The following is a 288,358-nucleotide window of genomic DNA, read 5'->3' as shown; positions in this document are numbered from 1 at the left end:
TCATTTTTGGAGTTTTTGAACACAACCAGCATCACTTCAGTGCCTCGCGTGGCTTTTTTTTTTTTAAATAATTATAAACAGGAACATTTTGTTTTGCTGGGAAGAGTGGTTTACTGTGTGGAAGGGAAGGGAGCCTTGACTTCCAGCAGCTGTGCCTCATCTCTGCCTCAGGTCTCGTGATGGCTCTGATGCTGGCAAAAGCCTGATGCTGGATCAGTGAGGCCAGGGAAATCTTCATCTGCTTATTGTCTTGGACACTGGGAAGCATGGCTCTCACCAAAAATCTTGGCTTTCCAACCTCCTCCTCTCCTAGACCCTCCCCACAGCCCCTGAGACTATACAGAGGGCTGATCTAAGGGCATACGCCCACAGATTTAACATGGGTTCTTTCTCCTTGAAAGCTAAGTCCAGTGTGGTGTTTGACATTAGCGAGTCTCATGCTTCTGTGTAGTGATAATTATGCCAACAAATGCTGGTGAGCGGCAGTGGCACTTACGAAGCACATTCCTAATTACAAAGCACCTGGGAATATGTGATCCCATTTGGGGGTCTCCATTAACAATCTCAGTTCCCATCTACTTCTTAAAAGTGTAACCGTGACTGCCAATTCCCCCCTTCAGGTTTCCGTATATAACCTGAAGTGGTTCTTTTTGGTAAATGGTGATACAAATGGAAATCAGACTTTCAATAAGACATCTCTGCCCCTCCCCACCCATGCTATATAAAATATCTGTGCTTTTCATGAGAGGACATTAATTCATTTTAACCATATTTCAAGTGATCAGAAATTCTGATGAGCAGTTTTTAATGACCAGACATCTGTGTTTTTGACATGAAAACTGAATGAATAATTGTAGAATAAATGCAAAGTGTAAAGTAGGAAGTATATCAACTCTATAAGGAAAAGGAGCTCGTCTGTTTTTTCCCTGAATCCCCTTGCCTGACAGAGTGCTAGTGTATGCTAAGGGCTCAATCCACATGAGTTGAGTGAATAGTAGATAGACACACAGTCTGGGATGAGTGTGAACATTAAACAGCAATGTGCTGGTATATTGGCTTTCTGAAAAAAGAAGTTAAGTCCTGATTTTCAATGATTGTCAATTTCCATGGTATAAATATCCCCTCCATGTCACACTGTCAACAAGAAGTCACTCAATGCTAAGTATCAAAGAGATCATTCCGATCAGCTCCCCTGAGCTCAGCACACCTTGCTTGAGTGGTAAAATAATTGGAAACACATGCTCTACTTCCTGTTTGTTTTCAGAAAGCTTCTACCACTGGGAAAAAAGGTGTGGGGGCTTCCAGATGCTTGAGTTTACACAATTCTCTCTCTATAGACAATGTTGGGGACATTTGCCTTATTTTGGCAAAGGAGAGAGAGGACTATGAGTTGCTGGGTGGTAGGTGAGCCCATTGGTTGACCATTGGTTAGATACATTCTGCAGAAAAAGCATACCCTCTTACCCTGTATCACTGTGATAACCCCTTTCTCCCCTCTCCCTTATGCCTACAGTGACTGACCCATGCAGTTTTAAGTGGGCCATGTCACATGGCACCTTTGCAAGTCCTGCAATTTCCTGGGCTTTACAAAGCCCCCCAGGCTTCTGTTTCCTTCCCAAGATTCATTTCCTACCAGTTAGATCTCTTATTTCCCATCTTCTCTGGCAAAATTGCAAGGAGAGGCATCAGCACATCTTTGTACAGTAGGTGAATATATTTGGAATGCTTATTTCTGAAAGCTGTTGAAGATGACTAACAATTTTCCACCACACAGAAGGACTGACAATAAATTTAGGAGTGGCAAATGGAACCACTGTTCTGTTTCCCTCTCGGTAGACAAATAACTGCAAAACCCGTATTCCAATACCAGAGTGACAAATCCATGGCGCCCCATTGATTAACACTGAAAATGTCTTTGTGAAGATATTACATTTAGAAGATCCCAAGGCTCGCACCAGAAGCTGACACTGAAAGTTTATTTTAATGTAGCACAAATCACAGCAAGCGACATGAAAAGAGCTCCAATTCTCCCTGAAGGATGTCACTTGTTTCTACTTCTAGGGAAATGTTTTCCAAGATTTCACCAAATCTACAGGATGAACCCATTCAACAGTGGCTGCACGGTCCACCTGAAGATGTTAGAGTCCACCAGGAGTCCAAGTGGACTTAGAAGCTGGTTCAAGGTCGGGTCCAGACTCTGTGTTTTGAAGTGATTTGTATTGCAGTGAGAAATTTCCTGTCACTTTGTATTTCTTTTCACACCACTGAATGCCAACATTTATGTCGGGGCATATTTAGATGGAAATTTGGAAGCAAAGTTCTCCGTACCACTGTATGAAGTGGGGGCTCATTTTCTAATTCAGCAATGATATCTGTAAACTAATGTATATTAACCACATGAGAGAAACCAAGACAGCTGGTAGCAAGACAGAGAAGAAGGTGTGGAAGAGGAGAATGACAAGAAAGATCAACACACTGGAAAGTTTTGCAACCCTGTGTGTTTGCGGGAATTAAAATACCACTTCTCTCTTTTATCTCCTGGATAACTTGGACTTGACCTTTGGACTTCAACTTAAATGCTACTTCCTCAGGAAAGCCTTCCATAGAACCTAAGACTGAGCCAGGTCCTCCCACCACATGGTCTGATTATAATTATATTTTCATGTATGAATCATTTGTCACATACATGTCCGCCCTTCAGATCAAATGTTTTGAATTGCAAGGTTCTGAAAACCTGGTGTCATCTTGGGCTTTGAACAGGGACTTCAAGGCACCCATGGAGGAGGTGAAGGATGAATGAATGGATATTTGAGATAGCTGGTTTTTAGGATCTGAGCTTTGTTGGCTTAGTACAGTCCTGTCCCCTTATACCGGCAGCCAGCTTTGGGAGACACAGAGGGCTGAACCCCTAGTTTTATAGCCACTTTTCAGGTCCCAAGAGGGGCATTGACTTGCAAAGAGAGTCACCAACAGTTCAAAGGCAGAGCCTGGACAGAATATAGTCTCTGACACTGGGATCCTTTGCCTGATCTCCATCACTCAGTGGACAAGCCTCTCTCTGCAGGGGAAGGGGAGGTTGGAGGGTCCAGGGGAAGGACAGTGGAAAAGCAGAGAGAGGGATCCTGACAGAAAGGATTTACTCCTGCTGTCTTCTCCTTTCTTCTTGCATTAGAGGCAGGCATCTCTGAACATGCAGCACAGAGAGGAACATGATGAAGCATCACTTTTTCCAGGGCAGTGACCGGCTCCTCTGGGCAGCAGAAGAAGCTGTCCCTCTGAGTTAGCCCTGAAGTTTCCCTCAGATCTCCTGCTGCAGGGAAGCCCTGCCAATCAACCATGAGCCTCCACTGTGAGTCCTATTCATTTGGGAGGTCCACAACATGTCAGGCATTGTGCTAGAAGGGTTATGTGTGTACCTGATTAACATTTGTTCAAGTGGTCAGTTGTCCCAGCTCTCCAGGGATGAGGAACTTTCTGTGTGCAAACTAAAGCAGGTGTTTGCCCTACTTTGGCCCTGAGCTGAGGATGCAGAGTAGCTTGCAAATGAAGTAAGTCCCAAGACACAGTTACATCGAGGTCACCCGCAAGTGTAAGGTCACCACCATGCATTCTGAGGACCCATCTGCACTGTGATTCTAAGGATTCTGGGGCTGAGTCTAGGAAGCTGTGTTTAATCAGTCCCCCAAGTTACTAGTATGAATATTTAAGTTGGAGAACATCTGAGCGAGTGCTTAAGGCCATAGTTGTAAAGTCACTCAGACCTGGATTCAAATTCTACTTCTGTCACTACAGACCTGTAGTATTATTAGTTATTTTTTTTTGAGGTGCTGGGGTTTGAACTCAGAGCCTTGTGCTTGCTAGGCAGGTGCTATACCACTTGAACCACAACCCCAGTCCTTTTCCTCTGCCTATTTTTTGAGATAGGTTCTTGCTTTTTGCCTGGGCTGCTCTAGGCAATTTTATGCTTCCCACAATTGCTAGAATGACAGGCAGGAACCACCATACCAAGCTATTGCTTGAGAAAGGGTTGTTGCAACTTTTCACTTGGTTTGGCCTTGAACTATGATCCTCCTGATCTCAGCCTTGAAAGTAGCTAGGATTACAGGCATGAGCCACTGCAACTGGCCATGATGCCAGACTGCTGGCATCATGTGATGCTCTACTCAGTGTTCTGATGCAGGAAGAAAACCCTCACCAGATGCCAAGCAGGTGTCTCAGCCTGCAGAACCATGAGCTATAGAGACTGCTATTCTTTATAATTTCCCAGTGTGTGGTATTCAGTTAGGACAGCAGAACATAAACTAAGACAATAGGGTAGGGGAACAATGATTACATTGTCCTGGACCATGTGAAAGATAGAGAAGGGTGAGAAGAAAGGGAAAAGCTGTGGAGGACAGACCCAGGTCCAACAGGGCCAGAGAGAATTTGGAGCTAGTTTTCAAGTTGCTTCTTGGTGGTGGAGATACCAGCAGGAAGGCAGAGAGCAACTGTACATTAGAACTGGGACAGACCTTGGGAACACTCTTTTCTAAGCCCCTGAAGACCCAGAGATGGGGAAGAATTCATCGTGCACCTCAGCGACAGCCTCAGGCCTGGGGCGCAGAGGGCCTGTCCCCTGTGCTGCATTTGCTTACATTCCTGTCAGAGTGTTGTTTGTATTCTAGGGAATTTAGAGATTTGTTCTAGCATTTGAGGAAGGCAGCAAGGGTATGTGTTGGAGGTGGTGGGGCAAAAGAAGAAAACAGTGTAAAGAAAATGCTTTAGAATTAGTGAAAACTTTATGTGTCTTATTTAATTAACCAAAAGTTTACTAAAGACCTGTTGCTAGTCTTCTAAAGAATCCTGGTGGACAGGTTTTGTCCTCTGCCATGTTTCAGAGCCTTGCTGTTCATAGCACATGGGCCTGCCTTTCAGAGCTGTTTCCAACCCCGACTCACTCTATGGATTTGGGCAAGTTCCACAGCACAACTGAGCCTTAGTCTCCACTCTGCAAGTCAGGAATAAGCATGGCTCCGACCCCATGTGTATGTTTTGGGGATTCAGTGGGAGATGAGATGTGTGGAGACACCTAGCACAAGTCATGGTCCCTATGGTTTTTTATGACTTAGATATTTCTTTTTAGCTGAATGACTGGTCCCCATTTGTCCCTCTCTGTTGATTTATCACGAACCCCTTTAGTGAATCCTACCTCAGGCTCTCAAGATGCAGTGGGTTGAATGATTTGCTCCCAAATTCATGTCTACCTGGAACCTCAGAATGTGAGGTTCTTTGCAGACAGAGTTTGTTTACATCTTGGAGTGAAGTCATCCTGGATTAGGGTGACCTCTACACCCAATGTGAATATCACATTTAATGCGAACAAGAGAACATACAGGGACCTAGTAGGCAAGAAAGTCATATAAAGATGATGGAAGAGATTGCCTTTATACTGCCATAAGCCAAAGAATGCCAGGATCACCAGACACTGGAAGAGACAGGGATGGGTCCCCTAGCACCTTCAGAGAAAGTCTAGGGTGTTGACACTTTAATTTCATGTATTGGTTTAAGGCACCAAGTTTGTGGAAATTTGTATGGCTGCCCTAGAAAACTAACACACAAGTCAACCCTCCACTTATCACCCAGCACCCCTCCAAACACCCTCTTGTGGATGCTGAGCAGGTGGTGAGTACCCAGCCTTTTCAGGCTCATGTGCCAAAGCCCCATGTAGTGTAAACAATGCAAAGACTGCTTCTCCTTAAAAACCCATAGAGCCAGGTGACAGTCATGTCTCTTTTAAGGAAGAGATAAAAGAACCTGAACTAGACAAGCCAGAGAAAACTGGAGCAACCAAACAGCATCGCTGTTTCTCCCTTTCCCTGAAGGTATGCCCGGCATTCCATGGGTAGCTTGGTGGCATTTCCTGGCAATGTTTTACAAGTTTGTTTTGGCACAGAGCACGTCCTTTGCTGATTCCAGTGGCTGTGGAGCCTCAGGGCTGCTCTTCTTTCCTGCTTTTGCACAGGTCCCACCTCAGGGCCTGCTTTCGCTCTTCCCAAGGACTGCCACCATGAACTGCCCTTCTTGTAGTCCCTCTGCCATTTACTCTGATTTTCCTTCACAGTCCTGGAAAAACTGATGACATTTCCTTGTCTAACAGGTTTCAGTGCTGATCACTGTGGGAAAACTGGGGAATCACAGAAGTGGCAAATGGTCCTGCTAGTCAACATTTCCTGAATGCTTGTAACAGTCTCAGGGCCTGCCCCCTGTGGACACATTTCTTCAATGGTCAAATGCAATTGTGATCATGTAGGTTTAGCCTGGCCAGGCTGGAGGAGGCGAAAGAAATGACCTGAGGCCACACTGCTCTTAGGAAGAGAAGAGGTACTTAGATACTTATTCTTCTACCTTCAGTGCCCAGGTCAGCAACCACAGCCCTCCTTAGAACTTCATGAATGTCACAGTCAGTCTCTTACCTGGAGTTTTGACTTACTTTCTGAGATATTAACTTGAGTAACAATGTCAAGAAAGTCCAGGACTCCTCTTTTTTTTTTTTTAATCTATTTAGCTTTTGAATTTTATTTTCAATTCACAAATCTATTTATCAAATACAAGGTGATGCTTTCATAAATGTCTACATTGTGAGATAATTAAATCAATCTAATTAAAAAGTCCATCACCTTACATATTTATCAATTTTTGAGAAAACATCATTTAAAATCTACTCTTTTCGAAATTTTTGAAATACACAAAGCATCGTGAGGTATTATGGCCACCATTCTGTGCAGAGGGTCACTAGAGCCATGCCTCCTAACTGACTTTTGTACCTTTTTTGCGACACCTCCCCTTTCCCCACAACCCAGCTCTTGTATCCTCTGGTAACCACCCTTCTACCATCTATTTCTGCGAATTCCATTTTTTAAGATTCCTCATATAAGTGAGGTCATGTGGCATTTGTCTTTCTGTGTCTGACTTATCTCACTCAACATAACGTCCTCCAGGCTCATCCATGTCATAGCATACGACAGGGCCTTTCTTTTCAAGGCTGAAGTGTATTCCACTAAGCATCTATACCACATTTTCTTTATTCATCTGATGACATGCACATAGGTTGGTTCCATTCCTTAGCTTTTACAAATAGTACTGCATGAACACGGGACAGCAGACATCTCTTCAGCCTATTGATCACAATTCCTTTAGATCTCTTTTGTTATTGAGGGTGATTTGACATCAGCTTCTCAGCTCCTTCCCAGAAAATCTGATTTGTGTCAAATAATTATTTCCATGTAGAATCTACTAAGTAGATTTTTCTCAAGATCTTATAGATGAGGATGAAATGCTTTCTTGGGACCCTGCAACAAGGCAAGTTGGATGGTATTTTCTAGAAGTCCTGCCAGGTACTGGGTGTTCTGTTAAACCATGCATCTGTGTGAATAGCATGCAGGAAATCCTGGGACGAAGATTTCATGATGGTGGGACTTCAGAGCTTTTGTTTGTTGATACACTTGGTGGTTTCTAAGATGGAGCTCTACCGTGTACCCATTATTTGATGGCAAAGGCCTCTTTTCACAGAAGGGTCTTGATTTGGGAAAATCCTCTGGGGAAACTCTACATTAATTCCTTCCTTAGGATTAAGCATCTCCCTCTCTGTGACTTTGGGAAGCATGTCCATTGCACAGTTCCTGGGAGTTCATTATTTTTGACGCCTGATCTGTGTAAATATCAAATCACTTACAAGACATGGCAGGACTTCCCAGTGATGAAATCTACAATGACTTCTTCATTCCCGTAATCACCCAAATGAGTCCTGAAGTGTGGGCCTTTAGCTGCTTGAAAATAGGAAACAGAGTCAAACCTGGCCCTATTTTCAATTGTATGTGACAGCTTCTGCTCAGTTTCAGTGACAAGAAATGTGTGGAGCTAAAAATATTCTAAGCAGATGTAAATCTGGGAGATGTGACTGCAACACACCCATGCCTGCCATTTGTTCCACTTTAAGTGTCTCTTGATGCATAGTTGCTGTAATCCCAGGCAACCGCGGCTCCCTCTACACACCACTTGTTTGTGCGAGTGCATATCTGAATGTCCTGGAGATGGTTTGGTGGAGAACACCCCAGCATCAGCAGACACAATGACTCCTGGGAAGAACCATGCAGGATAGGCATATGTCTCTCCTGTGCAAATGCTTGTGGGTTTGCCTTTTTCCTCAGGTGTTGCATACCATTTTGAAGAGCTTGATTCTGTCTGGTATTTGGAAGACACATTGTCCCCAAAACTCCCTGAGACAAGTGGGCTTCCATTTGGTACAGGAGAACCAGCAGCCCATGGGCAATGGTGGATGTGGAACTCTGGGGGGTTAGATTTTCTGGAAGCTTCATTCTTATGGGAAGTCTCCTGGCTTATCTACAGGGATGAAAACTAGTACTTACTTTTTGCAGAATGACAATAAAAACAATTACTGTATGTCACTGAATACATCTTCTATTCTAAGCACAAGAGCCCACATTAGCTACTTTTATTTGTCATTGTCTATTATTAAAATGTTAGGATGTTGTCTTACTGACTAACCAATATGGTACCTCAGTACATTCAGAGAAGTGTTTGCACTGTGGAGGGGCCAACATGAGGTTTCATATCTCTTCATCTTGGGATCTTCTTGAAATTTAAAAAAATATGTGTGAGATTTAACTTGGAAAAGCTGAGCTATTCTGAACCCACAGTTTTCCTGGTGTTAATATGATCAGCTTCTTTGGAAAACCAAGGGAACCGCCATGAACTTTCAACCTCTCCCAAATGGATGCGATATTTGAGTTGGGGATTGAAACTTGGCATATAGAATTGGGATGACTAGACCAATTCAGACACAGGTCTTCTGAGGATAGCACTTTGGACACTGTTGAGGTGATCCTGAGTGTAGAGCCCAGTTACAGCCAATTGAAACTACTTCTCCACAGAAAGAGAAAAATCAATCCTAAAATTCATTTAGAAGTACAAAAGACCACAAAACAGCCAAAGGAATTCTGAGCAAGAAGAGAATTGCTTGAGCTATCACAATATCTGACTTCAAATTATACAACAGAGCCATAATAATAAACACAGCATGGTACTTATGCAAACCCAGACACACACACCAATGGAATGGAATAGAAGATGTAGAAATTAGCCCACACAGCTACAACCATCTGCTCTTTAACAAAGATGAACAAAAAGCAGATTCTTCAACAAATGGTGTTGGGAAAACCAAAGATCCACATATAGAAGACTGAAACTAGATCCCTATCTCTTACCATGTACAAAAACAAATTAAAAATGGATCAAATACCATAACATAAGCCTGAAACTTTGAAACTGATACAGGAAAACACTCAAAAGTATTGGCACAGGCAACAACTTTCTGAATAGGACTCTAATAGCTCAGGAAACAAGAGCAAGAATTGACAAATGGGATTGCATCAAATTAAAAAGCTTCTGCACATCAAAGGAAACAATTTTCAGAATCAGGAGACAACCCAAAGAATGGGAGAAATCTTTATAAACTATTCATCTGATAAAAGATTAATATCCAGAATATATAAAGAACTGAAAAAATCAAACACAAAAAGAACAAACAATACAATTAATAAATGGTCAAATACATTAAAGAAATAGTTCTCGAAACAAGTACCAATGGTAATAAACACACAAGAGGTGTTCAACATCATTAACCATAAAGGAAATATAAATCAAAACTACACTGAGTCTATTTGAACCCAGTCAGAATGGCTGGCTTCAAGAAAACATGCAACAAATATTGGTGAGGATATAGGGAAAAAAGGACCCTTATATACTATGGTGGGAATGTAAACTTGTACAACCACTTTGGAAAACAGTATGGAGGTTCCTCATAAAACTAAAAAAAATATATGATTCTGCTATACCACTCCTGTGCAGATATCTGAAGGAAGGTGAGTCAGCATATAACAGAGATACCTGCACACCCATATTTACAGCAGCTCTATTCACAATAGCCAAGCTATAGAGTCAGCCTAGGAGCTCATCAACTGATGAATGAATAAAGCAAATCTGGTGTATATACATATATATATTATAGAGACATAAAGAAGATTGAAATTATGCCATTTGCAGGAAAATGGATAGAAGTGGAGATCATAATGTTAAACAAAATAAGACAAGCTCAGAAGGACAAATATTTCATGTTCTCTCTCATATGAAGAATCTGGACCTAAAGAGAGAGTGACACAAATGTGAAGGGGGGACTGTTTTGGGGTGATGGCAAGGGAGAATATGATCAAAGTACATTTTATGCACATATGAAAACAGTATGATGAAACCCAATAAGAGTTTTTAAAAAGCTTGGAGGTGTGGCTCAAATGGTTGAGTACAGCCTACAATGTGAAGCCCTGAGTTCAAGCCCTAGTACTCCCAATAAATAAATAAATATAGTAAAGAAGGGGGTGAGAGGAATCAGAAAGGGTCATAGAGGGGGTAAAAATGATCAAAGCACATCATATGCCTGTACAGAAACATCATGACAAAACTCCTCTGTACAATTAATATACACTTAACATTTTCTCAACCCACTAGGTTCCACTGGGGAACTCAGACTTGGGAATCAGGCATGACAAACTTTGACTTCAGGGTCTGCTATTTACAAGCCTGACTTCATCATCTGTAAAATGGGTAGGAGTTGAGTCCAGACAGACAGAATAGGTGTGAGGTCATTGTGACACACTGCCCATGGCTGTGCGGTATGTAGTGGGTGGCAGGCAATGATGGCCCTCATTGCTGTTGACAACGGTAACACTAGCTGGAGAATGTTCAGCCCATCTTCAATGCCCGACTAAGTTCATGGGTCTCTGGTCCCTAAGTGTTAAAGACAATGCCAAGGAAGAGTGTGACATCTTAGGCTGAATCAGCCCAAGCCAAGACTTAGCCGCACGCATTCTGTGTGCAGGGCCCCGACCTATGACTCACACAGCCTTCTCCACGGGGACGCCACAGCAAATCACTTTTCCCATTATGAACAGCCAGATGCACTCCAGTGTGGTGATGGAAAATAATTATGAGCATAAGCCAGGCACAGTCCCACCAAGTTTTAACCCCTGCTTTTCTTTTTCACACAGTGACCTGGGGCAGACACAGAGGGAGAACCATGCCATTCCTCTGCCTGCTGGACCGCAGGCTGGGGTGCAGATGGGGGCACAACACATCTGGCTTTATTTTGGGTTCTGGTGACACCAGGGACATGGCTTAGTATCCTGTCTTAAGTATGGAGTTTTTCAGACCCAGGAGCAAATAGCTTTGCCATCTGCATTCTCCTTTGTCTAAACCAGACTTAGGTTTCCATTCTGAGGAGAGATGACCACAGTAGTGTAGTGACCCCCTCAAGTCCCTCTCCTCGGATGCCTGCAGCTCAACCAGACTTAGTCTGTGGGTCTGGACAGGCCAATGTGACTGCAGTCATTTCATGATCACCTCTGCCATTTCACTTCATACTGGAACAGCCACACATCTGTTTCTACCAGTCCTGTGACAAGCGTCCCTTCACTCAGTGCTAAGCAATGAGCTGTCCACTTTACATGCATTTTCTCATCCCTATGAAGTCATGAAAATGTTATACCCCTTTCTCAATAAGTAGACTGAGACACAAAGAGGTTAAGGTGGTGTGTCCAAAGTCACACAGCTAATCTGTGGCAAAGCCAGAACCTGAACTTAATTTCCATGGCTCTGAGTCCAAGCTCACTGTTGCTATGACAACTGTCCTCTGAGCTTACAGTTTTATGGTACAAACATCAGAGTAACTGGAGTAATAGGAAATCCATCCAGAGCCATTCGTTGATATTTTAAGATGGTATAAATAATCAAAGAAGCCAAGTGGTCTTAGTATATTGAGAGAATTCTGACATGTGCTGTGATTAACTTATTTTAATGTGGAATAGTATACCTATGGTGATGTGCACAGAGTGCCCTTACCTCAAGAGTACAGATTGATGATACAGATTTTCTATGTGCTTACCCATGACAGCAGAATTCAAACTTATATCATCACTGATTAGTTTTCCCATCATTGATATATTGGCTCTTTTGTATCCACTTTGTGCACTCAATAAATTATCTGTCAGATTCTTCCAGACTAACTAGAAATGGATAACACTGTTATACCAATAGTTTTCTCTTTGTACACACTATGTAGTATTCCACTGTATGGATATACCGTGGGTTTTATTTTTTGACTAAGATGAATAAATCATTCTTAAACATTCTTATCTTTTAAAACTATGTCTTTTTGTGCATGTGCATTCGTTTTTCTTGGACTATATATTCCTAGGAATAGTTGTGCAGGGTCATAGTGCAGGCATATAGTTTGTTTTATTAAATCTGAAAACAGATTTTCAAAGTACTTTTTTCATATTTGCACCAGCTAAATGTGAGAGTTCCTTTCACATCCTTGCCAACACTTTGTGACGGTCTGAGTTTCATTTTTCATGTACCTTGGGCTTTCTCCATTTCATAAAATACTTATGACATGAATCCCATGCTTCTTAATGCTCTATTTTACCTTTCCTTTTTGTAAAAAGGAATTTACAAAAAAAAGTAAGGTGGCAATTACAGGTTTGACCCTACAGCAGAACGAGGTGGGAAGATGGGGTATGATGAAAATGCGTTAAAGACCTCAAGTCAAGATGGAACACGGTGAATAGAGTCATCACAGAAAGCCTACTATCCAGGCATTCATAATTTTACACTTATTATAGACCCCAAATTGTATTTTATAAAGAGACAAATTCAATGACTGATTCTTTGCCATGGATTTAATGAGCTGATGCATAAGCCCAAACTTACCCAAGTCATCAGATGGCAGATGTTTTATTTAGCCTCATTCAACATTCATTGAGCCCCTCCGTGACATATGCATCCACTCAAAGCACAAACATCTATGAAGCATCCACTGTGGCCAGGCACTGTGTGCTGCCCTGGGTTATGACACCAGGTAAAAGCAGCATACAGGTGCTGCCTGGACAGACATTGCTAAATCAGTGTTTTATCATTCGTCCGTTGGCTCTCCCTGATGAGTGATTCTTCTGCATGCACCAGCCTGATGTTGCATATACTTGGAAGAGAGAAACAGAGACGTGGCTGCTTCTAAAAGCTATGTCCAAGAAGTTAAGGTATACCAACGTCAGTGCTGTGGTCAGAAGTAGCTGCAGTCTGCTATGAGGTGAGGAGCATGGAGACAACAGCCATTTGGTTCACCTCATTCCCAGAGACCCTTGTCTGGAACAACCAGATGGTGTCTGTTGGTCCTGAAATCTCTTCCCACACTCTCAGAGTCTTGTCAGGCTAGAAAGACTAGATGCAAGGTCATGAATGGGCCAAGCCCTGCTAACCATGCTGTGGTCAGGACTGAGCTCCCCATTTACATTAGAAGCTCTATTTTTTTCATTCTCACCCGATCACAAGCCTATAATTAACATATCCTTAATGGAACAACTGAAACTTAGTCAGTTTCAACACTTAAACGTAAAGAACCCAGGCCCTCAGCATTGGGCATTTTTCATCCTAGACCCACCCAAAGTCTAGGATCTTTGTACTTTTGGATGTGGGTGGGCTTGTGAAATAGGGTCACTCTAGTAGCAAAGGGTGTCCAGTCGAAGTATTTAGGAAATCTATTTTACAACGGAGGTGGGGGGGTGACTCTAACAAATATAATAATGCTTGCTCTGAGCTAGAAACTGGAAATCCCCACAACTGCCATTCTTATTCCATTTTAAGTATGAGTAACATGAGGTTCAGAGAATTAATTTGCACAAAGTCCTTTTATAGATAACATGCAGGAGAAGTGAAATTGGAGTTGAGAGAGTCTGATATGAAAGCCTTGGGGCCTGAAGCCACAAGACTGCTGCCTTCCTGAGAGAAAAGTCTCATGCACATCCATAACCCATGGCCAATGCTGCACGTACCCAGGGCCAGAGAGTTATTGACTATACTCTCAACAGTACCTGAAAATACTCAGGCTTAGTTCAGCTTTAGGTAAGCCACAAAGGCACATTTCAGCTCTGCTACCCTTTAAAGCCTGCGCATTCCAGAAGAATGAGGTTGTCTCTATTTTGTGTGAGGTCAGGATTTCCTTGCTGGGTTGTGTCCACTCTGGTGGGGCTCCTTTGTCCTGGGAATCAAATGACTTAGTCTCTTTAGACAAGTTGGGCATGGAGCCCTGGCTCTCACATGGCCAGGGGACATGGAGAGTCAGAACTGGGAGATACTACATCCTCTCCCCGGCATCAGGGACATCTGAACTGAAGCACTCTGTGGGAGATGGGGCACAATACATTTTGGATGTGTTTTGCTACTAAGCCCCTAAAACCCTAGTATTAAATGTATTCTTCTTTGGCAGTGACCACCATTCCTTCCTGTCAATCCCTTCTCTCCTCTCTTCCCCTGCTTCTCTCTCTCTTTTTCTGCAACTTCCTGTGCATCTAATGTGCACCTCACATAAAGAGTGCTACCGACTTCTCACAATTAGGTGTTTAGCAGAGAAAGGTAATTTCTCTTAAGTATTGAATTTCCTCATTAATTTTTCCCCAAAGTGACATCTGAGTAGTAAAAGTAAACATCTGTTTAGAAATGCTATGAGATTTCAGATGTTAAAACACATAGTTTTTCTCTACTGTATCTTTCTTTTCCCTCACTGACAATTTGAGAGTCTCCCCCCAACCCAGGATTAGAAACCAACTCTTTCCAAGGCTTTCGGAGTGTCTTGTGATCCAAGTCCTAATAAGCAATGTGCCACTCGGGTCAAGCAGGTCCCTGTGCGAAGGGCGGTCTCTTTGAAGACTCACAGCCCTTCTAATTCCTCATCTTTGCAATGAGCCTGTGAGAATTGGCTTCCGGTAGCTGCGACACTGGGAGGCAAAAATGCAAAGCAAACAAATAATCCATTTCCAAGGTTTGCTTACAGAGAGAGGGACCTATTTATGAAACATATATTGTTCAGGTTCAGGGGAAAATCATGTAATCATCGCAAGGAGAAAGCATGGAAAGTACTTTATTTTGCATAAAAATCCCCTTGCTCTACAATTTATGTGGCTGAGAGTTTCAGACTGGGTGAGCACGGGACTTAGTATCCCACAAAAGAAAGGTGGACTCTAAAATGCAGACAGAATCGCTGGTCACAGCAGAACATTGGCATTTATTAACCTGGCACGGGGTGGGGCAGGAGGATTGTGGACATAATAGAAAGATAAAAATGTACTTTGTTGGCAGGAGATCTTAGCAAAGAAAGATGGACCCAAGGCTGTGCATTACTACCAAGAGCAGACAAATCACTTCCCGCAATTAATATTTGAGAACCCAGCTGGGTTCTTCTGGACTTACGTCGAGCGTGTAGGATATCATCATCGATTTAATTTACCAGTTACCTAGACTGCAAAGGAGCTGTCTTCTCCCCACTTGGGCTGGGGATGTTTTATTGCAGGCAGCCTCAGTTTGTGAAATGCCCTCTGGGCATATCTACCACTTAAGAGGTTTGGTCTCTCAGGGCATCAGGGTGGAGGAAACTAACGAGTCTTTCAGTCCAGACATCCTTGAGTGCTTGAATGCTCACCAGGACATCCTAGAAAAGGATGTTTAGCTTCAATGCATGTAGGGGTGGGGAGATAAAATCTTCCCAAGCAGCATTTTCTGTTGTCAGGTGTTTGTTAGAGATCTCTTCTGTTGAGTCAAAAATCGGCTGTTTTCTAACTTCTATTTTTGCCTCTTCCTCTGTTTCCAGTATGACATGTGACACTGAACCCCTCCAGGTAGAGCTGGAATAGGTGCATATATGATTTGGGATTTGTACTGCAGCCACACCACTGACTGCACAAATCTTAGGCAATGGACTTCCCGGTTTGAGATAAGAAGACATTAATCACTGTATTTATCAATCAGGGCTAGCTTTGTTTTGCTGAAGTAATAGATTGCAACCAAGTCTCAGTAGCTCAAATGACCAAGGCTTCATGTTTTCTCCCTGCAGTGTGGCTGGAGGAGGCTGTGACCTGCCTTGTCTTCACACAGCCACCCTGCTGATGGAGACTTAGTACTGACTTGTGCATTGGTATAGTTTGAGTATAAAATGTCCTCCACAGGGTCATTTTTAGAATGGTTGGTCCCCAACTGGCAGCATTGTTGTGGGAGGTTCAGGAAACTTCAGGAAATGGATGTAGGAGCCAGTGTTTGGGGGGATATTTTGTCCCTGATCCCTTCCTGCCTCTGTCTACTTCCTGTCCACCATGAGGTGAAGAACCTCCTGCTGCCATGAAGTTCCACCCAACACCATGGATCTACATGACTGTGGACTACATCCTCTGAAACTGTGAGGCAAAATACATCTTTCCTCTTTTGTTTTTGTCAGTATGTGGTCATAGTGACACAAAAGAAAGTAATACATGCATCCACCCTGAAAATAAAAGTATCCTTAGAATTCAAGTTCCATTGGCCAAAGAGAGTCATGTATCTGTGTCTGATTTTGAAGGGCAATGCTACCATGTCCCTAAAAAGTGAAGAGCCAGAAAGTTAACACATGGGCCCACATTGTCTCGCAGTCTTCTTTTGCAGACATAATGACTTACAGCATGTGGATGTATGTTTCATCAAGTGCCTGACACCTGCCAAATGTGAATCTCCCAGGAATCACAGATCACTGAAGGCACTGGCTGGATTAAACCATCTCAGCCCCTTGTACTGATCCTCATGCTACATTCGCTTCAGTCTTATTACCATCTTGGTTCATCCATCTCCTCTAGAAATCCTACCCAAATGTTCTCATTAGTACATAATGCACCAGAAACACCAGAAACAGTTAGACAGGACTCAAGAGAACAAAATAATCTCCTTCCTTCTTCCATACACAATATCCTAAAATCTTACTTCGTTTCCATTTATTTGCAATCTGATTACATTGCTGAATTTACTTCCATCTAAAGACCCACCATCTCTTCCAAGTGTTTTCCTGTGACTCTGTTTCTCTCTGATCCCATAGTAGTATCAAGTCGCTGGGAAGTTCCATATTGTTCTGCCTTAAAGAGCATCTGTTTGTCTTGCTCCATCCTTCTTCATCCAGTCATAATTACTTCAGAGCAAGGCCTTTCTCATCCAACATTCAAACAAACATTGTGGACAGGTATGACATCATTGCCCTAACTGTGAATTCCAACTAATGGTCAAGACTTAATAGCATTTGGTCTGCCATTTTGAAAGATAGCATTATACCTTATTTTTTAACAGCTTCATTGAGATGTAATTGATCCACCATAATCTGAATATATGTAAAGGGACAGTTTTGATACTTTTGATGTTTATGTGCACCCATGAGGCCATGACCACAACAAAGACCATGAAGACATCCATCGCTCCCAAAACATCCTCAGAACCCCTGGTGATCCTCCTTCTTGCCTAGCAGACATCTTCTAACCACATGTCCCGCTCCTCTGATACCTGCAGTGTCTACAAGTGCCGAGCACAGAAGATGATGCTTGCACACTCGCTGGAGGACCAGATAGGCAGCCAGACATCTGCTCCCTGGGCCCATGCAGCAAACCCAAGGTCAGTCTCAGGTAGACATTGCCATCCCAAGGAAGAGTACCCATCATGCAAAGGTGGCCAAGCTGAAGACATGCCAGCAGCCAGTGGAGCTCTGCCCATGTCAGACAACAGTGCCTAATTCAACCTACCCAGTTCTGTTTCGGGGAAATTTATATCATCTGAATGAGCAAGTGCAGAAGCGGGGAGGTGTTATTTCAAAGGGTTTTAACTGAATCTCAAACATATATTCAGGTCATTTGGCATCTTTCTTTCTTTTTTGGTGGTACTGGGGTTTGAACTCAAGGCCTATGCTTACTAGGCAGGTGTTGTACCACTGGAGACACACACCCCCAGTCCTTTTCTTCTGGTTCATTTTTCATGTAGTGCCCACTTTTTGCCCTGGCCCATCTTGGACTGTGTCCTCCTACCTGTACTTCCAGCATAGGAGGATTACAGATTATACCACCATATCCTGCTTTCTTGTTGAGATGGGCTCTCACTAACTTTTACCCCAGTTGGCCTCTAATTTTGTCCTCTTGATTTCTGCCTCCTGAGTAGCTGGCATTATAAGCATGAGCCACAGTGCCCAGCCTTCATTCAACAATTTTTTACTGAGTACTTATTATGCATCCGACACTGGCATTTAACAGTTAAAAAAATCTGCTGGGAGAAATGTCTATTAATGTATTTGCAAAATAAGAAGATGCAAAAGTGCACAGGGAAGAGAGAAATAGATGTGAAGAGTCAGGTGCAGGAAAGACCTGATTATTCAGGCGGAACTCCAGAAGTGGCTTATAAAGTACACCCAGACTTATTCTCCTGGTGCTTTTCAGTTTTCATTTGCTGGTGTTTAGGTGGAGAGAGTGCTACCCAGTGTCCTCTTTACTTTTCCTGCCTGTGCAGCAATCAGAGCATGCGTTCTTGCCATGTATCTGAAAAACCACCTTCATCAATTAATTCCTAACTGGTGTCTGGAGCTCTAGGTGGTGTCTTAGACACACAGCACACAATCCTGGAGCAACAAGGTCTTACTGTGTCTTTTGCATCAAGCAAGGGAACAGACCTTACTTGTTGTGACAGTGGGACTAGCCCTCCAGAAGGACCTTCTGCTTGGTGAGTGAGGAAAGGGAAAATGATTTGGAGAAATCCAAATTCTATCGACCCACATTGCATAAGCCCTGCATTATTCAGCTCCAAGAACTAATGTAGGATGCTTGCTATTACCATCAAACTCCTGTTGCAAATAATTCATGCTTGGAACTTTTAAATGATATATTATTAACATTCTCTCCAGCAGAATTAGACAGGGTGATTTCTTGGAATTTGATGGAAATGATCTTTCCAGTGTTCAAAATTCTCTTTAAGTGTTTAAGTTTTCAAGTCTTGGTAAGGACAGACTTATAGGGGAGTAAAATTTGGCTCCAAATTAAAAGAAATATGGTTGCTAGTCCAATTATTCAATAATGATTACAACATTTTCCAGATCTCAAACTCATCACTGTCTGACAAAGATCAAAAGTGCTATTTAGTGGATATTTTTTTGGTTTGTTTGTTGAGTAGCTTTATTGAAGTGTAATTTTTATACAAAATGATTCATACTTATATCATAGTGAAACTACAGATTTAACCCCAGAGTAAAGAGGTTTTGAAGAGAAGACCAAGATTCTGCTATATATCCTACAAGAAACAGGGCAGCCCTCACCCTAAAGAACTGACCAGCCCCAAACATTGACTGTACTAAGGCTGAGAAACCTTTTTATAGAATAAGCCTTTGTTTTCTCATCTGTAAAATGGTGATAAAATCTACTTTTTATGATTGTTTGTGGGGTCATTGAGAATGTCAGCAAGGAACCCAGATGGCAGGACTCCCACCATTTGTCCAACACAAGGCAGGTATTCCCATTACCAAGATTTCTTATGCTGGCTTGGGTCAGTTCTCAAAGAAATGGTCACAGAAATGCCTTCTGGCCACCAGGTAACTAATTAGCCATGCAGCAAAATGTATGCAATTGTAAATTAAGCTAAAAGGGGTGTAACACAGGGTTAGTCCTGGGACGATAGCAAGGCAGCTGATTATGGCTGAAGGTCCTGTCCTCTTCTTTTGCTTCTCTCTTGTGCATGTTGAAGAAGACGAGTCTTTCCCTACCCAATCACAGCTCAGAGGCAGCTCCCTCAAGGAAAACCTGAGCCCTTATTAATAGGAGATCAGGTCAGTTGCTATCTGAGTGATATCCATCCTTCCCAGGACTCAAAAACCAGTTGTTCCTCCATCCAGGATAATAGCCACAAAACAAATGCTACAGACGGCCCAGCGTAAGAGGATGGTGCCACTTATGTCAAGGCCATGCCCCTGAATTCTGACATGAACTCTATGAGTAACCGGGGTCCCCTCGTCATTCTGTTTCTTATTGCATAACTTCTCCAATCCAGAACCTCTAGGATACAAGTTTATTTCTACCTTCCTTTAAGAAGACCAATGTGGTAGAGTGTCTGCCTAGCAAGTGTGAAGCCCTGAGTTCAAACCCCAGTACCACCAAAAAAGAAAAAAAATCTGAAAGAAGACCAGGAATTGGCAGGTCATTTGGACCATGATGAGGTGGACCATGATCTTTCCAAATTTGTAAGAGCAACTCAGTTAGCGGGAATAGAGTAGATGAGTAGGAGTGCTTATATGGAGGTCAGGCAGAAATGCTTATGTCAGTAGCACATTGTTCTCACGTAGAAAGTGTTTCCTTGGGGTAGTTTAGACATCTGAACTCGAACTCAGCCCTTCTAGCCCTCAGTCTAGGGTTTTCAATCTAAGGTTATCTCTCCCTTGTTATCTCTTACACGTCTCCCCTTCTTATGTAGTGGCAAGAAGGTCCTAGGTTGAATTAACAAGCCAGGCTTTTATGGACCATTCCCCATGAGGACTAGAAGGGTGGTAAGGATGCAAGTTAAGGCATTCAATTTGTAACTTTATATCTTGTCACTACCCTCACTGGAAATACATTTATACAAGAGAGAACAGAAACGGGGATCCAAGACCTTTTAGTCCAATCTGTTCACTTTCTAGAAAATGAAACAGAGATTCAGGGAGTACAAATGTCTGATCAAGACCTCACACTAATGAGAGAAAGTCCCAGTCTCTTCATCCCAACTCACCAGTCCTCATAAATCTTACAAGGGTCCCATTTATGAGTAAGAAAAACAATGTCTTTGGCATCAAATAAGCCTGATTTCTTTCTTTCCAATTTAATTATAAAACATTTTGGAAACATTTTGGATCATCATTTGGAACAGGCAATAGTCCCATCTACAAGTAAAAAGTCTGATGAAGCTGGCTTGGGTTTGAAATCAGGAACTTTGGGTAAACACGTGTCATGCATGGCCAATTATATAAATTACCAAAAGATATTTGTGTTGAATCACCACATGCTTCAAAAGATTTGCCAACCCCAGAACATCCTGTCCATGGAACCCTAGTATTAACTGGATGAATGAGACGGAGTCTCCTGAAATGACACTGCTTAATTTCCTGTAGCTATTGTAAAGTTTAAGTTCATTAGAGCGTTCAGCTCAGCAGTAAGCGCTTACCGACTGGAGGGACAAGTGGCAATGACAAATGGACCTTGTAAAATGATCTCTGTGATAATAAATTCAGTACTATATATACTGCATTTCATTTCTTGGTAAACAACTAAGAAAACATCCCAATTAACTGGTAAATTTTCAGGTGATCTTTCCTCTAGAGCTGGGTCAAATATGTCCCATAGTGAGGATAGGGCTGGCTTGTTTATTTTCAGTGACTTTGAGGCTTCTCACGAGTGTTCAAAGCCAGGCATGGTGGCTCAAACCTATAATCCTAGCTATGCAGAATGTACAGAAGAGTAAGGTAAAAGAGGAGGATGTGGAAGAAATGGAAATTATTTGTTGGCGTCTAGAAACTCCTGGGATCGGTAGAGGCAGCCTCTGCAAGCTCCAAGGGCAGTCTGAGCATGCAGATGTCCTTTCTCCTCTATCTCTGTTTCTGTTTGTGGTGAGGCCTTCAGAACAAAAGATGGGTTGCTGGATGTGTTGGCATATGCCTGTAACCATAGCCCTCAGGAGGCTGAAGCAGGAGGATCAATAGTACAAGGCCAGACTGGGCTGGAGGCATGACTCAAGAGGTAGAATGCCTGCCTAGCAAGCATGAAGCCCTGAGTTTAAACTCTGGTACTACCAAAAAAAAGAAAAAAGAGTTCAAGGCTAACCTGGGCTTCATAGGGAGACCCCATCTCAAACAAACAAAACAGATGAAGCAGGAAGAGAAGAAAATGTGTGCATAAACCAGAAATACTGAACTCAAATAATAAACTCACAAGTTATTAGAACTTGGGTGGGATTTAAGAACTTTGTATTGAATTATTTATCTTTTAAAATAAAAGTATACTTAGATTCTCAGAATATGAATGAGAGGAGGTCTTTGGGGTAGGTGAGTGAGTGGCTGGTGCAACACAGATCTATTGACACTTAGTTATCCTCATATTAGAGGTTTCACTTAGATGGACTTCTCTTCTGGAAATCTGAGTCCCCACAGCTGGATCAAGTGGTCATCCCAGAACATCTGACACGTCTGTGAATTACATAACTTCTATATCCATCCCTTCCATCAACTAGAGTATAATCCCCACAAAGACAACACTGAGTGCCTTTATTCATTTAACAAACTCACCCTGTGCTAACCACAGGCCCATCAGTGTGCTGGGGATCTCCTGGTGGGCAAAGGTGACATGGTTTCTTCCCTCAATATGCTTCTCTTCTAGAGGGTTTGCCCATGTCATAAGCCTAGCCCTCGGAATCAGAGCCCACCACATATTTGTTGAATGAATGAATCAAAGAACAATGAAAGGAGGCTGGGAGTAATATTGTTATTTATTGCTTCACAAATACATCTTCTAAAATTGGACCCCAGCCGCATTGAGAATAGCCCATACTGATTTCAGAGTCCAGATAAATAATTCAATCTGTCTCTGCTCAGACGATTTATCAATGGGAAAAGAGGCTTTAAAAACATTTGCTTTGGGGAGATGGACTAGCCCTTTAAATAGAGGTGCTGGCAGAAGGAGGAGGCTGCTTGGTTTAGCACCATGGAAGAGTACACAGTCTGTGCCCACGCATTCTGCAGGCCTCATGGGAAGAAGAGCCCCTGCTTTTTGAAGAGGATCAGCATGCAACACTGGCCCAAAGTGGCAACTGCGGGCTACCCCAGGCCCTTCTCACTTGTTAACAGATCCTGAGCTTGTCTGGGGCAGCAGTGTGCCCTGTCCCATGGAAGTCCCTGACCCTTTGTGATCCCTGAGGGAGTTGCCATTCTGGCCAGTCACATGGAAGTGGCATTTTCTCAGGGCTCTGGGAAGGCATTTCTTTTCCTGATCAACAAAGAAGTCACAGCTAACACAGTGCCTTTTCTCCTAGCCCATCTCCCCATCTTGAATGAGGATGAGATCCACCAGCCTGTTTGAGGCCATGAGGCAAAGGCCAAGAGAAATGCACAGAAATGGGCGTGGGTGCATGCACTGCTGGATTTAGTTTTGACATTTGGGACCAGAAGACTCTGGTGGACAGCTGTCCTGTTCACTATGGCAAACTTAGTACTATCCCTGATTTTGATCCACCAGATGCCAGTAGCATGTAGTGACAAATCAAAAATGTGTCTCCCAGATGTGACAATCAAAAATGTATCCAGACACTGGCAAACGTCCCGTGGGAGCGGAGATGAGAAGAATCATTCCTGATTAGAACACAGTATTAGACTAATGCCAGGATTATCATCACTAGTCTCCATGCAGCAGGAACACATTAAATCCTCATTTGTTTAGAGCTCTGGAGTTGTGCTTTCTGTTACTTGTAAATGAAAGCATTCCTTGTGACATGAACAGCACACGCACGGCTGTCACATGTGTGACATCTAACAACTGCAACCACAGGGTGTTGGACAATTGTACTTTCCACTCTGCTGCCTTCTGGGCTCTCACGTCCCTTTAAGGGTTCCTTCTTAGCACCTGTGTATTCTATTTTTTTTTCATACTGGTGATTGAATTCAGAGCCTCGTCCATGCTAGGCAAGTACTCTACTACACCCCCCAGTTTGTTTTATCGTTAAGGCATCGTGCTTTTGGCTAGGCTAGCCTCAGACCGCATTCTTCCTACTACTGCGCCCTGAGTAGCTGGGATTTCAGGTGTGAACTACCACACCTGGTCCTATTCTAGTCTTTAAAAAAATCTTAGGACAGGCCCTGGTTTTCACTACAACTATCTGAGAGACAGATTCCTGTAGTTAGTGGCTGAGAATACGGAATCTGATGTTAAATTTTGTGAGTTCAAGTTCTGACTCTCAGAAGCTGAAACAAGTGATTTGGGGAAGTGACTTACCTTCTCTGAGGCTATACTAGGGAATGTTAACACCATCTGCCTCCACATCCATTAAAAAAGAGTCACTGACTGGATCTAAGTATGCCTACACTTTAAAAATGAGATGATATAAAGATAGGATATCCAGATGGGCACTGGTGGCTCATGTCTATGATACAAACTACTGGGAGGCTGAGATCAAGAGGATTGCAGGTCAAGGCCAGTCCAGGCAAATATTTTGCAAGACCCTCATCTCCAAAATAACCAGTGCAAAATGGATCAGAGATGTGGCTCAAGTGATAGAGCACCTGCCAAGCCCTGAATTCAAACCCTAGCCCAACCAAAAAAATAAAAAGAAAGATTAGGTATTATATAGCTGAGTTCTTCAACTAGTATAAATCAAGAAAGAGAAATTAGATCAAAGATGGGGATTGGTGACCACTGAGCTACTAAGGGACTCACTGCATTCACAGGAAATGTCTCCATTTCCAGCAGGAAGAATGTACTCAAGTCAGTGAAATTGGCACTTCCCATTTGGTGCTGCAAACATTGCATCACAGATTTATGCTTTGGGCGTTTTCTTATTTACAGAATATTTTGGCTTTGTCACCCAGCTACAATACAGAAAAATTGGCAAATGCCTCCGAAGGTCATCAGTGGCATCCTTCAGCCTCCAATGGGAACATCCTTAGGTAGCCTGTGGCCATTCATTTTGCGTATAATGGCACCCCAGAGCTGAGCCGCCTGGAGACAATCTTCTCATTTATTTCTGCCTTGTGTGGTGAGGAAGCTCTTCCTTCCATGTAACTTACATTTCTCATGGTGCCCTGGAAGACCATATTCTCTCGAACTGTCCTCAGAAAACAAATCGCAGCCCACGAGAGTTGAGCGCCTCAAAACCACATTTAGGATGTTAGATATATTTGGATCTTCAGGAAACAATTTGTTGTGTTTGTGAGCTTTATATTCTCTCAGCTCAATGTCTCTGTCTTCATTACGGGAGACCCCGTACATACTCTTTCAAAATACAAAACAGCTCACAGTAGATGATTCCTGCTGGGATAATACAAACCATTGGTCATGTCTCCGAGAAGCACAGTCTCTTAAGAGAAGTGGAGTGGTTTTTCTCATCTTTCTCTTTCCTTGGCTACAGGAATCACAGTGGAATCTCTAATAGGTGAAGTTTGTAATAATTACAACTTGGGCCTTGCTGTCATTTTGCTATGGTGTGAGCTTTAAAAATGGGATTTCTTAATTTGAATTATTGATCAGCATGTTCACTCAGGCGGCCATTCTCCTCTTTGAATAGACAGTAAATCTCAGCTGACAAGGAGTCACACTTTGAAAAATATCACAAACTCTGGAGCTTCAAATACAGTCGTGGGCTTTCTCTCTTCAAGCTGAGAGCTGTCTTCCCAAGACATGCTTCATAGAGTATAGATACAAACCAGGATTGTAGGGCATCAGGATGGAAATGGATGACCTTTAAGGCATTGAATAACTTGTAAGGGTGGTCTCCTGGGACGGGGCTTCAGGACTTTAATGTGCATATAAATCACCCAGCAGTCATATTAACATGCAGATGTGTGCACCTTAGGTCTGAGGGGAGTAGTGAGAATCTGACATTCGTGGTATAGCATCCCAGTAGGGTCCAGTATGATGACCAACTACAGGCATTGAGCATATGACTTCTGCCCAGATCCTTTGCACTCTTTGTTACCTGTAAGGAGGATAAGAACATCAACACCCTGCTCTAGAATGTTCTCATGTGACATGTGACAATAAGAAGTTTCTCTCAGGAGACTCAATACATTGTTAGCCAACTCTTCCAAGAGGTTGACCAGAGAATGACCTCTGGGCAGTGAGACCTCAAAGAAGACCTACAACAGGTGGCAGAAGAAAAATGATGTGGTCAGACACAGGAAAGCTGAAAGAAAGGAACACAGAATCCTTACAGAAACCAGTATTTGTGCATGTCACTTTGGAAGACATTAAAAAAAGAATTGAACACAAATAATTAAAGACATGAAGGTAGACTTGAGACAAATGATCAAAATGAAATAAAAACTAGTAAAAGGCAAGAGTTAAAAAGAACTCAGGATAAAAAGATAGCAATGAAGTTAAGTTATAAAGGAAGGTTTGACAATTGATCTGTGAAGTATATGTATAACTGATATAGCTAAAGAAATGAGAAAAAATTTAAAAGAAAAAGAAAAGATATATTCAATGATATAATTCAAGAATTTTTCCTAAATTAAAATGACATACTAACTTACAGTTTTAACGAATTAAGGGGGATTAGAGGTAACACAACTGATTTGATATATCTAAAACAAGAACTCAACAAAATTAAAAAAATTGCGAAAAATTCAAAGATATAACTTAGGAGCATAATGCACCCCAGGAAATTTGATAGAAATTGATGAATATTGAGACATACACTGGCATGGTTTTCACTTTGCCAAGAAATGTGAGACTCTCATGACAACCCAGTTACCTATAAGGAGAAAAAAAAAATCAGACTGGCTTCAGACTTCATGTCGGTGATTATTCAATACAGGAAGACAGTGGGGCAATGTATAAAACACCCTCAGTGAAAGAAAATGTGACACCTAAAACTTATACCCAGTCATATTAACATTTAAATATAAAGACAGATACATTCTATCGCACAAAAACTCAAGAAATGTGGTTCTCTATTGGATTTTTAAAGTATATCTTCATTTGGAGATTTAGACAGGAGTAACTTGACTGTTTCATGTAATTCTTAATATATGCATGACTGTTTCTACCATGGTAAGGTGAAGCTAGTGACAAGGCTATCTTGGTCAAGATAAATAAGGGTCCAAAACACATAGATACGGCTGCTATTGTGGTCAGAGATACATTGTGCTAGACACATGGGAGGTGTTACTGCCTCCCTTTCTTGGAGTGGGCTTCATTTAGTAGGTCAATTAATTACTAATCTCCTTCCTGCTGCTGAGGTTGGCAGTTGGCCACAGCTGACAGCAGAACACAAGGCCATGTTTCAAGTCCAGCCTCCACATCCTAATCAAAACCTCTTTGACCCACTGCACATTTGCAGGATGGGCATCCCAAGTTCCTCCCACATTCATAAATATTCATCAAACACTGTGAACAAAACAATAAAAAGAGTGATACCATCTTTGACATCATAAAATGAGAGAGAAAGTTACTGCATACTTATTCAATTAGCTAATATAATGACAAATGAACTGAAAGCAAGTCAATGAGTAACGGGGGACACATGAAAGGGACTATCTAAGGAGAGAGGGTCCTGGAAAGTTCCCAGGAAGAAGTGGAGGCTCAAAGGATGCATAGGATGGGTGGCAGCTGATCTTCTAAAAAACTCAGGGAGTATTTCTTAGGAACAGGGGAAGCATGAATGAAGCTCTGGAGTTGGGTAGGAGGGTAGCCAGTCTGTCCATCAAATGCCCATTGGTTGAAGGGTCATACAGGAGGGTCCATGAAAGGACCGGAAGCATGCATTAAAGCATGCTAGAGAGGGAGGTGACGTCAGACCATGCATGACCTTTACTGTCTTGGTGAGGAGGTGGCGTCAATGACTTGAGCAATTACATTCTCCATGATAGGATAATAAGACAAGTCTGGGATTCCTCAAGGAAGTTATTGCAACAGCCTTCTGGCTGGCCTCCCTCCCTCTATCTTCTCCCAACAATCCTTTCCAACAAGACTTTCTTAACAAATTATGCTGCTTCTCAGAATGGGCCAGGGGTTCCATGTTGCCAAGATGATGGAATCTAGACCCATCCTCTAGTAACACAAACTCCATGACCCACTCGACCTTTCCTACCCTGCTTTGTTTCTCTCTCAACACAATAGTCCAATCCAGCCAGACATCCACACTCACCAAGCACAGCCTTGGCGTGTTCATAATTGCCTTTGCTGAGTTGCCAGAAAGCTTTCCCTTTTCTTTGTATTTCCAAAACTTTTGGCATGTGTCAAGGCAACAGCAGACAGAAGAAAGTTCATGGGCTTTGGTATTGCACAGAAATTGAGTCAAACTCTGTTGCTACTTACTAGCTGTGTAACCTTTGGCAAGACTCTTAATCTCATCATGCTTCCTTTTCTTTATTAAAAGGAGGAAGGCTCTGTTTGATCACATACATAAAGGAGAATAAGAACAGTACTGACCTTCACTGGGTGATTGTGGGGATTTAAATAAATAATGAATAAGGAATGCCTGGCAAGTACTTAGCACAGTGCCTGACCCACTGTAAACAGCACACACGGCTTTATTATTACTGACCCTTTTCTTTGACTAGGTAGGGTATCTGGTCAGGGCTGGGTTGTACACTCTTGTTTCAGAAAGAGAGAGAAGCTTTGCTTGCTGTCTCCCTTCTCTGCCTGACACCCTGCTGATGACTGATGCTGACACTGTCATGTGGACCACTGGGATGTTTCTTGGGGGTGTTTCTTTCTCAAAAGAGGGAAATTGCTATGCAGGCTGTTCTGTTCCACGTATGTCATTCTTGGTGTCCCACTCGTTCTGTAGGCATGAATCATCGATGACTTCAAGTAACCCAGAATATCCTTCATGTGCAACATACAGCTGTGAAGGATGCATGTGTCAGGGGACAGCACACAACGCAGGAACAGATGGAAAACACAGGCTTACACATCACAGGGCTCTGTGAGCAGAGCCCTTGATGGTTTTCCAGAAACTTCAATGATATGGGCCCTTCTCAGGCTCCAGAGAAGTGGATCTTACCTGAATTTTGTGGGGGATAAGGATCTATTATGGGTCCCTTTGAAAGTCTGGCATAAAATCTGAGATATTGCTTGTCTCGGTAACCAACCAGATGTGATTAATCAGAAAGGACACATATTATAAACAACTGGTACTCTGATATCAGTGTACTCTGATATCTGGTTGCAAATGCAATCCTGAATTTTGCAAAGAATTCATTGGATTCATGGGACCCCTATCCTCAACACATTAATTTCAACAACAAGCATTGTTTCTTAAGTACACAGTCTCTGACCAACCCCGGCGATGCCCTGGGGTTACAGCAGTGAACTCCCAAGTTGGCCCCTCCAGTTTATGCTGTGGTTGAGGAGCAGACGTTAACCTGATAATCACACCAATTCCTACATAATTAGAATTGTGGTAAGTGCTATGTTGAACATGGGAAGGGGCTGTACACACAAATAACAGTGAAGCCTGATTCAGTTTGGAGCCTAGGGGTGAAGACACAGCAGGTTGAGAAAAATTCACTTAAAGGAGTCATACTGAAGCTCAGCCCAAAGGGTTGAATAGGGGCCAGGCAGGTGATAGTGGAAGAAGAATAGAACTGACAGACTGTGATCAGGGAGAACTTATAGAAGGATAATAGTGAAAAATATGCTAAAGAGTCCTGAGTTCATCTACCACTCCAAGGAAGCCATGTTGTGGAGGAACGGAACTTGCTGAAAATATAGCCCAGTGACCAAAGACAAAAGGTCTGACCTCATAGTCAATTTGTTATCATTGTTGTTTCCCTGGGCAACATTCAGCTGATAGGTACAACAATTAGCCTATCAAAGACATAGCTGAGTTCAGAGATCCACTTTCTCAGTCCCAGATAATTCATCCATCCATTCATCCACTCATCTGTACACCTATATACATCCACCCATCCATCCATCTATCCATCCATCCATCCATTTACCCATCCATCCATAAAGCCATCTATCCATCCACCCACCCATCCATATATCTATCCATACATTTACTCATCCATCCGTAAAGCCATCCATCCATCCTCCCACCTATCCACCCACTCATGCATCCATCCTTCTCTCCTTCCCTTCCTTCATCCATGTATCTATTTATTCATGCATTCACCAACTATTTATTCCATTCTCTAGCACAGCACTGTGTTGAATTCTGAAGTAACATGGTGAATATGAAACCACACCTTTCTACAAGAGGTTTCCAGGCAAATAAGAAAACCAATTAAGTAAGAAGATGGTAATTCAAGGAACTCTGGGCTGGAATGGGGGTAAGCATTGAGTATTAAGAGAACATGAAGAAACAAGGCACAGATTGGCAAAGGCCTTCTCGGAGTAAGTCTGAGATGAGAAATGGACAGTGAAGAGGGCATGGGCCCAAAATGTGAAAGGGCAAAGGTCAAACATGAAGGACATGGAAACATTTGGGAGAAGCTTTCAGGGTAGCTGCATCAAAAGTTGGGTGGGGTGGAATGAGGAGATGAAATTGGAGGAGTAGGAAGGATCTTTCTACAAAGGCCAATGTGTACCTTGAATGATTTTGCTTTATTTCATGTGGACGTTTTTCCTTGTTCATTCTTACTTCGTTTGTATTTGTTCACTCTATTGGCTGCTGATTCATTGGTTGGTTTTTTAGCAGAGATGGTAAATCAACAAGGAGTAATAGACTTTGATGAATCCTATATTTTAGCAGAAGTAATTGGTTTAAGTACATAAAATATGTTTTCAGGACCCATATGGATAATGGAATAGAAGCAGTAACACCAATTGAGCACTTGCTGTGTGCGACATGCTTAACCTGAGTTGGCACCTTTGAATCTTGTGCCTCTCTGAGAAGAGAAGGTGTTACCAAGGATCCCAGTGAGAAATGGTGCCTGCACAACCGAGGCCCTGTGAGGAAGCCATGCAACTTGCGAGGTGCAGAGCCTGGGCCTGGGCCCAGATCTGTCTGTCTGTGCCGCCTTTCCATTACACCATACCTCTACACCATCTCTTTCTAAACTGGTCATTTCCCATGGGGTGGACTAGTGATTTCCAGGACTGACTTCAGGACACCTTAAATTATCCAATTATCCCAGGGGAGGGTGCAAAGTTGCCAAGACTTCCTTTTAAGCAAGTTAGTCTTAAGTATTTTGAATTAGGGGGAAAGAAGTATCTTACATATAAAGTAGTTAAGATGTAGAGTTTATTGTGCATCAAGCACTATGCTAAATGGTTTTGTTCTCCTGGTAGATAGGCACCATTAAAGTTCCCATTTTATGTAGTGGGGTATGAAACCTTAGATCAAGTAACTTACCCATGGTGTTCATGAAATGGCAGAATTGGGGTTTGAACCTAGGAAGTAACTTACCCATGGTGCTCACCAAGCAGTGGAGTTGGGGTTTAAACCCAGGTAGTCTAGCCCCAAGGGTTAGCATGCAGTAACTCACAGAGCACCTCAAAAGGACCAGGATGGAGTGACGTCCACACACATCAGTGAATTCTAGAAGGCACTTGCAGCAAAGACACTCATGGCAACCACAGCTGCACACCCATGCTTATCTTTATGGAGAATAGGGCTCTCCTATCTGCTAAAACCATTTATCTCTAATCTTTTCTGCAGAAGAAAGCCCAGAGCAAGCTTTATGCAGCTCATTGCATTTTGTCATGAATTTTCTGTGAGTTTGAGAAGCGCCAAACATTATGTCAAGTGACAGAGCCGCCTGTCCTCTGTTCTTCCCCCTTTCTTTCTTTTTCTCTTTTTTCCCCCTTGTGTGCAGTTTATGTAGAACATCTGGTTTTAAAAGTGTCGCAATTTTAAAACATGTTATAATACTCATGGGATCCGAGTATCAACAGCTGTCCATTGCGGTGAACCGCACGTCTGGAAGACAATTCCTGAAGCCGAGTTCCTAAATAAGCATAAGGCATCCACAGCACATGACGGTGAGCAATATCCATTTGTAAACTGAATATTTGGGCCAGATGAGGTGCAAACAATGATCATCTTGGTCTGACTGTAGAGGTGAGAAGGGAATCTTTTTTTTCAACCCTGAATTTTTCTGGGGATCCAGAGGCTTTGAGCCAAGTCAGGCACCCAGAGACTCACTAAAATACTTCTCTTTGTCCTCTTCTCCATCTCTGCCAGGGTTTGCTGCTTTTGACTTACTCCCCTGTCATTTTCTTATCTCCTCTGTATCAAGGTCTACAGAAAAACTAAATGATACTTGAGTTTAGAGCCATTCTTTCTTCTGTCTGGATCTGGAAGTTTCCAGGACAGAATTATCTACACACACACACACACACACACACACACACACACACACACAGAGAGAGAGAGAGAGAGAGAGAGAGAGGGAGAACCCCACATGTTTTTCTAGTACTTTTTGTGCCAGGCACTGTTCTAAGCCCTTTCCATGCATTAAAATGAAGCTATCTTCCAAACAATTAATAGCTTGGTATTTTTTTTTATCATTTCCAGTGTACATATGGGCAAGCTGGAGTGCAGAGCAGTTAAATAACTTAAACAAAATCACACAGCATGTACCTGGGAGTGTGATAGTATCTTGTATGATTTAGGCTAGGCACCAGTTTCTCATGGAGTGACTGGGGTTCTCTTTGGGGGCATTCAGAGAGACTGGATACCAGGTTTTAGGTAAAGTAAATGATGTCATATAGTTCTATAAGTACAGCTATCAGTGTGAGCTCACAGTGAGAGATTTTTGAGGAGCTCTTGATAAATTAATTTAAGTTTTTCACTGAATTATTTGCATGGTACAGAAAGCTCCAGGTCAGTGTCACTTGAGAGCAGGATTGACTCACAATCAGCTTAGAAAAACCCCTGTAGAAATGATCACACCCAATTCCCCCTTTTCTTTTTAATATCCTATCAATAAAATGGTGCAGAAATCATGTAATAAGAAATTTTTTTAAATCTTTTTGCTTTTAAAATGAATTTCATAGCTGAGCATGGTGGTGTATGTCTGTATTCCCAGAGAGCAGGAGGTGGAGGCAATAGGATCATGAGTTTGAGGTTAGCCTGGGATACGTAGAGATACTATGTAACACTGTGGGATACATGGCCACACCGACAGTACACGGTGTAACACTCTGGGTTATGTAGCTACACTGTCTAACACTGTGGGAAACTAGAGACACTGTGTAACACTACGGGATACATACAGACACCAGCTCAAAGAAAAATATAGATATCCATAGTTCAGTTAAAAAACAAAACCACCCTCAACTTGTGCATGAGTAGGGGTAGGAGCTATGATTCAAAGTATGCTATGTTTTGCACACAGTTAAGCCTTATTTAAAGTGTACTTTTAAAAATTCCATTTCTTCATAGGCAAGATGGCTCCTGAAAAAGAAAAAGAGGCATGAGCCATTCTTAAATGTACCCCTCTGGTCACAGCCATCATTAACTCCCAGGGTCATGGGTAGCACCCCTAGTACATCTGAATTAGTGTCTGTGATACTTCAGCATTTGGTTTCTTTCACCTAAAGTTTTGTGCTGTGGCCTCAGTAAATATTTAGATCTGACTTGGGCAATGTTTTCCCCTGTGGGTTACATGGAGACCTGTGAATAAACGCCTCTAATATTCCAACTGGGTTCACAGAGCTCTTTCTAGGGAAACAAGACATCTGTCAGACTCATATTTTTACCTGGATGTTAATTCTGCAGCGGAAGGACTCTCACTTCTCTCCATTTAAATCCACATTTAAATGGAGACCTCTAAGGTGGTACAGTCCAGAAAAGCAAGGCAACACAGAACCCACTATGACTAAACTGGAAACCAGCTCTGATAAGTTAAAACAAAAAACAACAAACAAAAGAACAGGAACAAGGGGAAGAAATGAGACATAAAGTAGTCCATGGAAAACCAAAGTAAACAAAAACAAAAGGACATTGACTCTGAAAAATTCCAATGAGTAGAACATTTTCTGTCCTGAGCGTATTTAGCTGTAATAGGCCACATTCAGGGTACAAAGCGATGAGCTTATCTTTGTAGTAAAACAACAACAGAAAGAGAACAAGGGGAGATATTAGGGTGTTTTTGTGCTCAGAGCTCCAAACCTCATAAAATATTAGTAGCTGCGTCAGCTATAAAAATTAATGGCTCCAGATTCTTTTGTGTTACTGTCTTCAATTTCATTTATCACTGTTCTTCCCCCTCCTCAGTTTTTGTCTTTCTATCTTCCTAAGTTGTTTGGGGTTCCAGTGTTTATGAGCTTTATAAACTTGATAAGACGTGCATCGCAAGTCTTTTTTAACAAAGAGAGTTGAACAAAAGCTGGCCTGATTCCTTTACATTGGTGTCTGTATGGTACAGTTAGATAGTGATAAAAGATTGTGATAACATTGTCAAAAACGAAAGGAAAAGAATTCTGGCCTTCATTACTGAGTTTGTTGCAAACTCACTTTTTCTTTCTTTTGTTCCTTATTTTTCTTTTCTTTTCTTTTTTATTTTTTAATAGCAAGGACTAAAACTTCTAATTTCCTCAGGCCTAACCTAGCCTTTTAAAATGTTTCCAGGCCACTGTGAGTACCAAGCTCAATTCTGAATTTGCATTTACATAATATAATTTTTACCATCAATTAATCGATCACATTTAAATTCCTAAAGTATTCAGTGAGTAATAACTACCCCCCGGGTGCTATAAAAACTTAATTTCCAAATACAAAGGGCACTTTGACTTTCAAAAAGCTGAGTTGAGTTTCCTATTTAAGTCAAAGACAAAAAAAAGCAAAACTCGTGTGTGTGTGTGTGTGTGTGTGTGTGTGTGTGTGTGTGTTTAATGGCCATCCTAAAGAGTTGTCATTTGGGTTAAAGAATAAAGACAAACATCAAGGTTGTGCAGCCAGGAAGACAAGTGAACTGTGGAGAGCTGGTTCGGGAAGGTTCTAGGTGTCCTAACAGAATCATGAAAATTTCTGTAACAAACCATTTTTCCTTGGGTGTAGAATAGTCACTCAACTACAGTCATAAGATTATCCAGATAACCCAAATAGCCCATATCTGGATACTGGGATTTTGCTGTCTGATCTTACAGTGAATTCAATGCTGAATTAGTAGTAGGTGTCCAATGAATAATTAGTGTAGCATGATAAATGAGAAAGGACACAGCTTTTGGAATGCTGTGTCTACCATTAGCTAGCTAGCTGAGTGGCCTTAAATTTCTCTCCAGAACATAACACATGCCTTCAGAGATTATTGCCACAAGGGAGTTCTGTTGTGGATGTGAAAGTTTTTGTGAAACCTGCGGCAAAGAGAAAGACTGTTGTTACTGGATAAAGGCAGGTGCTAGGGAAATGCTTTCTGGTCTTTGCTTGTTGGATTTGTTTAACGTGAGTGTATCAAGTAGAGAAATGTTACCACTTCTACTTGTTCTCCTAAATTTACCCTTGTAGGCATCCAATAGGTTACCTCAACCTTAGTTGTAGACAAATAGTAAATAATGGCTCAGTGACAGACTCCCAGGCAGTACAACCTAGTATCTGTGATAACCAAAATAGCCAAATCACTAGAAAATGAATGGGTCTGGGGTCTTTTAATAGGGTTGGTCTAGTTCAAATACACCCTGCACTAGCATTGTACATGTCTGTCTCCCTACCAAAAACCATGAACTCCTCAAGGCCAGAGACCACAGCTTATTCATCCTTCCATTTCTTTCTCCATACAAGCACCTAGCACTGGACATGGATATAGCTGGTGTTCAATAAATGTTTAGTGAATGGATGGACAAACGATAGGAGGACCATAAAACCAATGAAGTGGAATTTAATTCCATAGCCTGCAAATCAAAACCAGGCTGCAAATGGAGGTCATTTTCACAGGGATAGATCTCAGCGTCACGTGTAGTTAATCAGAACACAGCAGTTTTTTTTTCATAAGCACAGGACAGATTATCTTTTTTTTTCACATAGCCCCTAAATAGCATCCTCTTCAACTAATTTCAAAATCAAATGGGATGCTCGAAACACCAAATCGAATGCTGATATAGGTTGGTATGTAGATAATTCACAAAGACTGAATCTTCACAGCTATGACAAAATCAGTCATGGCTAAAAGATTTAGTGGAATTGATGGAGTGTCCTCGTGGTTATAAAATTGCCCCTGAATTTCCAGCAAATTGCTCGAGCCGGGGTGCCTTGAATGGACAGCCTCAAACACAATTCTTCTCTACTTGGTCCCAACCTGAAACTATCACTGAAAGCCAAATGCAGAGCAGAATGTGCATTAAAATTCATCTACTTACTATTTTCATAACCCAATCAATTTAATCTGAGCAGAGCTAAATGAGTATATTCTAGGTATAACTAACTCTGGCTTCGCCATCATTTTTTTGGTCTTGGGGCAAATGTACTCTCTTTATGCAGCTAGGAGTTTATTGAGCTGACACAGTCAACTCCTCTTATTTGGGAGACACAGAACAGAGCATAAGTTCAGAATGGAACTCTGCAGAACTCTGAGGGAAATCTCAGCTTTACCACCTCTATTACCTACTGTGTGGCCTTGGGCAAGTGACTTAGTATCTCTGTGTATCAGTGTTGCATCTAGACATATTTATAGTGCCTAATTCAAAGGATTGCTATGTGGACTGTAATAACATCTAGGTGCTTTCAGAAGAAGCACCTATAATATTCCCTAGTACAAAGTGAATATCATACACGAATTTGCTCATCTATATACTAAGATTACATTGACTACTATATATTAAGGTTACAAATTGCTTTTAAATCTAGAATTGAGACCTAAATGCTATTGGATCACTGATGCAAACCATTTCCCAAAATTATGAAGGTTGCTTTTTCCCAGGAGTACATAACAGCATTTCACAGGGTGCACAAAGCCACAGGGAAAACAGACAAACAAACAAGAAAGCTAAAAACTATTTGTGCATCTTCTTGGAGTTAAAATTTCATTTGCCAACTTGAAGGAAAATAAATGAAAAACAGCCAAGTGATTTTTATATTAAAACAAGAGTGGATATATTGTGGAATGAAGTAAAAATTTCATGAATTTTCAAGTTTGCAGGAACCTTTAAAGAAATATATCCATGTTTCTGCTTCAAGCTCATCTGTGTCCTGCCCCCACAACTCAACCCAACAGATGTGGAGCCAGGTATATCAGGACAGAATGTTCCTGGGCTCCCAACCCCACAGGAGGAACCTGGAGAAAATCCCCTGGGTCAGTGCTTCTCCACCTTCCTGTGAATACCAGGCTTTTAAAAATTATATCTATTTCATATTAATGGCTTAATAAAACACAACCCAAATAAATCCTTAAAAAATGAACTAATACATACAAAATACAGTCCTTTATAAACTTAAAAACTTTTAGATTAAGACGACATAAAATTACTATGTCGAATTGCTGTAAAATTTCCTAAATGTGGGCCCTGTATCTCTTTACTTATTCAGCTCTGGACTGGTGGGTGCTTGGGTCACACTTGATCAAGTACCTCAGGTAATTTGGTGGTAGAACTATGAGGCTTGCCAAGTGAGAAGGGCCGTGTATGTCACACAGTTCGGACATGTCACTAATTAATTCCATCCTTGTGAAAAACATCAGACTATCTTAGAACCCAGCAATGAGCTTCTCTGACTTCCAGTTGGTGGCCCAGACAGGGTGAAGCCTGGACCACCCCCTGAGCAGGAAGTGCTGGGATCCTTACCCTCCCTCACCTCACAATTCACTGAGTCCAAGAGCTATAACTTGCTATTGCAATGCCATGGTAAGTGAGATGTCATCAGAAAACAAGGAAGTTAGTAAAGCAGTTAATGCTGTGATGTGGGGAGGTTGATTCAGGACAGTATGTCTCCACACATTTTCTGGACACCCCAAATCTGAGAATCCATTGGAAGATGAATCTCTTCCCATTAGAGAAGTTCAGAGGCCAGGCACACCACATACATGAATATTGAAAAGGGTGCTATGGTCTGGAATGTACCAAAATGCACATATGCTAAAGGCTTGGTTGCCAGTCCACCAGTGTTAATGGGAGGTTGTTGAACCTTAGGTAGTGGGGTGTAGTAGAAGGAAGTTAGGTTAATGGGGGATGTGCCTTTGAAGAGGGTATTGGGACCCCATTTTCTTCCTTTCACTGTCTTTTTGCTTCCCAGCCACTTGAGGTGAACAGTCCTCTAACAAGCACCACGACTATGATATACTGTGTTGCTACAGACCCACAGCAACAAAGACAAGCAGCCATGGGCAGGAATCTCTGAAGCTATGAGCCAAAATAAACCTTTTTTTCCTTTAACTTTATAATCTCAGGCATTCTGTCACAATAACAGAAAACTGCCTAACAAAAGGGGTTTTGGTGATCATTCCAAACCCATCTAAGTGTCCCAGTATACAGCCCCCAGCTCTAGGGTTGACACGGCCAATGAACTAAATTGAACATCTATAAATAGCCCCACAGGGAGGTTCTCCAACCATCTCTTGATGCTTTTGGTCTGAATTCAGTGTAGCACTTTTCAATTCCTTCGGGACAGCCTGGATCTCACTTGTGCCTCTTCATTTTCAGAGTAAAAGGGCTCCCACCCTCAGACCCTAGAATGGCATGATATGATTAATTCAGTTTGCTTTCTCATTGATTCTGGGCCCAAACCAGGTCTACCCAGGACAGCATCTCCACAGTACGCTCCCTGAGAGACAGCCAGACAGGTGGGTCTAGTCCCTCCTGGGATGAGGTAGTGTCTCCTGGGACTGGCATCTCCACCCAAACTCAGAAGAAAGTTAATGATGGGCTTCAGATGGGGATCAGGTGAGAGATGCTATTATTGAGAAGAGGGCTTAGAGCTACAATTTCCAAATGCTTGAGGAGGTACTTTGAATGCCAAGAACCATCTCAGAGATACAGTGGTTTTCAAACCTTATCTACCTGGCCAAGATGTTTTGACTTGGAATTGCTGGGATGAGGACAGTGAAAGAGCCAGGAGATCAACTAGGACTCAGAAAATTGCCTCCACTTTGTTCAGATACAATACAACATGTGTGGTAATAGGTACCACTTATGCCTGCCATATGCCAAGGGATTTCTAAGCTCATTTAATCCTCATAACAACCCCATGAAGTGGGCATATGGTTATTTCTATCACATAGATAAGGAAACTGAGGCACAGAGAAATTAATAGGTCTGAAATCATTTTAGTAGAAAGTAGTGCAGGCATGATTTGAATTCCAGCATTTTGGCCCATCAATCTAAGCTATTGACTGGCATATTGCCTTTGATTCTCAACTCTAGGGGTGAGTCTTGATGCATTTAGGCAAATCAGAACATAGCATTTTCTCAATTAGCTATTACTGGTCCAGGGTGAGATCACCTGTAATGGATCATAAAGATGGAAGGGAAGGACTGTAGCCTGCAACTGGGAGTGACATATGGTGCTCCCATTGTTACATCCTAAGGATAACCCATGCCAGTGTTGGTGATGATGGAACAACCAAAAAAACCCCAAATCCCCACTGACACCATGGATCAACTAGTGCTGGAATCTGTCCTACATCTGGAAGATGTGTGTCATGTGAAATAATGCATTTTTCCTATTGCTTAAGCTAGTTTATTTCCACTACTTATTTGTAAAAGCATTCAGGCTGATGTGGATGTGTCTTAGATGTCTGTCCTAAAGGCCGAGATGGATGCTTTGGGGAGTTACAGAATAAGAGATCAGGTTCAGAATGCTCTGGAGAGTCTCATTCTGAAGGCCTCAGGTTGGTCCCCAACTCCTGGTTGGTCTTCTTCCCTCTTATTGCCTGAGAGCATGTGTGTGTGTGTATGTGTGTGTGTGTGTGTGTGTGTGTGTGTGTATGTACATGTGTGTATGCACTCTTGTTCACACACACAATGGTGTTCCTTAAAAGAAGAGGGATTCAAGAAAAGATGGGACTAGGGGGTCCATCTTGTACCCATTGAGCTTCTATTAGTAGTTCTATTTAAGGCTGAGAACTTTCCCAGAATCCTAAAACTAGCCAGGATAACAAGGCAGGCGTGTGGCTCCAGAGACCCTATACTTGGCATTGCACCTCCTTTTGGAAACAGGGCCTGAGACAGCACCGAGGTACAAGATTGACCCATTCTTCTTCCTTTTTTCCTTTCCTAGAGAGTTTCTGTTGATATATGATATTCCCTTTGTCAGAAAGCCCCATCCCTGACCTTCCACCCATATGAGCAGAAGACACATCTGTTCCATGACCCATCTCCCACTATCCTGTGCACTACTCAAGGATGTGTCCTGTGTAATTTTTTTCTCTTAACATCAGCATTCAATAACTACTTCCCATGTCTTTCCAGCCGGGCACCCAGCAGATGACTGGCACCGAGTAGAAGCTTCCATAAATATCTATGGGATGCATGAATGGAGAAATGAATGAATTTCATGAGTCCACACGCTGTTAATTTGGAATTTGTGATACTTTGGAGACAGAATATTTATTGAGTAGAAGTTTGGAAAAAATACTCTAACTTTGGCTTTCACTGCTTATGTAGCTCATTACTCAGGAATGCAAATGGCTAATCCTTCTTCCCCCACCCGTAACTTTCCACATTTATAATATGTAGAATAATTACAACTCAAGAAACTGCATTTCTTTTAAAGAAACAGCCAAGCTCTGCTATAATTAGACCTCTTGGCTAATTTGGAAGGGTTTCCTTCACCCCTCCAGCGCCCAGAAGAAGATTCCAAGACTTGGCTAATGAGAATTTCACTTTTCCCTTGACTTACACATACCTTATTTGAGGATGAGGTGCTGCACACAGATGGTTCCGAAAAAAGCTGGTTTCTCTCACCAAAATGCAACAAGAAAAACACGATAATACTCCACCATTGTTTTGGCTTGTCTTGCATTGGATGCCATTAGTGTTTTTCCAAAAGGACTGCCCACCATCATACTGGAGATGAGTTTTCTTAGGCCCTACTCTGAACCTACAGAATCAGGAATTCTGGGATGGGGTCAGGTGACCTGTGTTTGCTTAAGCCCTCTGATTCTGATTTTATTTACATTTGAGAGCCCGCTGACCCAATCACTATGCATCAGACTGGCCTCACTTCGATTCTCATCTGCCACTTTGAGCCTGTGAGTAATCTCTCTGGCCCCCACTCCCTCTGTTTGTAAAATGTGGACAAATAGTGTTGCTATGTGACTTTACGAGTCTGTATATGTCAAGCTCTCAACACTGCTGGGCACAGAGTACTTTCTCTCTCATTCCTGTTATTATGAGTAGGAGGAAGAGAAACATGTGATTAGGAGAAGTCCTAGTGCTTTCTCTGATTGGTATGGTGGACCACAGTGAGGAGGTAAAGATGAGGGTTGACAATAAAACGGGAAAGGCTGGAGTTCATGATCCAGGACAGAGAAAGGAGACACTCCCCGGCAGTTCAGGGACCAACTCAACTCACAAATGTGAGCTGAGATCTAGTATGGGTCTTTCACAGGGTTAAAGGCTGGAGATGGGAGGAGAAAGCTGGGCATGGCCCCCAGCCCTCGGATGGACGTCAGTGAATGGGGTGGAAATGGTGTTTGTTGAAGCCAGTGATCCAGAGGGTTATGGTGTATAAAGACTCAAGCCATGTCCTTCCGGGAGTAGATCTATAAGTTCTGATGAACAAACACCCAGCCTGAAGCTCCTAGGCTAGGTGGGAAGGGCATTGGGTAGTCAGAGGGTCCCACCTCCTTTCCTTACTGGGTCTTGAGCATGACCTGCTAGGGAAATGTTTCTCCCCTCCTCCTGGTGACACCCCATAGTCTTCTTCATAATAGTCCCCAGTTTCTTCATTCCTGTCCTCTCCTCCAAACCCTTGACTCAGAGTTCATTGCCAAATTTCAGACATGTTGAAATTCAGGACACTGAGAAGAAAGTGCCGGGATAATAATGACAATGACAAGAACTACAATAGCTTCTGCCTGTCCAGGACTGCTTTCTGGACGCTATACATGGGCTGGGTCTTACTGAATTCTCATCACAACTCTAGGAAGTAAGCATATGGTTCCATTTTACAGATGAGAAAACAGGTATCAAAAGCTTCAAACTAGTGGGTAATCCTTCCATATAAGTCTAAGTTTTTTGTGTGGGGAAACTGAGCCCAGAGCCATACATGGCAAGAGGCTTTTCCCAGGGATACACAGCTAACAACACCCACAGAGAGGACTGGAGGCCCCATCTCCCATTACCTCCTCCAAGAGCCCCATGTAACATATGTATTTTCATTTACAGAAAACCACAATGCAATAACACTTTTGTGGCAGATGGTTAAATAGAAAAAGATTTTTAAGGCTACTGGTAACCTTGGCTGAAAAGTCCAGGAATTTAAAATTTGTCTTAGCTGATTTGCACAATCACAGCAGCCATGTTTATATATAGAAATCATATGGCACATGCTTTGATTGCCACAGCTAATAAATCCATACGGTTTTCCTCTCCTGCAAGATAAATCCTTTTCCTCCTCCCTGGCTACTTAGTATGCAAGGCAGATTGGAACATTAGCAGTGCAAAGGGGGAATAATCTGGAAATTGATCTGGGATTTGTGTATTTTTACTTCAAATTTCTGTTTATGGTTGAAAGTCGTAAGCTATGCAAACCTCTATTGATCAGAGTCTTTTGTTTAAACAGAACCTACTGTATTTATATGTGCTGTTCCACCAAGGTCAAACAAAAGGGCCTGAGTGGCGCTAAGCCTCGGCATGGCACTGTGGATATGTGGCCCATTCACTCAGGGTACAGATGTTTTCAATCTGCAGTTGGTCTTTCATATCCATGTGAGATGAAACAGCCTTCACTTAGCCTGGGAGACACGCCAGCAAGAGAAGACACACGCTTAACCCTTTGCAGACACATTCCTGCTCCTTTGGCCACTGTGGAGTAGAGCTTGGGAGGCATAGTATGTCTCTAGAGATAAAAGCCAGGGCTCTCAGAGTCCTTCTCTCCCTAGGTGCTAGTTGCACCTCAAAACCAATAAGCCCTCCCACTTCACTCCCATCCACATCCCCCAGTCCCTACTCTGCACCCTTCCTCCAAGCCGTGTGCCGCTGGAGAGAGAGGCTGCATGAAGACCAGTGTCTCTGCATTTTGAACAGTCCTGCTAGGAAAGGGCAGAGAATTCCTAAGGATCAGACTGGCCAGAGCCTGGGGCACTGGGATGCAGGCAAGATGCTATTAATAGGATTCCCTTTCCTTTAGCGGGCTTAGCTGTCTCCAACTCTGTTTCCTTAATACCAACTTAGTCCAAGGTTTCTCAACCTGAGCACAGCTGACATTTGGGGCAGGGTGATACTTGTGTGTGTGTGTGTGTGTGTGTCTGTGTGTGGGTCTGTGTGTTGGGGGGCAGTGGGTTGCAAGACATGAAGCAGCACCCCTGGCCTCTACCCACAAGACACCAGTAGCACATCCAACCCAGATAAAGTTGATGTTGAGTGTAGGAAAACAGAACAATGAGACCTGATGAACTGTTCTAAGAAGGGGGATGAGGGAGGGGTGAAGGTAATTAAAATACCTTGTAAGCACATATGTAAATGTTACAAAGAACCCCCCTTATAACTAATATATGCTAATAAAAAATGTCTCCTGGAGGGTACAGTCTCCACTCCTCGTCCCCCACTGAGAGCCCCTAGTTAGAGTGATTGCGTGCCTGGTTGTAAATGGCTCTAACTTTGGAACAGGCTGACCATTCATTCTCCAGCTCTTCTGCTGGTCTCCTGAGATTTTTTTGACCTTGGCCAATTCCATTTCCTTCTGTAGTCCCAGTTTCCTCATCAGTGAGGAACTGACAAAAGGGCAAACTTTCAGAGCTGCACTGCACTGCGCTGCACTGCAGTGGGGGCCCTTACTGGTAGCCTACACTCCAGGGCATCTGGTGCTTTTGCCCTTCTCACCATCACCTGGAAACAGAGCCCCAGGGCAGTCTAGGGCACTTGCTGAGTGAAGGCAACAAGATCTATTCCCATTAAAGTAGCATCAGGTTTTGAACCTGTGGTGTCAACTCTGCATTTCTGGAAAGAGTCATGAGCTATTTCCTTCCATCCTTGGTTCCATGTCTCCCTTTTTTGAGCAGGAGCTGAAGAATTCTCAGTAATTGCTCTGAGGCGTGTTAATAAATTGAAGTCCTTCCTAAAATAGGGTTAGTCTCAACTTGGCTGGTACCTTCTCTTGGATGTTACCTCTTTGGAGAATAATCCATGAGGACCTTGATATAGAGGGTTACCTTTATATCTTCAGACTGACTGACGTTGAAATTCCAGTGTAGCCCCTTCCTAATTGTTGAGTATTCTCAGACAAGTTGATTTACTTTTCTGGAGTCTCCAAGTCCCACTGGCAAATTGGTAATGCTACTGTCCTCAAAATATTCCTTTGAAAGTAGAATGCTGTTTTGGGAGATCCTCAGTGTGTTTGGTACATTTTTGGCATCACTAAATAATAGCTTCTATTATTATTAATTATTATTGAGTTCTTTACTGGATATCCAATGCATATAAAAATTCAAGGTAAGATGAATGCCATAATTAAAACATCTGACATTCAGTAAGAGATCTTTGTGACATCCAAATAATTTCTATTTTTATTATGATAGTTTGTGGTTTCGTTTCAATCACAGTGTTTTGGTGGAGGAGATGGGATTACATATTCCCAAGTTTGGCAAAGTGTGATTTACATGAAATGTAAAGTAATTCAACAAAATAAGTCTAGAGTCCTCACTGGCAGAGCAGGGGCAAGTAACCTTAGATTCTGGGTCTAGTGACAGTCACCATTAACTTCTGTTAAACATAGTATTTTACAGCTTCAGCTTCATCTCATATATATTTTATTCACAGACTCCCCCATTGTCTGGGGGCACATGTGCCCAAAGCAGGCCACACTTTTAGAGTGGAGATGAGGACTGGGGTTTCTGACTTGAAATATGTTTATCTTCCAGCCTGTGAATTTATCAGAATGAAGGTGAACGAACCTCTCTTCCTGGTAAGAGTGAGCCTCTGTTTTCTTCTTCATCCATGAATCCCTAAAAAAATCTCTTAGAAGGTATAGGGAGAGACGATCAGCAACCAAGAGCTTGTTATGGAGAGAAATAACAAATTAAGAAATAAAATTAAGAACCACTGACATTATTCTTACTGCTTTCTTATTTCAAGTCTCCTTCCATTTTCCTTTTCTTTCTGAATTCTCCCCTACCCTTGTCTCCCCACTGTCCCTTATATATAGATAGATAGATAGATGGATAGGTACAAGTGTGTGTATGTGTAGTTCTTGAAGGTCATGCTTATCTATCATCACTGAATGAGTTTGCCTTTGTGACATTGTGCTAGGAAGCTTTTCTCTTGAAATATGCATTTTAAGACATACAAAATTATACATGTAACTTATGCAGATAGCATAAAACTGAGTACAAGTGCCTGTAAAACGATGTGTCAGCTTAAGAACCTTGAACCCATCTGGTGACGCTTTCTTCCCAAGGCTCCTCTTCTTGCTTCAGATAACCACTAGCCTGGATTCTATGCCGACCATTCTGTCTTGCTTTCCTTTGCAGTCATGCTTCCTATGTAGGTATCCCCCCGCTACCCATGTATGTGCATGTGTACATGGACCTGTGTGTCACTGTGCTCTATGTTAACTGACATCGCTGATTTTCCCGCTTACATTTTGTCTCTCAGCTCACCATGTTAGTCTGGGTGTGGTGGCTTGTATATTTTCCCTTCCGGTGTTCTGTTCCACTTATTCATTCTTGATAGGTATGGGGTAATTTCCAGTTTCCTGGTGTTTGTATGTCCTTTACAACATGACCACATAACATCCTGTACATGGGGCATTTGAGGTGGGAGGACTACTGTGTGTCTTGGATCTCCTCCCTTAGGCTTTCATGCTTGGACCAAGCCTTGGCACCTTTCTCTGTCAAACAGATATTATAGTAGGTAACTATTAAAAAACACAACAGTCATTACAACAAATTACAGCTTTTACATCTGCTTTGGAGATCCAAGATGAAAGACACTTCATGAAGGCAAACATTGTGACAGGTGAGCAAAGCAATTAATTAAAAATTCTTGTGCATAATTACACCCTGAGTGTCATTTCAGTTACTGAGCGGCTAGGCTGTGGAAGATCCTGGGCCCCTCCCCTAGGCTAAGATTCAAGACCAACTTTGATCTTTCCCTCAACTCATCACACCTGAGCTCCTCAAGCTCGCCCCACTCCATACTATGAAGACAACGTGAGCACACAGCTCATTGGTGTTTGTGTGTGTGTGTGGGGGGGTGTTAATCAAAAGGCCTAGTAGGAAGCCAAAAGCCTCAGTTTGAATCCTGACCCTTACGTATGAACTCTTAGTTCTTAGCAAGTTACTTAATCTTCTGCAGTTTCATTTTCCTCATTGCAAAATGGGATAATTACAGTTTCTGACACTGGGAGGAGATATGGTGATTAAATAATATTAGCACAATACCTAGCACACTGTCAGTTTTCTCTACACAGAACTTATTATCAACATTGGAAGTAACGAGTGCTTTTCTGGAACACGGGGAAGCAACTTGCCCAGGATTGTCTAGTCAGTCTTTTCTCTATGTTGTAGGCAGAGAGTTATGATAAATGTCCCTATAAATCAAACTATCCTCTATTCTTGCAGATTCAATTGGGCAAACACTCTGGAGAAAGTGTTTAGCATGGTCTGGCTTAAAATATAGGCTAAGCAGCATAGGAATTCCATGTAGGCTGTACTTAAAAAAATAGAGTAACTCAAACTAAGGTAATAATAGATGGTTCATGTGTCACATTGGTCACTGATTTGCTAAGATGTTCAGGAGAGAGTGAAAGAGAGAGATTGAGAGACCAGAGAGAGAGATTGAAAGAGAGATAGAGAGAAAGAAAGACAGAGAGAGAGAGAGAGAGAGAGAGAGAGAGAGAGAGAGAGAGAGAGAGAGACTGAGACCTTTCTTTGAACAAATATTGCTCTAAGAAGGTGCTGCTTCTTATTCTTGCAGGGCCAACTCCATGAGGCGGGTTGTAGGGAAACAGGAGAATTTTTTTTTTAATTTCATAATGATTAACAGCTCCTTTCAAATGAATCTAGAGAGAATAATTCTGAGCAGCTGGGTTCTTCAATTGGAGAACTGGGTTACCAAGACTCAAAACCCAGGGAGAATAATCCTGTGTGGGGTTGACCAGGGAGAGTTCCACTTCTGCCTCATGACAAATAGACTGTCACAACACATGGAAACTTGATAATGAGGCCAACAAGCAATGTCCCTTCTTATATAAGGAGACCATTCACAGTGTTCTAGAACAAGACCCGTACTCCCAAACTCCCATTTGAAGGAACATCCAGCTTGCAAAGCCATCTTGCTTTCAACATCCACTTGATTCAAGGCAGGGAGTTCTAATGCTGACTTATTCTCCCCACTTGACAGACATGGAAACTGAGACTTGAAGACAGCAAGAGCCTTGCCTGAGGTTGCAAGGAGCCTCAGGCAGCCTGGCCTATGCCCATGGCTTCCGGGGGTACATCATTTCAGAAGTTGGACATGAAGGAACACTTGTGATCTTCAGTAGTATTAGAATCCTGAAATAGGGGTGTGGTAGGGGGGTCTAGTCACATGGGCTAGAGTCATCTATTCTTGTGGTGAGGGACAGGTGAACAGAAATTTTCTTTTCCTCCTTCATTCATCTTCAGCCACAGCTCTCAGACCCCAGCAGTTCTGCCTCTTCAGTGTCACTCAGTGTGCTACACAGCAGCAAAGAATGCTTTTGAGCTCACATGTCTCAGGTAGGGGTCCAATGCTAAGTCCTAAAGGAAGGGAAATTGCCAGGGCTTCAGTCATTTGGCTCTTGTGCCTAGAATCTGCTCAGTGCTTCTAGGCCTGCCGAAAGAGACCTTGGGGGGGGGGTGCAGTGAAGTGGAGAATAGATCCAATCCTATCAGTGTGATGGGTGACCAGTTGTCCTTAACCAAGTGGCAAGATCTCAGATAGCAGGGCCAATTCTGTTTTCTGTGTCTTTCTTTGTACTGGCACTGAGGGTTTTGTGGCTCGACAGTTAGTTCACACAGTTTGTGTTTTCCACGGCTGTCAAATCAAATTGATTTTCAGTCACTTTAACCTGGGTAATTTCAGCCAACCAGATCCCCCAGGTGAAAAGCTAGTTTATCAAAGACGTCATTTACCCAATTCTTCTGCAGTAGGAACAGAATCTTTCAGCAGACTTCAGAAAATAAATGACCAATTCCAAAGGGTGTTGGTAACGATAATAATAATTACCTTTTATGAAGCATCTATTATGTTTCTTTACTTTATAGCCCTTTTATATTTCTCCAACAGTCCTTTGAGGTAGATAATTGCTCAATTGATGAGTACTTACTTTTCCTGCATTCTCTCATTAAATCCAAACAATTTGTGGAGTGTGTATTAATATCCCAATTATTTTGTAAATGAAATAGAAGCTCAAACAATGGCATGTAACTTGCCCAAAGTCACGCAGGCAGTGACAGAGTTAGGATTCTGACTCAGGGAGGAGAGCCTCAAACTGAACCCTTCAGGCCTGCCCTTCCTGGATCAGTCACCAGGCTCTGGCTCCCTGGTGCCTTATCCCTTATCACTCTGCTATAGCTTCCTTAGAAGTCTGACTCAGAACTGGGCAACAGGCAGAGTTTTTTGCTCTCTATTTAAGAAGCAACATGGTAAATGTATTGAGAACTCACAGTCAACATAAATGTGGAAGCTGGTGCCAGCTATTGTGGAGTTGAGCTCTGCAACCTGCAGGTTGGTTGCTGATCTCTGGCAGGCTCAATTTCTGCATCTGTGCAAAGAGCATCTGCATAGATGGAAATAGAAGTAAAAGTCCTACTCTTTGTATGGCTGTGAATATTAAATGCAACAACGCCTGTAAATGGTGAGCATAGACCGTTGGGATATACTTGGAACTCAACACCAACTCTAGCATCAAGTTGACCAAGAGACTGGTTTTCTTTGTTTTCCCCCTTTCTTGCTAAGATTAAGATCAAATTGCTAAATCTAGTGGTGTGCACCTGCAATCCCAGCACTCAGGAGGCAGAGGAAAGAGGATTACAAGTTAGGCCAGCCTGGGTCCTGTCTCAAAAACAAACAAGCAAACACTGCATTATCCTTAATAGGATGGACAAACTGGGCTCTGCCAGGCTGGCGACTCTCCTAGGATAGGAATGATTGGAGGATGGACCTGAAATATTAGCAATTCTTTTCTCATTCTAGCCAGCAATTCAGGTCTTACTTGCCTGTCTGGAGTGGCCAGACTTGGCCAGTTAAAATACAGAAAGTCAGTTCAATCTGAATTGCAGATACAGGACACATACTTTTTTAGTTAAGCATGTCCCAGTGCCTGTCCTCTCCTCTGTATTCTTGGCATGGATCCCTGTGGTCAGCTGCTCTTGGCAGAGGGGAAGCCCCATAAGAGACACCAGCAGCCCTGGGGAGGGCACAATGTTGGTCCCATCCTCTTAGTAGGGAGACATGGAGGGATTGGGGACTGCACAAATGATTAAAAACAAAACAAAACAAAACACCCTCAAATAACAGGTATTTCCTGGCTTAATGTGGAGTGCTGCCATTCTGAGAAGATGCTACCACTAAGTGGGTCTCGCTCACAATTTGCCCTTTGGGGTCCAGTTAAAGGACCCCTACTTGCAAAAACCTGGCCCTGCAGACTGATCACTTGCTGTAGGTGCTTTCCCCTCACTCTCCTCTCTCCTGCTCTCTGTCCCATTCTCCTCTGGGCTTTTCTCCCTCTTATTCTCAACTTCTCTCCTCCTCCTTTCTTTATGATGCCAGGCAGCAAGGGGCTCTCATGGGGCTGAGTTTGTCCCCTGGAGACAATGGACAGTGCCTGGAGACATTTTTTGATAGGCACACCTGGAGAAGGAAGTGATTTTGGCTCCTAGTGGGTCAAGGCCAAGGCCAGGATAGTTCTCCCCCAAAAGACACATCCAGCTCCAAATATCAATTGTCCCAAGGTCAAGCAACATGAGTTCTTGACATGGATGTTGGGAAAACTTCTTGAGCCCCCAAGCTTAACTGTGCCACCCTTGTAACATGAGCTTAGATCCAGGGTCATGGGGACCCCTCCGTGTGCACCACTACTAACACCTGGGCTACTGCTTCTCCTATTCCTACTGCTTCCTGTGGCTGCTATGAAGAGTCTAAGCACCAGAACAGGGAGTCCCTTGGTCCCTGTGGTGTATGGCTTTTGCCTTTCTGGGTTGTGAGTGATCAGGTGGCCCAGCTCATCCACACCCTCTGAGCCATTCCCTTCTGGCCCTGTGCCAGCATGGTTGTCAGGATAGCCAGGCAATCCGGCACACCTTGTCTCCATTGCCCAAGGACTGGTGGTGGATCAAAGCACCCTGCTTAGAGCAACAGTTGGCAGCAGGAGTCAGAGGAGCAGAATGGTCCTGGCCTGGCTGCAGCAAAAGTGCAGCCTCGCAGAGGTGTGGCATCCACACCCTCTGTAGCTTCCGGCTTTTCCCAGTCAACCTTCCCTGGTCCCTTCTCCCTGACATGAGCACCTCCTTCTCCTCCACCCCTGTATCCTTAGAGCCTGGCACCACAGCTCCATAAGTGGATCCAAGGCACAGTATGTGCGCAGCCTGACCTGAGTGTCTCCCAACTTCTCCACTTCCTGCTTTGCAGTAAAAATAGCAGCAATGATAGCTGCCATTTTACCCAGCACCTGGGATCAGGCTCCTGGGCCTGGTTTCATCTCATCTTCCCCACAACCTTCTTAAGTGGATTCTTCAGCACTCCATTCCAATCTCTCTAATGATGATGTGCTGGGCAGTTATTCAAGGCATAACTTTACATGACATGACTGCCTATTAGCTCAGACCTTACAGCATCCTCATGAGGTGGCTATTAGTCCTATTGTGCAGCTGGAAAAATGGAGGCACAAAGAAATACATAATGGATTTGGATCCAGATGACCTGGTTCCAGTGTTAAAAGGGCATAACCACTATGCAGACTTCCTTCCAATGTAACGAAAAGAAGAACCAAGGAGGGTAACTAACTTGCCTACGGTCACAATGCCAAGACATGTTAGAGAGAATAGGAGGACCCACATCTGTTTAGAGTTCAAGTACTTTGTCACAGCACTGCAGAGTGTGTGTGTATGTGTGTGTAGTGTACATATATTTAATCGTTTTTCATGTATTTATTTTCGAGGTGGAAGGGACTTTTAAAAACACATGTGCATATCTATGACAATTTCATGTGCACTAAGTATATTCAAAATGAATAGGTGCCCTTACAACATGAAGACTATTGTAGGAACTAGATGTCTTAGACATGTCCTCAACTGACACGGTGATGAAGTCATGGGCACACTGTTCATTCTGGGTTTAGAAACTCTTCAAAGCAGGTGAGGTTTCCATGCTGATCAAAGGCATGAAGCTGAGAGAGCTTAACCCTGGAGAGCTGGAGCTATGAAAGGTCTGTCTGTCCCCAGACATGGCAAGCTTCACGAGTAGTCTCTCCTGCCTCTTGCTCTGATCCCCAAACACCAAGAAAACCTTTTGGCATGGGTGCAAAAGTGCCTGGGAACAGGTGACCTCGGCAGAAGTAATGAACTATGACAGGCGCCTACTCCTCTCAGCTGACCCAAGATCCCTGTCCAGTTATACCCATAAAGCTCCCGCAGTGATCCACTCCTCACAGGCTCACAAGTCTTAATCCAATTGCAAAACACTCAGTGTGCTATCATTTTTATCTAAAGCACTTGCCTTTAAAAGAGCGCCCTGGCAGGTATGGAAGTGGAGCCAGGCAGATCACTTTGACTTCTGCAAAGCAGCAGGGGGCCAACAGTAGGCTTGGGGCAGGTGCAGACCCACCACAAGTCAGGAACACAAAAGCTCCACACTGGGCCTGTTCCACCAGCCCTGGGGGGACCCAGCTCCCCTTCTCCTGGTGGCTTGGCAGGTGTCTGCTATTCACATGGTTAAACAGCCTCAGACCTGCCTGTGTGGGCCCCACCTTGTCACACACCCATTGGCTCCAAGGACCATGATTGTGCAAGAAGCAGTATACATGAGCAGGCACCAGGGAGACAGTCAAAGATCCTCCCTTCCTGGGATGTGGGGTGGGGAGGCCACTAGGCCACCACTGGAGCAAAGTGACATGGGCACAAAGGCTAAGTACCAGAGCCATTTGATGGCAGAAAGCATGGAGTGAGAAGAGATTTCCATTGGGGGCAGTGGTTAACCACATCCATTCCACAGTCAAGGCCTTCTAGGAGCCAAGAAGAAAAACTCGGTATGTGAACCTGAGCGTGACTCCATTTACATGGGCAGTGTACCATGTATGCCATGGTCCCTCTGAAGTCTGTCTCACCTCTTCTTTCTGAGCCAAAAGAAAAAGAAGATCTGGCCACTACAAAGATGGAGAATACTGCAGCTGTCTTGGGTGAATGGAAGAAGGGATTCCAGCAGGAATACAGGGTTTCTGAGACTCTCCTTTAAACTTCCACTGCTTCAATCCCCATCCCCCGGCCCCCAGCTGTCTCCTCTCTTTGGTCCATCCCAAGCACCTCTCCTAGAAGTCTCTCCTGTCACTTGGCTTTGGGTCCTCATCACCGGCTCCTCAAATACCCTTGACTATCAGAGCTCACTCTGCAAAAGAGAAGTGGTCACTCTTAGCAACACACAGTCCACTTAGCACATTGCAGGTCAAAAGCAAGTTCTGGGTCCTTCCTTCATCTATTAATATACACATTACTTTTTACCTAACTAATTCAAAACAGTGTTCCATATTGTGCTTAAACAGAAAATGGCAGATACCCATGTACCCACCAACCTCTCTGACTGATGCTATTATTTTCCTTTGACTCTCCCATGTCCCGCCCCGCTCCATATTACTCGGAAAGTAAGGCCCTCTATCTCATTTCTAGTTCCTCTGTATCTGGAAATATTCCCGTGCATGTCTAGTGTCATCTTGTCTGAATCCAGGTGAGGAAACAGTCTGGCTCTCAGCTCCAGCCCTATACCAATTGGCCCCACATCAACCGAAGCAGATTGCTTACATTTCTCTGCCTCAGTAGAACCAGGAAGATGACAACAAACCAATCTTAAGTACAATCATCAAAAGTTAACACATTTGATTTTCTATAAACAAATCCTGGAAAAAATTAATTTTTAATGACTATGAGGTCTACAAACATAAACAGCAGCTTTTAGTACGTTTTAAAGATTTGCCTGTATTACAGCTTTACACTCACATTCACAGGCACTTCCTCATGTTCCTTTTGCAATTTGCTCTTCTACACATTTTCATTATGTCCAGATCTATCCACTTATATATATGTATATATTATTTATTTTAATTAGTATACAGTACTATATCATTATTGTTTTGATTCATATTTCCCTGATTTCTTACCCTAAAATTTATCTGGAAAAGTAAATTTCCAAATTCCCAACACATAAATTGCCAAAGCAATTTTTAAAGATGAGGAAGAACACAAGGAGACTTTCCCTAGTCCTAATGATACAACCAAGACTTATAAGTTTAAGTAATGCCATCCAATAAAACTTTCTAGAATCATGAAAATATTCCATGCCTGTGCTCTTCAATATGGGATACTCACACCTGTCTCTTGGGCACTGGAAACATGGCTACAGTAACTGAGAAACTGAATTTTTGTTTTCATTTAAATGTAAATACCTATATGTAATAGTAACTGGGCAACACAGGGTTAGACATCAAGACACTGTTACCAAGCATCAGAGACCAACACATATATCAAAGAAAGAAAAGAGTCTAGAATAGACCTCAATGTTATGTGTGTGACCACCAAGGCACAGGAAGTCACTGAGGGGAAACGACAGGCATATTTTTTGAGTTTTTGGATTGTCTTTTCTTTGAAGTTCTTTTATCTTACCATTTGGTCATTCCTGCTCTCTTGTTGGGAGATATATCTCTTAATAATTCATATAATATAGTTATTTGCATACTTGGATATATTATAAAGATAATATTTCTTTCAGCATATGAATTTTTTTAAATGAACAATTTTTTTAAAGTTTTACATTTTTTAAAACGCATTTAAGGATTTTGCCTGTTACATTTTACTTAACAAGTCTCTTCCCATTCCAAGGTCATAAAGAAATGTAGTCCAGTATTTTAAAAAATAATATATGTTAAATTTTGTATTTCACTTGAAGGTATTGAATCTAACTGAACGTCAGTATTGGATATTGTTCAAAATACAGCTCTAAATTAATCTCTCTCCTCATTTGGATAATCAATGTTCCCATGATTAATCTAATTATCCATCTTTTTCATTTGATTTAAAATACCTCTCTAGCACTTTAGTTTTTCAAATAAATTTTAGAAAAAAATTGTCTACATCAATGATACCATCTTTAGATATTTTTATTCAGATTTATTAAATGTATAGAATAATTTGGGGGAATTTCTATCCTAAAGATTTAGTGTTTTCTAACTACGAGTATGAAATACCATTACATCGATTTAGGTCTTGGTTGATGTTTTCATTAAAATCATATCTACTTTTGATGCATATTTCACATATCTTTGCAGATTTTTAGGATTCCCAGGTAGCCTCAAATTTTTTATTTCACTTTTTGCTGTTAAGAATAGCATAATCTTAGCCAAGCACCAGTGGCTCACACCTGTACTCCTAGGTCCTTGGGAGGCTGAGATTGGGAGGACTGAGGTTCAAGGCTAGCCCAGGCAAATAGTTCTAGAGATCCCAAAGTAACAAGACCAAAATGGACTGGAGGTGTGGCTCAAACAGTGCCTGCTTTGCAAGTGCAAAGCTCTGAGTTCAAAGTTCAAACCCCAGTTCCACCAAAAAAAAAGCATAGAACTGTTCTTGATTATTGAAATTATAGATAGCAACATCTTTAAACTCTTATTGAATGTAACTAATTATAATGTAATTTTACTTGTTAACAACCATCATCTGCACAGAATTGCAGCTGTTATTTTTGTTCCTCATTTCTTTTTCATGTTCTATAGTGTTGGTTAGTATGTCCAGGAAAATGTCAATCCCCAAGTGTGAATAGAAGATAATCTTGTCTCACTTCTTTTTTTTTTTCATTTTTCTTTTATTATTCATATGTGCATACAAGGCTTGGTTCATTTCTTGTCTCACTTCTGATTTTAATGGAATGCTTATGTAGTTTCACTGTCAGGAAAAGATGTTTGCTGTAGGTTTTAGATAGGTATTCGTTATTAGTTAAGGACATTTTCTCTATCCCTTGATCAAATAGGGATTGAATATTAATGAAGAACTCTTTGTAATTCTTTTGTTAGAATAGCACAGTCTTACTCCTTTCCACATAATTAGTAATGCATGTGTCACAAAAGTAACCCAGCCACAATTGCAGGTAAAGGACAATGACTAGTGGAGATACTCTTATTCTTTCCCTCTCAACTGTATTATAAAACACACAAAGTCAGCCTCGTTAATTTATAGTCACGTCTCACTTCAGACCTCAACTGGGATTACCAAACTTGATCAGCCCCAGACTAGCCAAACGTCTTTCAATCATTTCCAAAATAGATTCCTCTCTTGTTTAATAACAGGGACACATGCATTAGTTTTGAAGATACCAGGTGACGATTTAATGTGCTCTCTGCCTTGTTCATCAGCACAGTGCCAGGGACAACAGGGACAGCTGGAGCCGGAGGGCAATCAGATCCTCCACATAGGTGTTCAGCTGAAGCACAATTGCCACACAGGTCCACCATTGTTCATCTGCAAAATGAGGACAACAGTCTCCCTTGGAGGACTGGTGTGGATGACTTAGTATAATGAATGTGCTGGCCCAGTGCATTCTTATAATTTATGGGAGTAGGTGTTCCATAAACGTTGGCATTAGAGTGACTGATAATGTGTTAAGCTGGAAGAGACTGTCACTCTATAGCAGAGAGTTTTAAGTTGTGTGATTGTGGTAGATTTTATTAATATTCAACCAATATTCCTTCTCCCCGGCCCACCACCCACTTTGGTTTGGCCATATGTACTATTTTGTCAGTGGAACTGGATTAGATGTGACCAAGTCCATGTTCAAGTTGAAGCTGTAAGAGAGTCCATGTTTTTCTGCCCCTTTCTTGAGTTCCTGTCCACCATGTTGGGAAGAACATTTCCAAGCCAAGCGTTGCCTCTACAGTCTGAGTCCTAAGTGAGAGGCTATGAAGTGACCTGAAGTGGAGCCTAACCAGGGCCAGAAAACCTCAGCCTATTGACATAAAAATTAATGCTGCAGACCAGGCATGACCATAAGTCACATGCAGTTCATGTTATCATTGAAGCAGAGTCCAACGCAGTAACCCACTCTGAAACCTACACACCATGCCATGCAAGTGCAGTGTGAAAGACCCAGTCCCCACTGTGAGGGACAGGACAACATGCTATTTGTAAAATATTCAGTCACCTGGCTTAGCACATTTAATCTTATGTGGTCTCACCACACTCTTTCCTTTGACCAACCCCACAGAGAAGTCTCGTCACCTCCTGGAACTCCAGGGCTGCATAGTCTAGGGGAAGAAATGTTGAACTCAAGCTAGTGAACATCTCCAGTGCTTTTTAGGGCAAAAGAGGAGGAGCTTACCTCATATCAGAGTGAAACATTCAGAATAGTTAGAAGTTCCACTCCCTAAAAGGCAATCATAAAAGTGGGGGGGGGGGAAAGTCCAAAGAAACCTCTCTAATGCCTGTAATTTTCATAGTACTTACATGTCCCATTAAAAAGAAAAATGACATTGAAATAATTTTAAAGGATTTGGCTTAAACCCACTGACACAAGGAAATTCCCCTGCTTAGAATCAAGTTCTCATTATCTTGGCCCAGCTCGCATTAAGGATGGAGTCCTGCAGAGATCTGATTTGGGGACTGGGTTCCAGCTGACAATAGCCATGCCGAAATTAACATGGCGCCAACCTTCCCTTCCTGGGCCCTCCTCAGATTTTTGCCTTGTAAGTCTCTTCAGGGTGCTTTGGATGGAGTCTGCTAAATTCTTTCTGTACTCCCTCTAATTCAGGATTATCCTTGTATGTTTTCTGGCGCCAATCTGCCCTTTTAAGATTTTTTTTGTCCTTTTTATATAAATGTATAGATATTCTAGTGCAATTATAGGCCTAAAGGTTCACAGTAATATTTTTCATCCTTCGTTTCTCAATATGTTCTGTTTATTTGCTGGCTTTTATAAGATTTCAGTCTGTTAAAAGGTAGGCAATGGAATCTTTTGGCCCATTATCTGTTAAGTTGGTAGAAGCAGTTACTAAACCAGTAAGTGATAAGCTATTGAAGAAGAATCCAGGTAATTTGCTCCTGTGTTTACATTTGCTAGTTGGTGTCCTTATTACTAGAAGGAGCTGTAGGAATAGGAACCAAGATGTTACTTGGCCACCTGTCAGGCAGCTGTCAAACGGTAATGATTTTCAATCACTGCCAAGCAGGTTCTAGATTTGAACCAATGACCTAGGAAGAAAGTCTCCATAGCCCATTACCAAATTATCCCCTGAGCCCTTTGCTTGCCCACTAACACCCTTTCCAATAAAACTCCGTTTTTGTCATTGAATCTGTCAACATGCCTACAAATCCCTGAAGGGTGAAATTAATTTGAACTGTAAAGTTGGGCCAAAAAGCTTAGAAGTGAGTTCTTCAGAAATAGAAGCCAATGTTTCAGACATTGATCTATTTGGAAAAAAATAGTCTTGATTTCTCTCTTGGAGCCTGGGGAGAGCTTGGATGGGTGAGACAACAAAAAATAAACACAGAAATTGTTTTGCAGCTTACTCCTGGCAAGTCTTAACTATTCCTAATTCTATTTTTCATAAGGCTTCAGGTGGATGGACCAAGCATGCGGGTGGCTGAAACTTGGAGATTAAGAGTCAAACTGTTCTAGAGAATTTTGTTTCCTCTGGCCAGATTCCCAGGGACTTTCAGCTTGATTGCATGAGGAAAAGGATTTCAGAGCTCTTCAAACCTCTTTCTTCTTTGTAAACTTTTCTTTCTTTCAACCCTGAGCCCACCACAAGTAGCAGAAGTTTCCTGTGGCAGGAAATAGCTTATCTCATCATTTCTATCCCAGCAATATCTGCAAACCTTATTGGAAACCCAACATATTTTCTTAAACTTTGATAATATTTGTTGTGAACCAGGCCAGAAAATAGCTAGATATTGCATGAAGCTAAAAGGATCAATTTCTCTGAATTTGAAGGACAGGAGACGGGTGGAATGAGAGGAATGAACTTGTACCATGAGTCAGTGATAGACTGTTGGAGTCCCTTTGGGCTGCACTGAACCCTCAGTATCAATTCCCCAAGGCTTCTGATATACAAAGAAGCATCTAGTACTAAAAATTATAGAGCACATCAGTCTTGCATGGAGACAGGAGAGAGGTGGGATTTGGAAAAAAGACTCAAGACCAAAACAAGTCAACAAAGACACTAACTGTCTTGAAATGTCAAGAGTATGAAGGAACCATTTATGTGTATTCATCTCATGTCTATCTATTTGCTCAGTGGAGAGGGTTTGTTCTAGAGTCAAAGAACTGGATTCAGATTCTGGCTCATCTTTTCTCACTGTGTGACTTTGGGCCAATGGCTAAAGCTTTCCAACTCTCCACTTCCTCCTCAATACTGTGTGAATCATATCACCTTCAATGTGGAGTGGTCGTGTGGGCTAAATGAGATATGTAATAGACCTACTGTAACTGCCCTATGACAGACACTTAAAAAAAGGCAATCACCTCATTACCGATGCCAACATCCCTGTCGCACTTATTCATGCCACTGCCTTCTGTGTGGCAGGAAACTCAGCAGGTGGCCAGCTTTTAACTACAAGTGTCTCTGATTCTCTGTCTGAGGGCCTCCTTTGGGCACTTCAGGGCACTCAGAGGGCCAGGATCTTAATGGACTGGTGGTAATGGATAAATAGATAAATAATCCCCAACTTTTTTGTGCCCCATGTTTAACACAGTCTCACAGAGTTTCCAGTTAGACGGAGTCCCAATTGCCCCATCAATAACCTACACATCCATGCCTACACCCTAACATGGCTTTCTTGCCTCTCTATCATACTTGCCATTTCCCTAACAAATACTAAGAACACTTCCCAAAGAAACCATTTGAACTCAAGTCCTTGTCTCTAGGATCCTGGTCTGGAGCTCTCAACCTGGAGCTGCCATTTGAAAATCATTGGACCTAATAGCAGCATGGATCTCAAGCCAGTTCAGAGTGTCCAAACCTTTGACTCTGGTTTGTGCTCATATTTGAAAACACTTTGTTTCTCTGCTCAAGGGGTCTAATACACATAGCTTGTCTTTCCTGGCCACAAGGCTGCTCCTTGTTTCTCAGTTTTGCTACTCAGGAGGACTTCTCTTGGAACATCCAAACTTGGCACCCATTAGTCTCTTCAATATGTACAATGCATCCTATATTTAAAGTCAAACCATCTAAAAACCAACTCATCTGTTTTACAAAATACACAAGCAGACACTTAATTTTATTAATGAAAATATAAGTTATCCAATTCCTGGCCTGCCCTTTTTGTTTGTTTGTTTTTTGTTTTTGAGACAGAGTCTTATTACGTAGCTCAGACTGGCTTTGAACATTCGATCCTACCGCCTCAACCCTTGAGTGCTGGGATTATACACATTTGGGCTGAGCCCTGTCCTTTATTCACAGAGTATTAAGGGGGAGCAAACAATATTCCAAATATTTTTCCATTGTATAAGCTTATGCAGAAGAAACAAAACAATGACCAAGAAAAAATGAAAGAAGGTTAATCAGGTTCATAATTTAAGATGAGTGAGTTTAATAGTGTATGAATTGTATATATTTGACACACCAAGATGGACACTTTCTCTGATGTCACTGCTAAAGAAATATATTTTGGTGACCTCACAGCTTTTATTTAAAAACAATTATTGCTCTTTCCATGCATAATTGTGGCCCGGGCAACTAAGACATAATCTCTTCCTTGGTTCCTTTCCTATGGACCAAGCAGCAACACCAATGTAGCAGCTGTGTGAGACACAGCAATAAATACTGCATTCAACTAGGGTCTGGATTTTCTTTCACACAAAATGGGGAGAATGCATGTCAGATTAGTAGGCAGAAGACCTCAGCTTGTGTACTACCTTTGTCATGGTATGACCTCAACAAGAAATACACCCGCAGCTGCCTCTGTGTCCATCTCTGTCAACAGTAGGAAGGCTGACGTCACAGCATCACCCTGAGTTTCAGTCAGGATGCACCATGTGTACAAATGAGACAGAAGTCAGTTGATGTCGGCATTTTCTCAGTCAGTCTTCACAGCTAGGAAAGACAGACTAGTGTTTCCTTTACAGAGCTGAGAATTGGGGGATGACAAGGGATGACTCATATTGGCTGGTAAATGTCAGGCCCTCCAGTTCTGAGATAAGTCATCCCCCCATACAAGTTCTAGGATCAATGGGAATGCTTGTTAAAAAAAATGCAGATTCCAAGCTGACTGTGGTGGCTCAAACAGGAGGATCTGGAGTCTGAGGCCAGTTTGGGCTACATAGGAAGTTCAAGGTCAGCCTGGGATACAAAGGAAAACAATGTCTCAAAAAACATGAATCCTCTATTCTACCCTACTTCCACCCCAAAGCCACTGACTTCCCAAAGGAACAATTGGCGCTCATATCCCAGAGCCGAGCAGGGGTTCAGGAATCTGTATTTTTAATAAACTTTTTAGGTAATGTGATACAGGAAGTCCCCAGGCAGCATGTTGAGAACGTTTAGTTGTGATAACATGTTATCTGTCAGAATTAAGTTCAATGAAGACAATTCTTTGAAATTAAGGGAACTTCCTGTAGGCTGGTGTGAGGAAATTTGGGCAATCATTATTAAAGATAATGATAATAGTTGTGAGTTCTTAATAGTTACCAGCCACTGTGGTAAATGTTTTGTTTACATTATCTAAGTGGATCCTTATAGAAACTTAGCTGGCCCCTAGGATTGTGCAACCCTAGGAAGTAACTACTAGTTCCCTCCCTGTAATACACAGACATGTCTCATCTTAGAGGTGAGATGTTTATAAAATAAACCTCCAATGGTCTCCATATAATAAATAGCAAAGGAAGGACTTGATTAAAAATTTCTTCAACCTAAAACCCACAACATAAGGCATCACCTGGGTTAGAGAAAGAGCTCAGGTTGGCATCAATAAAAGCAGAGCCACCTCCCATCAGACACCCACCTCCCAACACTGGCATTAGAGATTCAGTTTCCAGCACATGGTTTTTGTTCTTGAGAACACATTCAAACCATAGCAGCATCACTATCTGCTACTTTCTCTCCCTTGTTTCTTTCACAGCCATTGAAGAAGAAAATGCTCGTGTTTTCTGGAAATGATTTTGTCTTAATTTTTGTTAGGCCCCTTCTCTTCTCCTGGATCTCACCCGGACTTTCAGGTTGTGATCATGCACATTCTGACTGTGTTACAATAATGAAGGGCCCAGAGGGTGCAGATGTTCAGCTCAGACGTTTACTTATTTAGGATTCTTGGTTTGAGTGGCATCTCACCTAGACACACTATTTATTTTGGAAAACTAACCCCAAAACCAATTTATTTATGCATGGGCTGCTTTTTGTTTTGTTCTGTTGGCATGTCAGTATATGTCCTCATCATGTTGTAACTCTGAGCAGTGGTTGCTCATCAAGTTGGAGTCTTTAAAAGTAAAATAATAGTAGCAGTAATAATAAAGAACTGGCCACCCCTCCCCCACAATATGGTTGTCTACACAATTATGAATGGTTACGTTTTGATTTTCCAAGTTTGCTGCAAATGGGCCTGAATCAGACCTGATTTCCCCTCATAATTGCTTTCTGCATGACGAGGTCTTTTCCAGAACCATCTGCTACTGCTATTTTAATGGGAAACTTGTCTATTTGTATGTTAATAGTTTCCTCTACATTATTGGGGTTGTTGATGGAAACGCACAAATCAAATGCTTCACTTTTTTCAAGGTTTACTATTAATCTTGAATTTTTTGAGCCAACTTGAAGCCGTTTCAGCCTTCTCTACTCTAAGCCTTGTTGATGAAAGTGTGAGAAAGGATGCAGCCTTCCTTTCATGAAGCAATAAATGCTCAACCTATTGACTCAGTGAAAACCCAGTGCCCAGGTAGTCCACAGGTGAGTTTGCAAGCAAGAATGCCAAGCCAGGGAATCCATTCACTCAGCTCTTTTTCCCAAATATATTTAACAGATTGAACTGACAATATAGCATATGGATGAGGACTAGAGGGATATGACAAATGTATCCAAAGAATGTAAAAATCCTAAACAGGACCCGAGAGCCCAAAGTACTCTAAGAAACAAATGGATACATAAATTGAAATCACCCCAAAAGGAAAGGGAGGCAGGAACAAGGAGAAAGGACTGTGAGTTCATGGACAATTTATTTAACAAGGTGATATTTGTTCTTTTAGAACCTGCTCTACTCATGCTGCCCCTGAATCCAGCTTCTCACTCAACTCTCCTTATGTTTTCTGAACAAAACCCAAGACACGGCATCTCAAATGTGTTTAAGGTGGTTGGGTCCAGACGCAGGGTTTGAGTTGGTGAGTAGGGCCCAAGCATTCAGGCATTGCCAGTCATAGCCATGTCCGTGATTGTACACATTCAAGAATCTCCCAAAGTCTTAGCTTTATTGTGTTCTCAGTATAAATAATCATAAATATCTCCCAGAGCTATTGCAAGGGCTGACTGAATCTAAAGTATATGACAAGCTTGGTGAAGAAGAGCTAAGTAATGGGCAAATGTGACCAAAATCATTAGAACCATCACTTCTTTACTGCCCAGGGGAGCTGAGCCCACACGCTGCACAATCATGTTTTTGCTTAGAAGGATCTTGTCCTGAAGTAACTTAAACTGGAAGGTTCATCCCAAAAGCTGGGCATAAGAGGCAGCTCCCTTGGCTCAGGATTCATTTGGAATGGCACAGCCCTCTATTCTGTAACCCCACTTGAGGCTTCTCAGCATTAGTTTCTCCCAGGACCTCGTCTGACTGCTGCCCCTCAGCCCAGGGAAGGTGCCACCTCCTCTTTCTGGGAAGCACTCAGAGAGGAGGAGACTGCATCTGCCTGCAGCCCCTTCACTGAAAGGCAGCCAGACCACTTCGTCCTGCCTGACTCACAGCACCAGGTGGGTCATGTCAGAGTGCACAGGCAAGTATTCAAGGGAAAGACAAGCCTGTCATGACAGAGCCCCTTACTCAGTGCTGAGTCACTCTTACAAGTGCCCAGCCATCCTCACCTCTTGTCCCCTCCCAATCTCCCCTCTGGACCTAACCATACCCATTTCTGGGAAGGCATTAGGGAATGAATTGTCCAGACACAACAATGCCAAGACAGCCCAGAAAGGGTTAAACAAATACCCCACCCTGTCAGGCAACTTCTGGCTCAGAGGAGGAGAAATCACACTTAGGTGTCTGCTGTATGTAGAGCCTTGAATGGAATCAGGACAGGGAGTTGGGATGGGGTGGAGGAAGGCAAAGGAGGGGGGACTAACTTCTCCCACTTGCCAAGCACTTATTCCAATTTTCAAACTAATAATTCTGAGCCTGGGAAGACCCTTAATCCTTAGCAGACAAGAGCCATTGGTCACCTAAGGAGTTAAGGATATGAGAGAAGACAGATGTCCTGGCCTCAGAGTGGTCACTACTGGTGTCACACTGATGCCTGGAGAGTGCAGGTTTGAGTGCTTGCTGTGTACCCAGTACCACTATGCAACTTGCACGGCAGGGACAACAATCCCAGGAGTCAGCTAGGGTCCCCATTTTACCAATGGGTAAACTGAGTCACAGAAGACTGAGCAACTTTGTGAGCACACAGGGATGGGAGTCAGAGTATGAAACAGCAGACTGGCTCCAATGGGATTGACTGTTTAGACACACACACACACACACACATGCACACACACACGCACAGTCTAATCAGCCTAATTTAAACTATATGGCCTAAAGGAGGGAGGCTATGAGGAAAGAGGGTATGAGGTTGTGAGGTTCAACAAGCAAGGTCTGAGGGACTAGAGGACCCACAAGGATGGCCACATTTTATCTCAAACCTGAAGTCTGAAAAGAAGTGGACCACGTGTAGGGTGTGGTGTGAGTGGGGAGGACAAATGAGTGTCACATGTGACTGCAAAGGCAGAGAGCAGCTGCTCCTTCTCCTGGTCTGATACTCTCTCTCTCTCTCTCTCTCTCTCTTTCTCTCTCTCATCACTCTCCCTCCCTCCCTTTCTCTGTCCTTCTTTTCCTCTCTCCTCTCTTTTTAAACTTTTTGATTTTGCAAAACTTACAAGTCTCTATGCAGTTGTAACAAAGTACAGGGAGATCCACCTATTCTGCACCCAGATGGCCCACAGAGACCTCTTGCATGGCTCTTTTCAATATCTAAACCATGTGCTACATTGATACATTTTTTTTCTTAAGGAAAAGAACCTGCATTCATAATCAAACAACTACTCAAAGGCCTCCCACATCGAGGCACCTTGTGAAACAGTCCCTCAGACAAATCTTTTCTCCTCCCTTGATAACAGTGTGTGTGAATCACACAGGCGTGTGGACAGTATGTGGGTACACAAATAACACAGCATGTTATTTGGAAAACATATTTGCATGCATCTAACTAAATTTCGGAATTAACCAATAAAAGGAACAAAAGAAGTCAACCACTAAATAGAATATTTGAAAGAGGGAATTAGTTATATTTATTTGGGAGTGGTAACCTAAAAATTATGTTGAACAGGTTCTGCACTCTGAGAAGAAAAAGAACAGAAGTGTGCTCTTTTATTAAGTTGCAGTTTGGTCCTGGAAGAATCGTCACTTTATAACAATTCCATGCCATTGCTTTGCCATCCTTCTATTAGAGTCTTGCTTCTCTCAGGATTTTTGAAATAGATTTCAAGAGAGTACAAGTCAATGCAATGCCTTTTCTTACACGCCAATATGTTTGCTTCTTGCTGCAGGTTCAGATTCCAAGTAAAGATTCTGTCCTATGATATAGTTAGTCTCATGGTTTTTTTTTTTGTGTGTGTCAGGAGGAAAAGATCAAAAAGAGGAAGCAAAAGGGAAAATGTGAACCTATACACAGGAAAGCCACAGGAGGATTTAAAGAACCAAATTAAAAGTGTCTTAATAATGCACAGACAAAATTGTAATAGTGACAGTTACCTAGAACCTGCAAAATGTTAGACATCAGGCCAGGCCCTTTAAAAGTAACTCCATAACCAGGCATGGTGGCTGTTCCTAGCTACATGGGCGGTAGAGGCCAGGAGGATCGTGGTTGGTAGAGGCCAGCCTAGGTAAAAGGTTCACAAGATTCCATTTCAACCAATAAACAGCATGTTGGTGGGCCCCTGTCATCTAAGCTATGTGGGAAGCATAAATACGAGGATTATGGTCCAGACTGGCCTGGACAAAACTGTGAGAGTCTATCTCAACAATAACCAAAGCCAAAAGGACTGGAGGTATGGCTCAAGTGTAGTGCCCCTGCCTAACAAGTGCAAGGTCCTGAGTTTAAACCCCAGTTTTATTGCCCAGTATGGCAATAAATAAATATCAAATAAAGTAAAAAATAAAAATAACTCAACAAATATAACAATAAAAAAAAAGTTAAATATCATTTTGTTCATTATCCCAATGGGAAAAACAGAGTCTCAGAAGGATCCTGGGCTTGGCTTTAAGGTCACACAGAGAGAGAAAACTAAGAATTCAAACTCCGGTCAGTACAACTCAAAATCCTATGATCTGTCCACTACATCACAATCTTGGTTTTTAACTGGTTTTTCTGAGAACAAAAGACAGGAAATTGTTTGATCTAAGCCAAGATGGAAGACCTAAAAATGGAAACCAGTGGATAAGAACACTGACTTAGAAGCAGAATGGGCATCTTTTGGCAACTTTTGATCCTCAGATGGTATCTGTGGATTCTTGTCCTTCCTCAGGTGATAGAGGCCCCATAGACATGGAAATAAAACCATCATTGATGCTCTTGGGCTGCCTTGGGCAGTAAAGCATGGGGACTTTTGTAACTGGCACATGTTCAGCCTCTTGGAGACCCACTCTCCCCAAATGTCCATTCTGAGGGACATTGTCACATGCTGTACCAACATTGACTCAATCATTCCTTGCAGTACCCCTTTGAGGTAAGATTAACCCACTTACAAATGGGAAAGGAGTGAGCAGTAAGGAGGACTTGGAAGGCCCTGACATCTGCTTTTCTAGATAAAATGTCCAGACCTGAGTGTCTTCCCCTCTTTCTGATTTGATGGCTGTCAGATAGCTCCCTTTCCTGGCCTCTCAAAGGAATGCAAGGGTTAAGTCTTTTGCCATGTTTGTCCCAACTGTGTACTTAGCAATATCCTCAAAGAGGTACAGCAGACCCTCATTATTCACTGACTCTGTATTTGCAGGCTTGCAAATTTGCAAAAATTTATTTGTGTTCCCAAATCAGTGCGTGGGGTACTTTCTCAGTTATTTGTGGTCACACACAGAGCAGGGAGAATGTTGAGTCACCAGAGAAGCCTGTTCCCTGCTGAGGTGGATCAGCCAATGCTCTGCCTTTTTCTGTGGTTCGAAGTTACATACCCTGAATCTCTTGGTAGACACACACACACATACACGCAAACACACACACCACACATGTAACACACATGCAACATGAAACAGCTTGAATGTATGCTTATGTGTGTTTTGAAGATTCTTTATAATCTTTAATATTCTCGAGTTAACTATGCTACTTATGCATTTATTTCACAATCATAAATGGTTCAAAGTTTCATCATTTTGTATTCATTCAGTATTTGACGTTCACACATTATTTAAAAATGGGTTCAACTCTTGAACTTTTGAGATACAATATAGTCAAATATAGCAAAGGCCATAAAATGTTTATAAATATTGACCTAGAAATTTCTATTTTAAGGAACTAAATTAACAATTTTTAAAGTTAGTTACCTAAAGATGTTGGTTATACTGTAATTTTTTTCAGTGACTGTATCTGAGGTGAATTAATGTACAACAATTGTGATGTGATGTCAGAACATTGCAATATCAACACGAGGGGACAGTATGTGTCAGGTATTTAAGAAATGATTAATAAGCACTTGTCTTGAGTAAAGAATGTAACAGTGAGCAAAAAAAGATATGTCAAGGAACTTCCAGTTTGGAAAGATGGAACCAATGTTAATCAAAGGATTGTACACAGGAAAGTAAAAATACAAATAATTTCAATCTCAAAAGAAGAGGAAACGAGTCGTTTCATAATTAGAAGGAAGATAATGGCCAAGTGAGGCTGACAGAGGCAGGATGCTCAGGTAGCTCCCCCAGGAAGAGGAGAGGCAGCTGGATGTGATGCTTATTATGACTCTCAAGACAGATGGATGAAAGATGCATAAATAAAAGGACATGAAATAACATGTGTAGTACAATCACAATATGTAAATATATGTAGACAGGGATGGAAAGGAATTTGCAAAAAAAAGTAGATCTATTAGGATGGTGGAGTAGTAAGGGACGGTGATTTTCTTCTTGAAATGATTTTTATAGTTAAATATTTTAAATACCGCTCTTTATTACATTTTATTAGGCCCAATTATATTTTCTACACATGCAAAGTTAGAAATTTATAGTCAGAATAACATTTTAGGAAGGTTATCATGCTTTATAACATTATTGATTATTCAATACAGAAAATGTTTTGAGACATGGTCTCACTATATAGGCTAGGCTAGCTTAGAACTAGCTAAGTAGCCCAGGTCAGCCTCAAACTCACAATCTTCAGTGCCTCTACCTCCCAAGTGCTGTGATTACAGGCATGTGTCACCAGGCCTGGCTTTAAATATTGTTTTTTGAAGACTCAAATTAGTAGATGTTCCCTGTTGGGGCAGTTGTTCAGGGTTACAATGTCCTTATTCCTTGCTCAGTTAAGTATTCAGAATATATTTTATATTTCTTTCCAACTTCCTTTCTAGTCACAATTTTATTTGCTTTTCATATCAAAATTAAAGATTGAAAATATATCAACACTTTAATAAGGTCAAACCTCACTCTATTTATTTTCTTTCTATTAAAAGGGTGCATTGATTTTATTAAGAGGAGAATGAGAAGACATCAATACACACTTCTGGGCAGTTGGTAATAGGTCCACGTTGTCTGCACCTTGTCTAGAGTTTGCCCTTGGTGGTCTGGGTTCCCTTCCCCAGCAAGAGAAAGGAGCAGTGGGGTAAATAAAATGAGCTGAGAAGGTCTCACAGAACCTGCTGGGGGTGACCTTAGAGATCTCTTCTACAGAGACAAATTCTCAACTCACTTCCACCAAATCTGGCACCCACTAGGGAGGACAGGGTAAGGGGAATGTGTGGTGCCCACTCCACAAAGGTGTGCTGGGTCAATGGACACATCTCAATCCTTATTTCTGTGGAAACAAGGATTTCCAGGAAAAGCTCCAGGAGAGGCCTTCCCTGGCCACCTCCAGCCTTGCTTGTTTCTTTTCTGGTACTTATCACAAATAAAACTTGACCTTTTAAATTAAAGTTAACTTTGTGTTTAATTTGCTTGCTTGCCTTTCTCTCAACTCCCAAGACCAAGAGAATGCAAGCTCTCCAGGGGAGGGGCATATGTTATTTCTTCTGCTCCCCTCTTAATACTCCATCTCCAGAGTGGTGCCCAGGATCTACTTGGTAAATATTTGTTGAATAAATGAGTAATTAAATAAATAAAAAGTATTTTTTATTTAGAATCTCCTGTGTTGTTCTTGAATGAAGGGTTTCATAGCTAAAAGACAAATATTTCAAAAATATACAAGCAAATGAATAAAAAAGTCTGAGACTCAATGACCTAAGCCAGGGAAAGCCAAGTATGAGGTATTTTAAAAGTACAAAAGAAAACAGTTGCATAAAAATCATAAAAATAATGAAAGAAAATATTTCATCTGAAATTTTAAAAGTGAAAAGAAACAGGTGGAATTAATTTTAGCAATATCTTTTATTTACACCCATTGTATTGAAAATATCATTCAACATGTAAACAACATGAAGGAATTATTGCTAAGTTATTTTACCTTCTATTTTTTGTTTGCTTGTTTATTCTAAGTCTTCAAAATCCAGAGTGTGTTGACACATAAGCCACCTTCATTTCCACTAGCTACATTTCCAGTGCTCCATTTGGACAGGTGGTGATGGCTGCCATCTTAGGCAGCATAGGCCCACACACACCTTCTTATTTTAGGACCCTAAGCCCAAGAAAAAGGTTGAGAATTGGTCCACAGTCATGCCACAAGAAGATTCTTTGAGGCAGAAACAACAGCTCTGTGTTCTTACTTCTTGAATTCGGTTCTTTCCACATATCTAGGGGCTGTGCTGAGTCAGGATTATCAACACAAGCTCTGTGTCCAATCTCACAAAACCTGTCTAGCAGCTGTGCAAACTCAGACAGGGTCTTGATTCTTGTGTAAGTCTCCACTTTTTAAAAAACTGTTCATGGTGAACCAGAATGAAGACATTCTAAGAACTAAGATAAAATGAGATAGCTACCATGTTATGGAATAAATTGCATATCCTGAAAAGATCTGTTGAAGTCCTCATCTCTAGGAGCTCAGAATGTGACCTTATTTGAAAATAGTTTCTTCAGGTACAATTAGGTAAGAAGAGGTCATACTGAAGTAGGGTGACCCCTTCATCCAATACAACCAGTGTTCTTAGAAAAGGAGAATTTGGGAAGCAGAGGCAGAGAGACACACAGGGGGATACTGTGTGACAACAGAAGCAGAGATGGGAATGGTGCTGCAGTAAGCTACAGAGCAGCAAGGACAGCTGGCTGTCAGGCCCAGCTAGGAAGAGGCAAGGAAAAGTTCTGCCCAGAGACTCAGAGGGGACACAGCCCTGCTGACACCTTGATTTCACATGTGTAGCCCGAGAACTATGAGAATGTGCTTCTTCTGGGTGGTTGTCTTAAGCTACTCAGTTGTGGTCATTTGTTACAGCAGCCTTAGCAAACTAAAACATATGAATAGGGTTGCTAGACAAGATAAGGGATGCCAAGATAAATATGCATTTCAGATGAAAACCAAAAAATTTCCCAGCAGTCAGTAGGTCTCATGAAGTATTCAGGACATACTTACACTTAACTAGTGCCCTATATTGTTTTGTGTGTGAAATTTGGCAACCCTACCCCATAAACCACTTTGCATGGTATCAACCACAGCTTTCAACAACATCAGCCGTTGTCAGGATGTCCTGATAACGTGACTGAAAGAGGCAATATGTAGACATGTGTGTGAATAAATACATACATTCTTCAACCAGTCCAACTTTTTAGGCCTTCACGATGGGGTGTAGTTATATTCATCTTAACATGGACTGAAATCAGAACACCAAAATCTGATAAGTAAAAATGAAATCAAATTGCCACATAATGACAGGACCATGGAGAACCTCTGCGATTCCACAGGGCTCTGATGTCCCAAACACATCACAACCAGGCTGCCACACTTGCGTGCCTGGACGTAGTGTGGGAGCTGCATGCCTGGACAGGCCCAGCTGCCTTGGAAAACCACCCCGGCCCTTATAGCCTATTCCTTCCCTAACAGCCTGTGCATGCTGCTCCCAAATGCTGTGATCTGCTCCTCCTGCTGGGGCCACAGACTGACTGTGACAAACTTTGTTGATTTTATTAGCCAAGCAGATGTTGTTGATATCTGGGAGATGTGCCCATCACTTTTTTGGTGCAGGAATAGGACTGTTTCCTCTTCCTCTCCCTCCTTCTCCATCGCTTCCGCCCCAAGCATGGGCTTCCTGCCATTCCCCCAGGGAACTGTGCTCTTCCCGAAAGACTGTGTGGGGCCTTAGGGTAACATGATCTTAGCAGGCAGAGATAAACTGGCCTGAATATTTTATGATACTGCAATTTCTGAGTGTGCCAAGTTCAGGAAGTTATTGAGAAGAAGAGAAAAGTACAAGAAAAGGGTGTTTCTGTTGTGTGTGCATGTGTGTGTATATGTACATGCGTGGTGTGTGTATATGTATATGTATGTGTGAATTATAAATAACTATTTTGTTTTGCATATAAAAAGTTCTTACTGGGTAGTGACAAATCCTAGTATTTACTGATAGGTAAGCCCACCAATATTTATTGAGAATATACTTTCTACCTGTGACTTAAATGCTGGCCATCCAGTGGTGAACAAGAATGACAAGCCTGTTCCCTTCATGGAACTTACCTACCAAAGAGAGGAGATAGATAATAGACGAGCAAGTAAACAAACACTTTAAATGCTACTTGTAATAATTATCTATAGAACAATGTGGCTATGGAGATGTACTTTAGGAAAGTGTCTCTGAGGTGGAGGGCATTAAACGGTCACCCATGGCATCCAAAATAGCCAAAAGAAGTCCATGTTGAGTCCCAAACTCAACAAGAAGAGTACGGAATTATATCAAGCAGTAATTTGGGAACCTCATCCTAGAGGTCTGTAGAAGAGTTGGGGTTTTATAAGAGAATTCTATCCCAAAATATCTACTCCATGAAATAAAAGCATTTCTCTCTCTTCTGCATCTAAAATGGTTATAGTCATTGCATGAACTTATCTGTCTGTACCTAGAATGGTTCTAGTTATGGAATGGACTTCTCTTTTCAGCATCTAGAATTCTCTGGCCGTTGACTGAACCTCTCTCTTCTGCAGCCAGCTAGTTGCGTTGCGTGTCATCCTTGGAAAAGTTGTGAAATGATTGCTTGAATCATTTTCAGTACTTCTTGGTTAGAATGAGAAGTACTGTTGAGAACTGCTCAGAACTTTAGACGAGAGACCAGGGATGAGGGAAAGGTCTATGTAAGAAAGAAAGGAAACTGAAAGTAAAAATACACTAGATTTGAGTTACCCCACCTGAGCCTCAGTTTCTTCAACTATCAATGGATACCACGATACCCCCCCAAGAAAGGTTTCAAATATGAGTCAACACATATGAAGCCTCTCAGCTCAGACTGACAGCAGTTAGCATGAAATAAATGTGAATTTGTCTTCCTTCTTTTCCGATTTCTTCTTTTCCCACATGATCTATTTAACCCAAATCAGAATGAGGCACACCAACCTAACAGGCAATAGACTGCAGAAACCTTGTTTCCAAGCTTTTCAGAGTTAGAAACGTGAAACTCAGAAAGTCATTTGCAAACCAGACAAGGAAACACACACCTAACACTTGACTCCTGCAGGTACAGCAATTCCACTTCCAGGAACAAACATGCTACTCCCTGTTCTTTGGACATGAAACCCACAATCCACGCTGATTTAGCTGTGGAGAGAGGTGGGAGTGGAGTTACTATGGCCAGAGCTTTGAGGCTTTGGGATCCTGCTCAGGCTTCTAGTTCCAACCTACCACATACATAGTGTAGGGTCTGTTTATGACCCTAGCTTCATCATCAAGTGTTCTGGAGGCCAAAATGTGCTTCAGCCACTTGGCAAGCTTCTGTCAAGCTGTTGTAGTCTTACGGACACTCAGCTGGACAGAGGCATTCACACTAGAAAACTCACTTGCAACCAAAGGCTGTAAACCTCTCTAACACCAAATCATAACTGCCAGCCTTCTTCTCCTGCCTGTTGCTTTACTATTCGCTTGTTTTCTTAGCCCTGCTTTGTACCACTGTCTGGCAAAACCTTTTTGTCAAATAAAACAACCAAATATGCAAAAAAAAAAAAGCAAACTCAAAACTGTGTAGCATAGCCAATATAGGAACTCACAAATAGATCCCCCAGCTTGACACACAAGAAGTCATGTGTGAGGTACACAGATGCACTCAGTCATGTTTGGACTGTTTCTAAATTGTCCTGTTCATCCCTCAGCACCTTTACATGTCTGCATATTTTTTTGCTACAGAATTCCAGGAACCTGGCTGGTTTACATCTGCCTTTCAGACTGGAGTGGATGGAAGAGACCACACTGGAGATTTTCATGTCCTCTGTTCTTCAAAGCTGTCTTCTTCTGTGTCCCAGACCAGGTGGTCAACAGGGTCGAACACAGTTCATGTGCTTGACTATGTTTTATGAGTCAGAACTCAACATTGTCCATTGAGGGATACTTAATCTATTTAAATACTATCTACTTGGGGTCCCAGATGGGAGAGGCCAAAGCAAAGGTGACAAACCATGTGTGGTCTTTAAATAGCCCTTTATGTTTGTGACAGGAGTTGAGCCTGGGGCCTGGACCCATTCCAGTTGGTAATTGATAATTCCACCTGGTAATTACGTGCTCTGGGTGGTTTCGGTTGGCATTCTGTACATCCTGTCCTCAAATGGTGAGAGGTGTTCCTGGGTTTCATGCCAGAGGTGGCTCCATTTCAAGCCCCATAAAGTTTCTAAATACCTCTGGAATGCTGCAGGATGAAAGATGCTGTCCTCATTAAACACATGGGCTTCTCAAATGAAAACCCATTACTCTCTGATAATGACAATTTTTCCTGGTCCTTATGTTCCTTGTTAAAGGAAAATGTCAATTAATAAAGAGTACACACATAGCCCTTTCCAGGAACTAATTATGCCAACCATTATCATAGGGGACTAAACAAGTACTCTGCTTAGAAATCATTGTAGTCCTCAATATAGGGAGTTGTTCTAGATTGTCTGGATAATTATTTTCTTCCTTTTCATTTTTTGATATACAATTAATTAACATTCTTGGACCAAAGGCTGCTCACTTGTCTCCACATAGCTCTATTTAAGATGTAAACTTCTTGCTAGTCTTGTTTGAATGAACACTGGTCAGGGTTTTATGATAATAACATCAGGAATAGAAAGTCTTCTTCTTTCTATTCTCACAAAGGAATTCCAAAACCAAATTCAGCTTAAAATGTAGCCTGCCAGTTATGGAGGCAATGGAGGTAATCGTTTTCAAGACACAAGTGTGAGAGTCTTAGATTGAAATGGCCATTCCTACAAATGTCTTTATTTTCTGAGAATGTATGTGGCCTACTGAAAACAGATTCAAGCCATTATCTATACGTTCTCTATTGCTCTGTAGCAAACACATGTTGGAGTCAAAGTCACAAAGTGCCTTAAAATAATAGCATTTTATTATTTCTCAGGCTGTAGGTTGACTGGGCTCAGTGGGGCCATTCTGATGCTGGTCTTGCTTATGGTCTCTCAAGTGGTTGTAGCCAAACGGAGGCTAGAGTTGGGCTTATCTGAAGCTAAAAACCCAAAAGTGGCTCCTCCTTCTCCGTACTGACCCAAGGCTGCTCCTTCCCAAGGGGCTTCTTCTCCACAAGGTTTCTCAAGTTTAGTTGCTGGAATTCTCACATATGGTGTAGGGCTCCAGAGCAAAGATTTTAAGACATAAGCAGAAGAAGCTGGAGGTTTCTTAAGAGCTGGGCCTGCAGTGGACATCAAATTATTTCTTCTGAAGTCTTGTCACTTAGCATGAGGGCCTGGGTTCCATCTGGAAGGAATTGCACATCGTTTGAAAACTTGGCAGTGTGATTCAGTGGGCCACCCTTGGGAAAGGGCTGACGTACCATTCTTGTCTTTTTCTATCAATCTTCAGCAAAGGCTGCTCGTCCCACACTGGAACCTAGATTCATTACCTCAGCTAACTCTACTGAGACCTGGTATGTCTCTTCCTGGCCTGTCTCTGCCTCAATTTTGCTTTACACATTGAGTTTTGATATCCTGCATTCCTTTTCAATATCAAAATTGACCTTTTCCCCAGTTTTCAACCTCCCAGGAAGCACATGAGGACATCCTTTCAACTTGAAATCTGATGGAAATTTCTGACAATAGCAAGTCCAGTATTATTTAATAAAATGATATGAAATAAAGAAGTGGTATACACAATACAATTCCCTTTATTTAAAAATACATAACTAATCATTAAATGCTTACAGAAAATATATGGATCAATACACACTAAAAAATAGTGATCAGAGATTTCCTCTCGAGAACATTTTATATGCCTCCAGATGTTAAAAAAAAAAAGATTTGCAATTATTCTGCACTTCTTTTTTGATAAAAGTTTTTTTAAACCCAACCCACTTTGACCATGAATTAAGACCCATTATTGAGAACAATAATGTTAAAAGTGATAAGATATGGCCTTTTAAAATAACACCTTAGCTAATTTGGACACATATAAGGATGCATGCAAAGCCAAGCTCGTGTGCATGTACCCTGCACACCCATCATTAAACATCATTAAGTTACCTCGGCTTAACTGAGGTGTGGTGTTCATCACACCACAAACAATGGCCAAAGTGTGCACAAGGTTTGCAAGATCCAAATTGGCATTGTGAAGTTAATCTTCTAGATTTTAAAATCAAAAGGGCATAGACAGACCCTGATGGACCCTTGCTTTCTTGCACTGAGTCAGTCCTCTGACATATTCACCCTGGAGCCTGGCTCACTTGGCCAGATACTCACTGACTGAGAGCAGCTCAGGTATTCCCCCTCAGTGCCCAGATGTGTCTCTTGCCCATCAATTGATAATTTCCCAGAATCCCTCTCTCTTGAAGAGGGTAGAAGGCAGTCTAAGCCTTGGTATTTCCCAGAGTGCACATATTTCTGAGAACAGACTCTTTCCTGCAATGGTGATACCACATGAGGGGTGTTTCAGGGCTGATCAATGACTGCAAGAGTTCTGTCAGGATATCCAGTGATTTGACTCTGCTCCGTAAACCCAAGATTCTGTGGCAGAAAAAAGACCCTTATTTTCTAAAAATGCTCTCCAAAGAACCTTGTGGAGCTTCCATCCCCTCTGCCCCAGCCATGCCCTGATATCACCCTTGCCTTGCTATTGCTAGCACTCACAGTAGGGGGATGGAGTTTTGGTGGGAATGCATTGGGCATATTGAAAAACCCATTGATCTGTATGTAACCTTTGCTGAGCCTGACATTCAATCCAAGAAGAGCTCTAAGTTCTTCTGAGCGTGTGCTTTGGGTCTGCCTACAGGCGGTCTGATGATCAATCATGAACTTTGCACTGAACAGCAGAAAGGTATTAGAAAGCATCTATCCAGTGGTTTTTCTGAGTTGGCTCCAAGGATTTGTTCATATTGAGGAGACTTGGGGGACCACAGTAATGAGTGAGAGCCAGCTCCCTTCCATGGGAGAGATTGGGGGTCAGGATGAAATCAAGGAAGCCATGAGCATTCATTTCTTCACTGGACCAATCCCATGAGTCAGTTTAAAGAACAGTTCCAGTTATCCAAAACTAAGGCTCTGAGATGTTCAAGAAAATAATGTGAGACTTAAAGTATGAGACTTTATGTAAAACAGAAAAACTCCACTTGTGTAATTTTGTTTGACTAACACTTCAGCTAAAATCATAAATGATTCAAAACCTTGAAACTAATCTGTCCATCCATTCTTCTCATCTCACAGATGCTTAGAGAAAAAGAACTGCCCAAGTTGGCAGGGCCATGAATGGAAGGAAGAGAAAGGGGAGGCAGAATGCCTGTGAGCAATTATCATCTACGAGCTAATGTTTGTGGGTGAGTTGTGTACCGTTCTTCTCAGATACGAGCTCAACTGACCCTCAGAACAACTATGTAAAAGGGGTTCTCGCTGAGTTCCCTGATGGGGGAACAGAGACAAGGAGGTTAAGTCACTTGCCTAAATCTGCAGAGTTACTGAATGGTGGAGCCAGGTTTCAAATGGGGGCTGTCTTGGTCAGGGCTCCAGTTCAGGACTGCTTGGCAATCCTATCTCTGGTGAGATGCCATTGGAGAAAGAAGTCAAGTTCCAATGGACAAGTATGATGTTGTGCCCCAGGCTGGTGCTCAGAAAACACCAGTGGAAAGCAGTGGGAGTTCTAATCTAGGGGGCATTTGGGATCCACTATGAAATCCCTGCGTTCCATGTCTTCCACTGCCCTTGAATCTCCCCCAAATATGCCCTATCAATGCCCATGGACGGTTAGACAACAGCAAGGAACGCTTTTTCCCAAGTTCCCTCTCCCATCTCCATCTGTCTAACTGCACATTGATTGTGTCGAGCTGCCGTGGAAACCTTGGAGAGGTGAGGGTGCTGGGTATCTGCAGAAGTTTCCCTAGGATCTCCAAAATCTTTTGAACTGTCTCCTAGAGCCTTCATTTCCTGCTATTGTCTATGTTTTGGTGCCATATGCAAGTCTAGAAGTGCTGGGTGACACATTGGCTGCAGGGTAGGCCAACAGAACTCTGAAGTTAGCAATGGATTCCAGTGGTCAAGGCTTTGGTTTACAAAGTCAAATGAGCACAAGCTTACATATGTGCTTTAGTTTTATTATTTTAATTATTATTTTAGTTTTTCACAGGTGGCATGCATGCAACTTTAAAGGTTCAGGGGGTTGCAGATGAGAGAATGAAGCTCTCCATTCCTTGTCCACAAATCTCTGTTTAAACGGCAGCTCTGACAAGCATCAAGTCTTGTGTTTGGCTTCTTGAGGCCCCATTTCCTCATCTGCAAAGTAGAGATGATAGGACACTTCCCTTGCTTGTGGTGAGAGTTAAGGAAGATGAAGCCTCGATTTCAGCACAATTTCTAAAGCTTTAGAAAATGCTGAAGAGATGTGAGCACTCCTTAATAACTCTAGAGTGTCCCTCAGTGCATGTGGTCCTTGCTGTGAGATCAACTTTGGCCCCAGAACTCTCCACACATAACCTCATACCTGCTCAGTCTTGTTTTCATGTGGCATGTTGAAAAAAGTTGTCATCAGGCATACACGTTTAACTTTGTGTTCTGTGTGGCCACTGTATGTGACCACGCTTAACTGTTAAGTTCTCAAAACAAAAGAGTGACTTTAATTTGTTCCCAAGAAACTCACTGTTGGTGAAATCTTTAATACAGATTAAATCTTTAATAGAGCTTAATAAGGGCAATAATCAGCCTTTCCCATGTCATTGGCCCTTTCTTTTGACATTTATGTTAGTGATCTGTGTCTGAAGGGTGTATGGAATCTATAGATCCATTTCCTTGGTTGGCCATGGGGAAATTCTTCCCATGCCTCAATCCATCCAGGGCAACAGGGACATGAGTGATTGCAGCTCACTGTCTTACCCTACTCTTCATCCTCTCCTCATACACTCTGAAATGTCACTTATTACATAGTGACAGTCCAGTGGCTGAACATGTGGCCCCCTTACTCTTCTCTCACTCATGGCATGGCAATAGTTGGGGGCTTGCATAGTCCAACTTAACAGCTGTTTCCTGTGGGAGCTGGGTGAGGGATTCAGCCTCTCTGTTTCTTGTATTAAACTGGAGTAATAGTAGACTTTTCACAGAGCTCAGAAGTGTGTTCAGAGGACGTGAGTGACGTGGGTTTTGACAACCTTTCCTGAACCTGGACCAATGATTCTCCAGACATGGCTTCCAGATGAAACACATCAGAATTGTTTGGCAAGGTGGTAGAAATGCATCCTCAGGTCTCCCCACTCACAGAGGCAGAACTGCTCATGGTGGGCCGAGAAATCTGAGCTTCGACACACCCTCTGGGGGCTATGGACAGACATGAGAGCCACTTCATATGCTGTGGGTACTTTGTACCTCACACCCCCAGTCCTGCATGAAAGAAACGTCTTTCCAGGAATTCCTCATGTTCTGTGTGCTCTTCTTATGAAACAGAACGTCCCATGTTCCTTTTCTGCTCCCTTCTGTTCCCTGGCTGACGCCCTCACAGTTCTGGGGCCTCACTTAGAAGTTATTCCCCACAGGAAGCAGAGGTGTCAAGACCCTGTGCCCTAGGTATTTCTCTTCTGCACCTCTACAGACTACAGGGCTCAGGTTTAGCTTGCCCATTTCTCTGACCAAACTGTAAGACTCCATGGCCAGGGTTCATATTGATCTTATCCCCAAGAGTGAGGGGCAATCAGTAAAGTGCTAGCTTCTCATATGCAGCCCTAAGGGAACGTCTTTCCCACTGTCCTCCATTTTCCTTCCTGTCTTAGGTCTCCACAGACATCACCACACACATACTCTGCCCTGCCCTGCCCTGCCCTGCCCCCTGTCACACTTAGGAGCTGAGCAGGGAGGAGGGCTCTGGATCACACTGACAAACCCTCACTAACTGAGCCAGGATCCTTTATGAGATTTGAAGCCTGCAGCCCAGCCCAGGTTCTAACATTGGAAGAGCTAACTCAATTTGTTGTTTTTAAAATAGCATTTTCTCCATTAGCGCTTGGTAAATAAATGTTAACCTGGAGAAAAATGATGACAGGTCACATGATGTCTAAAAGTCCAGCACGCTGAGTTAGTAATCATTGACTTTCTCACATGAAAAAGAGAACCAAAATTTAAAGGTAGAAACACTCCACAGCTTTTAAACTAGGGGGAAGGAGATAATTCAAATTTTCCTTCCATATATAACCAAAGGGAGGTAAAAACAAAGCCTTATTAGATAAGAAAATATGACACTGGGTTAAGTTCTCCTTTGAATTAATATAAGAGTTATGTACTGAATTCACATTAGGAGCTGACAAGACATTCTAGATTGAACTGAATGCCACAGAAGATAAGCCACTATGTGCTGACATCCAGGGCCTGCACTGTTCATATCACAGTTTAGGGAAGGACCAATATGTATCAAGTGATTTCAATATGACTTCACCTTTGTGCTAGGGGAGCAGAGCATGCAGTCTGGGAAGGATTCCTGGAGGAAAAGGAAAGGCACTTTGTAGAGAGTTCTAAATGAGGGCAAAGTTGAGGAAGGAGGCTGTTCCTTAGAAGACAGTCCCCAGGGTCCCCAGGCAGGGGCAGTTCTGTGAGATAAGTACAGAACGAGCTCTTTGCTCTTGGGCAGATCTGAAAGGGCACCCTAAGTCTTTTAGCTTCCTCCATCACTCCCTTATGCTGGGAGGAGGCTCCAGCAGACTCCCAAGCTTCAGTGACTCTCAGAGTCTCCTGCAGAGTTGTTGAGATGCATTTGGGTGAGCCTCATCTCTAAAGTTTACAATTCAGTGTGTGTAGCTGGGGGGGAGTGCACGAGGTTGAGAATTCCATTTTAAACAAATCTATAGGTGATAACCGTTGATTTCAAGAATCCTACTTTTAGAATGACTGGCCTAGCTATTCCCCAGTAAAGACATCAAGTCCTGGCTAAGAGTGTTAGAGCAAGGATGGAATGGTAAAATGTGTCCCATTGCTAAGCAAATCTTTGGCACAGGTCTCATGCACACCCTGAAAGTATGTTCAAACTACTCTGCCATCTGTTTTTCCCCTGCCACAGTCAGCTATGCTACGGCAAGCCCAAGGGCCCCCACTAGGCACTTTACAGAAGATGCATGCAGAGATCACCTGGGGGCTCCTAACGTTCATCTAGATACCTGGACTTGGCGCCTGTTGAAAGGACCCATGCCTCGGTTAATTATTCCACCCCAGGATGTGACTCCAAGAGGAACGGGAGGCTAATAATCAAATCCCCTTGCCTGTAACCAGATACCAGATTACAAAGCTCTGGGTTCTAATTGTGCCATTAACTCTGATCAAATATGTGTGGCTCTTTATTCTTGTTGCCGTTAATGTCCTAATCTGAGTTTCTTCATCTTTGAAGTGGGGACAAGGTTGTTTTATTGTTTCAGGAATGGGTCCCCAGTTGCTTTTTATTAAATGCTAATTAGTTCCATGATAAGTGCAATTAGAGAGTCAGAGAAGACTGTGACACTTGCCCAGCAGAGAAGCTGGTCATCCTCTAGCAAAACCAGTTTCTCAGCTCCAGAGAGAAAAACTGGAAACCAAAGCAGCCTTGAAGAGCTTGCCGCCAAAAACAAGTTCTAGGTGGTGTTTAGACTGACACCTTTTTATAACACATATTTGCTTTATATCTTATTCCTCCCAAAGGCATCACCTGGAACACTTGTACATGTACCTTACAAAGTCCATTCTGAGCCTACTGAAGAAATGGGGCCCTTGATCAGTGAAGCAAGTGGTCTGCTTATTTTGCTCAGGTTGGGTTTTGTTAGACGCATGAGAAATCCTGAAAAAGCAGGCATTGCTTCCACCACTCAACCATATCCATTCTGAGATCTCTGAGCGTCTCCCTTTCCCTCAGGGGCATGAGAAGGCCTCTGCTACTTCAGGCTAAAATAATGCATTCCAGGTAAGGGAAGGAAAAGATGGGTTAAGCCTGCCCCATTTTCTCCTGGAATGTGAACTTGTCCTTAAGAGAACAGTTCTTCCCCTAGTAGTACTCCCCTTAAACCTCATGACAACCTCTCCTGTGGTTTCTCCAGCTGCAAGGGGACTGGGAAGAGCAAGCCTGTTCCCAAGTGGTAAGCTCCTTGCTGTTCAGGACAAAATCTCAGGAAGAGGGCTGGAGGCCTGGCTCAAGTCATTGAGCATCTGTCTAGCAAGCACAAAGCCCTGAGTTCAAATCCCAGTACCACCAAAAAAAAAAATCTGAGTATGAGCAAAAGAGAATGGAGAGAGTGGGCTGGACCTGAGCACTTGCTCTCATACATCCAAGGTGTGCTACATCTGGTTGAAAATCCCTTCTTTGCCACCTACCAGTGACTCAGCTTGACCTAGCCCTAGCTTTTTAGCTTCCTAGTTTATAAAATCATAGTTCTAATCCCACAGCCCCCTTCCAGAGATATCAGAGTTGATTGAAGTCACACATGGAACCCCTACAATGTCAGGCACATGGCCTATGTCCATGAAGTGGTGCCATTCTGATTAGTAGTGGGAGTGACAACAATCACTGGCCCCATTGGGCCCCTGCACTAGGCCCTTCCCAGGAAGAGCACCTGATGCCCGTGTGGTCAGGTGAGCTCAGGGCCTCAGCTCCTTCCTGCTCTCAGGAATTTGTTCATCCTGTGGATGGGAACTAGAAAGCCTGTGGACACTGTCACCACATCGTGGCTGACCTTTCAGCTCCAGGAGCATAAAACCTTCTAGTGGCTTGTTTTTTTCGGTCAGAGTCCACGCAGCCAGCTCCCCACTCACATGGGCTGGTGCAGAGCCAATCTTCTGTCCTAGAACGGGGAAGGACAAGGACTTATGACTCCCAATTGATATGTAACTTGCCCTAATATTGACCCTGGTCCTGTGGTTAGTGATTCTCTTCACAGGGTAAATGATTGGTCTGTTTTGGCTTTTACCCTATTTGACTCTTCCACCATCCTCACCACCAATCTGAACGACAGAAAGGGATGGCTGTTCACTGTAGGTTCCTTAGCAGATGCAGTGGGAAACTCTGCAACAGGTCTTCTGAAGCATCCAAGATGTGTGGATGTGACAGAAGTGGAAAGGCCCTCTGTCAGAGATGTGTCTACGTCCTGATGTCCAAGACAATTGTGAATATTAACTGAACAATAACAAGAGCCTGGTACACCAAGTACGTTGGACTACAAGTGCTCAGTTATCCCTCATTTATCAACACAGGGTCCGCTAAGCTCTGTGTTCACTGTGACATTATGGGATTTCTGCCCTTAGTCATTAGAGCTATGAGGAGAGAACATAATTATTATTAGAAGCAATGCTGATATTACTTACTGCATGCTGGGGACTTGGGATGGGTTATGATCTCATAGATAGGTTCACTTTGTAATCCTATTTTTCAGATGTGGTAGCTAAAGTTACTTAGGGTTAAATCCTGGCTCTGCCTCTCACCACCTTTGCAAACTCAGGCAGGTTACTTAAGCTCTCTGGACTCAGTTTCCTAATATTATCTACTTCATAGGGTGGTCAGTCAACAAACATAAAGACTGGGGCCTTCTATACCATTGACTAGTCAGTGAGCCCACACTTGGTGCCATAAGAACATGTGTCTGTCCAGCTTTGGTGGACAGACAGTGGTGTTGGTGCTAGAAAGGCAGACACAGACTAGAGGGCTGGAGAAGCCATTTTCACCAAGGCACCAAAGTCTGGAAGGTGTGAAAAGGCTAGAGGGACCCATTAACTATCTAGAACAATAGGAGGACAACTGTATGGGAGGAAATGGGGAGAGCAGAAGCCAGGGACCCTGGAGAGAGGCTTAGCGTTTCTCTAAAGGCAGTGAGAAAAGCTAAAGAGTAAGAAGCAGAGAGATGGCTCACTCCTCTCAAAGAAGGCATGATTCTAGAACCATGGCTCATGTCATAGATATGGCTGGGACTGGAGACAAGAAAATTCCTTTTTATTGATAAGCGAAACACCCTTTCCTCCTCCTCTTTTTGCTCTGCCTCCTCCTCCTTCTTTCCCCTTTCTTCTCTTCCTTCTCCTTCTTCTCTTCCTTCTTTTTATTTTCTTCCTTTCCTCTTCCTCATCATTTTCTTCTTCTCTTCCTTCTTCTTGTCTTCCTCCTCCTCTGAAAGGAGTCCACAGCTTGTACCCTACTTCCTCCTGCAAAGTTTCCAAGCCCCTACATTGGGCCCAGGTGGGTCTGGGGACAACACTAAGCTTGTGACCTTCCCACCAATGGGCAAGCATGACAACCTTCATGGGCCTGCCTCACAGCTGGCGTGCACTGACCATGAAATGATCTTTGGATTTTAAATTTGTGGACTCCAAGGTCTGTCTGGGCAGACTCAGGCTGAAGGCTAAGCTCCTCTTGACAAATTGGAAGCTCTGGTTGCACAATGTCCCCAAAGTCAGAGAACCTGCCCCACCAGGAGCTGGGCCTCAGGGGGCAGTTTGTATTTGAGGGCTGGGCTGCTTTCCTGACCCACTGGACTTCTTCATGGCTGCTTCTATTCTCAGCAAATAACCCAGAGGTGGAGAATAGAAAAGGAGCCCGGTGGGCCTGAGCTGCCCTCCTGCCCCAGGGAAGAGGGCCAGCCTCCACAGTTTCCCAGATCCATGTGGGCAGCTACAAAGGAGCTTTTGAGGATAAACAAATACAGAATTGAGAAAATAAGGAAGGAGCTGGCATCTGAAGAATGTGAATATTTGGAAAATGCTGGGAGTGGACACAGAGCAGGCCGTTCTGTTGGAGGCGAGGTGCCTCCAGGAAACTGTGAGAAAAAAGAAAATAGGAAGGAAAACAATTCTCAGTGGAGATGAGGCTCCTTTAGGATGGATCATTTCCCACAAAGATGGTAACGCACCCCCATTACTCAGGCCATGGTGGTTGCCATGTCGTGAAGGCCCACTGCCTGTAGTTCTCAGTGCTAGAGAGAACTTACTTGTTTAACATGTTGTGATTATCATTTTATTTATTGTTTGAGAGATTCTAGGGGTTCCAAAACCGCCAGTTTCTGCAGTGGATGAAAATGAAAGTCCAGAAAATGATGATACACACACTAGAAACCTGGCCCTAGGGAAATTTAGGGGTAAAATCCAGGAAAGGACTGGCTGTCACATCTTCCAGGTATGACAGAGAATGGCAAACAGCAAGGAGCTCATTGTTTAAACACTGAAGTTTGCAACATGTGAGCCTTCATGGAAATGGCCTAACTCTTGCTTCTAGTACTTCTGTTCATTCATTTGTCCATTCTTCCACCATTGGACAGACATTTGTTACATGTGTAACAAGCACCGATCTTTTTGAGGTTAGCCCAGTTCTCTTCCAACTTTATATGTGCTCTTTCATTTATTCTTTATAGCAATACTAGAAAGCAGGTGCTATTATTGTCACTGATTGACAGATGGTAAAAATTGAGGCATAGACAGTGAATTAGCTTCAGATTGCTGCTACAGCAAATTCCCATGAACTTAGTGGTTTTAAGCAACTGAATTTATTATTCTTCTGTTCAGGAAGTTCACTATTAACCTCTCTGGGCTAACAGCAAGGTGTCTGCTGAGTTGTGTTCCTTTTGAATCTGTGGGGGAGAATCTATTTTCTGGATTTTTTCTGCTTCTGGAAGCCACCTGTATTTCTTAACTTATGACCCCTTCCTCCACTATCTAAACTAGCAACAGGTCAAGTCTTCTCCCATGGCATCGCTCAGTCACCAACTCCCTCTCTACTTCCTGTTTCCAATTTGAGATAGTCCTGTGATTACATTGGACCCACTTGGGTAATCCAGGATAATCTCCCTATCTGAATCTTTTATTTCAATTTGAAACCTGGATTCCCTTGTGCCAGGTAAGGTAACACATTTGCAGGCTCTGGGGATTGGGATGTAGACATCTTTGGGGGGCCACTACTCTACCCACCACTGTTAAGTGGTTCATTCAAAGCCCCTCGGTCAGTGAGTGGCAGTCTTGGTAGTCTAGCTCAGTCTCCAACTTTTACGTTCCTTCTATGTCCTATGTGTCAGGTCTCAGTTGCCTGGGGACACAGCCAAACATGTACTCTCAGTGTCTGACCTTGTGCTCTATGGTCTACTGGTTTTCTTGAAAGAGGGTTTCATGCATTCTGAACAAGAGTTGGGCCATAAAGGAAATAAATTTTGAGCTGGAGAGTGTGCAGGAAGAAGCAATATTCTGATGGGCAAATTTAGGGAACATTTAGAGATGCTTGTGAGGAAGAGAGAGATGGTGGAGAAGGTGGGCCCTAAAGATAGAGATGATCACTAAACATATCACTGAACCTCACTGGGGACTCTGCCTGGGGCCTGTGTCTTTGTCCTGACCTTGACCATCTGATGTTAAGTATGAGTGTTAGCATGCTTATTTTAATGTACCTCTGCATGCCCATGTATGCACACTTGTGTCTGCTGTCCCCTACGGGGGTGGCATTGGAGACACACACATAACATATCTGTAAGCTATATCTAGGCCTAACACAACCAGTTGACTGTAACTAGCTATGGACTTTCTCATAGATCTTCTTGGGGCCCAACTACAATGCTGGTCACAGGTCCAAGGAAAAATGAATAGAGCTAGTCCCCTAAGACAGACTCCCAACTTCCCCCAAGCCTGCACCTGTCTAGGCAGCCATCATTTATCATACCTTTGGAACTAGAGGATTGGAGTTGAGCCCAGTCTCTGCCAGGTATTGACTTATGAATATCTAGCTCTTTGAGCCTCCATTTCCACATATGTAAAAATAGAGATAGGTCTAACACCTTACCTAGACCTGCAGAAAGATTAGCCAAGATGAACATGAATGTGCTTTGTGACTGGAAGGCAAATTAGCACGTCTCATTATTAAAGCAATGCACAGAGGTGGTGTATGGTCTCCCTCAGGGATCCATGGTGGGCTCAACTAGACTACAGAGATGGGCCCCTAGGATCAAAAAGGGCAGTGTTTTTAACAAATGTCTCAGAAATAACTGACTTAAGTAAAATTTGTCTTCTTGAGATACTGAACACATATTTGAGCATAATCAAAATGCACTTGTTTAATTTGCCCTTTGGATCTATCTGTGATGCAATCCTCAGTGAAGGTAAACTTCCATCTTTGAAAGTAGATTATTTTTTAAATCCTAAATACACCTGCTGTTAAGGCTTGTTAATAAGGAGGGGACAATGGTGTGAGGCCAAATGTCAAATTTTTCCTAGACTCCCATGAACTGGTCAAAGAAGACATTCCTGAGATTCTTTGAGAATCATTTGTGCAAAAACAACACTTTTAGAATCCAGGGAAGCTTCTCAAGGGAAAATAGATACCCAGGGACATCTGACAGTCCAGGTCATTGGATGCTTTATTACATTCATTAGTCCTAGCATAGTCTTTGCTGTAAAGGTTCCTTCTCTTGGACCTAAACCAAAAACAAACAAACAAACAACATCAAAAACAAAAACAAAAACAAAACACTCAGAGCTTTATTTTATATTTAGGGCCTAGGTGACAACATAGTTTTGGTATTATGGATATGAAATCTCACTACCTGATTTCTAACCCTGACTCTGACACTTCTATCAAGGCGATCTTGGGAAGTCACGGAACTTTAATTCATCTACTTACCTAGTGGTCCTCAACCAGGTATAATTTTGGAGATGTCATTATCGTCCACAGGGGATGGGGAAAGGGACACTATTGGCTTCTGATGGATAGAGATCATCAAGACGGTACTCAATATACCTCACCCATAAAGGATACTTCAACCCTGAATGTCAACATTTCCAAGATTGAAAGGTCTTCCAAGGTTGTAGCACATAGGAATAATAGTAGCTCTGACCTACCAAGGTTGCTGCGAGCCAGGTGATGCTTGCAGAGTGTTTTCTCTGCTGCCTGGAGCACGTTGGGACATGGTCAATGTTAACTGTCTTAATGGGTATAAGCAGTGCCTCTACCACAGTGCTCCACCAGCTTACATACCCACCACCCTCTTTTCTTCTCTAGACCCTCCATCCTACTCTCAAAATTACTACCCTATAACTACATTGGGTATGCATTTTTCATAGAGGTCTTTGAGGTAGAAAATAAGTCATCCCCACAGGTTAGGGCATGAATGGATCCTCAATGTCCTTGAAAATTCTATTTGTTCCACTCCCTCACAAATTCCCCATCCCGGGATGAAGGCCAAGCACCATTATGAGTATTACTACCTCAATTAAAACAATTGTTGCCATGTATCTGGCTCTTCATATGCACTATTTTAATCTAATATTTCCTATAACCCAGCAGTTATGTCTTAATATCACCCAGATGGCCAAGGCTCAGGAAATATTAAGTAACTTGGCCAAAATTAAATGCCTAGAAAGAGGCTGTGACAAGATTTAATCCCAAAGCCACTTGACTCACATGGCACATTCCCTGATTCCACAATGACCTACTGGATTTGGGGAGCAGCACAGTGGGGAGGTTGCTGCAGCCTGACTCTGAGACTGACACACATGTGACAAGCTAAGTGTCTGCTCCTATCTGAAGAATGTCTGCATGTCTCCCTCCTCCTCTCTATCATTACAGACAGCCGTTATGTGCTTAATGGAATATACTTGGTTCAAGGCATGAAAATGGTCTTAAAGAGTTAAACCTCTGAGCATTTGTAATCATTCTTTCAAATGATATTAAAAATTCATTTTCTAGAACACTTGATGGAGTTCCTTTTCCCCCTCTTAAGCAACAGAATCTATGTTTTTACAATCCATAATTCAAACCCAATCTTGGAAGAAATGCTCAAATGATGATCACGTTACTAGTGATATGTGGCCATTTAATGATGCTGCTATTGAGCAAGGAAATTAGACCTGTGGCAGATGTGGTTTTGAGGGAGATACCTGTAGAAGGGAGAGACTTGGAAAGAGATTTTTCTTACTGGGAAAAGTGTGTGGCCTGTGTACCTCTCTTCCTGGAGTTTCTTAAAAACACATTGACTTTATTCCTTCTTTTCTGACTCATGTTTCAAAAGTGTGTTTACCTATTTGTTTTAAAATTTATCTTCTCAAATAGAATCATAATAGATGATTTCTCAAATTTAAGCTTTTGTTAGTGTTCCTGTTAACTTTTCTATTTGGGTGTGGGACTGAATCAGAGATAACATGAGGGTGGCACTTCTGAACATACTCCAATTTTTTCATCTTCAAAAAGGCTATAGAAATGGGATATCTTAGTATCATAAAAGGAACAGATGAGTAAGTGGTTTAAATGTATTTTCTTCACAAAATAAATTCATGGACACAAAATGAATTCACAGAAAAATCTCCATCCCAACAGTTAGACTTCCCAGATGTGTCCTGCAGTATTTGCTTTTGCATTTTCTCCTAATTACAGAGCCTTGCCACTATTAAGTGTGGTTGACAGACTGACAACATCCACATCACCTGGGAGCTTCTCAGGTGTGAAGAATCTATGCTGCACCCCATGACTATTGGCTCAAGGTCTGTACTATTATTGGGAGTCCCAGGTGAGTCATATGCACAAATTGGAAAGGCACGGAGTATAAAGTCACTTGATCAAGTATACGTTGCCACTAACAGTGTCAGACTCAGTCTCTATTGAAAGAGGCTGTGAGATATAAATAAGCACCCTTCCTGTCCTAAGGTTATTATTGACTTCCCCAAAACATCTGAACAATTTTTTTTGCATGCCTCTTAAAAGCCAGTGGGGACATCCTTCAGCACAGATGCTTTTTCATGCAAAGGAGACAGACCACAGAGCAGTATTCCTTAAGAGAACATCCTAAAATGCCAAGAATGTTCTATACCTCACTAGCCATAGTTATTGAGCCCTTGAAATGTGAGCAGGGCAACTGAAGAACTGCATTTTAATTTAATTTAATTTTCACTAATTTAAACTTCAATAGCCACAAATGACTAGTGGCTACTTTATTGACTAGAAGAACTATAGACAATTTCAGTGTGATGGGGGAACTCAGAGGCACTGGGCCAAGTTAGACCTCAATGTTTTTGGTTGAATTTGGATTGACCCCCAAATCGCGGACATACAGAGAGGACTTAAGGGCCCTTTCTTTGGTTGGTTTAAAGCTCACCATAGTCCCTTTCTCTGCCTGACCTTCCACTTCCATCCATTTCTCCATTCAGAGTTGGTGCCAACTTTCATTTCCTATGTTCAAGCTTCATAAAACACCTTTTTTTTCTTTTTATGACTATCAAATTTAAGTGTCTTTCAGTTCTTCATCAATGTCACATTCTTTGTGTTGCCTCCTCCCACTCCTCCCACCCTATCTGGGTAGAAGGTGGCATGGCCAAGGAAGTGACTAGAAGAGCAAGGGCTGGAGTCCTACAGATCTGAGTTTGAATCCCAGTCTAGCTGTCTTACCTTTCTAAGCCTGTTCTATGGAGGTAAAAAATGACACATATTTTTATAAGGTAATTGTGATTAAATTGATAATATACATGTAACTCTCTTAGCTCAGTTCCTACTATGTTGTGAGCCTTCAAGAAATACTTATTTATATATACTTATTTTTACCAGTATAGCTTCAGTACTGTTCTATTTTTAACGACTAATTACAAAACAGGTATGAACTCCATGACTTGTCTACCTAACACAATGTCTGGCACAAGGTATGTATTCAATGTATGTTTATTGAATACATGAATAAATTGATCAATGGGTAAGCAGGTGGACAGATGGTTAGATGGATAAATGTTTGATTAAGCCCTGGAGATTTCCAATGAAAACCAGAATTTCTCCCAGAGCCAACAGCATTTGAAAGTGACAGTCATATGGGGAGATGGTCCCCTGCCTAATTCTGAAGCCCTACTATAAATACCTTACCTTCAGCTACTTGATGAAAAGAACAAGGGTGACAGAAGTAATACTTCTTCATTATTGAAAATGAGACCATGTCTGGGGAAAATGACAGAAAAATTTAAAAAGAACATCATTCTATTAACCCAAAACTATGAATTCTTAACATGTTAAGCTTTTTGGTTTTTTTCACAACTCTGTGGTTATATCGTATTTGTAATTTAGCCACATTTTTTAAATTTAAAGAACAATCTGATATACAATATCAGGGCAGCATAAATTTGGAGCAAGTGGAGCTCTCATATACTGTTGGTAGGAGAAAAAATTGGTATAATCAAATGGAAAACTGTTTGGTGGTCTCTAAACTGACTATGTGCAAATTCAATGGTTTAGTAATTCTACACTAGGCACATGTCCAACATGAATCTACACACATGACCAGCAATAAAGGCCTAAGAAATAATCACAGTAGCCTAGGACAGAGTGAGCTCAATGGGAGCCTCCTCAAATGCTCCAGAGAAGAATGGATAATTAATTGTAATCTGTTCACACAGTGAAATGTGATTGTGAGAACTACAACTCTGTACAAAACAGATGATGACTTCTACAAACAAAAAATTCAGTGGAAGAAGTCAGGCACACGAGAATACACTAGGTAGGGATGGCTCCATTAGTAAAGTTCAAAAATAGATGAAATTGATCTAAAGTGTTAAAAGCAGCTTCCCTGGGGGAAGTAATGGAGAAAGCTTCTGGGGAGCTGGGGATGCTTCATTTTAATTTTTCATCCAGGTGCTGGGCACATGGGTGCGCTCACTTTCTCAAAATCCAGGGAGAGACATGCTTAAGCTGTATGTGCTTTGCTTTTAGAATTCCATAAATATATTTTTTAAAAAGTCTGCCATAACCCTTTTATGAATCCCTTTTATGAATTTAAGCTAATAGCTGAAAAATGGCCTGTCTGTGCCACCTGAACCCCTTTCTTATTATTAGATATATTTTGTTCCCCCCCTTTTTTGTTCACCCTTTTCAATAATGCTTGATGAGTATCCTGAATGTGATTGGAAATATGGGTAAAGTTTTATTTCCTTAGGATCAATCTCAACAAGTGAAATTAAAGGGTTTTCAGACCCTCAATGCTATTCTGAATAGCACATAAAAGACAGGTCTATTTGATTGTCATTCTCGTGGCTGGTTTGTTTGCACCATGAAGACTGAGCTATTTGGACTTTCAAGAGTATTGGATGCATGTGAACATTTGATCAGACCCCCACCAACAGTGGGCCCTCTTAAGAAAAACAATATTTTTCTAAGAGAAACCTTCTAAGTGAGAATTCATGCTTTTCGCTTTGAATTCTCCTTCCTTGGGGATGACTGCCAGCATCAGACAAGCGGGAGCCTTTTCTTCCGAACCCAATTTCCCAGCTCCAGGAAAAGTCAAACACTGCCTGTTCAGTGCGGAGGGTGCTGAGAAGCACAGATTCCCATGCAGAACACAGGCAATTTCATGCACAAAATGGATATTTTGCTCTGTGTGCTGAGCTGAAGTTGAGGTGCACGCTGGTCTGCCTGACAGGTCTTTAGCTATAATAGCACAAACATGCTGCTACAAGACTTGAAAAGTGTTCTGAAAGATTTGCTTAGTTTTTCAAAAAGAATTCAGTTCCGAACTAATGGGAGGCTGGCTACAGAGGTGGGGAAGGAACCAGCAGGAAAGATGAATAAATGAATGAATCCCAATATATTCCTTATGTCAATGTCAGGTGGGCTCTGGAAGCTCAAAGCCCTACTTTTATTGATGCTGGGACACCCAAGAGTCACAGGCAAGCTCACACATGGAGATCTCTCACCAGAAATAGAAGGTATTGATTTAAGACACTCATTCTCAAATCCTGTTCACCCAAAATGGTGCGTCAGAGTCTAATGATTGGTGTTGGAAGACAGAGACAATGTTATAATCATTCTTAAAAGGGGTGGAGGAAGAGCCAAAATCTTTGGCATACTTGAGGCAAATGGCTTCATATTTGGTTTCATTAAAGAGATAGATTATATTCCAAACACCTTTCATATTTACCTATAGTGACAAAGGGGATATTTCTAGAATTTCACTCTGATCCAAGTGAATGTGGTAAATGTCTACAGTCACCAGTGTAGGCTTCTTTCTTTGACACCCATAACACAAGAAGTCAGTGAATCATGCTTAATTTTTTAAAATCATAAATCACTTTTTATTGTGGACAAATTGTAGCCCCAACCCAAAGAGTTAGTTCAAAAGTCAAAGCAAGTGACCTGGAGAATTCCTTGGTGGTTTAGACAAAAGAGAGGATGGAAAGTCAGGGCAGGGACAAGGAAGGAATTGGGGGAACAGAAGGGTAGTTTGGGGATCCCTTTCTTGGAAGTGATCTCCAGGGTCACCCCTTTTCACCACATATGAGCAAATTAAACACCTATTGAAATCTTCCAATTATTTTTCTCATAAGTCAAGTTAATTGGAAATCAAAAGCAATTGTTCAGAAATGTACCTATACACACACAAGGTTTTTTTTTTTTACAACTTTAATAACTAAAGATAGCAGGAAACAAGTTATAGGATCATCAAGAAAGGGAATGGGGAAAAAAACAAGCAATAGAGTTTCCACCTAATAGTGGCTACTATAAAACACAGAGTGGAACCTTGTGCCCTAATGGAAGAGAAGGTTCATGATGCCCTGTGAGATGAGAAAGGCAAGTACAAACTACACATGTGTTCATTAAAAATCTCTCCTGTAAAAGAAGGCAGAAACTGTCTCTACTTTGAACATTTCTATGTCATCTCAATGTTTCTTTTAAATCAGTAAGTAAATGAAATAAAAGAGAAAAGAGAAGCAGTTTCCTGAATTTTCATTAAGGATAGTGAAAGGTTTCCAGAAGGTTTTCCAAAAGGAGAGCAGGTATATGATGACAAAAGAAAAATGGCATCTGTCTGTGTTAAACTGTGGCCCTCAATGTGGAGCCCAGTTCCTCTTTGGAAGGAAAGTTTCTTTTGGGTTTTCCAACATTCTGCCAACATATGGGCCTCAGTGACAGCTCTGAGCTTATGTGGTATCTTGCCTTTCATTCTCTTGCTTGTTCTGCTTTGCTGGGAGGCAGGTGCTATTATGCCCAGGAAGCAGCAGAACCAACACTCCAGTTAATATATCTGACCCAAACTCCCTCTTAAGAACTGGGAATGACCCAAAGCTAACCCCATCCATTCATATCTCAATCATGGAGGTCATCAAAACTTACTCTTTGATTTGTTGGGAATATTGGTAACTTCATTTTGTCTTAAGAATGAAAGCTCAAAAGTCACGTCCTCTAGTTTCAAACTGCTTCATAGCTGTTTGACTTTGGAAAAGTTGCTTAACATTTCTGTCACAGCTTTCTCTACTACAAAACAAGGCTAACAATTATGGTTAGCCTGCAGGATTATAGTAGAATTAAATGAACTGATGCCTGTTGAGATGGTTCTCAGCATATAGAAAAAGCCTAAAAATACTAGGCATGCTTGTTAATATAAAATTCATCGTGTCAACTTTGGCACCTCAGGACCCTCAATTTCCTCATCTATAAAATGAGGACAGTTATGGCAATTTCTCAAGGTTTTTATGATAAGCATATAAGATAATAGGTATAAAGTGCCCATTGAGTTGAAATTTTTAAAAAATGTCAATTCCTATCTCAGCTTCTACTTACTGGACAGCCCTCCTGCGGGGTAGGAAGGACACTTCTGTGAGCTGATTGGGAGCATCCGTGGGAAGAGGATGACCATCTTGTCCAAGGATAGCCTGGAGAATATGGGTGGGTCTGATAAACAGCAGGAAGGAAAAGGCCTCCTGTTCTTTAAAGTCCAAAGGGCAAAGAGGAAAAGGACACTCAGGGAAACTTCTGGAAACCCAGAGAAACCATAAGGACAGACAAGGAGAGCAGTGAGTCACAGCCCCAGTTGAAAATCCAAGGTACAACCATAGAGAAGGCCCAGACACATTCATGCAGGGAGTGGGGAACCCAAGCTCTTTACCTCTAAGAAGAGCTAAGAAATGCCCTGGGGAAGATCCAAGTGTCTCTCTCTCTTTCTCTGGTGGTACTAGAGTTTGAGCACAGGACTTCATGCTCATACAGCATGAGCTTTACCACTTGAGCTATATCCCCAGTCCTTTTTGCTTTTAGTTATTTTATCAGCTAAAGGTCTCACATTTTTACCTGGGCTGGCCTCGGACCATGACTTACCCCTTTCCTGTAGCTGGGATGACAAGCATGCATCCTTATATCCAGCTAGAGAGCTGTGCGCATGGGCTTCTCTACAGGGAGAAATGTTGGGGAAAGAAATGCTATCATGCATATCAAAAGGTAAAAGTCCATTAAATTCCCAAATGAAAACAGTATCTGGGGCAATTGCTTCCTATTTAAACCATATTTGCATTTTCTGAAGTGGTGATAACTGTGACATTTTGATATTGCTAGAATTCTTGATTTCATTGTTATCTAATGTTTAGCTTCCCCCAGTCCCATTTTGACCCTAGCATATAAAGCTGTATTTTGGAAACAGCACCTTACCCATGTGGAATTCTTATTTTTCTCTTCCTGGAAAGGCAGCGTAGGGTGGTAGCTAAGAGTGTAGGGCTGAGTGTTAGAAAGAGTAGCAGGGTGAATTTGATCAAAGCACATTATATGCCTGTATGTAAATATCACAATGAAACCCTTTTTTATGATTAGTTTATTCTAATAAAAATTCAAGATAAATAAAGTTAAGCTGCAATGATGGAAGGAGCTCAGTAAATTCTTATTGAGAAAATGAATACATTGCTCGATGCTTTTGTTAAAAATTTTTAATTGATACATGATAATTGTATTTAAGGGGGACCACATGTAATGTTGAAATTAGGGCAAATGGAGTCTATCACCTCAAATAGCTATCATGTTTTAGTGATGGGAACATTTAAAGTCCTCTCTTCTTGCTACTTTGAAATATACAATATATTATTATTTACTATAAAAAGACTGTAGGGTTGAGTAACAGAGGGGGTAAATATGATAAAAAATACGCATGTATGGAACTGTCATGATGAAACCCCTTTCTATGTGCAACTTAATATACAGCAATAAAAATAGTAAACATCAAGAAAAAAAAGAGTATAGGCTGGAGCTACACACACAGGGTTTGAATGCTGGCTCTCTCATTCGCCAGCTGTGTGATCCTGGATAGGTTACCTACCCTGTCTGTGGTTTTGTTTTCTTCTCTGTGGGATGAAGATAGTAAAGTGTTCTATTAATGGCTTGTTGTGAGGATCGAATAGGATCCTGCCTGGAATTGGCTCAGCACAATATGTAGTATGCTGTGAACACTCAGTATAAGTGGACTGTCATTTTATCATGGATTTTTATTGTTATGATAAGACCCTAGCTATCCCTGTGAGTAAGTAGAGAGCTGTGTTTCAAACGATACCAGCTCTGCAGGTCCTTTGACCATTCCTGCTGTCTGGCTACAGGTGAGCAGGCCTTAATCAGATGTCATTATGCATTTAGCTTCCCCATCTGTAAAATGGAGATAATAACACCTTGCAAGAGTTTCCAGGGGATTAAATGAAGTCATGTCTGTGGAAACACTAGCACTGTCTTTATTTGTCCTTTCTAAAACACTCAGCATTTGCCTTCTAAGCAAAAACATACAGTCAAGAGATGTTTTCATTTTAGTTTGTTTTCATTTACTTTTCCAACTAGTGAATTCAAGAAATTTGATTAATACTGTAAAAAATAGGTTGAGTGATCAAGTAAATTCTGAAGTGAATGTTTTGATGACTTAATTTGCACTTGAGGTCTACATATGGTTATGGTTTTTGTCATTTAAAAAATCTTATTTGCCTCATGTTATTTATTAGCTGAAATTTATCTTTGGATTTGAGAGAAAGAAAACACACACACACATCATCTTTAATGTACCTATTTTTCATTGATGTAATCTCAGTGTCTTACCCTGATTTTATATATATTAGGTACTCAATAAAAGTTTGTTAATTAATAAAATAACCTATGGGATCCACTTTTATTATGTCAACCCTCTGTCTTCCCATTTCTCTGGCCCTTACCAGTCCATGTCATCGTGGCAGGGTAGCTTCCTGCTGGTGTTTGGGGAAGAGGCTGCTGTAGAAGACAATTGTGCTGTGTCTTTTCCAAGGGCATGGGAATGGCAGTCTCAATTCAGAGGACTAAGTCAAGGCAAGGCCTTGTGACCTTGGTAAATCACTCTCCCTCTCCAGACTTGTCTCTGCAACTTAAAGTTAAAGGGCAAGATTAACTGCCCTCTTTGTACCATTATGTGGATAGCTAGTGGGTCAACATAATAGGAAATCAGAGCCAACCTTCGCTTGGGGCACCAAAGAGACTTGGGGGTAAAATCTCCTTTTGCAATCACCAGCTATGCAAATGGGACAAGCTTTCTATCTCCTCCATGTCTCAGTTGTCCTCATCTGTAGGACAGGAATAATCAGACCCTCTTCGAGGTGTGGTGGCAAGGATGAAATGAGATATCAGTCATCATAAATTCAGCACAGGAGCTGGTGTGACAATAGAACTCAGTAATTGGCAGCCATCATTATGTGTGTCTTTGCTTCTTTCCTGGCCAGAGCCCTCCGTATTGAAGGTGACAGTCACAGTTCTTTTCTTCAATACTCTCCTGGGCTAATTAAGAGCAACCTCCAGGAGGACAATGCTGATGAAGCCATAATATGAATTCAGTGTTTTTGGAATGTGCAATTAGGTCACTTACTGAACGCTGGCCCTTCTCCACGTGCTGCACTGATACGGCATTTGATACCAGCATGAAGACTGGTTCCTTCCTCTCTCAGAGCTGACTTTATTGATCTCCTCATCCTATTGGGGGCAGGGAGGAAGGAGAAATGAGGAAATGTTAGCAAAGAAGGAGGTTAGGTCCACTGGATTTTGTCTTCACTCACAGACGCAATAGCAGTAGAAAGATTGGGAGAGAGTCCAGGGTTAACTGGTGCCCCTGGCTTTTCATTCCCTCTTTTCCAATCAATTCCCAGAAGGTAGCCATTTTTAATTCTCCATTTATCTTACTTGACCAGGGTCATGTCTGTTTGCAGGGCAAAGATGAGAGAAGCAGTAGATAAGTGGCTGATACCTCTGGTAAATAAATTAATCTAAGCTTCAAGCCCATGTAATTAAAAATGCATAAACTCACAGTTGATTCCCCCTTAAAAGTTTACAATCTTCCTTTAGAATCCTTTTTGAAGCACCATTCAACTTGCTTTCATTATCATCTTGTGGATAAGGGAAGGAAATTGAGGACCCAACAGAAGACATTCCTGCTGTGCAAAATCAAACCCACATCAGGAAGGGAGGCATGTGAAAGCCATCCTTGGCGCCTGATGGGTCATCAGGATGGGAAAGATGTCACCAGCCAACTTAGTGTTTATACTTGCAGTTATCAAGCCACAAAATAGGGTCCTTTCCACTCAAACAACAGGAAGTAGGCAAACCCCACAAGACAAACCAAGGCTGACTTCACACAAGGAATTGTCAGGCCCTGCCACCAGCAGCCCTTGCACTCCAGGGCCTGAGAAAGTTCATTTCACCTGAGACTTCCAGTCCACCTGTCCACAAATCCACCACTATGCACTATGGGAGGCCTGCACTGTTATGTGCAAGGAAATGCATTATGAGTGCCTGCCGCTTCCCAGATCCAGAAGATGCTCAGAATTCCAGCACAGGAAAGCTTCTGTTTTGGAAGGAGGAGGTTGGACACAAGCAGCGTAGGGAACGAGAACCACCAAGCACCAGGCACTGTCAGCTATTCTAGGAACTCCTCTGTCTTATTTAACAGATGCAGAAAGTGAGGCTCCTACAAGTCACTTACTCTAGGTCTTGCTCAGAGAAGAGGAGTCCTGTTCTTGTCTCTGCTGTGTCCAGCCCCTCAGCCCTCACGTCAGCTGCTTAGGTGGGACTGAGCTGGGGATGCTGCCTGCAAACTTAACTCTTGGTTTAATTCTGAAATCCTGCTCCCTGCATAGTTTTCACAGGAAGGACCATCTTGGCAGTGGCTGTGGCCCCCAAATGAAATTCTATGCCTTCCCTTTCCAAGCAATCTTATTAGAAAGAACCAGAAAGTAGCATCTCCCCATGATGGGAGTGCACGGCACTGAAGAGGTTACCAACCATTTTGTTCAACCAGACTATTTACAAGTAGTAACAGGGTATCTGTTTCCTGTCATCTCCATCATATATCTTAAGGCAGAGAGATTGGAAGCCCATTACAGTCTGATATCTAATCAATACACACCGTATTCCTACAGCAGGAAGTAAAAGAATAGGCCCTTGGGAACCAGAGTTCAAATTACTCTACTGTCGATTCCAGATAGCAGCTAATGATAGGCTAAGCTGGGTGGGGGGTGGGATGGAGGGGCTGGTGGGGGAAGGGCAAGAAGCGACCATGGTTTAATGGGATAGTTGATTCAAAATAAAATATGTGTTCACTTTTGCTTCATTTAAAAACTACATGGAGTCTGTTAGCAGGTGGATAGACAAGCATATTAGTGTCATAGGCTCTTGTTCTAGCTTCAAAAAGTCTTCCTTTGTGTAGCTCCAAAATATATTTTAGACATATACTTGTATCACATATAATTTATAAATTTGAGTATGAAATTCTATATGTGGCTATATTTTGTTATTATATTAAAAAGGCTAAAGAAACTTAAACATTCATTTGCTTATTTAACACATATTTACCTATGTAGGTATATCCTGCTGGTTATATACATCAAGCTCCCAGAAAATTCTGGACAGGCTTGAGCTCACAGAACTTACAGGTAAGTGGGGAAGAAGGAATTGCTTGATCAGTGTTTCAGGTGATCATTGTGGCCAAAGGTATTGTAGAGAGAGAGTTGTCTTTTGGTGAAGGGGTAGGAGTGTTGGAGCCACCAAGTTCTGGGATTATACCCTGCCTCTCTTGCCTACTAATTTAAAATCTCTGAGCTTCAAAGACTGCATCTGTAAAATGTGAACAAGAACACTCCTCTCTTGGGCCACTGTAAGAATAAAGCAAGATAAGAAGCGTGAATATTTTTATCTCAGCATTGGACTTTGGTTGTTACTCAAAGAATGCAGTTTCTTCTCGTGTTCATGCCAATAACAGCATCCCACTTGTCCAGCCTTGGTGAGGCCCTGAAGGGAAGCTGCTTAGGAGGCTCCTCTGCCTTATTCACTCTTTGCAAGGCAAAGCTGGGCCTCTGCATAGGACTCAGTTACACTCCACCAATACGGGGCACTAGACGTTGACCATGGAATAAAAGATTGACACAGGATTTGCTATCTTCCCTAGGCTTGGCAACGGTACTTCATCCCTGGTGGCTATTGACTCCAGGCCCCAGCTTTGTGGGAAATGGCAGAACCAGCCTCCCTATACATCTGCATGGTATGAACACCAACAGGCCTCTGACCTCAGCTCTCAGGTCCCTGCGCTGAGCCATGTTGGGGAGAAAGCAACTCCTCAGTATTCCCAGAATGGGCTCCACCAAGCTGCGCCAAGCTTTCAAGTTCCCCATGACTTTCCCCAGTCCAAGGGGTGGCAGCTATCTCCTGCATTTATGACTGATGTGACCTCTATGTGCCTGCATTTGCCTTTTTAGTCTTCCAATACCCATGCAATCTATCCCTTTATTGAATTACTTACCCAAAATACCCAGTGTGGTTTTTGTTCTCTTGACGGCCCACAAGGAACTCCATTATTTCTCTTACTCAGTACCAGAACAATGAGGGCTCCCCAGAGAAATCCACAACAATACACACATACCCACCCACCCACACACACACACATACCAGTGGCATGTCTACTCCAGGCCATCTGTCTTCTGTGCAGAGGATCTCAAATTCTGGCCCCTCTAAGAGCCAGGCTAGAAACTCTTCATCCCGCCTGGTCTTTTCCTACCCCTTTCAACAAACCCAACTCCTCTTCAGTAATTAACAAAGGTTCTGTGCTAAATTGAAGGCCTTAGGGTTCCATTAGAAATTCTAAGTCTTAGCTCTGTGGGCCAGAAATGCCTGATTGCACAAATAACACTATTAAAAATTAGAAAGAATATGTTTGGGCCCAACAGTATTCCCTCACATAGATGGAGTCTTTTCATTGTCTTAAAATGGAGTCAAAGGCCTTGCTACATATGACAGAGCCTGGCATGCAGTATCTATGAAAAGATGAAACTTCATGTGGCCCTGTTAAACTCAATGTGGTGAATACTGCATTTCTTTTTTAAATTCATTTAATTTACCAGTGACAGGGCTTGAGCTATGGTTTTCAGGATCTATGGTCAATTCCTCACCTCATGACACTGAGGACTCCTGGAGTCCCTCATCTGCTGCTCTGCCCTTCTCTGTTTTGTGCACTTCTCCCAGAAAGCCCTGGCTCATCCACATTCACTCCTGCTAAGAACCAGAGGTCTGCTTTACACTGGAATCTTGCAGGCTCTTGATTTAGTTAAGGTCAATCATCACACACTGTCTTGTTCCAGTCTGAAACTATTACAGATTTTTATATGTGTCTTCCCTGCTCTCTTGGAACCGAGCACCACTAAGCAATGTCTAGGCCTGGCATTCTTTTTTCTTGTCCTTGAAGAGAAGAGCATGACATTTCTATTGGTGGAGTGTTTCTCTGAGGCACTTTATATGAAATGCTCAGTTAGAAGTCAGAACTGGAAAACATTAAACTAAAAAGCATTTCTAAGGTGAAATAACTTCTGGTGTGATTCCAAGCACTCTGAATCTCATGGTTTCCTTCTTTGTTTAGGCTAGCAGAAAGCTCCCAGATAAGTTTTGTGTTCAATTTCTGAAGGTGCCCTGAGTGTAAGTTTTCATTTTCTAAAATTTATTTCACAAATTAACTTGTCTTTGTTTAAGCAACATTGCCCATTGTATTAGTATGACCAAGATATGTTCTATCAACACTTGTGACAATTAATATTTTATGTTGTCATTATAGTTCATATATATATATAATTCCTTTCATTTGGAGAAACTTCATTCTGTTAAGTCAGAAGAAACTAGAATTGTTGATAAAAATTCTGTTTAAAAGACATTTCATTAGCATATACTAGTGTTACAGAGGTGTTTCATTGTGGTATTTACATATACATTTACAATATACCTTGGATAAATTCACCACCTCTATCATTCTCGTTCATCTTCCCTCTCTACTTTCTAAAATGATTTCAACAGGTTTCATCGTTCTATTTTCATACAAATATATAAAGTGTATTAAATATATTCACCCTCCTTTACCCTCTGCATTCACTCTCCATCCTCCCACTCCTACCTGCACTGAACAGGACCTATTTTACCTTCCTGTCCTTCATCTGAGTCTAGGTTTTCTAGGAAAATTACACTGCTTCTTTCCAGACCAGTACTGTACTCTACCCTCTTCACTTCCTGTATGGTGAACTTTCACCTCCATCTTAATCATCTTGCTATTTTATTGTAGTTATGCTTTTTATAAGCCCTAAATATATTTCGGAAATAAATGAAGTAGAAAGGGAACTATCAAGCCTAGGACTGGGTACATATAAAGATGATTCATAAGTTCATGTTAGTTTATGTGAGCATAACTCTTTTGTAGATAAGACTAAGAACTTTGGAATTACTCCTTCAGTGTATAACTATTCAACAGCCCAAGACTAAGAACTTTGGAATTACAACTTCAGTATGTAACTACTCAATAGCCTGAATTATTTTTAAATAAACTTTATTTTTTCAGAACAAAAGCAAATTTCTAAATTTCCATTATGAAATTTTAGAAAAGTATTTTAAAAAGAGAAAAAAACATATGATGTGTAGTTCTAGCATCTAAAGGCAACCACAGTTAGGGCCTGTAATGTCTTTCCATACTATGTTCTTGTAGAGTGAGGGTAATACCAGCAAAGTACACTGATTTCCTATTAAGTCTACATCCCCATGTTTTTGGAAAATGTTCATAATTTATGATTATCTGAAAAACACTGGAACAAAGAGTAACCCCAGATTCCCATTTCTAATTAAGGTGGGATAATAGGCAATTTACCCTCTTACTGTAAATAATTAGAAAAAATGTATATATATAAATACAAAATAATGGTGAGTGCTAGAAATAGTAATTAAAAATAAATATTAAAAAAGACTGTTCTGATTGTAAAAATTCTGTTAAAATAGTTACATATTTTAAGCAAAATCACATTTTATTATTGGATTTATTAGATCTATACAAGCAAAATATATAACAAACATAGCTCCAAAGGTGGGAAGGAAAAAGATTTGTATAGTTGTAAGGGTCCACAATAAGAAAAGGTATAACATTTGAAGGAGCTCATGTCACATTATTATAGCTTCTCTAATGACATATAAAGTCATAGAGGAACAGTTCTTTAAAAATGGAGAGAAAGAGATAAAAAGATAAGCCATAATAGAGATAAAGTAGAATTTTAAAATATTCAAGTAGTCCAAAAGATGGCAGGAAAAAGATAAAAATTGAAGAATAGAAGGAATAAATATAAAATAAATAACAGAACAGTAGAGTAAAAGTCAACCATAACAGCAATTACACTAAATGTAAATGGTCTAAGCACTCCAATTAAAAGTCACATTGTCACGTTGCATAAAAAAGCACAAGCAAACCCAGTGACTTAGTCAGGTTTCAGGTTTCTATTGATTAACTGAGAGAAGATACATACATACATAGCTATACATACATATATAGATATACATACATATATATATATATATATATATATATATATACACATATATATGCATATGGAGAAAGAAAGACTTTAAGGACCTGAATCATGAAATTATGGGGGTTGACAAGTACAATTTGCAGGGCAAATTTTAAAGCCTTCAACTGATTTAGATAAGACCCATTCACAGTATGGAGAGGATAATTTGCATTTTCAAAGTCCATTTATTTAAATCTTAATCACATCTAAAATATCTCTGCAGCAGTATCTAATCTGGTATTTGACCAAACAACTGATTCCAAGTTTAGCTAAGTTAGTTAATATAGTTACCCATCACACTCAACTATATGCTTCTACTAGAAACCCATACCAAATATTTTAAGGTAAAAAGATTGTAAAAGATATGCTGAGTAAACACTAACTAAAAGAAGTTTGGAGAGACTATATAAACTTCAGAAAAATAGACTTCAGAACAAAAGGAGACCAGAGATAAGGAAGAATCTCTCATATGATCAAAGGGCCAATTCAGCAAACAAACATAGCAATCCCAAATATATCTCAAATGTTTCCCTAATGGAAAGCTAAAAGTTACATGAAGCAAAACATGATAGAACAGAAATAAGAAATTGATAAATCCACAATTACAGTTGGAGACTTCAAGATTTCTCTCTCTACATACAATGTCATATATGTAAATAAATTCATGGAAAATCAGTCAGAATGTAGAATTCCCAAACAGCACTATCAACCAATACAAGCTACTTGACATTTATAGGACATGTATATAAAATATTCACCAAGATGTATTATATTCTGGGATGTACTGATAAATATAAGGCAACTGAAATCATGTAGAATATGTTTGCTAACCAGAGTGTAATTAAATCAGTAATCAATAATAGACAAATATATGGATGTCCCCACAGACATTTGAAAGAAACTATAATCATTAATAATTCATTAACCAAAGAAAAAATTCTACAAGAATTCAGATAGCATTTTGAAAAAAATAAAAATAGAAACATATATCAAAATCTTCACGATACAGCTGGAGCAGTACGTAGAGGCAGAATAATACACTAACTGTTAATGTTAGGAAAAAAAGGTCTCAAATCAGTGACCTCACGTCTACCTTAATAAGTTAGAGGAGAAAATTAAAACAAAGCAAACACTAAATAAAATAGAAAGAGTAAAACAATAAAGAAAATTCAATGAAAGGGGCAGTTTTGTTGAAAATATCTATACAATTGTTAAATCTTTTGTTGGACTGAACACACACACACACACACACGTGTATGCCCACGTACATGCACCTGTCTCCATCAGTAGACTGTAAGGTTATTGGGAACAGGGTCTGCACCATCCTTGTTCATTTTTGGATCTCCAGAGCCTAATATGAGTCTGCAACCCAGAATTACGTTCAATAAGTACATAAGGAATCAATGTAATACTCATTATGGCCTCCATGGGCAGGAAAGCCAGCATGCCCTTGTGAAACGGGCCAGGCCACTTCCTTAAAGACACTTTCTGCCTTCTCTAGGTTAATGTTCCTCATGCCTACCATCGCTTCAACTCTCCTGCTAGCTGAGACTCTCTGGCAGGAGTATTCCAGTCTAACTCTTCTTGAAAAACTTAGTCCAGAAAGAAAAAGAATAAAAAGAAACCAGAATGAGAAGGCAGCCTTCATCACAGCTAAACTGTTGGCTTAACTTCCTAAAATACTGTTGAATTTTCTTTCTGCATACAGCTGTGTTTATAGAAGGCAATATCATGTATGTAAATAAATTCAGATGCTGCTTGAGTTATTTTAAAACAATCAGTGTAACACTAATCAGCTTACTCAGAGACATAATCTTACCCTAAAAAAGTGACAAATCAGTACACAGTATGTGGAGTAAAATACATGGAGAGTAAGTTGAATGTAAATGGTAGGATGCTGTCATTGCTGGAATTTGAGGTTGGTCATTCCAGATGCAGTATGAGAGCAGCTCTCAACTTCTGCTTCATCCCCCTCACACCAGATCCTCGATGTATTAGGTAGGCATGTGGCCTGTTTCTTATTCTCACAGTGTCTTCTGCCATTATGGATAAAACTGAGGCTAATTCCTAATATTTTTGAGAATTGACAGTGTGTCATTCAAACCCAAGTTCTTAGATGGTGTATGCATTCCATGAGTCCTCACCCTGTGAGTGCCTAGTTTTGTTATCCCATTTTACAGATGAAGAAACTGTGGCAATGAGTGGCAAAGAGACTACCCAAGCTCACAAGTCAGTGAATGGCTGAGTCAGGGATTCAACTCCTCCTCTGCTTGGAGTTATTCCTTATCAATTGCCAGGTGCCAAACTGTGTATTTCCCATAGATTATTTCCAAGCATTCAGATTCAATGCAACTCCCATCAAAATTTCAGTGTCATTCTTCACAGAAATAGGGAAATCAATACTAAAACCCATATGGAAGCACAGAAAGCCCATTATAGCCAAAGCATCCTGAGCAAAAGAGCAATGCTGGAAGTCTCACAATACCTGACTTCAAATTATACTACAGAGCCATGGCAACAAAACAGCATAGCACCAGAACAAAAGTACTTTGGAGAAAAGACAGCCTCTTCAACAATGGAGAAAATTGGATATCCACACATAGAAGATTGAAACTGGATCCCTACCTCTCACGCTACACAAAAATCAATACAAAATGGTTCAAATAGCTAATGTAGGATGTAAAACTTTGAAACTATTACAGGAAAACATTTGATGAGGTAGGTGCAGGAAATGACTTTCTGAATAGGATTCCAAAATCTCAGGAAATAAGAGCAAGAATTGACAAATGGGATTGCATCAAATGAAGAAGCTTCTGCATAGCAAAGGAAACAATTACCAGAATGAAGAGACGACTACAAATGGAAGAAAATCTTTGCCAGCTACTCATCAGACAAGGGATTAATATCCAGAATGCATAAAGAGCTCAAAAAATTAAACACCAAATGAATTGAACAATAATTCTCAAAAGAAATACAAATGACAAATAAATGCATGAAGAAATGTTCAACATCCCTTAGCCATAAAGTAAACACAAGCCAAAACAACACTGAGATTCCGTCTCATCCCAGTCAGAATGGCTGTCATCACGAAAACAACCAACAAATGCTGGTGAGGACTTTGGGAAAAGGAACCTTTATGTACTGTTGGTGGAAATGTAAACTAGTACAGCCACTATGGAAACCAAAAACTAATCCTGAGCACATATCTGAAGGAATGTAAGTCAGCATACAATACAGACACCTGCACACCCATGTTTACAGCAGCTCTATTCACAATAGCAAAGCTATAGCATCAGCCCAGGTGCCCATCAACCAATGAATGGATAGAGAAAACATGGTTTGCATACATAATGGAGTACTAGTTAGCCATAGAGAAGAATGAAATTATATCATTTGCAGGAAAATGTATGGAACTGGGCATTGTCATTTAAGAGAAATAAACCTGACTAAGAACGACAAATCTTACATGTTTTCTCTCATATGTGAAAGACAGATCTAAAGAAAACAAAAGGAACATGAACATAAATGGGGGGCCATTTGGGAGGCATCCAGTGGGAGTGGGGAAAGAGTACAAGGGGTGGGAAATGAGACCGAAGTACACTGTATGTGTGTATGAAAAGGTCATAATGAAACTCATTTTTTAAAGAATTGTAAGAAAGATTTTAAAAGGGGTGTGAGGAGGGGGATAAGAAAGAGTAATAGAGAGGGTAAATATGATCAAAGTATGTTATTTTCATTTATGGAAATATCCCAATGAAATACCCCATGTTATACAATTGATATGTACCAATAAAAATGTGGAAAAATAAATAAATAAATTTCTTGTGTTCAGGGATTTGGACATAGGCTCAAGGGAGCCATGCAATTCATTATTCTCTTATTTCTCAGATAATAAAGGATAGGACTGGGTCTAAACCCACTTCTGACTCACTCAAGCATCTGCCCAAGATGCCCAAGCTCTTTCCAGTTTCCCTCTGATTGTTTGTACAAAGGACTTCCCTGAAGGCCTCTCTCAGCACGTCATACTGAAGCAATGAGAGTGTGTTTTTCAAGGTTCCATGTATGACACAAATATAATTCTGTGCTCCAAATTAACACTTCGGAGTTAGTAAAAGAAGAACTCAGTGCAGAGATTTCTGCGCTGAGTAACCCAATATGGTCATCAGAAAAGGGAGGCGTGAGGCCTGGAAGGATCTCAGGAGGTCCCTGAGGAAAGGACCAACCTGGATTGTAACCCCAAGTCTCCTGGTACCAACCTTGTGAACTTGGCCACTATCCTACACATTCCAAGCCTTTGTTTTCCTCTCTTGACTGAACATAAACCTCTTTCTTGGTGCTCGCGGAAAGGAGGCACGAGGCATGGCATGGCTCTGGGTGGGCATGAAATCAACACCATCCTTCCTTCCTTTTCCTTTGCTTAAGCTTCTCACTAATGAAGTGGGTAATGGATGGATCTGGCACTCATTGTCACTCAGGGGTGGGCCTATGTGTCCTTCTTGAAATGTACTGCTCCCACGTGGCAGACTCCAGGGTCATCTCCTAGAACCTCTTTAAAGTCCTTTAAGGTTTTTTTATAGGGCCTGTTAGTCTGGTTTTCAGAACTTGGTAATTGTTCCAAAGTAACCAGAACGGAGAGCTTTGTACTCAGTCCTGCCTGGAAATTCCAAGGGGATAGGAAGCAGTTGTCAAACTTACTCCTACCATCAGTGTCACTATTAGGGTTGCAGTGAACACTTGTCGGTGTTGGAGCTGCACACCAGTACCACTTCTGAGCTGGCTTCTATTTCTGTTTCTTCCAGTGCTAGTGCCACAGTTACCACCATCCACTCTGCTATTATTCCCTTCTGCTCCTCCTCCTCCTCCTCCTCCTGATCCTCCTCTCCTTACCCCTTCTCCTCATCCTCCCTCTGCTCCTCTTCCTCTTCAGTTGGAGCTGTCACCACCACCACTCCATTAAAACTCCAACTTACTCTTCTGTGACAACAGTTGTCATCAACAACACCCTACTCTAATCCCTACTTCTCTTACCATTACTACAACCACTACCTACAGCCACTCCTCTCCTCCCTCTCCCTCTGACTACCACCACCATCCCCGTGCAAAGTCTTTTCCTTCTCCTCTCACTAGAACTACCATCACCACCAGAACAAATTATGACAACTCTTCCTGCTCTACCGGCTACAACGCCTACCATTGCCACTCCTCTAACTCCCACCAACACCACCCTGCCTCAGACTGTTGTACAAATACTGTAACTGCCTCCACCCACAGCTTGTGGCTCCTCCCCTCCTCTTCCTGTAACAGCTACCACCACCACCCTGCTAGTAACAGGACTTCTAGTAACCCAACTTCTAGCCTCTATGGGTTTTTTGTTGAAATATGGTCTTTTTTTTTTCTTTTATTATTCATATGTGCATACAAGGCTTGGGTCATTTGAAATGTGTTCTTAGTATCAACCATTGTTCTAAACACTTTACATGTGCATTTCTTTTTTTAAAAGTATTCTCTGATTTATTTTTTCTACATTTTTTGTGTTTTGGCAGTACTGGGATTTGAACACTTGAGCCATGACCCCAATCCATTTTTACTTTAGTTATTTTTTGAACAGGGTCTTGCATGTTTGCCCAAGGCCAGCCTTGGACCATGATGCTTCTTCCCTTGTAACTGGAATTATAGGTGTGAGCCACAAAGCCCAGCTTATTTGCTGAGGCAGGGTCTTGCTAACTTTTTTTTTCCAGGACTGGTTTCTGATCTACCATACTCCCAATCTTTGCTTCCTGAGTAGCTGGGATTACAGGCCTGCACCAACTTGTCCAGCCTACATTTTTATTAGTGCATATTCATTGTACATATAGGGGTTTGTTGTGATATTTCCATACATGTGTATTATACACTTTGATTAGATTCACCCCCCATTACCTTTTCTTATCCTTACTTCTCTTTCCCCTTTTAAAATCTTTCTTGTAATTTAAAAAAGAATTAAATCTTTTTTATGACCTTTTCATACCTGTGTGCAAAGTACTTTTCCATTGCAAAAGCTCTGCAAAAGAGGCATTTTCTATTGTTTTCATCTGGTGGATGAATAAATCACAATACAGGGATTAGGCGATAAATCCAAGGCCCCATTTTGGTAATCACGGTTGTTGTTTCTGTCCCGCAGGCCTGGGCTCTTTCTCAATCTCCATGTTGCCTCTAGTCATCCCAGCTTGGACAAAGTGTTTTTGACTTTTCTCTTTTTCCATGTCCTTGTGCAGGAAGATGGGAAGTCACACACTGGGGGAGGACAATGACTGCTCACAGTACTTCAGGGTAAACAGGAAGCTCACACAAAGCAGCCAGGCAGCCAGGCAGCTCATTTGCTGACCTCGGTCTTGTTCATCCATTCTTCCCATGTACCCTTGAACAAGCAATGCCACACCTGAGATAATCTATGCATGACATTTCTAGGTAAGTTTTGTTATATGACCACAGACGGGTTCACATAGACATACAGATCAATGATGGGGGGTAATGACACCTTTTGTGTTCATACAGCATCCTTGTCATCTGGGATCTTTTAATCCTCCAGCCCCACTCAACCCTTAGCAGCTGAACAGGCATACTCTGTTCAAGGAAAATAAATGCCTATAATTCCTCATTCTACACAAGGGCCAAAACTATTGGAGGATGCTGCTTTTCATACATTCAGTTAAATGATCATTGCAAAAAATCTTTGCCTATTTACAGGGAATGCAATTCACGTCAAGGATGTTGAACATGAAGGGGCTTTCTTGACTTTCAAGACTATTCTTGTTCTCACAGAGAATACATTCTGGTAGGGAAGTGATTAAAAACAAGAAAACAGAAAAACAAGGTAATTATAAATTATAGCAAATGCCAAGGAGGAAACAGAGAAGGTCAAAAAAGATAAGGAGGAAAGGGAGGGACAACATAGATAGAGCAGCAGGAAAGGCCTTGCTGAGGATTCAATGTCTAAGACCAGCTTTTTTTTTTTTTTTCTTTTTTTGTAGCAGAACTGGGGGTTGAACTCAGGGCCTCCTGCTGGCTAGAAAATTGCTCTACCACTTGAGCTACTCTCCCAGTTCCCCTATCTTTGTGTTGGTTATTTTTGAGATAGGTTCTTGCTTTACACCCAGGCCAGCCTGGACTGAGATCCACCAATTTGTGCTTTCCCACATAGCTGAGATGATAGACACATGCCACCATGCCCAGCCATTGGTTCAGATGGGGTCTTGAGGACTTTTTGCCCAGACTGGTATCAAACCACAATCTTTTTGATCTCTGCCTCCCAAGTAGCTAGGATTACATGTTTGAGCCACCATGTGCAGCCTAAGACCAACTTTACAGGATGCAAAGGAACCTGCTAAAGACTTTTTCAGTGCCTTCAAATTGAGAAAGAGACCAAAAAGTTCCATGAACTGAAAAAAATTCAGGCTCTGGGGCATAGAGAATGAAAAGTGGTATAAAGTTGAAGAGTTTGGGGCAGAGTTACAATCTTATTCTGAGCACAGTTGGAAAAGACTGGAAGGTGTTGGCAAGTTTGGCAGGGATGCATCTGAATTTCAGGATTCCTGTTCCCCCTGCTCTTGAAGCTTTTGAAGTGGAAGCCCAGGTGAATGCCTTAAGGCCTGGGAGAAAGACCATGGAGAAGATAACTGACATTTCCATGAGCTTCTGCATTGGATGTGTTGAAAATTAACCCTCTGTCACTGGGCATCACTCACCTGACCTCCTGTTATTCTGAACTGTCATCATCAGTCCTTGCCTTACACACTCTTCTCTTTTCTTTTTCATTCTTTCATTTCCTTTGGTACCCTTTGCTCTTTCTCACCTTCTCCTTGTCACAACTCATGTGATCCAATCCTTGTGTCTAAAGAATCTGTATCCCATGTCACATCCTGTGTGAAACCTTCCACTGATCCTGAGAGGTGCTCGTGCCCTTCTCCTGGGCTCTCCTCTCACAGATGAATAAGCCAGTGTTTCTTTCATCCCTTTGCTCTGGTGATAGTATAAAACGCCTTTTTAGGCAGAGACTATGTCTTAAAATCTGTGGTCTATAGTGCTTTACAAAGATCAAGAACAAAGTTAAGGCTCAATAAGTTTTTTGAATGAGTGAATGACTCTTGGATAGACACCAGGCTCTCCAACAGGGAATAAAATCATTAAGAAACAAAAAGAGATTTACCATCATGGATCTTATGTCACATAGAAAAGACCTGTGGTAAGCAGTCAAAGTATAATAAAAATTTAATTTTATATTGTTTTAATCATAATAAAAGTAAACAACATGGGACCATGAAAATAGACCCAGGAAGAATATTGGGATGTTCCAAACTAGGAGTAATTTTCTGCACTCAACCTATGTGTTGAACACCTGTATGTCATGCTCTAGTCAAAACTCTGTATTCCATTTGGGTGGGGTGTCTGCTGATAAGATATGACTGTGGAAAGGAATGGAATTAAAGAAGCGTCCTTGCTTTGGACAGATAGAATTACCGTTGACTGAGATGAGGGAGAAGAAAAAGGAGCAGATTTGAATAGGAGGCCTGAGCCTGGATTTTAGAGGCATTATGTTCAAGATGCTTATTAGACATCCTAGTGAAGATCCCAAAAGTTAGTTGGAGTTGAGACTCAGGATTGAGCTAGAGCTTAAAGTCAAAGTGTGGGACTGGGTGACATCCCCTAAAAAGGTACAATATGTAGAGAAGAAATGAGGTCTAATGACTGAGCCATAGATAACACCACTACTTAGATTTGATGAAGATTAGAAGAATCCAGGAAAAGACACTGCAACTGAGTGAAGTCTCTGCAACATCACAGAAGTATCTAAAGGGAAGACTCTGGGGGTCAAGTAACAGGAAGAAATGGCCAATTGACTAAAATGCTGCTGATGAGTCCAGGGAGATGATGCCTGAGAATTGTCAAAGCTTTGGCAATGTGGAGGCCATGGCTGCCATGATGAATACAGTTGTACGGAAATGGTGAGTGCCAAGGTCCAACTGTAATGCGTTACCACACAAGGACCTGACATGACAAGAGACATGCAAGTGGCTTGAGGCAGAGAACGACAAGTGGCTGCATCACTTTTAAAATCAGACTTGTTACCAAACAAACTCTGCAAGGCCAAGCCCCTTCTCCTGGAGGAGGGCTCCCTCCATTTCATCAGGAGACAGTGACAAGGGCCCTTGAATGCACTGGGTCAGAGACTACTGCACTGAAAACCTCATCCTCCTTCATTCCCCACCTGTATCTTTAGATAGCATTCAGAGATGTTTTTTTCTCCTTTTTCATCCTCCACCCTGGGGAGTGAACTCAGGGCCTTGAGCTTGCTAGGCAAGCACTCTATCACTTGAGTCATGCCCCTATCCTTTTGCTTTTAGTTTCTTTTTCAAATAGGGTCTCCCAGAAACTTTGCTGGCACTGCCTTTGGACCTTGATCCACCTATTTCTGCCTCACCAGTAGCTGGGATTATAATCCTCTGCCACCACCCTCAGTCATTCTCCTTTACATTATTAGCAACGACATGTCTTAGTTCATGAGCAAGGAAAGAAAAAACTTGTAAAATCAAAAATGTTTAATTCCTAACAGTAATTATGCAAATTAGGTTGTCTGGGATTAAGCTAAAAATGATGTCAGTTAGATGCTCCAGTTAGGGCTGGAGCAGAACTGAGGGGAGCCACATAAAGTCCTGCAACACTTCTCCAACCTAGCTTTTATTCTGAATAAAGTTAATTGGGTATAAATCACTAGAAGTGAATGTCTAAGAGATATGGGAGTGGGTTCTAGCCACAGTATGCAAAATGGAATTCCATGGCTGGGAACCGTATCTGAGTGTAGACAACAGATCCGTCAAGAGAAAGTCATGCTGTTTTGTCACCTAGGACCATAGCCAGCTCCCAACTACAGAAACATCATGGCACATGGTTCTCCCTTTATGAGGGGAAAGCTCTTTTGTCAGTTTTCCATTTTATGAAAGCATATCACCAATAATCAAAGAATAGGAGTTGGCTATCCTCCCTCCTTTCTTTCTTCCCTCTCTTCCTCCCTTCCTACCTTCCCTTATTTTAACTGAAGCTGATAACTTTTAGGCTTGACACATGTGTCCCGAAGCTGTAAAATTCCCAGACTGCTTCATATGGAATGGAATGCTTATCTTTTTCATTTAGAGGGGTCATGGAGAATGCAGATTTACTGTGAGAGAATACAACATAGTGTCACTTTTGGTCTTAAGTGAGTCCAAATTCTGGCTCTGTAATTGTGGGTGAGAGGTTTAACTGCTTTGAGCCATAGTCTCTTTCTCTACAGGTTGCACTCATCTCGTAGGACTGTGAGAGGCCTAAGTAATACAGTCCCAAATAGTGTCAAAGACAGGTTCTTTCCAAGACCCCGGACTTTTTTCACATTTGCAGTATCTAAATGCTTGTTAAAATTTTTACTCTTTTCATTCTAAATAAACATTCACTTTCATACTGATTTTTGGATCATTTTTCATAAAGCCCCCAAAGTATATTAGCGTCAGGCCCCCCAAAACCTATAGTGTGAAACCCAGCATAGAAACAGCATTTTCCAAATGTTTGACAATAGAAATCCCATTTAATTTTTTAGAGGTGTGAAAGGATTTTCATATTAATAAATTACAAATAATCATTGGTAAATAAAAGAACATCTATGCCAATTTTTATCATTGCAACTATTATTGTCAGTGGTAGTTTGAAAACTATGCTTGCCACTTCTATAGGAAGCTAAACAATTGGTGAGTTTTTATTGGATTTTCTGGGCTTATGGCTGCTGTCACAGAATTTTTTTTAAGCCCCTTGAAATTGAGACAGATAATTAATGAATTGGCAGGGGGAGAAAGAGAAGGATTCCTCATCATCAATGCCCTGCCTGATTATTTTTCCATAGTTCAATCTATCTGGACTTTCTCATTAGTGATAAATGCCTCTTTGAGGACAGTACTGTAGCACCTCTTGCCCAAGTGGCTGTCTGTGTGTCTCTATTGTTTCTCACAATCAGAGTCTGAAAGTATGAGATAGGGTCGTCTGTCCCACTCGCCCCTGTACTGTGCTCTCATTTTTCTGCAGAGTTGAACTCTGAAGATAACATTGGTTAAAAATGTGAATACTTCAGGGCACATTAAAACACTCTTTGTTTAAACTCACTCCCACCCCATTTCTCCATGAGGAGCCTGGCGAGTGGGGAAAGCGTGAGCCAAGGGGAATGGCTGAGCTGCATGTTTAAAATTCCATTAGTTCGATTTCCTTAATGCAACATGGTCATTTTTAATCTTGCACCGTTTGATAAATACTTGCATTTCAAGTTATTGTAAAGATTGTGTCTGTTGTTATTAGAACTTATTTGTCATTATTTGGCAGTCATTTCTAATCACATTTGTCGTGTATTGGGTTGCTTTATGAATACTGATAGCTCCTGAAATACATGTTTAATGCAGCTCCATTCATTCCTTGAACACACACAGTATGCCCACCACCCAGGATACCATTTCTCTGGTCAGTCAGAAATGAGAATATAAATAGCAAAAATGAGTCAGAGGTTTATCTTTAGGCACAGAAACTGGAATTATGGGGAAGGTTTTAGACTTTCAAAGACAGATTTCTGAGTAGTCAATTCTATCAACTGTGTACTTGGAGAGTTGAGACATTCAAGCAGTTTGAACACAACACATTGACAAGTTCAGATTCAAAGTTGTCCACTGTATTAGTTCAGCTTGAATTCCTAGCACCGTGAGAAACTTAGCACAGTCAAGTCATGTCTTGTCATTCAAGAAATAACCATCCATCCATTCATTCAACAACTACTTAGTTATTGACAGTCCTCTTTCACTTTATAGATATTCATTCCTTCAAGAGATATTTATTCTTCTGCTTGTTTAATGAATAATTATTCTTCTCAATAGGTAGCTGTTAAATTTCCACTGTATGTGAGACAGAGATGGGCATAATGGCAGCTGCGTTATTCTCCTCACGAACCCCAAATCCCAGGACATCCTCCCTCATGGAAAGGCCATTCTCATTACCTTCATTTATCACATGGTCTCACAGCCTTTGTGAGGTAAAGAGCGCTCTGGACCACAGCAAGTCTCTCCATTAACATTTTTTTGTGTGTTTTAAAGAATAAGTGTTGAGAGTCTTTTGTAAACAGCTTTATTTTAGTTGCATAAACTAAAAAGCAAAGAAAACATTACCTCATGGTTCAGAAGGATTCAGGATGCTCAAGTGACCCAAAATTGAATTTGGGAGGGGTGTGGGTGTTAAGATGAATGAATGAATGATGCTACATTGTGGAGACAGTTCTCTGTGTCAGTTCCAGAAAGTAAGTCAGACAGAGAACAGTTCTAGAAACAAACATCTCACCACACAGCTCATGCTGGCTGCAGACATTGAGTTCGCACCAATACAGCACTCAATTATCAAAAGAACAAGGTGAGCATTTTCCAAAAGCTCCTATGAGGAGGTTGGACTGGGTTTTGACTCACCTATCATCATTGGAAGTCCAGCCTGGCTGGATCTCAAACCCTGAGTCTGGTGGGAGAGGGTAATGGATGCCCAACACTGGACTGCCTGAAATAAGGAGATATGACTGGTAGGGTGTGCATTCACAAACATCAATTATAATTCTCAGACCCTCCAACTATTTTCCTTCTTTCCAGCAACTATAATTAGGGAAGTGTAACCATGAACTTGCCATCAGCATCTATTAACCCTTTTGGACCAATGGCCAACATATATTCTGCTCTAGCTTGCTGCTCTTAAGGTAGGCAATATTAGAACCAAGTTATACATAATTAAATATCAATGACTTTATACTTGAGCTATTTGAGTGACAGTGAGCCATAGTGGAAAGTATGCAGAGTAGAAGCCAAAGAAAAAAGGCCAGATTCCCAATCTCAGTACTGCCATTGATAAATAGTAAGACTGAACATCTTCTTCAATGTTTCTGACCCTCAGTTTTCTAATCTGTAAAGTGGGAAGAAAGTCAAACCTACATCCTGTAAGTTTTAGGAAGTTAGTATAATGCCTGAAACATGCCTGGGGTGGCAGCTGGCCCACAGAAGGTCTTCCATAAGTGATAATTATTATTTCTTTAAAAAACACACTGTCACTTTTCAAAAGAGACATGAATTCCAAATCCCATATTATTGCAAAATTAGCATAGTCCTTACAATTACCCAGTTCTTGATAAAAAAAACAAACAATGATTTATTCTAAGGTTTCTTACACTAAAGGCAAAAACGGAGCATAGGACTTCACTTTGAAAGGAAACTATTAAGATAATTCAGCATTTCCAAAGAACGTAAGATCATTTTCCGGTTTGATCTGGAGTCTAGCATCAGTTAATCTCTTTGTTCTTCTCTCCCGGTTGTGCTAATGTCCCCTTTGTGTTTGTACATTTGTCCCAGGCAATCTAAGACACAATCACCTTAATTGATCTGGCGTTAACCTCTAACAACTGAAGACATAGGCTTTTTATCTATCGCTCAATCCTTGCAGCCGATGGAATTCCCCACAGTGTTTACATCTTTGTCACCGTCACAAGTGGGTCCTTCTCAGGAAAGCATTTCAGTGAATAAATGCTACTGCAAACAAAGCAGACCATTTACCCAAGAGGCCCCACTATGGCAGAAAAACCCTGTTATGGTCTTGTGCTTTGCCTGATGGCGTACATAATGATAAATTTCATACAGGTGTCACCATTTTCAAGACCCTGGAAAGGATTGATGGTGTACAGTAGGCTGATCCATCATCCAAGGCAGGTGGCACCCTATTGGAATTTCAGAAATCTGTTCCCAATCACATTCACTGTTGGATGACTCAGTAACGACCCTATTTGCGGTGTGTTACTGAAAATCAATGTACTGCATTCAAGGTCAATGGACTGTTGGAAAACTCTTTAAGCATTGATGGATGGATTATACTCATTCAGAATAAATGTGAGAAGAAAGTGACAGCTGAGAATCCACCAGTCATGCCAACTTTAAAGACAGACATCCTTTAGTGGGCAGTGGGATTCCCAGAGGGGTGACTTCACCACATCCACTTATTCTTAGTCTAGGGGACATGTCTGCATTTGTCAGTTTCTCCTCCCTCACACAATTAATGCATCAACATGTAGAAACTATGCAGACATCTGTGATTGTCTTATCAGCCCAATGATTTAAAAATCTCTGCAAGTCAATTTGGAATAAAAGCATTCAATATGAGCAGAATCAAGACCAATCATGATATAAGCTAATTAAACCATATACCCTTGTTGAAATAATTTGGAAAGTAGTCAGAGTTAAGACACTCATTTGATTCACTATTCCATGAAAATAAAATCTTCAAAATGTGCCATTCAATGAACCTTTTGAGTTAGGGACTTAAAGATTAAAGATGGGAGTCTTCAATTTCCATTCAAGAAGTTTAAAATCAAGGAAGAACGCTAAGCAGTTGAATCATTACAGGCAGTGAGATGTATCTGTGCACAGTTGTAGTACACAAGGCTGAGCACATAGTGATAGGTACCAGTATGAATGCATAGGAAGAATTTGTAGATTCTCCCTGAGGCCATGTACCAACTGAAATGGTTATGATTAACTTTTAGGAAAGTGAAAAGGAAAGTAAGCTGAGGTTTGTTCAGTGAGTTCTGGTTTCTAATATATTTAAATATTCAAAAAAAAGAGGTCCCTAAAGTGGTAAAGAAACTTCCAACAGTAAGAGACACCAAGGTTATAAAATAGATCACATTTTATAACCATAGCACTATCTTCCTTATGACCTATTTATCAACCAGAGATAATGCTTGACTCTGCTTCTCAGTGTTCTCAGATCTCCCAATGGCAAAATAGAAACCTTTCAGGAGAAAATCAGAAAATACAGATTTTTGTCTCCTTGGAGAGAAAATAAATTTTAGTAAATTCTCTTCCTTCCTCCCTCCCTCCCTTCCTCATCCCTCGCTCCCTCTGTCCTTTCTTCCCTCTCTCCCTCCCTTGCCTTATTAACTTCCCAAAGAAAAATATGATTTACTGCCTGTGGAATACCTAAAAGCAAAAATTGATTTTGCTTTTAATACTAGTGATTTGAGGACTAGTTAGAAATGCTTCATGGAAATGAAATAGTGATTCCAAAAGCACCAAGAGTACATGAAATAGGTATTCCCTGATCCTCCATAATCAGGTTGAGTTCACTTACAGATCCATTTACATGTCTTTCTGTTCTGTGTTACCAGTGCTCTCTGGCACATAGCGAAATGCCCTGCGTTATAGATACTTCTCACTAAAGGACATGGATGGGGGAGCAAAGGAGCGAATGCCTGCATGGCATTAGATATATTGATTAGTCATGAGGGAGGCAGCCATGTCTTTCTGTTGAGTGGCAAGTTGCCTTTAATATTCATTTGCTTAGAAGAACTTTTCTTATTTTCAGTGTTTTCCTTCATTCAACTCTCCCACCTGTGCCTGGAGGACACGATTTTCCTAAAATTCACCAGAACTCCCATCACCTATTTGTGTCAATTATGCAAGAACTGATAGTTTCACCATTTCTACAATTAGGGGTCCCAACTTCCTTCTTTATTTGACAATCTAGTTATATATGTACTCCAAGTCTTATCAACTCAGGCATCCACTCACACATTCATTGTGAAAGTATTTACCAACACGTGCAGTATGTCGGGGACTTTGCCAGGCACTTGAGAGATAAGGAAGTCTAAGACCAGACCCCTTCCCGGAGGTGCTCACTGTCTGGAGTCCAGAGAAGGTGAGAGGGAGGTAATCAGACATGTGAAGGACAATTCTAAATGAACCACAGTAGGAAATACAACAAGGAATTGAAAACCACAGGAAGTGGAGTATGGGGGTAGAAAGAGAAATTTAGAATAATTTTCTGCTAATTGTACCAATACAGCTGAGCCTAAGCATCCAATGAGAAGGGACACACAAGGTGAGCAAGAATAACAGAGTATTTCTATTACACTTATAAAATGAAGAAGATGGAAAACAGTGTGGCATGCCTGAGGACCAAGGATCACTTTAGATGGGCCAAGGTTGGCAGGAAGGGAAAGGACATATGGTTGGAAGGGTAGATCAGAACTCAGTCATTGTCTTATCTTCATTCACAAGACTTTAGGATTAAACTTGCAGACAATAGGGGTGCACTGACCATTTTATCTTTCTACACTACCATATTACATATATGCAGAAAAAATGAGCACAACCATGTTCCAACTCTGAGGTCAGGAGCAGGAGCAGAACCCAGAAGCCCCTAGAACCATAACCATGACCATTCCCAATTACCTTGCCAAGGGTAACCACTATCTTTATTTTTAATAGCACAGATTAGCTCTCTGAGTTTTGCTAAAATAGCATTATACAGTGTGTACTTTTACTCAATGTTATGTTCTTAGAGTCATAATATTGTTCTGTATAGTTGTAGCTCAACTTGTCATTGCTGTGCAGTCTTTAATTATATGAATAGACCACAGCTTCTAAATCCATCCCATAGTTGATGGATATTTTTATGGCATTCCTATTTTGGAGCTATGATAAATAGTGCTGGTAGGAACATTCTAATATGGGTCATTTGGTGAAGATATATACACATTTGAGTTTGTATAAACCTGAGAGTGCCCATATCTAGTAGATAATGACAAACTGGTTTCCTAAGCATGATGGTTCTAATATATTCTTCGACTAGTCATAAAAGAAACTTTTCATTGTTCTGCACAGTCAACACAACTATGATTTTCTTATTTAGCTAATGTTTGCCTTTTCAATTAGACTGAGTTTTGTGAGGACAGAGACCATGTGTGATAGTTTTTCACTATTGCATCTCTAAGGCTAGCCCAATGTTTCTCACATGGTAGGAATTGTACACACACACACACATATACACACACACACATATACACACACACACATGGTTGAGCACATGTACAAATGTCTGTTTTAAACATATACTCATCTAGAGCACACACTGAATGAAATAGGAAATTGCAAGTGAGAGAATAATGTGTCAAAATGCTTAGTGAGTTTGGTGATTCTATCCACAAAAACTACTAAATGCAATGTAAAGGAAATATTTTAAAAATTCCAATAATTTGTAAGTAGTACACAATTGTATGTGTCCAACTAGGTACCAGTGGCTCACACCTATAATCCTAGCTACTTGGGAGGTAGAGATCAGTAGGATTGTGGTTCAAGGCCAACCCCTGGCAAAAAGGAGACCCTATCTCAAAAAATACCAAAAACAAAATAAGGGCTGGCCTAATGGCTCACGTGTAGAGCACCTGCCTAGCAAGCATAAGGCCCTGAATTCAAACCCCAGTACTGTCTCCCCCCAAATTGTCTGTGTCCCCCCTCCTTTAGCAATGTTTTACATTGTTTCAGGTAGAGATTATACCTGCTTTTGTGAATCAGTGGCAGTAAAAGATGTCAAAGGAAAGACGTAAAAGCAACATATGTATGTCCTTCGATAGGCCCTCATCCCAAAACCACATTCATAGTCATTAATTAAAGAGCTGGCTCTTTCCACTGATTAATTTCTACTTGGCTGTTGTTGATAATGAGGTTAGAGAAATGTGTTTACATGGGTCAAAATGAAATGAAAAGCATGATATACAGACATAAGTCATCATTTAAAAAGCATCAAAGGTGAAAGGGTGGGTGTAGTAAACTCAAGACCCACTTCCCTGACCCTGCTCCCCCATGGAGAAAGTTCAGCCATATTCTATTAGTTACAATGAAGGATGAGGACACAAGCACTTAGAATTATAAGTCACTCAGGGACACACATCACATTACACCTTGTCTATACTTCTAATATGATCAGTTATCTATTCTGGAATGAATCATCCCAAACTTAGTTCCTTGAAACCACCATCCTCACTAATTATCTTTCAGTTTCTGGGGGCCTGGAGCTCAGGAGCCACTTTGCCCTTTCAGCTCAGTGTCTCATGAGTTTTCAGTCAAGTGGCTGCCAGGGCAGGGTCATCTCGAAGCCTTTATCATTCTCCTGACTGGTGCCTGACTAAGAAGACTTGACCAGGGGGTGGGGAGAAGCACAGCTGGGGTTCCTCTGGTACCTCTCTGTTTGCCCTATTTGGTTCTCCTCACAGGCTCCCAGCATGTTTGCGCAGGCTTGAAAGGTGTATATTCTAAAAAAACAGTGCCAGGGAGAAGCTGTTTCTACAACTCTTCTGACTTACTTTTAGAAGTCGTAGTGATACATCTAGAATAACCAGACTCCAGGGACTGGGATGGATCCAACTTCTAGATGGAGGGATCAGCATTACATTCTAAGAAGAGAGTATGTGATTCCTGTGGCCATCTTTATGAAATACCATCTGCCACTAGCTCATTGCTGCAATGTTGAGAGTGTACCTCCTGTTTTTCTGCTAGGCCATACCCAGGACAGTGAGGTACAGTCTAGACAGGATCTGGAAGAAGGTGGGGGCTCAACCAACAGGTTCATGTTGGTTCATGTTCAACCAATAGACACGTATTCTCATACTGCTCTGAGTCCATATTACTTCCTCATGCAGAATCAAAACCTACCCTTATCTGGCTTTCCATGTGGTTAAGTTTTAGTACCTTCAGTGTACTAAATGTTTATGCTCCCCTTAAATCCAGATGTTGAAGGCCTAACATACACTGTGTTGATATTCAGAATTAGGGGTTTTGGGAGGTAATGTGTTTAGATAAGGTCATTAAGGTAGAGCCCTCCTTGGGACTAGTAGAAAAGATTGAGGAGAAAAGGAAAGAGAGCTCTTTTCCTCTCTCCACACACACTGAGGAAAGGCTACATGAACACACAGGGAGAGGGAAGGGGGCCTTACCAAGAACCAAATCTGCCCCCCACCACCTTGATTTTGGACTTCCCAGCCTCCAGAGCCATTAGAAATCAGTATGTGTTTAACCCACATACTGATATGTGGCAACCCAAGGAAACTGATACAGACAGCATTAATTGATTAATTGTATGCAAATATTACCCTATTTTATATAAAGGACTTGAGTGTCTGCAGATTTTGCCATATGTGGGAGTCATGGAACCAATGTCCTGTAGATACCGAAGATCGACTGTAACATTACATTCTCGATACTGGGATTAGGACTTCAACATATGAATTTAGGAAAGGGGGACACAATTCAACCCAATTAGTCTTACAACTAAGAGCTCATAAGTCAAGTGTCCTTTGTTTATGTGACTGTCTTGTAAACACTGATCATATCGTTACCCTTATGCCTCATGCCCTCAAGCTCAAATCAAAGCCTTTTGCATCAATAATCCCTCATCAAGCTACAGGAACCATTTGTCCAGGAGCAGGTGTTAGCCTTTGACAGACTAAAGCAAACCAATCCTTCCCCTGCCTTTGAAACTCTATGAATTATAAAGCATCCTACTAATAGTTTCCTATGCTTTGTTTCTCATTATCTTTCATAAAATCTTAGTAATCTTAAAATATACAGGTATTTTTATTTTCATATCCTAGAAAATTTACCACCACTCTGTGAAGTCAACTTTGGAATACCTGTTTTATAGATATATATACTGAGGATAAAAAGAATTCAACAGAGATGGGTCTAATGATAATGGCTGAGTATACATCTAAAATGACATCATAAGCAACACTTATCACATTTTCACAACATCCACGTGGGGAGAACAGTATAGTCTTCCCTTCAGCAGGTGAGGGAGAACAGAGGGGCTGGTAATGCTTCCTTGGTTGCATTTCTTTACCTTTTCCTTTGCACCATTTAAACACATTTATGTGGCCATTTGTTATATAAATTCCGATCATAAAAATAATGCATGCCTATTGTCCACAATTTGGACGGTGTAAATAAGTTTAAATCTGAAAATAAATTCACCTATTTTCTTACCAACCTAAAATGATAGCTCAAATGTTCCCTTCTATCTTCCAGATATATAGATACATGTACACAAACGTATGTGCGCACACACACACTTTATATATATTATTGCATATGCCTATATTTCAATGTCATAAAATACTCTTCATAAGCTTGATTTTTAATGGCTGTTAAAAACTTCATTGTGTATATGTAGCCCAATTTATGAAATAATTAACCTTTCTTGTTAAAAGCACAGAGGATCACAATGTAATTCTCCATGATTCCATTAATTACACTTTCTTGTTAAAATACTCATTTCATTTCTTGGTGAAAACCAACTAATTTCTTCAGCTTAGAATATGATCTCTTGGCCTAATAAGGCTATCTGTATTCTACACATAATCCATAGAATATTGAAGCTGAAGGGCTTGTGGAAATCATGAACTCCCTTCTCACATAATGCAGAGAACTAAGGCTCATAGAGGGGAGGAGGCTTACCAAGGTCAATAACAAAATCTGAGACTATAGCTTGTGCCTTCTGGAGTAGATCTCAGTGTTATGGTCTTTATGAAATGAAGTGGTTTTCCCATTCCTTTACTCCTTCAACAAATTTGTGTTGTATGCTCAGTGGTCATCAGGGACTATACACAAAGTGGGGAATGAAATTCACCAGTCCCCTGCTCTGTAGAACTTCCAGTCTCCAACTATGACCCCTTCTTCTACCCCAGAGACAACCCACAGAGTTTTCTGAACATATATGTGGCTTTCTTCATCCCTTTGCCATTCTCCAGACCCAGGAATATGTTCCATCCTCTGACCGTGCAGACTGAAGTGTCAGACAGTTACCATTCCAGAAGCAACCTTTGACCAACTCTTTCTTGCTTTCACCGTTTTGGCAGTGGGACATTTGTGAGGCATGTTCTGCCCAGTTTATAGCAGACCTCGAACAGTTTTTAGATAACCCACCCTACCTTTCCCCACAGCACCTCCTGAATCACCTCCTTGCATCATGACAGAAATAAGGAAAATGCACTCTTTTCCTCCACCTGCTATGACAGCTTTTCTTGTGTTCTACTTCTGCAAGAAAATCAAACTAAAAACATATCAATATTTACCATGTTCATTCCACAAAGGAGAAATTATAGAATGTCATAAAATAATACCACAGAAAACTTTCCTAGTTATGTCTTGCTGCACAACAAACAAAATCTATTGTCTAACAAAACCCACTTCTTATCACTTGTGGGTCCACGGGAGTTGGGCTCAGTTGGGTTGTTCTTACTCAAAGTCCCTCATCTGAAGGCAGTCAGTGAGAATGGCTTCACTTGAGGGCTTCTTTGCTCATCTCTGTTGACTTTGAACTCTTTAGGCATCCCTCTACTTGGAGAATTCCATGTGGCTCATTTAGTCAGACTTTATACATTGTGGATGCTTTCTCCTAGCGTAAGCTCTAAGAGATAGAGAGTACAAGTGTTCAATATAAAACGCTGAGCCTGGATCCTGGCACAGTATCTATTCTGTCACATTCTGTTGGAGATTCACAGAGCCTCCAAGGTAAAGGGCGTGGACACCTTCTCCCTGTGCCTCCATTTGGATGAGAGTGTCAAACAACTTTATGCATCTTAAATATGTCACCCAGCTTAATTCTTAGTGGTGGTATTGTGGGAGGAAGATGCTGCACCTCTCTGAATAAGAAATATTTAAGATCAGACCTAAAGAAAGGAGGAGAGAGTCAGGCTGAGGGGTGAAGGAAGAACACTGCAGAGAGAAGAATATGTGTGCAAGCACTGCATTCTGAGACTTGAACAGAATTCCATATGGACTGTGGTAGAAATCCTGGAGGACAGGCAGAGAGGGAGAGAAAGGGCTCATCTAGCTGGTCACATAGATGGCGATTTTTAATGGAAATCATAATTAGGGTATATCATGATCTAATGTGCACATTTTTTAAATTTCTCCAGCTCAGTGATAAGGTTCTTAGTGAGCTTCAAAGCAGTGCCAGATTACAAAGGTTGTTACCAATCATGAGCAAAGAAATTGCACATACACATTTAGAAACTTGTTTAGTATTTTGACCAATGCACAACATCCAAGCATACATTTAGAGTTTTTTTTTTCATTTTACAAGAATTCTGGTCCACAATGCATTGGTGGAAAATATTTAGTCATTTGCCAACAATAGTTTGTAAATGCTACTCTAGATTCAATGTCTAGGGCAATGAAGGGTGGTTTTGAAGAGACCAGTTGGAAGACAATGAAGGCAATGATAACGACCTCATAGTCACTAGTTATTATGGGTTAGGTTAGTGACCCTGCAGATTTAGAAAAGGGATAGATTTAAGTAAAGTTAAAAAGTCAAGTAGACAGACACTGTGGTGGATTGGAGGTAGGGAAGAAAGAGCAGTGGGCTCTAGAGATGCCCACTGGCTAGAGAAACTGGGTTAACAAAGACACCACGCTATGAGATGGGGTTAACAAAAAGGAGAACTCAGCTCACAATGGCTTTGTATTTGCCCTCACAACTTCTATGTTGGAACTTCTAATGGTCACTGAAAAGGAAAGGCATCCTGTAGGCTATGACACATTATCTTTTCCTTTTAATTAGAGGCCACCTACAATATAGAAACAAGTCAACATAATTCACTTTTCTAATCAAAGAGAATTCTTTGAGAGTGAAGAGATCTAGCATCCAAACAAATGAGCTGTAATTTTCTTAATGAACTAGGTCATCATGAATCACTGTGTGGCATCACCCCTCACCCTATAGAGCCTATGACATTTCTAACAATGAGACATTATTTGGTAAATATTAAAGATGATTAGAGAAGGGGATAAGCAATGACTTTTCAATCTGCATAGAGCACGTTAATTACTAAAAAGGCAGCAATTGGTTGTAAAAGATTGTTCTGCTGTCATCACCATGGAAGCATGTCCCCCGCCTTTGGGTTATGAATTATACTTAGAAGAAATATGGATGTATGACATTTACATTTGCAGTGTCACTTAGCATAAGTATGCATTCTTATTAAAGTCTTTGGGTGCTGCACAGTCTTAAATATGGGTATGTTTTTAAACTCAAGGATATCTGCAAATTTTCTCCCAAAATCCACCAAGACATTATAGTGTCTTAGGAAGATGATCAGTGCATATTCTTTGCCTTGAATCACAAATCTGTTGCTACTAGTGGCATCTAATTGAGTTTTACTTAATCCTCTGAGTGTCCCACATTTATCTGATCACAGAATCTGTTTTATCGTGTGACACTTCTTGATATAACACATATTTGAGGAATGCACATGGATGGATCACAGAGTGGGATTTGAATCATTGGACCTGATTGGATTCTTACCCCCATCGTTTACAAAATGTGGATGTAAAATTTCTGTGGCCATTGATTTCTTTCCTTGTTAAGTGGGATTAAAACTCTTATCAAGTATGATTGTTGCTGAAAAGAATAAATAAAATGGGGAGAGTTAGGTAAGATGGTTGGCACAGCACTAGACAAATAATATAGGCCAATACATAGCAGTCACATTTTAATCTTCTGTATCCCCAGTGTCTGGAACATAGTAAATGTTTGTGACCTGTTGAATTCCTTCCAGAAAGATAGCATGGGAGTTAAGAACCCAGGACCAGGAGTAAATTGGCATAACTAAGGCAAGAACTCAAATTCTGGAGGCTCAGTTCTGAGTCCCTTTCATTATAGACCATGGTTTCTCCATGCTAGAAGTTAACTGCATAGTTTAGAAAGAAAGGACAAGTGAGGGAGGAATTGGATAAAAATAATATTACTACAAAAGAAAAGATGAGAAAGTAAGAAATGGGGGAAGAGGAGAGATTGATGGATTGATTGAGATGATAGATAGATGATAGAAAAACAGATAGATGATAGAAAGATAGATGATAGATTGATAGATGATCGATAGATTGATGATTGATAGATAAATGGATGGATAGATAGACAGACAGGCAGACAATGGATGAAATAGGGAAGACAGGAAGAAGGGATGGATAGAGAGAAGGTGAAGAATGAAGGAAAGAGGAGGGAAGGGAAAAAGAAAGGAAAAGAGTCCATGATAGCTAGAATTCACTATCAAATACAATCCCAAGACATAGAAAATGGCAGTTAGACTCACAACACTAACACATAACATAGTGGTTTAAAGTTTTTCCACGATGGAATCAGACTAGGTCAATCCTATTTTGAGTTTTATGTACTGGGTGACCTCAGATGAGTTTGACTAGGCTTCATTGTCCTCAGTTTCCTTATCCTTAAATCACTACCCTTTTAGGGTTGCTATGATGAGAAAATGAGACAATTCATGTAAAATACTTAGCTCAGTGCCTGGCCCATGATCAAACATTCCATCAATAGTCAGCCAGTACAGGATTATCATAGTCAGGGTGTAACCTGTGATGCTTTCAGAACTGAAAATCTCAGGATCAGTTCAGTACTAAGAAAGAAGACTGAACAAAGAGAAGAAAATGTGTAGGTAAATTAAATATCATGGTCTTAGGACTCAGCCTGTGAGTGTGGAGGCTGTTAGGAATGAATGCCTAATGAGAGGTTTTATAAGAGTGAGATGGAGTCCTTGGAAGTTTCAAAATGGATGGCATTAGATTTTTTTTTAGTAAAAAAATTATATAAAGGGTGGAAGAAAAATAAGGATGATGTGTTATTAAGGCAATTATGTAAGACTAAGTATGTAGACTGAAAGATGATACAAAGATATACTAAGAGTCTGAGTTTTTATTATTTATTTATTTATTTATTGCAGTACTGGGGTTTGAACTCAGGGCCTACACCCTGAGCTACTTCACCAACCCATTTTGTGATGAGTTTTCTCAAGATAGGGTCTTGTGAACTATTTGCCTGGGCTGGTTTCAAACCATGATCCTCCTGATCTCTGCCTCCTGAGTAGCTAGGATTACAGGTGTGAGCCAGCCACTGGCCCTCTGCTAGTTTTTTTTTTAATTTTTGAGACAGGGTCTCAATGCTATCCAGGCTGCTTTGAACTCCCTGTGTAACCTGGGATGGCCTCAGACTCTCAATCCTCAGTCTTTCTAGTGCTGGGATTATAGGCATGTGCCATACACCTGGCTTTGAAATATGTTTTTAATCAGCTTGAATATTTATTTAGGTAAAATTAGAGTGTGTGACATATGGAGGAAGGGAGGCTTCTAGTGTTGATCAATTTAATGAATACAGTCAAAATTAATTTCTCAAGATCCAAAAATGGAACAGAAATAAGCCAATTTCTCAGGTTGTTTCAGGAAGAGGAGAAATTAAGAAGGAAACCCTTTTTGACTTTTAAATTTTCAGCAGTGTTTGAAAGACAGCATGTTGAAAGAATTAAAGGCTAAGTTAGGGTGAAAGAACTATCTTGAAACACTGTTTATCCCTGGTAAACAGAGAATTAAAGCCAATGATAGCAATAGTGGCAAAACAATAAAAAGGCCAATATTGTAACAATAATTTCTAGCCGTGGAATGAGCTTTGACCATTAGTAAGCTTTGTTCACTTATAAATCAAAATTGAGTCTGGTTGGATGATAATGTATCAGAAATGTTGAAGAAGGGAAGTATTCATAGAATAAGGGTTCTGGAATAAGTCATATTCCCCGTAATTCTTCTCAAAATACTGCTACAAAATATTAACAGTTATTTGAGAAAAAAATAGAACAATTCCCCAGCTAAAGAAGTTTTGGAAAATTAAGTTAAGCAGAATTAAACATGTCACAGAATCTTTAGTATCCTCCCCTGAGAGGATATTACTATGCATTACTTCCAAGGTAGTAATCTACAAGAGACACGTCAAGCTGGGGGGGGGTAGGGATGAAATGATCTTTAAGAAACACACATATATGATCTTCAAAATATGTTCAACTTAAAGACTCCATGAATACATATAAGTGAACTACATGAATGGTACCTAGCTGTGGTGAAGTATAACAAAGCCCATGTAGTTAGAAAAACTGAGCACAGACATCATAATAATATTAGAGACCACTAACTTAAAAGATATAAAAACGAATTCAGGAAATAGACATTGTCTTTGTAAAATGTCTCTGAGTAAATGAGAGCCAAACATATGGCAGATAGAAGAAATAAAAGAATAGACAATTTGCATTTTGCTAAGAGGAAAAAAGGACAATGGGAGAATTAAACAACAAATGGGGAGCCAGACAATTGGGAAGAATATGAAATTGTTGGGTGTGGATGTGTCTTATTTTTAAGTATGAGGAATACCTGGCCAGAGACCAGACCAATGTGGACATAGTCAACTTCCTTCCCGATGGGAAGAGCCCCTCAGGAAATCAGCCAGAAGGCTTCAGAGGAAGTGGGACAGGCAGGCCTCCTGCTTCATGACATAGCATGTCCCTACGCACACTGACCTAAGGAAACTGCTGTCCACTTCCCTCACGGGATGTGGCTGTTTGGTGACCTGAAATTGATGCATATCTTCTTGGACTAAAAACTCATTGAGAACATGTTTGGTCTCCCATTCTTCTTTCCCCCAGCCTTGGGGAAAGTTGTAACCTTTCCTAAAGTCAATAACTGCTTCCCACTACTTTTCTGAGTGGTCACAAATTGTTCTTTGCAGGGTTTGTCCCTTGCAGGTCCTATGTCTACCCACAGAGTCTGCATCCAGAAATACTTTCCTGGTGAAGTTTTAATCAGATCTTTCCTTATTCCTCTTTCAAGCTTTAGTCTCTCATGGCAGAATTTCAGCTCACCTCTGCTGAACAGAACTTTCTACACCTCATTGTTTTGTGAGTCACTAAACTAATCTGAGGGCGGATATACAAGATACAGTTCTTTTTACTGAGCCATACCTGGCCCTTCCTGTGACAGCCCAGCCAGGTGCCTGCCCTGGGACCCTTGACTGGTTCCAAAAGAAGAACCAAATCCATAGTTTAAGTAGTCACATTGTGGCCCTTCAGTACATATGGGGAGATTAGAGTCTAGTTAAAAAGGCTTCGGCACAAGCAATTTAATGTTCAAAGCTTAATCTGGAATTGGTATATTTATCCTGGTCTTTAATTATTAATGTTACTCTATTGATCTGATACCTAAAAATGCAAACAACAAAAATGGTTCAAACTAATTATTGTAGGCTTTCTATCTTTTGGGGCTTCTCTACCAGGCTTTGAATCTAAGCCTTTTTTTTCCACCAATCAATAGGGTTTAATTCATTAACAAGTTCTAGTGCTCTGTTTCAACTGCTTGGCAATCTTCCTCCCATCATCAGGAAGTGCACACTAAATCCTTCCTTGGCAATTGCAGCATGACCTATATAAGTGTATTTTCCGTGGAACACTAAACCAAGTTTAATGAGCCCATTTCCTGGTATTCTGTGCCCAGTAGCTGCCCAGTACTTCATAAAAAGTCATGGTGCACTTCTTTATCTTACCACAAAGCCATTATATCATTAAAGTATCTTACACACTAGGGTGGAATAGAATTGGCATGGAGACATGAGGTCACCTTGACAACTGCTCAGGGCTTCTCCTTGGGTCAGTTGACAATGTCAGTTTTGTGCAGATATAGTAATAATATTTAAAGAGGAAAGGTTGGATGGCTTAAGGCAGAGTGCTACTTGTGAGGGTTATTTCCTGCTTGGTCTTTTTGCCTGATTTCTGATTCATGAGGCTGAATCCTGTCCCCATCCAGTTAGCTGCCTCTCTCTCCATTTTGGCTTCTTGGCTATAAAGGTGAAATAGGGTGAAATCATACCACTCTTCACCAACAATAAAGAAATCCCTTTGAAGGAATTACAAGAAGGGGACATGTTAATTAAGCATTTATCTACTCAGATCAGTCCTGAGCACGTAGAAGGCACTCCATAAGCATTTGTAGAATGCGTAAGTGAACTCATTCTACTTACTTATGAGACTATGACTACTATTGGTAGTCAGATCCTTTGCCATCAAGAGTCAGGTAATCTTGTGAGGACCCTCCTTATCATGGGTGGGACCCCTAAAGAGGGTGTATGACAATCTCTGACTTGCATACATTCCCTAAACCCTTTAGAATATAACCGTTGGCTCTGTTCGTGCCACCTCTTGGGATAATAAGGACCATCTGTTTGAATTCTCAGTGGACTATAGAAAGACTACATTTATTTTGTTGGGTAAACTATCCAACCCTGGAAAAATCATTGTATTTATATACTCAGGATACAATCATAAAGTTCCCACTAACAGGTCAGGGACAATTCTTTCTTTGCCATGAAGAATTTACAGAGAAAATGGAAAAACAAGACAAGCTGATATGATCTAGATGAAAACTATGATGTATCTCTTCATTTAACATGACCCAACACTTTGCATACAGTACACACTGAATCTATAGTCACTAAAGGCACACATCTCTAATGATACTGAGGTGTCAGAGTACTTGCCTAGCAAGCATGAGGCCCTGAGTTCAAGCCCCAGCATTGCCTCCCCACCCCCAAAGAATTCTGACTCTCTTGTCAATTCTGTTACCTCCTTTTTAAAAAAACTCAGTTTTGATTTTAAAATTTAAGGCAAAGTGGTCATAAAATATGAAAACACTGAAACAGACCTAAAAATTCAGCCACATTACAAAATATGTATGCCAAATGAACATCAAGGAGACTGTTAGGCTCTTTCAGATTTCTGACATGAGTAAAAAGCCAGAGGTGACAATGTTACATGTAGATTCAATGTGGTATTTATATATAGCCCTTAAAGACTTCAAAATCTTCAAAAATTACAGAATGACACATGACTGAAATTGACCGCAGGTTAGTATTAATTTTGAAAATTTGTTTTAAGTGTGCGTATTTGCTCAAAAGAAATAATATTCTCTAAATATTTTTCTATACTTATTTTGCTCTCATAGGTACCTAGTGATGTTTTAGAGCACATATTTCCTTTTTTTGTGCCTGGCAAAATCAACAAAAATTTTATGTAGTTATGTAAAGAATAGCTAAACTTTTTCCCCCAAGATACATGACAGCATAAAAAAATCCCAGGAGCAGAGATGAGGTCATATAGAAGACTAATTAACACACCTACAGGATAACATGTTACAAGGTCTTTAAATTTTTATTAAGGTCACCGTGAAGTATGGCTTAGAACAAAGGATGATGAAGATTTTGAGCTCAGACACTACCTACGGGAGTGACAAGTAGTACATCTCCTTCAGCACTTTGTCACCAAAGCTCATCATCCCTAAAAGAGAGCCTCCTAGGGCCTGACCCTTTAAGAGTGTGTCAGGGGAATGGGAAGAGAGATGGCATCCGAGTGGAAGGAAGACCATGGCAAAGTATAGAGGTGTGATAGCTGGAGACATGCCTGGGAATTGTTAGCATTTCAAAACAGAGGGTGGAGACGTTGGCGGTTAATCTGGTAGAGGGATTCAAGGTAGAAGCCATGGTGCTGCAGAGGTGTCCTGTGGGTCTGGTGGTGGAGGAGAGGGTGGCAGAAGGAGGGGTGATCATTTCCCATTCCATTCACTTCCCCACCCCATTTCAGCACCCTTACCTTTAGGGGAAGCCCTGTTACCTGACAATAGGCTGTGCAGGTATGGGAGGTGTCACTCCTAAGCTGAAATTAACAAGAGCTAGCCCTGAACATTCTCTTAAGTTTCCCTCTTCCTCTCTTTCTCTCACTCCAGCTCTATCACTATCTCTATTCCTATCTCTTTCCCTTCCCCTGTCTCCATCCTCACCCATCTCTCATTCATCTCTACCATCATCTTCTCTCTCTCATGTCTATCTTTATCTATCCCCATTTCTTTGCTCTGATGACCCACAGAGCTTCCTGCTGAGAAGGCAAAACCATGAATACTGAGTAACTATACAGAGGAAAGTTGTCCTAGAGAACCCAAATGGACTTCGTGTGAGCAATGAACAAACTTAAGTCAAGCAGCAAGAGACTCTTGAGCGCTGACATGACACAACACATTGGCATAGCAAGATAGACTTATCTAACTATGGGAAGAAAGACCTGCTGGGGCTGACTCAGACTGAATAATTCTGGAGAGACATTAACCTAACACTTATTGGCACTGCAGTAGACCAGTCCTTCACATAGATGACTTTTTCACTTGATCTTATAGTTCTTTGAGGTTGGTGTTATTGTTATCATTCTTATAATTGTACCAGGTTGCAGAGGTCATGGTAGCAGTGGGATTCAAACCCAGTCTATAACACTTGAGAAACCAAACCCTTAGCACTTTCACATAACTGAGTCCTTGGTTTGCTGTCATACTCAGTTGTTACCGATGTCCCAGAATGTCTTGGGAACAAGCTTGTCAGAGTGTGATGGTTAGTATTGATTGTCAACTTGACTGGATTGAGAATCACCTAGGAAGATTAGTAAAGCCCACCTCTGGGTGTGTTTATGATGGTGTTTCCATGATGGATCTGACTTAATGAATGGATTAATCTTTTGATGCATTCATGACACAATGGCATTGTTGGGATGTGGTAAAAAGTAGGAGGTGAGCCCTACCTGGAGGAAGTAGATCACTGGGGGTGTGCTTGCTTGGGAGTTATATCTTGCCCTGGATTCTTCCTTTTTTCTCTCCTTCCTGGCCTCTGTGGTGTAAATTGTTCTCCTCTACCATGTCTTCCTGCCATGATGGACTGATACCTCAGAAACCATGAGCCAAAATAAATAATGCCTCCCTTCAAGTTGTTTTCAGATATTTTGCCCACATTGATGCAAAAGTAACTAGCACGGTGAGAAACTAGGTTAGCCTTTGACAGGCACATCCTTGAAAATAAATAAGAATATACTTGCTTGCGCTATGGCTACTCAAAGGAGACTTAATGTAACCACCACACAGTAGGCATTTCCTTCATAAAGACTAATATGGGAATTATGGTTGAATTAGACAGGAGACCAAGCACAAAGGACAAGATAAAGAGGCTGAATCCTGAGGGCTATTTAAAAGCCCACTGAAGTATCAATGTCATCCAGATTTGCTAGCCAGGCACTGATCCTCTTACTGGGATATTTTGATGCACGTCTGTTAAGATGGCTGGTTTGATTCAGCCCTCAACAACAGCTACATTCTCTTGTGACTCACTGTCATGTCAAGTCTGGATGGATAGCCCCTTCCTCACTCCTGTGTTCTGTGTTTATTCCATGGATTCCTCCTCCTACTACTACTCTTACAGTTCTGAAAAAAATGAGAGGTGCTCAATTTCATTGGCAGCTTCCCCACCCTCCATCATGGAGTCTCTGTGAGACTGTTCTCTTCATTAAACTTAAGAATGACTTATGGATTCTATTAAAATGGAGACTCCAGGGTCCTACAACTCCTGGAAGTTCTAATTCAATAGGCATGATGGTTACTTTTATGTGACTTCTCAGCCTCCATTATCATGGGAGCCAATTCTTTATAATAAATCTGCATTTTATATGTACATCTTTGGAGAACCCTAGTTGATACAGTAGGTCTAAGATGAAATCCACAAACCAACATTTGTAAGATGAAACTCCAGGTAGCTATGGCTCCTATAGATCACGGTGGTACAAATGACTGTTCTATAATGGATCCCTGTGCTGGTCACTGATGATACTGTTTGCATACCTGGCCTCAGGAAGCCTCTAATTTAGTGAAAATATAAAACCAATATATTTCAACATAGCAACAGTCAGTAATTTTTAAATGTGATCACTTCCACTCTGTCCTGATGACTGTATTTTCAGCCAGGCTGAGAATCACTAATAATATGAAATGCATAATGAAGTAAGGCAGGCCAGGACATTGAAAACATTGGGACTCTTAAATGTATATGACTTAATATTGTATTTCAGATTGAACGTTCTCTCTGTCTCTGTCTCTGTCTCTGTCTCTGTCTCTCTCTCTCTCTCTCTCTCTCTTCTTCCTTCCTTCCCTCTCTCCCTCCATTTCAATCACAAAGATGCATGGATTGTTTACACCCTATCCCAGTGACCACCCAAAACCCTTCCCACAGACCAGTTATTGGTGATGTGGGACTATTCAGGTTTTCCCCCTCCGACAGGTTAGCGCAATCTTTCAAAAACACCTGGTAACAGAGAGACGCTCTCTCTGTCTGTTTCTACCTTCCACCTGGCCCATCATTGTCTTTTGAAATTCCTTTCTCTTATCTTTAATAAACTTTTTTTATCACCCTCACTATGTCTACATATCCTGCCTTGATGCATCCAAGTAGAATATAAGAATCTGGGATATTCTGTTTACCAGTGTCTACAACAAAATCAGCTAGCATTGTGGTTAGAGAAGTGATTTCTGGGACACAAAGAGCTAAGTTCCATCCCAGATCTATTGTCACCAAACTGCAAGACTCTGAGGAGCAAATCTTGTCTGCAATGTCTCCAGCAAAGGGCTCATCCATGTTCCTAAAAAGGATATTGAGGAAGTATCTTCAAGTTGTATTCCTTAAAACTCCATAGCTCAACTCATTCTTAGCAGATGCCCTTTGAGGTATGTGAGATTCTTCAAGCTACCCTTCTTTGAGGAAGAAAGAAATGTTGGGAAAAACCAAAGTAATAATCAAACAACACAAAGGAATAGGGAAGGAAAGATTGAACAATGTTATGATCTGCAAACCCGAAGGTTTCTGGTTCACTGATGGCAATGGGAAGAAAACACATTTGAATCCATAACCTTGTCCTTAAATTTCAATGCACCTCTGACAACCATAAATGTCTAACCCAACTCTGGTGGCACCCCCTCTGACAGGCATCATCTCATCCAAAGCAGCTCCTAGACTACGTTCCTGAGCTTCTGCAGGAGTTTGTATATAATTCCACTCACATTTGCCTCTGCCCCCTTTAGCATTTGCTTGTTTGTCTGTCTTCCCTATTGGTGTTTGAATCACTTGAAAACAGGAGCCGTGTCTGTCACTATAGGTTCTCAATTTAGAGTTTTTGTTTGAACCAATGAATTTCATGTCTTTAAGGTTAAAACAGAACTCTTGCATGGAGTTTATTTTGTAGAACCTGAGTAGTGGAGTAGGTATTGACATTTTAAAACATAGGAACTCAGCAGTTTCAAGGGATTTGCATAAAGTTACCCCACTAATAAAGACAGATTTGAAACCAGGTAAAACTTACTCAAAAGTTCATAATCCCTTCTCTGTTCCTCTGTCCGAGGGACAATACTCCTTTTCCAGAACTCTAAACAACGCTCGATAGCCAAATTTTAGATCCTTGGGTTGCAGAAGGGAAACCAAAGACTTTGCCAATTGCCTGGATCCAGGTGAGAAATGAATGAACGTCATCCATGGGAGCTCATTGGTTTTTGAATCTATTTGAACCACATTCTTAATTCCTCTTAATCACCTTTACACACCATTTATTAGAAGTTGTCTCTGGAACGCCTGTAATCTCACCTCCTTGGGAGGTGGAGATGAAAGATTGAAGGCTAGCTGAGGCAAAAGTTATCAATATTTTATCTCAAAAACAAGCCAGGCATGGGGGCTCATGCCTTCAGTCCCAGTTACTTGGGAGATGGAGGTAGGAGGATCATGGTCTGAAGTTGGCCCAGGCAAAAGTGGGGAACCCTATCTGAAAAACAAACTAAAAGCAAATGACTGAGGGTGTGGCTCAACTGGTAAAGCACTTGTCTAAGAAGCATGAGGCCCTGAGTTCAAACCCCAGCATCCCCCAAAATAAAGTGTTGTCTCTGGAAGTTCCATTCATACCACAATAACACCCCACATAATGCCTTCTCCTTCCTACTTCCCCAAGTCTGCTTCAGAAAATTAGCTTCTTTCAAGAGGCCAATAACCCTTTTATTAATTCTCATTTATCACAGAGGCTCATCAGCTGTTAATCCAGTGCCCACAGCCTTCTTTCCAATTCTTGTTTTAACATTCACTCTTGGTTTTATTATATTCTGACTTTTAAACTTCCAATTGAAAAGGGTTTAGCTTTGTATCACTCTTGTGCATTCCCCAATTCCATTTCCAGCACTGTTCTTGAGAAACATCAATCCCTCCTTGGAATGCCATCCCACTGGCCTGATGTTCCCATCTGAACCTCTGGTCAGCCTTGTGGACCTCCAGGTTGACGTCACCTACCTCACTGGGAGAGAAACTGTAAGCAGGATTCTGGTGTTTGGGGGATGTCCTGTGATCACGAAGCTTAGGAAACCCTCATCTTCTGCAGTAGTGAGGACAGAGAACACCATGGGGAAGGCAGAGTTGGCAGCAGCCCCAAGGAGGGAGTTGGAGCCAAGAAAATACTTAGGGTTTCATATTAGGCCCCTTGCCCAAGAGCCCGATGGATCTGAAATTGTGCACATAAAGCAAGAACTTGGCACAGGATGTGAGGTGATGAGTGTGCATGAGGCCTCGGTTGTGCAAGGGAGGGAGGTTGATGGGAAGAGTTTCAAGTCATAGATCTAGACGATGTCTGGATAAGTCTCATGGAGCCAGAGAATGTTCCCGCTGAGGGCTGCAGTGGTTTTGTTGCCGAGAGTAAATAAATGGGCTGCCAACATTGCACTGAGAGAGATCCATATAAAAGAAAGCACTTAGGAACATTGTCAGTTGGCTAGACCAATGTTCTAGGGCTTAGAGGAGCTGATGAGTTGTACATAGCCTGGATAAATACTCTATGAGTCAAAGGCTCCCTTTGATCCCTCCCCATCTTGCATCATCTGGGGCAGGCAGAGGATGGTGAAGATGGGAAGGGGAGGAGAGAAAGATCTTATGTGGGTACAGGTTATATGCAAGACTCTTTATCTGGATTATCAAAATGTATTTTCATGACAGATATATTGTGGGATGTTCTTAGTTGCATGCAGGCTGGGACTAAGGTAGAGTGTGTGACGCACTGCCTCCCATGAGAAAGTTAAAGGGACCCCTACCTTTGCATAGCCTGGGTTCTCTTATGTCATGCTAATTCTGCTACTGTCAGAACCTATTTTTACTTAGTTCTCATATTTTGTTCACAGTGGATTTTGTGCATTAATTTTGAATTCTAATAAAGGCTGCATTAAAATATTATTTATCTCGATTTTTTTTCTCAGCACCCCTTTAAATTTTCACCTGGATTCAGTGTCTCATTCCCTTCATCCTACTCCTAGCCCTGAGGCACATTTTGCAAATAAGAAAAGGCTAAGATAACATTCATACTCTGCTCAAGGACACATGCCTAGTCAACATAAGAAAGTTTAAACCCTGACTCTCAAGCCCCACCCTTTCCATCCTGTCAGTTTATCACTGTCCATTTGGACAAGGGACAGTGTCATGCAACAGGATGATCTTTCAAGAGATATGGCCCTAAATATCGTGGAATTGGGGGTAAGTGGAAGAGAGATACTTTGATAAAACATGTTTAGTGGATACCATGTTGTTCTTCTTCATGGCTGCATAGAATTCCATTGTGTATAGATGCCACATTTTCTTAATCCATTCGTCAGTGCTGGGGCATCTTGGCTGTTTCCATAACTTGGCTATTGTGAATAGTGCTGCAATAAACATGGGTGTGCAGTGCCTCTGGAGTAACCTATGTCACAGTCTTTTGGGTATATCCCCAAGAGTGGTATTGCTGGATCAAATGGTAGATCAATGTTTAGATTTTTAAGTAGCCTCCAAATTTTTTTCCAGAGTGGTTGTACTAGCTCACATTCCCACTAACAGTATAAGAGGGTTCCTTTTTCCCCGCATCCTCACCAACACCTGTTGGTGGTGGCTAATGATGGCTATTCTAACAGGGGTGAGGTGGAATCTTAGTGTGGTTTTAATTTGCATTTCCTTTATTGCTAGAGATGGTGAGCATTTTTTCATGTGTTTTTTGGTCATTTGAATTTCTTCTTTTGAGAAAGTTCTGTTTAGTTCACTTGCCCATTTCTTTATTGGTTCATTAGTTTTGGGAGAATTTAGTTTTTTAAGTTCCCTATATATTCTGGTTATCAGTCCTTTGATGTGTAGCTGGCAAATATTTTCTCCCACTCTGTGGGTGTTCTCTTCAGTTTAGAGACCATTTCTTTTGATGAACAGAAGCTTTTTAGCTTTATGAGGTCCCATTTATCTATGCTCTTAGTTGCTGTGCTGCTGGGGTTTCGTTGAGTGGAAAAGATCAAACATTATAGCCAAGAGAAAATATTAAAATAAGAATTAAGAGAAAGTCCTATGCACTGAACAGATGAGAACCATGCTATGCAAAATGAGGATTGCTGAATTCCATGGTCAATGCAACCCCAGAGAAGACTTTTTTTTAAAGATAGACTCAGAGAAGTAAGAAAGAAAAACATTACATTTAGGATGCCAGTATGGTATGAATAGGAACTCCCAGAAATAACATCTAACAAATGATGTGTATAGGTGATTAATGGAATTAAGCATTTGATTAAAATAAATTCAAAGACCAATAAGCTCCTGCAGGTGACACTATTTATTTTATCCACTGTCTGCCACAGAGGGAAAGAGAGTTTGTGAAGAGAGTCTGGGCTTTGTTACCTACAAACAAGAAGCTAAGATTTTTGTTGTCAGATATCCATTTTTGCTAATTAAATTATTTTTAAAATAGTTTCTGTCTCTTTTATTGGTCATAAGCTCAATGAGGGTAGATGTTATTTCAGTTTTGAAATCCCATGAGATATTTCTGTCACAGACTAGGAGGTAATTAAACCAACCCCTTCAGTAAATAGATACATGCTCTATATTTCTCCATTTTGCACTACTATAATGAAATGACCGAGACAGGCTAAATTTACAAAATAATAGGTTCATTTAGTGCAGGGTTTTAGGTACTGAAAGTCAAAATGGCATTGTATAGTCTTTTGTGGAGTCTTTCTCATGATAGATGGCAATGTATGTAGAAGAGACCACATTTCAAAATAGTAAGCCAGAGAGTGATTCTGGTTGGGGATCACTCTGTAACAACTCACTTTTAAGAAAACTGACTTAATCCCCTCAATGACCTAATGACCTCTCACTAGGCTCCCACCTCTTAAAGGTCCACATCACCTCCCAACATTACCACAACAAGGACCAAGCCAACAACATGTAAATCCTTAGAAGACGCATTCCTACAATATCCAAACTGCAGCGTGCTATCCTGTGACCACGCACGCTGGTCTTCATCTGTTCATCGCAAAAAGCCACAGGACCTATAGGATCAGATCCCGGGCACTGGCTCTACTCTCTGTTCAGAATGTTCATTATCATTGCCTACTCCATTTCTCTCTACTCAACTTTAATGTCACCTCCTAAAAGAGACTTTCTGTGACCAGTTAGGGTTTGTCATTGTCATTGTTCTTATTAGGTAATGTTTGTAGTTTCATTTAGCCTCTTCTCCACAGTACCCATTATTCTGATTTTTTTTTTCGTATCTCTTCCTCTCTGAAAAGAGTTCATTCTTCTGTTTGCATCATGGTTTCTTTTCTGATTTGCCCACTACAATCTTATTTCTTTGAAGATACAAACACCCTTAGTCTTGTTCAGAGCTGAGAAGGCAGTCTAAGTTTGATAGACACTTGTTGGATGATAAAATGAATTGATGAATGAACAAAAATTGCATAGCCTTACTATCTAGATTAACAAGAGAATAAGGGAGGCCTGTATGAGTGACATGGACAAATATCTAAGAAACATTGGGCAAAAGAACAGTAAATATGCATAGAATAACTTATTTTTTAAGTTAAATGATGCATATATTTAGACAGAATCTTTCTCCTAAATTGATATGAAGAAAGATTTATAAGAAGGAATATGGAATAGACAATTTTGTTGTATGAAAACATACTTTGAAAGCTTGCATGAGTGTTACCCAGTACCTCTTGCTAACTCAAGGAAGGGAATGTAACCCTCTAGTCCCTGCAAAATGTTGATTGCTATGGAGAAGCCGGAGAAAGAGCTGACTTTTCAACTCAGGGAGTCCATCTCAGTGCTAAGCACACAACAGGCACCAGGCATTTATTCCTGGGGTGAGCAAGATAATCTCATGAAGCATTGCATGTATCACATTGGAAAGAAGAATTGTCTTTAAAAGATCATAAGATGGGGCTTCTAGGTGCTGTGAAATGTGGGCATTTGCATATACAATGAATAAGAAGTTTCCACAAATCAAAGGTGAAAGAGTCACTGCAGCAGATGGGGAAGCCAATTCTGAGATAGAGATTTGCATACAGAGGCTTTACTTGCAACGTTCTCAGGATCAACACCTGTATGCAAGTGAATGAAGCAGACTAGGCAAAGGGAGAAGGAAGTCCTCCATGCAGCAGCAGGGGCTTCAGTCAATCACTTGGAGATCTGGGATTGCCCATCAGCATTGTCCTGAATGGGAACAATTGGGTCAGACCTTTATACCTTTGCATTAGCCAGTCATTAGAAGTCAGCTGCCCTTGGAATGAAGGCATGACCTTGGACTTTCTCCTCAGTCAAGCAAGGGCAATTCCCAAACAGGCAATGCTCCTGCCACTGGATAAATGAGTACCTCAGTACTGTGGTCCTGAAGGTGGCACATTAACTCTTCCACCACCTCAATGCAGAAAAGATACAGAATTTTACCAAGAACATGTGTGTAACAGGTAGAGGTTATGACAGCTAGCTCTCAGGTTAGTGTGTGAATTTAATGACTCTGAACTAAGTCTTATACCACAACGTCCCAACTTAAAGAATAATAACAATATGCATTATGCCATTCAATACTTCTGAGTATCTACTAAGTGCTAGGCACTGTTCTAAGTGCTACCGATACAGTAGATGAAAATGCCTCTCTTCTTTCAGTCTACAGAGAGAATAGAGCAATACCAGCTGGATGAATAATGGATAAATGAATGGCTAACCAGCAAGATGAATGGAAATGGATGGATGGATGGATGGATGGATGGATGGATGTGTAGGTGGATGGATGGATGGATGGATGAATGGGTGGATGGATGGATGAACAGACAAAAAGGATGATAGCTATCGATAAATTAGCCTTAAGATTATAAAAAAGCATAGAGAAAAATAAAACAGAGGAAGGTGTGTGATAATCCCGGGGCAAGGGTGAAATCCAATGTTTTATAAGTGATCGTGGAAGACTTCAGTCAAAAATTAGGTTCTGAGCAAAGCTCTGGTGGAAATAACCAAGCCTTGGGTATTAGCGGGTGGAGGAGGGGGAATGATGAAGTTCATGCAAAGAAAACAATGGCAATAGCTCTTCTATATGGAAAGTTCACTGTGTGACAGAAACCCTGCTGGGTGTTTGATACACTTTATCTTGCTTAATCCTCCAACAGGTAATATCAGTTCTCTTTGAGAAAACTGAGACTAGAGAGATTAAGGGATTTTTTTCTCAAGGTCACTCAGCAAGTAAGTGTAGAAGCCAGGATTCAAACCCACTGTGAAACCTCAAATCCTGCCTCTGGGAAAGGAGAAGATAGGGAAACTGGGCTGTATGTGGTTATAGAAACATATTCCATCTGGCTCCTTGAAACTGGTCATGACTGGACTCGCCTGGACACTCCACCTAAGCAGTAGAGGAGTGGAAATATTGACCCAGTCAGCCTGATTCCAAAGCCTGGGTGGTTAACCATTTGGCTGCACAGTCTCCCAAACAATCGCAGACTGGATGGATGCCAGTTACTGGGTTTGACTAAGATTTTAATGCCCCAAAAAGAAAGCCCACAGCTCATAGGGAGTTGCCTTAACCAGGTTTCCCTGTGTCCTGCTTCACCAACCAAACAGCAAAAACAAAGCAAAACAAAATTTAAAAAGGAAGGACCCTGGGGCTCAGAGAGGAGAGGCAACAGGAATCAGCAGTCCTGGTGACAGACAGTGTGGCCGCCATTGTTTTGGGGGAGGCCCACTGTTGGCTGTTGGCTCCATGCCCTCAGGCCCCATTGTATTCCCTCAAGCCCCTGATAGAATTATTGGCCTTTTTGGAACCTGTCCCCAAGCATCCTCCCCAGTCCCCTGGGCCACCTTACTCACAGGATGTAGCTTCCCTGAAGAGGGACAGATGAGTTTGAGGGTAGACAATTTGGACCTCACCCAATGTTTCATATTTGGCTTTTGTTTTTCAAACAGATCAGATTGCTTCTGCATCAAATCACTTCAAATTTTCTAGCAGACTCTTCCAGAACTGAGAAGAGTTTAAAAAAAAAAAAACAAAAAAGAGGCCAAGGGAGCCCTTGTTATGTGTTGTTTCATTCAAGTTAGATCTCACCACAATCCCACTTCTCACAAGAGTCTTTCAAGGTAAATATGCAATCTCATTTTGCCAAAGAAGAATCCAATGCTGAAAGAAGGTGACAATAAGTCAAGGTCATTTCCATTTATGTTGACTCCATAGATGTCCCTGTGAAAGCATATGCTAGGCCATGTGCAAAGTGCCTCCCAGGAACACTCAGTGCAGCAATGCAGTAGTCCTTCCATGACTTCAGGTTCTGCATCTGTGGATTCAACCAACCGTGGAGTGAAAATGTTCAGAGAGAATTGAACACGGACAGACTTCTTTTTTCATGCTGTATTTCCTTAACAATACAATAGAACAACTATTTACACTGCACTAGACATTGAAAGTAATGTAGAAATGATTTAAAGACTACAGGGGGAGGTGTGTAGGTTTTATGCAAATACCACACCATTCTACACAAGGGGCTTGACCTTGGGGGTTGACCTAGAAGCAATCCCTCACAGATGCTGAGGGGCAATGACCTCTGCCTGGCACTTTTAGACATTTAGGCTGTGAATTAAGTACTAAAATGTTATCAAGATTTAGATTAGAAACAAAGACCCTGTTTCCAGGAGCTCATGATTTAAAGGAGTGCTTTTATTTCTGGCTGAATCATACTTTCACCTGTGACACCATCTGGGTGAAAGTTTGACTCTGCCAGACAACAGGCTCCATTCCCAGGTGCTGCTGTGGAGATTTGTTGTTTTCTAAGGATGCTCTGAAACTGGCCAGCTTGATCCCTGCACAGAGCTCAGAAAGGAAAATGGTCCCATCTCCGTTCTCCCCTCTGCTCTTCTGATTATGAACTCTCCACTTCACTTCTGACCCATTTCACTTCCATGGCTCTGGTGATGGGAGTTGTTTTCACCTAATGGTTGACATTCTTGATCTTTTCATCCCCCAAGCATGGGCAAATTCTGAAGTTGAAATCTTCAACAGATACAAACTAACCCAACATTCCTATCTCAATGCTTTTAAAACTTTCCTCTTTGCCATCTTAGATCCCTTCTTCTTTTGCTGCTCTTCCATCACACTCCTAAGCTACCTCTAAATGAATGCTTGACGCCTAATGCTGTTGAGTTGGGCCTGGGGCAAATAGAGGAGGGAGAAATGCAGCCAGGAACAAATCATATTAGTGGCAGAAACCAACCCCTCCCCTGCAATTGGGGGCTTCTGGCTCCTAACTTATTAAATTGCCTCTGATGTCTCTCTCTACTTCCTGTGTTTTGAAAGCAACCAAATTACCCATACCTAATCTCCATTTTGCTTCTCAGACTTTAAATTCTTTAATCCTTTTTTAAAGTCTCTTATCTGACTCAGCAATCTTTAAATATTTTGAAGAAGATGTTTTCTTTCCTACTGGAAAAGGGCCATCAAGTATAACAGCAAAGCCATATGTTAATTAAGCATCTAATCTGCCATTTCCCAAGTGGGCCCTGATAATAGTTTTGCAGGGAAAGTAAGTTTGAGATATCTCTTCCAGAAGACTTTAGTTGACTTTTTCTTTGGCCTTTTCCTGGAAATTTATTCTCCAGAGTCTTCTATCTCAGCATTCATAGTATACCTGATGCAAACACTATCAAAGTAAAAATTAAATTAAAAAATGAGACAGCGTTTCTAAAAGAACCCTGGAATTAGACATTTTTCTTTCCTTATTTTTAATTATATATCCTACCACCAAAGTTGAAATATCTTCATATTCTTGGATCCCACCCTACTGTCCACACAGATGTGCCTATGATCTAAATTTCATCCATTTCCTGATACAGCCAGATGTTTCCTGGTCATAATTATGACACTTGCCCAATGTCTTTTGGTGCATCCTTTGGCCAGGACAAAAGCTGTTTCCAGTTACCATGTTCTCACACAGAATGAGTACCTTCCCATGTGGCCTTCCTCAACCTTCTTTTCCTTTCTCACCATGGCTGCCAAGAGGGGTTCTGAGCAGCCTCCACCCCATTCCAAAGCAGGGAGCATGGAGTTTCACAGGAACCCCCAGAGCCAAGCCAATTCAGTAGCATCTATGAACCGTCCTCATCCTGTGTCCCTACTTTTTAATCACTCTTCCTCCTGAGCAGAAATATTCTTGGGTTCTATATGGTGAAAGCTGAGGCTTCCCTAGACTTTACTAACATGGGACCTCTATAAAGTTCCCAGTAAGAGGTCTGTCATTCACCTTGAAACACATGGTTCATGGGGCCTCTATGATGTCACAGACTTGGCAACTCACTTAAAATATGTGATCAAACCATTTAATTTAATTTGCTTATCCTAGACAAAGAGGAAAAGAACAGAAAAATAAGGGTCACTGATAGACCAACTTTTTCTTTAGTCATAAATGTCTTCATAATGGCATCACAAAGAACTCATCCCTGAAAGAATTGGTGATTGCACTTACTGTTATAATTTATTATAATTATAATTATTTATTTCATATATAATTTATAATTCATATGAAATTGATCATATTCCTATTAATTTTAATCAGAAATAAATCTCTTCTTGTGTGTATTCCTATCTCCTATATGTATGCATTGTGGTCCATAATATGAAGTGTAACATGCTTTAGAATAAAACAAAATGTTCAAAAGTTTCAGGCAGGCATTTCCTAGTAATAGGTTTTAAATAAAGAATAACAAATATTAGGCAAGCAGAAGAACTATAAATGTTATCTTCCAAAATAAACATTCCAATTGTGATTGTTATTGGAAATGGATTAATAGGAAACACTCAAAATGGTGCACTCCTAAAGCAAAATTCAATGGGCAGAGAAAGAATGCTGAGCTATGCACGAGTGTAACTTTGATACGATGTTGACTGTTTTGCCAAGAAAGGGAAATACCAATTCAAGAGTTTTGACAAAGAATTATTGCCTACTTAGTATGTTTCTTTTAGAGCATTTTCCAAATTGGAATGTAGTAAGGGAGAAAGAAACCACTTGAATTTTCTTGGGCATCCACATTTCCAACCATCTTTTAAGGCTCTTCTCAAGTCCACTTTCTTCTGGAAAGAATTTCCTGGCTGCCCAGAACTCACATTTCTTCATTCCTTCCACCAATTCCAGTTGAATTTCTTGCCAGGACATATGGCTCAAGGTAGCCCTATTCAACTAGGTGACAGATAGGTTTCCACTTATCCTGTGTCCTTTCCTGCCCCTCCCCCAAACTGCTCTTCCTAGAGCAGCTGGTGGAATCTTTTCACACCATGAACATTCTCATAGTCCATCTCTTCCTTCAGACCCTTCATTCGCTTCAGTAGACAGGATGGAATCCAGACATCTTCCAAAGCCTGCCAGATGCTGTGTGATGTGTCCTGAACACCTCCTCTATCCTGTTCTTATCCTCCCTGCTTGTTCCATTGCTGACACCTTTCTGTCAAATGGATAAGCCATGATCTTTCCTCCTGAGAGCCGTTTTGTGCTATTCCAAATGTATGGAAAGTTCCCTACCTCCCACCCAGCTTTTCTCAATAGGTTGCTGTGGGACCTCCAAATCTACATTTCAACACTGGCTCCAGCTGTTGTGTTGTTTTGTGAGCACTCATGTTTTAGAACAGAAGACAACAAATTGTGCTCTGTAAAGGTCCAGAGAGTAAATAGTTTTGGTTTTGTGGGCCAGACAGTGTCTGTCAGGACTACTCAACTCGCCCACTGTAACTAGAAAGAAACCATAGATAATACATAAGTAAGTTGGCATGGCTGTGCTCCAATAAAACTTTATTTACAAAAACAGATTTGAAAAAAGAGAGAACAGATTTGAAAAAGACTTGGTTGCTGACCAATGGCCACAGTTTACCAGCCTGCTGGTACAAGGAAGTTCTGAAATAGGAATGTACCTCAAAACCCCTTTGGGGGGATAACCGTTTTGTGAAACAGTTATCTGGACTCCTGAAGGCGTGAACATATGCAATTTTTAAAAAGCTCCCAGGATATGTATGAGAGAGGAGACATACATATATGCAAAAAACAAGAGCTTCTAAATATCTCCTCCTGCCCACAGTTAATTGTACATCTTGAGAAAAAGTGAATGCCCACTCCCAAATACTTGAACAGAAGCTGAAGTCCCTGACAGAAATGACATTTAGGAATTTCTGTGGAAGCACATTGAGGAAAACACCTCTGTTTCCAGAATATTCTATTGTTCAGCAATGTTGTTGAACTTCAGCATCAAATATAACTGAATTCAGTCTCAGTTTCACCATTTACTAGACATTTAATCCTAACAAAGTTTTTAACCTCTCTGAGATTTAATTTGCTTACCTTTAGAATAGGAAGACTGATTTGATTGGCATCTTTCAGGTTTAGATGTGTGTGTGTGTGTGTGTGTGTGTGTGTGTGTGTGTGTATTCCTAACCCTGTAATTGTTTCTTAATAAGTTGTGCTCTCAATAAATTGATTAATAATAAATTAAGTATTAGTAACAGTCTTTACACATCCCATGTTTTCTTACTTTGAACCTATACCAGAAATTCCAACTTATGCCTGGATGTCTACAGTTGTGTCCCCTCTATGCTAGACTTACATTTCCCCATCAAGGCCTCATAGTGCTTTGCCAAGCCGAAATCTTTCTCAGACATTATAATTCACTCGTAAGCGCCCATTCTCTCTGACCTCATCTGCGCAGTGCCTCACTCAGTCATACATGCCCTTGTCTATTTAGCTTAGTTTACATGGAGCATTGAAACAGCTCTTGCAGAAGGTTCTAGTTAGAGCCTCCCTGTTTAGCAGCTATCTGCCCTCAAAACTTTCTCAGGCCATATCAAGACTTTTGGGCAGCTCACAAGGCTAACTGTTTCCATTTTTTGCTCTTTGGCATGGAAGCTGTGGGTCCCATCCTCCATGGAATTCTGCAACCATATGAACCATGTGAATCTCTGGACTAAGAGGTCACTTTTTTTGAATGTGGGACATGCAGTCTCTGCACATTCTGCCCAGGCCAGTAGCCCAGAAATTACCCTACAAAACATTTTGCGATACTGGCCTGAACACAAGATATTATCAGCTTGAGGGTCCTCCTTAGCCACATGGTTCTTCTTAGTCTTTCAGCTTTGGTGGAGACACAGCCCCAAATCATTAGTTTCCAGGGCCACGGATGGTCCAGATAAATCTGCAGTCAATATGCGCACTGATAAGTTCTTATCAGTGGGGATGAATCCTGGGAAGTGTTCACCAATTGATGTTATCACTCTAAGTAAGCCACCAATAACCCTGATTTCGGTGTCATTTCTGAGTTCTAGAGACTCAGCCCCATGCCTTAACACCTACAGGGGGTCTGGGTGCTAAAAATTTCACATACCAGTGCTAAAATATAATGAGAGATAAATATTTCTGGGGTTTGTACTCTCTTTTGGGGGCGCTATTATCCATTATGGAAATAAAAGCTTTGAGAAAACAGCAATTGAGAAAGGGTTTTACTTAGAAAGTGGAAATCTGTGTTCATCAGAAGAGATGTGCTGAGTCACCCAGCAGTGTGCTGATTCATCAGGACAGCTTGGGAGCCACCATGTCAGCGAGCCAGCTCTCACCAAAATTGTATCCTTCATGCTAATTATAGCTGATTTTATATGTTCTTCTTTTAGAAAGGAAACTTTAAGTCCATTTAATATAAGGAGACTCTACTGTCCAACCATGGGTTTTCAAAAAATGATATGGACTAATGTCTAATATAATGGAATACCTATTTTTCAGAAGTGTGCCATCTTTTACACGGGGTAACCAATTGCATATGATGGCTAGGCTTATTAATTTCATTTCTTCCAGAATTCTAGAAGATTCTATCACTATACCTATATATGTGACTAAATGATATAAGACATTACTTATAATACAATTAACTGGTGGAAAGTAGATGCCTGTTAGCAGAGTTTCAAATATTTAGTGACTGTTGTAGGTTATCACCATATATATATGTTAATTCTACAAACGTTTATCAAGTATGTGTTTTGTACTGGAGAACATAATTCTGAGTGAGGTTAGCCTGGCCCAAAAGACCAAAAATCATATGTTCTCCCTCATATGCGGACATTAGATCCAGGGCAAACACAAGGGGATTGGACTTTGATCACATGATAAAGCAAGAACACACAAGGGAGGGGTGAGGATAGGTAAGACACCCAAAAAACTAGATAGCATTTGTTGCCCTCAATGCAGAGAAACTAATACAGATACTTTAAAGTGACAGAAGCCAATAGGAGAAGGGAACCAGGAACTAGAGAAAAGGTTAGTTCGAGAAGAATTGATTTAGAAGGTAACACACATGCATAGGAAATCAATGTGAGTCAATGCCCTGTATAGCTATCCTTATCTCAACTAGTAAAAACCCTTGGTCCTTCCTATTATTGCTTATACTTTCTCTTCAACAAAATTAGAGATAGGGCAAAATAGTTTCTGCCTGGTAGCGAGGGGGTAGGGGGGGAGAGGGAGGGGGTGGGAGGGGAAAGGAAGGGGGCAGAGGGGAAAAGGGGGAGAAATGACCCAAACATTGTATGCACATATGAATAAAAGAAATAAAAATTAAAAAAATAAATAAAATAAAATAAAAAATAAAAATATGTGTTTTGTATCATATACACTACTGGCCAGAGGAAATACAGCAGAGAAAAAGAGAGGTGCAGTAGCAGGTCATAGAAAATAGAGAATTGTGGGAAAAACAAATGTCATATAAGCAACTAAATGATTCAACAGGGGTAGGCCCTTGTATTAAGCAGGGTTCCCTATAAAAACAGATGTGTGTGAGAGAGAGAGAGAGAGAGAGAGAGAAAGAGATTTATTTTGAGGAATTGGCTCATGAAGTTGTGTGGGTTGGCAAGTCTGAATCTGCAGAATAGGCCAGAAGGCTTGAGGCATAGAGAAAAGTTAATTCTGTGGCTGGATCTGAATCTAGCTTGGAGGAAGAAAGAATTGTCTCTTCCTTGGGGGACCTGAGTCTTTTTTTATTTTTCTTAGGATCTTCAGCTGATTGGATAAGGCCCATTACCTTATAGAAGATAATGTGCTTCACTCAAACTCTACTGATTTAAGATTTTAATACCTTCAGGTCACATTTACACTCACATTTTTCCAAATACTCCCTTGAGTTAGTGACTTGCTTCAAACCAAAAAAAGTAAGGTAGAGGTGATGGGATGTCATTCTTGTGATCAGATTATAAATGACTGTGACTTCCATGTTGCTAACAGACTCTATTGTCTTCTTACCTCACAACACATGGATAAAGCAAACTTCATGTGGGAGAAGTCCATAAGACAAAGAGTAGAAGGTAACCAACCTAAGTCCATAGTCAGAGGAGAGCTGATGTCCCCTGTCCCGTGCCCATGAGGAAATGAATGCTGCCCATAACACTGAGAAGCTAAGGCCCTTCCCTAATCAAACCTTCAGATGAGACTGCAGACACTCAGCTCATACCTGGGTATGAGGAGAAGATTCAGCTAAGTTCTACCCGAATTCTTAGTCCAAAAAAGCTGAAATTACAGTGAGGCTGTTCTAAGCTGAGCAGTATTGGGGCAATTTGTCATGCAGCAGCAGTAACTAATACCATGAGCTGACAGCAGTTTGGCTGAATAAACAATGATTAATATGTTCTGTGAAGGATACGTGCACAGGAGGGAGAGTATCCACAAGACTATAGCAGAAGATGAAAACTAAGGGGTTCATCAAATTGTTTATGCTGAGCCCATGAACAGAAGAGCAATTGTTCTGCCTCTTATGTAGGAGAATAAGAAAAAGGACAGTTTCTGCTCAAATATCAGATATCAGAGAACTTCCCCAGACTTTAATCTAAACCTTACAGGATTTGAACAGGTTCTGGATCGCCTCATCACAGTATCTTGGGTACCTGACACAGAGCAGGTACAGTAAATGCTTCCTAAATAAACCAACCATCTGATGAACAAACCAATAAACAAATGAATAAAGAAAATCCAGACTTGATCCAGCCCGAATGAACATATTAACAGATGAATTTATACCAGGTAGAAATTTTTAGGAGGAACACATTCCTAGTTATTTGGAGACATTCACTCCTCTTGGACTGGTGTAGATGTGGTGCTAAGGTCTTGAGCATGATGGATGATGTCACAGCCCAAATCACAAGTCAGGGACATCCCAATCCAGATCATCTGTCCAGAGTCACTGACTCTGCATTTTGTATTAGGAGTAACTGCTGTGGATGGGAGCTAGGATGGGATACAAAGAGCTCACAGCTGAGCAGGTCACTTGACAATGAGCTTGTCTGGTGCCAGGGCTTTCCTGCTGATGCAGAAATCTATAGTCCACAAAAGGACCTGGATGGGAATGTATCATTGCTGTGTGACCCACAGGCTTCTGGAATCTCCAGTGGGCTCCATCTCCCAAATGACTCTGGATGTGAAAACCACACCCAGACACTCAGTTCTGAGCCTAAAATTTCAGGGCCCATAAACATTGCATTACCTATTAGAAATAGGTAATGCCATCCCTGACCTGACCTATCAGAAAACTGCAGGGAGGCAGAGAAGCAGCAATCTGTGTTTGAACGAGTCATCTGACTCATGCTCAAGTTATAATGAAGGGGACCTAATTTAGAGGATCCAACAATGGTACAGATGGTAGATAATGAGGAAATAGTCAATAGAGGAAACAGTTAAAACCAAGCTATGAAAGCAAAACTAGGATTATTTTTAAGTTAGAACTGCTTGGGTTTGATGATTGATCAAATGTAGAAGGTAGATTTAGGGAAGAATTCCAGCTAGCTCAGGATTCTAATTTGGATATTTAGAATGGATTCTGGGATGTGAGAGTTTAAAGGCCAAACAAGGAACGTGTCAGGCAAATCAAGTTAGTCACCATCAAAGTAGAATTTTGAAAATGGATAATAATGATAATTGCTATGGACTAATTTGTGTTCTCCCAAAATTTGTATGTTGAAGTCTTAACTCCCAATGTGACTGTATCTGGAGATAGGACCTTTAGATGGATTCTAAGGTTAAGTAAGCTCATAATGGTTGAGTGCCAATCTAGAAATCAATCTCTCTCTCTCTCTCTCTCTCTCTCTCTCTCTCTCTCTCTCTCCCCCCCCCACAAATCTCCCCTCCACCAACCATATAAACACCCAAGAAGCTATAAGGCTAGGAAGAGAGCCCTCAGACTTCCAGCTTCAAAACAATGAGAAAATAGATGTGTTATTAAGCTATTCAGCCTATGGTACTTTGCTATGACAGTCAAGCTAAGACAATGATACTTTTATTTATCAAGTATTTATTATGTACTCAACACTATGAAATACTTCATATGATTTATCTCATATAATCCTCACAACACTCTCTGAGACAGGCTTGGTGATTATCCCCAATTTAGAGATTAGTAAAATGAGGCTTAGAGAGGTTAAACCACTCACTAAGCTTACAGAGCCGTGTCAGACACTATTCTCTGTTTGGCTATACATTGAAATCATTGGCAGTTTAAAAATTGCTGGTGTTCCTTCCAACTACCAGGAATTCTGACTGCACTGTGGGGTGTAGCTGAACACTGGGGTATTTAAAATATGCCTGGCTGAGATCCACTGTGTTAGAACCCTCTAGAAAATATATAAAGAAGTAGAGACCAGCCTTACCCCACACTAATGGAATTCAGGAGTTTTTATATGGGACCATGACTATAAACCACTCTCTCCAGAAAGACAGATCCCAGGTCCACCCAATCACCTGCCAGACCAGCTACTTTAGGTGCTTATTAATTTTTAATACTGTCAGAACCCCCAGATGGAGTCGTTGAGGGCATATACCCTAATATCACAATCTACACAGCAGGCCAAAGATGGAGCTAGAGATAAAGACTTGAAAATGCTCAAGTTATAAGAATGGAAGTAGACACCATGATTTCATAAGGGTTAACCCAGGTAACCAATGTAGAGGTAAAGAATTCTAAAGAACATGATTGACTTTGGGATGATGAAAGATTTCACTTCCCTGTGAGAAAATAGTCCAGCCATCCTCAGAGGTATTGGACATCATGTAGCAAGGGTCTTCCCTGTGTGTGAAGGTCAGCTCTGTTACCTTCATGGATGCGTATCATACATAGAACAGTGACTTCAGGTGAGAGCTCAATTAATAGAAGAGCAAGTGACTAGCTCAAATCTGGAATTTGCTGCTTGGCAGTTGCTATTCTCCATAAAATGCTTAAGATGTCATGCGGCTCTGTAGTTTAACATCATTGATTCAAGATTCAAGCCAATTAAGAAGCAATATATAGATACATCAGGTAATAAACCTCTAGACCAAAGTAAAAATAATTCTCTGTGTTTACTTAAAAGGATCCTAAACAACTTTACCTCTCTGCCATGAGAATAAGAAGTGAGAAGTAAAGAGTCAGCCATCTAATTTTAGTTTATTTCATTTATTCTCAGTTATTCTATCATTCTAGTGTCTAAAGTTGAGAATTCTACAGAGTGGGAAAGTCTCTTGTTCATTTCTACATTTTGGGGCCCATTTCAGTACTTAGAACATCGAAGTGTTTAACAATTTTTGTCGGATGAATTGACTAAGTCCAGGTTAATCAAGGAATTTCTCCAGAGGTGGTGTTTGACTAAGTGATGGAAATGCCATGTCATATTTTAGCCAAATATGACTAAATCTTTAACTCTTCCTAAAGTACTTAGTTTGGAAGGAGGGTGCATGCTGCTTCCTATTCAGGTGTTGCCATGAGATGTAGCAAAATCTAAGAAGATGTACTACAAAGGGAGATCATTTACTGATGATGGGAAACAGGGAGAAAAGGAAGAGAACTTTGATGCAAAGTCAATTTCTTTCTAGAAATCATAGATCCAAAAATGTGATGTTTTCTTTCAATGTGCTATCTATCTAACTATCTGCTGATTGATCTATCATCTATCTGCCTTTCCACTCATCCATTGATGTATCTATATATGTATCTCTGTATCTAGCTAGCTATCCATCCGTCTATCCACTCAACCATCAATGTATCTATGTATATTTCTATGTATGTATATATGTACTCATCTATTATCTATCCAACTATTTCCCCATCATCTCCTGCTTTCTAGTAATAAGAAAATACATTCTATACCTTCTTTTCTAAGTTTTCAAGGTATACTAATTAAAAATTTTGACCAAACTTCTTAGAAAATACTCACGAGAACTGGGCTTAGGTGATGAGATGTCCAAACTGCTCAAGAAATTATCTCCACGTAGTAATTATCTAGGTGAAAACGAATCTGAACTATTCATTCACTTGCTCACATTTTGTTAAGTGTCAAATTTCCTTTTCTATCAAAATCAATAAACTGGCAAGGAAGGTCCACAAGCCTGCCAGCCTTCAGGGGCTTTGCTCAGATAGGCAAAAGAACCAAACAGAAGAAACCACTTATTTGATGAAATTGGAGGATCCCCAAATTCATAAATCAGTTTGCAAATTGCAGGAAAAAATATTACTTTCTAAATGCCCCTAATTGTTATTCATTACTTTAGACATGTGAAACTTCGTCAGAGTGGTTTATTGATGTAGCTGCCTTCAAAGAACATTCTTCAGGCACAGGGAAGTAAGGAGCTCATACCACACGAAAATAACAGATTGAAGGATACAGCACCTGATTTGATGTTATTTGCTTTGGGCTAATTCAAGAAATAAAATAGAAGGGTTTTGCATGTTTTTATTTCTTGGGTTTCTTTTTTCTTTCCTTTTAAGAAAAAAAGAGAATCATGGGAAAAATTAAGGTAGGCATATTAGAATGAAAATATGAAAGCAGGCATACGAGAAAACTGAGCTTTGATTTTCTTTAGAAAGCCATCTCAGTGACACTATTTGTGTTGATAGACTTAACACTGGGGCATCAGGCCTGATAGCTACAGGATTTCTCAGGACCTAGTGTTCTGGGCAAGGAAAGTACCAAGCCTCCCTGGGAAGCAGTTTCCTAAGTCCACCTGGATCATCCAGGAAACACCTGGAAATATCCCCAGTCCTGAAAGGGAAATTTATGGCTGTTTTTCTGTGAGGACATTTGAGAAATGAACCATTTCTTTGATAAGCCAATGCCAAACAATTCATTATGTGGAGCCTACAAGGCCAGAGGGTTGTTGGGGCTTTTTGTTGTTGTTGTTGTTGTTTTTCGTTTTGTGTTTTTTTTTTTTTTGCAAAGTGGGCACACCATCAAGCAGTTAACCTTGTGCTTGAACCTGAGGCTTGAACAGTTGATTCATTTATTCATCCATCCATCATTTATAGATTCATTCATTGATTCATGACCCACTTCATACACAATGGTAAAAGACTTCCCACAATGCCCTTCAGCTAGAGCCCATTTCTCTGCCCTTTCTAACATTAAAACTCCAGAGTCATCTGTACCCCTTATTCCTCACTTATTCAACATACATTCATTCCATATGCCACCTAAACAGCTCTTACCAAAGTCACCAAAGATCTATGTCTTGCCAGTGGCTGATGACTTGAAGTTCTTTTAGTCAATGGGTCAGCTTCATTTGCCATAGTAAATGTCTCACTTCTTTGTCACCCTCACAACTCCCATGACTTCTTTGATTATCTGCTGGATCTCAAACATAATGTGCCCAAAATAGAACCGTTCCTTTACTTTCCACCTTCCCACCCTTGGTCCTGCCAGTTTCTTCCATCTGCCAGTGTTCTACCATCTTTCCTGCTGCCCAGACCCTAAATCCTGAAAGTCACTCTCGTTTTTTCTTTCATCATACCAGCCATGACTCTATGCCCAGATTAGGTCTGGAATTCAATTTTCTTAGTGTCTTCCCTTCCTCACTACCATGCCCTCTCCTGGATGCCCTCCAACAATAACGGCTTCTCTTTCTTCCTCCCAACTGTTTCCATAGACAGGGTATTTTTAAAGTGTGAATCAGGACCTATTACCCGAGATACTGCTATAAAGACTTCCCCCAACAATTAGTGTAAAACTCAGATTCCTTCTTTTAACCGACTGTGACTTTGCCTTGCTGCCCTCTGACCTCTGGCTTGTTTCTGTTAGGAAGGCTGGTGCCCTAGATCTGCGCATCATAAGTTTTAGTCACACATTAGAATCAAATGAAGAATGACATGTAAAATGCTTGGGACTCAACGTGTACTGATTAAATCAGAATTCCTATGGAAATGAACTAAGCATATATATTTTCAGGCTCCTCATATATTGGAGTTAACACGTAGTCATAGTTGAGAACACATTTCCCTAGGAATACACATGGATCTCCCATCCCATCATTGAACTATCAGAACACTTGACATCTTTCCAGAAGTGGTTTCTCCACCATTTCAGCTAAGGGCTGCCTCCCTCTTCCACCATGTTGACTTATATGTAAGCCATTACACAGCATATTTCCTTATGGTATACATTTTACCTGAGCGATTTCTGTTTGACCCCTTGCTAATGGGCCATCTTTCTTTCTGAGAATTGAAGATGGTGACAAGGTCCATGTTTTGTTTCTGTATATTCCTAATGCTTACCACTTCATCCATTGGCTAGAACTCCATTACAGAATACTACATGGCTAAGAAGGAGAATGAGAAGTTTAAGCTAACTGTGCTCCCTGGAAGAGAGGACATGAGTTGAGTGGTCAACTAAAATCTTTGTTATATAGTCAGGAAAAGGTATGGTTTTCAAGCAACCAAGGAAAGGGCTATTAGTCCAAATTCCCCAGAGGAAGTGACATAAAGGAATAACATAAGGACTAAGTGAAAGGCAGGTGAAGGAGGGAATGAGGGAAGAAGGAGAGCTCCACGTAGGAAGCTTATCATGGTTGGTGCAGTGTTTGAAGACCTGTAAATGAAAGCCTGGTATGTTCTAGAAACTGGAAAATGATTCCACTGTGACTGGGAGGACTGAGGAGAATGATGTCGCTGGAGAATGTTAATGAGAGATGAGGCTGGAGAGCAGCAAGGGCACAGACTAGAGTGTGCCTTATAACCAAAGAGAAGAGCTGTGTACATCCTCCTGAGATAATTTGGGAGAGTGGAAGAGATGTATGGCCTGATTTGCAAATTAAAAATTCATGTGGCTTAAGTGTGAAAGCAGGGATGGGGGGGCGACAGGTGGGCAAGACTTGAGGCTCTAGAGATCATTGACAAATTGCAGTAATCCAGGAGAGAGATACGCGCTGCAATTTTTAAATGTCAGAAAGGAGGAATCATACACCGTGCCTATCTATTTGACAGATTATTCTGTGTAATTAATTTTTGAAAATTGGATTAGCTAGTTGATGATTCCTTAGAGTGCTGGCCAAGGCCTCTGAGTTCCTGAGTGGGTCACATAAATTTGGGTCTTAGGTACTTGTGGTTGTGCTCTGAAAGCCTTGTATTTACCCTGGAATTGGAAAGGATGCTTTAGGTGGTATTTGACAAAAAGTCAAATTCCGATAGGATTAAGTAAAAAGGAAATTTATTATTCCACGGAACTCAACCCTAATATGGGCAAAGGTGAATGAGACTGTCTTTAGACATTTCTCCTCCACATTCTGGTTCCACAGGTGGGTGATCACTTAACCCTTACTCCTCTCCTATCACATCCTCATCTCTGGCCTTTGTATTCCGCCTGATCATATTTTACAGCAAGTTTCTGTGAATACCAATGGCACACATGTCTTCCTGGGACTTTGAACATGGGAGCCATGGAAAAATCAATGCTCTCTGCTTTTCAGCCTATTCCAAGGACCATCCCTGGTACCCTCCAGCATGTGGCACACCTCTCGTCACATTTTATTAAAATTGTCGACATTTTTGCCTACTTTTCCCATTAGTCCGTGACCTCCTTTAGTCTTTTCACATCTCTATATGAAGCGTGAAAGTTCTGACAAACGCTGGGGATTTAAGAAGGCCGCCAGAACCCTGTAGATCTCTGCTCTATATAACATTTTGCCTGGTTGGAGAGAAATATGGGAACATGGCAGTGATGTCACCATGTTTATTATGAATCACCATAGCTCTAATGATTTGATGATAGCATATGTACTTCATGTTAAGCTAATGCTAGGTGCTATACTTGGACCTTTTTGGACTTCTGTCATCAGCCCCATTATAAGGTCATGGTGATATTCCCACTTTAGAGATAAGTAGACTAGAGCTCACAGTTTAAGCATCTCACCCATGGCCACCCAGATAATAAACAGAAGATGACTTAACTAGAATATAGGCAGGTATATCAGCCAATCAGAGCCCAGAGGTATAACCATCACCTAATTTAGCTCCCATCCACACAGGCTCACTCCCACCACTCACTGTCCTCTCCCCAGCATGCAGCAGCCTCCTTGACCTTCTCTCCTCTCCCTGACAAGCCAGCCTACCCCTTGCTCAGTCCTTTGCCTTCCTAATGCTGCCCCCAGACACATGGTACAAAGGAGGCTTCTCACCCCAGGGGTCTCAGTTCAAAGTCATCTCCACTGGGAGGCTTCCCAGGGGCTCCAAATGAAACAGGCCATTCCCACTGTCACTGTAATCCCTTTAACATTCCACAATACAAGCACAACCTGTCCTCAGATGGATTTTCTCTCTCTGAATAGAGTGCTCACTCCACAATGGCAAAAAAATTACATCATTTTAGAGGGGAATCTTATAAGCCCATCTTTAAATGCACATCTAACGTTTTGTAACTGGTAAGGCTATCAAAGGCATTTGTTTGAAAGAGATATAGTCTAGAATATTTGTAATGTTTTGGTGTTTTGCTGGGAGAATACTTCACTTGCAAGCTTGCCTCATGTAAGGAAGCTACATAAATGTAGCTGTCTCTGACATTTCCTCACACTCTTACTACTGCTTTGCTTTCTTAGCTTTCTGCACAAAAATAGCATAGGACAAGAAACTGAGATCTGGTTCACACTCTATGTCCTAAGTAGGGATGCAAATCAGAAGGGAGAAAAGAAGAGCAGAAAAATAAAATAATAAAGCACACAGAAATGAAGGTGCAATCATTACCACTTTATTAGAGGCCTGAGTTAATGGGGAATACCATAAAAATGACTAATCCAACACTTGGTTTGCATTCCAAAATCCAGGTTTTTTCTAAGGCCATACAACTGAATACTACATGCCAAAGTTAGCTGTTCAGTAACTTTCTGTAGCACAAAAAAAGTCTTTTACTACCTACTTGATATTATTTTCAAAATGAAAAGAATAGATGAAGTAAATGCTATTATTTTTTAAAGGTGGGGGAGGGGCAGGACCTTTGCCAGCCTTGCTCTTTGCTCTTTTGCTGGTACCTCTCTGTCTTTCACACACACTTGGTGTTCAGAAAGCTTGTGATGGGCACTGCTGAGTGAATGAAAAAGTGCTATTTACCCTGGTAGAATGATCCATTCTTCCTCTGGAATTCAGCACTGGGGATTTGGGCAGACCCAAGACCATTCTTAGCCAAGGTGGACAGGTGTCCTGTGCCATAACAGATAGAAGCTAGGTGGAAGTGACAATTTTTAGTAAGTGAGATGGACATCAATCCGTTCACATCTAAATATCTTTAGTATCCATTTCCATATAGCAGGACTATGAGGCTGTGCATCCAAGGTGTCCCGCAGAGCAGGCCTGGGTTAATGCACAGTGGCTGAGGAGGGGGCTGCAAAGGCATCTCTCCGCCTTCCTCCCTGCCTCCAGCTTCAGAGCTATTGACCCAGAACTAATTCCAGGGTAGGGAACATGGGGAGTTATTGGTCAGAAAGTATAAACTTTCCACTATAAGATGAGTAACTTCTAGGATTTACGTACAGCATGGTGACTATAGTTAATAATACTGCATTGTTTACTTGAAATTTATAAAAGACTAGATTTTAGGTGTCCTCACCCTCCCCTCACACACACACACACACACACACACACACACACGAATGGTAACTGTGGGTGGCATTATGTGTGTTAATTAGTTTGATTGTGGTGATCATTCCACAATGAATATATATGTCAAATTGTTATGCTGTACACCTTGAATCTACAGTTTTGACTTGTCAATTGTACCTCCATATAAGCTGAAAAAAAATAAACAGGACTGATTGCACTGGGCCAGTTTTCACAGTCAGCCACACAAAGCAGTATTGGAGTGAGCAATGTGGCCATGCCGCCCACTCCCCCTCGCCTGGTTCTGTGCCGGGGCCGCGTCAATGGCCCTCTTGTTGTCCATCCCGGCCCCATGGGGTCCCTAGGGGCTCTCTGCACTCAATGGGCTCCCTCTCTGCCGTTGTCTCCCCGCATCACTTCATAGTCTGAAGGACATAGACCGCATGACAATTAGTCATAATGTCCTGTAGGCCCTGGAACTTATCTGCCACACAGAGTTTACTGGCCTTTGTGGTGGGGACAAAGGGAGGCCTGTTAAAGTTGGATACAAAAGGCAAACACGATGTATGGATTTCTGAATAACACACAGGCGGGGGTACAGCAGCCCCACAAGTGGCTGTGTTGCTGACCAGATTGCGAGCCCTTCCCCCAGTCTTTCCAGCTTTTCCAGACATTTTCCTGACCTGTTCTTCAAGACTTTGGGGGAAGAAAGTGACAAAGTGAACTAGGCAGGTAACTGAGGTAACCAGAAGATTCATTTTAGCTCAGAGGAAATTTTGAGGAGGAGACAGGGCAGTGCGTGTTTATGGAGATGTACTGTGAGTTCTGTATAGGGCGTTAAATGGGTTCTGAGGTTGGAGAAAAAAATAACACGTCAGTGGAATGTACCTGACTGTGTTCAAGAGTATGTTGAGTGTGTCTGAGTGTGAGTATATGATATGACTATGTGTATACACATTGCATATGTGTAGACATGAGTTTTTATGCAAATGAGTGTGAGCACATGTGTATTATGACTACATGTGTAAGTGTGTATGCTGATTTGTGTACATATATGCATAAGTGTACGAAGGAAAGTGGAAAGTATGAGTGTAAGTGTATGTGCACAGAATGAGAGTGTGTATATGTGAGTTTTTGCATGTGTGAGTGTACATGAGTGTGCCCATGTGAGAATTTACATATGGTTTTTTGTGTGTAACTGTGTGAATGTGTTAGTGTATGGCAATAGTGCAGAAGTGTGTGCATGAGTGTGAGCTGAGTATCTGTGTGGATGTGTGAGTCTGTCCATGTAAGTGTGTATGTGTAGCATACTTGAATTTTAGTCTGTGTGTGTGTTGTATGTTAGTGTGTGCCTACAACAACGTGTGCTCACACACTGTCTAAGAGAACAGTGTTGGTTCTGTCATAAGTTGGATAAACCCTGAGTGGAGACACCAGCTCAAAGGCCTATCAGCCTGTGGGTCTCCTCCCCTCCATGTTGGCCTTCCTGTTGGATCTGCAGACCCTTGGCAGGACCACAGGAGGTCACAAAGAGGTCTGCTGAGCAAAGGTGGTTGTGGTGACTTCAGAGAGCCCTAATATCTGACATGACCAAAATGCATTCTCTTTCATACATGACAGCATTTTACATCCTGAGAGCATTTCACCAACCTCTGCAAGTTTTCCAGATCCTTCTAGCATCAAGATAAGTTTCATACTACTTGTTAAAGAATGGAATGATGAAATGTCTCAGAAACTACTGAGCTGTCTCAGGCTCTTTCTGCATTTTATTAGAGTACATGTCTACTGGGCCCAATCAACAATTCTCCCTCTCTTCCTTCCTGCCTTCCCTTCCCCTCCCCTCTCCTTCTTTCCTCATCTTTCCTTCCTTTTCTTGCTTTCCTCCTTCCCCCCTCCACCAAATGCAGACACATCTATGATAGTTCTTGGAATGTCAACAAACTACCTTTGCACCCTTGCAATAATCCTAACAGCAGCTAATGTTTTATGAAACAATTCTTATATGAGTTGCTTTGCTTAAAATACATTAAGAAAACACGATGTGGTTTAGAAAATACCATTGCCATGTCTCAATTGTAGGCTTAAGTACATCCATGGGAGTAGAGACTGGGTTTTTTAAATGGTGTAGTGTTTTTACAGAGCTTTATATACAACCAAAGATGCTCACCTTCTTGTTCATTGCTCAGTCCTCCTACACTTTTAAGTTTCTTGGAGTGGTGGGTTGTTAATGAGGGAGGCACCCTTGGCTGTTCCAGCTCTGGCATTAACTGACTGTAGAATAATGGGCAAGTTCACTGACACATCCATCCATGTCTTTATTCATTCAGTTATTTCACAATTATTTTAAGTACTTACTTATGCATCAGGCACTGTTCTAAATTCAGGAAACACAGAAACAACTTAGATGAAAATCCTTCCTTAGGTAGCTTATATTGTAAGGGAGAGACATGGAGAGAAACCACAAATAAATGTAAGCTATTTCTAGAATGCTAAGTGACTCACCCTCTGAGCCTTGGTTTCCTAGCTTCAAAATGGCCACAATGTGGCCACTATGAAAATGATACATGGGACACCCTTAGAATAGTATCTGGCCAAGGGGAAGTGTCCAACCATATTGGCTGCTATTACTTTTATATAGAGGCATTCTGTATGTTTGTATGGACTTGCAAGGTAAATTTCTATAGAATGAAAAACTATTTAAGTAATTAAACTACTAACTTTCTAAGGCCAGTGAGTTGGTTTGTGCCTTTGTAAATTCGGATTCTTAATGCTGCTTCCTGGTCCTGCATTTATCAACTGAGAGGTTGAACGTTCCTCTTAATGATGATTTTCGTAATTACATGGGGATAATCAATGACATACAATTATAAAGTACTAAGCCCAGGACTGAGTTAGGAATTGCTGGAACTCACATAGCTAAGTTGCATTATAATCTTTGGAAGCCTACAAACCTTAATTCAGTTTAGGAGCTGACGTAATCCTTGTGGTTCTCAGCTGGGTAACTTTATCTATGTTACATCAGGTTCCTCTTTAAAACTGAAATAATGCTTACCTTTTAGAAAGGTGAAATTTAAAAAATATCTTATCTGTTAGCACACAATGAGCAATCAAATGTCAATTCTCTCTCTTGCCAGTTAATCCTGGTAGTGTGAATGAATGAGTGAATGAATGAAATAAAAATGGAGTTATACACATTTTTAAGTTTCAATGAGAAAAGTTCAGCTAATTCTCTCGTTTTTCTTACCTTTTCCATTCAAAATTTCTACTTCTGCTTCAGGTAGATTTAAAAAAATTCAGCCTGATCTTTTTTTTTGTCAGATATCAACCAACTATGGTACACAGTTACAACCCAGCCAACCACTTTTGTACAACTCCTAAGTTAATAATGACTAGAACATTTTAAATGGTTCAAAATTTAAAGGAGAATGTTTTGCAACAAATGAAATTCAAATTTAAGTGTCCATAAATAAAATTTTATCGAAACATAGCCATATCTACTCCCTCTGTGGCTGTTTGGGGGATATGACAGATGAATAGTTGTGACAGATAGCTTATGTCCTGCAGAGCAAAAAATATTTACTCTCTAGTCCATTAAGGAAAAGATTATCAAGTCCTGGACTAAGTTCGTCTTTAATTGCATGTTTTTTTCCCACAAACAAAGTTCCTCTTCACCCAAGAACTCAAATTTTTAACAATGGAGTTGTCCTTATATTAATGTTGTGATATCTCACTGAATCATTGAAGGGTATTACATTAACTTGAACATATCCGTTTCCTTTAGTAAGTCTGTTTCCTCTTCTGTTTAAAATGGCTCTCCTTTCCACAGGCCACTTTCTCTGCAGTGTTGGTATATCTTGATTGTCTGTACCACTGTTCAATTGAGATAGTTGGGAGGTAAGACTAAACAGCATTTCCCACAGGTCAAGTCAGAATCCCTGACCATCTGTTGGTGGATACACGTCCAGAATATAAAAGCTTCCTCTCTGGCACATAGAAAAGGGCTGGGTTGGATCTGAAATTAAGCTGTCTTCCTGCAGGAGAAGAGGGAGACTGCCTATAATGCCCAGGCATCACAAGTCACCTGGGGCCATTTGCTTTTCCATTTCCTTCTTCCAACTCTGGAAATCTTATTTCCATCATGGGCCCTTAAGGGAAGGTATATTTATGATCAACATAGGAGTCCATGAAATATTTGCAATTCCATATAAAATATAGGAAATTTTCTAGAAGAGATTGAATGGCTTGCATCACCACCTTAAAAAAATCTACACCCCACCTCCAAATAAATGCCAATGTTAAGACTCACTGTAATGAAATGAAGAGTGATGTCGTGGTAATGAAGAGTGATCATGACATGGGAGTGTCTCATTCAGCTACATGGGGTCAAGAATAATACCCTACTTAGTTCTGAATCATGGGGGCCAAATTAGTTACACCAAAGGAAATTAAACCAATAGTCCAGGAGTTTTTCTCATAACATTATGGAAAATTCGTAATATACCAGTAATGGCGCCATGTCCTTCAGCATACTTGGTCTTATTTACTCCATGTAGAGCCAACATTAAAATGATAACATTCAAATATTCTTCAGACACAAGCTCAGAAAGGTAGATGGTCCAGCCCTGTATCAGATAAATAGTAGGGCTGATTTATCCAATGGAACATCAAGCACTTACATCTGTTTTATTTTCTCTGGTTTAAAAACCAGAGGAAATTGAACCCAGAGGAGTTGGGCTTCCTGCTGTTGTCCAAGTAGCAACAGGGGAAGTCAATCAGACCCAAAGCATTGGTCCTGGACCAGCATGTTAATCCCTAAATGCTACTTCTACCCTGTAAGAAGAGTCACCTTCCCTTTAATTAAAATTCCCTTACAAATGTAGGCATTCCACTTTTGCTAATAATTACTCAGAGAAGATTTCTAGTAATCAGCCCTGCATAAATATCTGTCCCTCTGCGAAGACTATAACAGTTGTGCTGTTCTCTTCCTCTAATTCATTATTTATATACTACCGCAGTTAGACAGAGCTCTTTGTGGCAATTAACATGGGCCTTCCAGTCTCCTCTTGTGGAATGAGGCTGGAGACAACCATTACTGCTTCGATCACAATTACTATTAATTGGAGAGCTCTCTCTTCTCTATAAAATATGTACTACCCAAAAGCGCGATAAACCGCCCAAGGAATATGAACTGCATGTCGAGAGATGTATTGTGAGGGTTCCGGATTTAACAAGTCATTTACCCTGTAATTACTGGGGGAATCCTCTTAATGGGACAGAGGACATCTTCTCAGCTGTGAGGGCTCAGACTCCAGCTCCAGTGACTTTCCCATGATACAACGAACCACAGGCTCACAGCAAATGGCCCAATGTGTTTCATTGGTATTCTTGTGTTTAATATGGTCAGAGGGCTAGCAGGGATTCCTTGGTTCATGAAATCCTTTGGCCTACTTCAGAAGACTCAAATTTCCTATCAGCTTATCATTCATTCATGTCTCTAAGGCATGGGCCTGTTGCAAGCAATCCATTGTCTTTAATTGGAGCCCCCAGGACACCAAGAGAATGTGGTCTTTGGTGTGGATGATGCAGGGACAATTCTCCTTTGTGTCACAGAAGGAAAGGAGTTGGTCCTGGGAAGACTGTCAGCTATGGAAGCAAAAAGAAAGAGGAGCTACCATCGACTTGTAGGACTTAAGCCTTAGAGTCTGCAAGTGACATAGGAATTGTTTAAGTAGAAGGTATCAGTTAGGGAAACCCAGGCTGAGGAAACGATATTCTCAAGGGCCTGTAGACCAGGATATCAGAGTATATTTAGAACGGTCAGAGAACATATATGGCAGGTGTGGGAGGATGGGCTGTGTGTTGAATGTGTGCGTCACTAGGGTGGTCCCCAACCAGGCCAGGCATAGTGGTTCATGCCTGTAATCCTACCAACTTGGGAGGCAGAGACTAGTAGAATCACGGTTTGGAAAATGTTAGTATGACCCTCTCTCAACAAACAAGGTGGGTGTGGTGGTGTGTGCCTGTGATCCTAGCTGCTCAGGAGGCATAGGTAGGAGCATCACGGTCCAAGGCTAGTCCCACGCAAAAACACATGACTCTATCCAAAAAGTAACTAAAAGTGAAAAAGAGCTGGGGGGATGGATCAAGTGTTAGAGTATATGCCTAGCAATTGCAAGAGCCTGAGTTCAAACTCCAGCACCATCAATAAACAAATAGACCCACAACCAGGAGAATTCACCTTCTCTAGTTTGTACTGCATATGAGGAACTGTGCTCTGTGGTTCTGTGAAAATAGTGAGCTGGTCTTTCTACAAGGATGTTCAGAAGATTTCTCTGTGAAGGAACTCAACTGTCTCTATGACAAATATCAGAGTCTCACACATTGAGAAATTCATGCTACAATGTTGCGTCCTGAAAACTCATGACTGCTCACTCCCAGACATAGCCACGCAAGGCAGATGGCCATCACCAGAATCTCACCTTAGCTCTCATAGCAAAGATCAGCAGAACAACAGGGGCCGCCCTCTCTTCAGGAGGCTTTGAATTTAGACAGACTGAGGTTCAGGTTTTAACTGCAGCTCTTGCTGACTGTGTGAACTTGGGCAAGATACATTGTCTCTCTTAGACTCGGTTTCCACTTGTAGAAAGTGGAGAGAAGGCTCATTATTGCATCATTATTTTCTGAAGGTGAGGTGACCCTTGGCAAATTCCAGAGGCCTGTCTGCCAATGACACACCTCAGATGGTAGAAACAGTCATTAGAGAACTTGGATCAAATTTTCTTTAGAGGTGGGTTTCTCCACTTACGTCCTTGTTATGGTTTGAGTAGGAAATGCGCCCCCTCAGGATCAAATGTTGAACACATGGTTCACAGGTGGTGGGACTATTTTGGGAGGTTCTGGAAACTTTAGGAACTGATCCTACTTGGAAGAGGTAGGTCACTGGGGGCATGCCCTTGAATGTTATACCCAGTCCCTTCCTCTCTCTCTCTCTCTCTCTCTCTTTCTCTCTTTCTCTCTCTGCTTCCTGTCTACGATGAGGAGAACAGTGTTTGCCACAGGCTCCTGCTGCCATGATGTTCTCCCAAGCCCATGGGGCCAAGCAACCATGGACTGAACCCTCTTAAACCGTGAGCAAAACCAATCTTACTTTCCTTAAGTTTCTGTCAGGTATTTGGTCATAGCACTGAGAAAATTAATAAACACAGTTATCAAACATTATATGTGCCTGGCCCGCCCTGCCCCCCAAATTGTCATTTATTAATTTTTGGTGCAGCAAATAGGGGACAGGTAAGGGTAAAAACCATAGATTTAAGGAAAAACTGTTAAACATGGATATTTTAAGATACCTTTCTCCTCAAGAAACCACAACCCACCCTTGCTTGTTTCATTAAGATGTATTTATTTTAAATGTACTCCTATGATTTCTTCCTTTTTTGAATATAATAAGTAATGTCACTAAGTTGCTGAGGGCATAGTGAAGTCAACCCACACTATCTGAAGAACAAGTCATGAAAACATGGCAATTTCTACATTTTAAGAGAGAGAGATCTAACCATGAAGGAAGTCTGTGAATTTTACATATCTATTGGAATTCAGACATTGCTATGGTCTGAATTCTTGTGTTTAATCTCATAATTTATATGTTGAAGACTAATCATCAATGTGATATTATCAGGAGGTGGAGACTTGGAGAGGTGATTAGGTCATAAGAGTAGAGCCCTCATGAATGGCATCAGTGCCCTTGTAGAAGGGACCCCAGAGAGCCACCTAGTGTCTCCCATCATATTTAGATATACTAAGAATTCACCATCTAGAAAGTGTGGAGTGAGCCCTCATAGACACCAGATATGCCAGTGCCTTGATCTTGACCTTCCAGCCTCCAGAATTGTGAGAACTAAATTTTTTGTGGTTTATACATCACCCAGGTTATGGTATTTTGTCACAGAAACTTAAAAGTCTATGAAAGACTGGTGACAGATTCTAGATTATGCAGGAGAGACGTTCATCCTATCTACCAAAGATGGCAACCCCCTTGCTAAAGTAGAAGAAGTGCAATAAACAAATTGACTCCCTGCTGGGCACTGGGCCACATATTTCATCAATGGAGCCATGCCACCAGTGATCACTGCGTTCTCCCTTCAGTTAAACTTCCCAACAGTGCTGTGAGGCATCAACTCCTACCCCTTTTTATACCCAGTAAACTGAGTTTCTGAGCATCTAAGGGACTTGCCCAGAGTTGCTTAGCTAGACAGTATACATTAAAATCCAGGACTTTTTCTCCTTGACCCAACCTATAATCACTAGACCACATCAATTTGCATTTTCTCCAGACTGGAAGGACATGGGTGGGAAGAGAAGATGTATCTCAGAATGTGACTTACTTATAAATTATCTCCCTGCTGATGCCAGGAATGCCTGGTGAAAGATCCCTTGTAGGATAGTGGTGAGGATGGGAGAGGATTTTCTAAGTCACAGACTAAGCCCAACATCTCAGCATGAGTAAAGTTTATTCCTTATGCTTGTAAAATTTGATGGGGACTGGAGACAGGATGACTTTCTTCCATCTTGTACATATGCCATGTGAAACATGTGGCTTCTGAGGTCCCTGTCACAGGAGAAATTGTGATAGATATTTGAAAGGGCTAGGCCTAACCACAGGAAGGAAAGAAGCCCAAGAAATAGTCCACCCACTGTGTGCACAGGAAGAAGACAACTGTAGAGCAAACACAAAGCAGTTATTCTCAAACTCTGTAAGTTCACATCCTCTGATCTCTACATCAAAAACAAAACAAAGCAAAACCAACCTGCAAAAACGGTGTCCATTCATTGGACCCATTTGAACACCATTGGACACCATTGAATGAATGGTGTTCCATTCATTGCTCACACATGAATGGAAACAAGAATCAAACTGTATCAGTTTCCTAGAGCTGCTATAACAAAGTGTCACAAACTGAGTGGCTTCAAACAACACAACTTTATTTTCCCATAGTGCTGGAGGCCAGAAGTTGTAAGTCAAGGTGTCTGCCAAGCCAACTCCTTCTCATATGCTCCATAATGTACTTTGATCAAATTTACCCTATCAACATTACTCTTTCTTAGCCCTTTATCTCCTCCCTCTTCTTTTAGCAGTTTTCAGTGAGTTTCATTATGCTGTTTTCATACATATATTTAATGTAACTTGGACCATATTCACCCCTAACGGTTCTCCTTTAACACATCTTTTAAGGGGACATAACATAACCATGAACCTCCATTTGTGTTAAAACGTTTTTGTTGCTAAATGAGTGTGATTTTAAAAACAGAAAAGTCTTCGTGGTGGTGGGAAAGGACATTTTTCGACATATAGATCAGGATTCAGGTATGGACACCTGCGTTCCTTGGCTGCTCACCTTGCAGCCTGCTGAGGACCACACCCTGCTCCAACTCTGCTACTGACACACTCAGATGTGGAGAAAAAAGACTAGAAAGTACACAGTGTGCATCTGTGTGATAGAACTATAAATCCTTAGAAATACCTTCTTTATGCATTCTGGCTGTTTTACCTCCAGAGTTTCTATAATGAAAAAGCATTGTTTCAGAATTTCAAAAGCTAATAGCTATCTTTTCCCTTCCATAGGACTCTCTATACCTGGCTGTCATATTTTGCTTCTGGCCCTTTCTTCTCTTAATTGATCTCCCGTCATGAGTGTTCACTGTGTATCGTTCTGTGGTCTGCCAAAGTCTCTGAGTGGAAAATTTTATTGGATATTTTTGCCATCACATTTGGGTTCTCGGCCTCCTTCTCTCACTCGCTGAGTGGCCTCAGGCATGCTGCCAGACCCTTGAGTTCAGTGTCTTCCTGTGTAAAACAATAAGGCTTTTCATGGCTCCAGACCCACACTAAACATTTGAAAACTTATTTTGGATGGATTGATGCTATAAGAAATATTGTGCACTTTTAATTCAGTGAGGACTTTTAAAAAGTATAAATCTTTTCCACAGACTCAAGATATCCCAAGCAGATACAATTTCATGGTAAAAATCTGTTTACTAATATCATTGAGGTGCTGCCAGTCATCTTTAACCTGAAAATCTGAATAAAATAATATGAAATTAAATTAAATAAAACAAATAAAAACAAAACAAAAATGTTCAGGACACTCTCTGACAATAAAAAATGGGGGGTGGGGAAAGCAGCAAGTCTTGGTGTGCTATCCCCGGGACTTGGGAACATTACAGAAATGCAGGGTGAGCTTTCTTTTCTGTTTGAACTGTCAACTCTTTGTCTGAGGGAACAAACAGCAGCTCCTCTGCTCTGTCAGCAGTCTTCAATGCATTCTCAACTTTAATAGGACTGAACAAGCCACTCTGCAGTCCAACCTCTAACCTGGAGAACTCCGTCTCAGGGGTTACCTTCCATGGCCTGGTAACACAAAATGCCTGCTAACACTATCCTTGATGGTATAATTTGCATCCATCACCAGACTTCTCCATCCACACCCATACCTGCCACTGGGCCCCGGAGTCTGCCATGGTTATGCAGCCTGGATTCTACCCAGCTTGAAGCAGACCTTACAAATACAGTCTGCTCCTTGAGAGGTGACTGTGGCCAGCAACTGAGATTTATAATGACAGGGCTTATTTGCATATACGCTTGCCAATGAAGAGCAAGTCTTCACTAGTGCAAGTTTGCCTTCTATAATCTGTTTTCTCTGCAGTTCCACTCTAGGTGCTCATCTACACACGTGCATGTACGTATGAGCGTGTGTGTACATGTGCACATGTCACTCACACAGCAGCAGGAAGTGGCCTTAAGGAGACTGTGTGAGGGTTACTTGGGCTGCAGTGCTGGCTTTCCTATGCTGCATGACTTGGGACAATCATTTCACTCCATTAAATGAGAGTAACTATACCAAGCCACTGTGTTGGTTTCAAGATTTGAGAAACAGGAACAACAAAAATAATGGAAAGTGCTTGGCACTCCACAGCACCCATTCAACCATTCGTTATCATCATCACCATCACCACCACCATCATCCTCCATTAACTTCCACCTGTGGACACCAGGAGAGACCAAGTCTCCTAGTCATTTGTCCCCAAACGCCTGCCTGTCTGAAAAGTTCTTCCTTACGGAGTTGGCAGCCAATAGGAACTACAAATTGTCCAGACAGGTAGAATTGCTGAGAAATCAGAGCCAAGCTTCTCACTCACTGAGTGTTTGCATGCCCAGCTTAAACACACAACAACCACACAGCCACAAGTACAAAGGAAAAAGGACTCAGCCTTGCACCTGCAAGTTAGCTTACCTGTTTCAAAGCCTCTTAACAAATTCCTAGGGTTGTGTGGGAAGAGCCTCATCAATGGGACATTGGAAGGCCACCCTTTTGCTGAACATTAAAGATATAGAAATGAAAAAATCTGGTTCCTGCTCTCAGCAAGGGAGAGAGGGAGAGAGCGTCAGGTGGGTAAGTGCTTGGAGTTAGCAATGGAGTCACCCATGCCCAGGAGAAAGGGAGGGCTGGGACAAAAGGACTTAACTGCACCAGTGAGGGCCTAGCTGGCTTTCAGGCACAGGTTCTTCATGGATGGAGTAAGAACGAGAGTGTCCCTGTCACTGGGAATAACACATGCAGAGTCTGGGACATGTGCAAAGTGCAGGAGTTACTGCCTGGGTGCGGCTGCTGTTCAGTTCTGGCACAGAAAGGCAGCTCAACCAGAACTGGGAAGCAGGCAAAGGACATTCTTTTCCTTTCACTCCTGGACCTGAGTTTTGGGGTGGCACAGGCAAGACATGGAAAAGGAAAGTAACCTTCATAATTGGGCCTGATGTCTCTGCCAAGATCATGCTATCCTCAACACTCACCTCTTCCAACAGCCATTCCCTGATGTGTCTCTTCTGTGATCTTTCCACACTTCCACATCCACATGCCTCAGCACAGCTGTGGATGGCATGTGTGAATTACAGTCCTAATGCCCCCACCCAGAGAGCACTGTGTGAGCCCAGGGAGCATGCACTGAGCGCACCTTCGCATGGTCACGTTCTGCAGGAGAGACAGGATCTAATTTGCTCATTGCCTCTCATGGTCATTATTATTCTTAAAAACGTTCAGAAAGTACACGAGTGCTTCCTCAGTGTCAGGAGCCATCCCAGCCCTCCTTTCCTAAGTGCCAGCTGTCGGTGTCACCAGGAAGGGCAGAGTCTGTTGCAAGCCAGCTGGGGTTGCTCTGGAGCCTGCTTCTCTCCCACCATGGAGCAGGACAGACTTCTTCCACAATCGTCACCTTCACACTTGTGAATTCAAATCATCCAGTTACGTAACATGGCATTTGTGACAGCCCATCGTTCCAGGCAGCCCTCTCGGCTTTTGCTTCTTCCTTCGCACGCTGCTCATCCATACAGGGACCACAGAACTCTGTGTTCTTTCCCTTTTCCCTCGACTAAATGGATCGTTGGATTCACTGGTTATTTTCACTTTTCCAGTTTTCTACTGTGCAGCAGCCATGGTGTTTTCTAGCTTGCTAAATTAAGACTAGGGTTATGGAGGGTGAGGATAGAATACAGCACTTGTGTGATGGCCTTGAAAATAATGCAAAGTTTGGGAGTACAAGAAGCAGACTTAGCAGGATTCATTGTCAAATTGCAAGAAAGACTTCAATCCTTGCCTGGGTGTGGAGTGACCCTACTTTGTGCTCTATATGATGGATTTTATGACTGCATGTTACACTCTAATTTAAAAAAATACATCTTCCTCTCTGCGCCAAGGTGCTGTTTTATTGTTATATACCTAATGTATTTTTTTAGGTGACAAAACCATTTTCTAACACAGATTCTTCCTTAAAGAAGCATGGTAGAATTTTTTAAAATAACATAACAACAGGCCATAAACATGTTGTCACTAAATAAGTCTCCTTTTAAAATACTACAAGGTAGACTATGTGTGGTGTGCACGGATGCCTATAATCCCAGTTACCTTGGAGGCAGAGATTGGGAGTATTAAGCTTCAAGGTCAGTCTAGGCAAAAGTTAGTGAGACCCCATGTCAACCAACAAGCCAGGCATTGTGACTCATGTCTGTAAACCTGACCATAAGGTAGGCAGCGGTAGGAGAATCATGGTCTGAGGCCAGCCCTAGGCCAAAACACAAGACCCTATCCAAAAGTAACTAAAGCAAAACAGGTCTCAAGAGGTAGAGCACCTGCTTAGCAAGTGCAAAGCCTTGAGTTCAAACTCCAATACCACGAAAAAAAAAAAGAAACAAGAAAGAAAGAAAGAAAAGAAAGAGGTAATAACACTCAATTAAAGCAGAAGTAGGTTTGTAGATTTCCACCTTTGTCTCCTTGGCAAGGCTTGACAACCATAAATGAGGTTGTCACTGTGCTGCTGACTCGACAGTTCTGATTGACCCATAGTTCTGTTATTCAGAGACCCTCAGAGAGGTTTTCACATCCTGAGTCGACAGTTTGGGGGACCGAATTATTGGCAGTGGTGCTGATGTGTGCAGGAGCATCCCAGGCCTGGACTCCTGGCTCTCTGGGTTTCTGACAGGAGTCTGCAGTTGGGCTGTCCAGGGACTTCCTTAAAGAGCCAATCCTGTATCCCAGGGCCCAGTGTGATAACCATCCATTAGGCTCACAACTTTAGGAATGTGTGCTGATCTGACCTGATATAAAAAGGTGGCCAGAGTTTCAAAAGCTGTGCTCTGTGCTAACGATAGTGATATCTTATCTCCCTCCTGCTGGAATTTATTCATTCATTGATTCATGCAGGTAAAGATCACTTGGACAGATAACACTGAGCACTGTGTGCTGGGCAGTGAAGCAAATGCTTTATGAGTATTACATCATTTAATCCCCCCAACAACCCTGTTATTATCCCGATTTTATGGATGGAGACACTGAGGCCCAGGGAGATTGATTAAAAAAAATAAAAAGAAACTGGAGAGGAATAAATCCTATGGGAAGATTGAACTTTGGACTTTGGAGCTGAGAAGCTGTAAGCCAGAACCTGTGACAGATGGCAGAAAGCACTGTACTCCATCCAGTCTATCATTTAGGAAAAATATTCTGGTGAGCTCTCACATTCACTTTTTTCAGAGAAAGGTAAAACAGTGCCATTTGATTTCACATAAAAAGGAGAGAAGGATTCAATGGTGATGTGTTCCTCAGTGGAGAGTATATTCAACTTCTACTGATGGGTAACAAACTTGCACTAGTTAGGTGGCTTTTAAGCAAACCACTTCCTATCCCACAATTCCCATGGAGGAGAAGACCAGACAGGTTTGGCCAGTATCTCTGCATAGGGTCTTCTAAGGCCAAAGGCAAGGATCTGTGAGTGGGGTACTTATCTAGAGATTCTTGTGAGGAATCCACTTGAAAATTCACTTGTGCATTGGCTGAATCCAGTTCTTGCTGGCCTGATGTGCCAGTCTCTTTCCCAGCTGTCAGCTGGGGCCACTCTCAGTTTCAAGATGCCTTCATCACATGGTCTTTTCCATCTTCAAAGTTAAGTCCACCTGGAATATCTGCATACACTAAGATCACCTACCTTGGAAATATAATGATGCCTGGCAAAATCCCTACATGAAGATTTTATTAAATAACCCAGGGGTAGGAGCCTCAGGGGGGCATAATCAGGGTTCATCCTACCACAGAGAGAAAATTGGGCATTGGGGGATGGGCACCCAAGCTGGATGGACAGGAATGGGGGAGGAGCTGCACATCAGAGGACCCTCTGGTACACTCCCATTGCATCCTACCCAGGACTCCACCATGTGACATCATCAACAGCCAGATTTCTTGTCTACTGGGCCTCCATTTACCTATTTGTGAAAATAGAAGTCAATTATTCAAAATCTCATAAGGATCTTGAGTGAATTAAATCGAAACCAAGCTTGTTAAAACACCTTGCACAGTGCCTGGCTAGTAATGTGTGTTTAACAAACATGAGTTATTATCATTACTGGTATTATCTATGATTAATTTTGTAATTAGAGGTAACATTGTTTGTCCTCATAAAAATGTTAAAATAAGTACATGGATGGTTTTACAAGAAGGTGATGCTCGATTTGAGGATAATCATAACTGGAAGAAGATTCCTAATGCAAAGTAACAATAAGGACATGGAAATGCTAACCACCCTGACTGGATCAGTACACATTGTGGACATGTATTGAACTATCACACTGTACCTCGTAAGTTAAAATAGTAGTAATCCATTTAAAAAGAACTTTCAGTTTCCACCACAGCTCAGCTCCCCACTGCTCAAGGGGACAGTATGTCCCACACAGGAAGCCCTCAAGGGGGCAGTGTGTCCCACACAGGAAGTGCTCAGAGCAGATGCATCACAGGAAGAGACACACTAGCTGACATACTTAGGCACCAAGACACTACTAAGCATTTCACATATTCTGACCCTTAATCTTCCCAACTAACTTGTGAAACAGGTACTGCTCCTCTCACTCCCTTTTTACAGATGAGGAAACTGAGGCTGCTGAGATCCCACAACTGGTGAGAGGGGGGATGCTGAAACACACAGCTCTGTGGCTCAGCTTCAACATCTTCTTTCCCCTGTTTTCTTCCCATGCTGGAGTTTCTCAAACCACTCACTTCCCCCAGAGGAACCCAGATCATCTGCTGCCCACAACTTGTCCACTGCCTGGACAAGTAATAGCTGTTTAATATTTCCGTTCTTGCCTTGCTTTTATACTTCATACAGCTTCTGAGGTTTTCATGTGCCTACAAATGGTCTGAGATCACCTTAAAAATAGCATTGTAATTCAGGTTGTCTGGGGTATGGCCTGGGACTACATTTCTAACAAGCCCCAGGGACCACATTGGGAACAGCAAAAGTCCAATGGATCAGGAGTACTGTAAGAGCTGAGATTATGGTTGTTATTTCTACAACCTCAATGTTCCCTTCTATGAAATGGGTATAATATCACAGTACCTTGTCCATAGTTTAAACCAACATTTCAAAATGAATGACAGAAAGTGAGATCCTTTCTTTCCCGTTTCCTAATCCCCTCATCCCTTCCACACACATAAAACACACACAGCTAAAACCTTCTCTTTTGTCTAAGTTCTTTCTTTCCTATAACCTCCAGGTAACACTTTAAGTTCTCACAAAACTTTTGTGGCTATTTCTTCCTGACATTTCTAGTAACAAAATTTCACTTTTAAAGTTGATTATCACTTGACTTAGTACCATCAGCTAATACAAGAAACATGAGTGAGATTCCCCACCTTTCTTGTTGGGAACTCCCGGTTCCCTGCTCTTCTCCTTCCACCTTTCAGTGTTGCAACTGAGCTGCTTTCTCTGTGCTTATTTTCTCTTCCTCTGGGTCTCTCTGTTCTTTTCCCCTTTCATCATGATTTTCCACTTTCACCTTTGATTCCTGATGATGCCAGGCAAAGACCACATCTCAGAGGTTACCATTACTACATGGACCAGGATGCTTGGAACGTGTCCTGTGGACCATTGGCCTCTGAATCGGGTTGAGTATGAAATTGCAGACATATTAAAATGGTAAAAAGATACTTAATAGTGAAACCACAATGTGCTGCTGATGTGAGTATGAAATGAGCTTGATTCTACTTAGTGATCAAGTTATGTGACTCTGACCCTGGGCCACACCCTGGTGCACTTTCTTCTTTTGACCTATCGCTGACCAAAGAGCAAATCCATTGAGAGAGGCCATTTTGTAAGTTTCTGGGCATTGCCACTACAGAGGGTATTGGAACAGAATCTACTGAGCCTGGAGGACATCACAGTTTCTTCTCAATATTGATCTTTCCAAAACTCTCCATGGCACACCGATGGTTCTTGGTGGGGCTTAGCAGGTTGTGTCTGCTATCCTAGCTCAGTCTGGCTGTTCTTCATTTTGTTCCTGGAGCTAGAACCCAGGAAAGTCCCCCAGAACTAGGGCAATGCCAACAGGAGCATGTGGGGGAGGTGAAGCCCACATGGGGATGCCATGTTAAGTCCACTAACTTCTCCAATTTTGAGGCCTCTACCTTCACTCCAAGCCAACCTGACAAAGAAAGTGTCTGACCTGGTGCCCCTGAGCCCCAGTACTCATCACCCCCCCAAGTAAAATTATCCCATAACAATTCAATTCTCATGTTTGAGGGGCTTTTCATTTGGTTGTTTTGTACTATAAATTGAAAACATAGTCAGTACAATTTCATAAGAAAGACCCAGCTTAGTAGTCTAGGACTTGCTACACACGTGTGTTAGAAATGAAGGTTCCTAGGCCCCACTCCAGGCCTCCAGGACCAGAATCCACATTTTCACAAGATCCTAGGTAAAACACAGGTGCACACCAGAGTTTGGGAGTCATGGAGCTGCAGATTATCAAGCCTTTCCCTGTCTAAACAATAAAACCCTCTTAATAAATAAAATCCTATGCAGACTCCCATCAGATCAAAACAGATGATCTGGCTGGAGTAGGATGAGTATCCCACTCCCTCAATTTACAAACCTAGGACCTCTCTGAGGTACACTGGGAGCTCCAAGAGGCAAACTTGCAAACCACTGATCTCATTCACATCTGAAATAATGGGCTCAGAGAAGACGGGTGACTCCCACCACTTACCACCAAATCTGTGGAACTTTTGCCAGGATCAGGGGCCTTGGCTTCCTTCCTGAGTCCCATTTACTGGACCAAATATAGGAACAATTTAGGCAAGTGTAGGAGCTGGCCTCCATCAAGTCCACCTGTTTTAAAGTCCTATTGTCATGGGTCTAGACGAAATTCATTTCCTCTTTGACTTAAAGCTGAGGCTCTCTGAGTTTTAAAACATTGTGTGTGGGGGGGAGGGCTTCACTTAAATGGGGGAGTTTTTATACAATACAAGAGGCTGCACACACCTCACTCCCATCTTGTGATTGGCTTTAATGATGTCACACTAAGACTAGAGCAGCCACTGGAGTTTATCTGCCTTTGAAGCCACCATTTTTAATCATCATTCCCATTCACAGTGTGAAGCCAGGTGTCAAAGATGGTGCCAGTAGTAGCCTGAGAAGCCTCTGGTGTGAGCAAGAATTGAAATTGAAAGCTTTGAGTAATTTCTTCTGGAAGGTTCAGGGGCAGTTGAGATCATAGTAACCTTGAAGGACAGCAAGGTTTGAAATGGAGACCGGGAGCATCCATTTTAACCTAAGCATAGTGGTGCACTCCTGTAATACCAGCTATGCCAGAGGCACAGGTAAGAAGATCATGGTCTGAGGCAAGTCCCAGACAAAAAGCACAAGACTCTATCCAAAAAATAACTAAAGCCAAAAAAGGCTGGGGATGTGGCTTAAGTGGTAGGGCACTTGCCTAGCAAGCATGAGGCTCTGAGTTCAAACACCAGGACCACCCCCCCCCAAAAAAAACCGAAATAAATAACAACACAAAAACAGAACATTCATTTCAACAATGGGCTCAACTGGCTGAATGATTCTCCACTTTCACTCACCATTTCTTTTCTTAACGTCCAAACCCATCTACTATTTCTTCTGGGAAGCTGACCTTGGCTATAATATACACATCCTAGGGAAGAAATGAGTAACGTGTGCTGTTGGTTGTCCAGAACCAAGGCGAACTCCTTCGTAATTTGAGCATCTCTTTATTTGTGCATTCCTTCAGAGAAATGCCACATTATCCACAGTTTTCTGAAGTATCTCTTAGACATTTTAATTTCTTTCATTTCCAGATCTCTTTTAAAAGCTGGTTTTCTTTTCTTTTGAAATTTTTGTTATTGTTGCTGTTCCCTGGATTTCCCAAAGAACAGGAGAAAACAACAAGAAGAAATTTCACTTCCCAGACAAGAATTTGAAATTTCCACCCACACAGATGGTCTGATTTAAGGAAAGTTACTATCACCATCTCCTTAAAAAATGGGTTGAACTTTTCCCTTTGTGGAGCAACAGGAAAGAGGGCAACAGCTCATAGCACAGAGAGAGGAAGTGGGATGTCCACTGAGGCACAGAAGAATATAGAAATTTATGGTTTGCATGGGTGCAGCACAGAAAGCCCCAGGGGCTGGAAGATATGGGGTGAGGGGCAGGAGCCCCAAGTGTCTCCTACATCCTCTTCTGTTGAGTAAAAGGGATGCCCATAGGCTGTGGGTAAATAATCCCCCTGTCACTTCCATCACAGAAGACCTGTGGCAGTCACATTGAGGTCAACTTTCAATAATCTCAGAGCAGAAGACTTTTTTCTCTCTTCCAACTAAACCTGAGGACCTGAGGGATCACTGATATTTTCCCCAGTCACAGCCCCATCCCTGCCCCTGGCCACCAACATCCTGTGCTGATGTCTTGTTTGGGGGTTTGACCACAGTGACCTCAACTCTGACAGCCCTCACCCCTACACTTTCTGGCAACCAGAAGACTTTTCTCCACCCGCTTGTCTAATGCTGGCCCTTTCATGATCCCAAACTAGTGGTTACTCCGTGGTAATTGAGGCGGGAATCAGATCCTTGTCTTATAATCAGAGCTGGCCTTGTGTCCTTTGGGGCTGACTCGGTTATCATGGGGCTCAGCCAGTTGATTCAGTGCCACAGGGAAAATATATCATTCTGAGCTTTGGTTTAGACATTTAATCATCCCTGATTTCTTTCTCCTTTCATCTTAGGCAATTTCTCAAAGCTCTGCAGGGCTCTGAAGTAATGTAGACCTATATTTAAACCCAGTATTTACCAGTAATGGACGGAGAATTGAGCAAGCTCCTTTGTTCCAGGTGTCATCGTTTATTAAAATAAAAATATAATTAAAATATTGCTTGGTTTGGATGTTAAATGTCTCCCAAAGGCCCAAGTATTAGATGCTTGGTCCCCAGTGTGGTACTTTTGGGAGGTGACAGAACACTTAGGGGAGGTCCTTAGGTCATTGGGGTGGAATCTTGAAGGGGATTGTGGGAGCCCAGTTGCTTCCTGTCTCTCTCTCTGGCTCGTGGTTTGCTCCTCCATGTCCCACATCATAATGAAGCACTCCTTGATCAAGGCCCAAAGGTGTGGGACACCTGGTCTTGGACTGGACTCTCCAGAACCATGAGCCAATAAATGTTTTTTTCTTTATAAGTTAACTGCCTCAGACATTTAAGTATAGTGACAGAAAACTGACTATTAGAAATTAACCTCACAGAGATGTAAGAAATTAATGAAATGATATTCAGGTATCTCTATGGAAAAGTGCAAAACTTCTGCTCTGAGTATACGCATCCATCACTTAACTGTTTGTATTTTTTGTTGTTGTTATTCTTTTATCTGTTAGTTTTGAAAATAATGAGAAGGAACTCAAATCCAGTGGGCTTCATTTACCCATGAAGTAAGTCATTTGGGGAACAAAATGGACATGTTCAAATTAGAATGCTCTCATGCCAGAAATAAGGTCTGTGTTTTAGTGACCTGGTCAGGGCCAAATCAACTGGGGGTTGACCAAGCACTCTGTGGCTCTCGACACCCTCGTGTGTGGCTGCTCCTCGCACGTGCACTCAAACACAGATTGTCACACTCGATTCCCGCCTCTAGGTCTTTGCACGTGTCATTTCTTTTTCCTGGAATGCCGTTCTTTCCTTTGACAAACATGTATTCAGTGCCCACAAAGTGTCGGGTGCTCTTCTAGGGGATGCGTTGCTGAGCAGGGGTGTGATCTCATGGAGTTTATGTGTATGGGAAGGTAGGACAGTTTTGGAAAAGCCTACAACAAACATTAACTTAATGAATGGATTATTCCCCAGATAAATACTATGAAACACACAGGATTTTGGGGGGAAAGAGAGACTGCACACAAACGAAGCCATTTTTGAGGAGAACTTTTTTGAGGAGGGACAGTGTGAAATGGGATGGAGAGCTGTTCTAAACTGAGGTCTAAATGCAGGTCATGTGACTCTGGGAGGATCACTCTAGAGAAGGAAGAGCAGGAGCAAAAGCCAGACATGGTGGCTTATTTCCAAGATGTCTGCCAATGATTCTTTCCTTTCCTGTTCCTCCATTCCTCAGCCCTACCAAGAAGGGTAATCTACCTCTCCTGTTCTTGGATATGGACTGCCAGTAGAATGGGGAAAAAGTGACATTCTGGGATTACCATGGTGAGCTCATGAAAAGACTTGTAACTTCTGCCTGAGCCTCTTGAACATTCTCACAAGATGCTCCTCCCTCAGCTAATGCACCCCAAACACGCCACATATAGACACCCCATATGGTAGGTCCGGCTGTGCTTCCAGCCCACCACCAGCACCACCAGCATCAGCTTCCTTTATGAGAGGGAGCTATCCTGGTTGTCCATCCAGCCAAGCCCTCCTCATCTTCAAGTATCCAGTCTCATCAACAATGGAGAAACACTGGCAACAAAATCCACCCTCTGAGCCCAATCCACCACTGAAGTGGGAAATGCTGCCAACATTAGCTTGTCTCAAGCCACTGAATTTGGGGATAATTTGATACACAACTGAAGATAACCAGAACCTATATGACTCTTCTCGGCCTATCTATAGACCATTGTTAATTCCTTCTCATTCTTCACCTCAAACACCATTCTGTTCCTATCAACCCTCACTCTAGATCTCAGACACCTTTATGCTCTCACAGGAGTTTATACTGTTTCTTTATATCACTGGTCATAACTGTAGCTAAATTATTATATTTCAATAATAATAATATATGATTACTTCTGATTGTCTCTCACTAGCTATGCTCAAAACAATAAATTTACTTTGCACACTGTGACACGCCCAGTGCTGGACATACAGCCTGGTGCATAATAGGTACTCGGTAATATTTGTTGTAGAAAGGAATAAGGATGAATGGGTTGGCTTCAGAATAGAGATCTGGTTATTCAAGTTAGCAGACTTTGATAACAGACATTGTTCCCAAACACAAATTCTCTAGTGGTTATTGCTGACTAGAGCTTTTACCAAAGAAGTCTTAGAAGTAAACTATCAAATGTCCAGGACATGTGGTGCCCAGGAGAACTGGTAAAAGATGGTTCTGTGATGTCTCAGAGGACCCGGAGTCTTTAACAGGACACAGTCACTGATAAAATATGAGCTGGGCCATTCTGAGTCTCAAGGTACTCCCAGGGGAGTTTGTGACATGAGGCTCCTTTAAATATTCCTAGCATTCCACATGAGAACCTGAGCACACACACATAAATGCCTAAAAAACAATCCAGTTTGTTCCTTCTGCCTTACCTTCCACTTTCGACACCTCTCTCTCTTTCTGCATGCTGCCTTTATGTAATAAAAATATTTCATGTCTCTCTATCAGGTCTCGTTAGCATTTTTACTAAATACTGCGCCAAGTGCTTTACACTCATTAGCTCGTCTAATCCTCACAGAAGCTTATGAGGTATGGAGCATCTCCCAACTACAAACAAGTAAATTGGTTAGGAAATTTGCCTAAAGTCATGGGGTTAATAAATAGCAGAACATGTCTTATAAACAAAACAAATAAAGAATCAGTCAAACAAGCAAAAAAAGATCTGAATTTCTCCAAAACACTGGTTCTTTTTCATCTTTCTCAAGGTCTCACATAAGAAAATATTTCATGCCTTCTTATTTGGTCTCATCTGGTTTTTGAAACTGGCTTTTAACTATAAAATGGCCCAGAGCTGGTCAGACCACAGGACATGGCTCTTGGTGACTTCTCACCAAGTGATAAGGCCAGGAACACTCTGGCGCTGGGGACAGGATCCTCTTTTCTCACCAATGCCATCCAAGTCCAAAACACCTCTAGGTGGGCACCATGTTCCCAAGGAAGGAGCTGAACCAGCATCCAATTGCGGGATAGAAGATCAGCCCACAGAAGGCATTCTCAGGACGCCTCAGGCCCCTGCAGCTGAGAACAGAATCTGCGTGCATTGTCAAACTGATACCTGGGGAAGAAGCTTTATCTCAGAAGCTCCCAGAGTGCAGCCGGACTGAAACATCAGGTGGGAGAGGATTTATTCCAGGTGGGCCCGTTTGGAAATCAAAACTGATAAACATGTCTGGGAATTTGAGAGGCTGACTCAGAAATCCCCAGGCCCTTTGCCGCACCACTACAGTAAGGCAGTGGATCGCACAAGGGAGCTCGCTTGATCTCTGTGCTTGCCTGACTCTGCCCTGCTCCACGTCCCCGCCCCACGCTGTAGCTGCCTCATCAAGTGTGAATCATGCAGCCACATAAACTGCACCAGGGCCCTTCTTCTGCCAGCTTCTGGGAACATAAACAATAATAATGTAAATACGACTTAGTGAAGGCTTAAGAAAAGTGCTTAAAGGAAATCTCTATTTTTTATGTAAACAGTCTTCTGTTTACCCAGCGTGGTATAGGACTTCTGCTCAACTGGGGAAGCTCTGAAAGCATGTTGGCATAGAAGCAAAGGGTAAAACCCACCACAGAGAGATGGCAAAGCCTGCGCATAAAACCTCCTGTTACCAGCTGCTCTCCACTTCTGCAGGGTTGGGAAACAATAGGGTTCTTTGGGTAACACTTTTGTGAGGTGATTAGACTTTGAAGTGATATATCAGCACTTTCCTTTGCATGGTCCTGAAAGAGGCTTTGGAGGGCAAAAAGCTATGGGGGTGAGTGTGTGTGAAAGAGACAGACAGAGAGACAGAGGGAAGGTGTTAGAGAAGGAGGTTGAATCCAGACATTACAGAAACCATAGAAGAATTCCGACCATCCTGCTCTCCCTCTTTGTCTCAGAGCTGACTATTGATCTGAGGTGGTGCTCTACGAGGAAAGAATATGGCAGACAACTTGAAAATTCCTTATTGTTGCTAACCACAAATATTTGGGGTTTGCGTTATCTCTGTGATAATGAGAACCTGCCAGGGAAAAATTCAGACACACAAATCTTCGTGTAAACTACCTTAAGAGCCTTAAGCTGACAAAAGCCAGAGCAAAGTCTGAAATTTTGTCCTCAGAGCACCCATAATTGAGGTTCGAGTGCTTCATATATTGTAACAGGATTCCTGCACAGCCCAGTTTTTCCACGTACACCAGGCTGTGTTTGGGCCAGAAAAGTCTTAACTTAGTTCTGTGGCCTCCCCAGACTGACGCAGACACTTTTTCTGGTGCAGCTGAATATCTGGGAACAGTAAAGGTGCTAAGAGAGATGGTTTCCAAGCTTTTGAACAATGGTAGAGGTGTCCACCTGCTTGGGCCTCTTTGTTTTCTTTTTGTCATATTTTAACAACATACATTAATTGTATAGAGGGTTTCATTGTGATATTCCCACAGATGCATACAAGCCTACCCCCTGTATTATACTCCCTTAACCCCCACTCCACTCCCTCTCTCCTTTTTCAAACAGTATTTGTGGGTTTCATTATGCTACTTCATATAGTCCCAGTCCTTCTTGCTTCTCTGCCTCCGCCCACTGATCCCCCCAGAAGTCCCTTTTCCCCATCATCCTTTTCAGTCTGAAATTTTCATAAAGCAAAAACATGTGATATTTGGCTTTTTCAGCTTGGCTTATCTCACTCAACATGATGGTCTTAAGTTCTATTTTCCTGCCAAAGACATAATTTCTTTCTTCATTTTTATGACTGAATAACACTCCACTGTGTGTAGATACCACATTTTCTTTATCCATTGCTTGTTGTTGGGCAACTAGGCTGATTCCAAAGCTGGGATAGTTCTATGAGAAACATAGGTGTGCAGGTATCTCTTCTTTGTTATCTGTCCCCAATCCACTTCTCTTCTGCTGAGAGCTTGGGCCAAGCATTCTTCAGCCACTAAATCCTTAAGTAGAACCAGATACTGGAAAGGCAGCTATAGCCACCTCATTTCCAATGTCATTGTGCTAAGAGACTGTGAATTCTTGGCTACCACCCTTTCCACAATTACTAGCCCAAGTCTTCCCTGTGATCTGTCAGTTGCCCAGTTCCCTGTCTTAAGTATAAGTTCATCAGAGCCAGGTTCTGTTGCTTATTTTCTTTCAAAGAACACTGACTATTCCACTTCCTTTTCCAGATGCTGTATGAGTAGATGGGAATTTAATGGTGAAGAGACATTTTTTGATACTTTGAATAAGACCAGTTTAGCTATTCATTTTTAAGAGACATTTTATTTCAAGTGCCTTGTATATGTTGTCTTGCTAGAACTCAGCAGTAGACAAATTTTCACATCCTTGTTCCTTATAGATCTTGTTGTCTACTGGGGAGAAAAGACATTATACAAGCAGTCACTATACAACATTGAGCATCACGAGCACGAAGTTCAGGGTGCAGTCAAAGCTCATCTAATGAGGAGAAGCTCGTCTCAGGACCTGGACAGTCTCTGCCCTCAGTGAACCAAGATAGTCTAAGGGAAGTAAACAAATAGTGAGCTATCTCATTGAGCTCAATGGAATTAATAGTAAAATTATTATACCTGGAGTAACATGGGAAAAGACTAATACAGACAATCCTACCTTTCCATCTTAAAAGGACAACCTGTGGTAGAATGGTTCAAGAGGCTATGCTAGGCCATTTGGCTACATGGATGTAACTATACCAAGGTCTTCACCTTTACACTTCATGGGCACAAGCCTTCAACAGGTTAGATGAATACCCGTAAGTCTCTTATGGTGATCCCTGACTATGAAAGAGATTAAGAAATTTTCAAAAGAAGAACAACTAACTTATTTAAGACACCTAGTATATGCTGATCAGGTACAGATTTTTCCATAATATTTCTGTTCATTCTTATGATGATCATATGAGACAGGTGTTTTTGATTTTATACCCTTGCTCCACTAATTTTAGCAGATAAAGCATAGTTTGAGAACATAGGAAACTTTCCAAGGTCACTATGCAATAATGTATGTTTGGCTCCAAGCCTCTTGCTCATTCCACTGTTGCAATTCTTCTCAGTTAACCAGAGCACATATCTATCAGAGGTAAATGATCTTGACCACAGCAGTCATCTATCTAACTCAGCTTGAAGCTTGAAGTTCAAATTTCAAATCAAAGTGTGGGTCAGTTCCTAGGAGTCCCTGCTTTCTGGATATGGGTTACCTCTGCTTGGTAGTGAGGGAAAAAAGAGGGAGGGAGGGAAGGAAGATTCAAAGAGAGAGAAAAGAAAGAGAGGAGAGAGAGAGAGAAAGGGGAGAGAGAGAGAAAATGAGACTATCAAAAAACAATCTTGTTAGTGGTAGGGCTGTAACATCTTGCAGTCATGCACTCTGTTGGCTAGCCTTTCTCAAGAGGCTGTCCCTGCTGAGGTTACATCTCTCCTCACTGTGGCCTCAGGGAACCCAAGAAACATACTCATTGCCTTGTTGGTTATTTTATAAACAGTGCTTGGAAACCATGGGTCATTATCACTCTTTTGGCCAGCCAGTCAGACTTTCCATGCCCTTGTGTGTGATGCCCTTAATCTCCCTCCAGTCAGCGGCATCATTTCCCTAAGCCAAGAGGACTGTTTACTTTGGCCATAATCAGGGCAGAGTTGAAGAAGCCTCAGCCTATCCTCTCCCCAGTGCCCAGCAGTCCAAACATTCATCCCAGCACTCATTCTTTTATTCAGTCTCCCTTAGATCCTCCCAGGTCTTCTCCAGGCTGCTAGACATCCATAGATTCACCCACTCATTCTTCTATTCACATTGACCCATTCATTTATTTACTAATGCAGGAATCCACCTGTATGCCCCCTTTTAATCATTCATTCACTTGTCAACTCCTCCATTTAGCCACTCACTGACCCAATAACCAATCCAGAAAGTGATCCATTCATTCATCCATAGATGAATCCAGCCATTAATCACCTATTTAATTGCCCACCATTTGTGCACTCAGTCACTTAATGGCTTTCTTAATCACATATTCACTTAATCTATAACCAAAAGATACTGTTGTGGATGAAAGAAGAACAAGATGAACAATATGGTTACACATTCCTTCATCTGCCCACCAACCTCTCATTGATCATTCAGTTGTCTACCATGTAGAATTCCACTCCTGTGGGCACTGATTTGGGGACTGGGTAGATCTCAGGGAGGTTGGGAGGACAAAGAGATGAATCCTGATTCAAGTCCATGCAGGGTATAAGTGACATTTGAGAAAGACTTGGCTAACAGACAAAACCCAGTCAAGAGACTAATCCAAAACTCCAGCTAGCAATAAAAAGGGACCAAAATTCACAATAAGAGTACATCAATATAGAACCTGAAGAGATTAGTTCAGGTACCAAAGATACAGAGATATTAATAAATAGGTCTGGGACTTGTTTTAGGTCAGAAGGAAACTTGAAAAGGTATCTTTTCAAGACATTTTCATCCATCCATCCACCCACCTACCCACATATTTTATCCACCATTCACCTACCTATATTTTCATTGTTCAACAATTACAGTAGGAGCTCTTAACTAGGGTTAAGAGTAATATCATTTAAATGGACAGGTAATATCACTTAAATTTGATTATACCAGCATTCTGAGTTCCTTCCATTGCTACCCACACAAAGCAAGTGCAAATTAAATATTTGCTAAATAAACTAATGAGTGCTTTTAGCTATGACTACATAAACCTGACCTTGAAAGGTAGTGCCTTGATCGGATGATTTGGTTGGCTCTAGGGCTGATATGAGTGAGTTAACTTTTTTGTGATTGCTTAATGGCAAGGTACAGGATTCATCCCATCACATCTGAGAAGTCAACATACCCATATGAGACCATGACTAGTCCAGGCATGTCTAGAAGACATGGCTTTAACTGTTTGACAAGGTGAATCTGTCTCCCTCATATTCTAACATGTCACCAGAAAGGGCAAAGGCCTGATTTGTGCATTAAGAGCTAATCAGCCACATCTCAGGATTCAGTAGATCCAATTATTTTTGTTCAACACCAACTTGATGAGGTCACCTCAGAGACCCTTGATCAAACCAACTAAGTCTGGGATAACTGCTTTTATGTAAACAGGACCCAGACTTGTTCATATAACCAAGAGATCACTCTGTGAGTTTATCCAATATGGTCAAGCTATCAGATAACAGAAAATGAAATCTTTTTTATTTCTTAAAAACTCAAAATAAGTAAGAGCCTTAAATGGGAACCTAGAGGCAACACAGTTCATTATTGGCAGCATGGGAGACTGGGGTAACATCAGACAGAGGTAGATGTCAGCACAGCATCTCACCTACTAGATGTGTGGCCTTGGGCAGGTTATACTGAATGTCTCTGATCTTCAGTTTTGATATCTGTAAAATGTAAAAAAAAAAAAATAGCCTTTACTTCCCCAGCTGAATTCTAGTCACTAAGCTTCAGGAAGAATCTAGCCCAGTATACAAAGAAGGCACCTGATAAATAATAGCTCCTAATTTCTTGATTATTGGATGAGCTGCTCTATGTACCTATTTCACTTTATGTGAGATTATTTACTGTTAAAAATAATTTTTCCAATGTCTGCTTAGAACTCTAGACTCAGCATAGGGCACCCATGATGTTATCTCATTGGAGATACCATCATTGTTATTTTAATCAAAATTGTAATTATTCCCACCGTGCAGATAAGAACTCTGAGGCCCAAGTAGAATAAGGACTTTTTTCACTTCCCATCAGAGTCAGGATTTAAACCCATCATTTTCAGACTCTTAGCTCATCTTTTTTTTATTGATCCTATTGTAAATAACAGACTCAATGAAATAAAGCAATGCAAGAGGTAAAAAGACCCTTCTATCCCCAAAGACCACTCCCCAGTGGACTTGTTTAGGTAACAAGTGAGTGCCTTGCTGACAAGGCCTGGACAGATGTCACTTGCTGGTGGGGATGATTCTCTTCCCATGTATGAGGGCTCCTTTAAACTTTCCTGTGACCTTTCGATGAGCCACTGACACAGCTGGTGATACCAGAAGCCTGAAAACCTCACTGTATGTACAGACCCAACCAGGAGTCTACGTTTTATTTCTCTGTTTTCCTAGATGTGCTTCTATTTTCTTATTTATTTATTTCAACCACTAAATTATCTAATTAGTGACATATATCATTGACACATGGGCCACTATGGATATTTACTGCACTCTCGTTCATGCGTTTATCTAAATAGGTGGCATGCCAGAGCTATATAATAAGGAATAATGATTCTTTAGAAGAGTTACAGGAAATTAGAGAAGGGGAAAAAGTTTTGCACAGTGGGTTGAAGCTTCCAACCACATCTATCAATTCTTCCTTAGATAGAGCGATTGCACAGTAATGACAAAAAATTTATAGTAATGAATAAATCAATACTCAGCTCGGCAGCAGTTTCAGATGTTGCTTTTATGGGCCGTCCCATGTCTATTACATATCCCTTGGCGCTACAGCTGAGAGAGTGAAGTGAATGCCAACAGCCACAGGAAGAATGCAATGGCCCAGGTTCCTAGGAAGATGGTGATCTATCACTGTCCTCTCTCAAGCAGATCCATTTATATCTGTGAGCCCTAAAACTTAACGGCTTACAGTGATCAACGATATAACCCTACAAGTGTTTGTTTTAAGAATGGAGCTGTCACTTTGTGTTAAGCAAAGTGGAAATATATAAACAAACAAACAAATGCAACTAGGCAGGATGGGGTAAGACGAAGAGAGTATTGGGGGAAACCTAGGCAAATAAATGTAGAGTTTCTGCCCAAAGTGGTGTCTCTGAAGGCTTTTGTTCATTCAGCAAACATTTACTGAGCACCAACTATATGCCAGGCATAGTACTAGGCAGGAGTTGGCAAAGATGTTCTGAAAAGGGCTAGACTGTACATGTTTTAGTCTTTCCCAGCAATATGGGCTGTGCTATCTCTATGCAACGCAGTGTGCAGCCAATAGTGACCCAGACTGTACATTAATAAATGGGCATAAGTATGTTCCAATAAAACTTTATTTGCAAAACAGGTAGTAGATCTGGCTCATGGGAAGCAGGTATTTCATTCAGTGTATAATGCCACATTTCCCAAAGGATGGGATATGTACCAGGGATGTTTTGGTAGGGACACAGACATGGTGTAAATAACTCAGAACTGCACAAGGAAATTTAATTCCACGTATTATAATCTTCTAATTATACCAAGTAGACAATCTTGCTAGTCTTTACTAGCATTCTAACACTTGAAAATCTCTCAACTAAAGGACGGGTTCAAGGCTCAGAGCAGGGACAATGATTTCTAGGGAGATTCTCTAGTATGGTTTGGGTTTTGCTGAATTTCTATTTACGACAAGGAATACTTGCTTCTGTTTACATTTAGGAAGCCTAGAACATGGTGTCTTAACCTTGGCACTAGTGATATTCGGGCTGGATCATTCTTTTTGATGCACTGTGCATTGCAGGCTATTTCGCAGTATTCCTGGTCTCTACCTACTAATTATCAGTATCACACTCCCTAGTTATGCAAATTGCAAGTATCTCCAAATATTGCCAAATGTCCCCTAGGGAAATTGTCACTAGTTAAGACCCTCTGGTCTAGAGGATAAGTGTGTAAGTGATGGGAACAGATGTTTTTATACCCAGCCATTTTCTTCTTTGGTGACACTGAGCAACTATTCATCTTCCAAGGCTCACTTTCTCCATCTGTAAAGTGGGTTTGACAATAATTATAGCTCTAACCCCATAGACTTTTTGTGCAAAGCAAGCAAGAGATCACTCACCATAGGGAAAGCATTCAATAAATATTTAGATGTGGCTATTAGTCACAGAGACAAAACGTTTCTTCTTTAAGTATATTTGTTTAGCCACTTATTCAAGTGAGTCAATTTAAAGAAAGTACCATAAAATAAATAATAGTTTAGATAGGATAAAGATCTGCTAAAACAAGTTAGGAAACATATATTTAAGAGTAGAATTCTTACACGTAGACAGATTCTGTGTTTAATCTTAGCTCTATTACTCCTTAGATATGAGATTCTGAACCAATTATTGAACTTTGACCTCTGGTTTTCTCACTGTCAAGAAAATGATACCTTTCAGGAGAGGTATAATTAAGGAAATTCAAGATAATGTTCTCAGGGTTGCTTACCACAAAGTAGGAATTCAACAAACATTACTTCTCTCCTTCTCTTCATCTTTGTTGCTAATAAGTCTCACTGTTTTCATCAATTATTTATTATTGTGTAACAAATCATCCCAAAACTTAGTGGTTTAAAGCAATAGTCATTTTTGTGAGCTCATGATTCCATGTGTTAAGATGTGGGCCAAGTTCAGCCAGGAACTTCTGCAGAGTCTCAAGTGGGGTCATTTATAAGGTGACTCTCTGCTAGTGACTTCATAGTGGCTGTCTGGTACGAGGTGGCCTGATTCACATCTTTCTGTTAGCTCTGTCTGTTGGGCCTCTCACTCCATAGAGCTCCCACCCTTCTAGAGACTAGCCTGCATCTCAGCAGGAAGGCAGCCATGTTCCAGGAAAGCCAGAGCAAACCTACAAGACCTCTTGAGGACTACGCTCAGTAGTCACTCTATGTCAAAGTATGTTATACGTCCAGTTCAAATTTAGAATCTGGAGAAATAAGCTCCACTCCCCAGTGGAAAGAGAAGCAAAATCACACTAAAAAGGAGCATGCGTACTGTGATTCATGGGGGCCAGTTCTATGACACGCTCCCACACTGTCTGCTAGTACAATACCCCTCAACATCCTCCTTCTTTATTTTTCCATAAACACTCATGTTAGATGCCATTCCATGACTAACATGCAAGCATGGGAGTGTCCAGATGTTCACCAACCCCAAAAGACTGCATGAGAAGTACAAAACACCACAGAAAATCACAACCACCACAGCTATTAATGGTATATCAGTTCAAGGTCACTCACTACAGTTTGTATTATTGTCAAGAGAAGCTATGGAATCTTAGAGTTCTCTACCCTGTTCTAAATCCATCTCTTCTCTCACATTCAAGAATAAACAGGCAATGTGATGCAGACACTGTGAGATTATTATAACAATTAACTTCAAGTCTATTTTCCTTCTCAAAAAAATACACATGATTTCAAATGCAAAGGCTTCATTATAAGTAACAAACAGCATGAGAAGACCTCAACTCTGCTGAGAAGTAAAATACTGGCTCAGAATACTAGTCTACATACCTAAGGTATTCATATTAGGAACTCACTCTTACCACCATCCCTACTTTTCATCATTTTCAGTAGTCACAGTCTAAAATAATGTCAATATTATCTTGTTAGATTTTCCCTCAGGGACAATCACCATTCAGTGGTTTTTCTCCAATATACATCTGCTATCTTTTTCTAAAGATATGCCCTAGACCTATTCATTATCAATAGCTGTATGACTTCTAATATCTAGACTTCACATCAGATCCTCTGGCCAGCACCAGATCACTTTTTCTAATCCACACACACCCTAAAACAGTACTGATATCCCATTGGCGATCCCAGCCTTGCATGTTGTCATCCTCTTCTTCCAGGTTGGATTCCATAGAGTCCATCCTTATAAGAATTCCCTCCTCTACTTCAGTTCTGTTTCCCTCTGTTGCTGCAGAGAAGCTCATTGCTGTTTAAACTCATTTCTCTTCTTCCTTCCTGTCTATAACTAAATGTCATATTGCGGCTAGAGAAATGTCACAGCCATGATTACAGGTCCCACTTCAGATTTATGAACACATGACTCAAGTGGATCTCCAATACTTGCTGAAAACCAACCAGTACCCAGTCAATACTTCTTTCTTCTTATCTTTCTTCTTCTCTCTACTCAGTCAACACTCTGTCTATTGAGGGCCTTGATTCTCATTTTATTGAGAAAATAGAAGCAACTAGAAGACCATTTTTCTCTTTCCTACCTGTATCTCTACATTCTCAAACATCCCTGGTGCTACATAAAGTCACCCTTTCTCATCCATCCAAGGACTTTCTATTCTCTTTCTTCTACCAACAATATACTGAATCATTCCTACCAGCATTCAAAAATTTCCAAAGGCCTGCCATCTCTAAATAAGAAGCACTCACTTGATCTTACAACTCTTCCTAGGATCTCTATGTATTCATTGCTTTGCCACCCTTTTAGCATATTTCAAGAAAAAAAACTTTCCTCTCTCTTCCTCCATTCAAACGACTCTTGTCATCAATCCAATTCCTACACCTTAGACTTCATTATCCTTGAATTACTGGTCATTTGACAGACTTGGTCAGCTCTCATTTTCTTGAGACCTTTTAGTTTTTAAGTTATGATACTTTCCTGTTTTCCCTCCATTATCACTGGCCAATCCAATTCTTAGATATTTTCATAATCTTTAATATTTGTTTTCTCAAAGATTTTGACCTTAATCCTCATCTCATGCATATCTACAACCCATCTATTTGCTATCTACAATACCATCTATTTACTGATGACTTCCAAATTGATACCTTTTATATCTACCTGTGATGTCTCCCTGGAACTCCAGACTCATATATTCACTTGCCTGCTATATATTTTCACTCAGATGCATAATAGTTATCTCAATATTAGATGCAAAATAGAACTGATCTTCTGCCTCAAATCTTTCCTTCTCTTTTCAGTAAATACCATTTCCATACTTTCAGTTGCCCAAATAATGACTTACATTACTGCTCAAAAAAAAACACTTAAGGAGTTAGTCTGTATCTTAATTCTTCCATCCTCAGCTATAGCCTGTTGGCAAGACCTGATGGATCTATCTTTAAAATAAATAAAAACTTGATTCTCATGGTCACCTCCGTAGCCACCAGGGTTCCTAAGCTATATGCGTGCAATATTCTCCTACCTGGTCTCCTTGCTTCCAGCATTGTCTCCACAGATAATTCTCTATATAGCAGGCCATGTGAGACTGCTTTTTTTAAATAAACAAAAACAAAAACTATTTGACACAATTGGATCATGCCATTTTCCTTTTCATAAAATTCCAGTGATTTTGTTCACACATGGAATGCAAACCAAATACTTTACCTGGTTTTCATGACCGACCTCTACCTATCTCTTTGAACTCATCTCCCTCGCTCTGCTTCACCACACCATCCTTTGTTCTTGTGGGACATAACAGTTTCATTTCTATGTCAGAGTCCTTCTATTTGTGGCTTTTTCTGCCTGAGACTCTTTCCCCTGAAACTTTCTAATGACCCACTCCCTCACCCACTTTGTTCATTTCTTCACCCAAATATTACCTCGTCAGAGAAACATCCCTACTCCCCTCCCTAAAGCCAACCTGTCACTCACCATCTTCATTCCTTGCTTTGTTTTCTAAAGGACTTTTCATTACCTCAAGTCCCATCATACATGTATTTGTGTATTCACTCACCGGCTATGTCCCCTATTAGAAAATAATTTCTATGAAATCAAGGAACTTGATCTCACAGTACATTGTACACACTAAATAAACATTTGCTAGGAAATGATTGGTATTACTGGTAAAAAGAATAATGACAAGAATCTTCTCAAAACTTTGATATTTTTTGTTTTCATATCAGATGTGATCATGTGGCTGAAATAAGAGAGGAAACCCAAGAAGGAATCAGTTTGGGTGGACATATATATTAATTAACGACTTCATCTACAACCTCTACCTCCTCCAGCTTTAGATGAGTATTTAAATAAATAGAGAATTAGAGCATGTTAAATCAGTAGCTGGTCTCGTTGTCGTCTAGCATTGCCTATCAGCTGTCTATTTCACGTTAGACACATCAGAATTTGGAAGAACTTAGTGATGGTTTCTGTTACTCAAAGACGTAAAAGCTGTGAATAAATACACTTGATTTGTTTGACATTAAGTGTCATGAATTTATAGCACACAACTCATGCTAGTGACTGACAACTGTCCATGCCAGATTTCAGAATGATAATCTGACTTACACACTCACAAAGGGACTCTGGAGTGGTATTTTGTCACGTTCCTCCATGAAATTACCACTGGTTTTCATATAGAAGAACAGTCATGCTGATAATTCATCATTCAACTAGAGCTACTCTCTGGAGTCACCCTACTAGAGGTAGAAGATCAAGGGAAACTTGGAATATGAAGACATGTTTGCAAGCGAAGCCTCCTGGTTCTAGACTTTTATCAAAATGGTAAAACTCAAAGGTGGGAATGCCCTCAGCTGAACTTCCATGATTTCTTTGGCTATTAGAGCTTACTTAGTTTAGCTTCTTATTCTATTGAATCAGCCCTCCACCAGAGCCATGTCTAATGGCCAAGGGACGAGTTCACTTTCTTCTCACTATTCTGAATAGCTGTGGAAGTCATTGGTGCTCGACCTTCTGGGCATTGGTTAAGATTCTATTTCTCCACTTCCTTTGAAGATAAGTATGGTCTTGTAACTTGCAACTTGCTTTGGCCAATTGGACCATAAGTGTTGTTGTCCTTCCTTGGTAGGAGATTTTTTAAGAACCAATGTACAGTTTGGCATGTTCCCTCTATGCCAGGGTTGCCAGGGTGATTGCAGAAATACATGTTTAGATGAAGCCTCCTTCAACCAAAGGCCTTCTGTGACTCTGATGAGCAGAGAGTCCCTGCTGACATTGCTGGAGTTGTAGCATTTGAGAAAGACAGACAGACAGACAGAAGCACACACACACACACATACACAGAGAGAGAGAGAGAGAAAGAGAGAGAGACTATGTTAAGCCACTAGGAGTTGGGGAACATTATTTGGTTTTGCAGCCTAACTTTGAGCATACTGACTGCCATCACCATCCTCTTAGGGCTGAGGATCTGAGAAAGAACTGACAACTCTTTAATCTTTGCCATTAACAATTTTTTGTGATAAGGTTGAGGAGGCTTGTGCTGAGACAGTCTACCCAAAAAAAAAAAATCTCTGCAGAAACTGAGTCATCTCAAAATATTTTCAGAATTTGGCCTTGCCTCTCACCTCATCAGAAGCCAAACCTCTAACAGAATATCTGTGTTTTGTCCTCTAGCTCCTTGACGTTCCAGCCAATCAGAGGACCCGGACACCTTGGCTTCAAAGTACAGAGTGGCTGGACCTTCCAGGCCATAGGACTGCTACTGGCCCCAAACATTCCTATCCAAGGAGACTAGAGACTCTTAAGCCTCAACCTCAAGGCCAGACATGGATGTTGAACACATGTAAGTCTGACGCCTGTTTCCTCTGGTTGTAAGGCTTTGAGTAATTGATATCACCTTGCTAAGCCTCAGTTTCCTCAGCTTGGAATGAGGCACTAATAGTATATAGCTCAAATAGATGACATGAGACTTTTGTGAGAAGAAAAACGTAAAGAGTCCCACACTGTACCTGTAACAGATTAGGTAAAGCATACGGAACAAAAATGACCAAGTTTTAGCAGTTTCATATGGTCTCACGTGTTAAGTACCAGTTAATAGAAACCATTTTCACTCCTGGATGGACTGTGATAGTTCAGTAATGGTTATTCATGGCTGTCATCAGTTCTTCCTCAAGCTTCCTAAGCCAGAGCATGCTCGGATGCTTGCCTTTCAGCCTGATGCTCTATCTGTGCCAGTTGTCCTAGGTTACCCTTACCCAAGCTCTGCCACTGAATCTGTGAGGCCCCTGGCCATGGGCTGGCCTCGGCTCAAGGTTTCTCTGCCTATGACATTGTTTCCTTGCCTCTACTCCACAGCATTAATTATACCCCAGATATACCGAAATACGTGGGCCATACAGAAACAAGAGCTGTTTCTGAAGGGTTTCTGCTAGTAATCTTAAAGTTTAGCCCTTCTGTTCCTGAGATGTGGAGAAAAGCACCAGAATAATAGCTTTTTTTAAAAAGTCACTCTGGTTTTTCTATTCTGTCTACTAGACAAACCAGTGATCTGCACTGCCCATTATTGTGTCTCCCCACTGCAGCCTCAAAGTTTCCAATGAGGTGTCAAGAAATTCCATGCATTTGCAGAAAACATTGAGCTACTTCTTGCTTCCACATGTATGGTGCCACCAGTCCTCCCACCAGAAATGTCATTCCTTTTCTTCCTGTCCTTCTTTCCCACATCCCAGCTCATGCTTTAAGGTAAGTAAAAGTGTATGCTTCATGAGAGAGTGGAGCTTGTTGTCTGATCACTGCTGTACTCCTAATATGGTACCTGCATTCAATAGACATTGGTTGACCTAAAGATGAATGAAAGTAACTAGTCTGGAATCAAGTGATTCAGGAAGGTTGGCCTGAGCTGTGCATGGATGTTGGGAGCCTCTCCAATGCTCTCCTACGACATGATACAGGTTTCAGTCTTTACTTTTATGATGCTGTGTGATGTTCTGTTTCCCAAAATCAGAGGACTGGGTCCTGTTCCCTGAGTGAAGACTCAGGGCCTAGCTCATATGGTGCTCTATAAACATTTCTTTGACTCTTCCTTTGCTCTTCCTTCCTTGGTCTCTGCAGAGAACCCAATTCCTGCCAGCCTAGGTTGAGACCTCTGGACCCTTAGATCCTAATAGGAAAACAAGTCCAGATCAGTGAACGACCTCTTGGAGGAACCAGTACTCTTCATGGTCCATGCAGATGGCTGTGAATTCTTCCCTTCTAAGCAAAATGGCAAAAGGGAAATACAGGTCTTCAAGCCAGTGATTTATTCTGTATCAGAAACGCATTTACCTGGCCTATTTTGCTGAACAGAAAAACCTCAGGTTCACTTAGTAAAACTCAATATGAATATTTCCTCCCTTTATTTCCATACAGATTAGCTTCACATGGCCCTGAAAATAAGCACCACAGATGGGCTCGAGGTTCTATGGGTGGATGAGGCAGCAGCACAGAAGGAAGATCATGGCTATTTTAAGTTTCTTCATGGTTCAGCAGGCAGCTGCTAAGAGTTCTAAAGGAGCAAACAAAATAAGAAAAGTTTATTGATTAGTTTACAAATAACTGTTGTATAAGAAAAGATCCTGAATGGCAGGCTGGCTTACTGATAGCTTACTGCTTGCAGTCCTTTCATTAGGCAGCCTTGGGAGACAACCTCAAGGAGGAGATAAAAGGAATGAAGCAAGTATGTCATCTGGATAAATAAGAGTTTGCACCAGGTTAAAAAGTAAATAAGTAAGGCCCTTTATTTGTTGCTGATTTGGAAGTACACCACTGTATTCCTATTCTTTGTGTCTTCATGAAAAAATCTTTTTAAAGTTATTTTTTCCTCCTCTGGCCAACATAATAATCAATTCAACATGGCGTTCCATGACACAGGTAACAGGGGTTGATATGGGTCCTCCATTGAGTGGTTTTGGAAAGGGAGCAAAAGCATTTTGTCCATGCAATTCCTGGACTTGTAACTGAAGGATTTTTGACCTAGAGAGATGAAGGTTCATTCAGGCGAGGGAATTGGCCCTGAAAAAAAGCAAACACAGGAGCAATGCCAGGACTTCAACCCCTGCTCTGCCTGGCTTCCTCCTTGTGAGACATGGACAGATGAGGTCACCTCTCTTGAGAGGCAGCTTCCTTGTTCAGTGAGGGTTGTTGGAGAAATCACTAAAATGAAGCATGCACAAGCCCAGGGCATGGTAAGTGCTTTGAACTGTGCCACAGAGAGCTGCTCTGATCAGTTGGGTGAAATTTCTCATGAAATATGGGAAGTGGCAATGGATGGTGCAAACACAGGCCAAGAGGATAGTGGGGGACTTTGTAGACTCTGCCAGGGAGTTTGTGAAATGACTTAAAGAAAAATATAAGTGCAGAATAGTTTAGGAGCAGAATCAATACATGACAACCACATGGGTAGAAATAACAAGGCAGAAGCTTGGAAAATACTGCAATTGATGATAGTTACTAAGTAAAAGGTCCTGTAGTCCACAGGAAAGGCAAAGCTACAGTGATGTGTTGAATCCTTCCTCCTCCTTGAACCACCTATTCCAACTGGTAACCAAAGAACCTGGTACAGACCAAAGAGTCATTTGAATATTAGCCAAAATTAGCAGGAGCTCAGACTTACAGCCAGAGAAGTGGCTTCCTGGCCCAATGAGGCAGGAAGAAGATGGGCAAGAGATATGTGAATCTTTCTACATGAGAATGTTCCAGAAGGAAAACAAGACTCTGAGCTCAAAGTCAGACCCTGACTTTTGCAGACTGCAGGCAAACTTTAATTGAAATTATTTAGTACCACAAGGCAGTTCAGATCAGCACATATGGAAGAGACCACTGATAGAGGGACAGAGTTACTTCTTCTAGGGGAAGATCACGTGCTCACACATTCAGCAGTTTGTTCCAGGTAGGGTAGCAGAGGGCAATAGTAATGATGAAATATAGAACATTCTGGAGTAGGAGATCAGAAACACCTGAGCTCCCATCCCAGTTCTACTGCTTACCAGATGTTCCCTCTGTCCTTCATCGCTTTTATTCATCTGTAAAATGGTGGTAAAATTTCCTGTTTCAGAGCTGCTATGAAGACTCAAGGTCCTTTATCTTTAGTCAGTAAATATGTTCTGAGTGCCTATTATGTGACAGACACCATTCTGGGAATGTGTCACGAAGCAGGACACATTGTCCATGACAAAGGCTCAGTGTGAGAAAAACAGAAAGGTCAGATATGAAGACAACCGAAGCAATGGAAGAAGGAGAGGTAGGCAGGGGCTTTAGGCTTGAAGAGCAAGGTTGAGAGTTTCACTTTCACTTAAAAACAGCCATTGGAAGGCTGTAAGCGAGGGAATGTTGTGCTCTGATTATTCTGGCTACTTGTATGGAAAAAAAAATGTGGGAAGGGGACAGAGTGGAACAGAGGTGCCAACAATGAGTGTCACAGTATCACAGACAGGAAATAAGAACTGGGACTTGGGATGGGAACAATGAAGCTTTCCGGAAACACTTCCTTCAAAAACCAGCAAGTAAATATGTTGGGCAAAGTTGAGGTCAAAAAGCAGCCTACATATTTGTATCACCATTTCAAACCATTTTGTCAAAAATAAGTCAGGAAAAACCATTCCTTCTTAACTCAAGAGGCAACAAAACAAACAAAAGCAGGAAACTGGCTACATTTGGCCTATGCACTGTAGTTTGCCAATCCCTGATTAGGGGACCACAAGAGGAGAGATGGGCCTGGCACAATGGGCATGATGATTGTCCTCATGATGGACCAGACCTTCCAAGAGCTTCTGCTTCACGATTGGTGCAGTGTGTATCCAGAAAATCCTACTGCTTAGCAGGGTCAGAGCACTAAGTTGATGTATCAGGATATTGGTATTTGGTTCTTCCCATTTCTTCTCAATGGAGACACCATTTTTCTGAAAATGGATTTCTGGAGACTACATGGAAGATAGGATACTCCCTTTTGCATTTTTTGGATGGGATGTAGGGCCACAGCCCCACTGACATTCAGGTAGACTTGGAGTTCCTCAACTGTGATTAGATTGGGAATGCCCAAGAATTTGTCCATTGGATATGACATGGGCCATATTCTATGGCCTAGAATAACCCAGTTCACTGACATTTATTGAAAGGGTGGATGAAAGGATGAGAGGGAGTAGGTACCAATTCTGTTGCCACTTGACTTATCTATCATGAGGTCAAAAGACTGGTAACTACCACAAGTAAAAGTTGTTGCCTGGCTAGGTCAGCAATAAGGAAATCCATCAGAGTTCTCCACACAGAAATATCTAATCCACTGGATTAATATGGAACACAATCCACACCCATGTAATTTTTGTTCTAAAGTGCACTGTACTAAAGTTGCAAATTGGCTAATAGTTGATTGCTGGTCACCATTTGTGCATAAATAAAAAAGGAGAATACGGTGTATGATTATATAGCACTAACTACAGCATCCCTTTCCTTCAAATTTAATCTTACAGTTTAATGCATTATTTATGCCATGTTTCATATATCATGTAATGTGTGTATATTATATACTTACTTATACTCATATTTACATGTAAATATGCACTTACTGTATTATTATGTGTGTATATATATATATATATGTATATATATATATATACATACATACACATACATGCATATGTTTATATAATGAAAACAAACTATGTTAACACAGAAAGTTTTATAACTTTACCCAAAATAGAAGATGTTCATTGACTCCCAGTAACCACTGGTAATATTTTTATGTTTCATTCAAGTTTTTAATAGTTTTGTTTTCAAACTGGTGTGGATTTTGTTGCTGTTGTTAATGTGGTTTTGATCCTAAGGCTTAAAAAATCTTGTTTTCTGTTTTGTTATCTAACCAAGCATTTCATCAATAGTGTTTTCTATGGTGTTGAGGATTTCCAAATCATCTTTCATAGCTGCATGGTCAGTAGAGTTACCATTTATAGACCATGACAAACAGTAGGATTGAACTTAAAGGATGTTTTCAATACTTCCTTGTTATAAGTAATAATTTAGTAAACACTTCTCTCCTGATATCTTTGTGAATCAGATTTATTATTTATAGACCACAATAAGCCATACAATTGAATTTAAAGGATGTTTTCAATACTTCCCTATTATATGTAAAATTTAGTAAACATTTCTCTCTTCATAAGTATCTTTGATATTACAGGTTGTGTCTTTAGCATGAACATAAGTTGTTCCATGTCACAAGTCTTTCTCAGGCCAATTTTCCACCCAGAAAGCAGCTACTTTCTGCCTGCTATTCAGAGAGTAGATACCTGTCCCTCGCCAGCTTCACAATCCTCAATATTCATATAGTAAAGAAGTGCGCTGTTGACTTAATCAGTTTAAAAGCTTTATTCCCATGTTCATTAAAGAAATCTACTTTCTCTATTGAATTTCTTTTTAATCTAATTTCACCAATTTTTTACCTAGCTCTTAAGAAAGAGTTATTGCTTTTTCATATCTCCAATGTTTGGTGCTAATTAATCTCTATCTCCTTGCTAAAGTAAGTTACCTACAGGTTTTCCCTTGTCCTGAAAAGCAATTTACCTATCTGTTTCAAATTATAACAATGTCAATAATAATGATGATGGTGGGAATGATGAAGATGGTGTCTTTGGTAATACAGATTCCAGGACGTGTCTCTAGGCAAGTCTCCTCTCTGACACCCCGGTTTCCCTGTCTGTGGGGACAGATTTGGGCTTGTGTGATATTTGAATACTCTTGATCTGCCCTTATGTAATACGTGTGACTCATGATCCAGGGTGAGTCATTCATTCCTTTGCCTGCAGCATCTCCGCAGGCCTGTGGAGTCTCCCACCTGCCCTGATCCCTGTCTGAATGGAGATGGCATGACTCAGCTCCCAGGAAAGGGTGGTTCTTTCTGTCTGGCTGGTGTCCTCAGCTCCAGGAAACTTTGGTCTTGTGGCTGACAGCTGAGAGGAAGGCCATGCCACTCACGTCAGCAGTGTCCCTCTGAGGGAGCCCCATGCAGGAAGGGATATCCATAAGGCCAGCCATCCCTCCCCCCCATTAGCTATCAGGTGTGGAAAGGGAACATAGGGGCATAATGTCTATTTAGCTCTTCAGTGAGTTATTTTTAATTACACCATGGTCTCGTGGGTGGTCCAAGGAACACGGCATGGACAATAACAACTGCTAATATTTTTTGAGCATATTCCAAGTTCTGTGAAAGGCACTTTACATCTGTAACATATTTAATCATCACAACAAGACTATGTTGCCATTGTGCCCATTTGGTGCATGTGGAAACTAAGGCCTGCAGGAAGTAAGCTCTCCCAGCTGGATCAGACAAAGACCAGAATTTAAATCCAATCTCCAGAGCTTTCTCTCACATCTAGTGGACTAGGGCTGTCAAACTGTAAAGTGCACACGAATCACCTGGGGGTCTTGTGAAAATGCAGATTCTGACTCAACAGAACTCAACAGTAAGTTCCCAGGCAAGAAAGATGCTACTGGTCCGTGGAGCATATTTTGAGTAGTAAGGCTCTATGCTATGGACTAGTCTGCAGCTGGAAAATATTTTATCCACTCATCCCTTCATGAATGTTTATCCATTCATTGTTCATTTATACTTTTGCCAACAGCTCCTGAATCTCCATCATGGGTCCAGCATGAAGAGTACAGAGGAGACAGAGCTCAACACAAACATGGAGAAAATCAATTCAAACAGACAATCCCCCCCCCCAGTACACACATACACACACACACAATTAGAGTATGATAAGGCCCAAAACAGAAGTATATTTTAGGCACACAAAAGAAGGAGTGACTTTTTCAGACAATCAAAGAAAGTACCCCAAACACATAGAGTGAGGAAGCCCTGTAAGACAAGCCAGGTATGATGTGTTGGATATGTCTGGCGTCCTCAAAAAGGACATCAGAGATGCTCTCTGATTTCTAGCCTAGCATAAGTGTTGGGAAAAGGTGGGAAGGAAAAGGGATAGTCTCTTTACTGGAGACCCCTTCTTCTCCATCCTTGCCCCAAGCTAAGCCTTTGTTTACTCCATTCCTTCCACCAAGACAATTGCTACCAAAATCCCAAGAACTAGTCATAAGCAGATCACCTCAAGTTCCAGGCCAAATGTCCTTCCTCCACACTTACCCCAAGGCTCTTGACCCTCACATATGAGAAGGAACTCTTGTCCACAGTAACTTATTTGGCTCTTATGAAAATCTTTGTGTTGGATAAGTCATTTCACATTCCAGAAAACTCCTTACATATTGTAATATTGTTATCTCAATATGTTAAGTGAAGAAACTAGGGCACCAATAGTTAAGAAACTTCTACAAGACCATGCAGCTCCAAAACACAGTAGCTGGATTAGTAGGCAGACAGGTTCTTCTCTGCTATCAGTAAGGCCTCATAGCCACTAAATCCCTCTGTCATCATTACCACAATTCACCCTCTTTAATAAAAAAGGCTTGGCTGAAGAGCCTTGCAGACAAGGCCCTAGCAAGAAAGAGCAGGTGTTTGTGGCAGGACCTTTAGGAATGGGGAAATAAGAGTGGAGAACTTAGCTGGAACCCAAGGAGGGTCAGGAAAGGATTGTGTTCAAAAGTTCACAGTGGCTGCATGAGAGAAGGGACCCAATGGACTCACACTACAGCCCCACAAGGTATAAGGAATTCATCATTAAAATGGATCCAGAAACAGAGACCATCTGCCCTATGGCTGAAGTGAAGTCAGCCATCTTTTGCTAGCCAAAAGGAAAGACTGAGTGCATTCCAGACCCAGGGTAAGTGTGCTGTCCTTGCCTTGGCAGTTACCAGAGGGGACCCACTCCATTTGAGTGGATACCCAAAGCCATGGGTCTTTTGTTCCATTCCCAATGCAGCAGGGTCCCCCAGGCCCAGAAGGAACCACTGGAATTATTGTGTGTAGCGAAGGACAACAAGTCACATCACTGCTTTCTCTCATATAATGTGGTCTCAAATATGATCCCAGGACTCTAAGCACCAGTGTCTCCTGGGAAAGCATAAAATGCAAATTCTTGGACCTCACCCCACACTCCTGAATCAATACTTAGGGGTGGAGCTCAGCAACACCAGTTTTAACAAGCCTGCCAGGACATTCTGATGTACAGTCAAGTTTGGGAATCACTTTTCCATCAGTGATGAAGCCCTGGTGTTAGACACCTGGATTTAAGTCTTGGTTTGGTCACAGGTAAGCTAGCTTGCTTCCAGCTAGTCAGGCTTTCTAAATCTCAGTTTTCCCACCTGAAAGGGGAGGGAAACAAAAATAATAATCACAGGATTGCAGGGAGGATTAACAGAAGTAACCCAGGTAAACTGTCTAGCATGAGGCTTTGACAGAGCAAATGTTGGTGAAGGTTAGGCCTGACTTAAATGGCAGTGTTTACAACATCACAGCAAGCTTGAAACAAGGCTTATCTGTAACTTTGTGGAATGTGGAAGTTTAGAAACTTCTTCAGGGGATTCTCTTGTTCCTCCAATGACTGGAAAATCCCTCTTCAAACTATTTTGAAATACTCGTCTAACAATAATAAAGATAATGGGCCCGGTTTTTAAAGATTATTTTGTAGGAAATGCTAATGAGCAAAGCTATCAGCATTGGTAAGGGGTCAAGAGTCTGGCATGACCAGGGGCAGGGAGAAGTGTGGAAGGGTCTTTGTATAATGGCCCACCAGTTCTTTCTGATTTTTATTCTGTAGCAGGTCACTGTTGTGACTGTCTTTACATACATAATTATTTTAAAGATAAATATATTCAAAGACTCTGATATAAAAGGGAACTTTGCTGGATTATCTTAAAGGTAAATTTTAAATACCCATAATTTAATCTCTAAATGTTTAGAATGTATCCCTAATAGATAGAAATTATCCTAGTTTTTCTTATTTTTAATTAGTGTTCATTAGTTGTACAAAATGTAGGGTTTCATTAGGACATTTTAATAGCTATATACAATAGACTTGGGTCATATTTACCCCACCACCTCTCTTGTCTCCCTCCCTCTTCTTGCTGGTCATAAACATATACAATTACTTTATATTTTCCATGTAACCCTGATGTCAAAAAGTTTGATGGTCTTCCTTGGAAACAGAGGTGTGAACAGACTGACAGGAAAGAAGTTATGATGAGGACCAGAGAATGGATGCCCTCAGAGGCAGAAGTGGAGGCAGTTTCCCCAGCAGTCACTATGGTAAAGGGATTACTCATTTCTCCTCGCTCATTTATGGACACACAGCCAGAGTAGCTCTGGAAGGCTCTCCTTGCAATAATAGCTGAGTAACCTGTAAGGAACACACCTCTCACAGAGAATGGCTGAAAACCTTAACTGCAATTGAGGAGCTATGCAGGCAGCCAAAACCACAGGAGTCAAGACCCAGAGAGAAGAAAAACTCCCAGAAGCCCATTCCACCCTCTCCATAGCACTTTCTTATGGGACATTTACCCATCTGTAAAAATGATGGGCAGAGGAAGGACCAAGCAAAGAGCAATAGGCAATAAGAAACCAAGATGCAGAGCAACGTTTTTGACAGTCTTGGGGCATGAAAAAAGAAAGTGAAGTTTAGACTTATAAGATAACCAAGACTTGAGGCACTAAAATCTTGCACAGAGAAGCAGAGATGAAAAAGGTCTAGAAGACTGAGATATTTATTCCCTAGGAGACATTTAGCAATTGTTTCAGTATATAAAAACCAGCCTCAAGATGCCATGAGACTAAAGAGGCAGACAAATACAGGATTATACACAGTGTGATATATTTGGGACTTAGGGATAAAAGCATGTTTTGGGTGATGTGGACAGATAGATCCCCAAGTCAGGAAGCAGAAATTCACATGCTAAGCAAAGTTGGGCCATGTCCAATCAGATTTTACCTGGCCTTTCTCCAAAATCATCAACATGTCCAACATCCTTTAAGAAACAGTCTGGTCACTAGTAGACAGCACATCATACTTGGCTGGCTTGCTTAATAACTCTTTTTGGCCTGCAGTGTTTGGGATGTGTTCCAGAGTCAACTAGTAGGCAAGATGGTGGTGATGACCAAGATGGCTGCACTCATGTCAAGTTAGATCCCTACACTAGTTCATAAATTATGCAAGCCGAGAGAGACCGAGAGAGACAGAGAGCCGAGAGAGACAGAGAGCCGAGAGAGACAGAGAGCCGAGAGAGACAGAGCTTTAAAGTGTCTTGTGTTTCTAGGGAGATACAATTTGAAGTTGAAGCTGAGTAGAAGTAAATGAACCAGGACTCTGGAGAACACCACTGTAAATATGAGTAAAGAGGGAAAGGATCAGAAAAGCTGAATTTCAGACTTGAAACAGCCTAGTATTACTCTAACTGCCTGCCGGGAACTGAAAGGCTTGCTGGAAACTCCATTACCTGCCATATACAATGTCTAGGTCTAGTGCTACATAAAAAGCTACTGGTTTGGCTAAAAACAGGACCAACAATAAAGGCTAACCAAAGAAGAGAACACAGGAGGCAAACAGTTAAGTTGTCGTAACCATGACAAGAAAGAAAATGTTGCCAAGGAACTGGAATATCTGCAAAGAGTAAGATGGAAATTATAGGAGTAAAAGTTGAAATTAAGAACTCAGCAGACAAGTTTAGCAGCAGTTTAGATGCTCCCTTCTATTTTCCTTCTATTTTTGAAGGAAATAGAAGTTAGTAGAAATTTGAATGAAGCAGAGATAGAATAATGAATTAAAAATGCATGAAAGGGAGTAGAAGCTAGTGAAGGCAAGGGTTATAGGCCCAATAAATGTATAACTGGAGACAAACAGGGTATATTAGTCAGACTTTCCATTCCTGGGACAAATACCTGAGGGCTACAATTTTAAAGGAGGGAAGGTTTATTTTGGCTCATGTATCAGTCCAAAGTTGGCTGAATCCAATGCTTTGGCCCTGAGGTGAGGCACAGTATCATAGCAATGGAAGCATGTGTTGGAAGCTGCTCACCTCATGGAAGCCAGGAAGCAGAGAGAGAGAGGAGCAGAGGCAGAGACAGAGACAGAGACAGACAGAGATGGTCCCAGGATTAGATACATCCCCCAAGGGCACATCCCTAGTGACCAACTTCCTCCAACTCAACCCCATCTCCTAAAGTTTCCAGAACCTCCCAAAATAATGCCACCAGCTAGGAAGCAAGCTTTCAACACATAAGCCTATGGGAGACATTTCATATTCAAACCACAACACAGGGAAACAAGAAAGAGAAAGGTACAGAAAAAAATATTGGAAGACACAATAGCTAAGAATTTTTCAAAAGTAATGAAAGACTTAAAGCCACAATTAAAAAAAAAAGCATAAACCCAAGTAGGATAAATACAAAGAAAAATACAATTATACATAAGATGTTGAAACTACTAATAGCCAATAATTAAAGACACCTGAACAAAATAGAAGCAAATCAAATCCAGCAACATATTCAAAGAATTACACATCATGACCAAGTGGGATTTATCCCAAGAATGCAAGTGTGGTTCAGTATGTGAAAATCAATAAATGTTATGTACCATAGTAATAGAATCAAGAAAAACACAAAATCTTCCCAATTAATAGAAAAAAATTTTGGCAAAATCCAATACCTGTTCGTAAAAAAAATTCAACAAACTAAAAGGAAAAATGAATTTTCACAATGTAATAAAGGCACCTATGCCAACCTCACAGGTAACATCATGTTTAAAGACTCCATGATTTCCCCCTAAGATCAAGAACAAGGATGTCTGCTCTTGCCACTTCTATTCAACATTGTATTACAAGTTCTAATCAGGACAACTCAACAAAAAAAGAAATAGAGCCATTCAGATTGTCAAGGAGGAAGTAAAACCACATTTCAGCTGAAATGATCATATATAAAGAAAATCTAAATAATCCATACACAGGTGGGAAGAATGAAAAATCAAATTAAATTGCTTCTTAATTGTATATGAGAAGCAATTACGTGTCAGTTATTACATTAAGTATATGCAAGCAGAGGCAGAGTATCCAAGTATCCACATTAAAATACAAATGTTAAACTGGGAAAATACTTTATGCTGCTTAAAAGAGATGTATCTACAATACAAAGTTGAAAGTAAAAGGACAAACATATATGAAGTTATTGACTCTTCAAATTGGTCTAAAGATTCAATGACACTCCAGTTGAAATCTCAACAGGTGTTGGTGGAAATTGACCAACTCAGTAATTTATATGGAAGTGCAAAAAGTCAAGACTGGCCAGAAAAATTCTGAGAAATAAAGTTGAGTACTTAGACTGCAAGATATCAAGATTTATTATAAATTTAATACAATTAAAACATACAGTTTTTTATATGAGAAATCAATTAACATAATACAAAGTCCAGAAATTTGATTTCAATGATATGATACTGAAATTCAGTGGGGAGGAAAATACTTTATTCAATATATATTTTGTTCAGTATATGGTACTGGATGAATAAATTGAAAAGAACCTGGAGTTTGACTCCAATTTTAAAACATACATAAATACCAATTCCAGGCAGATTGTCAACAAAATGTGAGAATTAAAATAGTCAAGTTTCTACATTATAACAGCTTCATGACCTTAAGGCGGGAAGAGTAAGCTGGACCAAAACATCATTAACCTTAGAAAATATGGATAAATTGGCCTTCATTAAAGTAAAGAACATCATCCCAAGATAGCATTAACTTGGTGAAAAGACAAGTCATACTGGGTAACAAAGGAACATAGTGCCCTTCTAGGCACTAATAATTACATGCCTTCAAATCTGGGTTGTGGATCTCATGGTTACATTCTTTGGGCTTAACTTCTTGCAGCTGTGCCCATATGATTTATGCACATTTCTTAGGATTTGCTAAACTTCAATAAAATATTTTTAAAAGTGGATCTGAGGTGCTAGCAATATGTATTTGGTGAATTGGCATAAAATGAAAAGGGTCTGAAAAATGTTTCCGAAGTGTCCATAACACATGTCCAGTGAGGTTTTTTGGCTCTCTCTGAACTCTTGCTCAGGTCTATGATGCTATGATGTCTCTCATGCTGTCACTCCCCAGGATGAGGGGATGATAAGAAGGGGGGACTAAATGTCAGACATGAAGAAGGAATCAAGGCAGCCATGTGTAGAGTAGAAGGAGTCCAGCAGGCATGATGCCCCTCAGGTGGAAGTGAGCTTGATACGTTCCAGAAAGAGAAAGAGAAAGAGGGCCAGACCAGGGAGGAAGGGGTGGACATGGATGGAGGGGCTGGCATGCTTGCAGAGAGGTTTGGGACAAAGTCATGTAGGGCTTTTCAGTTTCCTTGTTAAGAGGCTGTGGAACAAAAACAGTCAACTTATTGAGGGCAGAGACCATGTAGACTTTGTTAATTCCTCCATCCCTCAGATCTCAGACAGGTGCGGGAATATGCTAGAAGCCCAGAGTGTATGTGAGATGTAAAAATGAAAGAGTGCAAAGGAGAAAGGTTCTTGGATGTAGTGAATGGCTGTGCTGTTGGGAACTTAAAAAACAATCTCATTAGCCTCTGAATTGTCCTCCGAGAAAAGTATCATCGTTACTACACAAGAGAAGATACGAGGACCCAAAGAAGTTGAGGACATGTCCCGGAAAGGGTTCACCATTAAGTAACACAGCTGGAATATAAGTGTGAGTTTCTACTTTTCCATCTGTAAATTGAACTTGCTCATAATCAGATCAGAGGACCATGCCACACATGACAGAGAAACCTCTGGCACAACTGCTTGCTGACTTCCCAGCCAGTGTCCTGCTTTTGTGGCCAGGACCGTCTCTGGCCTGCCTGTCTCACTGGATTAGCTTGAAGAGCAAGCAGGAGGACTCCCAAGAATGTTCCTTGACCTAATGGTAATCCCTGAAATTCGCTTGGACTTTGTTGTTCGTGGTGAACTCATTTAGGTCAGTTTTGTTTTCAGTGTGCCAGGAGGAGAACAAAATCTGAGAAGGTTTTCCACCTCTTGGGAAATACTTCTCATTTGACTTAGCATTTGAAAGTCTATTGTGACACAAATTGAAGTGATTCACTTGGCAGTCTACATTATTCTGAAAGCCTCTGATTTGAACACAAATCCCAGCTCAGACATCCTTTCAGACCAAGTCTCAGAGTCTCTGGCACATCTCAGGTGATGACAGAAGGCACTACCTTCCACAAAGGACAGGAGAGGTGCCGAAAGCTGGCTCCTCCGTGGTGGGAGCCCATGTCACATTCCAGCTTGGGATGTGGAAATGGTGTGGGAAGGAGGCAGTGACTGTCAGTGCATGCAAACCCCAGGCAGTACCGCCAGCTGCACGTGGTGACTCACACCGGTCAGCCTCCCTAACATCTCTGAGAACCCGGTCCAGGAGCGGGATATGGTTTACCTGGCTGCATAAATGGGGAAAGTGGAGATGTGTCCCTAACCAGCACACCTGAGCCTAGGCACGTCTATTTGAAGGACACTTTTTCTCATGGTAAAAATCATTTTTTCTTAGTTTCCTTTAGTGACTCTCATGGCTAAGGAGGAAAACATCTTTCAGTAATCCAATCAAGACACCAGGGTAGATCCAGTTGTCAAAAACATGACATTTAGCCAGAGGGGAGGATTTAGAGCAGTTATTTTCAAACTTTGGTGGATATAGTATGACTGTGGGACTCAGGCATGGGAAATTTTCTCAGCTCTGGCCCTTGAGTTTCTGATTCAGTCAGTAGTTATGCATCAGGTACTTATAAAACACCCCCTGGAGAAACACTCCTTGGAAATATCTCCTAGCCACCACCTGCTGGCAAAGGATTTTTTGTGATCTAAGATAGACTTATTTACTGCATCAGACTATGTTAATAGACTCTGAGTTATGGGTTGGCAGAAGACAGGGGGTTAAACAAGAGTGTTAACTTAGAAGTGATACAGCAAATCACTCAGGAAGCAGATGTAGTTGAAATCTTTTTCTGGATGTTTGCATCCTAAATTCTTATCAAGGTTCATTTTAGTTCTTATGAGAACTTTCTTTTTCATTCTTGAGCAGAAACAAGTATCGTAGCAATTTTTCCCTTTTTTTCTATGTTTTACATCTTAGGCAATTACAAATGGCTACTACCTCAAAAAAGGATCACTTCTATGTGGCCCTGGGCACCAGGACTGAAAATGCAGGAGGTCTCTCTGTTCAAATATTCCTTCTTTGCAAGATCTGAAGAACTCCTTGGAGACATCAGAAGCATCTGTCTTATAAGAGTCTAGGTTGGTTAAAAACATCAAACTAACCATGGCTTGACAATAGTTTAACTTTGTAAAGATTTCTACTCCAGGTCCATGGGCAGTTCTAGTCCACATTGTCACTCAGAGTTCCCAGCTAACAGAAATTCACCACCTTGTAGCTGAATCATCTGAAGCACAGACCTTCCAAGCTCATCTCTGCAGATGAAGAGAGTAACAAAAGGCACAGATTGACATTCACTTGCCTTGGTCCCAAAGCGACACATGTCTGTTTATCTGCATCCAGTTCTCTTCTCCTTTGAAATCACAAATCACCTTTCAGACACTTGTGACTGGTTCTATCAGTGAGTTGTGAGCAACACTAACCTCTCCCAAGCATCCAGAGCTGAATATTTGGCACATTTGGCATAAACTGTTACCGAGTGCAATTTACTAATATTTAGAATGAGAGTTATTATATCCAGTTTATTAAGATCACACTAAGGACTTAAACTAAAATTCCTCCACCATTTTATCATTCAGGTTGACATTGATACTGATTTTTGATGGATAAACTTTCATCAAATTGAGAATGATCCTTATACTTTCTTAACTCTTGAAGCAAGCATGTAGAAGCTTTGTCATAAAAATTAAACATAACGTGAAAACCCTTAAATGGTCTGATCTCTGAAAAAGTACAGTACAGTTCTGCTATCAGTTACCAAAGGCTTTAGACTAATTGGTTGGAGAAGCATTTCTCAGGTGTGGCTAGACACCTGTCTGCTTTAATCCAGGTGGGATTTTCTTCCTTTTCATCATCAAGTTTCTGTGTCAGGTAAGAATTTCTTCTTGAGGCATCTGTGGGCGCCTACATTTGAATGGCTACTGCTCTCTGGTAACAGGAATATCCTAATTGCAGAAATGACTAGCTTTGTCCCTGTTGATGATCATTCTTTGAAGACCATCTACTATCTCTCTCTACCTTTGTTCATTCTTTTCCTAATGCTCCAGCATTCAAGCCCCAGTTTGCTTCTGTGTGTTTTCACATATTCCAGAGAAAGAATCAAAAAAAAAAAAAGTGACTTTTCCCACATCTCACAGGACGCTTGTGGATCCCTTCTACAAAATGCCTACAACAGCTGCAATGAGAAGACACTTTCTCCCCTCTATTTTTCAGGGCAAATTCTCCAGAATGCTTGCGCTCACTTCTGGCTCCCTCTTTCTTTCTTTCTTTTTTTATTAGCATGTATTAATTAGATTCTATCATGCCATTTGCATACATGTATACAATGTACTTTCATCAAATTCAATTCAGCCCCTTTATTCCTCTTTCTTATCCCCTCCTTTTGTCTACAATTTTAGTGGGTTTCATTATGCTATTTTCATATATATATATCTATATATATAAAACACTTTGATTATATTCATCTCCCCTATCATCTTCTCCCTCCTTTCCCTTTCCCTTCAGTTCCACTGGTCCCTCCCCCAAACCTGATTCCCTCTTTCCCTCGCTTCTCCAGCTGCAGGAGCGGTGCTGCTAGCCTAGGTCTGTAGTAGATTTGTTGGCATTGGGTGTGAACTAGACAGCCAGGTTTCTGCTGCTGTGGTTTTCCATGCTGTCCCTGCAGTCTACCTCTACCTTGAACTGGGCCCTGAGTTGCCATGCTTGGCTCTGGTGCAGTGGGGACCAGAGATAGTGTGGCAGAATGAGAAAGGCAGACTTTGCAGTTTGGTGAGAACAACTCAACATTCTGGCTTCAAATACAGACCATGCATTTACTGGTTGCATGGCATGTGATAACTGAGTTATTCTCAGTGTCCTCTGGTGCAAATTGGAGGCTAAGACTTTACTATATTAAGTAAGAAACTGTACAAAATTTCTAGGCCAATGCCAGGCTCATACAAAGATCAAAAAAATGGATGTTTCCTAAAAAAGAGCAATTTGGTTGGCTGAATGATGTTTCTCAGGTCTGTCATCTAAAGTGAAGAGCTTCAAAGCAAACAAGAAAAGTGAGTCTAGTAACTAAACAATGAATCATGAATGGACAGGGAAAAACAAAGGAAAACAATAGATGTAATAGCATGTTATTTACCTCTCCAGGTAATCATCCTCCACCATCTAAATCAACCCACAAGGTGTTTTATCTGCTAATGAATTAACTCCAAAGTATGGGGAATCCTGATATGCCTAATCATTTTAGCAATAATCCCTGAAAAAATTGGTTATTACTGGAAGTGACCAACCATTTGGTTGTAACAGCCTGAAGCAAGATTACTAATAGTGAGTGTGAAGATGGTTATCTTAGCAAATTGCAACCGACTGGTAAATTCAGAATACAAAGGCCCCATGCCTGGCTGGTGTTTCTGGGAAATCCTTTTATAGCTATAATAAATGCTACTGCTTAAGACATAAAAGCTATTTAGGTCCATTTTCTCTCTGTTTGGGGCAGGAGGAGTGCAGTCACAGGCAGACATGGTAGGAATTGGTGGGTGGGATGAGGTGGAGAATATGAGGGAGAGGCCCATTTTTCCTATTTGTTGAATGAAAAGGAAGCTCACAAAATTATCATGCTCATCATGGGCATAAAACTGTATATTCTATCAGCAAAATTCTCAGATCAGTGAATTAGTTTCATGTTTTTTGTGTGCAGGAGATAGGATGCTTAATCCAAAGTACTTTAAATAGTAATGGAATAATATTTGGGCTCATTTAAGTGGAAAGTCCTGGGATAAGGCTAGCTTTAGGCCTGGCTTGACTAGGGGATTACTTGATGGCTGCCAGACATGATTTCCCTAACTTTACTCCACCTCTGTTGACTCTACAGAGGGACAGGTCTAGCTTTGTCCCAGGTTCATGTCCACTTTCCAAGAGACACAGCAAAGGCCTCACTGTCTAATTTGGGTCCTGTTCTCACCACCAAGCCAACTGCAGTGACTTGGGAATGCAAGGAGCAAACCCGACCGGGCCAGGACTCCAGGACAGAAGCATCCCGGAGCTGAAGCACATTCTGGGAGCAGGGAGAAGTGGCTTTTACGAAGGGCGCTGAGAGCACTAACCAAAAGAAGGAGCTAGAAGAAGAGAAGACATGCCCTCACCAATATAATGTCTACCGAAGAGTGAGTCTTGATCACTCTTTGATTCACAGTAAAATTGACAAGAAAGGGGAAAGTGACTTATCAAGAGAATGCTCACCAGCATCTGTTGTTCAGTGTTAGGTCCTTCTTCTTTTCTTGCCACTTACTTTGGCATGGTCTTTTGGTTGTTTGTTCTGTACTTTGTTTGTTTAAATAAGATAGGGTCTTACTACATAGCCCAGCCTGGCCTTGAACTCAGGATCCTCCTACCTCAGCCTCCCAAGAGCTGAGATTGCAGCCACGACAGTTGACTGAGTCTAGATTTTTACACACAAGTGCTCATAATGAGCCAAAGCCACAGCTTTGTTTTCCTTCTTGCAAGTTTACTCATTGGCAGGGCTAAAATATGAAGATGACCAGAACATTCAAGAACCTGGAAGACCAACATCCTCATTTATAACCCTCTTTCCTCATGATCTACAACAGACACCATGACACTCAGGAGGTTCACTGCTAAACCCTAATATACTTCTGGATCCCACCCACCAATCACAGAAGACCCCTCAAACAGAACTATTTCCAATCTAGTGGGTTCCACCATTTCTTGTCCTACTGAACACCTTCATGAGTCATTTCCACAGCAGGGTTCCTGGTAAGGGATGTAGATTTCAGAGTCAAACACATCTATCTACCTTGAAATATCAGAGGCAGAGGGGAGACGAGGATTCCATTCAAGTGGTTATCAGGGGGAGATCTCAGGGAAGACGAGGAAGGAAAGGCAGTAAATCAGAAAGCAGAACTCAAAGTCAGACAAGTGGCCAGTGTAGTACCTGAGGCTGATTCCCCTGGGACTCTGGGGACCTGTGTAAAACAGGACCTCAGTGCTCTTCCATGCTAGAGTAAGAGATGCTTTTCTCCTGGCATTGGTTATGAGTGACCCTCTAGGAATGGACAAAGTAGGCTGGGTTGTTCAGAAAAGTTCTAGGGCAGAGAAATGCAGGTAGTGACAGTTAAAGATCAGCTTGGTGTTGATCCCAGTGTCCTGGAAAGAAATGGCAGAGCCCCAAGGGTATCTGTTACTCCTGTACTCACTGGGCTTATGAAACTGAGAACATCCCATTTTTCAAGCATTTTTATTTTCCCCTACCAGGTGAGGAAACCAATACCTGTTTAGGATTATCCTGCCACTCATCTGAATATGGTGGCTAATTCTCTAGCTCTTGGCGACCAAACACTGTGAAGAGTTATTTTCCCCCCCTGCCTTGTACTTTGGCAAACTCAGAGGAGGACCCAGATTCTATAGGACTTGTAGCAGGAAGGCTCAAGCTCAACGTCATCCAGTAGGTTCCTCACTTCAAACTCAAAAGCAAATGGGAGAGGCTCTCCTGGCCAAAATCTGTGCAAGGGGCTTCATTTATTTAATTAAATTTAAACTCCATTCTGTTTAGTGACTACTGGAAGGAAACAATTCAGCAAAATGGTAAACTGCTCATCAAACTGAAAGAAGACCCAAGCAAGGGGGCTGAAGGCAGATTCCAGGGGAGTGAGAAAGTGGGTAGGGGGAAGGCTGGAACCCAAGAAGAATGATCACACCCGTACACAACCATTGGGAACTCTCAGCATTGTCTCCCCATCTCTCAATTGTCTGTTCCTATTGAGTCTTTGACAGTGACACGGTTTGCAAGCTTCTGTGACTCATTGTGGGCTTCCTCCCCTGCCCATAATTGCTTTCATTTATTTTTCTAGATGGCAAACTTCAACTCAAACTTCAAGATTCAGAATTGCCTCCCTGCAGGAACCTTTCATGTCCCTAGGCTTGTGGGGCTCCAACCCTCTCTGCATGTCACAGAAAGAGAAGCCAGCAGGCAATGGTAGTACGGAGAGGTAACTCTTGCCTTCTTCTGCCCTTAAGAGAAACAGGGTTCCTAGGATAGCACTGGTCAGCCAAGAGAAGTCACAGACTCAGGGTCACCAGCAGTATGGACTCTGACATCTGGGGGAGGGGACCCAGATCTCTGTGGGTTCACGTTGCAATTGGCATTTCTAGGAGGAGATGAAGTTTGGGTGAGGCACTTAAAAGGTACCCAGAATTTAGAGCCGTGGGAGAGGGAGGAGGGTGAGATTAGATGCTGAGGTGGGAGAGGAGAAACAGGTCCAAAGTGGGAGGTGCGGGACCCTGGGAAGATAAGGGGACATTCACGTTGTTTCCCCATAAGCACTGAAGAGCTGCCAAAGTTATTAAGTGACACGGTAAGATTGGGATTGGCCAAGGTTTAGGATGCTTGCAATGCTTGCACGCAGGGCAAAGTTAGGCAGACACATTGCGGAGAAGTGGCTATGAAGGGGAGGTACTTAGTGTACAAAGCATCTGGGCTTGAAGTAATGCATGTGGTCCACCTGCACTGGGGATTTCTATGTGCCAGGCATGCTTCTGTGCCCTTTTCATAACTCATTTAATCCTTACAATTATCTTATTAGGTAAGTACCATTATTATCCCAGCTTGTTTTTTTTCAGATGGGACACTGAGGTAGTGAGAAGTCAAGGCCCATGCTCAAAGCCCCCAGGATTCAAAAGCAGTTAGTCTGACCCCAGAGCATGGACTGTCACCACAGCACTAAACCAGACAGACCTCAGAGTGCTGGCATTCCAGCCTTGTGAGGTGGGAAGACTTCACTCTGAACCTCAGTTTCCTTTTCTGTCCAGTGGAGAAATGGAACCTACTTCATGCCTGTGTCTCTAAATGACACCGGCACTGAGCACAGACTTCAGCACCAGACAGGCTCTACTTGATGCTAATTTCCCTTCCATTTCAAATGGTCCCTTCACCTGTTAAGTAGAATGGATCATTGAGAAAGCACAAGTCCTGTGGCCCCAAGGTGGGGAGGGTAGGGAAGAGGAAGTTATCTGGGGCACAGCAGCTTTTTCCCTGTGTTCATTCTGCACCCCACCCTCCAAACCCACCCTCCTCCAAGTCAGGGCTGATTTCTCCCAGAATCCAGTTCATTTAAGGTCTCCACCCCAAGGAGGAAACACAGGATCTGTGGCAATGAACTCAGCACCATTTGTTCTGTAGCCCGAGAATAAACAGAGAAAGCAGCTCTCCATGTCTTTAGAAGTGCGTTTACTGTACTGGAAACAGATGAATTCTCTGTTTGCATTAATCGCCTGACTATTTGGTCCAATTATTCTTACCACTTCAGCAATCATGGTGTGCTTGTTCAAGAAGAAAGAAATAACAACAGCTTATCTTGTTGAGAGCAAAGAACAAACAGTGAAAAATCAGAGTCCGCTCCTAAACGCTACACTTGCTGTCATTGTGCTAAGGAGATGATTCATGTTCTCATAGCAACTCAGGGAAAGAGAAAGAGAGAGAGAGGGTGCTGAAAAGGATTCAGTTGTAATGGTTAAAAACCTTTTCAAAATCAGTCCAAATGAAGAGAAAACTATTTTTATCACTCAACAACTCTGCCTGCCCCCACTGCAATGTTATCTTCTCATCCTGACTGATTTACATAGGTTTAAATAATTCTTTCAAATAACACATTTCATTAGAATAGGGGAACGGACAAAGTGCTTGATGCTGCTTCATTGCCTCTCTGCAGAGCCCTTAGGACTACTAATGTCTCCAGGGACACACTGAGCTCCGAGTTGGAAGAGCCACCCAAAGAAACTGCAAGGCAGCTTTGGGGAGAGCGATTGACAGTGGAAATTCTCCCTTTCCAGTCACACCAGGCAATGAGAGGTATCACACGATGGCCAGCTCTCCCTCCACAAGTGACCTTTCCCACAGATGGATGGATCTAGCAACCAATAAGAACCTAAGGGAAATTGCTGCTTTTCATGGACTTGGTTGTAAATCAACATGCAGTGTGTTTCCTGCCCTGTTACTGGAAGCCTGGATCTGTCTTCCTGCATCGCCTCTTAGTGAAGCCCTGGGTAAGACATCAGGCATGCGTTTGGCTACTAAGCTTTGGTCCCCTCCTCAGCTATGTCTACCATTGCCACCTTCAAGCAATGTATATCTCTATCCAGTCCAATTGTTGGGTAAAATCCTCAGGACCAGTCAATCATGGCTGGCGGTTGTGATGTAAACGAGGACTCAGCTGAGGGTCTTAGTTCCCGTAAGTTATCAGTGCCTGGTGAGACCATGGCTGGAGAACAAAGACATGACATGTCCTTCCCAGGACAGGGGTAGCTTGCCCTCTGCCAACCATCATCCACTCATGCGCCATGGGATGGTCTCATTGATGTATTAGTTAGCACTAACCCAGTGAGAAATTTGGTCTCCCCATGCATTTGAACCCCTGAAAGAATAAGAAGGAACCAACAATCAGTAGGCAAGCTGTGTGAACCAAATCTAGAAGAATCATTGAGTGTCTATAAAGAGAATTATTTTATCATTAGCAAGTGAGACTCTCCTGCAAGTTCAGGAATTTAATTAAAGGACTGCTGTTTTATGTTAGGGTAGCAGTTTACAGATGTAAGAGATCTCGCACAAAAGACTCAGCTGAACACAACAGTAAGATTTAGAGATGCACTCAAAACTGAGCTTCATGCCTACAAGTTGATGAGTAAGACAGTTTCTTTCCCCCAGATGAACAGTTTAAAATGTAGATTTTTAAAAATCACAATAGAGTAACAAAACCAGAGATAGATGTAAACATAGAATGGATAAATATTACACTATTGAACAAGAAAAGACATCCTAAGGAAGACCCGCTAAAGGTTATGATGTCTAAAAAAGGTTTTGAAGGATAAATAGAAGTTTTTACCAAACATACAAAGGGAATGGAAGTAGAAAGGAGTTTAAGTTGGCAGGACTCAAACATGAAGCATGCATAGATAAGCTTGGAAAGAGATGTAAAAAGCAAAGTCCAGGGATTGGGGAGTGAGTCTCAAAGATGGTTTATACCTTTTTTTATCTCATGAAGGATTGGGAGTCTCTGAAAATGTAACATGGTTTAAGTTTTACAATTTAAAAGGGTAGAGATGGTGGAGTGGTTCAACAATGAATCCGTTCATTCTTACTGAATTCCTTTTATGGCTCCGAGATCTTGCTAGATACTTTGGGAAATATAAATAAAGCACAAAAATGAAATCCTTGTTTCAAAGGAAAATTTAGTATCTAATATCATCATCTACAAGAGCAATATTTGTTTAATGGTTGGTAAGTCGAGGCCCTGGCCTATGTACTTTACAGGAAAGGACTCGCCTGAACTCCACTGGCCTTAAAGATGATTTTAGCATTATCCTCCCTTTACAGGTGCAAAACTGAGGCAGAGTAAGGTTAAGTTAGTTTCCCTAGGTCTTACAGCTAGTGAGAGCTGGCACTCACTCTTGTTGCCAGATAAACGAGTTCACCCTGGATACTGATTCCATGTGTGCCCTGACACACCAAAGAATGAAAACACAAAAGACATCTTAAAATCACCCGATGTCTGCCATCAGACATCTCTTTCCAAAACTCGCTGTTGGAAAGCACCATTATGAAGCATTCAGGTTCACCCCTATACACACCCTGCCCCTTCGGACAGCCTTTTATTCAGATTTCACGTACATCATCAGAAACAGAAGTCTTCAGACCTTCCTGACATCTCCTTGCTCCTTCCCATGTTCACCGTCCTCATCTCATGATCAGCTCCTTATCACAGAGCCCAGGGCCCAGTCCCTGCTTCCCTTAGATCAGCTCCTAGCAGGCCTCACACCACACCTTGTATTTGTCCCTAAAGTTACATTTCCATTGTGACAGAATCTTTAAGAGAAATCCATGAAAGGATAAACATCACCATCGTGATTGTCTCTTTGATATACTCTCATCATTTAATCATTGTTTCTTATTCACAACTTCTATTGTAAAATAAAATATACATGCCTGATAAAATTGGAAAATTCTCCTCCTCTCTCATTGATAGCTGATCAATACATGGATATGGATATGATGACCATGTCTATAACATATGTCCACTCATAAATCTCCTATTATCTCGTATTTCCCTGCGAAAACCTAGTCACGTACATGCAGTGTTTAGGGATGCTTATGTAAAACCATTTTTCCTTTTCTTTGTGAACAGCACCTCTGAGATTTTAATCACGAGTATGTTCAACCCCAGGAAATGAATCATGATTTACCACAGCCAAGAAAGGAATCCTGTTACCCTTTGTTGGAAGCCACCTTACTCTGTAGGCCAAGGTAGCCATACAACCTTATTCTTGCCAGTAGGATATAATAAAATCTGCTGGAGAACTTTGGGGAAAGTTTTGGTCTTCCTAATAAAGGTAAACATTTTGCTTACCTTATTTTCTGCCTTTGAATGTACCATGAGGAGTAATATCCAAGATGGCAGCCATCTTGTGGCCATGAGGCAAATACTTGAAAAAGAAAAGCAAACAACTGGTAGACGGTAGAACAGAGACTTGGAAAGTGCCTGAGTTTTTGATGACATTGTGGAGTCACTGAACCAGCCTATCTCTAATGTTCACAGTTGCAGTTGAACCTATACCAGTGATATAGTAATCTACCGTTACTTTCTGTACTGCCATCTTCCTTTTATAAAGTACAGACTTTCTTTGAGATTGTTTAGAGCTGGGTTTGACCCCAGCTGTAGCCTTATCTCCATGTTGGGTATTTCCGACCCCATGTCATTGATCATATAATTGGCTTTGTCTATTTCAGTTAGTTTAATACCACATGTTTTTCAAGGCCCATGTCAAAAACTATATCTCCAAAGCTTCCTTTGGTTTCTCCATCTAAATATGAATTCATGTGTCCTCAACTTCTTTTTAATGGTTTGAACCTTATAGAATAATTTTAGATTCACAGGAAAAAAATGAAGATAGTACAAATTCTTGTAAACTTCCACATTGAGCTTCCTTGAATGTTAATATCTAACATCCAGCAATAATATCATATAATGTAAGTGTAATACAGCACACTTGTTATAATTAATGAACCAGCGCTGGTATGTTCTTATTAAATATTCAGATTTTAGATTTTACCTAATGTTCCTTTTCTGCAATGTAATACTTAGTCATCGTCTTCTGAGGCTCTTCTGGACTGTGACAGTTTTGGACTTTCCTGGTTTCTAATGGCCTTGCCAATTTTGAACAGTACTGTCAAGGATTTTGTAGACTGTCCTTCAGTTGGGAAACACCTGATATTTTTCTCATGATTACACCAAGGTTACAGGTTTTAAAAAGGAAGATCGCAGGGGAAAAGTGCCATTTTCATTGCATGATGTGGAAAGTATACATTATCAGTGACTTCATCACTGTTGAGGTTGACCTTGACCAGCTGACGCACTGTCAGGCTTCCTCACTGTAAAGGAATTCCTCAATTCTTCAGGCTGCTGTGACATGGTGTACTCTTCAGCACAAGTGAATTTGAACTTTAACTTAGGCTGTTTTAGGACTCCTCAGTGATCAGGTAGTAGCTTTGAATGCCATGTGTTTTGCAGCCACACTGAAGATCACTTTCATCTGCTAGACTAGACTAGAAGTGGCCCACACTTCTGTTTGTCATGTGTCCTTGGGGCCCAACACAGTGTGGGTGTTGGATAAAGATCAACCTATAACTTGGCTCTAGATTGTGAAGCAGATCATAGTTGGTCCTCTTTGCTCTTTGTCTCCACATGTGACATCTGAAAGACACCTGCCCAAATTGGCCTTAAATCCCAGGACTGTCTCAATTCAATCAATAAAAGATTGCCCAGGGACCCACTGTTTTCTCCCAACCACCTCTCGGCTAGCATTCAGACTCACTCTCAAGCAGTCTATTGGTCATAGCACAGCAAGAGCTATTTCTTTAAACCCAACCCCTTCACCAGGGCTCTCAACCTCAGCACTACTGACATTTGGGGGCCACACAATCCTTTGTTGTTGGTGCTTTTCTGGGTATTTCTAGCAACATCCTTGATTGTGATCCACTAGATTTTGGTCATCCAGTTTTGACAACCAAAAATACCACCACATATTACCAAATGTCATCTGGAGGATAATATTCTCTCTGGCTCAGAATCACTGGTGTAAACAAAAACAATACACTTCCTCTGAACCCCTGTTCCCTGTAAGTTTATACACTCCATTCTCTGATCACTGTAATGTTGGGAGACCGTGGCCATGGAGATGACCTTCCCTGCCTCAGGGAACTGTGTCCCAGTGCTATAGAATGTGCTGTTCCTGGAGAAAGGAGGGTCAGCTGCCCTATTCCAGGTATTTCCTGCTTCTATCAGGATGTCACATTCTGGGTACATTCTTGTTGCTTTGTAAATTATGATCAGTAGAAGAAAGATTTGGGTCAGCCAAAGCCACTTGGGGACCTGACCTCCTATAATCGTCAATAATAGCATATTACACACTTGAAATTTGCTAAGAAAACAGATTCCCAATCAATAAAAAGGAAACTATTTGAGGGGGTGGATACATTGCTGAGCTTGATAACAATCCTTTCATAATGTACACATAGCTCTGAAGTTCACACTGGACACCTTCATTTACACAATTCTGATTTGTAGTTGTACCTCAGTAAAGATGGGGGAAGGGAGGCTCTGTATGAGCCTAAGCAAGGCACATCACACCCAGCATCCAGCCCCAGACCCGTGGAATCGGGGCCCTGGGTTTCCGTGACTTTTCAAGAATCTTGAATGTTCCCAATTCAAGTTTTGGACTATTATAAGTTTTAAAAATTCAGAGTGTTGTTCTGAAATAACCAAGAGTTTTTAGAAGTGATGAAGTAAGACTGGCCCTTTCCTAGAAGGTGAGGATGCAGTGGCAAGAGCTCCAACTCTGGAGCCTCAGTTTGTCCATCTGTATAGCAAACTAGAAGCCTCATCCTCATAAAATGACCATAAGACTGGGCAGGATGCATCCCATGCATGTCACCTGGAACCAGGGACTCAGTCAGTAGGGTCATTGCCAGTCTCCTGATTAGAGAGCATCCTTCCTAATTTCTCAGAAGACAGAGAATCCATAGCAAGCAGTGCTTGGCTACAGACCTAAAGGACCGGGGTGACATTCTCTTTGCAAAACCAAAGGCAAATTCCCTGATTCATCGGAAAGGCCATTTACAGGAATGGCTCGGAGTCCTAGAAGAAAAGCCCTGTGGTCCACTGCTATCGAAACCCAACATCATTTAAGGCTTCCTTCCCAGCCATCCCATCTGTCCCTTTGCTGCCACATGAAGATTTAGTTTCTTTGCTAAGAGCAGCATAAGCCCTGGTGTGTGCGTCATTCACTGTGGTATCTTCCATGTCTAATGTACTGCTTGGCACTTGGTATGTGCTCAGTTCATATTTGTGGAGGAAACAAAGGAATGAAAATTTAGGAAGTTTTGTTGGTTTCCCTAACTCAGGGTGCACATGGCTGGTCAGGATACAAGGTTGAATGTCCTACCCCTAATGTCAGCCATGTAGGGAGTGAGTGGTGGAACAGAGACCACCTCACAAGGTTTTCATGACCCTGGGAAGCAGGGAGCTAAAGGAAAAAGGAGTGTGGACAGACATCAAGGGAGAGTTAAGGGCATGCAACCGGAATCTCTAGCTCAGAGGAGTGCAGTAGCATTGCCAAGTGAGGACATCTGCCACTGAGCAGGACGTGCTCACCACAGAGTTGCTTCTTGCTAGAATTGGTGCCATCAGAGGCAGACTTGGTCTCTTTGGTAGTTGTCTATTTTCTAACTCTCCCCCTAGACTACAGGGACATCAAGAAAAGACCAGTCGATGGGGGAGGGGAAAGGAAGAATGAGGAGAAAGAGAAAGGGAGAGAAGGGGGCAGAAACAGAGAGGAATGAACAGTTAAAACTAGAACTACCATAGGACTCTACTGTCATTCTCCTGGGTACATACTCCAAAGAAATGAAGTCAACACATAAGAGACACCTACAATACTCACATTTAATGTACTATTATTCACAGTAGCCAAGATACAAAGTTAGCCTAGGTGTCTGCTATTATATATATTATATATATTATATATATTATATATAATATGTCATGCATATTATATATGCATGACAGGGTAATATTCAGTCATAAAGAAGAATGAATCCATGTCATTTTACAGGACAATGGGTGGAAGTCAAATTAGTCAGACTCAAATAAGTATCATGTTTTCTTTCATATGTGGAAACAAATGAAAGACCTGAAAATAAAAGACTATGAAGTAGAAGAGGCCTGGAATTAGGGAGGGAAGGGAGGGCAGAAGAAGGCAGGAAAGGGGATAAGGCCAAGGATGATATGTGTGTGCTGGTGTGTGCAACACACACATAGATATATTCATACATACATATACATATATGGAAATGTCACAGTGAAATCCATTACTTTGCAAAATCAATACGATTGAATAACTATAATATTTTTAATATACATCTAGACTGAAAACATGAGAAACAATTTTAAAATGACAAAAAGCTGGATACAGTGACACACACCTGTAATCCTAGATACTCAGAATGCAGAAATCAGGAGGAAGGCAGGTTGAAGCTAGCCTGGGCTAAAAACAAGAACTCCATCTCAACAATGTCAGGTGACATGCACCTGACATTCTAGCTACTTGGGAAGCATAAATCCAAAGATCACAGTCCAGGCTAGCCTGTGCATAAACTTGAGAGCCTATATCAAAAATAACCAAAGCAAAAAGGGCTCAAGTGGCAGAGCACCTGCCTAACAAGCACAAGGTCCATGGTTCTGCCAAAAAAAAAAAAAAAAAGACAGAACCATGAGGGGGAGAGACAGAAAAGGGGGAGAGAGAGAGAGAAAGTAAAAAACAACAACAACAAAATAAACCAATAGGCAAGAAATGCAAAAATAAAGATGGAGAAGGGAAGAGAAGGGAAGGGAGGGGAGGGAAGGGACCAAGGCTGTGGGGACCCAAGCACAGACAGGAAGCAGCAGTTGTGATGCAGACACCCAAGCCCTCTCCACTTTGTAGCCACCTGTTTCTCCAGCTGCCCTCCCAGCTGTAGCCACCGGCCCCCATTTGATGGATGGGTGACTTACAGAGACCACAGGGCCATCATCAGGGAGTCAGATAAAGGCCCCCCTCCCCTCAGCCTTAGCCTGGAGCCTGTGCTGGACACACTGAAGATGGAAACCAGTGCTCTCTCGCACAAGCTGAATAGCCAAGAGGATCTCAGCTTCCTCATCTGGCCATGTGGCTTTGGTGTCAAATGAGTCATTCCTGGGACTACAGGCAGTGTGTGCTGCTTTATGTAGACAGCACACACCCATAGGCTTGAAATCCAGGTGCTGTCATATTGACAACTAGGCCTGAGCCAAATCTTCCCCAGGTCCAGTGTGGACTAGTGTATGGCAGAGAAGAAAGAAAGACTGAAGAAGCCTTGGGAAGCTTGGACTCAGTGCAGCATCAAAATACGCACAGAGCTAGTGAAGGGCAATAGGTGAGGTCCACGGCCTCTAGGAGTGCCTGCATTTTAAACCTTTATTCCAACACAGTCTTACATAAATTAGTTGACTGCCTCTGTCTCAGTTTCTCCATTTGACAAATGGAGAGACTTATGGTAGTGAATGTATTGGGTTGTTTGGAAGAATAAACAGAATGGGTCATTCATTTAACAATCTTATTAAATACCTACTATGTCCTTGAGATATTTCTCCTAGAATTTATTAAGACTTTATTGTTACTTTTATAATAAAGTAATAAAACAATGACAGAAATGGCAAAAAATAAAAGCAATAATATAAAAGGTACTACACCTAAGAGGTTGAGCACAGCACCTAGCAAAATAATAATCCAAACATATTCCCCCATGATGACTTGAGAATCCACCATATAACCGACACTGTAGTGGAACTTTCGTTGTGCTCACCATCACCGGCACTCTTCACAATGTGGTGAAGCAGTTGACATTTGGGATCTTTTACAAATGAGGACTCTGAACTCAGAAGGTTTAAGTGGGCTCACCTCCCATCACAGACTAGTAAATAAGGGAGCAGGTTTGTGATACAGATTAAAACTCATGCTTTCAGGTAATGTGTCTACGTGTACACAACTGTACATCACAGACAATTCTAGATTAGGTGGAATAAGGGGCTGCCTGATATATGCAGTTTTGCTTCATTTGCTAGAACGTCTGCTAGAATCTTGGGTGTAATTTTAGTTCTCATTTTTTAATAAATACTCCCAATAAATCTTTTGCAGAAGTGAAGGAAATCTTTGTTTTGGGGAGTATTGGGGTTTGAATTCAAGGTCCACACTTGCTAAGTAAGCTTTCTATCACTTGAACCATGCCTCCAGCTCTTTCTTCTTTAGTTTGTTTTCAAATAGGGTCTCACCCTTCCTGGACCATGATCCTACTACCTCTGTGTCCTGCTTATCTGGGATTATAGGTATATACTACCATGTCCAGCCCTTTGTTTTTGTACGTGATCTGGAAATACCATAAGCCCACATTGACCCAAGGAAGGTGATGGAGGAAGGAAGCTCTGGACCTGAACTCTGAATTTCCATGCTGGGTTTTTGAACTGTGAGGGAACTAGGCTGTGATACTGAGTGATATAAATCAAGTTCTAGCCACAAGGTTCACCTGAGCCAAGCCTAGATAGAGCCAATGACCGAGTGACTGGTTTAGGGTTGTTAGGTGGGTGGCAGAGTGGCAGAGAGAGATGGAACTGAGATGTGAACTGAACACATCACTGAGCTTCTTGGTTATGGCTAAAATCCCAAATCAGCTACTGTCAGATCTTGGCATAAACAACTCTATGTAAAGTTGTTATCATGACATTAGCATTTATTAAAGCCTGTAATTATTATCCTTACTCATGGTGTGTGTGTGTGTGTGTGTGTGTATGTGTGTGTGTGTGTGTCTGTCCTTAAGCCCTGTTTATACTCATCCTCCTAATTCATTTTTGATCAGACCAAATGGGGCCAAGCCTCTTCAGCTAATATTGACATTGGCTGCATGCCAGATGTCCAGGATTTGGAGAAACTGGATGGACTCGCTATTACTCTCTCTCTCTCTCTCTCTCTCTCTCTCTGTGTGTGTGTGTGTGTGTGTGTGTGTGTGTTAAAACTTAGCCATTTTGAATCACCCACAATTCAAACCTATGTTCAAGATTGGACTTTGATCACATGATAAAGCGAGAACACACAAGGGAGGTATGAAGATAGGTAAGACACCCAAAAAACTAGATAGCATTTGTTGCTCTCAATGCAGAGAAACTAATGCAGAAACTTTAAAGTGACAGAGGCCAATAGAGGAGGGGACCAGGAACTACAGGAAAGGTTAGTTCAAGAAGAATTAATTGAGAAGATAACATATACACAGGAAAGCAATGCAAGTCAACTCCCTGTATAGCTATCCTTATCTCAACCAGCAAAAACCCTTGGTCCTCCCTATTATTGCTTATAGTTTCTCTTCAACAAAATTAGAGATAAGGGCAAAATAGTTTCTGCCTAGTAACAAGGGGGTAGTGGGGGGAGAGGGAAGGGGGGAGGGAAAAGGAGGGTGGGGGAAGGGGGGAGAAATGACCCATTGTATGCACATATGAATAAAAGAAAAAACTAAAAAAAAAAACTAAAAGAACCTATGTTCAAGCTCTGCCTCTTTCCTCGTGTGTCCTTTCTCTCAACTCTGGCTACATCATCCCATTTTATTTGGCTTTTATTCTCTCAAATTATTTCACTAACACCAAATCTGCTTCTGGACTAAGTTCTCCTCAATAGGAATCATACTTTCTTCCTCCCCCACCTGTTGCTTATGTTTCCTAGTGAGTTTGAGGAGTTTTTAATGAACAAAACCCTACCCCAAAAAAATAAAATAAAGGAATTGGGTCAAGTGAGAAACCAAGAGTAAAGAAATAATAAAATCAGAGCATACCAACTGTGGAGTAGTGAGCACTTTCTGATGACTTTGGCAGGCCCTGACCCATTTGTCTTTGGTGTCTTCCACATTGCTGGACACAAATCCTTATCGGTGGTGTTTTGAGTATGGCTTCATCAGGATAATACCTACCTGACAATTGGCATCCCTAGTATAAGACGTCCAGCTACTTAGTGTTCCAGCTCAAAGTCTTTCTCTTCTCTCTTGTCCCCAGGTCTCTCAAGAGCATCATGTTCCAAACATACTTATCATTTTCCTACACAAACCTGCTATTTCCACCTGTGGTCCACCATCCTCTTTGTGGTCCAAGCCAGAATCTTAGGGTATCACCCTGACCTCCCCTTCCCTTCCCAACTCTTATCCCCCATCCAAGACTTCTTCAATCTCTTTTGCATCCATCCTCTTTGGTACCACCATTGATGAGGTCCTCAGGCCGGGTCCTCATCATTGCAATATTAGGACATACACCTCCTAACTTATTTCTCCCTCTCCTTGGTGTCCCCTAATCTATCCTCCACAATGCAGTCACTTCTGATCATGTCATTGTCCTGCTTATGTACCTTGGCAAGTCTCCCATGGCCTCAAATGCAAAGTCCAAACTTACTCAAGCCTTCTTTGGAAATTAGGAGATAAGTCTGTTCTCTCAGATAAATTCACCTCATTTTGTCTAAAAGGCTTAAGTTGGTTTCTGGTATTAACAACTATAAAACAATGACAACAAAAATAAACTGAATTGAGACTTTGCTTTATAGTTTACCCACTTTTTGTGTGAGCATAAAGTTTCATTTTTTAGTGAGTAATTAAGTATAATTGAGAGGATCTGAAGGATTTAAGAATGGAGCTAAGTCTTGGAGGGAGGGGGGAAAATGAGGGTGACTGACAGACTGGAAGGAATGAGGGCCTGGGTAAAATAATATGGAAGAATGACAAGAAGGAATTAGAGAAAATTGAATGATCCAGGTAGGCTGCAGTCATAATATTGGGGGCTTCCATAGGCGAGAAGACCTGGAAGGGCCAGGAAAACTGAGGAGACTAGGGGATACATCTTGATTCAAGGGCATTAAGAAAGGAAACACAGAGACAGTGGGGAACTTGGAAAGATCAGAAGTCCCCAAAAAAAGTGAGCTCCTGGTGTCCTGGGAAGGATGGAATGCAACATGGGGCCTTGCCATCCACTGGGCATCCTTGTGTATCCCTAGGAGCACAGTCTGAAAAGGAAGATTCTAGGTGAGCAACTGTGATGGGGCTTCAGAGAATGATACTGGCCACAAAGTGGGGGAGTCACACTGGATTGGCAGAACAGCGGATTTCACGTTTCAAGCAGCTCTAATGTGAAATAGAGAGAGCTGGGGGGTCTGAATGAAACCGGGTCCTCATCCTGAGGATCTACATTCAATGCATCTCAGTATAAGTGTCAGTCTGACCGCTCCCCACCTCCATCTGGGTCAGGTACCTGCTGGCGACTTAGCACCACTCATCCCTTACAAAGTTGCTTGCGATCTTATTACTCATTGCAACTTTTCTTCCATCTTTCTGGTTACACAGAAAGGCCCCTGGAGGGGCCTTGCTCACGATCTTTCTTCAAGATCTTTGTAGTCCTCAACACACACCCAGCATTCATTCAATAATCAGCGAGTAGAGTGGGTACATGAAGAACAAAGAGAAGTGAGGACAGCTATTTTGGAGGAAAGTCAGTGACTAACTTCCCTTCAGCAAACATGTACCAGTGAGGATTATGCAGGAAGCAGAGGGCTGGGCACTGGAAGTAGTTATGATTTTTATCCCATCCCAGCCCCACACAGCTCCATCCAACTCAGCTTCTTTTCCATCCATTGCTTAACTTCCATTCAGTGCTTCCTTTTATCTCTTTTTGCATGAAATAGGTGAGAACACAGGCAACCATCCTAGTTCTCTAAGGAGCACTTGCCATCTTAGGGAAAATCGTTTTCTTCTTTTCACATTTGATGTGCAAATATTTCACTGAGTCCTTTACATGTCAGATTTCTAAACAACAACTGTTGGAAATGATAATCAGCTAGAAACCTACCTTCTCAGAAAGACTGCATGAACTCCACACCAAGCTTAATTTGGGAGAAGGAGCTCAGCCTGCACTTTTATCCTCACTTCGAAGCTGCCAGCATTTTTAATGGGAAACAAGGCCCATGTCAGGCTAGGAGGGGGAGAAGGGGATGTTTCGAAATTGAGAAGAGATGTATATAAAGCAGCAGGCTGACCACATTATCTAAACTGCTGTTTTATAGCTGAATTATGTGCTCAATTTTTAAGAGGTTGAATGTAAAAAATGTAGAAAGATAAGGGACTGGGAAGAGGGTGGAACCCAGTGAGGCCTTATTTTCCCCTCCTAGGAGATACTTTCTAAGATTCTGAGACTGAAAATGCTACAGTCAGCACCAACTTCACTACACATTGCAATTAGGGTTGTGCATTACACTAGGCCTCTGAAGCCAACTACCCTATAAGAATTGAGACTAAATGAAAACCAGACATGTGGCCGGAGCAGTTGGCACCAGCCGGGATCCCAACATATAGCAAGAGTATAGATTTAAGATGAAAATTAAAAGCACTCATTCCAGTTAAATTGATGTCAGATTCACCAGATGTTTATTCAAAAGGAAAGGAAAAGGAGCGACATGAGAATTCTGGAGGCTGCTGAGACTCCGTGCCTGTAGTTTAAAGGCATTTGAGCTACTGGTTGAGCACACACCTTTGACTTCTGGAAAAGGCTGGTGCCTTTCAAAGTCCAGATTGGGGCAGCTCAGTCCAGGGGCTGTGTCTGAATCATCCAGGTGCTTTCCAACATCTATGTGAAGATGTTCAGACCTCACTCTGTGGATTCTCATCATTTTAGTTGGCGGTAGGACCCAGGAATCTAGATTTTCATAGTGCCCTGGGCTAAAAATAGCTGAGTTGCCAGCTTTGGTCTCCTGGTAGCTGGCTGAATCTAGGAGCTTGGAGGTTCCTCCTGTCAAAATCCCCTTCTATCAAAGGACCAGTGCCTTCTCTCTCATATACCCTTCACAGTTGCTGACACTTTTTCAGTGACTCTGCCATTCCTATTTTATTTGCTTCACTATCTGAAGTAGCCTGTTGCTCTTCTCAGACACAACCAGATCAGCCCCTCTAACCCACTAGGAAATGCACACTTAGAAGCTGGACCTTGCCATCTGTAGGCTGTTCCTTGTGCACTGTTGACTCTGGATGACTAAATTCAGGAATGAATGACCGGGTGTGCAGTACACATTGTTTTAGGTAACAGAAGAGGAAGAACACCTTGGGTAGCCAGTGTGCTTAGATTTGAGGAACTCTCTAGACAGAGGCAGAGGGAAATACCTCATCCATCATCCCACTGTTCCCAAATGTCGTGCTGCTGGTACAGGCATATGAGAATACCTGGGGACAGGTGAAAGTTTACCAGCCTCAAAACTCCACTCAAAGATATAGTAATTTAATTGGTTTAAGGCGAGTCTTACTCATTGGCTTTCATTAAAAGCCTACAGGAGATTTTTGTTTATACCAGCAGTTGAGAATTTGTACTCTAGTGTTGCGACAGATTGAGAGGAAAGTAAACAAATATCTTGGATATCTATTGAAAGTTTGAACCAACAAGCCAGGCATTACTTACTACCTGAGAACATGTGAGAAATGCAAATTCTTAGGCTCCTCCAGTGCCTGTAAGGGAAAACTTGACTTGTAACAGATCACAAGTGATTGGTGTGTGTGTGTGTGTGTGTGCTTTAAAGGCTCCAGGAGAATTGCTCTCAGAAGCAAGCTGACATGCTCTTGTAACAATCATCCTGAAGGTGGCATAGAATACTTTGAGTTGGGTGAGTATAATAAGTAGACTGTATGAATATCTCTCTCTTCTATCTGGGTAAACGAAATTACATCTTTGGAGCTATCTACCACCCAGTTGCACCTGTGCCCCTTTCCTTTCTTGGCAGGGACCTTGTGCTCTCTGCTTTCTCCCACAAGTCTCTTTCACACTGAAGTGCCCATGACTGCCAGAAGCATAGGGAGTTTCCCACTTTGGGCAATAAAGGTTTGAGCCTTGGCCTTGCTACTTACCAGCTATGAAAACTTGAGCAAGTCACTGAAGCCCTCCCTGATCTTCAGGTTTGTCATCCATAAAAAAGGGAACAATAGTCCTTGCACAGCCCATCCTGCAGGGCTGCTTTGAGGATCAACTCAGATAATTTACATAAACAAAGGAAGGTGTAATTATCATAGTTGCATTTGTATGACTCACAGCATTCTAAGTTCATAAAAGCTTTGTTTGGGAGGATGGAAAGGTACAGGTGTAGAAGCAATTTCAGGATTATACCAGGAAATATCCCTTTGAGAATTCAGTGCCAGGAGAAAACTGCTCTCAAATGAATTTACATGAGTCCTATACCTTCAAAAGACCTGCATAATCTGAATACATTTTCTTCTTTTTCCTCAGCTACCAGGGAGCTTGGAGTTAAATTAGATGGTTCATTGCAATTATTTGCTCTTCTCTATTTTCTCTAGCAAACCATTAAACTACATCTTTTTTTCCCCAAAGTAAGCTAAGAATAAATCAATGACAATAATAATAACAATACCAAGAAATATGAGTTGAAACTCAAAACTCATACTCACAGAGCATTGGTCAATGTACATTCATTTAGACCTATACTGACCCATAGAAATATAATGCAAGCTTTCACCCAATTTAAATGTTCCAATAGCCACAATAAAAAAACTTAAATAGGTGATATTTATTTTAATATAGTTAAGCCAATATCATCAAAATAGTGTCGCTTCAAAAACACATTCTTTGCTCATACAAAGCCTTCAAAAATTGGTATGTATTTTGTATTTCCAGCCCTTCTCCTTTGGGACTGGACACATTTTCAGTGAGCTATAGCCCCATGTGACCATTAGTGGCTGCATTGGACAGGCACGGGCTTAGATAACACTTTGGAGGGAGAGTTATTTATTGCAGGTATGCTTGGTACTTTATAAGCAGTGCTAATTGCCTTAGGAATACTTTGAATTAGGGAGTACCAATTTCATTTGCAGATGAGAAAAGTAATATCAGAGAAGTAATATCATTGATCCAAAATGGAAAAAATTCCAAACCCAGGGCCCAAACTTAACATTCCACATTGTTTTCTGACGCACTGATTTGAGAGGAATCATTAAGGTTGAGAACCCTCCAGGTGCAGCCCTCTGTCTGAGAGAGCTTCTCTAGCCATACAATCCTGGGCCTTCTGGAAGAGGCCTCCACCTACCACAAAGTAGACATCTCTCCACAAAACCACTGCCTTCAACCTGTACAGCTCAGATGAGAAGTTTGGAAGAAACAATTATGATTTTATTGCGCCCGCTGTGCTGACGATTAATGCTGAGCGCGGGTAGAAAATGTACTCTCTCATTTGCTAACATGCACTATAATTATGCATGCCTCTCCAGGTACTATAATTTAGGACTTAAAAAAGCCCCATTCCCAACAAGTAGTGCTGCACTTGTAAAACATTACAGATGTGTTATCATATAAATGAGAAAGCTGTGACACGATAGTGTGATAATAAATCCCCAACTTAGATTTGGAGACAAGATATGTCAAAAGCAAATCCACACTGCCACTTAATCTTCTACATAAACTGTTTATTTTTTCTGAGTCCTACAATAATACATGTCAGACGGCTTTGATAGTTTCCAGATTAATGTGTTTTCCCCCTTCAGGTCATCACAAGACTACTCATTTCATTAAATTAACTCTGCTAGTTGCAAGGTAGAAATGTGCTGAAAAACATAACTGTTTGCACCAAATTGGGAGCCTGCAAGATGGAATTAATAAAACCGATTTTCCCCCATTTCCGGGGAAGTTTGGAAAAGCCATCCTGAATTGCATCCTGACATTCCTAGCTCCCTTTGGGTGCAATGAGCCCCACAATTACAGATGTGCAGGCTGTGGGACGCTCTCACCTCAAGCCATTTGTTTGATGTCTGATGCATTCCTCCCCCCTTCCCATGATGCCTCTGGGGTGGAGTTGGCCTCATCAGCCCACACCCTAATTAAAACGAACGGCACCTGCAATAGCAAAGGCCTCTCCAGGAGAGCGTACCTCTGCACTCCTCCCCAAGGTGAAAGCTCTGCCAAGAGAGCAGGCTCTTTCACACCTGCGTGAGCTCCAGGAGCTTCATGGAAGACATCCGCCAGGCTCCACACCCTGCTCCAAGCCCAATTTTCAAATTGGAAAACTCTCCAAACTACTCCATCCCTCCCAATAATTTAGTAAGTGGCCACACCAAACCTGTGCCAATCCAGGAAATCTAATTGACAGCGTGGGAATGTGTTACCAGAAACCTGCAGACTCCTAACTCAATAGACCAGAGGTCACATACTTTTTTTTTTCCTGTAAAAAAGCCAGATACTAAGTGTGTTAGACTTTGTGGGCCATATGAGTCTCCACTTCAATCAGCCAACACTGCCACTGTAGCCCCAAAGCAGCTAGAGACAATAAAGAAACAAATGAGTGTGGCTGTGTTCTAATAAAATTTATTTACAGATGCTGAGATTTGAATTTCATATAATTTTTCAATGTGGTTCACTATTTTGTATGTATCATGAAACACTAGCCATTTGATTTTCTTTATTGCTTTCAATAATTGCATTCTTAGTTTGTGAGTAGCACAAAACAGATGTGGCCAGATTTAACCCATGGGCTGTAACTGTGTAGCTCCTAGTACAGGGGACACTGAGATACTTGGTGTGATCATAGTGCCTATTCCAACACCAAGACCCAAGGATGCTCTGTTAACCCAGAACTGCTCTCTAAGATGCAAAGCAGGCATGAAATATCATTCCTCTCCTATAGCTCCTTCTTCCCATGTCACTAGCCTTCTTAGAGGCCAACTGGCACATCCAGAAAGGACCCCGGGACCCCTGGAGCATTTTCCCTCTAAGCAGATGTGTGGGGAGTCAGAGGAGCAATGCTCCAGAAGTAACTAGCAAGGCACTGAGCAGAACAGGACTGGCAACAGCTGGTGATGCTTCATGATTGGTTAGCACTTTCTCCTACTGTGTTACAAAGCCTCACAATCTTTTTCAACTTCAAACAAGTGACAGCACAATGAACACACACCCAAAGGGAGACCAGTTCACCACCTTATACACTGTTCCTTTTTCGTTGTTTTCTCTCAAGGGAAGAGCACGGTGTCCTGGGTGGAAGGCACTTGGTTAGTTTGATTTCCGGTGCTTGCTCTTTGGGGAGGAACTGAGGTTAAAGGGTGTTACAGATGTGGATAGAATTTGAGACAGGGCAGAAGTGTGGGAGATCTTTGTTCCTGTTTTGATTCTCCAGGTCATCCTGCCCATGAAGGAGTCACTCTGGTCACTTGTAACCCTGAAGAGTGTCTGACCCAAAGGAAGAAATCAGTCCTTAAGAGGATTTCTCCTTCAATCAAGACCTCTGCTGAGCCAGCTAGTTGCTCTTGGCCCCTCAATACTCAACAGGAAGACACTGCCTTAGTCCTACACTCCAGGGTCCCTACAGAAAAGGCCCTGCTGGTCATGATTATAAAAGCATTCTTCTCCAGGGGTGAGGAGCTGACAACGTCTGGTATGAGAGCCACTAAGCAGAAATCTGGATCTTTCTTAAAACTAATTTTGTGCTGATCAATGTAGACCAAGCAAACATTACAACTAAGATTATCAGTGCCTGAACCAGGGAAGTATTTATTTTTTCTCTTGTATAAAATCCCATGTGAGAGATCCTGTTCAGCTGGCTCTCCTGAGTGATCCTCCTCCAGACTGTGACACAGGGATCCAGACTCCTGTCATATGGAATCATTGGCATTCACGGTTCTCAAATTTGAGTGTGCAAGTCAGTTACCTGGAGAGTGACCCGCCAACAGAGATTCTGACTTGAGTGGGAGAGGTACAAGTCTGCAATTTTAATGAGTTCCCAGGTGATTGTGATGCTGATGAGGCATGAGCCAAACTTTGAAAAGCATCTTTCTACAAGGATGTCTGCATGTAGCTAGAAGACTAGGGAAAAGCAGATATGAGGAGCCAGGTGTAGAAATGCACACCTGGAAACCCAGCACTGGGGAGGCTGAGGAAGGAGGATCCTGAGTTCAAGGCCAGCTGGGCTACATAATGAGACCCTGTTCTAAAAAAAAAAAGTCAACTCTGACACACTGCATGAGATGTGTCCAGTACTTCCTCTTCTTCAAGCTCCACACTTTAGAAATTTTCAAGCCCTGTCACTTTTATGTTTGAAATAAGCCCTGGCTCCCTCTTTCCACTATGCTATTGGCTCATGTTTAGTCCTCCCTCTATAACGTGGCCAAAGGCATCCTTTTGAAATCCAAACTTCATCTTGAGACTTTAGGAATTAAAAATGGCAGCTCTGTCTTCACTGGTGGCAGGACAGAAGGCAGATCCTTTTGTGTGATCCAGACTCCAACTTCCTTATTCACATCCCCCTCACTTTGCCCACCACACATCTCCAAGCCCACAGACCTCTGATAGCATGAGCTACTCTTGCACTGATTGCCTTTCCTTCCCTGGAAAACATACCAACAGTCTTCTGGGGAAAGCCTTAATCATTTTCAAAGTCTAAGCCCAAGGGAATACATAATACAACACACACAGGAAGACCAATTAACATATGAGCACCACACATCCTGTTGGAAAGTGCAGTTGCTGATTCTATCACGTGTTAACAAGGGTGTGGCTAGACCAAGCACCCTGGGATTACATCTCTATACGTGATTGGAAAGAGATGAGTGAATCCAGCCACTTGGGGTGAGGTCGGGGCAGTTGTTTTCTGCTGAGTGACTCACTGAATCTTATCTCTACACCTCTCCCATCAAACACTCATACTTATCTAAGAAGATGGAAGCAGGATCTTAACTATAGTCCTATTTATAAAATGAAAAATCAAAATTTATATAAATATCTATCAACAGGAATAGGTATGAAAATCCTGACCCCACAGTCAAGGAACTGCACCACAGGGGATTGATCAGTATCTCCTGATGAACTCACCCAGAGAGCCCTCTGTGGATCATACGAGAATCAAAAAGCAAGTTCGATGTACAGTAAGATACAATTTATGCCAACACGGGCTCCTAGAACAGGCTCAAACATTCACTTCAAACTAATTATTGTGTTATCTATGGGGTGGAAGATTAAGTTAAAGTAGTCCTGGGAAAGGTTTTTATATTTATGCCTGAACTTTTATTTTTTTGAGTGTCATTTAATTCCAGTATTATCTGTGTAATTGAAATTTATCACTTAAAAAAAGAGAGTTTAAATGTCTCTGAAGCTATCTGTGTGTCCCTGACAGGACCCTGTCCCTACCATCTATGATTTGATGTAAGTAAATGTCATGTCTTATCATTGCCTGTTTACTTGCCTGTCTTCCTTACTTGGCCATGAGCTCACTGAGGGCAGAGGCACTTCCTGTCTACCTTTGTCACTCTGTGTAAAACATGGTTCTTAGTGCACAGGAGGTGTTTGGCATGTGTGCGAATGACCTAGAAGGTCGGTCTCACAGGAACATTCTGAGTGAATCCGTGATTGCTCCATCAACCCTCTCCATAAAGGTGCCCTATCCTGTCTGAGCAGAAAGTTAACGTAAGTAGGGCCTACCATTAACAAGCCATGGTACCAAGGTTGATGTTCAGCCTGTTTGCACCAACACAGCTGCTCCAGTTGACAAAACACTGAAATACTTCTGTGCGAATGGTAAGTGTCCTCTCTGCCCCACTCCTCTGTGGCTTCTCCCTGATGTCCCCATAAGCCAGCAACTAAAGAGTTAGTGCCTGGCCTAGCAGGGGGGCATCTGAACCCTTGCTCCAGAGCTCTGCCAGTGTAACCATTCTCCTTGGTTGTCACATATTGTGGAGGTCCAACAGAAAACATGATTAAGTTCTTGGACCTAGGTATCATCCTTCTAGGGAACACTAAGGACTACATCACTTGTTGACTCCACCCCAGTTCTGTCCTGCTCTAGAGCCCCCTATCATTACCATTGACACTGCTGACTTTGGTAAAAGCCATTGGCTCTGGGACCAGTTGGATGGGAACTACACATGTGCCATGCCTGGGACACTTCGCTGTGCAACAAACTCCCTCCACAGGTCACCTTCCCAGTCCCACACTGCTCTCTTGCCCCCGGAGGCCACTCCAGGAAGCTCTGCACTTCCTGAGGGATTGTCCCTCCCCTCCCAAGGATTCATGGTGGCCTTTTGTGCACAGGAGGCTGGTGGCTGAATCCTTCAGTGCATCATCGAGTAAAACCAAAACCTCTGGGGACTTTGCCCAGCCTTGGGAGAACTTAATGAGATGTCCCATCTGCCCACTCCAGGGACCTAAAAGTTCAGGTGTTTCTGCTTCTGTGCCATTGTGTACACAACATGGGAACGAAAGCAAACAGATTTATCCACAAGATGCTTTAATCAAATTCTCCAAGAAGGGAAAAAAGTTATTAATGTAGTCAGCGTCCCAGAAACACAAGTGACGTCTGTAATTGAAGCTAAATGCTCCAGGCTCCTCGGGGTGCACGAGAGAAGGGAGCTGGTGAGGTGACAGGCATTGGCTATGACAATGTCGCGCGCCAGTCTGGGCGAACAGATTTCCGCTCTTGTATCAGCCCACAGCCTAGACAGGAGGTGCCTCGCGGTCCCCTTAATCACGCATCAAGCTGAGTGACATTTGAAATGGGAATAATTTCCCCAAGAATTGCTGCCCCTCTGCATTCTGATGTCCTTTCCTAATCAGATCGCTTCTGCCCACAGCAAGCTGCACTGACCAGGAGCGCCAGACCAGGAGCAAAGGGGCGGCAATTAATCCCTGAGGGAAACCGCACACCTCCCTGCAGAAGAAAAGAACTGAAAACAAACAAAAATCACTTCGAAGCACTTACTTTCTTTCTTTTTTTTTTTAATGCAAATATTAGTTTTGAGTCCCTCTAGATGTGCATTTATTTTCGCTCTTCTACAGATGATCTTGAATTGGGGAAGGCACAGTTTGGTCCTCCCTACAGATCTACAGCCCCCGCCCCCACCCCATTAAGCCTTGCTGTTTGCCTTGGGGCACTGTCCTCAATTATGGTAGCTTTAGAAAAAAAATCAACATCTGAGTCCCACCTCAGACCATTTGAATCTTGGAGGGTGGGGAGTGGAAGGGGGGCAGTGGGATGCTCTGGAGATTTTTTTCCCAAGTATTCCATTTTGCAGTAAAAAAAAATGCTTCACACTCCATAATTGTACAACGTGTCTTGGAAATTCTGCCCAAATTTCTTAGCAATAAGGCATTTTAAACTTTCAAGTTGGACCTCCAAAATGTGAGGTCTCCTGGAAGGAAACCCTCTCTCCTTTGTCTAGTGTTCAATATCTCAATTTCCTCTCTTGGAACTTTGATCTGGGGCTTTGCATTTTTGTCTGTTTATTTTTGTTGTTGTTTGCTGATCTCCAGATCAAACACTGCCTTGTGAGAGGGAATGTGAAGCGGTTTGTAGTCACTTAGATTCTAAAAAAGTGACAGGAATAACAGAGAAAGACAGGGGACATTGAAGCACTGCAGGGTACAGAAGGAAGAAACATGACGTACCAGTAGCAGGATGGGGAGGCAATAAAATGGGGCAGAAGGAGAATGCAAAGGTGTCTGACAATCCCATGATGAGCACAAAATGCAGAGCACTTATCACTCACCTGTGGTCTGGAGACCAGCAGCAAAAGGGAGCAGCTGGAAATGCACAGTCCAGGGTCCCCTCCCAAACCCTTTGAGTACAAACACATTTGCAGTCTGTACCCTGAATTTGAATGCAATTACCAGCAATGCTGTCCATTTCAGGGATGGGACAGCATGACTGGCAGGAAACTCAGTAAGAGGCAGAAGAAACTGCACTGTGGGTGAGTGAGGCAAACTTTTCTCTCCTCTTCTCTTCTTTTCCTTGAAAGCTAGTTGCGAAGAACCAGCTGGGCCTCACTCACCACTCAGCCTCTTCTGGGTCATTATTCTGTCCAGAGAGGCAGCTTGATTTGCAAAAGCTCAGAATGATATTGGTGCATACATGTATAATTATGAAAATTACCACTTCAGAAAAAAAGAATCTTTGTCTTTTCTTCCAACTATTTCCTATGATCTATAGCTCTACCCATTGGTTTTCTTTTTCTGTGCCAAGTCTTGGCCAGGCTCATGAGAAGGCACAGCTACTGTGGTACACAGCACAGGATGGCTTCTGTCTCTGGGGCAGGACACATAGAAGTCAAAATCTAGCATCTGAAAAGGGTGACTTGTGAATAGTGCTAATTACAACCCATGAAAATCCATCACACGGGTTTGAGTTTTGAAAAGATATTAGCACCTTCTGTCTCTCAAGTTTGACACTGTATGTACATTTTCTCAAACCTTGAAAATAACCATGCATTGCCCCATCTTACACATAAGGAAACCAAGACTCAGAGGCCAGGGGACCTCACCACAGTCACATTGACATTAAGAAGCAGGCTAGCGTCTGAGCCAGGTGACCAAACCTCTCTCCACCAGTGCCCTTTACACCACATCTATCAACCTGTCGTGAAAAAAAAAAAAGAAAACAGCTTTTCAAATGTACAAAAAGGCCATGCTATTCTAACAGCAAAGAAGCATGTGAGTGTTAATAAGACCTTCATCCTCTTTGTTAATAGATTATTAAGCAAGGTTAATATTACTGTGATACAGGCAAAAAGTATGCAGCAGCATGCCCCCATGGGGCTTGGGGGAGGGTGTCCCCAGTGGTACAGTGCTTGCCTAGAATGTTCAAGGCCCTGGGTTTCATCAGCACAAAAGAAAAAAAAAAAAAAAACTGTCCCCAAAGACCATTTGCAAACAATGCTAAAACAGGTAGAGAATGAATGTTGCTTGACATCGGCCTGCTGTTCTTACCTGATCCCAAACATATGGACAGAGTGATGGGATCCACCTCAAGAGAATGGTACAGGACATTGGCAGGTGCCACCTGCCACAAAGACCGAGCCAGTGGAGTCTTTGCTGGCAGAACACAGTATCCCTAAGCCATCAGAGCTTCCATTTGCAAGAGTGTTGGGTATGGCAAGTTGTGGTCATTTTTTAATTCAGTTTGTGTAGGTCACAACTTATCTCAGGAAGGTTTCACAGTGAGCTGCCAAGTGGGGCAGTAGCTAAAGTAAAACAGGAATTGACGAAAAAGCTCCATTGTATCTCCACTAGCCGGGAGCTAAGCACTAGGTGAGGGCTGTCAGGAAGCGAAGCTTCAGGGTTGTATAAAAGACACAGAACCTGAGTTTGGAGGCCCCAGTGAACCACCAGCTCTGACTCTAACCAGTTCTGTGATCTTAGCAATTTCTGTCCTTCTTGGTGTTTTAATATGAGTCTGAAAAACAGTTTGTTTGATTTGTTTCCTTTTTTGCTTGTCTTGCTTTGCATTGTTTGGTGACTTTGATGACATTACTTCTTTGGACCCCAGTTTCTACACCTATGAATTGGGAATAAACCTTATGCTCTTCTTGGGGTGTTAAAGATAACAAAAGTGATGAGTATTGAATAAGATGCAAAATAAAGGATCCACAATAGGTAGCTATTACTATTATTGCACCATTATTAAGAAGCAATACTTAGCATTAAATCTGGAGAAGAATTTATAATCTCAGGAACTTCAACAGCCACAGCAGAAGATATTGTCAATAGTTTTTTAATGAAGGTTGTAGAAATGGAAGGTAATATTGGTCCTTTAACTCACTGTTAACTGTCTACTGCCCAAATAAACCAGTCAGAGAACCTAACTCAGTGTCTGAAGGTGGGGGAAATGCCACACATTCTAGCAAGTCACCCTCTGAAAGGAGCTCAGGAATCCACAGTTTTAAATTCCTTTGCACACTAAAGGTTGCTAAACGCCAATCTAAATCTGGGCTTCCAAAAAGTTACACCATAGTCATTCAATAGAGTGCAACAAAAAAAGCTTAAAATTTCCATTTAAAGTTATTTTCCCTTCTTCTCCTCTTAAATTTAATGTTTTCATGTTTTATAATGGTCATAACATATTATATAACCATACATAATTATATGTATTATTAAATGTATAATAATACATTTAAACATGCTAGTTTAAATGTATTATTTATGAAAATGTGTATGTGTATACAATGTCTATTTACACACACACACACACACACACACACACACCCTATGTACAGGTATTTAAAGCAGTTTAGAGACTACCTATTTGTATACTGAATCCTTGGAGCATACTTCTCTGCCTCTCTGGGATATATCTCAGCTCCTTGTTTGCCACCACAATTTAGTTTTGTTATCTATTCTCTTCTTTCTTTCAGCTATGCAACATGAGAAAGAAGCATTCATTCATCTTGTTCTGGAAAACAACAGACCCCTCAAGGGGGTAAATACCTGAAGTATTTTGCTGAAAAAGCCCTGTACTGGAGGTGCCAGAAGCAGGGGCTAGGCCGAAGGCTGTTATCAATTTGATTATCACAGGCTGCTGTGTGTCTTTGTTCAGATAGAGAACCACAAGTCCTCTGCCTAAAGATGGGCCACATCACTGAAGGCCCAAACTTCCCCAACACCTTGGCTCTGTATAGATGCTATGTCTAAGCAAGCTAATAAACTCATCGATTCCTTTACTGCACAAATATTTATGGGGTGCCTGGTAGATCTGTTACTGTTCTTGGCACGGGGGCTCAGCTGTGAGCAAAGCAGACAAGGTCCCAGCTCTCATGACCTTACTTCCTTATGGGGAGGCCAACAAGTGAAGTACGCTAATAAATACATGGGAAGATTTCCAGCTCCAATGAAGATTAGGCAGGAGACTAAAGTAACCCCATGGTCCACAGAGAAACCAGGGGAGATGACTCCAATGATGCTTTTTCAACAAGTTCTGCAAATCTTAATTTTCACGTATCCCTCTCTGGAAGTTACTAGAAGATACAGTCTATAAAATATGGGGGAATTATGAGAAGAGCATGGGACTCTGTATAAAAGGGTGAGGAAACCTAGAATGATGGTGAGGGATCCCCAGACCGTGACTATGAGTTTTCCATCTAGATTAGAGCAGGTTGAAAGACCCAAGAGGATCCATTTGAAGCAGGTGCGTTAATAAACTATCCTAGTTTGAGAAGGTTTACACCAATAGCAGACAGAATTTGGGGACATCAAGACCTTACAAATAGTAGTAATAACAATAGCAGCAACAATGACACAAGGATTATCAGCTTCCAAAGAAGCAAATCTGTAAGTGAAAAAGTTATCATGCCATACACCCAACTTCTTGGAGCTTCGTACCTAGTCCTTCACTTTCTTCCTCTAGAGAGAAATTGGGGTTTATTCTCAGAGGGAAAGCTTAAGAACACACCCTACGCCAAAATAAATGCTCAGATCACAAGTGCTTCATATGGCACATGCAGCAACAGTAGCCAGACCCGTCTTTTAACTCCACAATTTGGCCGTGCAGCTATCCACAGATACTTTTAGTGAGGCGATGGACTTTTATTTAAATGTGTAATATAAAGAGCTCCACTGCAATTGCTGATCAGTGCTTCTTTCTTATTTATTGCCTTCTCTTCTCTCATGCTCTGGTGTGGCCCCAATAATAAAACCCCACTTAGCACTCACTTTTTCCAAAAAGGCACCATTTTTCACCATCTTAGGACGGAAGAAAAGAAGAGAGGAGAGGAAGTTTTACCTTTCTTTCCTTTTCTTTTTTTAAGAGAGTAACGTTCTTCTCTCCTCCCAAATAGTTAATCATAATTATATTAAGAAACATTTATAAAAAGTTAAGTAATAAAATTAAATAGGTTGGAGAAAAACAGAGAAGCAGACAGCAAGGATTAAGTGCAGTAATATAAAGAATAGATTATATTTAATGAAAATTTCCTCAGTGTTCAACATTTTTATTATACTTAATAGTGCTGGGCTTCATTTTTGTCTCTAGTAATTGTGTGTCCATAATGAATGGCTATTCTTATTCCCCCACCGAGCCCTGACAGAAATTAATAAACCTAATTCTGTAGGTTTAAGTTTAATTTTGTTGAAATATATAAAGTAGTTACATATTCATTTAGCAGCAAACCGAAATGCAATGACCCTAAGCTTCTCAAAGCACATTGTTTTCTGGATCTTTCTCCACCTTTGTCTTGTTCCTTCCCTTTTTGATCTTAGCCAGAGCCTTGTTTGTGATGCTGCCAGTCTCGGAGGACATGCATGACCACAGAGGTGGAACAGTGGCCAGGGTGACTGTTGTAAAATGCACAATTATATGATCTAGTCCTTTTCCAAGAACAGCTGTTAATGATTGCTAAGCACTCTCTTGCTAGTTTACAGTTTGATCAAGAAAGTATGTGATAAAAGAATGGGGGATGGGCATCTTTCAAGCCAACAGGTCTCCAGCAATAAATATCTTCTACAGACTGGTTGTAAACGCTCAAAGAGTGTGGAATCTTCCCTTCCTGGTTTCAGGCACCAGAGGATTTAGTCTTGGGGGATTAGGAGGAATTCAAAGGAGTCATATTGGCTTGGGATCACATCTGACTACCCCACCCATTTGTAGTTAACTCTAAGTATCTTCTTGAAGAGAGGTCAACTACACCCAGGAATCCTCTGCCTTCCCATCCTCCTCATTCTCTTTCCCTCTCCATCTCTCTTCCCCTCCATCTGCTCACTCATTTATTCATTCAACAAATGTTTGACTCTATCACATATTCTCAGTAGAGACAAAATGGACAGTATAAACCAACATGATCCCAAACATCATGGAATTTATCATTATTTTTTAAGAAAAAAGATAACTCATAAAACATAAAAGTGTGATTACAAGAGTTAGATGGGGAGAAGACACAGAAGCAAAGGAGACCTGAGATGTGTAAGTGGATTCATGAATGATTTTCTGAGGAAATTATAGCAGAGCTGAGATCAGAGAGACTGAGTGAGAAGAGGTGGTGGTTCCAGCTAGAGGAGCCCTGCTCATGAGCTCTCATGATGAGGCACATGGAGGACAGAATAGAGAGGGAGGAAGGGGTGGGAGACGAGGCTTCAAAGACAGCAAGTGCTGTTCCAGGGAAGCAGTTGCACAGGAGGAATAGCTTCTAATATTCTGCAGCACAGTAGGGAACTCTGGGTGAATAATTGTGTGTTTCAAAATAGCTATACAGAGCATTCTTGAATGTTCTCAAGACAAAATAAATGATAAATATTTGAGTTGATGGATACACCAACCACTCCGTTCTGATCATTGCATATTGCATGCATGTACTGAAATGTCATTGTACCCCATCAATAGTTACAGTTATTACATGTTAATTAAAGATAAACAGTTTTTTAAGATAGCAAAGGCCCAGATGAGAAGAGACCCCATAGACCATCCTAAAAAGTTTGGATTTTATCACAATAAGTCAGGTCAGGAAAAGGGACCATCAAAAAGCCCCAGAGACCTAAGTCTCAGGGCTGCCATTATGGGAAATCTTCTTCCTTTTCCCTGCTACTCTCTCCTTTTCTGCCTTCTATCCTTTCCTTCTATCTGTCTCTTGCTAGGTAGCCCAGTCTGGCCTCAAACTCCAGGTCCTTCTGCCTCGGCCTCCCAAGTGTAGGATTACAGGTGGACACCAATGCATCCAGTTTTGCTCCTTTTTAAGAGAATAATTACTGTAGTTCTTTAGTGTCCATCCCCACACCCTCCTTATTGGGGAACCTGTTATTCTATAAATAATTTCTCCAGGTACACCCAGTACTTTAGATCACAGGTAGGATGTGAGCCAACTGTTCAGCTGAGAGCTTGTCAGTCATGAAGGCCTCCACTGTCTACACTGATCTGATTCTACTCTGATAACTTGCTTAGCAGGGCAATGGGGAAGGGTATGAATAGAACCCCAGATGGCATCTGTGGTGGGGGAGGAGAGGGCAAGACAGGAGAAATGGAGGACACAGGAAAGGGACACTCTGGGCCTGAGGCCCTTGCCAGGATTTTGTCTCTAGTCAAGAACACCAGAATCTGCTTCTACTGGGGCCCAAGCATTGAAGGTGCTTTCCTGCTTTCCAAGGTTTAAGTTCAAGTACATGAGGTTTGCGTGTTGGAGAAATGTGCAGATGATAAGGACAGATTATCTGGAGAGGACTCCAGTGGCCCTGCCCTCCTTCTCTCCTCCCTGAACTCTGCCCTCTCCACTGGGACCCTGACCCTGCCCAGCCACAGGCTCCTTCTCACAAACACATCACTGGGCCTTTTGAACTCCTGCTCCCTGCATACACTTTGAAATGAAAGGCCATCTTCTGATAAGCAGCACAGTGGTCAGCCTGGGTATCAGTGGCTCTCACTTCCCCATCTTCCCATCAGCACCAAAAAAATAAAGACAGAAAGAGAGAGAGAGTCTAAGATGTCTAAGATTCCAGAAGCAGCCCATCTTCCTGAGTGGTGGGCAGACCTGGAAAGGAGTGATAGAGTTTGACATCTACTCTTGACAAAGGATCCTTGTGTTCCTCAGATGTTTGTTATGAAAAGCACAAGATCTAGGAAATGATTTTATTTGTAAGTGTTGAGCTGGACAGTGGCCCTTATCTGCTTGGACAGGGCAAGCTTTGAGTATTGCTTGCCTATCCCAAGATGATAAAAGCAAAGGAATTAATAGTAAACAGAACAGAGTTTCTGAAAATCCTTGTGGGTATACATGTGAGATGGAATGTTATGAATGAAGATACTTGTGCTGTCCATCTGTGCATTCCATGATCCATCTATCCATCTCATCAACCCATCCTTCCACCCACCCATACTTACATACATCCAATCATCCATCCATCCACCTACCCATACATGTAGCCAATCCTCTGTCTATTTAACCACTCACCCATACATACAATCATCCATTCATCTATCCATCCATCCATCCACCCATCTAACTCACCCACCCATACATATATCTAATCACCCATCCATCCATTCATCCATCCACCGACACATACATACAATCATCCATTCATCTATCTATCCATTCATCCACCCATCCATTGAGACTTATTGAGTACATTTTAGGCTCCTTGAAATTTCACAGTAAACTAGGTAGACACATTTTCTGCCACACCAAGTTTTCAGATGTGGAAAGATATATGAATAATTAAATAACCAATGGCACATATGATATGTATTGAGATAAGAGCAGGTCAAGGTGCAGGGAGAGAACTTCCAATGAACACATAACTTAGGCCTGGATTCACCAGTTACAGTTTCCCTGAGGAAATTCTTTCTAGGCCACAGGAATCAACCTTGTAAAAGATTGTGTCTTGCTGCATAGGAGGAGCAGAAAGAAAAGAAGGGGTCTAACATTTATTGAGGATCTGAAGTATACCACACCCCAGGCTTGTCACATGACAGATATTTCTCCTATTAGTGTTCACAGCCTCTAGAAACAATGGAGTATCTGTGCACTTAACCTTCTTGCCCAAATACTCATTATAAGTACCGGACTTCAAAACTGGCCTAGCTTCTCTCATTCCCCCATGCCTTTGCTCTTTAGTTTCTTCCATGAGTTCCACTCCTCCATACTTCTTTTGAGAATTCATAAGGAGTTGAGGAACTAGAAGTCTTGGATACATTCTCCAACCAATCTGGAGTAAGATTCAACAAACTCTGAGTTCAACAAACTTGGTTTTCAAATCACCTCTGACATCCATCAGCTGGGTGACTACGGGCACTTTACTTAGCCTCTCTAAGCTCGAATGCCCTCATCTGTAAAATGGAGATAACGGTCCCTACATCAGCGCTTTAAGAAAAATTAAATGTGCACTATTGGAACAGTAGTGCCCCAGCCATGTTTACTGTGTGCTGTTACGTAACTCTTTTCATCACCTCCTCAGAAATAAGTTTGCATTGTAACCAGAAATGTACATAAGACAAGATACAGGAGGAAATTCTCAAGGCTTTAGGCTGAGGCTAAACAAAGAGGCCTTTGCATTTTCTTGTCCAGCAGCCCGATGGGGTTTTGGAGGGGCAAGACCTGGAAACAGCCCAGCTCCACGGTAGGCTCAGGTGTCATGAAGCCTCAGTGTATCCCATCCTCACTCTGGCCCACAGCAGAAAGCTCTTGCTGTATTTTTTCCAGCCTGACTCTCCCCTGGTTCAGACATCTGAGACCCCAGGGCAGCCTCCTGAGGCAGCCCTGAGTTCTAGGCCTCTTCCAGGCCCTCAGGCCCTCAGACCCTCAAAACCAGGGCAGTTCTGCCTACAAATCTCCACCCTCCAGAACTATGTAGTCTGAGGCTTCAACTCCTGGGGGTGCTGTAGTTAGCCCCTCCCCTTTCTACCATTCTCCTGTCTCCCATAAGACCACTTTGGAATGTGCCCCCAGTAGGGTAGAGGGTACAGTGAGGACTACTTCTTCTGGACCTGGAGGGGACCTGAAAGCCAGCCCTCCCCTCAGGGCCCTTCAGGGGCTTTCTCTGAGGCCAGGCCTGCTCTGGGCCTCTTTTCCCACTATTTTTCCCCATGTAAGTAAGTGTGCTTCTCAGATTCCTGCCAACACACTTGGTTTTATAATGTTGTTTAATAACTTGAGCCACCTTAATGAAATATTCATCCTCTCCTCTGTTGGAGCATTCACCCAGGCTCCCAGAAATTTCTGTCTCTCTTGTTTGCATAGACAGCCCTTAGAAGGACGATCCTGAGGGAGGCCAGGGACCCCAAGCTGAGGCAGGCAGAGAGCTGGGGGTGTACTCCTCCATGAAAGAGGGGATGAGGGTACCAGCCATAGGCTCCTCCAGGAAGACCCAAGAGCCCGAAATAGAGTGGCCAAGAGTAGGAATCCTGGAGTCACTAGTTCCAGGAGAAAGACCCTCACTTTGGGGAAAGGAGAGACCTTTCCCGTCTAGAATAGCATCCCAGCTAATGCTGAGATTCAGACAGCTGGCCAGAACCTGAGCTTTCTGACGCTGAACAAGAGCGCCGCCTGTTGAATGCTGGCAACAGCACACTCTTCCAGGGCTCCAGCCTAGAACTGGGGAAATTCAGTCAGTTCTCACTGTGCAGACCTTCTGGTACCCACTTGTAAAATGAAGCTGCAGTCGTGGGTGGTCTCCCATAGCTCAGAGGAGGGGGGCTGACTTGCCCTTATCCCCAGCTGACTCAGAAGCTCCTTGCCATCCCTCTGATTCTGTTGGGAACACTTCCCATCCTACCTGCTCTCTTTGGGTACCATTGGAATTTGTTTTGTTGTAAGTAGTGTTTTAAAACAGAGAAAATAGGCCAAGTTCATAAGAGCATAGGTCAAGGTGGACACACCTGAGATCAGGACTTCTAACACAGCCACCTGGAGAACATCCCTTCTTCCTCTCAGTCAACCTCCCCTCAGAGGGTAACCGAGTCCTGACTTCTATCTCCACAGAGAAGTTTCGCCTGTTCGTGAACTGTGTGCACACTGAACCATCCATATGGCATAACATCTCTCACCCAGTGTCTCCTTTATGTGATACATCCTTCCTCTTGGTGTCATAAGGAGGCATCTTTTTCTAAGGTAGGATACAGAAGCATATCTGAGAACTGGAGACTTCAGCCCTGTCATGTTTTGGTCAAAGGAGGAGACTTGGATGAGGGGAAGGAATCGGAGGGCACATAGCTTGCTCAGAATTATCTCTGTTGATGACAAGGCTTCCATACTAATAGGCACACACAGAGAACACAGGACTTGACACCTGCCCAGGACTAAGGACTTTGGGGTCACCTACCATGCCACAGAGCCTTGGTAAGTCCATTTTAAGAACTCTCATGCCCCTCCACCACCTGGCATGGCTTTGGCATCCACTCAATAATGCTTACATGTCTGTTGGGTAATAAATGGATCTCAGGACCACATTGTCACCATCCAGAAAGTCCAGATCTTATCACAGGTCCTGGTTCCCTCACTGAGTGTGATGAGGAGATGAAATACAGTTAAGTGAGAGACAGTGGTTACTAGTGGGAAATACTGTGGTGGAGCGTGGCCATTGGTCATGCTGGACCGTACATGACAAACAGCAACCTGGAATCCCATGTCTGCCTCTAGCACTTAGGCATTGCCTTGGGTGACTTTGCCAAACCTCAGTTTTCCAATCTGTAAACACAGCAGATCACAACAGAACTCCTATGAGATGAACAAAACCAGGCAGATACTATGCTTAGTAAGAGTTCTGAGTTTGGTAGCTGTTACAATTGCTTCTGTGACTATAAACATCTTCCCAACCAGGCGAGTAGCTCGTTGTAGGATACTTCTCGCTAAAAGACACTGATAAGTCAGTATGGGACCAGCAGCCAACAAATCTTCAACAGGGGGGTCAAAATCCCCATAAAGAGCAAGACAGAGGTCTCAGGTCACACTCTCTTGCCCATCTAAGCCTTCTGATGCTTTAAAGTCCTGTTTGTATCCCACCACCTTGGCAAAGTCATCTCTATCACCCTTGCCACCCTGATCCCTCCTGCCTCAGGACTCCTATAGCCCATGTTACAGAGGGTACAGATTTAGTGTGAGGTACTGGTCTACTCACAAGCCACCCAACTTTATCCTTCAATTCAGGGGGGCATGCCCCAAGCCAGGCAGTATTGGGGAAGCTATCACCTGTGGCTGGTTTCTCTACTGGGGCTCTGGGTCTCCCCTGTTTCTCCATGATTGGAAAAAAATAAGAAAATAATTTCCCATGATCCCTCCCACCCACAGATAACAAGTTTGACCTTTCAGAATATTGCTTTCTGGTCATCTTTCTTAAGCACATTTGGTAATAAAGTTGAGCAGGCTTTTATTCTAGACTTTTTTCACTTGATTGTACATTGTACTTCCCTACGATTCTCTAATATCAATCTTAAGAGTTACATCATCGAATCATATGCACATAACAGAGTTTACTCCATAATTCTTTATTCTGATGTTTCCTAACATTGTGACATAACAAATAATTCTGCTTTATAAAGATAGACTCTCAGAATTGGGATCACGTAGTGAGAGTTTTTAGTTATTTTAATTTATATTTCTTTAAACAACAATGGGCCATGTTCATAGTGCAAGCAGGTTTCATTCCAAATTTTCTAGCAGGGAGAGGGGGTCACCTTCTCAGACTGACTGCAACACACACACACCTGTGTCTCAACCATGCTAAAATATTTGCAGTTATCTCAACATGGTCACACCAAGGCTTTTTTAAAAAACACATGTTACTTTGACTGCTCATGTGTTTCTTCCCTCCCCATCCTAAACTGGCCACATTCATATCTTTCCAAGACTCAAATATCACCTTCTCTCTGTGAAGCTTTCTCTGAGCTTCCAGACAAAAAGATTCAACGCCCCTTCAAACCCACCCTTGATATTCTCATTGCAACCTGCATGTTTAATAATAATAATTATATTGATCATAATAGTAATCAAGATGCATTGAGCCCTTATCATGTGCTCAGACAGTATTCTAAGCACTTTCCATGGATTATCCCAGCATTCATTGCTGGGTGGTTTAATAATCAGTTAGCATGTACATCTGCTCCCCCGCCCCAGACCATGAGCAATTTTGGAGAGAGGGCGGCACCTACCTCCTCTTAGCTGCTCCCCCCACTTCCCCATCTCCACCTCTGTAGCTAGCACAATGCCTGGCACAGTTCAGACATGAAAGCAAATCATTAGGAAAGAAATATCTGATCTCACCCTCTACACAAGACTCAGCCAATTCAGAGCTGTGTTAAAAATGACTGCGGAGCTCAGGAAAGAATGGCTGGATGCTAATCCCTTGGTACACCTCCCCCAGGCAGACCCTGCCCTGGAGAAAAGCTGAAAATTAAAACCATCCAAAACATCTTGATGATCACCAGGCTAAGGGTCCCTCCCTTCTCTCCAGAGCCCTATTGTTTATGCAATTCTATCTCATTTAATCCTCTCGTTTGGGACCTGGGAAAACTGGAGACAGAGACCTTTCCTTGCAGATTGCTTGCAAGGTAAGAAAACAGATATGCAGTGCAGACATGGCCTTAGGTAAACCCAGGAGGCTGACCCTGTGTGTGTATATTAGCCTGCATTCCTGGCCCCAATTTTATCTTCTGAGTCCCTGAACTCCTGTCACTAGCAAACATTGTTCCTCTTGAGGAAAATGAAGCCTGGTCCGCTCAGGAAAGTCTGAAAAAAAGGGCATCTCATTGGATTCTGCAGACTTCTTTGCCTGACCTTGATTTCAGCAGTGTCCAGATTTAGGGTCTTCTTAGGTCCTCCCTCTTGACAGGCTGTTACCTTGGACAGGTAATTCGCTTGCTCGCCATGTGAGGTCACGCCTCTTTCAGAATCACATCTACCTCTGCACAGGGAGAAGCCAAGAACACCCTTTATCCAGCATCTCTTATGAGTCCTGTTACTCTCTTTAGAGACCTCATCTCCTACCTCCTGTGACCTGTGTATTATTTCCTTCTGATGTAATTCATAAAAAAAACTAGGGCTCACAGAGGTGACTTGTCCAAACTCACTTAGCTTATAATGATACAGAGTTAGAATTTGGGTGTAAGAGTACATGACTCCTACGTCCAAGTTCTTCCCACTGTCCCATCGATCTTCTGTGAAACGTGGCAGAACATGCATATTTTGTTGTTAAAATGTGTTCTGTGCTCAAAAGAGTTAGTTAAGCCAACACAAGTGGCTCTGTTCGCTATGATACTTGCATAGCCTTAAATATACCAATGTCCACTGTGCATTTCTGAGAGGGAGGTCAAGTATGCCACTAAATTGCAAAAATATTGGATTTCAAATCTCTATTTTTAGAAAACATCATGGAGCACTAGTGTGTGGGAGAGAGTATTTGGAGAAAGTTTTTATCACACTCAGATCCTCATTTCTGGGAATTTAATTCCATTCCTGTTATTTCTTCCTCTCAATTGCAGCCTCAGTCCTCATCTGATGGTACTAAGGCTCTCCACAAAATCTTTGAACTGTGTGTGGGTCCCTAGTATTCTAACTTGGTCCTGATTTTTTTTGAAGCACTGAGGTTTGAGTCCAGGGCCTCACTCTTGCTAGGTAAGTGTGCCTCACGCTTCACCTCTGTCCTTTTGCTTTTAGTTTTTCAGATCAGGTCTTGTGCCTTTAACTGGCAACCTCAGACTACCTTCTACCCTACCTCCTGAGTAGCTGGGATTACAGGCAAATGACACCACATCCAGCCAACTAACTCAATCCTGTTCTGATTTTACTGATCTACTTTCCTCCTCTAGCTGACCCAGGTCTACATATCTGTAAGGAACATGAACTCAGACAATCCTGCATGCCTGATGCCTACTAATACCACTCCTGCTCTGAAATCAACATTTTGAACATGACACCTAGTACAAGTGGCTTGGGCTAACAACCACCATAGACAAAACCCATTTCCTGCATCTATCCAAAATTTTTCTTCTTGGCTTGTATACTGTTTTCCCATTTCCCACCCTGGTGTGGAGATTCCTTAAAATCCTGACCCGAAACTTTTTCTCCATTTATAATCAGTCCACGATGCTATATCTGCAAGATTATATGATCAATCCCAAAAATATACTCTGAGGAGGTTGGCTTAAAAAAAAAAAGAGAGGGAGGAAATTTAATCTAAGGCACAGCTTATTTAAAAATTGATAGGAACTAATTAAATTAATAAAATTTTATTGAACTTTAAAACAAAAATCAATTTTTTAAAAATCTCCCTCTTTCATTGAATCCAAAAACAATGAAATTCTTACTTTAATTAAATTGAATGTTTTTCATTCCATTCCTTTGGAATGCAAAATAGAAATCCTAAATTGAGATTTTTTTTTCCTATATACAAGTACATAAGTCATATTTTCCTACTTAAGAAAAAAGCCATGTGTTGTGGGGCTTACATTTGTAACTCCAGCACTCAGGAGGCTGAGGCAAGATGATATCTTGAGTTCAGGAGTTCAAGACCAGCCTGGGCAACATAGTAAGACATCATCTCAAAAAGAATAATTATGTGTAACACAAATAGTTTCTTCATCTTTTAATCAGAAGTGCATTATCTCATTATCTGTGTGCCCAGAGATATAGAAGTCTTACTGGAGTGGAGGAAACTGGTTTGCGGCTTCTACCAATTTCTGTGATGTACATTCTCCCAGCCTGTCTCATGATTGCTGGTTTCTAGGTACTAGGGTGATTGGTGACATTAAGAAGTTAGAAAGAATGCACATGATTTGCTCTCATGTGCTACCATGAGTTGGTACTGTCACACTACTGTATCTCCCTTTACAGGTCTGATCCTGCCAGTACTGTCCTTCTAGAATAGGACCAGCAAGGTGGGAACAAGTCACGTGCACCTTGACACATGGCAAGTGCTCCAAGACAATGGGAGGGAAGATGACTCCATTGCCCCAGATAACATCCTTAGTTCTAGACATATCAGATCCAGAAAAATTCTCTAACTTGTGATTCACCAGAGATCCATCAAAATATTCAAGTTTATATGAATTTAGTCCATCTACTTTCTCTTTAGGGTTTTATTTGGTTTCCAAAATCAAATTGCTACAATTCAAAGAAAATGTTGTCTCTTTTACTCCATTCACTATCTTCCCTACTGATAATTACTAAATAACTCCTAAATTAATTCCATCAAAGAAGCTAGAACTTCAATAAATCATCTTTTGAGGATTTTGTACTTCCCTTTCAAACAAAGCAGTCACTGTATAGTTTGCTTTTCATTCTTATGATGGATAGTTTAAATACAAGTGAGTCCTTAACTTTAACATACTTATTTTTACCAATCTGTTGTGCATTTAAAGGTTAGTGGAGGGGTTTTTGTTTGTTTTTTTGTAAATCCAGTTTAAGAAATATTTCCTTACTCTAAGCTCAATATTTTCCCTTACATAAACTTCTGGACTTTTTATTATTTTCCTTTTATACTTAGATCTACCTGTAAAATTAGTGCTTGTTATGTATGGTGTGAGGTAGGGATTACCTACCTGGCACCACGTATTCAAAAGTCCATTCTTTCCCACTTCACTCCAGGGTCCTCTCAGCCAGAAAACAAGTGACATGTATGTTTCTTGACTCCTTTTTCTTCCCAACATTTTATTTTTCTATCCTTGCATCCATACCACACTGTAATTTACAGTGACTTGTTATAAATCTTGATGAATTGAATCAGCATGAATCAGTAACCTCTTTTCTTCTTTGGGATTGCCTTAACTAATCTTTGCCCTTGAAATTTTTCTGTAAATTGCAGGAGTATGTCTATTTATACACATACAGAAACCTGTCAATGTTTTGTCAAAATTGTATTGAATATACAGATAAATATGGAGATAATTATCATATTGCATATCTCACCATTTATTTAGATTTTAATTTCTTAATACTATGATGCTTTAAGTTTTCTGTATAGAGGTCTTGCAAACTTATTCTTAAATCTCATTAGGGATTATCCATATCAGGAATACCAGGCTGATTCCTAAGCATTTAATGTGTGTTCATTTTTAGTGCTCAGTTTTCCTGAATTCAGCTTCTAATTATTTGATGCTGTCATGTAAAATACAGTTGACTTTTTATAATAATTGTGTATTTAGCAACCTTGATAAATCCACTTGCTAATTCTTATATGTGTTTCAAATTTCTACTTTTCAGTAATGTAATTTGCTAATCACAATTGTCTTTCTTCCTTACTTATCCTTATATTTGAAGTTTTCTTTTTCTATGGTGTTAAACTGGCTAAGACCAGGAATGTGGCATTAAATAGAGGAGAGGTAATGATAACAGACAATTATTCTTCTCTTCTTCTCTCCTCCTTCTCTTCTCCTTCTCTCCTCCTTCTTCTCCTTCTTCTTTCTTCTTCTCTCTCTCCTTCTCCTTCCCTCCCTCCCTCCCTGTCTTCTCCCTCATATCCTTTATCAGAATAAGAAAAATGTTTATTCAGGTTAACTCAATAGGCATTAATAGTTTAACATTATGTCCTTGTTACTGTCCTGAGTGAGCAAATTTTTAATTATTGGTACGGGGGGTACACTGTGACATTTACAAAAGTCCTTACCATATATCATAGTTGAATTCCCTTTATTCCCCCTCCCACCATTCCTGGAATAGCTTCAACAGGTCTCATTTTTCCATTTCCATACATTAGTACATCATACTTCCATAACATGTCTTAAATAAAGAAGAGATCGTCCCTACTCAGAAGAAACCACACCTCCAAAATCCATCTAGGATATAAAATAGATACATACAATAGAGTGGGCCAAGGGACACTCAGACACAACGCACCCTGTTCAGGGAAGGAGTTAAGACTCTCCAAACAAAGTATGATAGAAAGGGATTCAGGGGTGAGATAAGTGATATTCTAGCTTATAAGAATAACATGCAAGTGCTACTCTCTTCAAAACTGTCTTCTGGACTTTATTTCTACATGCAGATCTCATTTAGAGTCAAAATACTACCCAGCATTCCTGTGCACATCACATTTCAGTAAATCTGATATTGTCAAGTATTCTTAATGGAAGCTATAATTAAAAGAATAAAGAAACTCATTTTAGCAGCTACTTATGAACTCTATGTACCCAAGTTTTCTAAGAATGTTATATGAACCAAAATGCTAAGAAATTATGCTTTTCAGCCCACAAACCCATTGTGAACTCTCTTTCCATTTACTTACTATCTGTGCCAATAACACCACAGGCAAGGCAAAAAAGAAATCTTTGAGCAAATAACACAGTATGTGGTTTAGAAGTATTTACCTTATGTAATCATGAAACATATTAAGTGCTAAATAAATACTTGTTGATTTGGCTTGGCCAGGCTACATTTGTAGCCACTCAAAGAAAATATCTGGTCAGAATTGTATTACCTTGGACCAAAGGTGATTGAAAGGCGTACAAATCAAGAACAGATACAGTGAGATGTTTCCATTTTCAATTTTAAAACAGAAAAAAACATACATGAGCATTAGAATACATATTTTACAGTTGGTATTCTAAGAGGAGTCACTAGACTAGTACATTTTCTTAGTCTTTATTTTAACAGTAGGGTCTTGAATAACCTTAGCTTTGCAAAGAAAACCAAACCATTATGTACATATCTCCCAGTAGCCTACTTTCTCCAGAGTAACAAGGTGAACACTGGTCAAATTCATGTCCAAAAATCTAGCTTTGCTCTAAAAATAAAGAAGATAAAAAGGGTTGATCTGGATCTGGGATCACAAAAATGGAAGATTTGGCTTGAGGAAGTCTGGGAGTAGGGCTGGTGCCCCACTGAGCTCTCTTTGGGATTAATCATTGATGGGCTGTCAGCCAGACTTTTTAGGTCAGTATTGGCATCTATGCCCAAGGGCTTTGTCTGCAGGCTGGGCCCATTTCGACTCCAAATGTTAACGAGTTTATGCCCTAGTTAACAGTGAATTGGGAGTCTATCACCCTTGGGAGGTGAACTTTAGCCAACTTCTATACTGGTCTTGAGTTTCCCAGTAGGAGTAACTAGTTACCTACAGAAGTATATCACTTTCCCAACACTCCTTCCATATTTTCTGGAAACACCTCCTGGGTAAGCCATTTTCACTTTCACCTGAACTCATGTCTCAGGGTCAGTTTCTGGGGGAACCCAAACTAATACAGGTTGCATTTGATTTAAACAAAAGAACCAGCATCCACCCCAACCCTCCTCTCTTATTTAAGAAGATAAATATTCTCCCCCTCCCATGCCCCAGCTCACACAGTTTGCAGGAGGGTCATGGAGAAGTTGTAGCAATTATCTGGACAACTCAAGTCAAAGTCACTGTCAACTAAAATCATGGCTCATTGGAGCACATGCACATTTTTGGTTGACTTATTAGCATAATTTCCTCGGTTCTCAGCTTTGTGTGGGTAGACCTGGTGAAGAACAATTAATGATCTAACATGGGGGGACCCATCTCTGTGGCTTGTGGCCAAGCTAGGGAAATATCAATGTTAAAGACAACTATCTAGGGAGAATCTCTCAGGGGGAGAGCTTTCCTTTTTTAATTATGACTACCTAAAAAGAATGATGAAAATCACTTTCTATGAAATCAAGCCATAGAAATTAAATTTGAGGGGAAATAGTTAAATTTTGACCTTGGAGCCCTCTGTCTGCTCTACCAGAGAACTTTCCAAGGCATCACAGATATAGCTATGGATCCCACAAGAGGCTTGTCGTTAACGTCTCAGTGAATTCTCCGAACACTTGTGTGAACAAGTAACCTAACTTTTGGAAGAGAATTGCATTTAAATTCCATGTCCATTTCTGCAATAGGGGAATCATTGTAATAAGTGAAACTCTAGTCTTAGGTTTTTATTTAAATGAGAACATTATGCAAAAAATTCCCATCGTTAGTGAATATATAATGTTCACAACAGTTCCGTAATGCAGTAGAGTGGCTTGTCTGAACAATGACATTCGGTGATACTCCATGAAGAGTAAACAATCAACAGCACCAAATGGAAAGCCACCTTCTCAATTTGCTTATTGTTTAGAGAAATCATTGCCTCTCTTTATTTTTAAGCTTATCTAACTGGATTTATCAGAATGAAACAAACCTTGCACCATTCATCACCATTATCTATTTAAATATTTGTATGATTAATCAATATAACATGGCTTAATTAAAATGACTTCCTAGTATCATCCATTAGTCTAAAAACAGAAAAAAATAACATTGCTCAAAGCAATACCTGGTGATTTCAGATGCTTGTTATTAGAGTCCCTTTGTTTTTTAAAGATGACCTAGACAATAATCTAGGTCCTTCACATATATGGAAGGCCTTTCCTCAAACAAATCTCTGTGAGTTAGAAATCCCAGTTAAAGGACAGCTTGGAGATGACCAAAGAAGTTATCTCACCTGGAGTGAGGTTAGGTTCCAAAAATGTTCAGACTGGATGAACACTGAGTTTCTTTCTCACTGATACTCATTCCTGTCCTTTCTTGCCCTGGGCCTTTGTACCTGCTCTCCCCTCTCCCTCTAGCTCTTGCTGACCTACAAGCCCTTCACCTCCCCACCCATTCATCATTCTCATCCCTGAAGGATTCATATTTCAGGGGTCTCAGCTTAAATGGACTTTCCTGAAGGGAGTTACTCTCTGAACTATTTTGTACTTGTGCTATCCCCACTTCTAATCATTGGTGGTTTATTTGCCTCTCTCAACTCGCAGCTTAGCTCCACCCTTCTGCCCAGGTGTACTCTAATGAACTCCCAGTAGAAGCAAATTCATTACCTAAAGAGGTAATTGGTCTCACTTGTCCAAATTAACCTTTGAGTACTCTCTCCAATCTATTTCAAGGCCAACTTCTAGTCCCATACCTTCCTGTTGGGAAGCCCTCTGCCTTCCCTGTGCTCCTTGGCACTGCATTTTCTGAACCATTACAGCTTGGCCAAAATGTTCCCGGGGGACCTTCAAACTCAGATTGAGGAAATCTAAATTCCTATGCTTGCTCTGCATAGATTTGCTGTGTGATCTTGGAAAAATGACTTCCTCTAGTTAGATCTTACAAATAAATGAAGTAAGATCAGGCCAGGTGTGGTGACTTATACCTGTAATCCCAGCTACTTGGGAGGCAGAGATTAGGAGGATCACAATTCCAGGCCAGCCTGGGCAAATTGTTTTCAAGACACTATCTCATTCAACACATCAGGCATGGTGGTCCACACCTGTGATCCCAGCTATGCGTGCAGCATTGGTAGGAGGATTTCGGACCCAGACAAGCCCTGTGCAAAAACTCAAGCCCCTATCTGAAGCATAACCTAAAGCAGAAAGGGCTGAAGGAACGCCTTAAGCAGTAGAGCACCTGCTAGCAAGCATAAGTCCCTGAGTACAAATCCATACCAGCAGAAACGTAAATAAAATCTCCAGCTGGACTGAATTAGAGGTCAGCAAACTTTTTCTTAAATGGCCTGTTGGCAAATATTTTACATTTTGGAGGGTCATATAATCTGTCACAATTACTCAACTGTACTGTTATGTGTAAAAGCCACCATAGATTATGCATGCATGAATGTGTGTTTGTGTTCCAATAAAACTTTATTTACAAAACAAGAATAGCAAGATGGAGTTGGCCCACAGACCCTGGTTTACTGGTCCCTGGTCTGGATGACTAATATGGTTCTTCTCTAGAATACCCTGAAATTCCCCTGCTTGTACCCTTATAGCTTCCTGTGCTTTTTCTTCTTATCACAATTCCAGCAAAGATCAAAGTAGACACATATCTCTCCCGCCATGCTGTAAATTCCATTTGGACTGTAACTGTTCTGATTCCTCTCCACAGTACAAGCTGCCAAGAGTATACAACTCAGAGTGAGTTCTCAAAATAAGCAAAAATTGTATGAACGAACGCCAGTGTTTGCTCAGTCTTTACAAACAAGAGCTAACTAACTTGCCTTGGGAGAAGAGGCCCACACCTGAAAACACGCTCCCCCGTGCTCCACTGGTTGCATAGCATGTTTTCCATCATTTTCCTGGAGGTGGGAGTGATCACAGCTGGAATTCTGGATTCCCTGAGTAGAAAGGACTTTGGGGGATGCTTCTCAAATTATAATGAGCATACAGGTATCTGGGGACCTTGTTCAAATTCAGGTTCTGGTTCAGTGAATCGGGGTGGGAAGTGAGACTCCACGGGTCTGAGTTTCCAGGAGCTGCTCCTCCTGCTGGCCCATGGACCATACTTTGCAGCCTAAGGCTTCAGGGAACATCTTCCTCAGCACTTTCCTTTGACAGTAGTACCTGATACAGGTGTCCTGCTCAGACCACTTTACTTTGCTTTTCTTTATAAAACCTGAAAGTAAAGTAGCTATTTAAAACTTTGCTACCTGTGCTACAGGGATGAAAACCACCTTAAACCAGAATTAGAAGCTATTTACCATACAAGAATGCAAAAAAAGCACCTATCCAAAGATGGCTTTTACCTCCACCTGGAGAAAACCACTCATCTCCTTATTATAAGGTCAATTGATTAGTAACTGTAATCACACCAGAAAAGGCGTTTGGCTTTGCAATGTGACTTTTAACTCTGGGCAGCAAAGAGGTAAAAATAGGGAGAAGGTATCAGAGCACAGGTGAGTTTCATATCCATTCTGAAAGGACCCCTACACAGTGCTGGGGGTCAAGGAGGCATGGATGGGCAGACAGTGCATCATAGCAAGAACAATGCCCAATCATGGCTGATGATCCAGGAAGAGGCACAAATCTTGGCAAAGGTTATTTTAAGGGGAAATACTCTGTTTTCATCATTCCTGCCACTTGAAATTAATTCAGTTTATCACTTCTGGTTCTTTCTGCCCTTTACCCAAAGAAAGAAGGAAGTGAGTTACTGGCTTGGGAAAGCTAGGAAGAATGAATTGCAAAATTCCGCTCAGTTCCTTCACTCTTCTATCTTGGAGTAAACTTATTGGAGTTACTCTGGCAGGAAGTAGGAGCTACCCTCTGCTTCCTCTTCTTACAAATCTTCTCTGGTGAGCCCCACATGTGGGAAAACCTGCCCCACTCATCACAGCCAATAGGGAGTGAAAGTGTGTATCTAATTCTTGGTGCAGTCATCATATACACTTGAATTCAAACAAGACACTAGTAATAAAAATTTGGGGTCTTCATCTGCTACTCAATATGCTTTCTCAGTTTGCTAAGAATGCAAAGTAGACTTCCTCAAAATACTCAACTGTTATAAGAGGCAAAGGTAAACCTTTGGTTTGCTCAAATTATCTGTGGGTGATGTTCCCAGTCTTATAATGGGGCAGCCATAGTGGCAAGGCTTTGAGGCCAGTGCAACCAGCCCATTCCATGTGCTCAAATATGACAATACAAGACGACAGAGAAGCCCAGGAACAGGCAAGAGAATCATGCTCATGAATGGTCTGGATGAAGGCTGGGAGCACAGAAGAAAGATGGCACTGTGGAACTGAGCTCTCTCAGTTCTCATCTCGGATCTCCTACCTACCATTTCTTTCATCTTGGGAAAGTCACTTTCCATCTCAAAACTTTGATTATTTCTTCCAGGAAACGGAGGTAGCAATGCTCACAGGGTACCTGGGAAAGGCAGAGTCTCATACCTATAGAGGATCTTTTGATATCATGAAGCTCCGAAGCTCATCATTGTTATAAGTTGATGTAGCAAATGATTCCAAATCTCCATTGCATATTATCACAAAGAGGTGGGCATCACTTAGAGAATTTGATAGCAAGAATCTGCAGAATCATACACTCTGTGTGGTGTTAGTTGGTCTTAGAGGATTTGTTAGCTCTCATTCAACCTCTAACTTTAGAAATGAAAAAGGAAAAACAATTTGCCCAAGACACATGTGTAAATTAGTGGTAGAATCATGAGTATATCCTGATTGGCAGATGAGAGACCTGTGTACGTGTTTCCATGATGTCAGATATGATTTGGGATGTGTTCTGCAATTCAACCTGTTATATAAAGCTAGCCCAACTTCAGAAGAAAATGGGACCCCAACCTCCTCCATTTTAATAATAATATTTTGAGCAACTTAGTTGTAGGTTATAGAAATCCAATTTAAAAATCACCAAAGCAAAAATAAAAGCTTGTATAGTTGCAAAAATGATTGGCTCAGGTATGGCTGAAACAGGACCCTGTTGACATCTCTCCATCTGTCAGTTTTGTTTCCATTCCCAGGCCAAGTCTCTCCAACTACTGGGGAGGAACGTTCATGTAGTTTTTATACCATGACAGCTCAAAGGAGACTTCTTTCCAATAATTCTTGTTTTCCTACTTGTGTTATAGACCTACTCTTGTGCCCAACAGTGTGTGGCTAAGAAGGTAGCATTCTGTCTTTAGCAAGACTTTGGTCTGGTGCCAACTCCCGGGATGGGGTGAGGGTATGAAATAAACTTCAAAGGAGACGGAATTACTATAGAGAAGTGTTAGATTACCAAAGGGAGGGATGCTATAAAACAGTCATACGTCCTGTCTAACATGAATTAAATCAACCGCCACCTTAATGCTTTGCATAAGAAAGTTTCCTATTTCTACACTACAAGTGATTACAAACTTAGCCCATTTAGCAGCTCACAGTTCAGGTCAGAGGTCCTGGATAGCACTGTTGGGCTTTCACAAGGCTAGCCTCAAGGTGACAGCCAGGCTGGACTCTCATCAGAAGACTCTAGGAAGGACTTGCTTCTAGGCTCATCTAGGTTGTTAGCAAAGTTTAGTTCCTTGTGCTGTAGGACTGAGGACCAGTAGGAGTTTATTCTCAGCTTCTCAGCCATGTCCTTGTACATGGCTCCCTCCAAGTTCTAAGCCAGCAATACTTCCAACTTCAAAGCCAGCAACAGTGTATCACATCTTTGTTTGCGTTACATCTTTCTGACTTCCCTTCTGCCACCAACCAGAAAAAAACACCAATCTTTCCATCTTAATGTTAAAGGATCAGTAAATTTTAATTACCTATGCAAAACCTCTTTTGTCATGTAACACAGTCATGGAAGAAATACCCATCCTGTCCATATTCTTTGGGATAAGAGCAGGTATTCTAGGGGGTGGGTGGGAAAATAACCTTTTACTGTCCCACCTACCATGTTTACCTTAGGCATTGACCCTTGATATCAATCTGATCCCTGAGGCTTATACTTTTTGGCCTGGCTCTGCCAGTACCCTCCTCTTATTTGTGTGAATGATATCTGCCTATTGACTACAAGTCCTCTAGAGAGAAGGCTTCTGGCCCCACACCCTACCTGGGGTGCCCAGCATTCTCTTCAGGCCTCTTTTATAAGAAGAAAGGAACTCATTGAAAAGTGACAAAGGAGCCCATTTCTACTTATGGTACTCTTTAAGTGCCAAGCCCTAATCTTGCGTGTGTGTGTGTGTGTGTCTGTTCCTTAAAACCACCTCCTCTCTTCCAGGATAAGGAAGGACATCTCTCTTGCCATAACTTTCCCAGGTACTCTTGGACCATAGAGAAAATCTTGTCTTCTGGACTCCCCAGCACCACCATGACTCTTTCTTCAGGTCTGGCTGATCTTCAAGGTCAAACCAGTTTGATCTTAGATTGAATGGCTCAGAAAAATGAACCACAACCCAAAGAAATGAGTTTTCTTTGTGATGAATCAGATGAGGCAGAAGTCAAAAACCCACAGACAGAAAACCAGTAAAACTTGTTCTGCCATTAGACATAACTGGGGCTCCACACATCATTCCTCCTGGAAAGAGAAATGGGCTCTTATTGGAGCCCAAGCCTGAGAAGAAAGACATTTTCATAGAGACTGAAAGAGACCCTGCGTTTAGACACTCTGGGGATGAGACACTTAGCCCCACCTCAAATTCAGACAAAAGACAGAGGCTGTGGTGATGACTAGATTAAAATCATACAGTAAAAAAGAACTCTTAAGGCTAAACATTGCATCCAGGGAAATGTCCCCAGATTAACTCATCAAAAAGTAGGTTGAGAAAATGTTCTATGATCAAATACATTCAAAGGGAAAATGGAAGAAAAGTAAGCAAGTCTCCCAGCTGGAGATTTTCCCATGTTTTAAATACATAATGAGCTCAGAATCCCCAACAATGGAAGAAAGCAGAGGTCAACAAACTTTTTCTATAAAAGGCCAAAGAGTACATATTTGAAGGTTAGCAAGCCAGTCATTCATGTACCTGCCCAATTCTGCCGTTGTAGCAACAAAGCAGACATAGTGAATATGTAAAGGATGGGTGACTGTGTTCAAATAAAACTTTATTTACAAAACAAGCAGGGAGCAGAATTTGACTTCAAGGATATTGGTTGTCAATCTCTTAGGATATGGCATACAGCGTTAATAAAATTCATTGAACTGAAGACTCATTCATTTAGTCGTTTACTAGTTCACTTGTTATTATTTTACGGGACAAAACTTAGAGTTTCCCCACAGAGTATTATTCTGGTTCATGATCATTTCCTTGAAACACAGGAGAATCTAACCAAAACTTGTTGAGTAGAAGATAATGAATTAAATAAAAAAAAAATAGCATGAAGCAATCCTTCTAAGAGAATGGGGTCCACATATTTTAAATGTTTCATCAAGAAGCCTCCAGGTTTTGGAATAAAAGAAGAAGGAGAAGAAGAGGGAGATGAGGAGGAGGAGGAAGAGACACATAGCAAGGAGAAAGGAGTATCACAAGAAGAAAATGGGGAGGAGAGGGAAGAAGTAGAAGATCAAAAGGAGCGTTTCCACCCCAGAGAAAATGGCTTTCTCTGTCCCTGGCTGTACACCAGAGCATTGGGTGTCCTGAAAGGGAAAACCTTTAATGAGGTGTTGAAAATCCCTCTTTGGCATTAATTAACAAGATCACTAGGCTGTCATAATTGCAGAGAGAAAGCTTAATCATCAAGAGATATTTCCTAACAGGAATGCAGGTCATTACAAAATATTATTTAAAGTCATATTTACATATAAAAAGGATCAAATGGCTGTGGTCTTACTGGACTGTCATTCCCTCCCCACACCCGCATGGTGGTGCTTGACGCATAGGCATCTGCACACAGCTCCGGGTGAGCCAGGGGCTTTGAAATCCTCGCAAAGCATCTTCCCTCAGGGACCTGATGGATGTAGAGATGTGAGAATGAAGGAAACCTTTGCAGGCGAAATCTCAGGACTGAAACATCACTTCTTGTCCCCACTTGATTAAGTGCCACTTAAGCTACTAAATACCCAAATCCCTTGCTTAACTGGGGTCTCTAGGAGACCAGCAATTTTGTCTTTTCTTTTTTACATTTTTTTTTCCTCCTTTATGGTCTCAATGCCCAGCCTTCACATGGCCACTCAATAGACAGATGTTAATCAGTTCTTCAGGACTGATCTGAAGAGTTGCCTCCTTTGAAGAGCTGTTCCCACTGTCCCAGCCTCGATGAAGGTCCTATCTTCTGAGACACTGTGGTATCCCATGCTCCCTCAGGCAGTGACACTTAGAGAAGTAAAGTGACAGTGGCACAATGGCTGAGGCTTCATTTTCCACTGTTGCATTACTCTCCATATCCCTATCCTTAGCACAGGCCTGGAGAAGAAGTCAGTGGTTGTAGAGTAGATGGCAATGCCTCTACGATGGCCTAGAAAAGCAACTGATATGGGTGGTTGCCAATGGGTGCTGAGCTGGGATTTGGAAGAACAGATCAGGGAAAGGTGGGGATGGTCCATGGCACTTACTGCCTGTCTAAGGTGGGAGACTTAAAAAGGAGTTCCTGCAAGCCAGAAGGTCCCAAAGTGTGCTGTAGGCAACAGACATGACTATAAATGGACATTCATAAGAAGGGAAGTGCTCTAGGGTACAGGTTAATTCTGAAGGCACAACAGATAGATAGTAGATGACATAGATAGACAGATATTTTCACTGAAGTTGAAATAAGTGAATGGGTGGCAGATGATGGGACTTCATACTGTTGGAGTGGAAGGCTATAGAGAGTAAGAGGTTATAGGTCCATGAGCTCATGGATTGTAGCTGGAAACATCAGTATGGACTCATGTGTATCTTAATATAGACATAGATAGACAGATATAGACGCCAATATGCATGTATGTACAGGTGTTACAGACACACATATTTCCTAGCTCATTCCTAGTTCTGGACTGCCTAGAAGCAATAACATTTTGGGTGTAATGAGCAGATTACAGATTTTGTTGTCTAAATATCATTGTGGAATAAAAGGAACCCAGGCTCAGTAGAGAAATATCTGATCCTAACATCAGAAAGGGAATGAACAAGGTGAGCCTAGGGCATCCCCTACTGCTGAAAAGTCAAGTGCTAGAAAGACAGAACCATGATGGTCTGTCAAAGGGTCACAGAAACCAACTAAAAGGGCCCATATGACCAAAGCCAGAACAGTTGGATCATAAACCAAAGTACAACACAAATATCCTTAAGTTCATAAACACATACATGAGTGAAAGAATATCTGTCTCCTGTAGAGAAAAATTACAAATCATTTATGCAGATTCTCTGTGATAAAGGGAGAAGAGCATATTCCCCACCTCTTAATTGTGGGCTACACACAGTGACTTCCTTTGAAAGACGACAGTGCAGTGAGGAAAAAACAACTTTATGGTAGGGAAGCCCAGCAAGTGTGCTGTGCTGCGCTGCAGCCCAGTGATCAAGATCAAGATTAGCAAGTCATGTTGATAGCATGCACATTTGATGTGACATCATGGGATAAAAGTGGCATTTTATACCTGTGTTCTTCCTCCTCAATCCATAAGCCCAGTTTCTTCACGAGAAAAACATCAGCCAAATCCCAGCCTAAGGCAGTCTACAAAATAATACACTGTCAATGTCATCAAAAAACCAGGGAAGTCTGATAAAATGTCACAGCCAAAGGAGCCTAAGGAGGCAGGATGCTCAAATGTAATGTGGACATCCTAGATGAAAATATGTTATGAAGTTAAAAACTAAGGAGACCCAAATAGTGTAGAGAAAGATTAGCAAATCATAGTGTATCAATATTGTTTCATTGGGGCCAGGTATGTTGGCACATGTCTATAATCCCAGCTACTCAGGAGGCCAAAATAGGGAGGATCATTGTTCAGGGCCATCCTGGGGGAAAAGTTTGCAAGACCCCCATCTCAAAAAAAAAAAGTTGGGTACATGGTGGCACAGAACTGCAATCCTAGTTTCACTGGAGGTGTAAGTAAGAGGATCAAGGTCCTAGGCTAGTCAAAAAGTGTGAGACCTTAGCTGAACAATAGCTAAAGCAAAAAAAAGGGATGGGGGTGTGACTCAAGTAATAAAGCACCTGCCTAACAAGCATGAGGCCCTGAGTTCAAACCCTAGTGCCAGTAAATACATACATACATGCATTCATTAATTGTGGCAAATCAATGTACGATTTTCTCCCTATTTTTACTAGGGGTGCAAGGTACATGATTATCTATGCTAGATCTTCCATAAACCTAGAACTATTTTAAAAATAACCAATTTAACTAAATAAGCAAAACTATGAAAAATATGGTAACGGGGGAAGAAAAATGCTCCCATGGACACCAGGGGCAGGCCCACCATTGTTGACAAGAGAAAGGAGCCCCTTGGGTTGTGCAAACAGGTCTGGCTTATGCAGCGCTTGCCCTGCCTTGTCAGCTCTCTGCTGCCTCTGCTGGAGACCCTGGGTATGCCACCACAATGCTTGTTGGGTGTCACTGTACCAGGGACCTGGCATTTCTTTTACAGCCATTGCCGCCTGATGCTCTGAGATGTCCCCTGAATCTGGGGTGAGAGGAGCAGGTACACTCGACTCTGTGGTGCTGAGAATCACCTGGCAAGTGTGCAACTGCAGACACCTGGGCTCCACTCAGGGATTCCAATGCAGTCTGCCTGAGGCGGGTCTAGTTCTTCAGCACCTTTCTCTTTCTTTTGTTGGTAGTTGGTAGCAGGGGTTGAATTCATGCTGGCTTGGCAGGCTCTCTACCACTTGAGCAATGTCCCCAGCCTTTTATGCTTTAGTTTATTTTGGGATAGGTCTCACATTTTTGCACAACCTGGCCCATGATCCTCCTATTTATGCTTCCTAGATAGCTGGGATGGCAAGACCACACCATCAAACCCTGCTATTGGTTAAGATAGGGTCTCGCTAACTTCTTGTCTGGTCTGGCCTCAAGCCTCAATCCTCCTGAGTAGCTGGAATTAGAGGTGAGCTGCCACACCTGACCCTTTATCTGCATTTTAAACAAACCTCTCAGGTTGTTCAGGTTCATGCATTTGACCAAACTTGATCTTATGGTCTGAGCATCAGTTGTTACTAAGTGCCATTCTTCGGCATCTCGTTTCTACATTTAGCACCCGGAGGCTTCCTGTGTACCATGTGCTTGGCAGACAGATGACACTAAGTCAATACTAAATTTAAAAAATGCAGCATGTAGGAACCATCAAGATCAGCACCATAATTTTTTAAGAACATTGACATTGGGTGTCATGCCCAGGAATTCACCCCTGTTAGGGGTTCACAAACTGGGGAATTAGATCAACGAACAAAGTCCACCCGGAGCCAAGGCCATTCAACATGCAGGTCGTGACTGCAGCCAACACCATGGAGAAGAATTTCTTTTCAAATATGTTGTTCTGAAGCTAAGATTATTTTTAAAGATTTTTTTTTTTGTATTTTCTGTTTTGCAAGCTCAATTAGGTGGGCCTGTCTTCTGAATCAGCATCTCAGTAATTAGTTTGGTTACATTTGCAGGGAGAAAACTGGAGGCCCTTTCTTCTCCCACGGGCAGAAAGGTACAGAGGCAATTAACTAATTGCAGGCTGATGCACACCTGGTATAAATGTTAGACACTCAGACACATGCCTGGATGTCCAAAATGCAGCCTGTGACCTGGAGGTGGGGGGCAGGAAAGAGGACCCAAAGGATGGTGAGCATTGCAGAGGTGAGAAGCTTGGGCAAGGAAAGCCTCCCACAAGGGCTCCCTCTGTGGTCACCCCTTGGGGATCCCCAGCAGCAGAACACATGGGAAGGTGGAATGTGCCCTGTTCCCAGAATTCTTTTAGAATTACTGTCATTGTTCAAGTTAGAATATTGCCGGTTAATTGTTGGCTCCCAAAGAAAAATTATGAGCAGGGGAATGGTTCTGCATGGATTTAGTGTATTTGAATAATTTAGACCCCCACCGTTAATTTGACAGGATTGTTTTTCTCTTGCAGTAGCCTGCTGCTACAAGAATTAAACTGTCGGGAGAACCAGGGGCTGAGCTGGATCTTCGTAATGAGGTTTATCAGTCAATAAATGATTTTATACAGCAAATTAAACTGTAAATTTCGTTTGGGTGGTAAATATTTAGAGAATAAAGATATCTGGTTAATGAGGTGGGCTGGGTGTTTAAAAGAGAGAGAAAGGAGAAAAAAGAAATGTCAACCTTTTAAATCTTGAATGTAGTTAGGTTTGGATGACAATTTGCTCACTCGCAGCTCTGTTCTCCCTCCTCTCTCTGTAAATAACAGAGGATGGCTTCATTGTTTGTGTATTTAAGGATGCAATGGAAAATCTTCCCCTCTTTGACTTGTGCCTAACCACTAGAATGAGGTAATACTTTCCTTGCAGGGTTCTTGCGGGGCAAGTAAGTGAAACAATAAAGTGTACACAGAGGATGTGGCCCAAGGCTCATCCCCTCTGCTGTGATTTGTTTTTAAATACAGGTACTCCAGAGCCATGGGGACCAGTGTGGTTGCCTCTCATTGCAGGTGTGGTTATTTAAATTTAAATCTGCATTAATTAAAATGAAATTTAAATATTCCATTTCACTCTTAACTTTTGCCACATTTCAGGTATCAATAGCTACATGTGGCTAGTGGCTGCTGTATAGGACAGAGTAATCAGAGTCATTTCTGTCACCACACAGTTTTCTAGGCAAACTGATCCAGCATCTATCTGGCAGCATCCCGGTTACTGTGTTGGGGCCAGTACTCAGAGACCAGGTGGTACCTGGAGTGGTTTAATTGATACATCAATTTCCTTATTATCCTGATTATATATCTGTGTGTATGTATAAACCACTTATTAAATCTGTGTTTCACATGTGTGCTTAGAATCAGACATTTAAATAATATAAAGTTAAAAACAAGCAAGTCAGGTTAAAGAAATTACTTAAGAAATATTGCCTATAACTATTTGGTCAAAACCTCATAGAATACAAAAAAATGAGTGATGTTTGAAGATGAGTGAGTCAGTAGTCTCTGAGGAATGAGAAACTTGAGCATAAATAAGAAACAGGGCGGCATTGAGAGGGAGATGAGAAATGTGGGCTGAACCAGACGCAACATTGAGTTACCTACCTGAGTCATAAATAGTGAACATGGTGTTCCGTAAGTGTGACTCTGGACTTGGGGCATGGCTCAAGTGGTAGAGCACCTGTCTAGCAAGCATACAGCCCTGAGTTGTGTTCAGTCCTCAAGAATTGTTTGGGATCTTGTTCATACATGTACAAGTTTGGAGACAGGGTTATAGAAACTACTCAGCAGACTAAAGCTCCCAAATGTGACTGATATGAAGACAGACTTTCAAGGTCATCAGACATGAAGCAGGACACTACCTGAACCCCCATCTTGACATTCCAAAATTAAGTCACCATCAGCTGGGAGGATCTCACTTTCCAACCTCATATGACTTTTTCCTTGAGTCATCTCCCTTTATCTTCCTTTCTTAAGCCACCAGTCACATCCTCCCTGTCTACTCCAAGGCCATCTGCCATATTGGAACCTGGCAGTCTGAATCCTTGATGCTGTATCACAACCTGGTCAAAGAAGAATGTGAGATAGCTGGAAGCACTCTTCAACCAGATTCCTAATGAAAATCATGGTCAGCTTGGACCATTGAAAAAGAGTTTAACAAGGCTATTGATAAAGGCATAATCAAGGAAGGCTATCACCTTAGGACTAGTCAAGATCCTCTTGGACTCTGAGATTGGAGTCATTTCCCCCGAGGCTCATGAGAAACATGAAACATAAATAAAAGTTCTACTAAATTGAGTTATCTATTGGAAAGAGATGTGATGGATACTGGGTGCCTGCAATAGGCACCTCTGTTGAGGGATTTCATTGGCTCCTGGATTGTGGGACCCATCTTTCCTCGATTTCAGTTCCTTTCCTTTGAAGGAAAAGATCTTGGCAATATGGGGGCAGGTTCTTTTTGTGGATGTAACAGACCTGGCCATCCAGCTCCACTGAGATTGACTTGAGAAGCATTTGACTCATGGGGCTGATTGAGCCTTTTTGAGCTTAAAACAGCTTTGTAAAATAAACCTGATCTGCTACTTAAGCAACTTCTGTCCACTTAGCACCCAAAGGAACCAGGATGGAAACCCAGGTGCTTTCCTTTCAGGTCAGGTGGGGCTAAAAGATTGAGTTGAATTAAGTACCCTCTGGGCCTTTGTTGATAGCCCCTCACTTTACTTTCTAAAAGAAAGTAATGAGTAAAAGAGTATGAGGTGGAAGCCAATGGGTTTGCGTTCTTTATTCAAGAACTAGGTTATTAGATCCCATTTTCTCACTGCTCATCCCTAAAAGAAAGGCAAATATTTGGGGAGTTATGGCAGCAGATTATAGACTATGGGATGGTTCTCCCAGCATTGCTGGGAATTAGATATGGTCTCTAAGCCTGAGGTCAGGGCTATGTTGAGTTTAGATTAAAAAACCAGGTCTCAGAGGTAGCAATTTTTCCTCTGTGTCTCCTGAGTCTAACCAGGTCAGGGGAAGATCAGGCACAGAGAAAGTATATATTAACTGGAACTGAAGTTCAGATACTCACTCTAACTATTTTGAGAGCATGTAGTTTGCATTCAGTTAGTGACCCATGTATTTCTGATTATGATTCTGGACAAATGGTATGGTGTTTGTAGGACTCAGTGGTCTCATCTATAAAATGGGGGTAAGGACCACTCATGGTGTTGGGGTAGTGAATCCAGATAGTAAATATTTTCAACTTTGTGAGCCATACGACCTGTGTCCCAATAACTCATCTTTTGTCATTGAAATGCAAACACAGTCATAGAAGATACATAAAAGAACAAAAGGGGGGTTGGCTGTGTTCTAATAAAAGTTTGTTTAAAAAAAAAAACAGGTATCAGGTCATATTTGGCCTATGGATCTTTGTGTGCCACCCTCTACCCCAAACTATACTTCTATGCCTCTTCTTGACTGCTCTTTGCTACCCCTGAATCTGCCCTTCGCAATCCCTTAGCCTGTTGCTCTGGAATCTACTAGGGAGAGCTCAGACTGAATTGCTCTCTGGTACAGTCTGCCATTTTTATCTTCACTTTTAGATCAGAAACCATGACCTTACCAAATTCAGTAAGGTCACAAGGATCTGACCTCTGGGGTACCCAGTTTCCTTTGAGCTGACTTAATTATTGAAGCTAAAAGACAGAACACCACTCCTGCAGAACAAAGAGATGCTCATAGATGGTCCTGGAGGAAAGGCATGCTTTCTGTAGAGGAAATAATCTTGACTTTACACAAACCCATGCCAGGGTGGTGGATACTTCCTTGTGATACATGCATATATTCCAGGGAAGCATCTAACTCAGGCCAGCCCAAACCAGTCCAGCCCAGCCCACATAGCTCCCCTACACCAACACCATTTCTTTGTTAAATATGGCATCTGTTAAACAGCTTTTAATAATTAAAAAAAATCTTATTTTATCTGAGAACATCTGTGGCCATCTGTACACTTCCTTCTCTAGCACTTTACTTTTAAGTTTGATGCAACTATCAGATGTTCCTGTACAGATTCTGGGACAGATCTGGGTATTATTGAACAGACATCAATTATACCAATGTCATGAGGCATGCCAGTCTCAGCAGGGGAAGTGACAGCATCTTTATCATCAAACCAGCAAGCTTCTTGATTAATTTGCTGCCATTGTCAATAACAGTTCATGGTAGAGCTGGGTTTGAGCATATTGTTCCCTACCTCATTCTTCCCTGTTGATTCTCTTCCCCGAAAAAGGACTGACTCTTCACTCCCTATGCTAATTTCCTACATTGTTGGCATTATTCTCCCTATAACTAAGTGCTCTAATAAAAAGATAAATTCCTCCCTTAAACATCACTGTAGTATAAGGCACTTTTACCTCAACCTATGCTATATATATGTGTGTGTGTGTGTGTGTGTGTGTGTGTGTGTGTGTGTGTATATACGCACACACACACACACATATATATATACATATATAGGTAAATATATATTCAGGAAGCATCTAATTCAGAATGTCTCCCCCCCACACTGCTTTTTTTGGTGGTCCTGGGGTTTGAACTCAGAACCTCACCCCGCTAGGCAGACACTGTACAACTTGAGCCACTCCACCAGGAAGATGTCTCCCTTTTTGACAGGTCCTAGGACTGATTAAAAGATGACCCATTACTAGATAACCAATCTTCCTGTGAGTAGGAGTCCAGAGTGCTGCTACTTGAAAGTCTCCTACACTATTGCTAAGAAACTGATATGCCTAGTTTTTGCTCCTTTCAAATAGTTTGGTTACAATTTTTGAAATGGCCCAGTCTTCTTTTTGCTTCAGTAAGTCCCCTCATATCTTCTTTTTCTTGTTTTTGAGAATGAGATACAGCCACATAATAAATCCCTACTCATTGCTGGGCATGGTGGTATATTCCTATAATCCCAACTACTCAGGAGGTGGAGGTAGGAGGATCACAGTCTGAAGCTAGTCAAAGCAAAAGTATGAGGTCTTATCTGAGCAAACAAAGTAAAAGTTAAAAAACGGTGGGGTTGTTGGGGTGTGGCTCAAGTAATAGAGCACTTGCTTAGCAAGCACAAAGCTCTGAGTTCAATCCCCAGTACCACCAATAAAAAGAAATAATATAAATCCCTACTCTATGATTCCACATAATTATAGTATTGGTTTTTGCATTTTGTTTTATCTCTGATTTTGCCTTTTTTTATAATATAGACTTCCAGTTTCTCAATGAAGCTATGAACATCCTTTGATGGATTGAGGTGGTAGGTTCTCTCCTACTTTTCTAAATGGAAGAAAATGTTGCAGTCTGCCCTAGAGCATGTCACTGCTTAAGCTAAACCCTTCTTTGCCAGTAATTTAGGGTCTCTTAATCACCTATTTGAAAAATCACTTGCTTTTAAATTTTTTTTTCTGATGACTTCTACCCTATGAATGTCTGATTCTGAAACTGGAGGTTAGCAATATCCCCTCCAGGAGTTTTGGGAGTGCCTTTCCTTTTATGTTGCATACTGGTCATACCCTTGATCTGTCAACACTGCTGTCAACAGGCTGTGGGCTGTGTCATGATGGCAGTGCCCTGTATGGTGCACAGAAAAGGCCCAAATTTGGAAATAACAACATGACTGTGCAGAAGTTGTGCTGAAATATTAAGACAGATTTTATGTTAAATGCAAGGTGTGCATTTAAGCAAGGTGTGGAGAAAGAGCCTATTTCTCCAAAACTGAACTCTTAATGTTCCATTTGCTTATCTACCAAATAATAATTAGAAGGCTTAGTACACATTTTGAAATCTCTGTGCACCCATTCCACAACCTTTTATCCGAGAACATTACCTTAACGGCGTACATCAAAGGGGCCTCCAATCCACATGGTGGCAGGTGAAGTCCCCATTACTTACCAATGATAGTCATGTCCATTTGGACCAAAAGTGGTCACTTGACCCAGAAAGAAATATTTACTAGCTGGCTGGACTAGTCAGATTGTCCCCATTGGGAATATGAAATTGGGACATAAAAATAGTGGCTCTCCATTTGTGGGCATTGAGAATGGAAAGTTTTCCATGGACCACATGTAACAAGGGAGAGAAAGAAAGAAACATGTACAGAATTAGAGACATGGGACCCCAGCAATGGGGTTCTTCCAGTCCCAGATCCCATCCTTCATGAGACTTACTCCTCTTCCCCTTGGCTTTTGTGAGACCCTTCTACATTTTTCTACTCAACCACTTTTCTTTTGCTCAAATTGTTCTTTACCACTGATAGAGTAAGACAGAAAGACAAAAGATATTCATCTACATGCCCAGTGAAGTGAATGGCTCTGATTTAGCCAAGACTTCTGTTTCCCTCACCACATGCAGGGTGACATGTGACATGCATGTAGCAGACAGGGTTTGCAACCTAGAAAATGCAATAGCAATATAAGTCTAAATGGGATGTTATTATCAATTGACCGCAAGAGAGTCAATATTGGTTAGACATGGCGGGAAAGGCCTCCTTCAAGAATAATGTCTGAATGTCTGGACTAGAAGTGTGGCTCAAGTGGTAGAGCACCTACTTTGCAAGCACAAAGCACTGATTTCAAACCCCAGTCCCACCAAAACAAAATCAAGAATAATGTCTGAATCCAAGCTTCTATCATTTTAACTTCAGAGTGTGTGTTGTGTTTGTGTATGTGTATGTGTGCACGAGTGAACACATTGAAAAAATGTTTCAGAACCCTGAAGCTGTTGCTCACCAGGGCTTTGGTTCAAACCATCAGGCTGCCTTTCTGCCCACAATTCATGCAGACAATTCCTTCCCTTCTACCCCCTCCCATCCAAGGTCCAACAAAAGCTTAGGGAATGAAATAACTCATTCCAAGTCAACCTGGGACCAACAGCAAGATCCATTAGAACTGGCTTTTCCAGTACAAGTAGAAGAACAGATGGGGTAGGTGACAATGAGGAAATAAAAGAGCATGAGTGCTTGAGAGACATAATTTCATGCACTGAAAGAAGTGAGCAGCTTGACCCTGAGAACATAGAGGTCCAGCTGATTATGCTTAAGAATATGAGGTTTTAAAAGGTGAAAGATTTATTTGATCTTAAGAGAAACCAGCATATATAATATGGGTTTTTATTCAAAAGCAAAAAGTTCCCCTTGAACCAAAGTTATAATCCAGATTGGCAAGGGTCTTGTGATAGCCAGATCCTAAAGACAGACTCCAGTGAAACTCAACTTCCAGCATTGGTCCATCTGCCTTCAGCATGGAGTCTGGGCTGTTCCTGCTCTCCAAGTATGACAGGAGGGGCTCTGCATGGTAACCTTCCCTACTGTGCATTCCAGAGCTCTAAGCTGTCATGCAAGAAGTTTGGCTACTTTGATGGAGACCATGTGAAGATGCCACATGGGGGTCTGTGTGCAGAGAGAAGCTAGACTCTCCCAGATCTAGATCAGGCCTCCTTGCTTAGGAGCTGGGCAGGTGAGTGAAGCCCTTTTGACCATTCTGTCTTCAGGCCAAATCTGACTAGGGCTGAATGAACAATTCCTAGCAAGATGAGCAGAAGAACCATCCAGCCAAGCCCTAGTCTACCCAGAGGATTGTGAAAAATAACAAAATGTTTTTTCTGCCAACCACTGAGAAAACCACACTAGGTGCTTCCCCACCTCCCACTGTGTCTTTCCACACCCTTTTCTGTGTTGTCTCTCACTCACACCTGAATTCTGTCCATGTGACATATTTATTATGCTTATACTTTTCTATACAGAATTACTGGAACAGGCTTTTATTAACATGTTTTCCTATCATTTCTTCCCTCTCTGAGCTCCTATTGGTCCATTTAGGGGCTCCATGTACCAAGGGGATGTTAGAGACAAAATACAAAGAGTCAGCCCAAGAAAGAAGGAACATTGCACTCTTAAAATTCTGTTTCCCTTCAAGAAGTATTGAGCAACACTCAACATTAATTTCCAGGGTGAACTAGTTTGTCAAAGTAGGACTTGGATAGCCACAAACTCAAGAATGGATTATCTACAGGAATAGTTAGTGTAGTAGAGGACTCCTATCACTGTCCTCAAAGAGTATTTTCTCTCAAGTGCCCTTCTGATATACATATATGTATATGCATATATGATATAATGTTATATTTATTTATATGAAATGTCTCTGAGGCCTGGGTGGCTTCCTACTTGATCTATGACTCTCCTCTCCAGAACAGTGAGTGTGCTGCCTCCTCACCCTCCACAAATTCATTCTTTCATTCTCTCTTTCTTCCCAATCCCATACTCACCTCCCCACAGTTTGGGATCTGTCCATGTTTTAGGTGGGCTCTGCCCACTGAGTTTCCATCTGTGTAATCATATATGATAATTTCTTTAATCTTGCTACCACTCAGTTTCTTCACATGCAAAGTACAAAACATATGACCCAACTTAAGCTAGAAGCATCCCAGTTGAAGGATAATAGTGTAATTTGGGAAGCTGAGGTGTCAGCATTGCACAGACCTTAACTTGATGCCCTTACTAGATAGACTTCCACAAGTCACATTAGCTCTCAAGACTCCTACTTTTGAATGAGAATAAGAATAGCTTCTACCGTAGGGTTGGCCACAGTGAGCAAATATGATAATGCATGTCAAGCCCAAATGCTGTGCCTGAGAAACTCTTAATAAACTACTCACATAGCACAAGCTGACTACTGTTTTTTATATGGCAATTACATTTGGAAATGATGTCATTATGGGTGTGTTCAGGCTCAAACTACCCACCAGCAAAATACTTCAGTCGTCACTAGGACAGAAAAGAGAAGGCAGAGGTACTTACTCAGATGACACTCCTGATAAAGACTTTTAACTTTTTCTTCAGGAAAACTATAACTGCTGTCCAAACTTTTCAGGTATGCTTCCCCATTCTAGAAGAACAGAAGCAACATGAAGGGGAAATGAGGATCAACCCTACTGTCCCACTGACTTTTCATGGCTGGTACAAGTGGTTACTCCCTTCATTTTTTTCTTTTCTTGTAATACTAAGATGCTGAAAATCTCTCAATCAGGATGTTGAATTAGGAAAGCCAGTTTCAAATCACTTGGAGACCAAAAAGCTTTGGACAAGTTACTTAATTCTTCTAAGTCTTTGTTTTTTTCTCTTGCAAAATAGGGATGACCATAATGAGGTCAGGATATGAATGGACTCTGAACTGAAGTATGGTTAAACTGATTTCCTAGGGACAATAAACGATACCATTAAAACAAGTGTTTCTTGAGCTGTGACCGTGCTAGGGACCCATGTGCCTGCCCAACTATCCTTCTCCCTGCAGAGCAAGAGAGCTGGCAAAGCCAATGGGCTATTGATTCTGATGAGTTGATGGCTGCTCAGGGATTCTGAGGAAACATCTGGATGGGTATGAAAATGTTGAGATTGATTGATCACGCCTGCCAGAGCAGGAAAGGACATATTTCTGGTCATAGATGATTTGCCCTCTCAGAGATGAGGACCCTTCCCTGGGGCTTGTTAACTTGGAATGGTCTCACTCAGACTTGGGTCTGGGGAGAAGAGGCCTGATCAATGAGTTGACTTTCCCTCAGCACAGCAAAGGGCCAAGTAAGAAGGTTGAGCAGCAGCTCTGAAAGAAAAAGGCAGCCCCTCAAGGCCAGGACTGTCCCTTCATTTCAAAATGAGCAAGCCCAGATCCACCGGCACAGTCAGGTTCTGGTCCAACAGGTGCACACGGGATGTTGCGCTTCACATTTCCCCAAACTGCTCTGTCGACTGTGACATTGAAGGGCTGACACTGAGCCAGTCCTGAAAGCCAGACACACATCAACTCCTGGGCTTGGAGAACCCCAGAACTGCCTGGGCTCCTTTGGAGACCCTGGTGTCTCAGCAGCTAACAAGCTCTGACACAAAGCAGCCAGCTCTGTCCCCAGCTCACTGGCCTTGCCTGGTCCTCACTTATTTCCCTACATTGAGATAAAAATCACACAAAGACTCCAGGTGACAAGCTTAACGCTGTCACACAGGCTGGTGCTAAACACATGGGTCTGCAGTGTTTATTTTTCAGTTTGGCTTTCTTACTTCGCATTTCTTTTGCAAAGCCTTCAACAAGGTGCAAAGCAAGTCGTTTGTTTGTAAAACAACCAACCCCTCGTGGTTGGGTTGTCTGCCTTCATTATTGCAATCCTGAGATTGACAGTCAAAGACATAATAGTTCAATAAAATAAAAGTATTGTCAACTAAAAAAAAAGTACGATGACATACGGAGATGCTGCACTATGATAAACTAGTAAAAAAAGTTGACGAAAACCAGAAACACATAAGACTGCAATTTAATCTTTTTATTTGAAATATAAATATTGTTACTATCAAGCTTGACAGTATAGAAAATGTGTGCCCTGAAGCCTTCTGACAAAACAAAATTTATATTTAAAACTTCCTGAAATAATACCTTTCATCCACAGGGTTTTGTCACATTGCAATGGCTCTAAGCCGACTGTATGGCCCTGTACCTTTAATTATTTTATGCCTAGAAGACACATTTTAAATAGAAGAGGCGGGTTACAAGAGTTTTGACAGCTGAAACTGATTAAAATACTGACAACACGCACTCTATAGAATTCCCTGAGGTTTTTGTCAAAGATCCATAGAAAAGTTAAAGATGAGACTCCATTTCTTAATATTTTTTTTTAAAGTATTTTTACCCACCAGGACAAACATACAGGCCATGCTTGTGTCATTTGCTTCCTGGCCCTTTCTGGAGAATGGCGCAACAAAAATTCCCTTTTTTCAAGTTCAGTAAGGCCACAGACTGGAAAGCTGGTCAGTGGATTGAGTTTACTAATCTGTTTCCAGTTAACAAAGCACAGGGCCTCTTTCCAAGGCCAGCTGTTTCATCTCATTTGCTGAGGAGAAGACAGGCTGGATGGCTTGCTTATTTATTTATCAGTCTCTTTTACAAGGGTGTCACCAACTGGGCTGGTTTCCTGGACTAAGGCTGATGTGGTCCCCACATTGTTTCTCATTAGGGAGTGTGACTTTTACAACCCGCAGAGCAAATCTACTCTCTACCAATAGAGCTGGAAGCCACTGCAGAAAAGGGGCCAGAAATCTGAAGACAATCTCTGAAAGCAGGGCTGGGTGTTCATGAGTGGGTCACTTCCCATATCCATTCATTGCTCTGGTGCTAAACACACACCTATTGGGTCCCCGCCCTGAAGGAAAGCATACATCTAAAAGCCATGGTCAATGGAAAACCCACAGGTAGATATTTCCAGGATCATATCTACAAAGAAGATCAGGTGATAGGGTTGGGCCAACTCCAGAACCAGAGATACTCAAGGCTTGTCTTGGCCTCCAAATGATTCATGAAGGCTCATGAAAAGTGACCTAGGGCAGGCCTTGTAACCACCCTTTCAAGATATCCCCAATACACTCAATGATCTTTTGACCTCTCTGCGGTGCACAGTCAATTTCTAGAAGAAAATGGAAGCTGCCTTCCACAGAGTCAGCCTGAAGCCTCTGGCTTCTTCATAGCTGTATCAGCAATTCTGTCTTTGAAATAGGACAAACAGTCATTCCTGGAGCTTTTCAAAGAGAAAATGTTATGGCTTGAATGTGAAATATCCCCCATAGGCATAGTTAGACCACTGTGGGGAAATGCTTTAAAACATTTGTTTAAACCTTGGATATTTACTTACCTACTACCCAACTAGCCAACACCGATGCCCTCTTCAGGGTCCAATTCAAAGGCAATGTCTTCACCTGACCTTTTTCCCCAGGTACAGTTATAAGTCCCTACTATGTTTTATGAATCTGTCTTCTATGTATTATTGTACAATAATCATGATGAACACGATGGAAAGAAAATGTGGTCACTGGATATTTGCAAGGTGCTAAACCATAAACTACACACTTTCTGTCCAGCTTCTTACAGGAATTGTGTGAAATAGACTTCATTCTCCCCATTTCACAGATCTGGAAATGGACACTCAGATTATTTAACTCAATTGAAATTCACACAGCTGGTTCACGGGACAAAGCCACGAGTCTGGCAGTGACGTTTTATTTCTTTGGTGCTTAACGAAATGTCTGATTCACAGCAGATGTTTGGGGAGAGTTTGGTAAATAAAGAAATATTGAATGAACTGCTGAGATGTTAACTCTAATCTTTCCCCATCGGCATGTTTACTGTCTGTTCTCTTTATGAACAAATCATCCAGAAGTACAGTTTGAAAATAATTACCACACTATTACTACCACCACCACCCCATTTAGTGCTAGCTCTGTAGTTTGTGGGGCTCAGGGCAAAATAAACATACAGGACCCCTTGTTCAAAACTTATTAAGAATTTCAAGGTGGTGAAGCAGAGTATGAAGTATACAGTGCATACACCACCCTGAAGGCAGCCCTCCCCCATCTGAGATCTGAGAGATTTTGGCAAAGTCCCTCCATGTGGAATTAATAGGAGTCCTCAGCTGAGCCACACGTTCTCATTCCCATACTCTGTTGTTGTCTCCAACCAAAAATAGTTTCCACATTCAGGACCCAAGAGAAATCTACCATCTTGCCCTTTAGACCATGTCCAAATACACATGATCTTGACCTTGCAAAGAAATCTCTAGATATCTCCAAAAATGGTTGAGGACTTATGCTAAAGACAGTGGGATCCATCATTGTGGTGACCATTGCTGTCTGATTATGATTTTTAAGAGCACTTCAATGGTTTGATTATTGCTTTAAAAAAGATGTTACATATTTTAAAGACCCAGATTCCCACAGTGAAAATAATGCTGTTTTAGACATAATTATATTGGCCAACCTCTTATCAGTGTTTTTGATTCCTACTGAAGGGCCTGATAACACAAATTTGACTTCCACAGGCTGAGTCAAGTGGGACAAGGGCTCAGACATCATCCAAAACTCACTCAAACAACTGTGTCTTCCCAGGGACCCATGAAAATAAGGAAAGCCAAAGAGCAAGCAGGGGAAAAGTACCAACCACAAAAAACTGTCAAAAGTCTGTGACTCCAAGACTGCATTCTGCCATCTCTCCTTCCCCCTAAACAACATGCTGATTTTCAGGCAAAGCTCGGCTCCTATGTGGGAGTAGGTCCCATGGGGTGGAGGTGGCAACAATTTGGGGATTCCACTGGCTGTTCTTCAGGCTACATGACCTTGTTACAACTTCCCATCACTTCCTGAGGAAGGATGTCCCTATTCCGTGGTAATTCTACGTCCCTCCAATTCACCAAGGTTACCAGCATACCAGAAAGAACATTAAAACATTGTAGTTTAAACTCACCCTCAATTCAATTGCTTCCAGAGATTTTTAATGGAAGCAGCGATATGGTATTGGCTCTGCATTTTATACCAGATGACCCTGTTACAATCGATGATATGGTGGTTTCTCCTATAGTCTTGGAATCCATAAAACAGCAAGGTGAGCTGGGGAGGATTGAGTCAGATACAGAATGATGACTCATTAAGCAGGGCTTGGCACACACTGGGTGCAAAGCGAACATCTGTCTGGATAGGAAGGTCTCTGATAACCTGGCCAGTTGTCCCAAATGTGTATAGAATAAAAGAAACTTCTAATCTCTGATTTTTCTGGGCTTAATAAAAGAAAGATACTGATTCCTTACTTCCAGTAAGATGGGACAATTGGTTGTAATGGGACTTGTCTTACTTGTTGAGAGTCTAGGAAATCCACCCTTACTTGATATCATCTGAATCATTTCCAATGTTGGTTCATTTCACCTTTGAGCCAGCTCTAGGAGGCTTGTTTCATGATCTGCATATCAGAGGGGCAGAGTGGAGGCCCAAGACTCAAGAGTTTGCTCAGGATCACACCACTAGTGAGTCAAAAAGAAACCCCACGTCAGTCCATTCCAAAATCAGGGCACTAACCCCTATACAAATTCACCCCAAAGATTGCACAAACTTTTAACCTGACCAACCCTGCAACCTACAAAAGGGACACCACCAGAGATAAGCTCTGGACTCACACTCCTGACCCAGATGTCCTGGCCGTCTGGCCTCCACTTTATGTGGAACCTCCTATCTATAAAATCCCAGCCAATGTCCAAGGTCATCCAGACACTACACTGTATTTGCTTTCTCTCATCTCTTTTCATCTGAAACATAATTATTTGCTTTTGGTTCCAATTACGAAGAAAGATGAGCAAGGAGTGGAATTGAGTTATGGGACGGATGCATAAGAAAAGCGGTCCCTTTACTCATAACTGGCCTTTGAGGTCTTAATTATTTTGGCCCAGCTTGAGATAAGTTGGCGAGGGGAGTTACTAGGCATTTTATCCTCTGAATGCTCAGCTAGTTCATGAGGGTGTTAGAGGACTGGTTAACTGAGAACTCTCAGGCTTTATTAAATGATGAGCAGAGGAAGGGAATATTTAGGGTAGCTGCCTTCCTCCAGGCTGCCCACTTCTGTTGGTTTTCCCACTGGATGTCCCAGGAAACCCTTCAATTCCAGGCTCACAGGGATGGTTAGTCTCCCTAGTTAGGCTCACCAGAATAGTTAGTCTCCCTGGCTAGGCACACTGGATGGTTAGTCACCCTGATTAGTCTCACTGGGTGGTTAGTGTCCCTGGTTAGGCTAACTGGGCTGGGGTAAGGAGGATGACCCTGGATAGTGCTTGGCAGTAAACATGCACCTCACACCTACCACATGTCCATTGCTCCATGAACCAAGGTCATCCTTGCTTCTCTCAAAGGTCAACCCAGGAGGGGTAACAGATACCTTTGAAAAGTTGCAAAGCAATGTGGCTCATAGTTTAAGGAATTCAGGAATCCAGTCTATAGGTTAGGTGGGGATGCCAGTGCCAGCTGTGGATGTTGAAAACACTGACTTCCACCTGTTAAGAATGAACAAGTTTCTGAAGAAAAGACCCAGAAGCCCTGTGAGGGAAGAGATGGAGGCAGGAGAGAAACCACAGATGCAACAGGACTGGAGTAAACTCTACGGTGGAAGCCTGGAGGAAGTTGAGACTAGAAAGGGATGAATGAATGAACATTTTATAGAAAGGACCAAACAGTAAATATTTTAGGCTTTGTGGAACAAGACCCCACATACCTACTCCACTGCTATTCAGGTGCAAAAGCTTCTATCAACAATATGTAAACAAATGGACCCTGTTGCTGGGTTCCAATAAAACTTAATTTACAAAAAAGGGAAGGGATTTGGCAAGCAGACATCCAGAGGATTGCAGTTTGAGGCCAGTCCAGGGGGTTTGGAGGGTAAAATTAGCAAGAACCCCTTCTCAATCAATCAGAAGCTGGGCATGGTGGCACATGCCTGTCATCCTAGCTACATGGGAAGGGTAAACAGCCGGACCTCAGTCCAGGCTGGACCAGGCATAAACGTGAGATCCTGTCCCCATTATTACTAAAGCAAAAAGGGCTGGGGGTGTGGCTCAAGTGCCAGAGCACTTTGCCTAGCATTTTGTCCTATCTGGCTATGTGCCCCCTTAACTATGTATTCCTAAAGACCCAAGTAGAGAATCATAGACCTATATCTCAAAGAGGCAGAAGTCAAGGGGATGTTCAGATGGACACAGTGTTACAAAGTAGCACGGAAGTGGGCAAGATCCAGGAAAACTTTCCTTCCAACCTGGGTCTGGCAATTCAGCTCATTATTACTTCTATTGTACTTTCATTAACACTTAGTATCATTCTGAATCATTCCCGTTAAGCTACTCTTCTATGTTTCCCCTGCATATTGCCTTAAATAGAAGTAAATTGCAACATTAGTTAACAGCAGTACATCATGTGAATTTTAAACACCTCAACTTGGGAGAAATAAGACTTTATTAGGACTCTGGTTATAAATCTCCATTAAACAAAGTTGCAGATATTTTTGGGAAGTGTTGGCTATTTGAGTTACTGAAAGGAAATCAGTTTCTTTGAATTTTGTAATGCTGTTGTGGCTTTTAGTAATGTCACTGCCAATATTTCAAGGCCCTGGTTATAACACAAAGCAAGGTATCGTGGGACTTGGCTCCAGAAGGTGGGAGGTGGGGAGGACAGGATTGTGGAGTTTGATAGGTTGAACTTAAAGCTGACCACAAAATGCCAAAATAAGAAAGCTCTCATTTTAAGGAAATTGAAGCTGAATTTGGAGAAACCAACTGTATGTATTTTGTCACATTCAATTTTTTAAAATCTCAAGTCTGAGTTGCTAAATATTGTCATGGTAAGGATAGCATGAATTTTTGTTGTTGGTGCTTGGCAGTACTGGGGTTTGAACTTACAGTCTAATGCTTGCCAGGCAGAAGCTCTACCCCTTGAGCCACTCTGCCAACCTGATAGCATGAATTTTATTCACTTAATCAGTAAGTAGTTTGTCCAGATAGGAAGAAAACTCAGAGCCAGTTAAATCTTAGTTTACAATGTGTAATCTTGGGTAGGTTTCTGGACTGTTCTGAGCAACATCACCTAGTTATGTAGGATGCTCACTGCAAAAAAGACCAGTGAGAGAACAAGTGATGGTGAACTTGCTTGAGCATCACTTGCCAGGCTATAGAGCTGTGTCTACCAGGGCCAGCATTTGAACAAAGTCACTCCTAAGTTGTGGTGGCCCTGACTCTGAGCTTCGGTTTCCCCACCTGAAAAAGGAGATAGGATGGTGAATTTCACACAACCATTGTGGATTACACAACAAAGCCTACAGCACGATGCCTGACACCTTATGTGTAAGGCACATACTCTTCCTTCCTAAGGTGACTGAGAACAGAATATGTCTGCAGAGTGTCACTTTTCTGTCTTGGGGGGACTCCTAAAGCCTTTATCAGATGATGAAGTCCTTTGGAAATGGTTGGGGCACACAGCTGATCCCAAGTTCTGGGCTTATGTCCAAGCAATGGGTTGGTACTGCTAACCTGTCTTGGCTGGAAAAAGTAAAACAAGGGTCAAATATTCCTTAGCCTTGACTGAGTTAAAATCCAGTAGTCCCCTCACTTCTACAATCATTCCTTCATCTAGCAGATATTTACTGAGTACCTACTGTATGCGGTCCTCGTCCTAGTTCTGACTAGGGATGGCCTTTTAGGGAAGGGACAGGGCTTAAAGTGTGAAGGAAGCCTATTTCTTTACAGATCCACCCATTCAGGTGGCCTCTGTTTGGATTGTCATTTTTGTTATTCAATGCAATATAATGAGTGTTGCAGAAAGCTGGGGGACTGGGAAATATTACTTATAATCACATATCACATTATCATCCTAACTGTAGATAGGGTGATGGGTAATATACGACAGTGTTTATCAAAGAGGAGTCATGTAAAGCAAGTCACAAATCACAGCAAAGGATTGCTGAGGGCATCTTTGTGATCCTGTTGAGAAAGATGACACTTAAAAATAAGAATGGAGTCTGGCTTTCAGCAGGGGACAAAACTGACTGCTGTAGGTCAACTTCTATGCAGTGCGTTAGGTAACAGTTCTCATTCTGGTCCAGTTGCAACCACTGAACTGTTAAAACCACCCAAATGAGATAACCATCTGAACTCTACTCTTCCAGCTACTAATCTATTGTTTGCAACCTGACAGCTAGACTAACTAATGTGATGAAAACATGGTTGAGTTAGTGACAGCAAAGAGATACCATCAATTACTTAACCAAGAGGAGAAAACTACAGAATGCAGATATGCAAGACAGGAAACCAGAATGATGATGTCAGAGGCTCGAGGCTCGAGGCTCGGCCCAGGCTTTGCTTTGCATTAGCAAATGACCAGTCCCTGGAAGAAGTCAGTGACCGGTAAGGGAAGTCAATCAGGGTATGCCAAACAGAGGGGTCACCCCCAGGTTAGGCTGGAATGACCTCCTCCTAAAACAGGAGAGATGAATACAAATCTGGGGAACAGAGCTGAAGTTTGCAATCAGAAACATGGGAACTCAGTGCATTTTGTTGGAAACTAGAGATAAGAGATGGCACAGAGACTACTGAAGTCCAAGGGAAGGCATAAGGGACTAGCAGATCAGAAGGGAGTGATTTGTTTCTGCTGTGATTTTGCATCTGTTACGTGTCTGTTCCTGACATCCGCCCTGAGATGATTTTATGATAGTCCATGATCGATGGAAAAGGTTTTTAAACGGGAAGGTTTAAAAGGAATGAAATAACCTGCACTATAGAATAGTACAGTGCGACACTGACAGACTCAGGGCATGAGTGAACATGGCGGGTAGCAGCAGAACATAAGAGGAAAAATACATTCAGTGAATGAAGACATGTTCGTGTTAGAACAATGGCATTCTCACAACCTCGTGCCAGTCTTTTCAACATATTTAAACTCTTGCAATGTCTCCCATGTTTACCTCCATTTATTTTATAATTAAAGAGTGAACTTTTGAGGTAAACTCCAGACTGTAGAAATCATTGCTGCTTTACCCGAACAGATGTGAGCACAGGAGATGGGTTACCAGTGGTGAGGAGAGAAGTGTTTGTCCAGGTGCACAGGGATTCTATCTCCATTACTATCATGGCAATAATTATTATAATTATCATTTGCAAGGAGAATTTCTTTAGGAAATATATTTGTACTTAAAAATAACAATTAAAAAATGATTGCTGTACTTATTTTTACCTGCAGATTTAACTGCACTAAAATTGGCTCTTTTTCTGGGGGGGTAGTTCTGTACATCTTAACACAGGTACTATTTCATGTAACCACTACCACAATTGAGATACAGAACAGCTCTATCCCCCTCTAAAATACCCCTGCATTATCTCTTTGCAGTTACCCCAACACCTGGCAGCCATTGATTTGTTCTCTGTCGCTATGGTTTTCAGTTTTTTAAGAATGTCATATAAACAGATTATATAACATAACCTTTTTTTTTCTTACTCAAGGCAATGTCTTTTAGATTTGTCCAAGCTGTTGTATTGGCAGCCTGTCCCTTTTCTCTCAGTAGAGAGTATTCTCGTGGATGGAGGCCCCATTCAGCCACTGAAGGACATTGAGTGTCTCCTACTTTTAGCAATTATGAGTAGAATTGATATAAATATTCATGTGTAGGTTTTTGTGTGAACATAAGTTTGCATTTCTCTAGGGTAAATATCAGAAGTGAGATTAATGTATCCTATAATAAGGGTGTATTTAACTTTATGAGAAAGTACCAATTTTTTTTTTCCAGAGTAGTTATACCATTTTATAGTCTCACCAGCAACACACAAGAATTCCAGTTGCTCTATGTTCTCATCACTTGATATTGTGAGTTTCTTGTTTAGGGCATTTTTGTCAACATATTAAGTATGTACTAGTACCAAGGGTTCAGATCATGCTTCTCTAATGCTAATATATCCTCTTTGGTAAAATACCTGTTGAAGGATTTTTGCCAATTTTTCAATGCTAAGCAAGCATTCTGGCACTTGAGCCACACCCCCAGCACTTTTTGCTTTAGTAATTTTGGGGACAGTATCTCACGTTTATGCCTGGTCCAGCCTGGACTGAGGTCCTCCTATTTACGCTTCCCATGCAGCTAGGATGACAGGCATGTGCCACCATGCTCAGCTTTTGATTGGTTAAGATGGGGTCTTGCTAAACGCCCCCATTAGATATTCTCTTATAGTTGAGCTTTGTGAGTTTTTTACATATTCTAGATATAAGTCCTTTGTTGTATATGTGACTAGCAAATATTTCCTCCTAATCTGTACATTGCCTTTTCATTCTTTCAGCACTGTCTTTCACAGAGAAAATATTTTTAGTTTTGATGAAGTGTAATTTTCAACCCCTACATTCACTCTCAGAATTGGAGGCCTCATTCCTGCTCCTTAAGCCACAATTAGATGGCTTTTCTTGGTCCCCTCTCTTTCATGACTGTTGCCACCTTTGTGTTTTGAGCTGTCTCAGTCCAGGCATGGGATAGATAGCAGACTCACTATAGGATCAATGCGACTTTGAATTCTGCTCTTCTTTCCCAGTCTCTTGCTATCAG

Source organism: Castor canadensis, chromosome 15 (genome assembly GCF_047511655.1).
Source record: "Castor canadensis chromosome 15, mCasCan1.hap1v2, whole genome shotgun sequence".
In the NCBI taxonomy this organism is placed as follows: domain Eukaryota; kingdom Metazoa; phylum Chordata; class Mammalia; order Rodentia; family Castoridae; genus Castor; species Castor canadensis.
The sequence above is the reverse complement of the archived record's forward strand: the minus strand, read 5'-3'. Positions refer to the sequence as shown.